Source organism: Oncorhynchus nerka, linkage group LG18 (assembly GCF_034236695.1).
Source record: "Oncorhynchus nerka isolate Pitt River linkage group LG18, Oner_Uvic_2.0, whole genome shotgun sequence".
Classification (NCBI taxonomy): domain Eukaryota; kingdom Metazoa; phylum Chordata; class Actinopteri; order Salmoniformes; family Salmonidae; genus Oncorhynchus; species Oncorhynchus nerka.
In genome coordinates, this window is record NC_088413.1 from 65,785,454 (window position 1) to 66,029,057 (window position 243,604).

Below are 243,604 nucleotides of genomic sequence, written 5' to 3' on the forward strand. Positions count from 1 at the left end.
CTCCCTCTCTCTCTCTCTCTCTCTCTCTCTCTCGCTCTCTCTCTCACTCTCTCTCTTTCTCTTTCTCTTTCTCTCTCTCTCTCCCTCTCTCTCTCTCCCTCTCTCTCTCTCTCTCTCTCTCTCTTTCTCTTTCTCTCTCTCTGTCTGTCTCTCTCTCTCTTCCTGTCTCTCTCTCTCTCTCTCTCTCTTTCTCTCTCTCACTCTCTCTCTCTCTGTGTCTCTGTCCCTCTGTCCCTCTGTTTCTCTCTCTCCCTGTCTCTGTCTGTCTGTCTGTCTGTCTGTCTGTCTGTCTGTCCCTGTTGAGCAGAGCGGGGCAGGAAAGCATGGCATTCTGTAATCCCAGATGACATCATGTTTTCCATGTAGTAATGGCTGTTAACATGCAGTACATGATACATAATGGCCTACAACACTGTAAACCCTATACACACAACCCTGAGCAACACTTAAACAAAATGAGACGTTCAGCGAGTAACAGAGCAAAAGAGAGAGAGACACGCAAACAGAGACAGACAGACAGGCAGATAGGCAGATAGGCAGACAGACAGACAGACAGACAGACAGACAGACAGACAGACAGACAGGCAGACAGACAGACAGACAGACAGACAGACAGACAGACAGACAGACAGACAGACAGACAGACAGACAGACAGACAGACAGACAGACAGACAGACAAAGAGACACACTGTACGTGGACAGGAAAGATGAATGGCTAGTTGGCTACATTGAGACACATGTTTTTTAGCCTGACAGCGTTAGATCATAGAGTGTTGTAGTGTTTCGTAGCATTAAGTTTCCTACACTGTTAGAAAAGAAGGTTCCAAAAGGGTTCTTCGGCTGTCCCCATAGGAGAACACTTTTTGGTTCCAGGTAGAACCCTTTTTGGTTCCAGGTAGAATAATTTCGGGTTCCATGTAGAACCCTCTGTGGAAAGGGTTCTACATGAAACCCAGAAGGGTTCTGCCTGGAACCTAAAGGGGTTCTTCAAATGGTTCTCCTATGGGGACAGCCGAAGAACCCTTTTAGGTTCTAGATAGCACCTTTTTTTTATATGAGTTTAGTCTACTTTGATATCTTGAGAACAGTTCATCTGCTTTAAACCTCAGGATCCCTCAGGGCGTAGAGTTCCTTCCTGAAACAGGAAGGATCTTCTCATGACTAGGTGGCTGGCTGTGTTGGGTTACACACCCACCATTGGGGAATGGGAATTTTTACTGTGAAGAGGAAAAAGCACCTCCCTAGCTGTGTGTGAGAGAGAGGAGTGTACCCCTCATCTAATCACAGGGACACACTGAGTCACCTCTGGTTTTGACTGGATAGGACAGTAAATGTGTGTTGACCTTTGAGTGCTGAGTGTGAAAGAAACACTTCAGCTAGTCCCTGTTAATGTAATAAGAGAGATTTAAGAGGACATGGAACTTAAACATGAAAAAGAGAGAGAGGGTATGGGGGTGTGTGCAGATGTCAGTGTGTGTGTGTGTGTGTGTGTTTGTGTGCGTGCGTGCGTGCGTGTGTGTGTGTGCGTGCGTGTGCGTGTGTGTGTGTGCGTCCCAGCAATAGAAAAAGTATTAGTGTCTGTTTTGACATGCTGAGAACATGTGGATGACAAAGTGTCTTTACTGCATTGGGATTCATTGCACTGCACTGTGAGCTGCTGCGAGCGTTGATGTAATCATTAACACATGTTTTTCAATCATCAGTAACGCCTGTTTTCACAAATGCTCCAAGGGACGTGACTGTGGAGTCTGGCACGGACGTCCAGATTCCCTGCAGAGCTCAGGGACAGCCCGAGCCTGTCCTCACCTGGAACAAGGTTAGACACCTGTCACCTGGTCACCAACTACTGGTTTCCGTTGTCACAGCCTCCAAGGCAACAAGGCTAGTATAGCCAGGCTCTCGCTGAGGACAGGGGTTGGGGAAAGGAGGGATGGAGAAAGGAGGGATGGGGAAAGGAGGGATGGAGAAAGGAGGGATGGGGAAAGGAGGGTTGGGGAAAGGAGGGATGGGGAAAGGAGGGATGGAGAAAGGAGGGATGGGGAAAGGAGGGATGGGGAAAGAAAGTCAAGGCCTGTTCAGATCAGGTGATGGCTGTTAGTAGGCCTATATATATGAAACGAGTTGTTTTGTACAGTCTCGTATATCATGTAACCCAAGCTGATTTTATAGTCTCCATATAACCCAACCTGGTCAGGCATTTTTTACATTTTGGTAATTTAGCTTACAGTTAGTGAATTAATCTTAAAATAGCTAGGTGGGACAACCACATATCACAGTCATAGTAAGTAGATTTTTCCTCAGTAAAGTAGCTATTGGCATCTTGCCAGGTCGCAATTGTAAATGAGAACTTGTTCTCAACTTACCTACCTGGTTAAATAAAGGTGAAATAAAAAAGTGCTAGTGTTAGTTCACGAAAGGTATTATATATACTATATTACCAAAAGTATGTGGACACTTGCTCGTCTAACATCTTATTCCAAAATCATGGGCATTAATATGGAGTTGGTCCCCACCTTTGCTGCTATAACAGCCTCCACTCTTCTGGGAAGGCTTTCCACTAGATGTTGGAACATTGCTGCGGGGACTTGCTTCCATTCAGCCACAAGAACATTTGTGATGTTGGGCACTGATGCTGGGCGATTAGGTATGGCTTGCAGTCTGCGTTCCAATTCATCCAAAATCTGTTCAATGGGGTTGAGGTCAGGGTTATTGTCATGCTGAAACAGGAAAGGGTCTTCCCCAAACTGCTGCCACAAAGTTGGAAAAAAGAGTTGTCTAGAATGTCATTGGTGTCTGTAGCTTTAAGACTTCCCTTCACTGGAACTAAGGTGCCTAGCCCAAACCATTATACCTCCTCCACCAAACTTTACAGTTGGCACTATGCATTGGGGCATGTAGCGTTCTCCTGGCATCCTCCAAACCTAGATTAGTCCATCGGACTGCCAGATAGTGAAGCGAGATTCATCACTCCAGGGAACGTGTTTCCACTGCTCCAGAGTCCAATGGCGGTGAGCTTTACACCACTCCAGCTGACCATTGGCATTGCGCATGGTGATCTTAGGCTTGTGTGCGGCTGCTCGGCCATGGAAACCCATTTCATGAAGCTCCCAACGAACAGTTCTTGTGCTGACTTTGCTTCCAGAGTCAGTTTGGAACTAGTGAGTGTTGTAACCGAGGACAGACAACTTTTACGCGCTACGCGTTTCAGCACGCGGCGGTCCCGTTCTGTGAGCTTGTGTGGCCTACCACTTCGCTGCTGAGCCGTTGTTGCCACTAGACATTTCCACTTCACAATAACAGCACTTACAGTTAACCGGGGCAGCTCTAGCAGGGCAGAAATTTTACGAACTGACTTGTTGGAAAGGTGGCATCCTATGACGGTGCCACAATGAAAGTCACTGAGCTCTTCAGTACGGCCATTCTACTGCCAATGTTTGTCTATGTAGAATGCATGGCTGTGTGCTCGATTTATACACCTGTCAACAATGGGTGTGGCTGAAATAACCAAATCCACTAATTTGAAGGGGTGTCCACATATTTTTGTATATATAGTGTATATAGATGAATATGTGCTGTGGGATTATTTAAGACACTATTTGAAGAAGTAGGGTTTCAGATGTTTTCAGAAGATGGGCAGGGATTCTGCTGTCCTAGCTTCAGGGGGTAGCTGGTTCCTCCATTGTGGTGCCAGGACAGCTTGGACTGGGCTGAGTGGGAGCTTCCCTCCCATAGGGGTTGGAGTTCCAAGAGACCAGAGGTGGCAGAATGGAGTGCTCGGGTTGGGATGTAGGGTTTAAGCAGGCCTGTCAGACCCTATGGCTTTGACTGTGTAACTCAAGGCAGTGCCCCACTCATTACCCCACACTAGTCCACACCTCCTGACCTTTCAACCCTTGTCTCCCCCGGCAACTCTGCAGGACGGTGTCCAGGTGACGGAAAGTGGGAAGTTCCACATCGCCCCTGAGGGCTTCCTGGAGGTTAAGGACGTGGGTCTAGCCGACGGTGGACGCTACGAGTGTGTCGCCCGCAACCCTATTGGCTACCAGTCCGCTAGTATGGTGCTCACCGTCCTAGGTAAGACACAGCTAGAGTATGCTAATCTAGGCTAACCCTAATTGTGGAGAACTACAGACATTGCAAGCTTTTGTTCCAGCCCTGCTCTAACACACCTGAATCAAATGTGTTTTTGCTGGGATAGAACCAAAGCCTGCACACACCCCACTCCTCACCGGACCAAGGCTTTGTGACCGCTGTAACACAGCTATTGTAACACCATAATTTGGGCCTACTCCTCAGCTCTAGCACCAGTGTTGCTTATTTTCCTTGGCCTGCCTGCACGCTGTCTCGTAGCCGATGCTAGCTAGTGTGCCGACAGCAAACTGTGACCATGTTGGGTTGTTGTTGGACGGGTCTGCAGCCTACACATCAGACACTCAATTTTTTACATGGCACACTGTAGAACTTCACTACGCAGTCTGCCAGAAATGTGTTCTGTTCCCTCCAATCTGCGTTCTGTTCCCTCCAACAAAATTAATTGTACAATCACCAGGAATTCATCAAAAAATGTGTTTAATTTAAGAAATCTGTTCCCAAGTATTCTCATGAATACAAAAATAGACATGATCGTGTCTCAATGTAGTCATGAATCTAGTTGCCTACCCCTGATCTAGGTTATAATGCTACCTCATGCTGTCTTGAACACGGCACAACAGATGACATATGCAGTTGAAACATCTGATTTCAGTTTATGGCAAATTATTCTTCTGTTTTATTATCAGTGTTAGTTGATTTGTGCCTATCTGTTTGCAGTGCCTCCAGTAAGTAGACAAGGGGACACCTTTGTGACGTCGTCTATTGAAGAGGCCATCCGCAACGTGGACAGTGCCATCGAATCCACCAGGAGGCATCTGTTTGATGGGTAAGTCAAATGCCCTTTTAGTCAGCGGGTTGGAATCAGGCTTATGAATCTAAGCTTTGTTGCATTATCATTTCTGAACTCTTATCTTGAGTCATGTTTTGTGTGTAAGCTCATTGAACTGATGATGTGGTTAACAGGAGCATGTTTCTATATGCACGCGCGCTCACACACACACACACACACACACACACACACACACACACACACACACACACACACACACACACACACACACACACACACACACACACACACACACAGCCAGCCAGCCAGCTAGGGATTTCTAGCTCTGTTCTAATGACATGCCCAGATAGTGAACCTGCCTCTGGGCCCCCAGAGCTCAGTGGCTTCACAGGCTTGTGTGTTTGTGCTCTGTAACTGGCACATCCAGTAAAGGTCTTCTCACAGCCTGAGGACTTGGATTGCAATGCTCCGTCCGATGTGTCATCATCACTATATATGACTAGCATATCAAACATTCTTAATTTGGATCCTCTAAATACTATATATTCTTTGTAATACTACTTATTTATTTGTAATACTACATTCTGTATTTCTTTGTAATACTACATACTGAATTTCTTTGTATTACTACATTTTTATTTATTTATTTGTAATACTACATACTGTATTTCTTTGTAATACTACATATTTCTTTATTTCTTTGTAATACTACATACTGTATTTCTTTGTAATAATGCCTACTGTCACGGTCGTCCTCCTCTTCATCTGAAGAGGAGAGGCGAGATGGATCGGAGGACCAAAATGCGGCGTGGTATGTGTTCATCATTAATTTTAATAAAGAAAACACTGAACACTGAAACCCTATACAAAAACAATAAACAAAATAACAACCGTGAAGCTAATGCGAACTGCCCTGAAACAAGCAATCAACATAGACAATCACCCCCAAACAAACAGTGCAACCCAGGCTACCTAAGTATGATTCTCAATCAGAGACAACTAATGACACCTGCCTCTGATTGAGAACCATACTAGGCCGAAACATAGAAATCCCCAAATCATAGAAAAACAAACATAGACTGCCCACCCCAACTCACGCCCTGACCATACTAAATAATGACAAAACAAAGGAAATAAAGGTCAGAACGTGACACCTACTGTATTTCTTTGTAATACTACATATTTCTTTCTTTATTTGTAATAATGCATACTGTATTACTTTGTAATACTACATACTGTATTTCTTTGTAATACTACATACTGTATTTCTTGTAATACTACATACTGTATTTCTTTGTAATACTACATACTGTATTTCTTTGTAATACTACATATTTCTTTATTTCTTTGTAATAATGCATACTGTATTTCTTTGTCATACTACATACTGTATTTCTTTGTAATACTACATATTTATTTATTTATTTGTAATAATGCATACTGTATTACTTTGTAATTCTACATACTGTATTTCTTTGTAATAATGCATACTGTATTTCTTGTAATTCTACATACTGTATTTCTTTGTAATACTACATACTGTATTTCTTTGTAATAGTACATACTGTATTTATTTGTAATAGTACATACTGTATGCGTGCGTGTGTGTTTGTGTGTGTGTGTGTGTCTGTGTGTGCCATGGTTTATACATGACACTTTCAAAGCAATTCATAAATAACAGTGTAGTTGTTGGGATGGCGTCAAAGGATGTGATGCCCATATAAGGAAGTGAAGTTGGTTAGGAGAATGTGCATGTTGAAGTTTTACTGCCTGCTCATGTCATTTGGGTCAGGAGGGATGTTTCATCATTCAATACTGGTAGACACATTAGAGCTGTTGTAACTGCCAAGAAAACATTAGAAATCTAAACATGATCACATTTCTCTCTCTAAGCACCCCTCTTCGGTCTCTCTCTCTACCCCTTCCCTTCCCCTCCATCTCTCTCTCTGTAGTAACCCTCGTACCCCTGGAGAGTTGCTGGCCCTATTTCGTTACCCCAGGGACCCCTACACAGTGGGGCAGGCCAGGGCGGGGGAGATCTTCGAACAAACCCTGCTCCTCATCCAGAACCACGTCAACCAGGGCCTCATGGTCGACACCAACGGCACAGGTGAGACAGCAGAAAGCCAATACTGTGGAATAAAGAGGACATATAAGGCTTTGATTGAGTTATGAGTTAGCAGACTTTCTATGTAATGTGAACGTATGGAAGTGAGGAGGACAGAGCGATAGCGACCTAGAGAGAGAGAGAGAGAGAGAGAGCTAGAGAGAGAGAGAGAGAGAGAGAGAGAGAGAGAGATATAGCGACCTAGAGAGAGAGAGAGAGAGAGAGAGAGATGTATGTAATTGAAGAATCCATAGACTCTAACCACTTCTGGGAAAATTGGAAAACACTAAACAAACAACAACACGAAGAATTATCTATCCAAAATGGAGATGTATGGGTAAACCACTTCTCCAATCTTTTTGGCTCTTTAACAAAGAATAAAGAGCAAAAATATATACATGATCAAATACAGGTCTTAGAATCAACTATTAAAGACTACCAGAACCCACTGGATTCTCCAATTACATTGAATGAGTTACAGGACAAAATAAAAACCCTCCAACCCAAAAAGGCCTGTGGTGTTGATGGTATCCTCAATGAAATGATCAAATATACAGACAACAAATTCCAATTAGCTATACTAAAACTCTTTAACATCATCCTTAGCTCTGGCATCTTCCCCAATATTTGGAACCAAGGACTGATCACCCCAATCCACAAAAGTGGAGACAAATTTGACCCCAATAACTACCGTGGAATATGTGTCAACAGTAACCTTGGGAAAATCCTTTGCATTATCATTAACAGCAGACTCGTACATTTCCTCAATGAAAACAATGTACTGAGCAAATGTCAAATTGGCTTTTTACCAAATTACCGTACAACAGACCATGTATTCACCCTGCACACCCTAATTGACAACCAAACAAACCAAAACAAAGGCAAAGTCTTCTCATGCTTTGTTGATTTAAAAAAAGCCTTCGACTCAATTTGGCATGAGGGTCTGCTATACAAACTGATGGAAAGTGGTGTTGGGGGTGAAACATACGACATTGTAAAATCCATGTACACAAACAACAAGTGTGCGGTTAAAATTGGCAAAAAACACACACATTTCTTCAGGGTCGAGGGGTGAGACAGGGATGCAGTTTAAGCCCCACCCTCTTCAACATATATATCAACGAATTGGCGCGGGCACTAGAAAAGTCTGCAGCACCCGGCCTCACCCTACTAGAATCCAAAGTCAAATGTCTGCTGTTTGCTGATGATCTGGTGCTTCTGTCACCAACCAAGGAGGGCCTACAGCAGCACCTAGATCTTATGCACAGATTCTGTCAGACCTGGGCCCTGACAGTAAATCTCAGTAAGACCAAAATAATGGTGTTCCAAAAAAGGTCCAGGCACCAGGACCACAAATACAAATTCCATCTAGACACTGTTGCCATAGAGCACACAAAAAACTATACATACCTTAGCCTAAACATCAGCGCCACAGGTAACTTCCACAAAGCTGTGAACGATCTGAGAGACAAGGCAAGAAGGGCATTCTATGCCATCAAAAGGAACATAAATTTCAACATACCAATTAGGATTTGGCTAAAAATACTTGAATCAGTCATAGAGCCCATTGCCCTTTATGGTTGTGAGGTCTGGGGTCCGCTCACCAGCCAAGACTTCACAAAATGGGACAAACACCAAATTGAGACTGCACGCAGAATTCTGCAAAAATATCCTCTGTGTACAACATAGAACACCAAATAATGCATGCAGAGCAGAATTAGGCCGATACCCACTAATTATCAAAATCCAGAAAAGAGCCGTTAAATTCTATAACCACCTAAAAGGAAGCGATTCCCAAACCTTCCATAACAAAGCCATCACCTACAGAGAGATGAACCTGGAGAAGAGTCCCCTAAGCAAGCTGGTCCTGGGGCTCTGTTCACAAACACACCCTACAGAGCCCCAGGACAGCAGCACAATTAGACCCAACCAAATCATGAGAAAACAAAAAGATAATTACTTGACACATTGGAAAGAATTAACAAAAAACAGAGCAAACTAGAATGCTATTTGGCCCTACACAGAGAGTACACAGCGGCAGAATACCTGACCACTGTGACTGACCCAAAATTAAGGAAAGCTTTGACTATGTACAGACTCAGTGAGCATAGCCTTGCTATTGAGAAAGGCCGCCGTAGGCAGACATGGCTCTCAAGAGAAGACAGGCTATGTGCTCACTGCCCACAAAATGAGGTGGAAACTGAGCTGCACTTCCTAACCTCCTGCCCAATGTATGACCATATTAGAGAGACATATTTCCCTCAGATTACACAGATCCACAAAGAATTCGAAAACAAATCCAATTTTGATAAACTCCCATATCTACTGGGTGAAATTCCACAGTGTGCCATCACAGCAGCAAGATTTGTGACCTGTTGCCACGAGAAAAGGGCAACCAGTGAAGAACACACACCATTGTAAATACAACCCATATTTATGCTTATTTATTTTATATTGTGTCCTTTAACCATTTGTACATTGTTAAAACACTGTATATATATATAATATGACATGTGTAATGTCTTTATTGTTATGAAACTTCTGTATGTGTAATGTTTACTGTTAATTTTTATTGTTTATTTCACTTTATATATTATCTACCTCACTTGCTTTGGCAATGTTAACACATGTTTCCCATGCCAATAAAGCCCTTGAATTGAATTGAATTGAATTGAGAGAGAGATAGCGAGCTAGAGAGAGAGAGAGAGAGGAAAGGCACAGTGTTTTCACTGGTTATGACAACAGTCAAGTGTTCATTGTTACACCGGGCCCTAACTTTTGCACGTCAGCAAAAATAATGTAGCCTGTTTGGTTTATGTCTATGTGACCTGGGACACCCTCTCCACCCACACACTGCTACCCCGAAGGTTGTGTATGGCTGGATCAATTCTGTGAATGACCAGAGGGTGGAGGTGGAAGGGTGGGATTCGGGGGGAGATGGGACAGGAGCTGTCTAGTTTCCCAGGGAGTTAGCGCATGTCAGAGGAACACTCTTGGCCCTCAAGATGCAGGTTTACATTCCCAGGGCAAACATTAGCAGCCTACATGCTCCTCTGTTAGGTGGAACTATATTGATATAGTGGTGTAGTACACAGCCCTGTGCTTGTTTCCTCTGTATGTGGCCTTATACAGTACACCATATAGTACACCTCCTGTCCCTCCATTCGTCCCCAGCATTCCGCTACAATGACCTGGTGTCCCCTCACTTCCTGGAAGTGATCGCCAACCTGTCAGGCTGCACGGCCCACCGCCGCATCAACAACTGTTCTGACATCTGCTTCCACCAGAAGTACCGCAGCCACGACGGCACCTGCAACAACCTGCAGCACCCCATGTGGGGCGCTTCCCTCACCGCCTTCCAGCGCCTCCTCAAGTCAGTCTACGACAACGGCTTCAACCTGCCGCATGGCGCCAGCAGCCGCCATCACAACGGCCACGCCCTGCCTCTGCCCCGCCTCGTTTCCACCACCATGATCGGCACGGAGACCATCACCCCAGATGACCACTACACCCACATGCTCATGCAGTGGGGACAGTTCCTGGACCATGATCTAGATTCCACAGTTGCCGCCCTCAGCCAATCACGTTTCTCAGACGGCCAGCTGTGTACCAACGTGTGCACCAATGACCCTCCCTGCTTCCCCATCCAGTTCCCCCCGGGGGACCCTCGGCAGGCGCGCAGCGGGGCACGCTGCATGTTCTTTGTGCGTTCCAGTCCCGTGTGCGGCAGCGGCATGACATCACTCCTCATGAACAGCGTGTTTCCACGGGAACAGATCAACCAGCTGACATCGTACATCGACGCGTCCAACGTGTACGGCAGCTCACGCCACGAGTCAGAGGAGGTCCGCGACCTGGCCAGTCAGAGGGGACTGCTGAGGCAGGGCATCGTCCAGCGCTCTGGGAAGCCCCTGCTACCCTTCGCCACGGGGCCCCCTACAGAGTGTATGAGGGATGAGAACGAGAGCCCCATTCCCTGCTTCCTGGCTGGAGACCACAGGGCCAACGAGCAGCTGGGTCTGACAGCCATGCACACCGTGTGGTTCAGGGAACACAACCGCATAGCTACAGAGCTGCTCAGACTCAACCCACACTGGGACGGAGACACCATCTACCACGAGGCAAGGAAGATAGTTGGCGCACAGATGCAGCACATCACCTACAACCACTGGCTGCCCAAGGTAAGGACTACTCTACTATATAGATCTAGTACTCTCTCATACTCTAACCAAGGTAAGGACTACTCTACTATATAGATATAGTACTCTCTCATACTCTAACCAAGGTAAGGACTACTCTACTATATAGATCTAGTACTCTCTCATACTCTAACCAAGGTAAGGACTACTCTACTATATAGATCTAACCAATGTTCCTGTGAAAGGTCTTCAGATTGATGAAAGGTGCTGTCTCTGTAAATGATTATTATTGGTGATGATGATGATGATCGTCACCCCCTCCCTCAGATCATGGGTGACGTGGGGAGGAAGCTGATTGGCGACTACCACGGCTACAACCCCAACATCAACGCCGGCATCCTCAACGCCTTCGCCACGGCTGCCTTCCGCTTCGGACACACCCTCATCAACCCCATCCTGTACCGGCTGGACGAGCACTTCCAGCCCATCCCCCAGGGCCACATCTCCCTGCACCGTGCCTTCTTCTCCCCCTTCCGCATCGTCAATGAGGGGGGCATCGACCCCCTACTGCGGGGCCTGTTCGGCGTGGCGGGGAAGATGCGCGTGTCGACCCAGCTGTTGAACACGGAGCTGACGGAGAGGCTGTTCTCCATGGCCCACTCCGTGGCGCTGGACCTGGCCGCCATGAACATCCAGAGAGGAAGGGATCATGGGATACCGCCCTACAACGACTACCGGACCTTCTGTAACCTGACCTCAGCACAGAGCTTTGACGACCTGAGGAACGAGATCCAGAACCCCCAAGTCAGGGAGAAGCTGCAGAGGTGCAAACCAGGTTTTAGCTATCAATCATTTGCAGACACACTTGAACTGTGGCTCCATTGGGGTTGAGTTACAGTGCTGTGACTGTCTGTCTGTCTATTCCTATCTCTCCAGGCTATACGGCACTCCCCTGAACATCGACCTGTTCCCTGCTCTGATGGCTGAGGACCTGGTTCCTGGGAGCCGACTGGGACCCACCCTCATGTGTCTGCTGGCTGCCCAGTTCAAACGCCTTAGAGATGGGGACCGGTGAGCTCACATCCCCTCAGCTACCAATTCTTGTCAAATTAATTATGCTCATCATCAACACATTTTTTAGAAGGATGAGAGGGAGAGGGAGAGAGAGAGAGAGAGAGAGAGAGAGAGAGAGAGAGAGTGTAGGTTTTGTCTATATGGTGTGGGTTTACATGTAACCCTCCATCCTTTCCTCCTGGGTTGTGCTTCCAGGTTCTGGTATGAGAACCCAGGTGTATTCAACCCGGCCCAGCTGACCCAGCTGAAGCAGGCATCTCTGACGAGGGTGCTGTGTGACAACGGTGACAACATCACTCGTATCCAGCAAGACGTGTTCAGCGTGGCACAGCTGCCCCACGGATATGGCAGCTGTGACGACGTCCCCAACATTGACCTGCGCATGTGGCAGGACTGCTGCGAAGGTAGGTAACATAGAATATAAAACACACATTCATTCTGTCTTAAATTACTCCTTATTCCCTAAATAGTGCACTACTTTTTGTCACAGACATAGCGTATTGTCTTTCTATATGTCTTTGGTGAAATCAAATTAAATCAAAATTATTTATATAGCCCTTCGTACATCAGCTGATATCTCAAAGTGCTGTACAGAAACCCAGCCTAAAACCCCAAACAGCAAGCAATGCAGGTGTAGAAGCACGGTGGCTAGGAAAAACTCCCTAGAAAGGCCAAAACCTAGGAAGAAACCTAGAGAGGAACCAGGCTATGAGGGGTGGCCAGTCCTCTTCTGGCTGTGCCGGGTGGAGATTATAACAGAACATGGCCAAGATGTTCAAATGTTCATAAATGACCAGCATGGTCAAATAATAATAATCACAGTAGTTGTCGAGGGTGCAGCAAGTCTGCACTTCAGGAGTAAATGTCAGTTGGCTTTTCATAGCCGATCATTAAGAGTATCTCTACCACTCCTGCGGTCTCTAGAGATTTGAAAACAGCAGATCTGGGACAGGTAGCATGTCCGGTGAACAGGTCAGGATTCCATAGCCACAGGCAGAACAGTTGAAACTGGAGCAGCAGCATGGCCAGGTGGACTGGGGACAGCAAGGAGTCATCATGCCAGGTAGTCCTGAGGCATGGTCCTAGGGCTCAGGTCCTCCGAGAGAGAGAAAGAAAGAGAGAATTAGAGAGAGCATACTTAAATTCACACAGGACACCGGATAAGGCAGGAGAAGTACTCCAGATATAACAAACTGATCCTAGCCCCCGACACATAAACTACTGCAGCATAAATACTGGAGGCTGAGACAGGAGGGGTCAGGAGACACTGTGGCCCCATCCGATGATATCCCCGGACAGGGCCAAACAGGAAGGATATAACCCCACCCACTTTGCCAAAGCACAGCCCCCACACCACTAGAGGGATATCTTCAACCACCAACTTACCATCCTGAGACAAGGCAGAGTATAGCCCACAAAGATCTCCACCACGGCACAACCCAAGGGGGGTCGCCAACCCAGACAGAAAGATCACATCAGTGACTCAACCCACTCAAGTGACGCACCCCTCCTAGGGACGGCATGAAAGATCACCAGTAAGCCAGTGACTCAGCTCCTGTAATAGGGTTAGAGGCAGAGAATCCCAGTGGAGAGAGGGGAACCGGCCAGGCAGAGACAGCAAGGGCGGATCGTTGCTCCAGAGCCTTTCCGTTCACCTTCACACTCCTGGGCCAGACTACACTCAATCATATGACCCACTGAAGAGATGAGTCTTCAGTAAAGACTTAAAGGTTGAGACCGAGTCTGCGTCTCTCACATGGGTAGGCAGACCATTCCATAAAAATGGAACTCTATAGGAGAAAGCCCTGCCTCCAGCTGTTTGCAAGTAAACAAAACATGCACCATTTTTCCTCTTGCGTAACTATCAACAGTGTAACGTTGTTCCAGGATGTGCCTCTTCTACGTTGCACCAATGATTAACTCCAACCCAATTCCAAAGACTGGTGACATCCTGTGGAAGTCGTAGGAACTGTAAAATGGGCGCTATCAAATTTCCCTTGGCAAAGACAACTGAGGGAACGGTCAGAGAAAAAAAAAAAGAATATGAACAGTTTTTCCTCAGGGTTTTGCCTGCTACATAAGTTCTGTTATAGTCACAGACATGATTGAACCAGTTTTAGAAACTTCAGTGTTTTCTATCCACACCTACTAATCATATGCATATAATATATTCCTGGCATGATTAGCTGGAAGTTGAAATTGTGCACGCTATTTATCCAAAAGTGGAAATGCTGCCCCCTATCCTTAAGAAGCTTTAGATGGAAAAAAGCTGTCCTTGAAACAGTATTGAAAGAGAGATCAGGGTCCAGAGTAACCTCTAGCGACGAGCAATCCCGTATCCGGGAGCGTAATCATAGCCTCAGGCGCATTACCATAACGCAACGTTTCCTATTCATGAAAATAGCAAATGAAATGAAATAAATATATTGAAACACAAGCTTCGCCTTTTGCTAACAACACTGTCATCTCAGATTTTCAAAATATGCATTACAGCCAACGCTAGACAAGCATTTGTGTAAGTTTAGCATGGCATAATGCTATGCTAGGCTGTGCTGGCAGCAGGCAACATTTTCACAAAAATAAATAAAGCAACCAAATTAAATCATTTACCTTTGAAGAACTTCAGATGCTTTCACTCAGGAGACTCCCAGTTAGATAGCAAATGTTCCTTTTTTCCAAAAATATTTTTTTTGTAGGCGAAAAACGTCACGTTTGTTTTATCCTGCTTGGCTGAGAAATCGACCGAAAATACTTCAACTATAACGCCAAACTTTTTTCACAATTTGCTCCATAATATCGACAGAAACACAGCAAATGTTGTTTAGGATCCATCCTCAAGGTGTTTTTAACATATGTATTCGATAATATATCAGTGGAGGCAGTTGGTTTCTCGATTGGTTAAGAAACGATTGGAAAAATGGCTACCTCAGTATTTTACGCAAGGTTTTCTCCCGGAGACACCATGCGTCCACTCGCCCTATATGGTCTCTTACAGCCATTCTCCAATGGAAATGCCTAAAAAGATGTCACAGTGCTGCAGACACCTTGGGGAAAACGTGGAAAACGTGAGCTGACTCCTAGCTCCCTCACAGCCATATAAGGAGTCATTGGCATGAGGCGGTTTCAAAAAATGCGGCACTTCCTGATTGGATTTTTATCTGGGTTTCGCCTGTAACATCAGTTCTGTGGCACTCACAGACAATATCTTTGCAGTTTTGGAAACGTCAGAGTGTTTTCTTCCCAAAGCTGTCAATTATATGCATAGTTGAGCATGTTTTCGTGACAAAATATCTTGTTTAAAACGGGAACGTTTTTCATCCAAAAATTAAAATAGCTCCCCCTATATCCAAGAAGTTAAGAACAAATACTTATTTTCAATGACAGCCTAGGAACAGTGGGTTAACTGCCTGTTCAGGGGCAGAATGACAGATTTGTACCTTTTCAGCTCAGGGTTTGAACTTGCAACCTTACAGTTACTAGTCCAACGCTCTAACCACTAGCCTACCCTGCCATCCACTTCCTTATGTCTGAAACACAGGCTTCTAGTGAGGGCAATTCTGGGGCTTCACCATGTTTCATTGAAATGTACAGCTGTGTGTCATCCACATAGCAGTGAAAGTTAACATTATGTTTTCGAAAGACACCCCCAAGAGGTAAAATATATAGTGAAAACAATAGTGGTCCTAAAACGGAACCTTGAGGAACACCGAAATGTACAGTTGATTTGTCAGAGGACAAACCATTCACAGAGACAAACTGATATCTTTACGACAGATAAGATCTAAACTAGACCAGAACTTGTCCGTGTAGACCAATTTGGGTTTCCAATCTCTCCAAAATAATTTGGTGATCGATGGTATTAAAAGCAGCACTAAGGTCTAGGAGCACGGGGACAGATGCACAGCCTCGGTCTGATGCCATTAAAAGGTCACTTACCACCTTCACAAGTGCAGTCTCTGTGCTATGATGGGGTCTAAAACCAGACTGAAGCATTTCGTATAAATTTTTTGTCTTCAAGAAGGCAGTGAGTTGCTGCGCAACAGCTTTTTCAAAAATGTTTGAGAGGAATGGGAGATTCGATATAGGCCGATAGTTTTTTATATTTTCTGGGTCAAGGTTTGGCTTTTTCAAGAGAGTCTTTATTACTGCCACTTTTAGTGAGTTTGGTACACATCCGGTGGATAGAGAGCCATTTATTATGTTCAACATAGGAGGGCCAAGCACAGGAAGCAGCTCTTTCAGTAGTAGATTTCATGACTAGAAGCTCAAAAGACGAGAACGTCTTTTTTTTTGTAAATAGAAATTTGCTATCGTAAATGTTAGCAACACCTCCGCCTTTGCGGGATGCACGGGGATATGGTCACTAGTGTAACCAGAAGGTGAGGCCTCATTTAACACAGTAAATTCATCAGGCTTATGCCATGTTTCAGTCAGGCCAACACATCAAGATTAAGATCAGTGATTAGTTCATTGACTATAACTGCCTTTGAAGTAAGGGATCTAACATTAAGTAGCCCTATTTTGAGATGTGAGTTATCACGATCTCTTTCAATAATGGCAGGAATGGAGGAGGTCTTTATCCTAGTGAGATTGCTAAGGCGAACACCGCCATGTTTAGTTCTGCCCAACCTAGGTCAAGGCACAGACACGGTCTCAATGGGGATAGCTGAGCTGACTACACTGACTGTGCTAGTGGCAGACTCCACTAAGCTGGCAGTCTGGCTGACAGCCTGCTACCTGGCCTGCACCCTATTTCATTGTGGAGCTTCAGATTAGCCTTAACGTCGGTAGCCCTGCCCCCTGGTAAACAGTGTATGACCGCTGGATTATTAGTTTTAAGTCTAATACTGCGGGTAATGGAGTCGCCAATGACTATGGTTTTCAATTTGTCAGAGCTAATGGTGGGGAGCTTCGGCGTCTCAGACCCTATAACGGGAGGAGTAGAGACAAGAGAAGGCTCGGCCTCAGACTCCGACTCGCTGCTTAATGGGGAAAACCGGTTGAAAGTTTCTGTCGGCTGCGGGGACCGTGCGAGGGGATTTATACTAACGTTAATATCTGTACATACTGGTGGCACAGACGCTGTTTCATCCTTTCTGACACTGAAATTACCCTTGCCTAACGATTGTGTCTGAAGCTGGGCTTGCAGCACAGCTATCCTCGTCGTTCTCCTGTCTATGATGAGTACAGCGACTGCAATTAGAAGGCATCATGTTAATGTTACTACTTAGCTTCGGCTGTTGGAGGTCCTGACGAACCATTGTCCAGATAAAGCGTCCAGAGTGAAAAAGTTGAATGAAAAAAAGTTGAGTGAGGGAAAAAATAAAAAATAAACGGTAATTAAAAAGTTTTAAAAAGTTGTCAGGTAGCAAAGTAAGGTTGGCAACAAAACGCACAGCAACACGTAAACAAGTCTGCAAGTTGTGAAAAGTAGTGATCTGTGGGAATGGGGAGTCTCTGGGATTGGTTGTGTTGATGCTGTTTACATGTTGTGGAGTGTATCTATGGTCCAATACTCTTGAGTCAACTTCCTCTTCTTCTTCATCAGAATGGAATAATTTTAGGATTTACTGCTTCAAAAAAAAAAGTAAGATACCCAGACTGTTGGTACTGTTGGTACACAGGGTTATACACGGTTACGCAGGGTTAATATTTGGACGCTTATTTCTGTGGAATGTGATGTGGGAAGAAACAGGACAAGAGAGGCTCTACATTTGATTACGAGACACCTGACTAGGCTTTTGGTAATAATTGGTCAGTGCCCCACAGTGTTTGAGACTGCATTTACAAAAGCTTTGTGCATTTGTCTGACAGTGCTATCTGTATGACTGCTGTCATTTGCCTGCATGTGAAAACAACAAACCCAGATAAGATAGGACAGAGATTAAATAATACAAATGTCTTCAGGCTTTGTCTTATCACAGTGAAAAGGGCCATTGACTAGCTAGATTGGATCCCCAGTTGTGGCTGTATAGGTTAGAGGGTGGGTATAATTGGAATTGATTAGTGGGTCAAGAATGAACCTTTGATCAACATTACAATAAATGCCATGGGTTATTTTTCAGATTTTGGTAGTGTGTTTGTCTTGAGAGATATATGTAATCAGCTACCTGCTCTACTGTTCCCTACTACCTTCTGACCCCAGCCTCCTGGTACGACCCTCTGACCCCAGACTCCTAGTACTACCGTCTGACCCCAGCCTCCTGGTACTACCCTCTGACCCCAGACTCCTGGTACTACCCTCTGACCCCAGCTTCCTGGTACTACCCTCTGACCCCAGCCTCCTGGTACTAGCCTCTGACCCAAGCCTCCTGGTGCTACCCTCTGACCCCAGACTCCTAGTACTACCCTCTGACCCCAGACTCCTGGTACTACCCTCTGACCCCAGACTCCTGGTACTACCCTCTGACCCCAGCCTCCTGGTACTACCCTCTGACCCCATCCTCCTGGTACTACCCTCTGACCCCAGACTCCTGGTACTACCCTCTGACCCCAGCCTCCTGGTACTACCCTCTGACCCCAGCCTCCTGGTACTACCCTCTGACCACAGCCTCCTGGTACTACCCTCTGACCCCAGCCTCCTGGTACTACCCTCTGACCCCAGACTCCTGGTACTACTCTCTGACCCCAGACTCCTGGTACTACCCTCGGACCCCAGCCTCCTGGTATTACCTTCTGACCCCAGCCTCCTGGTATTACCCTCTGACCCCAGCCTCCTGGTATTACCTTCTGACCCCAGCCTCCTGGTACTACCCTCTGACCCCAGCCTCCTGGTATTACCTTCTGACCCCAGCCTCCTGGTACTACCCTCTGACCCCAGACTCCTGGTACTACCCTCTGACCCCAGACTCCTGGTACTACCCTCTGACCCCAGACTCCTGGTACTACCCTCGGACCCCAGCCTCCTGGTATTACCTTCTGACCCCAGGCTCCTGGTACTACCCTCTGACCCCAGCCTCTTGGTACTACCCTCTGACCCCAGACTCCTGGTTCATGACCAGGCTTTTTAAGACATTACCATGTGATTGTAAGGGTTACATATTATATTGAGAGTTAGCCCTGATGTTGTACATTCCATCCCAGGGTTCCATTGACTAACCCAGCAGTACATGACTGGGATGACAGTAGGTATGAGTATGAGGGCTTTCAGTGGGGAGTTTTCTCGCCCCATCTACTAAAATATATTATTTGGTTAGCATGTCATCACATGTGCAAGCAGCGCAACCAATTCACCAATTTATTGAATTACTTGGGACACTTCTCTTCAGCCAAAGCATAGGCTAGTAGATATGCTATTGGATATTGTTGGAAAGTTGGAATTGGTATCTGGGGGTGCAGGAGAGGTTTTGGTTTTTGGAGAGCAGCTGAATTTTCCCTCCAACAAACCCCTGAGTGGATGACTCTGAGCCACTTATTCTGGGTGGCTGGGTGAGAATACAGGGCTTCTGTGAGCAGCTATTACACATATTAAGCTATTTACTCCCTACTGTGAGACACACTAGTCACAATGCACTTTTCCATTGGATCCTTTGAATGTTTTAGATGATGTCATGATGTACACTGAGTAGGCATTCAGGGACTTTTGAGTTAAACAAGTTTGTATTCAGGTGGGGGGTGTACTCACCCTACTTTCACCCCACTCTCCCTCCACCCTCAACTGTTGCCTCATGCTTGTGACATTAATATTGGTAATTTGGTTATTCATCAAGTAAAATTAAATATAGTGAAATATAAGTGAAGTATGTTTTATTCAAAATCAGCCGTGGACAACGGCCAACTAGTTTCACTAGGCCTTGCTATGAGCTCAGATAATGTCCCTTGAGAACATAATGATTTTGGTCTCTTATCCTTAGATGATTGTTTTCCTTTTTTCCTCTTGGCTCTGACCCTGAGTTCACTCAGCCTTCACAAATGAACATGGGAAAAGCTCATAAAAAGTGAATATCCTGTCAGTGGAGAGGGTCAGATGGGGAGAGAGTCAGAGGAGAAGAGGGTCAGATGTGGAGAGGGTCAGAGGAGAAGAGGGTCAGACATGGAGAGGGTCAGAGGAGAAGAGGGTCAGATGTGGAGGGGGTCAGAGGAGAAGAGGGTCAGACGTGGAGAGGGTCAGATGAGAAGAGGGTCAGATGTGGAAAGGATCAGAGGAGAAGAGGGTCAGAGGAGAAGAGGGGCAGACGTGGAGAGGGTCAGAGGAGAAGAGGGTCAGATGTGGAAAGGATCAGAGGAGAAGAGGGTCAGAGGAGAAGAGGGTCAGACGTGGAAAGGATCAGAGGAGAAGAGGGTCAGAGGAGAAGAGGGGCAGACGTGGAGAGGGTCAGAGGTGGAGAGGGTCAGAGTAGGGGGACAGAGGTGGAGAGATTCAGACTTGGAGAGGGTCACATGAGAAGAGGGTCAGATGTGGAGAGGGTCAGATGTGGAGAGGGTCAGAAGAGAAGAGGGTCAGAGTAGAAGAGGTCAGAGGTTGAGAGGGTCAGAGTAGGGGGGGCAGAGGTGGAGAGATTCAGACTTGGAGAGGGTCAGACAGGGTCTCTCTGTGTAACTGGTTTCTGTCAGGGGGTTTATTGCTCCTCTATTATAAGGAGGGTGTGAGCATCTTGGGGGCAAAGTAGATGGTGTTGGATTAAAAAGGATTATTGACAACATGTAAATAATATTTTGTCTCCAAATGTATTGAAAACATAAATGCATTTTCACGGTAAGCACTTGTTGTCTCTCAAATACATTGCTGTAGTTGTTAGCTAGCAGTAGTTGTAGTTGTTAGCTAGCTGTAGTTGTAATTGTTAGCTAGCTGTAGTTGTAGTTGTTAGCTAGCTGGTACATTTTTGCCAATTTATCATAGATGTGGTATAAGTCAAAACACCTCAAAACAAGACAAGGTATCAAAAACAAGATAGAACGAGCTGAAACAAACCACCTACGATACCCCACATGGCAGCCTGTGGTCATTGTGGCTAGCTATCTGACCATTCAGAATCACAACACAGGGCCTTCTACCCTTGCAATGCATGTTCATCATTTTCATGACGTTGCCAGGGAAACCGTCTATATGGTGTGTGGGTGTGTGGGAGGCTGGCGTCTTGGTAGCCCTGCTCTTAGATAAGCTCTTTGAAGTGTGTTGAAAGGGGACCTGAAGATGAAGTGGTGTGTGTTCAGGGCAGATCCCCACCTACCACCACACTGTACTAAGGTGTGAGTGAGAGACTGTCAGCAGAGCTCCAGCAGTACTCACCAGCATCACTGGTCACATCACAGATAAGACTGCACAGGGCATGGGCCCAGAGCTTTAATTAATTCATCTTTATGTAATCTGAGTTTCCTGATTTGCCCCATTGTTTAAGTTGTGATTTGTTGTACCCCCAGACTGCAGAACCAAGGGTCAGTTCAATGCCCTGTCCTACCACTTCAGAGGGCGCAGGTCAGTGGACCAGAGCTCTGCAGAGGAGAAGCCTGCCGCCAACAGCATACAGAGGAACAGCAGGTACCTCCGGCTACATTAAGTTCCTTGAATGTGATAACCATTCTGTGTCATAGCTAACGACTGTGGTGACTACAAGTATTATAACTCACAAAGTTATGCTATAAAACATAAGGTTGTATTTTGGGATGTGTTTTCTTATATTTCAGCCCAGGTGAAGGCACTCCTGAAAATCTTGTGAATGTCTCTCTCACCTGGCAACAAAGCATTGAACCCTCGCTGAATGACTTCCAAGACTTTGTGGTGGACATGCAGAAGACTATCACAGGTTTACGGAAGCAGGTGAGAACAGTCGTATACCACATAAGGCTAGATCTGCTGGGTTTGTTCATTAAGAAGTGTTACCCCAGTCCCATTCCGTCTGCTCATCACACATTGAAATAGCAACACCAGTCTTGTTGGATAGTGATTTGAGTGCTTCATTACATCCTTCCTCTACACTGCTAGCCCAGTCATATTCAGCTCAGGCTCTAACACTTAAAACCTATGCAGAACATTGTAGAATCCAGACACTATTAGCCAGTATTGTATGTGCCCAGATTGAACAGGATATGCTGCCTGATGGTATAGGATTTTTAGCATGTAGCACAGTGGGGTGGGATAAAGGAGAGCTAACTGTGCTGTAGGCAAACAGGCTAACATGGCTTTGAATAAAGTGGAACTTACAGCGTTTTAACTACTTTGGCAGATATGAAACAAACAGACAATCAAAATATCAGTAAAAAAATATATACTCAGTTCATGCAAAAAAATGTACTTTATAATAGATTTAAAAAATGCTTCATTTTTTACTCCAAATTCCATTGTTGGCCGAATAGAGGGATGCAGTTCGATGCATGATTAAAATAATTCACCAATACGTTTCTTGGTAGTTCCTGCTTTCAGGTTATAAATTACAGCTGGCCTGGTACATTGTTTGCTTCCTCTACCCACTCAGGATGCACTGTTTCAGTTTCAATTACTCTTTATTTTGGACAAAAACAGACGAATGTAACTAAGGCTGGAAATGTCAATACAATCAAACTAGCAAGGGCAATGATCACAAGTCTGTCATTACATGGCTAATAGACTAGCGTATCTATTCATGTAGCTATTTATTTAGCGAAAAACACGGACCCAAACATTAGTTAACTAGCTAGCTGCTGGGAGAATGTCATGTCAGTGGACGAGTGGCCAACTTTTTACCCTCATATCGTGTGTTTTTTTGTGTGGCTACAGTTAGAGATTCAGGTGTTATCAAGCAAGGAATGTGGATCGCTTTGCTAGCTAGCTAGCTAGCTATGCTGAACTTGACCCACAGTTAGCATGCACATTTCTTAGTTGTCAATCAAATGTATTTGCATCAATTCAATGGGCGGACGGGCAGGCAGTTCTCATTCAATTGTCAAAACGCGGGTTGAGACAAGCATGCATTGGCAGGCGAGCTGCAGAAGGGCGAGTGGGCTACTATTCCCCATCGTTTATCAGCGCAATTCTGATGGTCAACTACAAGCTGAAAAAGTTTGAGAGTGTTTGTCTACTGTTCCCTCGTTAGATTTTAGCTCATCTTTCTCTGGCTAACATTAGTTGTTGATCTTAAGGAGGGAAAGACACCTGTTCATGGTTGTTGGATCAATAGGACTGTAAAGTTCCTAAATGTATGTGGACTCACGTGGTGTTTACGTATTCGCAGAAATCCATTCGGTGTATTTTGTGACTTTTGGCGAATGTGTTCTATTGGTCTAAAGTCACGCTGTTGCTACTGTCTGTAAACACACAGTCCAGTTCAAAGTGAATGACGACCGACCCGTGTGGCAAATTACTTATTTGCATATCAGCTCTTATTGGCTAAGGCACACCGGTCTGTGTAGAGTTGTACACAAACGTACACATTTTTATTATGCCTTGATCACACCGAGAGCGTCGTTGCGCTGTGGTACACCAGAAGTCCATTCATTTCCAATGGAACTCTGCATTTGCCTTGCAGCATTGCGTTACAGGGGCGGTTGTGTGCGTTCTGTGTGGTGCATACGTTGGGTGTATCAAACGTATGCATCAAATCGTATGCGTAGGCGGTTTGACAGAAATTATAGCAGAAGGTGAATGTTGAACTTTTGTTGCACACATATCCAGATGATGCTGCGTACCATTTTACACAACGACGCTGTAGGTTTGATCGAGACGATACGTTTTATTTACTGCAGTGTCTATTCATTGTCCAAACACACACACTGCCGCTTTCCCCCTATATACGTATTGCTATAGAATTTTCACAAATGCGTCACTGTATGTCATTCCCAAATATTCTATGAAAGTATGAAAATGTGAAAATGACCATATCTAAGCATCAGAAAATGGCGTCATATTTTTTCCTGTGGGTTTATATGAACAGATTTTTACAAGATTTCATGTTGCTAAAACACTGTCAGTTCCACTTTAAGTTGTAAGTGGTACAGATGATTTAAATAGACTGGGCCCTGTTCCCTGCCCTTGGCCCCTCTGTGTGCTGCCTGGGTCTTTGAAGGGGGGGGTATTTATTGTAAGTGGATGGTTAAATAAAACTGCCCCGGGTCTAGCTTGTTCACGTGACTCGCATTACAGGAAAGACGTTGGGCTGTGAGTGTGTGTGTGTACGGGCTGGGGGGGTTGCTCTGGGCTTTAGTTTTGTGTGTTGCTCTGGGCTTTAGTTAGCAGAGGGGGTGCTACCTCCTTTCCTTAGCCTCCATTAACCCCTCCTGTCTGTCTGCAGATTAAAAGACTTGAAGCTCGTCTGAGTAAGACAGACTGCATTGATGCGGAGGGTCGTGAGCGATCGGACGGAGAAAGGTGGAATAAAGATCCGTGCTCCACATGCGAGTGCAGAGTATGTACCCCCCCCCACCCCCCCGCTCCACACACATGCATACACTCCCCTACGTATTTAATTGGATAGTGAAGCTGTAACTTTTAATTCGGCTCTATACTCCAGCATTTTAGATTTGAGATCCAAAATGTTTCATATGAAGCGAAAGTGCAGAAAGGGTTTTTTAATACAGTATCTGTTTAACCATTTAGAAATGAAATCACTTCATATATCTAGTCCCCCCATTTGAAAGTGTGATAAGTATTTGGACAAATTCACTTATACATGTACAGTTGAAGTCGGAAGTTTACATACACTTAGGTTGGAGTCATTAAAACTAGTTTTTCAACCACTCCACAAATTTCTTGTTAACAAACTATAGTTTTGGCAAGTTGGTTAGGACATCTACTTTGTGCATGACATAAGTCATTTTTCCCACAATTGTTTACAGACAGATTATTTCACAATTCCAGTGGGTCAAAAGATTACAAACACTAAGTTGATTGTGCCTTTAAACAGCTTGGAAAAAATCCAGAAAAGGATGTTATGGCTTTAGAAGCTTCTGATAGGATAATTGACATCATTTGAGTTAATTAGAGGTGTACCTGTGGATGTATTTCAAGGCCTAACTTCAAACTCAGTGCCTCTTTGCTTGACTCATGGGAAAATCATAAGAAATCAGCCAAGTACTCAGAAATAAAATTGTAGACCTACACAAGTCTGGTTCATCCTTGGGCTAATTTCCAAATCCTGAAGGTACCGAGTTCATCTGTACAAACAATAGTACACAAGTATAAACACCATGGGACCACGCAGCCGTCATACCACTCAGGAAGGAGACGCGTTCTGTCTCCCAGAGATGAACGTACTTTGGTGCGAAAAGTGCAAATCAATCCCAGAACAACAGCAAAGGATCTTTTGAAGATGCTGGAGGAAACAGGTACAAAAGTATCTATATCCACAGTAAAACGAGTCCTATATCGACATAACCTGAAAGGCCGCTCAGCAAGGAAGAAGCCACTGCTCCAAAACCGCCATAAAAAAGCCAGACTACGGTTTGCAACTGCACATGGGGACAAAGATCTTCTTTTTGGAGAAATGTCCTCTGACCTGATGAAACAAAAATTGGAACTGTTTGGCCATAATGACCATCGTTATGTTTGGAGGAAAAAGGGGGAGGCTTTGGGGTGGCAGCATCATGTTGTGGGGGTGCTTTGCTACAGGAGGGACTGATGCACTTCACAAAATAGATGGCATCATTAGGCATCATTAGGTAGGAAAATTATGTGGATATATTGAAGCAACATCTCAAGACATCAGTCAGGAAGTTAAAGCTTGGTCGCAAATGGGTCTTCCAAATGGACAATGACCCCAAGCATACTTCCAAAGTTGTAAAATGGCTTAAGGACAACAAAGTTAAGGTATTGGAATGGCCATCACAAAGCCCTGACCTCAACCCTATAGAAAATGTGTGGGCTGAACTAAAAAAGCGTGTGCGAGCAAGGAGGCCTACAAACCTGACTCAGTTACACCAGCTCTGTCAGGAGGAATGGGCCAAAATTCACCCAACTTATTGTGGAAATCTTGTGGAAGGCTACCTGAAACGTTTGACCCAAGTTAAACAATTTAAAGGCAATGCTACCAAATACTAATTGAGTGTATGTAAAATTCTGACCCACTGGGAATGTGATGAAAGAATAAAAGCTGAAAAAAATAATTCTCTCTACTATTATTCTGACATTTCACATTCTTAAAATAAAGTTTTTACTAGGATTAAATGTCAGGAATTGTGAAAAACTGACTTTAAATGTATTTGGCTAAGGTGTATGTAAACTTCCGACTTCAACTGTATGTGTATTAAAGTAGTCAAAAGTTAAGGATTTGGTCCCATATTCCTAGCACACAATGACTACATGAAGCTTGTGCCTCTACTAACTTGATGTACATGTCCATACAGATCACACACACATGTACAGACCACACACAGACTTGCACAACCACAGTCTATTCACCACCGTCTCCTCAACACGCACACAGTGCAAAGTGTACAGTATATTCACTTCTCACATTCACACCCAGCTTATCAGGCCTGTTTGCCATTAGCAGGCTCTTTCCACACCTTTCCACACTGCCTGGAGGCAGGCGAGATGATCAGATTGACAGAGCCATTGGCATGCCATCACTACTCCACTCAGCACCATGCCAGTGCCAGGATCCATCTGTCCTGTCCCATTCTTCCCTGTTCTGGTGCCATGGCCAGCATTACACCCTTGTACTAGTTGACAGTACTAACTCCCTGGCACCGCATTACCAACATGCTGGCACCATTGTGCCAACCTCCTGGCACCGCAGTACTAACCTTTTGGCACCACAGTACCAACCTCCTGGCACCGTAGTACTAACATCCTGTCACCGCAGTATTAATTTCCTGGCACTGCAGTACTAACCTCCTGCACAGCAGTACTAACCTCCTGCACAGCAGTACCAACCCCCTGGCACCGCATTACCAACCTGCTGGCACCGCAGTACCAACCTCCTGGCAACGCAGTACCAACCTCCTGGCAACGCAGTACCAACCCCCTGGCAACGCAGACCCATGTACAGTGTGTCACTTTTCAGCTTGACTGATTCTTTTCACCTCTTTATCTTCATGAATCTCCAGTCTCTCACTTTTCCAACTGCTGGCAGAGAGCAAGGTTTCTCATGCCAAACCTGACGACCCCCCCTCTCTCTTTCTGTCTTTCTTTCTTTCCCTCCCTCTCTTTCCTCCCCACTCCCTCCCTTCCTCCAGGATGCCCAGGTGACGTGCTTCATGGAGTCGTGTCCTCCGCCGGTGGAGTGCCAGGAGCCTGTGAAGCTGAAAGGATTGTGCTGCCCCGTGTGTCTCAACCAAGGAGAGGGAGCAGCCAGTAACAGCCAGACCCAGACAGGGGGCCAGGCGCTGGGTAGCCCTCATCACGTATAACCCTCAGGGGCCCCGTGCCCTAGTGTCTGACACACACACATACACACACAGAAGGAGAGACCCTGACGGTGCGCTTACCTAACAGCCACCTGCACCCAATTGCCTCGTTTTTTAAATCGTTTTTAGAAAAATCATAATTTGTATTATTTTGTTATTTTGATTGTCATGTCCCCATGGCCTACGAACTGCCTGAGGCTTGGTTTCAAATCCACTGGCAACAGGAGAGCAATCACTATGGATCTGCTTCCTTCTGGAAGGATGAATGGATGGATGAATATTTGGATGGATGGACAGATGGAAAACCCCCCTTCCTCACTCAGGGGCCTCCCATACAGGGCCTCAGATAGAGGTCTCTGATCTGAAGTGTTACCTCACCACTGCATTTGAAGGCCCCACAAAGTGGCTGAAATAAATTTGTTGTGAAAAGAGGTGGAAATGGCACTGCAGCCATTAGATCGACCATGGGTCGGCCATGTTGTCTCAAAACGCTTTCTCAGGTTAGAGATGCCGAAAAACTGGTGCTAATTTTCCCCTTTGTCTTAACGATTTAGTCACTAAATACAACCCTTCAAAGTATTATTATTATTATTTTTTACAATATGCAAAGCAACAAATATACACTCATTATGTGCCTTTTGTTCTTTAAAAAAATCACATTTGAGACATTTTATGTACTAAATTACTTCTGCTTTTCAAAATGTTTATGGTGCTTTATATCATATTATGAATATGTATTTTCCCTTTTGTATCACCTGCTAACATATGAAGATAATGTGAAGCCCTACAAAAACCTTTTACAATTCAAAGATGTCTACTGATTTTTACCTTATCACATCTGTCTTCAATGGCAACTGTTGGTGAACTAAATAACATCTGGTATTTAGATATGTTATCTCCTCTCCTCAAGGCAATGTCAAACTTTTACAAACTTGAGGGGTGTTGGTTGGAGTTGGGGCTTGGGGTTGGGTTGGAAGGGGAGATGTTCCTATTTGGCTCAACCGCTCTTTACTAGAAGGCATAATACATTTTTTCTCTCAAGGTGTAATGCTTTTTCACACTCCATGTTGTTAAAGCAGTGAAAGGCCATTTGTTACCACTGTAGAGATGTAGTCATTTTTGTCCCAACGTTTTCAGTGTCTACTGCTAACCTACCACAGCAGTACTCTGTCCTACCCCTAGTGTCCCGTCTACCCCTCTCTCCAGCATTAGCCCATACTCACACATAGACATTAAATGACTGCAGCCATACCTCCCTAACTATCTCGTGCTCTCATAACCGAACCCACAGCTTCTCAGCTCCAGTTTACTGAAGGACACTCACTCACATGCATTCCTTTCCTCCTTCCCAAGCACTCAGCCCATATGATGTAACTATTCTCCTCTGTGTGCTGGAGAGTTGTGTGTGTGTGACCGATCACCAGGTCTCTGTAGTTTTAATGCAGGTGAGAAACCTTGCCTGGCTCTCATCTCTTAGGTTCCTAGGAGACGATGGATATGGAGGTGAGGTGACATCATTTGGCCGGGTGTGTGAAGCGCAGACGTCTACCTCTCTGAACCCCATTCCTCTCTAATGCAAGCCAGATGGGAGGGGAGGGTGGAATGGGAGATGGTGTCAATCAAATATCTGGTGCTGCTTTATTTTCTGGAGGCTCCCTACTGTTACAAATCAGCCAACAGAGTGTTTCCTATTGACGGACACACGCACACGCACGCACACACACACACACACACACACACACACACACACACACACACACACACACACACACACACACACACACACACACACACACACACACACACACAGGCCCATTAATAAGATACAAGTATGTACAGTATGCTGTTGGGGTTTGGGGTTTCTCCAAGAATGTCAAGGCAATCATGTAGTTGTGGTGGAGCTCAATAGCAATTGGTATCATACCACATGGAATACATGCTGCATTATGTATTGTAGACCCTTCCTTTCTCCTCCCTCTACTTTCCTCTGCAGTACCTTGGCTTTTACTCCTGCTTCTCTGTGTGTGTGTGTGTGCGTGTGTGTGTGTGTGTGTGTGTGTGTGTGTGTGTGTGTGTGTGTGTGTGTGTGTGCATGCAACCCCAGGTTTGGCTCCCATTGCACTGTGACCTCACTTCCTCTGCATCGCTGGTTGTCATGTCATCTTCAGCCATGTTGTAATGAGTACCTTTCGTCGTTTTTTACATTTTCATTCTAACCCTCATGTTACTGGTCTCCCCTTTGTTCCCCAAACCCCCCACTGTCACCAGAATGCACTGCTCTGCAAGACTGAACATGCTTTACCTACACTGTCCCAAAGTGAGTGGTCAAAGTGGATAACTATCTGACAATTGTATTGTAAGGTTGCCAAAGAATTGTTTGCACTGTAATGTATGCCTCTCAACAATAATAAAAAATAGGCCACATTTGAAATACAATCACCATGTTTGTTTCTGTTATTTCCCTGGTGGGTGCTGCTACTCTCTGTAGATACGTTCCCAAACAGTGGCATTATGGGTAAACATGTACAATAATGCCTCGTGTAAAGAAGATTGATGATAGAGTTGCATGTCTTAAGGCCTGATCCGGTCTTTGCCCAATGCCATCCATCCTGTACTGTACTATGTAGCCATTCCTAGTCAGTTGTAATTAGGCTTTTAGACGTGAATGAAGAACACGAGAGTCATGTTTGATGAATACCTGTTGTAGTGGAAACCCTATCCCCTGTGTAACTACGGGAGATCTGTCTGTCTTTGAGTGTCTGTGTTGTGGCACTGTGGGGTTAAATATAACTATATTACTGGTTAGAGAATGGCTGTGTTTTTATTTCTCTCTAGTTAATTAGTCTCTAGAATTGTTATGGTTTGGGAACCACCAATGTCTTTGGTTACCTCATCTGGAGGGCCAATAGTTGTTCCTCATCATGTGACCTGACCAGGAAAAACTCCAGACCCTAGTTATAACCTGTAATAGTATAAGTTCTAGAGATGTTCCTTTGTCGGAGCTAACAATCCCTTTTGAAACCTGATGTAATTATAGATTTCATCACATCCTCATCATAGTTTGTCAATTGTTCTCTCTGCATTTGTCTGGTGCACAGATGTTCTGTTTTCATAACGTACCATGAGTGTTGTAAACAGACCAACAAGCATCAGAAAGCTCCTTTAACCAAACAGGAGGCAGCTGTTGTTTACTGAATGACTTCTCCTCCATTGATCATCAAACATTAGTAACATTGTCCATAGATCATCATCTTCCCATCGGTGCTCTTGAATGTTGTTATGATCTTTTCAACCAGTGTTCTCTTAAAAAGTACATTTATTTTGAAGTAGGATGTCTGATGCAGTGATTTATGTGGGCTTTTACAAAGCTATCCCAAACATTGTGTCTGGATTATGTCTTCAACAGTCTGTCCCTGGATTACCTTCAACACCTAACCCCATTTGATCCTGAAACACTGGAACAAATAGTCCTACATTGGGACTACAATGACTTTATAATGAAAAGTAATGAGTGAATGGAAAGTTATCTATGATGCTGAACCATAAGCTCGTCTTGACACAAAGCAGTCTGCATTGATGTCCACTCCTGTCTTTTCTCTGAGGCCTGTCTGAACCAGGTGGTCTCTTTTTCTGTCTGTCTCTGAATTTCTCTCTCTCTCCTTCTCCAATCATCCATCTATATCTCTCTCTCCATTCTTTATTCCTTCTGTCTATTATTGGTATCTTCTCAGAGGAGGTCCTGATCCTTGTCCTCCCTCCGGTGGAAGCTCCTCTCAAAGTCAGAGAGATGGAGGGAATGAAACTAGAGGTGGACTTGAGGTTTCCAGTGGCGGGCCAGATAAAAGGCCTCCTCTTCCCAGTCAGGAAAAGCCATTATCGCCATGACAACATGGGACCAACCACTCCATAGACATCCTCAGAAGTCCCATCAGTAGTGGTGCGTGGGTAAAATCAGTGGGGAAGCCAGGAAGAAAATGTATTGTGATAATTGCGTTGTTTTCTCTATAACCTGTCAGTCCATATGCCTTTGCCACTGTGATGTATAGGCCTAAGGCAGAGACAATAAGAAGACACAGTGGCAGAATACATTCAACCACACCTGTGTTTCATCACAAAACCAGAGACGCTGAAGTTCACAAAGCATATTGTCCGGTTTTGTCCACAACACAAAGCATATTGTCCGGTTTTGTCCACAACACAAACCATATTGCATGTAACAAAAAGTTACATGACCTACAGCATGGTCAAGCAAGTTAATGTTTCCAACATTTTTGGACTACTAAACAACTATTGATTTAGAACCATGGAGAGTCACCGCAAGTCACAAAGAAAACCTCCACTAATTCCAGCATCATTTCAGCAAAATTGATTGTGAAAGTTTCAACATCATCAAATCACCTCTGCTTACTCTAATACAGTGACAACTAAAAGATACCAAAAACAATTTCATCCAATCAACCTAAGCTAAATATGATGTGGCTGATAATGGCACTGTTTTCTGTGTGTGTGTGTGTGTGTGTGCGTTCATGCAAGTTGACTCACACTACACCAATGTCATCCTCCTCTCTTTCATGTTGCCGAAACAGTCTATGACTCTGTCATACTGTACACGCGTTTAGTTTTTGTTGTCCTAGGCTACCTGGCTAAAATGTTTGCTCGCTAGCCTAACTTCCTTTCATGGGCAACAATGACCCAGCTAGTTAACATTAGTCTATTACATCTAGCTACATGTTGAACTTACATCCTCTCAGGTAAGGGGCACAATGTATGGATTTATTGTTTGAATGGTCAGAATCGCCGTTATAATCATTGGCCTGTACGGAGAATTAAGTAAAACCACAAGACCAAATCCCAATCTCCATCCAAGGCTAATTTAGGAAAGGGACCATTTTAGCTAGCTAGCTAGCCACCCGAGGACGACAACGCAATGAGAATAAACAATTCAGTTTTTTTCTGTCAATTACGTTTGGCTTTTGAGGTGATTGATGTGAAGCCAAATCCAAACTGGCTTTCAATGACACACATTTTTGGTGCGCCAGGACCGTTCACAGTTGAGTTCACTCAGTTTAGCTCAACGCAGATTCGCTATTATTTTATGTAATTTGTTTATCAAGGGAGGCCAAATGCTCGCTGGCTTCGCTTGCATTCAATGCTACAGGTGGCAACAAATTCATACTCTTTGGGCCAGACTGTCACGGCTGATGAAAGGAGCGGACCAAGGTACCGCGTGGTGAGCGTACATGTTCTTTAATTAAGAAAAGACACCGAACAAAACAATACACACTACAAAATAAAACCGTGAAGCTTAAGGCTAAGTGCCATAAAGAAAGTCACCTTCCCACAAACACAGGTGGGAAAAAGGGTACCTAAGTATGGTTCCCCATCAGAGACAACGACAGACAGCTGCCCGTGATTGAGAACCATTCCCGCCCAAAACATAAAACACAAAACATAGAAATGCCCAAGGCGTGACACAGACAGCATCAGACAGATGGACTACATATACAGAGACAGAGGGGCCTTGTTTTGCTCACTCAGATTCTTTCTACAGTGAGATACATTCAGCCTCTTGCGAATTGAAGGAAAATTATGAAAGCAAGACGAAAGATAATTATTTATTATTTTGGGGGATGGGGGAGCCTGGCTTCCCTTTGCATGAATGGATACCAACCACTGGGTCCTCAGATAGGAGGCCCCCTAGAGGGCATGTTGGGGGGAGGGAATCACCAGCATGTGGTCTCTCTCTCCCATATCACTTCATAGTTTACTCTTTCCGGTATTTCCCATAGTCCTAGTCCCTGCACGCACTGAAGCCTCTCTCCTGGCCACTTAGCGCTGAGCTAAGCCCCAATGTTGACTTTGGGACAGGGTGAGATTATGTAAGCGAGGAAGTGCTGTAGGTGTTCCAGGCCTTTCCCCAGACATAGCCAGATGGTGTGAAGCAGACAGACAGACCTACAGACAAACACAGGACATCTCCCATACCCTACACAGCCTGCAGCTGCACAGCTCTGGCTCTCCACAGCCTCGACTCTACTTTCTTAATCAGGACCTGGAATTTAATTTGGAAGACCGGGTTTCTGTATTGCCTGACCAAGGTGGGAGTTTTCTTCCCACCCTCCCTCTCTCCCCAGGAACATCAGTCTCATTCTCTATGCCAGGTGATGAAAGGGAGAAGAACTCTGGATCCTGCTGTTAGCTTCAAAGCACCAGGGCCTTTGATTGGTTGTTATCCAGCTGTAGCCTTTTATTGTTTTCCAAAATGGCACAAAACCCTTTTTTAGTGTGTACTGTATGTACAGTAACTATGTTGGTTTAATGTTCTGAGGGAGAATGTCATTAGATCTGATTTGGCACAGAAAGCGGACTAGACGAGACTCGGGGGAGAGGAGCTCTTGTTAGCATTATATGGCAACATACATTCCTTTTTCCAGTTCAGGCCTTGATTACATTTCCAGATTTTTTGTCACTCCCAATGTCGGTTACAGTAATTAGATTTACGGCCGAAACTTGAACCCAGAGAGTGCTACATCTGACCCATTCCCCCTTCCTCCCTCAGGATTTTCAGCCCTATGCAAATGCCAACTTTCTTTCCGTAGTCTATTAATCCTAATTGCCTAAACAGAATATATCCTGTTAACCTAACTGCAAAAACAGGTCAGTTTTCGAGGACGGGGAGTGTTCTGACATTAGATACAATCTTCCACTGAGCGATTGAGCTGGGGGAGGGGGGCTAGTGGTGGTGGGAGGAGGAGAGGGGAGGGGGGCTAGTGGTGGTGGTGGGAGGAGGGAGAGGGGGAGGGGTACATGAAGTAATTGTTGTCGTTAAAAACAAAGCTAATCTTGTCTGAGGAGTGACTGTGACTGACTTGCCCTGCATTCCTCCAACAGGGCTCAGACTGCGCCAGTAATAATCTCCTGCCTGCCTGCCAGGCAGAGCTCCTAATTAGCTTTCCTCTCCTAGGCCTGAAATTTCCCTAATAGGCCCAGCCAGCCGGAGAGGGAGAGGGAGAGAACCAATAAAAAAAACAGAGACAGACCAATCCCTTCTGCAGCAGCAGATGGGACAAGTCCGACCGCAGTACACCTTCTCATCCACAATCTGGAGGAATGTGAGATACTGGGTTGATAAAGGAGAATAGACTGTTTGTGGGAAATGTTGTGTTTTGAGGTGTGAGAATTGGAGAAAGGATGAGAGTGCCAAAGTGGTTTGGAAATGTCTCAGTTGTCTCAAACCTGTGTGAAGCTTTTACAGTGGGAATTCAGTTGATATGTAAACACATTTCCCTTCACAGGCCAAGCCAGATCCCCTGTCAGGAGGATAGTGTTGTCGGGTTGTCAGGTATCAAACACTCAAAATAAAATGTATTACACAGTCTATTCTTTCTGTTGGTGTGCGCCAGTAGACCAGTAATGAAACTGGATCTTGTGTCACCAACCCCTGGCTGTCAAACTCTGCAATCTCACAAGAGTCAATAAATATTGTATCCGATCCTCTCCCACTTGTTTTCTATGGCAACTCTCCTGTTGGCTTTCTCAGTTTGCTCTCATACTGATATGATAACAAAGGGCGAAGATCAGGCCAGAGATTAGCCGGTGTGTGTGTGTGCGTGCATCCCGTTTTAAGATTGCTCCCAGGGATGGATTCTGCAGACTAGAAAAACACTTCTTCAGGAGATGACATCACTCCGAGGGTCAGGCGGGCTAATTTATGGTTGGCCAATGGTGCCTGGAAAAGGTAACACACACACTCACCGTATTTCAATTACACACTGCTCCAGGTTTCTCAGGCCGTTGGTCTTTGCCCTCATTCCTAATTAATGAGTTAAGGGCTACAGATGTAAAGTACTTAAGTAAAAATACTTTAAATTACTACTTAAGTAGTTATATGGGGTATTTGTACTTCACTATTTACATTTTTGACAACTTTTACTTTTACTTCACTACATTCCGAAAGAAAATAATGTACTTGTTACACCATACATTTTGCCTGACACACAAAAGTATGTGTTACATTTTGAATGCTTAGCAGGACAGGAAGGTGGTCCAAAGGGGGACACATATATCGAGAGAACATCCGATAGTACCAATAGTGTGCAAAGCTGTCATCAAGGCAAAGGGTGGCCACTTTGAAGAATCTAAAATCTATTTTGATTTGATTCACACTTTTTTGGTTACTACATGATTCCATATGTGGTATTTCATAGTTTTGATGTCTTCACTATTATTGGAACCCTGAAATGAGTAGGTGAGTCCAAACTTTTGACTGGTACTGTACATATACAGTGCATTCGGGAAGTATTCAAAACCCTTACATAAGTATTCAGACCCTTTACTTAGAACATTGTTGAAGTGCCTTTGGCAGCGATTACAGTCTCGAGTCTCCTTGGGTATGACACTACAAGCTTGACACACCTGTATTTGAGGACTTTCTCCCATTCTTCTCTGCAGATCCTCTCAAGCTCTGTCAGGTTGGATGGGGAGCGTTGCTGCACAGCTATTTTGAGGTCTGTTCAGAGATGTTCGATTGGGTTCAAGTCCGGGCTCTGGCTGTCGCTCCTGCGTTGTCTTGGCTGTGTGCTTAGGGTCGTTGTTCTGTTGGAAGGTGAACATTCACCCCAGTCAGGTCCTGAGCGCTCTGGAGTAGATTTTCATCAAGGATCTCTTTATACTTTGCTCCGTTCCATCGATCTTGATTAGTCTCCCAGTCACTGCCGCTGAAAAATATCCCCACAGCATGATGCTGCCTCCTCCTCCTGCCTCACTTTAGGATTGGTGCCAGGTTTCCTCCAGGTGTGACGCTTGGCATTCAGGCCAAAGATTTCAATCTTGGTTTCATCAAACCAGAGAATCTTGTTTTCATGATCTGAGAGTCCTTTAGGTATTTTGTATTTAATATGGATCCACATGCAAAAGCAGCAGCTACTCTTCCTGGGGTCCAACAAAATTAAGGCAGTTTATACAATTTTAAAACTTTACAATACATTCACAGATTTCACAACACACTCTGTGCCCTCAGAACCTTAGTCCACCACTACCACATATCTACAGTACTAAATCCATGTGTATGTATAGTGCGTATGTTATCGTGTGTGTGTGTGCGTGTGCGTGTGCGTGTGTGTGTGTGTGCCAAAGTTTGACAGCCCGCTTGGCAAACTCAAAGCGGGCTGTCATGACCCTTTTACTGAGGAGTGGCTTCCGTCTGATTGGTGGAGTGCTGCAGAGATGGTTGTCCTTCTGGAAGGTTCTCCAATCTCCACAGAGGAACTCAGGAGCTCTGTCAGAGTGACCATCAGGTTGTTGGTCACCTCCCTGACCAAGGCCCTTCTCCCTCGATTTCTCAGTTTGGCCTCCAGGAAGAGTCTTGGTGGTTCTAAACTTCTTCCATTTAAGAATGATGGAGGCCACTGTATTCTTGGGGAGCTTCAATGCTGCAGAAATGTTTTGGTACCCTTCCCCAGATCTGTGCCTCGACACAATCCTGTCTCGGAGCTCTACGGACAGTTCCTTCGACCTCATGGCTTGGTTTTTGCTCTGACATGGACTGTCAACTGTGGGACCTTATAGACAGGTTTGTGCATTTACAAATCATGTCCAGTCAATTGAATTTACCACAGGTGGACTCCAATCAAGTTGTAGAAACATCTGAAGGATAATCAATGGAACACGATGCACCTGAGCTCAATTTCGAGTCTCATAGCAAAGAGCCTGAATATTTATGTAAATAAGGTATTTCTGTTATAAATATTGAATACATTTGCAAAAAATTCTACAAACCTGTTTTTCGCTTTGTCATTATGGGGTATTTTGTGTTGATTGATGAGAAGAAAAATAAATCAATTTCAGAATAAGGCTGTAAAGTAACAAAATGTGGAAGAAGGGAAGAGGACTGAATACTTTCCAGATGTACTGTGTAGATAGATAGAGAAAGAGAGAGAGGAAAAATATATATACAGTTGAAGTCAGAAGTTTACATCTTTATCCCCTACAGTTGCAAACTGTAGTGGTAATGTCTGGCTTTTTTATGGCAGTTTTGGAGCAGTGGCTTCTTCCTTGCTGAGCGGCCTTTCAAATTATGTCGATATAGGACTCGATTTACTGTGGATATAGATACTTTGTACCTGTTTCCTCCAGCATCTTCACAAGGTCCTTTGCTGCTGTTCCGGGATTGATTTGCACTTTTTGCACCAAAGTACATTAATCTCTAGGAGACAGAACGCGTCTCCTTCCTGAGCAGTATGACAACTGTGTGGTCCCATGGTGTTTATACTTGCATACTATTGTTTGTACAGATGAACGTGATACCATCAGGCATTTGGAAATTGCTCCCAAGGATGAACCAGACTTGTGGAGGTCTACAATTTTTTTCTGAAGTGTTGGCTGATTTATTTTGAATTTCCCATGATGTCAAGCAATGATGCACAGAGTTTAAAGGTAGGTCTTGAAATACATCCACAGGTACACCTCCATTTGACTCAAATTATGTCAATTAACCTGTCAGAAGCTTCTAAAGCCATGACATCATTTTCTGGAATTTTCCAAACTGTGTAAAGGCACAGTCAACTTAGTGTCTGTAAACAATTGTTGGAAAAAATACTTGTGTCATGCATGTCCTAACCAACTTGCCAAAACTATAGTTTGTTAACAAGAAATTGGTGGAGTGGTTGAAAAAACAAGTTTAAAGGCAATGTTACCAAATAGTAATTGAGTGTATGTAAACTTCTGACCCACTGGGAATGTGATGAAAGAATAAAAGCTGAAATAAATCATTCTCTCTACTATTATTCTGACATTTCTCATTCTTAAAATAAAGTGGTGATCCTAACTGACCTAAGACAGGGAATTTTTTACTAGGATTAAATGTCAGGAATTGTGAAAAACTGAGTTTAAATGTATTTGGCTAAGGTGTATCTAAACTTCTGACTACAGCTGTATATATTTATTTCCTCTTTGCATTATTATTACTATCTGCTAGTTTTATTCATCTTTATATTGTGAATTTCTTTACGTTAGCAGAGAAATCTATAAAAATGTTTTTTTTAAGGGTTCAGAAGTTTGTAATTTCCACTTTGAAATTTCAGACTTGATTTTCCCTTACAAAAAAATCTATCAACGCTTCAACATTTTCAATGTATTATAATCCACAAAATAATTCACATTTCCTGTTGCTTCAGGATTATTTTCCTGCTGTAGCAAACTCAAATTTAGATCCTACATCTGTATACATGAAACGCTCTAATTCAGCTCAGCCCAAACGCACACCTCTCTGAGCACACTGGTTCTGATCATCAGAACATCAGTTAAGCATGACTGATTTCCACATTTGAAACAGGATCAAGCCAGGGTTACTTGTTTTAATATACCAAGTGGTTGTATTTGTGTATTTTGACAGAAAGAACTCCCCAACACACACACTCACACACACACCTCCCTTAACATCTGGTGGTCCTGGAACATCCAGTGTTTCGGTGTGTTCACTTGAGCTGCCAGTAGTTGACTGTCCCGTCGAGAGGCTGGCCTTTATTGTCATAAATCTTACCCTGGAGGCAACTCTGCAGAGTGGTCACTAGCTGGCACAGACACTACAATATAAAATCTGATTGTAAACCTAACCCTAACCTTAACCACACTGCTAACCCTAACCTTAAATTAATACAAAAAGCAAACTGGCGGAAATTGCTCTGTTCTGCCTCCAGGGCAAGATTCATTCAAATAAATGTCAACCTGCGTCCCGCTGATAGTCCAGGGGAGCAGAGATTTATTCCGTGCTGAAAAGTAAAAAGGTTTAGAAGGACTCTACCATCTCTCTGTGTAAACATCTGACTGCCAGCCAGCTAGCCATACACACACAGACACAGACAGACACACACATATCCCTCTACCTCCCATCTACACGGGAACATGGTGACTAGACAATCCCTCAGGCAAACCATAGCTCATGGAGACAGGAAGGAGCACCATGTCGTGTCCAGCACATTTCTCCCATACAGCACTTACAAACACACACACACTACTGCCAGACAAACGCCTCTAAAGGATGGGAACCCGGGAAGTGTGCATCGCCCCGGCTCCACAACATCCCCTTTCCACAAAACAAGCGGGCAGCTTGTGTAAATGTCATGTTGGCTTGGAATTTAAAAAACAATATTTTTTTTTTGGTCTGGGGGACCCCCCCTACCCCTGCTCAGTGGATCAGACACAAGTTTCAAAAACTCACACACACACACACACACACACACTTTGCATATATGATACACACCCATCCTACATCAGTATGTGTCGTTCTTTGCACAAAGGCTACAATCAGTATGAAAGGCAACTGAGTCACAGCCAGTTGACTAGGTAGCCCTCTGCCGTGGGCTGCACTTCCTTTTATTGTGGTCAAGGATCTCCGCTGCTGATAAGGGCAACCCAAAACAGATGTTGTATCTCTGATGACCGGGAGGGGGATATGGACTTGACCTGGATACGACCTGCCATGCAGAGGGGTACCAGAGAGAGAGAGAGAGAGGTCCCTTTTTCCAGATAGCTCTCTCTGTCTCTCTTGCGCTCTTTTTCTTCACCACTGTGCTGCTGCACCTGTTTTGCCACTCTGGTTCGGGGGGCTGAGTCCTGGGGTATATCCGCTCCTAGCAGGCAGAGGATCAGTCCTACTGGGCAGCACCTGGAGGAACTCTGCTGGATCTGAGCTGAGACCTTGTCCCTGGAGTGGGCGGGTCCTCTTAACTGGGCCTGTCTAACTAATGGGCTACAGGTGGATTGTTCTGTGGGAATGGTTGTGAGGTATGTTGCTGCCTGAGATTGTTCGCTGCTACCACACTCTGATCATTACAAGCTAATTTGGCTTTACAGGGGTTGTATTCCTGTGTCAATCTCCCTTTTGCAGAATAGGCTATGTCAAGATTATACTTATTTAAACATGGAATATGGATATGTGACTAAACTGACAGGCAGGAAAGCAAGATACTATACTGGATGAATGGAATACTACCCTGCTACTGATAGTATATTATGTATTGTTATGTATTCTCATTGCTGGGTAACTATGCTCATGTATTATTTATATGCTCATGATATTTTGCTGTCTGGGGACATCCAGTGGAGCATTCAGGAACTGGTCTTTAGTGCAGATACACAACCCCAGCCTAGGGCACCACTGGTCATTCTTTAAAAGTGCATCCTTTCTTCCTCCCTTTTTTGAAGTAATCTCTGCTATGTGTCAACAGATCTCTACAAGTGCGTATAGGGGCAGAGGTAACACAAGGTTGATTTGGAATTGGGCATATGCATAGCCTTCTTCCTCAGTTTCAAATGTTTTTTTTTATTCTGTTTTGTTTCTTAGGAATGCGATCCTGGTAGCCTACTGGTAGTTGATGCAGAGTCTTTACCAGATAAAGTCAAATTAGGATGTGTCAGTTATCCCGTGAGAGCCTTTGTCCCGGTGATATCGTTGGTACATCACGGGTGCACGCTAGGTACGCGGGTCCTGTGGCGATTTTAGAATGTAATCTTAGTGGAGCAAACAAAAAACAAACAAAAAAATGATACATGCCAGCGAAGGTGCTACACAATACAACACTAAACAATACATTCATTTCACTATAATGGTGACAAATGGTGCCCACAAACTGTTAGGGCCTACATAAAGCTCTCCCAACAGCAGAGTCCCAACAGCAGTCCCAAAACCTTACCACTGCTACACTTGGCTATCAGCCGAGCCTTGTCTGGCAGCAAAACAGTTCATTCAGACTCATTTACTGCCTTTAAAAAAAACATAGCTGATATGGCTGACTTGCTTAAACAAATGTCGTTTCTACTGACAATTGAGATGTACAAACTATGGCATAAGGGAACGACGAGCGGTTAAGAGGCAATCCGTAATTTCGATTAAGGCATTAATGATCGAGCTAGGACGGACGTTGTCAATATAACTATTTGTTCAGCACTTTTGAAATGTACAGTGACAGAATTCAGAACATGGGCCGTTCTTACAGTATTGTCCCTGTACACCAAGTCAGAACTGTAGGATAAATAACGGGGGCATATAAGCAGACAATGAAAGCTCTTACCATATTTGATGATTACATTTCTCTAAAACAGGCTATAGGCTTCATGTGCACGTGCACCACCAAGTCAGAACAGTAGGCGAAATTAAGAGGGGAAAAGGGACCAAATTATTAACGTGAGGCACATGGGCCACAAACAGCTTACTACACAACATGCATTTAGTATTTTGCACACAATGTATATAGACTCTCTTTTCTTTTTTTTTGTTCTACTGTGTTATTGACTTGTTAATAAGTTACTCCATGTGTAACTCTGTGTTGTTGTCTGTTCACACTGCTATGCTTTGTCTTGGCCAGGTCGCAGTTGCAAATGAGAACTTGTTCTCAACTAGCCTACCTGGTTAAATAAAGGTGAAATAATTTTTTTTTTTTTTTTTTAAGTATTACTTTCTTAGAAACCGTGTACATATCTCCCTGGCATATTGCATCATTTATGCAGCAACATACAATACATTTTTGGACTCACCTTGTTGTGCTGTGCTCACTTCCTTCCAAACCACTCATTGTTGAATGAGCGATTTCCAACGTGTTGTGTAATGTTTATATTCAATAGCCGATGAGCACCGATAAGTTTTGTCTATAATTTCTCTTCATTATTTCTCTTCATATGACAAGGAATGAAAAAGGATTCGTCAGTAGATTGTTGACTTGATTCACGATGATGACTGCTAGCTAAGATTTTGAAAGTATGATATTGACATGATCAGTCTAATCAAAGCTACTGTACATATAACGTGATTTGACATAATTTTATCTGTGGCCAATGTAAATCTATAGCTGCATTCCAAACACTAAACAGACACAGCCTCTGCCCAAAAAAATCCTGCAGCAAAGGAAATGCCCTCAAATTAAGGTGACACTTCTGATGACTTATCTTGACATCTGAGTTTACCCTTGCCCAAAAATGTGTCAGTTGTTCATCCTGCGAAGATTGTGTTTTCAGCCACCGGTAGCTTGTGAGTGCTTTATATGCGCTAAGGTCAATTATGATTGCATGTCTACTTATATGAACTATATAGTTATTAATATACGCCTACTGTATGATAGCTAGCAAATTAATTAGCTAACCGACAGCCCTCGGCCCTAAACCTTGGTCCTTGGTTGAATCCTCGCTGCCATATTTGTCATCGGTCCAAATGACTTGCCAAGCAAGGGAGGTTTGCAACATAAGCCCCTCAGCCCTCCTTTTAAATGGAGTTTGCGAGTGTAGAATTATGTTCACTTCAGGGCCTGAAACGCTCCATAATTAAATTTGTGATGATTGTACATCCGCTAAGAAAAGTCCGCTAAAACTTAAAAACTAAAAGTCGATATGGAGTCAACATACAAGTGTAAGTAAAAACTAATGTAAATAAGTTAGAAATTGTGCTACTAATGCACAAACACGCCTCATAAAAATAATAATGGTTTTGTTTGGTTAGCTTTTGGAAATTGTAGAAATAAAACTTCTTCTTCTTCAGAAGTAGTTAGGCAGGTTAACATTAGTTAGCTAATTAATTTGCTAGCTATCATACAGTAGGCATATATTAATAATTATATAGTGAATATAAGTAGACATGCAATCATAATTGGCTGTAGCGCATATAAAGTACCCACCAGCTACCAGTGGCTGAAAACACAATCATTGCTGGATGAACGTGACGAAGTGTATACTCGTCAGACGTCAATTTTAGCAACAAAAATAATTGTATAAAGTTACTCACCAGCTGTACGTCATCAGAAGAGTCCACTTAATTTGAGGGTTGAGGGGATAGGGTGTCTTTTAAGATTTAAAACACAGCCAATGATAAATATACATATGTTACATTGTTTGCAAACTGATATGTAACATGTATTAATGCCAAAATAACATGCAAAACAGGCAATTCACTCCCACCATTTTTCATTCATATTTATTTATAATGTTTTTGCTAAAATTGTGGGGCTCTCACCTGCCCTGAATGACGGAGTAACTTTATACATATTAGTATGTTACAAATTACTTTATCGACCAGTCAAAGTAGGCAATGTTGAGAATTCCCCCTGACAGTGGTGTCATCACCATTTCACAGCCCTTTGGGGTAGATCATTCGAGTGGTCCTGCACCCAACCCCCACAGGCTATTTGTGCATAGCATGGAAAAACAATTCACATCTGACCAGAGCCCGGTTTCCCAAAGTACAAGTCTAAATTCATTGTTAGAACCTTTTTAGGAGCCTGATACACAGCCAATACAGGAGGTGGCGGCATGTACCTATCATTTGTATGCGCATCGCCTTCTTCGAGATAGAACATCTCAAAGAAGTCGACGTGACATCGACCAGCTGGTGAGTAACTTTACGTATGTAAGCATGTTACAAATTATACAATGCTTTAGGCTACCAGTCAAAGTAGGTATTGTTGAGAATTCCCCCTGACAGTAGTGTTATTATGGAGCCAGATACCTTTCAAAAGGTTGAACGTACATATCGTTAGGATCATAAGAAAATCCATACGTAAATTGTTAGGATCTTATGAAAAGCCAAACATGAAACATGAAATATAAAGTTTAAAATAGATCTGTTACGACTATGAATGAACATTTACATGTTCAATTCTTACTTTACGTCGGCTACAGATCTTTTTAATGCATACAAACTTTTGTCAGTGTAACAGTATAACTTTAGACTGTCCCCTCGCCCATACCCGGGCGCGAACCAGGGACCCTCTGCACACATCAACAACAGTCACCCACGAAGCATCGTTACCCATCGCTCCACAAAAGCCGCGGGGGGAAACACTACTTCAAGGTCTCAGAGCAAGTGACGTCACCGATTGAAATGCTATTTAGCGTGCACCCCCACTAACTAAGCTAGCGTTTCACATCCGTTACACCCTCCCCCCTTTTGACCTCCTCCTTTTCCGCAGCAACCAGTGATCTGGGTCACGGCACCAATGTAACAGTATAACTTTAGACCGTCCCCTCGCCCATACCCGGGCGCGAACCAGGGACCCTCTGCACACATCAACAACAGTCACCCACGAAGCATCGTTACCCATCGCTCCACAAAAGCCACGGCCCTTGCAGAGCAAGGGGAACCACTACTTCAAGGTCTCAGAGCAAGTGACGTCACTGATTGAAACGCTATTTAGCGCGCATAAGGATTGAGTAGATGAAGTAGTAGAGGCTTGGGCCTTCAGCAATTTGACTTGTGTGAAAATGATAGACACAGAAGTGATAGACATAGAACAACCACCTGAGCTACAAAATAAACGTTTTATTTTATTAAAATGTTTACCTTTAACTATGGGACTCCCAATCACAACCGGATGTGATTCAGCCTGGATTCAAACCAGGGACTGTAGTGACACCTCTTGCACTGAGTTCCAGTGACTTAGACCGCTGTTGCACTCGGGAGCACTTAGCCTAGGCCTATTCTGCTATCTAAATATGCCATACTTTTGTGTGTTATTTAATGGCCATATAATTGCATAATTTATTTGTATAGCCGCGTGAGGCTATGGTGGTGATCATGTAACCTAATATGTAACACTTTTTCCAGTATTTGGGAGGGAGCATGGACTGTAGGCCTCATATTAGGCATTTTGACTGTAGTATAAGTGCAGTTATTCTCAAACTGGGGTACGCGCAATGCCGTCGGGGGTATGCCAAATAAAAATGTGATTCACATTTAAAAATAAATGTATAATAATAATACAAAATGTGCATTTAAAAAATAATACAAAAAGATACGTTTTTTTCTCGCCTGAGTAGCTTCATTTCACTGCCAAAAAGAAAATTAAACCATCTTGTGTTCTGCAAAATAACAACACAATGTCAAATACAGGTAGCCTAGTCAAATAACTAAAATTCAATCACATTAACGGTTACTCTCTGGTGGGACTTCCACTAATGGTCCGTATGTAGCCAATGGTAGCTGTTGCTCATTCCGTTTGCTCGAAAATTGATGAATGGTTAAAAAAAGTAGGGCCTGCATCCATAGAGACACATACCAGCTCTACCGGTAGTACTGCTACTATCAGTAGCACTACACCTGCACCTATCAACTACAAAAGTTGTTCTGCTTCCACGAGCACATCCCATGCTAGCATCAGTAATTCTACATTTGTTGTTAGCCCAGCCAGCGTGTACACTGACAGTTGTGAATCTGATGCAGCCGAAGACCAACTGCCCCCTTACCCGGGAAAGCACCAAACAACAGACAGGGACGTTGGACCATCGAAAAGGCGTAAATATATAAGAACTACATTGATTTGGGGTTCACAGCCACAGTGTGTATATGTGCAAAAGTACAATCTCACAACTCTATGAAACCTGCACTCTTGCGCAGACATTTAGAAACAAAACATTCTAATTTGAAAAATAAGCCAAAGGACATTTTTGATTGAGAATTAAGACAACTTTCGAGTAGTAAGACATGTATGAAAGCAACAGATACCATTAATAAGAAGGGGCTAGAAGCATCTTATATGGTTGAGCTACCGAGTGGCTAGGACAGGCAAGCACCATACTACTGTGGAGGACTTCATTCTTCCTGCTGCCGCGGATATGGCTAGGACAATGCTGGGGGAAAAGGCAAAAAAACAACTATACAGACAATTTCTTCATCAAACACTGTTTCACGACACATGTTGTGCAAATGGAATAGACAACAGGTGGAAATTATAGGCAATTAGCAAGACACCCCCAATAAAGGAGTGGTTCTGCAGGTGGTGACCACAGACCACTTCTCAGTTCCTATGCTTCCTGGCTGATGTTTTTGGTCACTTTTGAATGCTGGCGGTGCTTTCACTCTAGTGGTAGCATGAGACGGAGTCTACAACCCACACAAGTGGCTCAGGTAGTGCAGCTCATCCAGGATGACACATCAATGCGAGCTGTGGCAAGAAGGTTTGCTGTGTCTGTCAGCGTAGTGTCCAGAGCATGGGGGCGCTACCAGGAGACAGAACAGTACATCAGGAGAGGTGGAGGAGGCCGTAGGAGGGCAACAACCCAGCAGCAGGACCGCTACCTCCGCCTTTGTGCAAGGAGGAGCAGGAGGAGCACTGCCAGAGCCCTGCAAAATGACCTCCAGCAGGCCACAAATGTGCATGTGTCTGCTCAAACGGTCAGAAACCGACTCCATGAGGGTGTTATGAGGGCCCGACGTCCACAGGTGGGGGTTGTGCTTGCAGCCCAACGTTTGGCATTTGCTAGAGAACACCAAGATTGGCAAATTCGCCACTGGCGCCCTGTGCTTTTCACAGATGAAAGCAGGTTCACACTGAGCACATGTGACAGACGTGACGGAGTCTGGAGACGCCGTGGAGAACGTTCTGCTGCCTGCAACATCCTCCAGCATGACCGGTTTGGCGGTGGGTCAGTCATGGTGTGGGGTGGCATTTCTTTGGGGGGGCCGCACAGCCCTCCATGTGCTCGCCAGAGGTAGCCTGACTGCCATTAGGTACCGAGATGAGATCCTCAGACCCCTTGTGAGACCATATGCTGGTGCGGTTGGCCCTGGGTTCCTCCTAATGCAAGACAATGCTAGACCTCATGTGGCTGGAGTGTGTCAGCAGTTCCTGCAAGAGGAAGGCATTGTTGCTATGGACTGGCCCGCCCGTTCCCCAGACCTGAATCCAATTGAGCACATCTGGGACATCATGTCTCGCTCCATCCACCAACGCCACGTTGCACCACAGACTGTCCAGGAGTTGCTTTAGTCCAGGTCTGGGAGGAGATCCCTCAGGAGACCATCCGCCACCTCATCAGGAGCACGCCCAGGCGTTGTAGGGAGGTCATACAGGCACGTGGAGGCCACACACACTACTGAGCCTCATTTTGACTTGTTTTAAGGACATTAAATCAAAGTTGGATAAGCCTGTAGTGTGGTTTTCCACTTTAATTTTGAGTGTGACTCCAAATCCAGACCTCCATGGGTTGATCAATTTGATTTCCATTGATCATTTTTGTGTGATTTTGTTGTCAGCACATTCAACTATGTAAAGAAAAAAGTATTTAATAAGAATATTTAATTCATTCAGATCTAGGATGTGTTATTTTAGTGTTCCCTTAATTTTTTTGAGCAGTGTATATCAACCGGGACAGAGCTTTTTTCAGTAAGACCGGGTGGAAAAATGGCTACCTCTGTCTTTTGAGCGAGAAATACACAAAGAGCCATCAGGTGGACACTGACGCAATGTTGTCGCTCAGGCTCATTTTTCAAAATAAAAGCCTGAAACTATGTCTTGTGATACTAGACACATTAAGGAAGCCATAGAAAAATTGTAAGTCGCTCTGGATAAGAGCGTCTGCTAAATGACTTAAATGTAAAATTAATATTGTTGATATCCCATTCACTGCTCAATAGGGAAGCATAGGAAGGGACTTATTTAGAAACCGCTGCGTTCCTGGTTGGATTTTTCTCATTCTTTTGCCTGCAATATCAGTTCTGTTATACTCACAGACAATATCTTTAGAGTTTTGGAAACTTTAGAGTGTTTTCTATCCTCAGCTGTTAATTATATGCATATTCTATTTTCTGGTCCTGAAAAGTAGCCCGTTTACTTTGGGAATGTTAAAAAAAATGACCCCTAGATTCAACAAGTTAAAGCAAGGCCCCTGAACTCTCATGTATTTGCTGCACTATGCAATGATATGGGCAGCGACCATGTAACGCTTTTACAACATACAGAGGTGCGCTTGTTATCAAGGGGCAAAGTATTGACACAGTGTTTTCAATTGAGAGACAAGCTTAACGTTTAAATTGCTGACCATAATTTTCACTTGTCTGACCGCTTGCATGATGACGAGTTTCTCACATGACTGGCTTATCTGGGGGATGTTTTTTCTCTCCTGAATGATCTTAATCTACGATTACAGGGACTCTCTGCAACTATATTCAATGTGCGGGTCAAATTGAGGCTATGATTAAAAAGTTGGAGCTCCTCTCTATCTGCATTAAGGACAACACAGTTCTTTCTATCATTATGATTTTTTTGTGTGCAAATTAACTCAAGTTTACGGACAATGTCAAATGTGATATAGTGAAGCACCTGAGTGAGTTGGGTGCTCAATTACGCAGGTACTTTCCCGAAACGGATGACACAAACAACTGGATTCGTTATCGCTTTCATGCCCCGCCTCCAGTCCACTTACCGATAGCTGAACAAGAGAGCCTCATCGAAATTGCAACAAACGTTTCTGTGAAAATAGAATTTAATCAGAAGCCACCGCCAAATTTCTGGATTCAGAGTATCCTGCCTTGGCAAATCACGCTGTTAAGACACTGATGCTCTTTGCAACCACCTACCTATGTGAGAGTGGCTTCTCGGCCCTCACAAGCATGAAAACTAAATGCAGGCACATACTGTGTGTGGAAAATTATTTAAGACTGAGACCCTCTCCAATACAACCCAACATTGCACAGTTATGTGCATCCTTTCAAGCACACCATTCTCATCAACCTGTGGTGAGTTAATTTTTGATGAACAAATAAGGTTTTATATGTAAGATGGCTAAATAAAGAGCAAACTATTGATTATTATTATATTATTATTTGTGCCCTGGTCCTATACTTCCCAGGAGCTGGATTGTGACACAAACTCACACTCATTCTTATGTTTAATAAATAGATTACATAGTGTGTGTAGCAGGCTTACAATGATGGGTTACGGGTTACGGGTTAAGGGTTACGGGACTATAAAAAGTTTGGGAACCATTGTATTATTAAATTCCACTCTGTATGTAGGCTTGTTATAGCCATTTGCGTTGCACAACCCCATCATCCAAAGACAATATCCATATCAATAAACGAAACAAAACAAAATATTGATTAAGTCTTGGCTATAACCTGTCCTGAGCAAATTGTCTATATATAGCCTGTTCTTATTGCCAGATGTGTTTTCTCTATCAGCCATTGCACGTGCTTCTTCAACTATTTAGTTAAACATGTATTTAGAGGCTATATTTAGAGGCCTGTGAGCTAGGGTCTCTTTTTAAAGGGAGCCCTATAATAAAAATGGTTATAAAACACAAATGGAGTTCTAAAATGTATCCGCAAGACACCAGTACATAAAATGATGGCCTAAATTGCAATGCCTACAAGTTGAAGGCCTACTCTTTATTTGGTTAACTTCTATTTTTCGGCTGGGACATATGCAGATTGCTACCCTCCACAGCATGGCCTTCACTCCAGATGACAAAAAATTAACTGGAGAGATTACTGCTAACAAGGTTTCCTTTTTCCAAGCTATATGGAGGGTGCTCTAGACAAACCTGAGGACACCATCCAACCTGGTACTGAGTGAGTAGTGTTTGGTCTGATGCTATTTTGAAAGCAAAGAAGAAAAAGAAAAAGAAATGACATTACAATGATATATTTGACTTTATGAGGACTGAATGCTAGGGTAAGGCTGCCAGGCTTGCAAGGACAGACCAGATACAACTTCAATTAGCACTGAGGTGTGAAGTAAAAGGTCTCAGAAGCCTTTGGGCCCAACAAGTGGCAGGAGTGTTCAAAAACCATTCACTGGCATTTTCTACAAGAAATCTACCTCCAGAAATAAAAGCTTCTCCCAAGTGGGTGTGACACCTACTCCCGTTGCCTGCTGCACTTCTGCTTGGATTCCACCTGCCGACCTGTTCAGCGTCTGCCCTGGCCTGGCTCCCCCTACCCCCCTCCCGAGCTTTTGCTCGCCTCCATCACACACCCATTGTTGGGGTGAGTGACTCTGAATTTACAATGGCTAGCCCCAAGTTCTTATATATTACATTTTTTTCTTGTGCATTTTGCTATTTGACTCATGACTCCTGCATGCTTTGTTGACAGAAAATATGATTTACCCAACTGTGGGACAGATTGTTTGTTCCCACACTCGGGACTCTGACTCTCTATTGGTTACAGACTTTAGGCCTCCCATCCTATTTTAACCACCTCTCACCGGCTTTGTATTCATGTTACCTGATGAAATTGCTGTACAATATGATCTTGTTGCCATCTGATGCACATTCAGATGTCATAAATCAACACTGCAGAGCTCTCCCTGTTTTATGCCGTGCCTTGATTGTATTACTGTTGATGACATCTGGAAAAGTGCATGTACACCCTGGCCCATCACATTAACACTGGAAGCTTATTACCTAAAATGGATCAATTGAAAGTGTGGGTTCACAGCTCCAATCCCGATGTGCTGGTCATTCCTGAGACATGGTTAAGGTAGTGCGTTTTGAATAGTGATGTTAACCTTTCTGGTTATAACCTTTTTTGACAAGACAGATCTTCCAAAGGTGGGGGAGTGACAATCTTTACTAAGGATCACCTTCAGTGATCGGTTGTCTCCACCAAGTCTGTCCCCAAACAATTTGATTTACTGGTTTTAAGCATTAAACGTTCAAATGCCTCTTTTGTTGACTGTTTCTGGGTGCTATCGTCCTCACTGGTCTGTACCCTACCTGCCCTAAACTCTCTCCTGGCACCTTGCACTAAGTATGAATTTGTCCTGCTTGGTGACCAAACTGGGACATGCTTAAACTGACCAAGTCCTAAAGCAATGGGACTCCCTAAACCTTTCTCAGATTATTACCAGTCCCACAAGGTATGACTCCAAACACCCAGAAAAGGCTACTCCCCTCTACATTATCCTCACAAATAATCCTGATAGGTATTAATCTGGATGTTTTCTGTAATGACCTTAGTGATCACTGTTTTACAGCCTGTGTTCGTAATGGCTGCTCAGTGAAACGACCTGTCCTGAATGTCATAGACGCTTGCTAAAAACTTTAATGAGCAAGCCTTCCTTCTTGAACTGGCCTCTGTAAAATGGTTTAGAATCAGCTTTATCCCCTCTGTCGAAGACGGTTGGACCTTTCTTTTTTCGTAATTTCAGTGGTTTTGTTAACACGCCCCCATAAAGAAAATTAGAATTAAAAAATGGTTCAGCCCCTGGTTCAACCTTGATCTTGCAGTTACTCCACCTCTAGAATTGCATTTTGTGAAAGGCTCGGTACACGAATACTCAGGCTGACTAGCTCTCGTTCAGGCAAATGAAAAATATGTGCACTCAGGCTATCTGGAAAGCCAAAGTTAGTTACTTTAAGGAGCAGTTGTCTCTCTGTGGGTCTAACTCTAACTCCTGGAGAACAAGCCCTCCACTTCACAGCTGCCCATGTCCCTTAATGTTGATGATGTGGTTGTTACTGACAAGAAGCACATGGCTGAGCTCTTTAATCAGCACTTCATTGTCAGGAATCCTATTTACATTTACATTTAAGTCATTTAGCAGACGCTCTTATCCAGAGCGACTTACAAATTGGTGCATTCACCTTATGACATCCAGTGGAACAGTAGTGCATCTAAATCTTTTAAGGGGGGGGGGGGGTGAGAGGGATTACTTCATCCTATCCTAGGTATTCCTTAAAGAGGTGGGGTTTCAGGTGTCTCCGGAAGGTGGTGATTGACTCCGCTGTCCTGGCGTCGTGAGGGAGTTTGTTCCACCATTGGGGGGCCAGAGCAGCGAACAGTTTTGACTGGGCTGAGCGGGAACTGTACTTCCTCAGTGGTAGGGAGGCGAGCAGGCCAGAGGTGGATGAACGCAGTGCCCTTGTTTGGGTGTAGGGCCTGATCAGAGCCTGGAGGTACTGAGGTGCCGTTCCCCTCACAGCTCCGTAGGCAAGCACCATGGTCTTGTAGCCATGCCTCCTTGCCCATCCCAACATCCTCATCTCCCACCCCTTCTAATGTGACTATGCAGAAGCTCCCTGCAGGCAGTCACTGAGTCCAAGGGGCTAAAGGAGCTCCTTAAACTTGACCCCCCAAAAAATCTGGGTCAGATGGTTTAGACCCTTTCTTCTTTAAGTTTGCTGCCCCTATCATCGCCAAGCCTATCTCCAACCTTTTTAACATTTCTCTCAATTCTGGGGAGGTTCCCATTGCTTGGAAGGCAGCCACGGTTCGCCCTTTATTTAAAGGTGCAGATCAAGCTGATGCTAACTGTTATAGGCCTCAGTGTTGGAAAAACTTGTCAATAATCAACTGACGTCTATAGTATTCTCTCGGGTATGCAATCTGGTTTCCGCTCAGGTTATGGATGTGTCACTGCAACCTCAAAGGTGATGATGATGTCACCATTGCCCTTGATTCTAAGAAATGTTGTGCTGCTATTTTTGTTGACTTGGTCAAAGATTTTGATACGGTAGACCATTCCATTCTTGTGGGCCGACTAAGGAGTATTGGTGTCTCTGAGGGGTCTTTGGCCTGGTTTGCTAACTACCTCTCTCAAAGAGTGCAGTGTTTAAAGTCAGAACATCCGCTGTCTCAGCCACTGTCTGTCACCAAGGGAGTACCCCAAGGCTCAATCCTAGGCCCCACCCTCTTCTCAATTTACATCAACAACATAGCTCAGGCAGAAGGAAGCTCTCTCATCCATTTATGTGTAGATGATGCAGTCTTGTACTCAGCTGGCCCCTCCTCGAATTTGTGTTACATGCTCTACATCAAAGCTTTCTTAATGTCCAACAAGCTTTCTCTACGCTAACCGTGTTCTGAACACCTCCAAAACAAAGGTCATGTGGTTTGGTAAGAATAATTTCCCTCTCCCCACAGGTGTGATTACTAGCTCTGAGGGTTTAGAGCTTGAGGTAGTCACCTCATACAAGTACTTGGGAGTATGGCTAGATGGTACACTGTCCTTCTCTCAGCACATATCAAAGCTGCAGTCAAAATCTAGACTTGGTTTCTTCTATCCTAATCGCTCCTCTTTCAACCCAGCTGCCAGACTAACCCTGATTCAGATGACCATCCTTCCCATGCTAGATTACGGAGACATAATTTATTGATCGGCAGGTAAGGGTGCTCTCGAGCGGCTAGATGTTCTTTACCATTTGGCCATCAGATTTGATACCAGTGCTCCTTGTAGGACACATCACACATCTCTATACTCTGTAAACTGGTCATCTCTGTATACCCGTCGCAAGACTCACTGGTTGATGCTTATTTATAAAAACCCTCTTAGGCCTCACTCCCCACTATGTGCGATATCTACTGCAGCCCTCATCCTCCACATACAACACCCGTTCTGCCAGTCACATTCTGTTAAAGGTCCCCAAAGCACACACATCCCTGGGTCGCTCCTCATTTCAGTTCGCTGCAGCTAGCTACTGGAACGAACTGCAACAAACACTCAAACTGGACAGTTTTATTTCAAAGACTCAATCATGGACTCTCTTACTGAAAGTTGTGGCTGCTTTGTGTGATGTATTATTGTCTCTACCTTGCCTTTTGTGCTGTTGTCTGTTCCCAATAATGTTTGTATCATGTTTTGTCCTGCTACCATGTTGTGTTGCTACCATGCTGTGTTGTCATGTGTTGCTGCCTTGCTATGTTGTTGTCTTAGGTCTCTCTTTATGTAGTGTTGTGTTGTCTCTCTTGTCGTGATGTGCGTTTTGGCCTATATTTATTTACTTTTTATTTTTAATCCCAGCCCCCGACCCCGCAGGAGGCCTTTTGCCTGTTGGTAGGCCATCATTGTAAATACGAATTTGTTCTTAACTGACTTTTCTAGTTAAATAAAACATTAAACATTGGATTATTAAAGTGACATGCTAAAGAACATAGGTTAATTTAGATCATTTGAATACACATGGATCTTAACAAACACATGAATAAGACTGTTCTATTGTCTTTGATTTAGTTCCTATTGCAACTCAAAAAATTACATTTGACTATATGAAGGACGAATGAAATGTTCAAATATGTTGGAATGACGAGTTGCACACATCATGCATGCTCTGCACTTTATTTGGATAGTAGGCAAATAGGCCTATATTAGGGTATAATGACTGATTGCCTCCAGAAGGGCATCTTGGTGCTGTGGTTCTGTACGGAGGGAATAGTGTATACGGAGACTACCTAAGACCACTACAGTCGGTAATTTGTTGATGATTAGGCTACTATAAGCTTTAGATAGCGCTCTAGACGATCTTAGCTAGCAATCAACATTTTCTTTTTTTAGCTGACATGGGATAATTGAGTGAATGTCAGTGACTAACATAACAAGTGGAAAATTGCATTACCACATTTCAAAATTGCACCTTATTTTCTACTTTTCTTACTCAACAGTAGGCTAAGTTGAGACCTCGACTGAGTCAGGGTCCCTTAGCAGCAGCGGGCCCTACGCGCAGTGAAGAGGAAGAGGTGGCTCTGGGTGCACCTTGGTGATGCAGGCCTAGTGCATTGTCATGTCTAATCAAATTGCATGAGAATATGGGCAGGAAATGTTTTTTTGTTCTAATACAAACAACTGGAATCAAATACATAACTGACATTCATTACAGAATGTTTCCTTTTGGCTCTGAACACAAGTTGATATGTCCCTTTTCCAGAAATGAAGACATTGCTATAATACAATAACTACGTTTGCTTGTTAAATGAGGTTGAACGAATAACATCATGACGGCACTTTAAATGGCAACTAGAAAAAGCAATGCATAAAAATACATTTCCAATTCACACGTGCCTATTAATACACACTTATGTGAAATAGGACAAATATAAGCACCCACCATATTATACTGAAGAAAATATCATGTACAATGTAAAGTGTTGGTCCCATGTTTTATGAGCTGAAATATTTGTTTTTCAAAAATAGCTAGCAATGCTAATGTTAGCTAGCTAAAATACAGTGGTCCCCTCATATTTAGTTGGCTAAAGTTCTACTGAATCTAAAGTCAATCTGGTGACATCACAGTCATGACAAAAAGTGTCCTACTTATTTGCCTTTTGAAATGTTATTGTGGCCAGTTTTATTGCTTCTTTAATCAGGACGAAAGTTTTCAGCTGTGCTTACATGTTTGCAAAAGGGTTTTCTAACGATCAATTAGACTTTTAAAATTATAAACTTGGATTAGCTAACACAACGTGCCATTGGAACACAGGAGTGATGGTTGCTGATTATGGGCCTCTGTACGCTTATGTAGATTTTCCATGAAAAAGCAGTTGTTTCCAACTACAATAGTCATTTACAACATTAACAATGTCTACACTGTATTTCCGATCAATTTGATGTTATTTTAATGGACATAAAATGTTTGTTTTTTTTAGTTGAGGTAATTAAGAAATATGTACATGTACGTAGGTAGGGGTAAATTGACTATGCGTAGATAATAAACAGTGAGTAGCAGCAGCGTTTAAAAAAAGGGGGGAGATCAATGCAAATAGTCCGAGTTGGATTAGCTGTTCAGCAGTCTTATGGCTTGGGGGTAGAAGCTGTCTCTCAAACATAGAAAATACCTAGTTTTCCCAAAATATATACTTTTATATTCTTCCTTTATACCTGGTAGATTCATGCAATGCCAAAGGAGTAAAACTGCATTTGTGTACATTTCAGTTAGACATTTGACAAAAACATCCTTGGCGTTCATGGTTCCTTGTACATGGAAAAGTCCAGCATCATAAACGTACAGTTGAAGTTGGAAGTTTACATACACCTTAGCCAAAAACATTTAAACTCAGTTTTTCACATTTCTGACATTTAATCCTAGTAAAAAAATCCCTGTCTAAGGTCAGATAGGATCACCACTTTATTTTAAGAATGTGAAATGTCAGAATAATAGCAGAGAGAATGATTTATTGCAGCTTTTATTAATTTAATCACATTCCCAGTGGGTCAGAAGTGTACATACACTCAATTAGTATTTGGTAGCATTGCCTTTAACTTGGGTCAAACGTTTCGGGTAGCCTTCCACAAGCTTTCCACAATGAGTTGGGTGAATTATGGCCCATTCCTCCTGACAGAGCTGGTGTAACTGAGTCAGGTTTGTAGGCCTCCTTGTTCGCACACGCTTTTCCAGTTTTGCCCACACATTTTCTATAGGATTGAGGTCAGGGCTTTGTGATGGCCACTCCAATACCTTGACTTTGTTGTCCTTAAGCCATTTTGCCACAACTTAGGAAGTGTGCTTGGTGTCATTGTCCATTTGGAAGACCCATTTGCGACCAAGCTTTAACTTCCAGACTGATGTCTTGAGATGTTGCTTCAATACATCCACATCATTTTCCTGTCTTATGATGCCATCTATTTTGTGAAGTGCACCAGTCCCTCCTGCAGCCCCCTTTTTCCTCCAAACATAACGATGGTCATTATGGCCAAACAGTTATATTTTTGTGTCATCAGACCAGAGGACATGTCTCCAAAAAAATATGATCTTTGTCCATATGTGCAGTTGCAAACTGTAGTCTGACTTTTTATGGCAGTTTTGGAGGAGTGGCTTCTTCCTTGCTGAGTGGCCTTTCAGGTTATGTCGATATAGGACTCGTTTTACTGTGGATATAGATACTTTTGTACCTGTTTCCTCCGGCATCTTCACAAGGTCCTTTCCTGTTGTTCTGGGAATGATTTGCACTTTCCGCACCAAAGTACATTCATCTCTGGGACACAGAACGCATCTCCTTCCTGAGCGGTATGACTGCTGCGTGGTCTCATGGTGTTTATACTTGTGTACTATTGTTTGTACAGATGAATGTGGTACCTTTAGACATTTGTAAATTGCTCCCAGGGATGAACCAGACTTGTGGAGGTCTACAACAAAAATTCTGAGGTCTTGGATGATTTCATTTGATTTTCCCATGATGTCAAGAAAAGAGGCACTGAATTTGAAGGTAGGCCTTGAAATACATCCACAGGTACACCTCCAATTGACTCAAATGATGTCAATTAGCCTATCAGAAGCTTCTAAAGCCATGACCTAATTTTCTGGAATTTTCCAAGCTGTTTAAAGGCACAGTCAACTTAGTGTATGTAAACTTCTGATCCCCTGGAATTGTGATACAGTGAATTATAAGTGAAATAATCTGTCTGTAAACAATTGTTGGAAAAATGACTTGTGTCATGCACAAAGTAGATGTCCTAACCGACTTGCCAAAACTATAGATTGTTAACAAGAAATTTGTGGAGTGGTTGAATAACGAGTTTTAATGACTCCAACCTATGTGTATGTAAACTTCCGACTTCAACTGTAGGTCATTTGTTATGGTGGGGTATCTTTTTCCATTCGCTGGCTTGTTATGTGCCCCTTCCAAGTATTGCTAACTGGTTTTTCACAGGCGATTACTGCTAGAACAGTGTCTCTGAGTCCAGAAGATTTGTTGATCCACCATGCGCAAGATACAATTTATTTTCCAAGTATTTATCTGAAGTGCCTATTCATTGTGCGATTCTTACTGTAGGAGTATTGGGCTCCCTAGCATGTGATAGACTTGTTGATTGTTTGACTATAATCAGTTAGCAAAGGCTGCTGTTGACATGTCAAAAAGAAAGGCTACTCTTTAAGAAAGATGGGTTATAGCCTCCATTTTACATGCTGTCTCAATTAGTTTCACTTGAGTAACCCATGAAAGTGAGTTATGCCTCCCACTCACTGCCAAACCAGTGTGTGTGTGTGGGGGGCGGCACCACCAAGCAAGCAGCACCACGAAGACCAAGGAGCTCTCCAAACGGGTAAGGGACTAAGAATTGGAGAAGTACAGATCAGTATTGGGTTATAAAAAATATCCGAAATGTTGAACATCCCACAGAGCACCATTAAATCCATTATTAAAAAATTGAAAAATATGGCACCACAACAAACCTGCCAAGAGAGGGCCACGGGCTGGGCATGGTGGGCATTAATCAGAGAGGCAACAAAGAGACCAAAGATAACCAAGAAGTAGCTGCAAAGCTCCACAGCAGAGATTGTATATGTCCATAGGACCACTTTAAGCCGTACACTCCAGAGAGCTGGGCTTTACGGGAAAAGTAGCCAGAAAAAAGCCATTGCTTAACCTGTTGCTTCTACTCGGGACACTTGCGTCCCAACTAGAGCTCTGGAAATGCAAATGCGCTACGCTAAATGCTAATAGTATTAGTTAAAACTCAAAAGTTCATTAAAATACACATGCAGGGTATCGAATTAAAGCTACACTCGTTGTGAATCCAGGCAACAAGTCAGATTTTTAAAATGCTTTTCGGCGAAAGCATGAGAAGCTATTATCTGATAGCATGTAACACCCAAAAAGACCCACAGGGGACGTAAACAAAATAATTAGCATTTCGGCGTTACACAAACCGCACAATAAAATAGAAAACATTCATTACCTTTCACCATCTTCTTTGTTGGCACTCCTAGATGTCCCATAAACACTATTTGGGTCTTTATTTCGATTAAATCGGTCCATATAAAGCCTAGATATCGTTATATGTAGACTGTGTGATAAACGAAAAAACATTGTTTCAAAACGTAACGTCATTTTTTAAAATTCAAAAGTCGACGATAAACTTTCACAAAACACTTCGAAATACGTTTGTAATTCAACTTTAGGTATTAGTAAACGTTAATAAGCGAGAAAATTCATCAGGAGGCGATGTAAAGATCATTAGCTGTCCGTCTGGAAAAATGTCCGGCTAGAAACTCAACGAAAATATCCGGTCCTAGACCATAGGAGATACGGTGCCCTGCATGTGTTTGACCAAGAAAAAACTCGAAGGGAAATGACAAGACTCTAGACACCGTGTGGAAGCTGTAGGTACTGCAACCTCAGTCAATTAATTGTGGTTCACCTTTATCAATGGGTTCAAGTAGCGCATGGATATATTTTCCCATTTTCAGTGATCAGTTTTTCCTGTGCTTTTCGATGTAAATGCCGTTCTGGTAAAGCCACAGCAGTGATTTAACCAGTTTTATAAACGTCTGAGTGTTTTCTATCCACACAGACTAAGCAAATGCATATACTATATTCCTGGCATGAGTAGCAGGGCGCTGAAATGTTGCGCGATTTTTAACAGAATGTTCAAAAAAGTAGAGGGTCGACTTAAGAGGTTAAAGAAAAAAATAAGCAAACACGTTTGGTATTCGCCAAAAGCACGTGGTCAGATGAGACTAAAATTTTGTTTTTTAGCCATCAAGGAAAATGCTATGTCTGGCGCAAACCCAACACCTCTCATCACCCCGAGAATACTATCCCCACAGTGAAGCATGGTGGTGACAGCATCATTCTGTGGGGATGTTTTTCATCGGCAGGGACTGGGACACTGGTCACAATTGAAGGAATGATGGATTGCTCTAAAATACAAGGAAATTCTTGAGGGAAACCTGTTTCAGTCTTCCAGAGATTTGAGACTCGGACAGAGATTTACCTTCCAGCAGGACAATGACCCTAATCATACTGCTAAAGCAACAATTGAGTGGTTTAAGGGGCAACCTTTAAATGTTTTGGAATGGCCTAATCGAAGCCCAGACCTCAATCCAATTGAGACTCTGTGGTATGACTTAGACTGCTATACACCAGTGGAACCTATTCAACTTGAAGGAGCTGGAGCAGTTTTGCCTTGAAGAACGGGCAAAAATCCCAGTGGCTAGATGTGCCAAGCTTATAGAGACATACCCTAAGAGACTTGCAGTTATAATTGCTGCAAAAGGTGGCTCTACAAGGTATTGACTTTTAGGGGGTGAATAGTTATGTACGCTCAAGTTTTCAGATTTTTTTGTCTTATTTGTTGTTTGTTTCACAATAAAAATGTTTTGCATCTTCGAAGATGCATGTTGTGTAAATCAAATGATACAACCCCCCAAAGAAATCTAATTTAATTCCAGGTTGTAAGGTAACAAACTATGAAAAATGCCAAGGGGGGTGAATACTTTCACAAGCCACTGTATATCTTGATTAGAGAAGTATTCAACTCCTGAGTCAATACATGTTAGTCACCTTTGACAGTGATTACAGATGTGAGTCATTCTGGGTAAGTCTCTTAAGAGCTTTGCACACCTGGATTGTACAAGTTTTGCCATTATTCTTCAAGCCCTGGTTGTTGATCATTGCTAGACAGCCATTTTCAAGTCTTGCCATATATTTTCAAGCCAATTTAAGTCAACTGTAACTAGGCCACTTAGGAACATTCAATGTCGTCTTTGTAAGCAACTCCAGTGTGTTTATGGTCTTGCGTTTTAGGTTATTGTCCTGTTGAAAGGTGAATTTGTCTCCCAGTGTCTTTTGGAATGCAGACTGAACCAGGTTGTCCTCTAGGATTTTGCTCTTTATCCTACAAAACTTCCTAGTCCTTGCTGATGACAAGCATACCCATAACATGATGCAACCACTACCATGCTTGAAAATATCAAGAGTGGTGCTCAATGATGTCTTGTGTTGGATTTGCCCCAAACAAAATGCTTTGTATTCAGGACAAAAAGTTCAATTCTTTTTTTCCAGTAATACTTTAGTGCATTATTGCAAACAAGATGCATGTTTTGGAGTATTAATATTCTGTACAGGCTACCTTCTTTTCACTCTGGCATTTATGTTAGTGTTGTAGAGTAACTACATTGTTGTTGATAGAAGACACCGGAGGATGTCTTCTATCACAGCCATTTAAACTCTAACTGTTTTAAAATCACATTTGGCTCATGTTGAAGTCCCTGAGTGGTTTCCTTCCTCTTTTGGAAGGGCGCCTGTATCTATGTAGTGACTCGGTGTATTTATACACCAGCCAAAGTATAAAGTTAATAACTCCACCATGCTCAAAGGGATATTAAATGTCTGCTTTTTTACCCATTTGCCAATATGTGCCCTTCATTGTGAACCATAGGAAAACCTCCCTGCTCTTTGTGCTTGAAATTCACTGCTCAATTTAGCTTACAGATAATTGTATGTGTGGGGTATAGAGATGGGGAGGTAATTTCAAAATCATGTTAAACACTATTATTGCACACAGTGAGTCTATGCAACTTATGATGTGATTTGAAAAGCACATGTATTATTTAGGCCATAACAAAATGGTTGAATACTTATTGACTTAAGACATTTCAGTTTTTCATTTTTAATTAATGAGGATTTTCTTTAAACATAATTCCACTTTGACATTATGGGGTATTGTGTGTAGATCAGTGACACAGCATTTTCAGTTTGTCTTTTGGGAACATAGCAACTCGACAACCATCGTATTGCCATAATATCAAGAGCTCCCTAAACCCAACAGAGTTAATGGGCAATTCGATGGTAACGGAATTGCGCTGAGAGTCAGATTTTTCATTTAAAAAATGTATACTATGTGGAGATGCAACGTTTGGTAAAATCATCCTCAGTTTGTGACCTCTGTTTTTAAATATCTCCCCCGAATTAAGATTCAAAGATGTCTGCAGAAAGAATGGGGTGTCAGCTATGACATGACACATTGAAATCTATTTGGTTATTGAACTACAGAAAGTGGATTTACAGGAAGTGGAATTTCATCATGGGTCCCTGATCTGTACTACACAGACATGCATAATTATGGATACACACTGGATATTATTTTAATGAGCTCTGTCCCCAAACAAGACCAAAATTGGTTGGACCGGAACAAATCTGAACCAATCATAGACGTCTATGTTTCACAAGTGTTGAGAGCACAGTAAAGTAAAAAAGAAACTATGTTTAGTAAAGTATAGTTCAGTACAGAACACAGTAGAGAACACTATAATTGAGGACACTATAATGTAATGTACTCTACTGAACCCTACTGTTCTGTGCTGTGCTGTACTTTGATGTCCAAACTTGTGAAACATAGACATCGATGATTGGGCCAAATCAGCATCTCTCGACGTTGAAATTAAAGCTGGTCTGGACCATAACAAAAACCCCAAATTTGGACTCACCAAATCAACTACTTTTCAGCATCCATGGATGTCCAGTGTTGGTCGGTGTTCTGTGGGTGAGGATGCTGGTTACAGTAAATGGAAAGAGATTGGGCCCATGGGTAGGTGTCAGTAAGAGCAAGGAGAGGCAACATTAAATGGAAAGAGATTGGGCCCATGGGTAGGTGTCAGTAAGAGCCGGGAGAGGCAACATTAAATGGAAAGAGATTGGGCCCATGGGTAGGTGTCAGTAAGAGCCGGGAGAGGCAACATTAAATGGAAAGAGATTGGGCCCATGGGTAGGTGTCAGTAAGAGCCGGGAGAGGCAACATTAAATGGAAAGAGATTGGGCCCATGGGTAGGTGTCAGTAAGAGCCGGGAGAGGCAACATTAAATGGAAAGAGATTGGGCCCATGGGTAGGTGTCAGTAAGAGCCGGGAGAGGCAACATTAAATGGAAAGAGATTGGGCCCATGGGTAGGTGTCAGTAAGAGCCGGGAGAGGCAACATTAAATGGAAAGAGATTGGGCTCATGGGTAGGTGTCAGTAAGAGCCGGGAGAGGCAACATTAAATGGAAAGAGATTGGGCCCATGGGTAGGTGTCAGTAAGAGCCGGGAGAGGCAACATTAAATGGAAAGAAGAGAGAGATGGAGTGGTTGTCCAGACTGTTTTCACACTTGCTTTGACAACCAGACGACAGAAAGAGAAAGACAGCCGTTATGAGTTGAATATAAGCGTATATCAGTGGAAGGAAGGACTGTAGCAAGTGACCCAGCCTTTGACAACCAGACGACAGAAAGAGAAAGACAGCCGTTATGAGTTGAATATAAACGTATATCAGTGGAAGGGAGGACTGTAGCAAGTGACCCAGCCTTTGACAACCAGACGACAGAAAGAGAAAGACAGCCGTTATGAGTTGAATATAAGCGTATATCAGTGGAAGGGAGGACTGTAGCAAGTGACCCAGCCTTTGACAACCAGACGACAGAAAGAGAAAGACAGCCGTTATGAGTTGAATATAAGCGTATATCAGTGGAAGGGAGGACTGTAGCAGGTGACCCAGCCTTTGACAACCAGACGACAGAAAGAGAAAGACAGCCGTTATGAGTTGAATATAAGCGTATATCAGTGGAAGGGAGGACTGTAGCAGGTGACCCAGCCTTTGACAACCAGACGACAGAAAGAGAAAGACAAACGTTATGAGTTGAATATAAGCGTATATCAGTGGAAGGGAGGACTGTAGTAGCAAGTGACCCAGCCTTTGACAACCAGACGACAGAAAGAGAAAGACAGCCGTTATGAGTTGAATATAAGCGTATATCAGTGGAAGGGAGGACTGTAGCAAGTGACCCAGCCTTTGACAACCAGACGACAGAAAGAGAAAGACAGCCGTTATGAGTTGAATATAAGCGTATATCAGTGGAAGGGAGGACTGTAGCAAGTGACCCAGCCTTTGACAACCAGACGACAGAAAGAGAAAGACAGAAGGGAGGACGTTATGAGTTGAATATAAGCGTATATCAGTGGAAGGGAGGACTGTAGTAGCAAGTGACCCAGCCTTTGACAACCAGACGACAGAAAGAGAAAGACAGCCGTTATGAGTTGAATATAAGCGTATATCAGTGGAAGGGAGGACTGTAGCAAGTGACCCAGCCTTTGACAACCAGACGACAGAAAGAGAAAGACAGCCGTTATGAGTTGAATATAAGCGTATATATATAAGCGTATATCAGTGGAAGGAGGACTGTAAGCAGGTGACCCAGCCTTTGACAACCAGACGACAGAAAGAGAAAGACAGCCGTTATGAGTTGAATATAAGCGTATATCAGTGGAAGGGAGGACTGTAGCAGGTGACCCAGCCTTTGACAACCAGACGACAGAAAGAGAAAGACAGCCGTTATGAGTTGAATATAAGCGTATATATAAGCGTATATCAGTGGAAGGGAGGACTGTAGCAGGTGACCCAACCTTTGACAACCAGACGACAGAAAGAGAAAGACAGCCGTTATGAGTTGAATATAAGCGTATATCAGTGGAAGGGAAGGGGGACTGTAGCAGGTGACCCAGCCTTTGACAACCAGACGACAGAAAGAGAAAGACAGCCGTTATGAGTTGAATATAAGCGTATATCAGTGGAAGGGAGGACTGTAGCAGGTGACCCAGCCTTTGACAACCAGACGACAGAAAGAGAAAGACAGCCGTTATGAGTTGAATATAAGCGTATATCAGTGGAAGGGAGGACTGTAGCAAGTGACCCAGCCTTTGACAACCAGACGACAGAAAGAGAAAGACAGCCGTTATGAGTTGAATATAAGCGTATATCAGTGGAAGGGAGGACTGTAGCAAGTGACCCAGCCTTTGACAACCAGACGACAGAAAGAGAAAGACAGCCGTTATGAGTTGAATATAAGCGTATATCAGTGGAAGGGAGGACTGTAGCAAGTGACCCAGCCTTTGACAACCAGACGACAGAAAGAGAAAGACAGCCGTTATGAGTTGAATATAAGCGTATATCAGTGGAAGGGAGGACTGTAGCAAGTGACCCAGCCTTTGACAACCAGACGACAGAAAGAAAGACAACCATGAGTTGAATATAAGCGTATATCAGTGGAAGGGAGGACTGTAGAAAGACAGCCGTTATGAGTTGAATATAAGCGTATATCAGTGGAAGGGAGGACTGTAGCAGGTGACCCAGCCTTTGACAACCAGACGACAGAAAGAGAAAGACAGCCGTTATGAGTTGAATATAAGCGTATATCAGTGGAAGGGAGGACTGTAGCAGGTGACCCAGCCTTTGACAACCAGACGACAGAAAGAGAAAGACAGCCGTTATGAGTTGAATATAATATATAAGCGTATATCAGTGGAAGGGAGGACTGTAAGCAGGTGACCCAGCCTTTGACAACCAGACGACAGAAAGAGAAAGACAGCCGTTATGAGTTGAATATAAGCGTATATCAGTGGAAGGGAGGACTGTAGCAGGTGACCCAGCCTTTGACAACCAGACGACAGAAAGAGAAAGACAGCCGTTATGAGTTGAATATAAACCAGCGTATATATATAAGCGTATATCAGTGGAAGGGAGGACTGTAGCAGGTGACCCAACCTTTGACAACCAGACGACAGAAAGAGAAAGACAGCCGTTATGAGTTGAATATAAGCGTATATCAGTGGAAGGTGGAGGACTGTAGCAGGTGACCCAGCCTTTGACAACCAGACGACAGAAAGAGAAAGACAGCCGTTATGAGTTGAATATAAGCGTATATCAGTGGAAGGGAGGACTGTAGCAGGTGAACCCAGCCTTTGACAACCAGACGACAGAAAGAGAAAGACAGCCGTTATGAGTTGAATATAAGCGTATATCAGTGGAAGGGAGGACTGTAGCAAGTGACCCAGCCTTTGACAACCAGACGACAGAAAGAGAAAGACAGCCGTTATGAGTTGAATATAAGCGTATATCAGTGGAAGGGAGGACTGTAGCATGTGACCCAGCCTTTGACAACCAGACGACAGAAAGAGAAAGACAGCCGTTATGAGTTGAATATAAGCGTATATCAGTGGAAGGGAGGACTGTAGCAAGTGACCCAGCCTTTGACAACCAGACGACAGAAAGAGAAAGACAGCCGTTATGAGTTGAATATAAGCGTATATCAGTGGAAGGGAGGACTGTAGCAAGTGACCCAGCCTTTGACAACCAGACGACAGAAAGAGAAGACAGCCGTTATGAGTTGAATATAAGCGTATATCAGTGGAAGGGAGGACTGTAGCAAGTGACCCAGCCTTTGACAACCAGACGACAGAAAGAGAAAGACAGCCGTTATGAGTTGAATATAAGCGTATATCAGTGGAAGGGAGGACTGTAGCAGGTGACCCAGCCTTTGACAACCAGACGACAGAAAGAGAAAGACAGCCGTTATGAGTTGAATTGAATATATATAGCGTATATCAGTGGAAGGGAGGACTGTAGCAGGTGACCCAGCCTTTGACAACCAGACGACAGAAAGAGAAAGACAGCCGTTATGAGTTGAATATAAGCGTATAGTGGAAGGGAGGACTGCGTATATCAGTGGAAGGAGGACTGTAGCAAGTGACCCAGCCTTTGACAACCAGACGACAGAAAGAGAAAGACAGCCGTTATGAGTTGAATATAAAGACAGCCGTTAATATAAGCGTATATCAGTGGAAGGGAGGACTGTAGCAGGTGACCCAGCCTTTGACAACCAGACGACAGAAAGAGAAAGACAGCCGTTATGAGTTGAATATAAGCGTATATCAGTGGAAGGGAGGACTGTAGCAGGTGACCCAGCCTTTGACAACCAGACGACAGAAAGAGAAAGACAGCCGTTATGAGTTGAATATAAGCGTATATCAGTGGAAGGGAGGACTGTAGCAGGTGACCCAACCTTTGACAACCAGACGACAGAAAGAGAAAGACAGCCGTTATGAGTTGAATATAAGCGTATATATAAGCGTATATCAGTGGAAGGGAGGACTGTAGCAGGTGACCCAGCCTTTGACAACCAGACGACAGAAAGAGAAAGACAGCCGTTATGAGTTGAATATAAGCGTATATCAGTGGAAGGGAGGACTGTAGCAAGTGACCCAGCCTTTGACAACCAGACGACAGAAAGAGAAAGACAGCCGTTATGAGTTGAATATAAGCGTATATCAGTGGAAGGGAGGACTGTAGCAAGTGACCCAGCCTTTGACAACCAGACGACAGAAAGAGAAAGACAGCCGTTATGAGTTGAATATAAGCGTATATCAGTGGAAGGGAGGACTGTAGCATGTGACCCAGCCTTTGACAACCAGACGACAGAAAGAGAAAGACAGCCGTTATGAGTTGAATATAAGCGTATATCAGTGGAAGGGAGGACTGTAGCAAGTGACCCAGCCTTTGACAACCAGACGACAGAAAGAGAAAGACAGCCGTTATGAGTTGAATATAAGCGTATATCAGTGGAAGGGAGGACTGTAGCAAGTGACCCAGCCTTTGACAACCAGACGACAGAAAGAGAAAGACAGCCGTTATGAGTTGAATATAAGCGTATATCAGTGGAAGGGAGGACTGTAGCAAGTGACCCAGCCTTTGACAACCAGACGACAGAAAGAGAAAGACAGCCGTTATGAGTTGAATATAAGCGTATATCAGTGGAAGGGAGGACTGTAGCAGGTGACCCAGCCTTTGACAACCAGACGACAGAAAGAGAAAGACAGCCGTTATGAGTTGAATATAAGCGTATATCAGTGGAAGGGAGGACTGTAGCAGGTGACCCAGCCTTTGACAACCAGACGACAGAAAGAGAAAGACAGCCGTTATGAGTTGAATATAAGCGTATATCAGTGGAAGGGAGGACTGTAGCAAGTGACCCAGCCTTTGACAACCAGACGACAGAAAGAGAAAGACAGCCGTTATGAGTTGAATATAAGCGTATATCAGTGGAAGGGAGGACTGTAAGCAAGTGACCCAGCCTTTGACAACCAGACGACAGAAAGAGAAAGACAGCCGTTATGAGTTGAATATAAGCGTATATCAGTGGAAGGGAGGACTGTAGCAGGTGACCCAGCCTTTGACAACCAGACGACAGAAAGAGAAAGACAGCCGTTATGAGTTGAATATAAGCGTATATCAGTGGAAGGGAGGACTGTAGCAGGTGACCCAGCCTTTGACAACCAGACGACAGAAAGAGAAAGACAACCGTTATGAGTTGAATATAAGCGTATATCAGTGGAAGGGAGGACTGTAGCAAGTGACCCAGCCTTTGACAACCAGACGACAGAAAGAGAAAGACAGCCGTTATGAGTTGAATATAAGCGTATATCAGTGGAAGGGAGGACTGTAGCAGGTGACCCAGCCTTTGACAACCAGACGACAGAAAGAGAAAGACAGCCGTTATGAGTTGAATATAAGCGTATATCAGTGGAAGGAGGACTGTAGCAAGTGACCCAGCCTTTGACAACCAGACGACAGAAAGAGAAAGACAGCCGTTATGAGTTGAATATAAGCGTATATCAGTGGAAGGGAGGACTGTAGCAAGTGACCCAGCCTTTGACAACCAGACGACAGAAAGAGAAAGACAGCCGTTATGAGTTGAATATAAGCGTATATCAGTGGAAGGAGGACTGTAGCAAGTGACCCAGCCTTTGACAACCAGACGACAGAAAGAGAAAGACAGCCGTTATGAGTTGAATATAAGCGTATATCAGTGGAAGGGAGGACTGTAGCAAGTGACCCAGCCTTTGACAACCAGACGACAGAAAGAGAAAGACAGCCGTTATGAGTTGAATATAAGCGTATATCAGTGGAAGGGAGGACTGTAGCAGGTGACCCAGCCTTTGACAACCAGACGACAGAAAGAGAAAGACAGCCGTTATGAGTTGAATTGAATATAAGCGTATATCAGTGGAAGGGAGGACTGTAAGCAGGTGACCCAGCCTTTGACAACCAGACGACAGAAAGAAAAAAGACAGCCGTTATGAGTTGAATATAAGCGTATATCAGTGGAAGGGAGGACTGTAGCAGGTGACCCAGCCTTTGACAACCAGACGACAGAAAGAGAAAGACAGCCGTTATGAGTTGAATATAAGCGTATATCAGTGGAAGGGAGGACTGTAGCAGGTGACCCAACCTTTGACAACCAGACGACAGAAAGAGAAAGACAGCCGTTATGAGTTGAATATAAGCGTATATCAGTGGAAGGGAGGACTGTAGCAGGTGACCCAGCCTTTGACAACCAGACGACAGAAAGAGAAAGACAGCCGTTATGAGTTGAATATAAGCGTATATCAGTGGAAGGGAGGACTGTAGCAGGTGACCCAGCCTTTGACAACCAGACGACAGAAAGAGAAAGACAGCCGTTATGAGTTGAATATAAGCGTATATCAGTGGAAGGGAGGACTGTAGCAAGTGACCCAGCCTTTGACAACCAGACGACAGAAAGAGAAAGACAGCCGTTATGAGTTGAATATAAGCGTATATCAGTGGAAGGGAGGACTGTAGCAAGTGACCCAAACTTTGACAACCAGACGACAGAAAGAGAAAGACAGCCGTTATGAGTTGAATATAAGCGTATATCAGTGGAAGGGAGGACTGTAGCAAGTGACCCAACCTTTGACAACCAGACGACAGAAAGAGAAAGACAGCCGTTATGAGTTGAATATAAGCGTATATCAGTGGAAGGGAGGACTGTAGCAAGTGACCCAGCCTTTGACAACCAGACGACAGAAAGAGAAAGACAGCCGTTATGAGTTGAATATAAGCGTATATCAGTGGAAGGGAGGACTGTAGCAAGTGACCCAGCCTTTGACAACCAGACGACAGAAAGAGAAAGACAGCCGTTATGAGTTGAATATAAGCGTATATCAGTGGAAGGGAGGACTGTAGCAGGTGACCCAGCCTTTGACAACCAGACGACAGAAAGAGAAAGACAGCCGTTATGAGTTGAATATAAGCGTATATCAGTGGAAGGGAGGACTGTAGCAGGTGACCCAACCTTTGACAACCAGACGACAGAAAGAGAAAGACAGCCGTTATGAGTTGAATATAAGCGTATATCAGTGGAAGGGAGGACTGTAGCAAGTGACCCAGCCTTTGACAACCAGACGACAGAAAGAGAAAGACAGCCGTTATGAGTTGAATATAAGCGTATATCAGTGGAAGGGAGGACTGTAGCAGGTGACCCAGCCTTTGACAACCAGACGACAGAAAGAGAAAGACAGCCGTTATGAGTTGAATATAAGCGTATATCAGTGGAAGGGAGGACTGTAGCAGGTGACCCAGCCTTTGACAACCAGACGACAGAAAGAGAAAGACAGCCGTTATGAGTTGAATATAAGCGTATATCAGTGGAAGGGAGGACTGTAGCAAGTGACCCAGCCTTTGACAACCAGACGACAGAAAGAGAAAGACAACCGTTATGAGTTGAATATAAGCGTATATCAGTGGAAGGGAGGACTGTAGCAGGTGACCCAACCTTTGACAACCAGACGACAGAAAGAGAAAGACAGCCGTTATGAGTTGAATATAAGCGTATATCAGTGGAAGGGAGGACTGTAGCAGGTGACCCAGCCTTTGACAACCAGACGACAGAAAGAGAAAGACAGCCGTTATGAGTTGAATATAAGCGTATATCAGTGGAAGGGAGGACTGTAGCAGGTGACCCAGCCTTTGACAACCAGACGACAGAAAGAGAAAGACAGCCGTTATGAGTTGAATATAAGCGTATATCAGTGGAAGGGAGGACTGTAGCAGGTGACCCAGCCTTTGACAACCAGACGACAGAAAGAGAAAGACAGCCGTTATGAGTTGAATATAAGCGTATATCAGTGGAAGGGAGGACTGTAGCAAGTGACCCAGCCTTTGACAACCAGACGACAGAAAGAGAAAGACAGCCGTTATGAGTTGAATATAAGCGTATATCAGTGGAAGGGAGGACTGTAGCAAGTGACCCAGCCTTTGACAACCAGACGACAGAAAGAGAAAGACAGCCGTTATGAGTTGAATATAAGCGTATATCAGTGGAAGGGAGGACTGTAGCAGGTGACCCAGCCTTTGACAACCAGACGACAGAAAGAGAAAGACAGCTGTTATGAGTTGAATATAAGCGTATATCAGTGGAAGGGAGGACTGTAAAGCAGGTGACCCAGCCTTTGACAACCAGACGACAGAAAGAGAAAGACAGCCGTTATGAGTTGAATATAAGCGTATATCAGTGGAAGGGAGGACTGTAGCAGGTGACCCAGCCTTTGACAACCAGACGACAGAAAGAGAAAGACAGCCGTTATGAGTTGAATATAAGCGTATATCAGTGGAAGGGAGGACTGTAGCAGGTGACCCAACCTTTGACAACCAGACGACAGAAAGAGAAAGACAGCCGTTATGAATTGAATATAAAGCGTATATCAGTGGAAGGGAGGACTGTAGCAGGTGACCCAGCCTTTGACAACCAGACGACAGAAAGAGAAAGACAGCCGTTATGAGTTGAATATAAGCGTATATCAGTGGAAGGGAGGACTGTAGCAGGTGACCCAGCCTTTGACAACCAGACGACAGAAAGAGAAAGACAGCCGTTATGAGTTGAATATAAGCGTATATCAGTGGAAGGGAGGACTGTAGCAAGTGACCCAGCCTTTGACAACCAGACGACAGAAAGAGAAAGACAGCCGTTATGAGTTGAATATAAGCGTATATCAGTGGAAGGGAGGACTGTAGCAAGTGACCCAGCCTTTGACAACCAGACGACAGAAAGAGAAAGACAGCCGTTATGAGTTGAATATAAGCGTATATCAGTGGAAGGGAGGACTGTAGTAGCAAGTGACCCAGCCTTTGACAACCAGACGACAGAAAGAGAAAGACAGCCGTTATGAGTTGAATATAAGCGTATATCAGTGGAAGGGAGGACTGTAGCAAGTGACCCAGCCTTTGACAACCAGACGACAGAAAGAGAAAGACAGCCGTTATGAGTTGAATATAAGCGTATATCAGTGGAAGGGAGGACTGTAGCAGGTGACCCAGCCTTTGACAACCAGACGACAGAAAGAGAAAGACAGCTGTTATGAGTTGAATATAAGCGTATATATAAGCGTATATCAGTGGAAGGGAGGACTGTAAGCAGGTGACCCAGCCTTTGACAACCAGACGACAGAAAGAGAAAGACAGCCGTTATGAGTTGAATATAAGCGTATATCAGTGGAAGGGAGGACTGTAGCAGGTGACCCAGCCTTTGACAACCAGACGACAGAAAGAGAAAGACAGCCGTTATGAGTTGAATATAAGCGTATATATAAGCGTATATCAGTGGAAGGGAGGACTGTAGCAGGTGACCCAACCTTTGACAACCAGACGACAGAAAAAGAAAGACAGCCGTTATGAGTTGAATATAAGCGTATATATAAGCGTATATATCAGTGGAAGGGGGGACTGTAGCAGGTGACCCAGCCTTTGACAACCAGACGACAGAAAGAGAAAGACAGCCGTTATGAGTTGAATATAAGCGTATATCAGTGGAAGGGAGGACTGTAGCAGGTAACCCAGCCTTTGACAACCAGACGACAGAAAGAGAAAGACAGCCGTTATGAGTTGAATATAAGCGTATATCAGTGGAAGGGAGGACTGTAGCAAGTGACCCAGCCTTTGACAACCAGACGACAGAAAGAGAAAGACAGCCGTTATGAGTTGAATATAAGCGTATATCAGTGGAAGGGAGGACTGTAGCAAGTGACCCAGCCTTTGACAACCAGACGACAGAAAGAGAAAGACAGCCGTTATGAGTTGAATATAAGCGTATATCAGTGGAAGGGAGGACTGTAGTAGCAAGTGACCCAGCCTTTGACAACCAGACGACAGAAAGAGAAAGACAGCCGTTATGAGTTGAATATAAGCGTATATCAGTGGAAGGGAGGACTGTAGCAAGTGACCCAGCCTTTGACAACCAGACGACAGAAAGAGAAAGACAGCCGTTATGAGTTGAATATAAGCGTATATCAGTGGAAGGGAGGACTGTAGCAAGTGACCCAGCCTTTGACAACCAGACGACAGAAAGAGAAAGACAGCCGTTATGAGTTGAATATAAGCGTATATCAGTGGAAGGGAGGACTGTAGCAAGTGACCCAGCCTTTGACAACCAGACGACAGAAAGAGAAAGACAGCCGTTATGAGTTGAATATAAGCGTATATCAGTGGAAGGGAGGACTGTAGCAGGTGACCCAGCCTTTGACAACCAGACGACAGAAAGAGAAAGACAGCCGTTATGAGTTGAATATAAGCGTATATATAAGCGTATATATCAGTAGAAGGGAGGACTGTAGCAGGTGACCCAGCTGTGGTTAGTGACTACTATGATTACCCATTGATGCCATTTCAATTGCAGTAATTCTGTTACAGATATTTGTGAAGTTCCGCTACCAATTTGGGAACAGAATTTCATGTTTAATCACTTAATGATTCATACCCCACATAGATATCAGTAAAAAAAAACTTTACTTCTGTGAACTTTCATTATCCTCCCTCCCGAGATTTTAGAACCTATGAATCTTAAAGATTTGTTTTTGGCTACGGAATATCAAGGCACAGGGCAATGTTTCTTATTCTTGCACAAGGCAAATAATTTCTCCAAAACTAAATATATGTTGATATTAGTTGGCAGGGGTCTTTACTTCAACATTATTGTGTTTTGATGTATATTTAATACTTTAATTGTAATGCTCCGGGTGTCGTGGGTGTGGAGTCAAATGCAGGAGACAGAGTTCAATGCTGTGCGTCTTTTACTAGCACCAACGCAACACAGGGTGCTCACAAAAGTAATGTTCCCAAACACAGGGGAAAAAGTACAATTGAAAAAATCACAACTAAGCACGTACCTCTTACAACAGAGCCGAAGGTTTACAATGAAATAATCCCGCACAACAACCAGGCGGGCCGGCTGTCTAATAAAGACAAACTAATTAAACCATGAACAGGTGCTACCACTAAACATACAAGGAGGGGGAGGAAAAACAATCAGTGGCAGCTAATAGGCCGGTGATGACGACCGCCGAGCGCCACCCGCCCGGGAAGGGGAACCACCCGAGCGCCACCCGCCCGGGAAGGGGAACCACCCTCGGTCGGACTCGTGACATTAATACATTTTCTGGTAGATGTTTTCCAATGCCCTTTTTCTATCTGTTTGAACAGAAATCAAAGCATTTGCTTATTCCTACTATTTTGAATAGAAAATATTAGTCAAATGTGTATACATGCCTTCATTTCTCAAATATAGACAGTTCGCTTTCATTTGACACCAGATTTGACAGTCTCCTATAAACTTCACATTGGTAGAATATACCCCACCATAAGAAAAGACCTTTCACTTGTTTGTTATGTGCTCCTTCCAAGTATCTCTAACTGGTTTGTCACAGGCGATTACTGCTAGAACAGGCATTCTAAGAGTCCAGAAGATAACCACTTTGTTGATCCAACATGCGTAAGATGCAGTTTGTTTTCTAAGTATTTATCTGAAGTGCCTATTCATTGTGTGAATTTTTTCAGGAAAAGGTAGACCGCATGATGATGACACTGTTTTGAACAATAACATCTATAGTCTTGGCACAATGTTATATTATATTTAAGCAACAAGGCCCAAGGGGGTGTGTTATATGGCTAATATACCACGGCTAAGGGCTCTTAGGCACGACACAACAGGGCGTGTCTGGAAACTGCCCTTAGAGATGGTTTATTGGCCATGTATCACCAGCACAAAAGGAGACACTCTGTACCCAAACTGTTATAGACCTACAGTGGGGCAAAAAAGTATTTAGTCAGCCACCAATTGTGCAAGTTCTCCCACTTAAAAAGATGAGAGTGGCCTGTAATTTTCATCATAGGTACACTTTAACTATGACAAACAAAATAAGGGGGAAAAATCCAGAAAATCACATTGTAGGATTTTTTATGAATTTATTTGCATATTATGGTGGAAAATAAGTATTTGGTCACCTACAAACAAGCAAGATTTCTGGCTCTCACAGACCTGTAACTTCTTCTTTAAGAGGCTCCTCTGTCCTCCACTCATTACCTGTATTAATGGCACCTGTTTGAACTTGTTATCAGCCTACCATCAGTAACACACTACGCCGCCAGGGACTCAAATCCTGCAGTGCCAGACGTGTCCCCCTGCTTAAGCCAGTACATGTCCAGGCCCGTCTGAAGTTTGTTAGAGAGCATTTGGATTATCCAGAAGAAGATTGGGAGAATGTCATATGGTCAGATGAAACCAAAATATAACTTTTTGGTAAAAACTCAACTCGTCGTGTTTCGAGGACAAAGAATGCTGAGTTGCATCCAAAGAACACCATACCTACTGTGAAGCATGGGGGGGGGGAAACATCATGCTTTGGGGCTGTTTTTCTGCAAAGGGACCAGGACAACTGATCTGTGTAAAGGAAAGAATGAATGGGGCCATGTATCGTGAGATTTTGAGTGAAAACCTCCTTCCATCAGCAAGGGCATTGAAGATGAAACGTGGCTGGGTCTTTCAGCATGACAATGATCCCAAACACACCGCCCGGGCAACGAAGGAGTGGCTTCGTAAGAAGCATTTCAAGTTCCTGGAGTGGCCTAGCCAGTCTCCAGATCTCAACCCCATAGAAAATCTTTGGAGGGAGTTGAAAGTCCGTGTTGCCCAGCAACAGCCCCAAAACATCACTGCTCTAGAGGAGATCTGCATGGAGGAATGGGCCAAAATACCAGCAACAGTGTGTGAAAACCTTGTGAAGACTTACAGAAAACGTTTGACCTCTGTCATTGCCAACAAAGGGTATATAACAAAGTATTGAGTTAAACTTGTGTTATTGACCAAATACTTATTTTCCACCATAATTTGCAAATAAATCCATTAAAAATCCTACAATGTGATTTTCTGGATTTCTTTTCTCATTTTGTCTGTCATAGTTGAAGTGTACCTATGATAAATTACAGGCTTCTCTCATCTTTTTAAGTGGGAGAACTTGCACAATTGATGGCTGACTAAATACTTTTTTGCCCCACTGTATATCCATCCTGCCCTGCCTTTATAAAATCTTCGAAAGCCAAGTTAACAAACAGATCACCGACCGTTTCGAATCCCACCGTACCTTCTCCACTATGCAATCTGGTTTCCGAACTGGTCATGGGAGCACCTCAGCCACGCTCAAGGTCCAAAATGATATCATAACCGCCATCAATAGAAGACAGTGCTATGCAGCCGTCTTCATCGGCCTGGCCAAGGCTTTCAACTCTGTCAATCACTGCATTCTTATCGGCAGACTCAATAGGTTCACCGACTAATTTTCAGATAGAGTTCAGTGTGTCAAATCAGAGGGCCTGCTGTCTGGACCTCTGGCAGTCTCTATGGGGGTGCCACAGGATTCAATTCTTGGGCCGAATCTTTTCTCTGTATATATCAATGATGTCGCTCTTGCTGCTGGTGATTTTCTGATCCACCTCTACGCAGACGACACCATTCTGTATACATCTGTCCCTTCTTTGGACACTGTGTTAACAAACCTCCAAACAACCTTTAATGCTATAAAACACTCCTTCTGTGGCCTCCAACTGCTCTTAAATGCTAGTAAAACTAAATGCACGCTCTTCAACTGATTGCTGCCCGCACCCACCCGCCCGACTAGCATCACTACTCTGGACGGTTCTGACTCAGAATATGTGGACAACTACAAATACCTAGGTGTCTGGTTAGACTGTAAATTCTCCTTCCAGACTCACATTAAGCATCTCCAATCCAAAATGAAATCTAGAATCGGCTTCCTATTTCGCAACAAAGCCTCCTTCACTCATGCTGCCAAATGTACCCCTGACTATACTGACTATCCTACTGATCCTTGACTTCACCGATGTCATTTACAAAATAGCCTCCAACACTCTACTCAGCAAACTGGATGTAGTCTATCACAGTGCCATCCGTTTTGTCACCAAAGCCCCATATACTACCCAACACTGCGACCTGTATGCTCTCGTTGGCTGGCCCTCGCTACATATTTGTCGCCAAACCCACTGTATCCAGGTCAGCTATAAGTCTTTGCTAGGTAAAGCCCTGCCTTATCTCAGCTCACAGGTCACCATTGCAGCACCCACCTGTAGCACTCGCTCCAGCAGGTATATTTCACTGATCATCCCCAAAGCCAACACTTCCTTTACCTCCAGTTGTCTGCTGCCAATGACTGGAACGAATTACAAAAATCACTGCAGCTGGAGACTTATATCTCCCTCACTAACTTTAAGCATCAGCTGTCAGAGCAGCTTATCGATCACTGTACCTGTACACAGCCAATCTGTAAATAGCCCACCCAACTACCTCATCCCCATATTATTATTTATCTTCTTGCTCTTTTGCACCCCAGTATCTCTACTTGCACATCATCTTCTGCACATCAATCACTCCAGTGTTAATGCTAAATTGTAATTATTTCGCCTCTGTGGCCTATTTATGCCTACCTCCCTAATCTTCTACATTTGCACACATTGTAGATAGATTTTTCTATTGTGTAATTGACTGTACATTTTGTTTATGTGTAACTCTGTTGTTTTTGTACACTGCTTTACTTTATCTTTGCCAGGTCGCAGTTGTAAATGAGAACTTGTTCTCAACTGGCCTACCTGGTTAAATAAAGGAGAAATAAAAATCTATTAATAAAAAAGGGGTCAAAAAGGTCTCATAAACTGTCTCCTGGACATTTCCTGTGACCTCCACTGGCCAATCAGAGGCAGTGATCTGGCCTGGATGGCCAGAGGCCAGACTTCAGTGGGCCAAACCATGGATCCCGAACTCCACTCCGAACCACGGCCTGTTCACCACAGAAGGTGGAGACCGTACAGGTGCATCAAAGCTGGGACCGATAGATAAACAGCTTCCATCTTCAGGCCATCAGACTGTTAAACAGCTACCACTAGCCGGCCTCCGCCCAGTACCCTGCCCTGAACCTCAGTCACTGTTATTAGCCAGCTACCACCGGGTACTCTACCCGGCACCTTAGAGATTGTTGCCCTATGTACAGTCATTGAACACTGGTCACTTTATTAATGTTTCCATACTGTTTTACCCACTTCATATGTAGTCATGGCTCATCCTATATGACTACTGCTGTGCACCTTTTCTATTCATATACTGTCTATACAGAACTTAATTATAATATTTTATATATATAAATAATCTGACATTGCTCGTTCTGATATTTCTGAATTTTTTGGGATTGTGTATATTGTTTTTTATTGCCAGTTATTACTGCACTGTGGGAGCTACAAACACAAGCATGTTTGTTTGTTTGACAACCCTGTCCTAAAGCATAGAGAACATCCCAACAGTCTGCACAAAAAACTTCTTTGTTGTCTTTCAGGAATAAATAGCCTACACCCCTGGTTGAGAATGGACGCGGTTGCTGACAATTTTGCAATGATGGGAAGCATTATTGGATAACTTTTAAACATCGTTGGAATGGATGCCGCTGCGCTCACTTCCTTCCCCTTTGGAGGAATCGTTGTCTCATCCGTTTGTGCGATCTTTCTCCTGGCCCTCATGCTCTTGTCATTCCGCGGCAGGAACCAAGAGGTGATAGGAGCGGGCCGTGCGGTGCTGATAACGGGCTGTGACAGCGGATTCGGTCATCAACTGGCCCGCAGGCTGGATGCTCAGGGGTTTGTGGTTTTCGCCGGTTGTCTGTTTCCCAACGGAGACGGTGCCCAAACTCTGCACAGAGAGAGCTCCAGCAATATGAACATTCTCAAGCTAGACGTCACTAAAGATGAAGATGTGACACAGGCAAGGACTGTGGTCTCATCGAACCTGCCAGAGAAAGGTGAGCTTTGTTACAAGTAGGTTACTTATAACATAACAATTACAGACTGTTTAACGCAACAAAAAAATATCAAATCAAATGTATTTATATGATCCAATTTCCTTCTCAAAAGAAACTCTTAAGACTAAGCAGGGGTAGGCAACTACAGTATATTCAGCCATGGGCCAATTTCCTTCTCAAAAGAAACTCTTAAGACTAAGCAGGGGTAGGCAACTACAGTATATTCAGCCATGGGCCAATTTTTCTCAAAAGAAACTCTTAAGACTAAGGAGTATATTCAGCCATGGGCCAATTTCCTTCTCAAAGATAAGACTCAGGGGCGGAACATATTCAGCCCCAATAAAAGAAACTCTTAAGTAAGCAGGGGTAGGCAACTACAGTATATTCAGCCAACCAATTTCCTTCTCAAAAGAAACTCTTAAGAATCATGGGTCATACATCATTCAGCCATCTCTTTTCAGGGGCGGATTTGTGAATCATGGGAGTACTTTGGAACAGATGTCATAAATTCCTGGTGATTTTAGCCTCTTTAAAAAATGGTTTTTACTTAAAAGAAATTCATTGGGGGCTGCTTTTGGCTTGTGGGACACCTGTTGCTGACCCATGACTAGTCTATTCAGAGGTTAATGTTCCTGCTCTTCACAAGTCCCTTTTCCCCCAGGGCTTTATTAATGATGCATTGACTGTTATTAACACGAAGAGTGAACCTTTTCCTTCTCAAAAGCACCTGTTGTCAACTAAAACATAAAATGTGCAACCTGGGCTCAGGGCAATTTGTAGGATTTTATGCATACCTCGATTTAGCATGTTATATTACGTTTCTTTAGGTAACATTATGAATTGAATAGCGGTCATACAATATCATACGAATTAGAGGACTTATACTGTCACTCAAACTCGCAACCTTTGGATTGCAGGAATTAAGGTTAGGGTAGAGCTGGGTGACACGGACAAAAATCCATATCCCGATATGTTGACCTATTTTTTTTTGACGATGAATCAGTGATAAATAATTTTTGTGGGAGGTGTTAGATAGAGCCTGACGATAATATGGACAAAAAGTAATGTGAAAAATGTAACTATTTTGATGGACAGTTACTTTGCAGGGCTCTAGAATATGTTTTTCCAGTGCCAAGTAAGACAACGGAGATGGTAGCCTATATATGATTCAAAGAGTAGCGATTTCATCAAACCTATACAGGGAATGCATGATTGAAATTGTGATGTGAAACCTGTAAAAATGTATCCAGAATTATCAGATTTTTTGGGGGGCTCTTCAGAGAATTTGCAGACACCTATAGGCAATATTATTTCACCTCCTGAGGTAGTGGAAAATCAAAACACTTAGCTAGTTTGCTGACTCTAAATATGATACTGTTGCTATATAGCCATGTAGGTTAATAGATTAAGATGAATCAATCAGTAAATGTAGGCTAATGGCCTAGAAAAACTTTCCAGCACAAGGCTCCTTGATGAAGGCCTAGTCACTGTGAATCGTGCGCTCATCTACGCTCCGCGGGCGTATAAAAACCATTTTACAGCCTGCTCCAGATATGTTTAAGATGTACTATGCAGAAATCACTCCGCCATTTCCATGTTGCTAAAATAGAGTAGTTCTAAACCACTGCGAAATAGCTTTTCCATAACCAAAAATATTGTACTTTCAGCTGTTTTAAGCTGGTGTGGAAAACTGAAAGTAAAAGATGCAAAAACATAGAAAGCATAGAAATAGAGAATGCACACAGAGCATATCTACCGCTTCTTAGACTTGCTTTCAATAAGAATGACAGCTCTATGTGGATTTGGTCGGGTTTAAAGTAACTGAACCATTAGTATATATTTTATTTAACTAGGCTTGTCAGTTAATTAAGAACATTCTTATTTACAGTGACGGCCTAGGTACAGTGGTTTAACTGCCTTCTTCAGGGGTAGAACGACAGATTTTTACCCTGTCAGCTCGGGGATTCGATCTAGCAACCTTTCGGTGACTCACCCAACGCTCTAACCACTAGGCTACCTGCCACCCCGAAAACTGTATATACAGTTTCAATCATCTTGGAGGTGCTCAGAAATATGTATAGTATGCTTCATATGGCTCTGACGCCAGGCTGTATTGTGAGACACTTATGACAAAACTGATTTAACAGGTTTTACACACATTGTTAATGTAAGTTGATTTGTTTTGTTTTTTAAGGGCTTTGGGCAGTTGTGAACAATGCTGGCATCTTAGACTGGTCAGAGACAGAGTGGAACACCATTGATGATTATCGCAATATGGCTGAGGTCAATTTATTTGGCAGCATCAGGACCTCCATAGCTTTCCTCCCATTGGTTCGTGCCTCAAAAGGTAAGTTTAATAATTATTTTACCATCACCATTTCATAATGGTGATCACAGTTCTTGATTTATCACCTTCAATGTTCATTTTACTCCACAGTGTTCTAAAATGTGTAATGTTCATTGATTTCTGTAGGACGGATGGTGTACGTCTCAAGCATCTTTGCCTTCTTCAACTGTCTGACCATGGGGGCCTACAGTATGTCAAAGAGAGGACTGGAGGCGTTTGCCGACTGCCTACGGGTAGAGATGGACTGTTTTGGAGTAAAGGTAAAGACAACTCTTGGTAATCATAATTACTGTGTGTGTTTGTCTTTTTAATACTCTGTAGATTTGTTTACATTGATTGTAATCAACACATTCCCCTTAAAATGTCAATCTGTGATTGCTATATCCATTTATGGACATTTAAGTTAATGATATACAGTATAACTATTCATTCTTGAAGAATATAACATATAAATGCCTCATGAGCGTAGTTCAACTGTGGTACCCCATCAGTATCCAAAATATAAGCTTGTTTCACTTCTTTGTTGGTTAACAATGTAATTGTAAACAAACACTATAGCTTCAAAACACAATTAAATCTATAACTTTGATACAGCTCTGTCCATAGCTCTGTTTATGAATTTGAGAAAGGTTACATTTCTCCAGCCCCATCCCCCAGGTCTTCACCAAGACACTGGCGGTGTGACTGCTTATTGTTTGAACTTCAGAGTGCCCCTTTAACATTGTGGTGATGATCTCAGGTGAGCATCATCCAGCCGGGTAACTTTGGTCCTGCTACCAGCATCCTGAGGCGGAGAACAGGGACAGAAATCTGGGAGAAACTGGACGAGGAGCGTCAACAGATGTTCAACAGACAGTATGTGGACCTGGCTAATAACTACCACATGTCTACATGTATGACTGGCAACCAGGACAGCAGCCTGGTCATAGACGCTATGGTGGAAGCCCTCACAGCAGACAGACCTAAACGCAGATATCTGTTGGTCTCTAAGCTGGATATGTTGTTCTTCTATGCCTTTCCCTATCTGCCGACATGCGTCACTGATGCAGTTTTCTACCTCAGTCCCATGTACAACAAAAGAAAAGCAATGCTTTATTCCAAATAGAGAATATCTGTATTATGCTGGAGTGACAGTAGAGAAAGTGTATGGCTTTGTGTTATGTTGTAATGTGCAATATTTTTATATCGCGCTTCTCACTTATTCTGTGTTGCAAACTTGCATGTGTCCCAAATTCTCTGGGAAATGTATGCATTCCTTCCCACCAACAATACATTCGGGAAGAATAGAAGATGTTCGGGACGTTACTAAGAGGATTGAATGGCATGTTACTGTGTCTTGCAGCTGCTTGCCTCACTCATAACCACAAAATTACATATTTACCTGATTTGTTTTATATTAATAGTTAGGAATTGATACATAATAAATAGGAGGATATTTCTGTCCTGTTAGTGTCTGTGTTTTTATGGTCTCCCCTCTAAGTTTCCTGCAGCTAATCTGGGCGTATGGTCACCAGAGATGGCTTGAGCTGACAATTTAGTTAGACTGCCTTACATAGACAAGATGTGGTGGGTCTAACCGAGATAGAGATAGCCAGGAGGAGTTTAGAACAATTCCTCATTGTCTCTAAATCATCTAAGCCAGGGCGGGGTAAAGACAACAACCCACGTGCAGATAACGGCAGGATGAACCCAGAGTGGTTTGATGCTCCTTGGTCTGCATGAGGGGGGTTGAACCAACAATGACAGAGCATTGTTAGTGTCAGTTATATATAGTACTCTGCATTTGTGTAAAGGTTAGGTTACTCAGTCCAACACAAGGGTGGAGGGTCGACCAGCCTAATTATTGCAATAATTAATCAATATTTAATAAAGATGATTGTTTGAAGAAATTACCAAATCTCTCTCCGTACTAAATTTCCACGACAGTATACAGAACCTACACTACATGACCAAAAGTATGGGGACACCTGCTCTTCAAACATCTCATTCCAAAATCATAGGCATTAATATGGAGTTGGCCCCCCCCCCCCTTTGCCGCTATAACGGCCTCCACTCTTCTGGGAAGGTTTTCCACTAGATGTTGGAACATTGCTGCGGGGACTTGCTTCCATTCAGCCACATCATGTCTGTGTGCTTAATTTTAAACACCTGTCAGCAATGGGTGTGGCTGAAATAGCCGAATCCACTATTTTAAAGTGTCGTCCACATACTTTTGTAGATATTGTGTATGTGGTTGTTTTATTCAAGAAGTGGTATGCAACGTTCTTTACACCAGTTTGTTTTTCTCCGTTTTTTTACAATAATACTTTAAACACAACACAATGCTTTATGCAATAAACTTGTCAAGAATACAACCTCAATTCTAAGTACATTATCACTACAGAATCCATAGGCTTTCAAATTGATGTGCATAGTAACAGTTTCCCCTCTATTGGTGTTAAACTACCTTTCTCTTGGTGCAGGAAACTGCAGTTTATGGGGAAGACCCTTTATCTATATGCTAATTCTTGCAAATGGAGTGTTGGGGTTGTTTGAAAAATGTCCCTTTGCTTCCTTATGCTTCGGTTGGGCTGGCGCCTTGCCGAACTCAAGAAATCTGTTATTAATAACTAAGATGTTTGGTGCAGTATTTCTCAAGTGAAAAAATTTGTATGAAAACAAGTCTATTGTTAAATGACAACAAATACTTAATTGAATAATCCCTACTGCTGACAAATGACTGACAGGGCATAGACTTAGTGGCTATTTCAGCCACCTTTCCAACAAATCAGTTTGTAAAATGTCTGCCCTGCTAGAGCTGACCCGGTCAACTGTAAGTGCTGTTATTGTGAAGTTGAGACGTTTAGTAGCATCAACAGCTCAGCCGCGACGTGGTAGGCCACACAAGCTCACAGAACGAGACCGGTGAGGACTGACGTTTCCAAATCATCTGCAACACTCACTACCGAGTTCCAAACTGCCTCTGGAAGCAACGTCAGCACAATAACTGTTTGTCAGGAGCTTCATGAAATAGGTTTCCATGGCCGAGCAGCCGCACACAAGCCTAAGATCACCATGTGCAATGCCAAGCGGTGTCTGGAGTGGTGTAAAACTTGCCCCCATTGGACTCTGTAGCATTGGAAACGTGTTCCCTGGAGTGATGAATCACGCTTCACCATCTGGCAGTCCGATGGACTAATCTAGGTTTGGAGGATGCCAGGAGAATGCTACATGCCCCAATGCATAGTGCCAACTGTAAAGTTTGGTGGAGGAGGAGTAATGGTTTGTGGCTGTTTTTCATGGTTTGGGCTAGGCACCTTAGTTCCAGTGAAGGGAAGTCTTAACGCTACAGAATACAATGTCATTCTAGTCGATTCTGTGCAGCCAACTTTGTGGCAACAGTTTGGGGAAGGCTCTTTCCCGTGCACATATCGAGGTCCATACAGAAATAGTTTGTTGAGATCAGTGTGGAAGAACTTGACTGGCCTGCACAGAGCTCTGACCTCACCTTTGGGATGAATTGGAACACCAACTGCGAGCCAGGCCTAATCGCCCAACATCAGTGCCCAACCTCACTAATGCCCTTGTGGCTGAATGGAAGCAAGTCCCTTCAGCAATGTCCCAACATCTAGTGGAAAGCCTTCCCAGAAGAGTGGACCAACTTCATATTAATGCCCATGATTTTGGAATGAGATGTTCGATGAGCATGTGTCCACATACTTTTGGCCATGTAGTGTTTGTGACGTAGTAGCAATTTTCGGCGACCACTTTTGGCTCGTGAACGCTACTTTCAGAACTACTGACTAAAAAAATATACAAAAGTACATGAAAATCTCTTTAACTTGATGGTTAGAGAAAGGCCTAAGCAGTTGATGATAATCAAGTGCTGCTCACAGCTCGGCTCCATGACTGTTTCATATCTACAGATATTGTCCTCATAGGAAAATATGAGATAAACTCTGTCACCATGCCCTGAGAGCGTTTTCTGTCATCTTAGAGACAGTTGTACTGCAGTATAGAACGTCTTCTATGTTACTGCTATTGTTGAAGCTATAGTTTCTAGTGCATACTGTATGCAGTGTGATAAAATTATATTATATATATATTATATTATATTATATCACTGACTATCTCATTGTACTTTCTCCCCTCTGCTTCCTCCTGAAGGCTTTATTCAAAGGCAGATGGCATGAGGATCTGTATTAGTCCAAAATACCATATTCACAAGGAATATTTCCAGCATGTTTTCCAATGGGTACTGTCTACATGGTTGGAAAAAGTTAGTGTATCATCATTAGGGTTTAGTAGAGGTTTAGGGCCATTGCAGGGGGTGTCTGTGACACAAATACAGTGGACATTGTCCTACCAGCAGTCACTTCGTTATTGGTCATTTGCTCCAATTCTACCGCTAATGTTGTACAACTGTTTTATGGATGCCACTTTTTAACCTTTTCTTCCACTGCATCTAAATCCTTGTTTGTACCTGGTGCTAACATGCATCCGTATTCTGATTGGGCCCACATTTTAGCCATTGCGTCTACACATGGTACTAAAATGTGTCTCTTATTCGTCCACTGTGTTCGCATTGTGACCAGATATCCTGGTCCCTCCCTGTATGCAAATTGTTTAACAGATATTCTTTCAAAATAGTATATATTTATTTTAAGACACATATTGATGCTATAAGTCAATGGTGTCACCTGTCAACTGTTTTAGAGGGCGGAATAATGATGATTTAAATGGTTTCGCTGTCCAGAGCAGACTACACTTGTAAGATATACAGATACAATGCGAGTTTGACTAGGTGGTCAGGAAAATGTGTATTTTAATGTATACACCCGTCTAAAAATGTGGGCACAATCACAATGTGGACAAGATCAGGACAAAGAGAGCATGTCAGAACCAAGTATAAACCGGGCTAGTGCCTTTTAACTATACTCAACACAAACACTTTCATGTGTTTCTGCAGTCTTTACTGCAGTCTTTACTTTCCATCCTATAATTTTTCACAAACCAAAACCTATGTTGTTGAAATGTGCCCTTTCCCTGAAAAGCTCATAAATAACCGTGGTGGTTGAATCACAAACAGGATGTTAATAGAATAAAGAGGAAGGTCTGAATGTGTCTTTGTAGTGATATTGGACATGGGGAAGTGATCGGAGTACTGTAATTGTTAAAAACAGTATACTGTATGCTAAGGCTGTAATGATATCAATGGCACAGGGGTCAATTAGGGATTTATTAGGGATGTATTCCTTCCTTTCACCCAATAAGATCACACCCTGCTTCTGTCTGGTATTTTTGTTGGAAAGGCTCCCTCTGGCACCAAGTTACTTTTGAAGGAAAAGATTGCTATATTCAAATCATCCCATGGAAATGTTAGTGAGAGCTTATTTGTATTTTCCGTGCGAGATTATATCTGTCCTAGGCAAATACATTTCTTTTAGAGACCTGAAATGCAGTATTTGTATTGTGTTAGGTTGCATCAGTTACATGTTTTAGTAATTCTTTGCTAGATTAATTCAACATTTCACAATACAAAATATGCAAAAGAATGTAATTCTTGTAAAAACCCATAGAAATTTCATTAAAGAAATAATACATGAGGCCATTTATTTTAATTTCTCTCCTTGTCTATGTCATCTATAGCAGCGCTACTGATTTCTGCATGTCGCACCATCAAAGACGCTCACCACTTCTTCACCAGGCTGGCGCGCTGGCTGCTTTAGGTGGAAATGCCTTTTTTTCGACAACGGACCTTACCCCTGGCTACTACAATGTGGAGATGCACATTGGATGACCAGAGATGACCAGAGATTCAGGATGACCAGAGATTCACAGCCTTTACATCACCGTTTGGATTTTATGAGTACAACCATATTCCATAGGGGTTATGTAACAGTCTGTAACATTCATGAGGATGATGCTAAACATCTTCGGAGATCAGAACTTTCTTAGCCTGCTGTGTTACCTTGATGATGTCTTGGTCTATGCGCCCACTGAAGACCTGGGTTCTGCAGGGACTGGAAATGGCCTTTGAACGTCTTAAGGCCCACAACTTCAAGCTCAACCTGAAAAGGTGTCACTTTTGATGTTGTTGGGGCATATCATTTTTAAAATTGTATTTAACCTTTATTTAACTAGGCAAGTCTGTTAAGAACAAATTCTTGTCGTCAGTGCGAATGGTGTAGCTACAGATCCTGAGAAAAGTGAAGGCCATTGCAGGCGTGACGGAAGTTGACCTGATGGAAGACGGAACTGACATCCCCTCTCAGAATAAACTAAGGTTGTTCCCCTGGATGGTGGTGTATTACCAACAGTTAATTGAAGGATGCTTGACCATCGCAAAGCTTCTCTTTTAGATGACAACTGGGCACAAGGCTCCACACTGCAAGAGACGCTCACCTGTCAAGAAGTTGACGGCAGCTGCCTGGACAACAGAGTGTAAGCAGGTCTTCCTCCAGCTAAAGCAAGCCTTTCTGGACAAGATCTTGTTGGCCCACCCCAACTTCGACAAACCCTTCCTCTCTGTGGAGGCATCCAGCAATGGTCTAGATGCTGTACTTTAGCCTTCACAAGCAAGTCACTCATGATAGCCAGTTTCATCATAACGCTTGATGTTTTTTGTGATGGAATTGAAGAAACTTAAGTTCTTGAAACGTTCCACATTGACTGACCTTTGTCTTAAAGTAATGATGGAATGTCATTTCTCTTTGCTTATTGAGCTATTCTTGCCATAAAATGTACTTTTGCCAAATAGGGCTATCTTCTGTATACCCCCCTACCTTGTCACAACACAACTGATTGGCTCAAACGCATTAAAAAGGAAAGAAATTCCACAAATGAACTTTTAACAAGGCATACCTGTTCATTGAAATGCATTCCAGGTGACTACCTCATGAAGCTGGTTGAGAGAATGCCAAGAGTGTGAAAAGCTGTCATAAGGGTGGCTACTTTGAAGAATCTTAAATGTAAAATATATTTGGATTTGTTTAACACTTTTTTGGTTACTACATGATTCCATATGTGTTATTTCATAGTTTTGATGTCTTCACTATTATTAATGAATGTAGAAAATAGTCGCTCTGGATAAGAGCGTCTGCTAAATGACTTAAATGTAATGTAAATGTAGTACAAATAAAGAAAAACCCTTGAATGAGTAGATGTGTCCAAACTTTTGACTGGTAATGTACATCCTGACAAAAACTAAGGTTAAAGCTTGTGAGCAGAGACGGGTGGTCAAGCTGGCACCGTATGACTTTGACATCAAGTACTGTACATCTCTGGTGCATGTTGCACGTCACTACTTCACAAGAGAAGCATTTGAACGTAAACTTTTTTTTAAATCGAAATCCGTTTTTTGGCAGAAATGCCTTCTGGAATGTGATCTTTCATGTCCCTAAAAATGAACTTGTATGCCATCTGTAAATACAAATACAATTGTTAAATTATGAGCCAAGTTGGTTTATCCACAGAAAAAGCCAGGAACCTTCCCACTAGCCATGATTGGCTGAGATAATAGATGGGCTGGACATGCCGAGAGATGAGTTCAGATTGGTCTGCCATGTGGCATGCTTCTGTCTATAACATGAGCTGGTCAGTATGTGTAGGCAATCCTTTCTAATGCAACTTTTGTGAAAGATTTCACGTAGTAGAACTGCAAAAGTGTTGCTCTCCACTTTCTGGAGGACCGAGTTTTGAAATCAGTGGAATGCTGGTGGAATTAGAGTGTGATAGCTAAGGAGATGGAGAAAATTCTGGCGTTGGATTGCAACTATGCAGAGCGTGTTGAAAAGAAAACACACAGAAGGCTGATATAATCCAGAGACAAGTGTTTTATACATCTGCAACCATAGCATCCGTGACAGAGAGGGAGAAGCATCCATTCATTTATAAAGGTAAGATATTCTAGCTACTGTAACTGCATTTTCAGATATTATACATTTCTAATTCTGCCAAAGCAGCAGCTATTCTTCCTGGGGTCCTGCAAAATTAAAGCAGTTTATACAATTTTAAAAACATTACAATACCTTCACAGATTTCACAACACACTGTGTGCCCTCAGGCCCCTACTCCACCACTACCACATATCTACAGTACTAAATCCATGTGTGTGTATAGTGCATATGTCATCGTGTGTGTGTGTGTGTGTGTGTGTGTGTGTGTGTGTGTGTGTGTGTGTGTGTGTGTGTGTGTGTGTGTGTGTGTGTGTGTGTGTGTGTGTGTGTGTGTGTGTGTGTGTGTGTGTGTGTGTGTCATGCAGGGTAGTAATGTTTTGAGTTGGGATTATGCTTCATTGTTTAGCTAGCTAACTAGCTAGCTACAGTACATGTCTAAACAAAAGACTCCACTATGCAAGTAACCATTTCACCACACCTTCTGTATCCTGTTCATGTGAGAAATTAACAGATTTTATTTGATAGACTGTAGTATGTATCTACCAGAGATGGTAACGTGAAGAACAACATGACCTGCACCAAAGTCAAAATAGAATATAACGTTAGGCCAACGAGACAGTGTCCATGTTCTAAAATTCTCTGGTAAAATGCCCGGCTTTTATCTGTAATTAGAGTAGCGATGAGCATTCAATTGGATTAATACAGCAAATACTATAGGTAAATTATGTAGATACAGTAGCAAACAAATACTCACACTGTACACAGAATATAAATCACTACTTGATTTATCACCGATAGTAATTGGAGGCAATCTCTACCTACTCCCATGTTCACATGGTAAACGACGAGACATTCTTGTTGGATTTGTTGGATCCGTCGGTGGACTTGTGTGCTGGGATATAGAGGTCAGAGGTCATGCGTGAGGAGCGTCCAGATGGGTAGATGTACTTCCTGCCCATGCACCACAGGTCCTCCAGGATCTTCCTGAAGTGGCTCCTGAACTTGACCCCGATGAAGGCATACAGGATGGGGTTGAGGCAGCAGTGGAGGTAGGCCAGGCTCCTGGTGATGGTGAGGGTGGTAAGGATAATCTTCTCTACCTCACACTCCCTCTGCTGGAACAGCGCCACCGTGTGGTAGAGTAGCACCACATTGTAGGGCAGGTGGCACACGATGAAGACCAACACCACGGCTAGGATCACACGAACCGCCTGAAGGAAAGATGGGAAACTTAATTGACCCAATAAGAGACATTTACTTGGACACAAATATATTCTTATAATTAAACATTCCAATTCTATGACTGGAATTTTGGTGTATACTTAAACCTTGTGTCTCTGGGTGCTTTGGGCCCTCAGTAGGGTCCATAGGATGCTGGCATAGCAGAGGACCATGGCCAGGAGGGGCAGGAAGAACCCCATGGCCACCTGCAGGCTAGGCACCAGCACCTTCATCAGCCGGGCGGTCCTGTTACTTTGGAACTGCTCCTGACACACGGTTATAGTCCCTTCCAGCAAGATGGTCTCCTCAACCCGCTCATTGTAGATGACTGTGGGGACAGACAGGGCTATGGCCAGAGCCCAGATGGCTGTACAGATTAGGCGGCTATAGATCAGGTTCTTGGACCGGAGGCCAAAGGAGCGCCTGGCCTGGACGATGGAGATGTAACGGTCTCCACTGATGCAGGCCAGCAGGAGCATGCCACTGTACAGGTTGATACTGTAGGCTCCTCTCAAAGCCTTATAAATTCAAATAATGAAGAAAATGAAGAAAAACATTATTGTCCATGCAATGCGGAAAGGAACAAATGTTGAACTTTAGAACCTGTATTGAGAACTTCATTAGGAACTGTGAGAACTCCATACCTTGCAGGCCACTGAGCCCATGCTCCAGTCATGCTGCTCATTGTAAATTATGAGAGGTAGGGCCACGATGAAGAGCAGGTCTGCCACCGCCACGTTCAGAAGGTACACGTCCGTCATGGTCTTGGCTTTCTTGTAGAAGGCATATGTGACTATCACCAATGCATTGCCACAGAAACCGAATGCACAGATGAAGGAATGGAAGTAGGTCTGTATGACTATCTCCATATCACGGTTGGGATTCAGGTTACAGATATATTCGTTATCATCTGGATAATCTTTAGTGTCGTTTTCTGTGATGTCATAATCATATGCCTCTGTGAACGTCTCATTCATGGTTTATCACCTGTGGAGAAGACATATTTTGCTGTAGAAAATAGTAGTCTTCTATAATGATTTAGTCATTCAATTACTCTTTAATGTTGTACAATCAAGTCCATGAGAAAAAAAGAAGAGATAAACATCACAGTATTTGTGAACTAGCCTGTAGCTACAATGTGACATTTCTTATTTTACACATACTGTAGAGCGCTGCAACTTGGACTCTGGGATAGATGTAACATAGTAAATGTAAATCTGTCTCCCTCCATTTAGTATGGTATGTCACATTTCGGATGGTATGTATTCATTTGTGGATGTCCATCATCCATTTTGTACATGTCCATCATCCAATTTGTACATTATGTTAAGAATTTGCAATATATACACTACAGGTCAAAAGTTTTAGAACACCTACTCATTCAAGGGTTTTTCTTTATTTTACTATTTTCTACATTGTAGAATAATAGTGAAGATATCACAACTATGAAATAACACATATGGAATCATATAATCATCAAAGAAGTGTTCATCAAATCAAAATATATTTTATATTTGAGATTCTTCAAATAGCTACCCTTTGCGTTGATGACAGCTTTTCACTCAACCAGCCTCCCCTGGAACGCTTTTTCCAACAGTCTTGAACGAGTTCCCACAAATGCTGAGCACTTGTTGGCTGCTTTTCCTTCAATCTGTGGTTCGACTCATCACAAACTATCTCAATTTGGTTGCGTTTGTGGAGGATTGTGGAGACCAGGTCATCTGATGCAGCACTCCATCACTCTCCTTCTTGGTAAAATTGCCCTTACACAGCCTGGAGGTGTGTTGGGTCATTGTCCTGTTTAAAAACAAATGACAGTCCCACTAAGCCCAAACTAGATGGGATGGTGTATTGCTGCAGAATGCTGTGGTAGCCATGCTGGTTAAGTGTGCCTTGAATTCTAAATAAATCACAGACACTGTAACCAGCAAAGCACCCCCACGCCATAACACCTCCTCCTCCATGCTTTACAGTAGGAAATACACATGCGGAGATCATGTGTATTTCCCATTTGGACTCCAGACCAAACGACAGATTTCCCCCGGTCTAATGTCCATTGCTCGTGTTTATTGGCCCAAGCAAGTCTTCTTCTTATTGTTGTCCTTTAGTAATGGTTTCTTTGCAGCAATTCGACCATAAAGGCCTGATTCACACAGTCTCCTCTGAACAGTTGATGTTGATGTATCTGTTACTTGAACTCTGCAATTTCTAAGGCTGGTAACTCTAATGAACTTATCCTGTGCAGCAGAGGTAACTCTGGGTCTTCCATTCATGTGGCCGTCCTCATGAGAGCCAGTTTCATGATAGCGCTTGATGGTTTTTGCGACTGCACTTGAAACTTTCAAAGTTCTTGAAATTTTCCGCATTGACTGACATTTGTGTCTTAAAGTAATGATGGACTGTCGTTTCTCTTTTGCTTATTTGAGCTTTTCTTGCCATGAAATGGACTGCCATGAAATTGTCTGTATTGGCTATTGTCTGTATACCCCCCTACCTTGTCATATATAAAATGTTTAACACTTTTTTGGTTACTACATGATTCCATATGTGTTATTTCATAGTTTCGATGTTTTCACTATTATTCTACATTGTAGAAAATAGTAAAAATAAAGAAAAACCCTTGAATTAATAGGTGTTCTAAAACTTTTGACCGGTAGTGTATATTTTCTGAATTTCGCTTTGTTGTGGCCAGGGGCCACACACACACACACACACATCCTAAAATTGCATTTGGACCCCCACCCCACAGTTTATCATTGCATTGTGATACAAAAAGCGGCATCAGTGTGCTTTAGTACCAGATCGGTCAGGCTGTTTGGCGGTTTCAGCCGAGTGGATTTAGGACCGCAGGGACACCACTTTGTTTTGTCCGGTTTCAACAGAAGTAAATGAACTTGGCTCGTTTTCGCCAGTTGGATAACGCCAAATGTTGGCTAATTGCCAAAAGTTGGCTCACGTTAGATATTATTTTTGCCCAATTCACAGTCAGTGATCACAGCCCCAATCACAGTCAATGTAACGTTATGTAGCTAATTCCCTACTTTTCACACTGACACGGTATAAACAGCTCTACAGCCTTCACTGTCATGGTGGAACATTCAGTACACAACACTATGCACATCATGTCTTAGCAGGATCAAATGGTGACAGGTGTGACAGCCAGGGAAGACCAGTCTTCGGAGCGGAGGTGAATTTTGAAGTATATTATAACAATCAGTGAATGGATACAAAGTTCCATCTTGAGTTGATAGGTAGGTTACAGTCTGGGATCTGGGAATAATGGTCTTTTCAATTATTTAACCATTGATTCTATTCTTGGATAATATAATGTATACATGTACACCAGGATCAGATGGTGACAGGGGTCTCAGCAGGGTCAGGGAAGACCCGTCTGTGATGGCTTGGAGGTTAACTTTTGCAGATGCAACACTTTATTCTCTCTGCGCAGCAAACACTGGACAAGCCAGGAGCATCAAAGATTGAAACTATTTTAAAACAGTGTGACAAACCTCTAAAGTTGATTTCCAAACTGTATCAAGGGTTGACAGAGGCTTTTACCGATGACACAAACAAAATGTGAGGATACTACTGATGATGATGAATGGATACAGATATGTTTGAATAACCAATCATGTACATATAATCTCAGACATAAATTACTTTAGTTTAAGACCATCCATAGAACGTACTATATGCCAGTGAAACTGAACACCATGCACTCAGATATGTAATTCCTCTACTGGAGGTATAAAACACAAAAGGGGATATATTTCAATGTTATTGCATATGTTATGCTCTGGTGAATGCTGAGCGAATTCTGGCAAAGAGTGTGTTATTTTATCTTAGCATGTCTACAGATTCTCCCTCCTCCCTGTTTTTGTTTGCTTGGAAATGTTGATACTGGAGACTGTTATCAGAAGAAACAGTGTAACCTAGCATTTATAGCGGGTATGAAATGCATTGCCATTAATTGGAATGTTGGTTATCCTCCCACAATGTCAAAATGGATGGCAGAAATGTAAAGTTATGTGTCACTAGATTTGATTTATTACAAGGGTATACTGTGCAAATTTCATAAGGTCTGGATGCCTTATATGGAATGCTGTATGTGGACACCTGCTCGTCGAACATCTCCAAAATCATGGACATTAATATGGAGTTGGTCCCCCCTTTGCTGCTATAACAGCCTCCACTCTTTTTGGAAGGCTTTCCACTAGATGTTGGAACATTGCTGCGGGGACTTGCTTCCATTCAGCCATAAGAACATTTGTGAGGTCGGGCACTGATGTTGGGTGATTAGGCCTGAATTGCAGTCGGCGTTCCAATTTATCCCAAAGGTGCTCGATGGGGTTGAGGTTAGGGCTCTGTGCAGGACAGTCAAGTTCTTCCACACTACTCTCAACAAACAATTTCTGTATGGACTACGTTTTGTGCACGGGGGCATTGTCATACTTCAATCTATAAGTATATATTTTTTGTCTCTTTATCTTTTGTGGTCTAGTACTATCTTTTTGTTAGCTAGGGCCATCTACTTTAACTGCCGCCTGTCTTCCCAGTGGTCATTATGGAGTTGGTCCCCCCTTTGCTGCTATAACAGCCTCCACTCTTTTTGGAAGGCTTTCCACTAGATGTTGGAACATTGCTGCAGGGACTTGCTTCCATTCAGCCATAAGAACATTTGTGAGGTCGGGCACTGATGTTGGGTGATTAGGCCTGAATTGCAGTCGGCGTTCCAATTTATCCCAAAGGTGCTCGATGGGGTTGAGGTTAGGGCTCTGTGCAGGCCAGTCAAGTTCTTCCACACTACTCTCAACAAACAATTTCTGTATGGACTACGTTTTGTGCACGGGGGCATTGTCATACTTCAATCTATAAGTATATATTTTTTGTCTCTTTATCTTTTGTGTTCTAGTACTATATTTTTGTTAGCTAGGGCCATCTACGTTAACTGCTGCCTGTCTTCCCAGTGGCCTACTGGCAGTGTGAACTGCTGACTGTGCATAATTTGCCGATAGTTATTGACACATCAACCAGGATTGTGGGGGTGGGGACAAATGAGCAATTAGTACAGGGAAGTGTGCTCTCCACCTGTGCTAGGCTATTAGCAATTAAAGTTAGTTCTTCAGTCTCCCCTAGTTTCTCAGCAGCATCTGTAAGTGTCGGTCATGTCAGTGGCGGTTTTGTCTTAAAACTAAGACCGTAGCCGAAACAAAGACGGTTTGAGTTATTCTGAAGAGTTCGAGGAAGGAAAGAGAGGAAGGCTCCACACCACTCTCTCACCTGAGTATTTTGCCTAGTTATTTACAGATTATCAAATTTAGCTCTTTTGTAGCTTTGTCAACTATGTAAGTGTTTTCTATACCTTCGCACCTCTCCCTGTAGGCTTTACACAAGCTCCCCACCCCTTGGCTGCAATCCTTCTAATTTAGTGTACCCTGCACGCACAACCCAAGTGGAATTCAGAGTCTCAGGCAGCATTTGGAACTGCCGATCTGTGGTCTAGAACGCCGAGTTCATCTCAGCCTATGCTACTGTCGTGTCTTTGGCTATGCCGGATTAAGTGATATGACATGCTATTCTATAAATTCCTTTCTTTGTAATTAATATTACCTGATTGAGCTAATCATGTAAATATAATTAACTACAAAGTCGGGGCACCACAAAATAATATTTATAGAGCTGTTATCTTCGGGAATAAACTCCTAGACCTAGTAATATTTTACATCAATAGCAGTCAATATTAATCGTCACCTTATTTCAGTCTCATCTGAAAGTTGTAAATTCTTGGTTGTCTTCACGAACCCTGGCTAACAAGTTGAATCAGCAATACAAAATTGTGTTTAATTATTTATTTACTAAATACCTAACTAATCACACAGAATTACATATACACAGAATTAATCCTACCTTGATTACAAATTACGTCATAAAGGAAAATGTCCCTAGCGGACGGAACAGATATGACAGCTGGTTACACAAAAGAAAAGGGGGCTGGGTTCGAGCGGGAAGACGGAGGAACAAAGGGAGAAGCGATGTCTCTATCGTAAATACAGTATCATATGCATTCTAAATTACCGCCCATTTGGAAAAGGAAAATGCAATAAAACATTTACTCTGAGCTGCGCTTCGGTGGATGGAAGGCCGTGTTGCCCAACCGAGTCCTTTATCCTTTGAAGAATGTGGGGGTAAAATGGATACGTTGTAGTAACGTTGTTGTGCGGTAGACGGGATACTCTGTCTGCTTTCCTTGCCGACGTTTGCAGCTGCTGTTGCTAACTCAAAGGCTAAGAGGTATCACTTCTGTAGTGAATAACAGTTCAAAGTTCATACCTTTCGCAACCAAAGCTCATGCTGAGGTTGGCTTCGTTCTGTAGTTATTATCTGAACCATTCTGACATCGGACCGTCGTCCTCACATCCTCGGAACAGATAACATGTTAGTACTTTTAACATATGGACTGGCGTCCTCACATCCTCGGAACAGGAGGTTACATTTTCGTCAAGGCTTTATATATATCACTTCCGGCGCCGACAGAGATGGCCGCCTCGCTTCGCGTTCCTAGGAAACTATGCAGTTTTTTGTTTTTTTACGTGTTATTTCTTACATTAGTACCCCAGGTCATCTTAGGTTTCATTACATACAGTCGAGAAGAACTACTGAATATAAGATCAGCGTCAACTCACCATCAGTACGACCAAGAATATGTTTTCCGCGACGCGGATCCTGTGTTCTGCCTTACAAACAGGACAACGGAATGGATCGCATGCAGCGACCCAAGAAAACGACTCCGAAAAAGAGGGAAACGTAGCGGTCTTCTGGTCAGACTCCGGACAAGGGCACATCGCGCACCACTCCCCAGCATTCTTCTTGCCAATGTCCAGTCTCTTGACAACAAGGTTGATGAAATCCGAGCAAGGGTAGCATTCCAGAGGGACATCAGAGACTGCAACGTTCTCTGCTTCACGGAAACATGGCTTACTGGGAAGACGCTATCCGATGCGGTGCAGCCAACGGGTTTCTCCACGCATCGCGCCAACAGAAACAAACATCTTTCTGGTAAGAAGAGTGGCGGGGGCGTATGCCTCATGACTAACGAGACATGGTGTGATGAAGGAAACATACAGGAACTCAAATCCTTCTGTTCACCTGATTTGGAATTCCTCACAATCAAATGTAGACCGCATTATCTTCCAAGAGAATTCTCTTCGATTATAATCACAGCCGTATATATCCCCCCCCAAGCAGACACATCGATGGCTCTGAACGAACTTTATTTAACTCTTTGCAAACTGGAAACCTTTTATCCGGAGGCTTTATTCATTGTAGCCGGTGGATTTTAACAAAGCTAATCTGAAAACAAGACTCCCTAAATTTTATCAGCATATCGATTGCGCAACCAGGGGTGGTAAAACCTTGGATCATTGTTACTCTAACTTCCGTGACGCATATAAGGCCCTGCCCCGCCCCCCTTTCGGAAAAGCTGACCACGACTCCATTTTGTTGATCCCTGCCTACAGGCAGAAACTTAAACAAGAGGCTCCCACGCTGAGGTCTGTCCAACGCTGGTCAGACCAAGCTGACTCCACACTCCAAGACTGCTTCCATCACGTGGACTGGGACATGTTTCGTATTGCGTCAGATAAAAATATTGACGAATACGCTGATTCGGTGTGCGAGTTCATTAGAACGTGCGTTGAAGATGTCGTTCCCATAGCAACGATAAAAACATTCCCTAACCAGAAACCGTGGATTGATGGCAGCATTCGCGTGAAACTGAAAGCGCAAACCACTGCTTTTAATCAGGGCAAGGTGTCTGGCAACATGACCGAATACAAACAGTGCAGCTATTCCCTCCGCAAGGCTATTAAACAAGCTAAGCGTCAGTACAGAGACAAAGTAGAATCTCAATTCAACGGCTCAGACACAAGAGGCATGTGGCAGGGTCTACAGTCAATCACGGACTACAAGAAGAAACCCAGCCCAGTCACGGACCAGGATGTCTTGCTCCCAGGCAGACTAAATAACTTTTTTGCCCGCTTTGAGGACAATACAGTGCCACTGACACGGCCTGCAACGAAAACATGCGGTCTCTCCTTCACTGCAGCCGAGGTGAGTAAGACATTTAAACGTGTTAACCCTCGCAAGGCTGCAGGCCCAGACGGCATCCCCAGCCGCGCCCTCAGAGCATGCGCAGACCAGCTGGCCGGTGTGTTTACGGACATATTCAATCAATCCCTATACCAGTCTGCAGTTCCCACATGCTTCAAGAGGGCCACCATTGTTCCTGTTCCCAAGAAAGCTAAGGTAACTGAGATAAACGACTACCGCCCCGTAGCACTCACTTCCGTCATCATGAAGTGCTTTGAGAGACTAGTCAAGGACCATATCACCTCCACCCTACCTGACACCCTAGACCCACTCCAATTTGCTTACCGCCCAAATAGGTCCACAGACGATGAAATCTCAACCACACTGCACACTGCCTTAACCCACCTGGACAAGAGGAATACCTATGTGAGAATGCTGTTCATCGACTACAGCTCGGCATTCAACACCATAGTACCCTCCAAGCTCGTCATCAAGCTCGAGACCCTGGGTCTCGACCCCGCCCTGTGCAACTGGGTACTGGACTTCCTGACGGGCCGCCCCAGGTGGTGAGGGTAGGCAACAACATCTCCTCCCCGCTGATCCTCAACACGGGGCCCCACAAGGGTGCGTTCTGAGCCCTCTCCTGTACTCCCTGTTCACCCACGACTGCGTGGCCACGCACGCCTCCAACTCAATCATCAAGTTTGCGGACGACACAACAGTGGTAGGCTTGATTACCAACAACGACGAGACGGCCTACAGGGAGGAGGTGAGGGCCCTCGGAGTGTGGTGTCAGGAAAATAACCTCACACTCAACGTCAACAAAACTAAGGAGATGATTGTGGACTTCAGGAAACAGCAGAGGGAACACCCCCCTATCCACATCGATGGGACAGTAGTGGAGAGGGTAGCAAGTTTTAAGTTCCTCGGCATACACATCACAGACAAACTGAATTGGTCCACTCACACTGACAGCGTCGTGAAGAAGGCGCAGCAGCGCCTCTTCAACCTCAGGAGGCTGAAGAAATGTGGCTTGTCACCAAAAGCACTCACAAACTTCTACAGATGCACAATCGAGAGCATCCTGGCGGGCTGTATCACCGCCTGGTACGGCAACTGCTCCGCCCTCAACCGTAAGGCTCTCCAGAGGGTAGTGAGGTCTGCACAACGCATCACCGGGGGCAAACTACCTGCCCTCCAGGACACATTTACATTTACATTTAAGTCATTTAGCAGACGCTCTTATCCAGAGCGACTTACAAATTGGTGCATTCACCTTATGACACCTACACCACCCGATGTTACAGGAAGGCCATAAAGATCATCAAGGACATCAACCACCCGAACCACTGCCTGTTCACCCCGCTATCATCCAGAAGGCGAGGTCAGTACAGGTGCATCAAAGCTGGGACCGAGAAACTGAAAAACAGCTTCTATCTCAAGGCCATCAGACTGTTAAACAGCCACCACTAACATTGAGTGGCTGCTGCCAACACACTGTCATTGACACTGACCCAACTCCAGCCACTTTAATAATGGGAATTGATGGGAAATGATGTAAATATATCACTAGCCACTTTAAACAATGCTACCTTATATAATGTTACTTACCCTACATTATTCATCTCATATGCATACGTATATACTGTACTCTACATCATCAACTGCATCCTTATGTAATACATGTATCACTAGCCACTTTAACTATGCCACTTTGTTTACTTTGTCTACATACTCATCTCATATGTATATACTGTACTCGATACCATCTACTGTATGCTGCTCTGTACCATCACTCATTCATATATCCTTATGTACATATTCTTTATCCCCTTACACTGTGTATAAGACAGTAGTTTTGGAATTGTTAGTTAGATTACTTGTTGGTTATCACTGCATTGTCGGAACTAGAAGCACAAGCATTTCGCTACACTCGCATTAACATCTGCTAACCATGTGTATGTGACAAATAAAATTTGATTTGATTTGATTTTGATTTAGTGGAGCGAGAAGGGTGTTTGAAAAGTTTTATAACCCATGTCTCTTCACAGGGGCGGGCCACTGATTGAGCAGAGCCCTAACCTTATGAAAAACCAAATCTCTCACTTGAAAGCTAAAATTACATTTAATCTTTTCACCAATAATTTTATAGTCAACCATTTAAAATGAACAACAATTACATGTGAATCCAATAACTACAATGTGCAGACTTTCCACTGTAAAGTTTATGTCATCCTATCATTGATGAGAATGCCTCAGATGACAACCGAACTGATATATTCATTAAGTTCCACCGCATATGTTCAATTAGTCGGATTACCAGAATATAGTTCATTTTCCCAAACCTTCTGATGTTCCCAGAATCTCTATGTTAAACCAAAGGATTTTCAAATGTCACATCAGTAGGGTAGAGAGAGGAAAAAGGGGGGAGAAGTATTTATGACTGTCATAAACATACCCCCAGGCCAACGTCATGACACTGCTCTTCAGTCCCTTAACTCTTTGCCCTCACAGAGACATGGATCACCCTAGAGAACACTGCTACTCCAGCTACTCTATCTTCTTTCTTCCCTCCTACCTCTCTGTGAATGACTTTGTCCACCACTGGAAATAAAGGTTGACTACAAGACCATGGTGCTTACCGCGCTCCAGCAGGTATATTTCACTGGTCATTCCCGAAGCCAACACCTCCTTTGACCGCCTTTCCTTCAAGTTCTCTGCTGCCAATGACTGGAACGAATTGCAAAAATTACTGAAGCTGGAGTCTTATTAACATACAAAGCATTACATGGGCTTTCTCCTACCTATCTTTCTGATTTGGTCCTGCCATATATACCTACACGTATGCTACGGTCATAAGACGCAGGCCTCCTAATTGTCCCTAGAATTTCTAAGCAAACAGCTGGAGGCAGGGCTTTCTCCTATAGAGCTCCATTTTTATGGAATGGTCTGCCTACCCATGTGAGAGACGCAGACTCAGTCTCATCCTTTAAGTCTTTATTGAAGACTCATCTCTTCAGTAGGTCCTATGATTGAGTGTAGTCTGGCCCAGGAGTGTGAAGGTGAACAGAAAGGCACTGGAGCAACGAATCGCCCTTGCTGTCTCTGCCTGGCCGGTTCCCCTCTCTCCACTGGGATTCTCTGCCTCTAACCCTATTACAGGGGCTGAGTCACTGGCTTACTGGTGCTCTTCCATGCCTTCCCTAGGAGTGGTGCGTCACTTGAGTGGGTTGAGTCACTGACGTGGTCTTCCTGTCTGGGTTGGCGCCCCCCCTTGGGTTGTGCCATAGCGGAGATCTTTGTGGGCTATACTCGGCCTTGTCTCAAGATGGTAAGTTGGTGGTTGAAGATATCCCTCTAGTGGTGTGGGGACTGTGCTTTGGCAAAGTGGGTGGGGTTATATCCTGCCTGTTTGACCCTGTCCGGGGGTATCATCAGATGGGGCCACAGTGTCTCCTGACCCCTCCTGTCTCAGCCTCCAGTATTTATGCTGCAGTAGTTTGTGTCGGGGGGCTAGGGTCTGGAGTATTTCTCCTGTCTTATCCGGTGTCCTGTGTGAGTTTAAGTATGCTCTCTCTAATTCTCTCTTTCTCTCTTTCTTTCTTTCTCTCTCTTAGATGACCCAAGCCCTAGGACCATGCCTTAAGACTACCTGGCATGATGACTCCTTGTTGTCCCCAGTCCACCTGGCCGTGCTGCTGCTCCAGTTTCAACTGTTCTGCCTGCGGCTATGGAACTCTGACCTGTTCACTGTAATTACTATTATTTGACCATGCTGGTCATTTATGAACATTTGAACATCTTGGCCAAGTTCTGTTATAATTTCCACCTGGCACAGCCAGAAGAGGACTGGCCATCCCTCAGCCTGGTTCCTCTCTGGGTTTGTTCCTAGGCTAAGGCCTTTCTAGGGAGTTTTTCCTAGCCACCATGCCTCTACACCTGCATTGCTTACTGTTTGGGGTTTTAGGCTGGGTTTCTGTACAGCACTTTGATATATCAGCTGATGTAAGAAGGGCTTTATAAATAAATTTGATTTGATAATAGATACTCAGACACATTGTACAGGGCATCTGACTAAAACGGGTCAAAGTGGTGCTAGTGGAGCCTGCTGGTCATAATCAAAGATAAGCACATTGAGAATCAGCTCACAGACTGTTATCAGGAGTCAACACTAATAGTGCTATGGTTTCACTTCTGTTTGATAAGAATTAAAAAAATTACTGAAAAGAGTTTGAGAGTAAAAAACATTGAACTACATACACCATATTACACAGTTGAAGTCGGAAGTGTACATATACTTAGGTTGGAGTCATTAAATCTCGTTTTTCAACCACTCCACACATTTATTGTTAACAGACTATTGTTTTGGCAAGTCAATTAGGACATCTACTTTGTGCATGACACAAGTCATTTTTCCAACAATTGTTTACAAACAGATTTTTCACTTATAATTCAAAGTATCACAATTTCAGTTGGTCAGAAGTTTACATACACTAAGTTGACTGTGCCTTTAATAAACAGCTTGGAAAATTCCAGAAAATTATGTCATGACTTTAGAAGCTTCTGATTCTAAAGCTTCTAATTGACATAATTTGAGTCAATTGGAGGTGTACCTGTGGATGTATTTCAAGGCGTACCTTCAAACTCAGTGCCTCATTGCTTGACATCATGGGAAAATCAAAAGAAATCAGCCAAGACCTCAGAAAAAAAATGTAGCCCTCCACAAGTCTGGTTCATCCTTGGGAGCAATTTCCAAATGCCTGAAGGTACCATGTTCATCTGTACAAACAGTAGTACGCAAGTATAAACACCATGGCACCATGCAGCCGGAAGGAGACGCGTTCTGTCTCCTAGAGATGAACGTACTTTGATGCGAAAAGTGCAAATCAATACCAGAACAACAGCACAAAAGTATCTAAATCCACAGTAAAACAAGTCCTATATCGACATAACCTGAAAGGCTGCTCAGCAAGGAAGAAGCCACTGCTCCAAAACCGCCATAAAAAAGCCAGACTACGGTTTACAACTGCTCTGCTCATGGGGACAAAGATCTTACCTTTTGGAGAAATGCACTCTGGTCTGATGAAACAAAAATAGAATTGTTTGGCCACAATGACCATCGTTATGTTCGGAGGAAAAAGGGGGAGGCTTGCAAGGGTGCTTTGCAGCAGGAGGGACTGGTGCACTTCACAAAATAGATGGCATTATGAGGTGGGGAAATTATGTGGATATATTGAAGCAACTTCTCAAGACATTAGTCAGGAAGTTAAAGCTTGGTCACAAATGGGTCTTCCAAATGGACAATGACCCCACGCATACTTCCAAATTTGTGGCAAAATGGCTTAAGGACAACAAATTGGGTTCTGAAATGATTGACACCTTTGATAAAGAAGAGAAAAAATGACTGTATAAAATAAACGATTCTAATACAGAACTATATTGTAAGCAAAAAAAAATGTAGATTATATTTTTTTATACTAATCGTTTGCTCAGAGAGAGGGAGAGATTCTCTTGAACAGGTAATAGTTATGTCACACATGCAGCTAACAAACATATATGGGAATTTCTGCTCTACTCAATTACAACCATACTAATTGCAACATTACAGCTAAAATGGAAGTGGCAAGTGGAAGGAGGAAAGTAAGAAACATGTCTCTCGGCATTAAAGACCAAAATTGTCTAAAGAAAATTGTGATGAATAAAAAAGTATATATGGTGGATTGGAAATGATGCAAAAGATTAGATTGATGGAATCTACAATCAATCTGCACTATTAAAGCTGATCTACCCCTAAAAAAACAACAAAGGTTGGGGTCAAAATTGACACCCCTGTTTTCAATACCTTTCAATACTTCAACAGCACTGAGCCTTTCAACTAAAATGTTTTATGAATTGGAGAACACATTGGGCCGGTTCTTTAAAAAAAAAAAAATTAAAAACTTTTACCCCTTTTTCTCCCCAATTTCGTGGTATCCAATTGTCTCATCGCTGCAACTCCGTATGGACTCGAGAGAGAGAGAGAGAGGCAAAGGTCGAGAGCCGTGCGTCCTCCGAAACACAACCCAACCAAGCAGCACTGCTTCTTGACACAATGCCCACTTAACCCGGAAGCCAGCGTCACCAATGTGTCAGAGGAAACATTGTGCACCTGGTGACCGTGTCAACGTGCACTGCGCCCGGCCCTCCACAGGAGTTTCTGGTGTGCAATGGGACAAGGACATCCCTGCCGGCCAAACCCTCCCCTAACCTGGAAGACGCTGGGCAAAATAGTGCATCGCCCCATGGGTCTCCTGGTTGCGCTCAGCTGCAACAGGGCCTAGACTTGAAGCCAGAATCTCTAGTGGCACTGGGACAAATTCTTAGACCATTGCTCCATACAGAATCTTTTCAGATCCTTGATACCCTTCATCTGCGCTTCGGGACTGCCCTCTTCAATTCAAACCATAGGTTTTCAATGGGTTTCAAGTCTGGAGACTGAGATGGCCATTGCAAAATGTAGAATTTTGTGGCCAATTAACCATTTCTTTGTGGAGTTTGATGGCCAAAGAGCTCTATTTTCATGTCATCTAACCTAAGTACCGGAAATTATTTGATATTGAGATAAAAATGGCTGCATTAGACCTTTAAAGTTTGTTCGATCATATCAGACCACAAGTCCAAGACCACTATGATGACACACCAAATGTGTTTGATGGATTCTTTTTGTCTTCTTCTAATGCCTCTTAAGGGAAAAGTGATCCAAAAGTAACGGAAAGTAATCAAAAAATGACGTTACTGATTACAATTTTGGACAGTTAACTACATAGTAACTGTAGCGGACTACATGTCGGAAATAACCTACTCAACCCTGCTTGAGTTTTGATGTGCCACATTCATTGCCGAACATTTTTATTTTCAGTTGTAACTGAGAACTAGATTATTTCAAATACATTTAGTAAATGATCAGTACATACCTGTGGAAAAGTCGTTGGGAGAACAGGTTGCTGGGATACAAAACAATTGATGAAGTACTTTCTGGCCAGGTTTTCTCCAAAATAAAGTCCTCCAAATTAAATCAGACAAAAAGGCTGGTCAATCCTGTAAACTACGATGCCTAGAACAACAACAGGCTACCTGGCTCTCTTGGCAGACTGAAGTTACTGTTTGTTTGTGTGGTGGGGAGGTGGACACAGAGGTTCAGTGTGGTTGGTTGTGTATTTACTGGGAGGTGGAATCCCCACATCTAACAGCTTCTGCATAGCTTATCTGATCATTGCTTATCTCATCTCTCCTCTTTTGGTCTTGTCTCCTGCACATCTAAATCCCACCTGTGTTCAAAGACACAGAAAGGCTTTCATGTAACACACGCTCTGAAATGAAACAGTACACAGTATGGCATCCCTGGGACATTCCCAGCTTCATATTCAAATCTAACTTTTACAGTTTGAGCACACAACAAGCACTGGTCATGTTTATAATTAGATGAATTGACATTCATGCGAACATGGACCCTAGCCCAACACCCTAGGAACAGCATCTGAAAGCATATGATGGGAATAAGCACTATGGCAATAGCATTACTTATACTTATTAAATCCTTTCCAAAAGTGAATAGGGCTGGGTTCCATGTGAATGAATTACTGTAATGTATTTGAAACTTGGACTTCCCCAATATGGCCAGCAGGGAGGGCCAACATATCTAAAATGTATGTATGCTTTTACAACTATTGAGACAAGTTTTGCCCAGTGATTAGGCTTTTACAGCACACAATTCCCACTTGACACAGTTTGGATATAACTTCTTTCTTTTTTTTAATATCGTATAGTATCGTATGGCTTACTCGGTCATACAATAGATTAAGAATTGAATGCCAGGCCTCCCGATTGGTGCAGTGGTATAAGGCACTGGATCGCAGTGCTAGCTGTGCCACTAGAGATCTTGGTTTGAGTCCGGGCTCAGAATTGAATTCGATAACTTTTCATACATCGTAGAGGATGTATAGTATTGCACATCTTTATCTGAGACCAGGTTGCTTGCACTAACAACCAAAGATAATTATGGGGAGAATTTACTTTGGTGGTTAGGGGAACTAATGGCAAAGGTTAGGAGAACTAAAACGACAAAGGTCAGGTGAATTTAAGTAGCAGGTTAGGTGAATTGGGTTAAGTTTAGAATAAGTGGTAGAGGAAGGGTTAGCTAAAATGCAACGGTTAGGAGAATTTACGTTGCAGGTTAAGTGAATTGGGTTAATTAAGTGATAATGCCCCAAGAAGCTGGTGTTTGGAGGATATTGGCACGGGTGTTGTTGATTTTCAATCAAATCTTATTCAGGATCAGTGTCCCTTCCACGCGACGGTTGAGCTAACGTAGGCTAATGCGATTAGAATTAGGTTGTAAGTAACAAGAACATTTCCCAGGACATAGACATATCTGATATTGGCAGAAAGCTTAAATTCTTGTTAATCGAACTGCACGGTCCAATTTACAGTAGCTATTACAGTGAAAGAACATCATGCTATTGTTTGAGGAGAGTGCACAATTTTGAACATGAAAGTATTTAATAAACCAATTAGGCACATTTGGGCAGTCTTGGTTAAAAAAACTATCCGAAATGCAATGGTTCATTAGATCAGTCTAAAACGTTGCACATACACCGCTGCCAAATAGTGGCCAAAATCTCAATTGCACCTTGGCTGGAATAATACATTATGACCTTTCTCTTGCATTTCAAAGATGATGGTACATCATTTCACATTTCCACAAACTTCAAAGTTTTTACTTTCAAATGGTACCAAGAATATGCATATCCTTGCATCAGTGTCCGAGCTACAGCAGTTAGATTTGGGTATGTCATTTTAGGCAAAAAAAAAAAAATTAAAGGGGCAGATCCTTAAAGTACTATTTCATCTTTCCACAAAATATAGTTCTGACACAAATCTAGGGTTGCTACCCAAGCCGGCTGGTTGTTCGTTCTATCATTCAGTTGCCGGAGACGCAACCCAGTCGTTATGTCTTTTGTTCTGTCTTTTGTTCTGTATCTATGGACGTGACCCAGTCGTTGGTTCTAAATGTTCTATTACCATACTGGCTGGCAGCGTTCTTATCCCTTGCTAGCTAGCCAACTACGGCTAATTTACAGTCACATCAAACAGTGCAGCCAGAATAACATTATAGTAGCTGCATTTGCATTTGTTTAAGCTGTTTTCTAGTGGCATTTATTTGGATACATTCGTAAGAATGAGCTAATGATGCGCGATTTCAACTGGCATAGTAAAAATGCACTCTCGTCAGGTCACTGATGTTCAGAGCTAGCCAAAAACCGCTAACATTAATACACGTTTTACCCTGTTTTCGATTGACATTTATTTGTATATGTCCATAAAAATGACGCTGATTCATGATTTCAACTGGCTGAGAAAAGCTGCCTCCCTGCCTTTCTGTCTCATCCCAACCCCGACACGTTCATTACTATGGGACATGAGATCGAATTTCAATGTTGAAACAATGTTCCAAATGTCAGAGACAGACCACAAGTTTTATGCAAATCTCCACTATTGAAAACCAATTGTTAGTCTAAAAGAAATGGGAGCTCATTTCTAGATGCTTTTTACAGTGGAGTTTAGAAATTGGCTGGCTGGGCTGATGAGACAGTGGATTGCGCAGTGAGATGGAACAGAGTAAATAGGCATTTCAATATTTTTAGCCATTGGCAATTTGTTGAATAGACATCTGCTGGAATACGGTTTTAACCCATCAGCGTCCAAGATTAGAACCACCCATTTTTTAAATGTATAATAAGTGTTAGGGGAAGGGTTAGCTTAAATTCTACAGTTGTCCCGGATGCAACTCGTACATATAACCTTAAGATTGCTAAATGGTTGTGGATTACACCCGCCTGTCCAACCTCTACTTTTGTTTATGTTTCAAGTCATTTATTAGACTAATAATAGGTATCATAGACTTGGAGGTCCTCAGAAAGATGAAAAGTACATTTCGTATTGCTCTGAGGCCAGGCTGTGCAGAAAGGTGCATACAGCTCTGCGTGAGCAATGTGTTATTTATGTCATATATCACTGTGACAGATATGAACACATTTTACCTGTAGCTGCAGGTGGCTCTGAAAATGAACCAAGACTACCTACTATATATGTGCTTGAACTCCGTTAATACCCGGAAGACGACACTCGGCAGTGAGGGAGTTTAAACATTTAGGAGTTTCACGGGTAGACGGGTAGAGAATCTTTATCGCTGCGCATTTGGAAACACGCGCTTGGGCACTTGGTATGCGCTTTTTCAATCGCTGTCGTCTACAAATAGTCTGCATGGATTGGTTCTATCAATTTTTTTGTTTTTACATTTCGATTGTTGTATAGTTTTTTTTTCAAATAAGTCTCTTATCGACTTTTTTTTTAAAGCAGCATTTCGGGCAACCATGAGTAAATCTGGAACATTAAAAATTAAGAATTTGTTTCATAAAACAAAGTCACTGGATAAAGAAAACAGGGACGGGGAAAAGCACACATTTAAAGATGCAACTTCATATGGAGATGGGGAGTTTGCGAGCCCAGGCCCGAGTTTACCGTCGAGTCCCGAACTTGTCAGTCCCGTCAGCCCCCTGGATGGGACGCTGCATAGGAGTCAAGCAAGTGAGAAGAAAAAGAAGAAGAAGCGGTTCTTGTCCTTGCAGCTCAAGAAGAAAGGCTCAAAGGAGGAAGGGCGCATCGACGACCCACTGTCCTATAACGGTGCTGACGAGCTCCACAGCTTCAGCAGTAACATGTAAATGAAACCTTTATTTACCTTATCGAAATTGTGCTCACTGGGGTAGGTCTATTATCACCTTGATTTGTGTACCAGGATACACCATTTAGTGCCTTCATAAATTATTAAAACTTATTCACCATTTTGTTGAACAGCCTGAATTCAAAAGGAATTTCATGGATTTATTTTTCTCATCCATTTACACACAATACCCCATAATGACAGTGAAAACATGTTTGTAGAAATGTTTTCAAATGTATTGGAAGTGAAATACAGAAATATCTCATCTACGTAAGTATTCACACCCCTGAGTCAATACTTTGTAGAAGCACCTTTGGCTGTGATTACAGCTGTGAGTGTCTAAGTGCTTTCCACATCTGAATTGTGCAACATTTGCCCATAATTGTTTTCTAAATTCTTCAAGCTCTAAATTGGTTGTTGATCATTGCTAGAAAACCATTTTCAGGTCTTGCCATAGATTTTCAAGTAGATTTAATTCAAAACTGTAACTCGGCCAGTCAGGATTGTTCACTGTCTTCTTGGTAAGCAACCCCAGGGTAGATTTGGCCTTGTGATTTAAGTTATTGTCCTTCTGAAAGGTAAAGTCATCTCCCAGTGTCTGGTGGAAAGCAAACTGAACCAAGTTTTCCTCTAGGATTTAGCCTGCGCTTATAGCTCCATTCCTTAAGTGTTTTTCAATCCGCCCCTTTTTTCCATTTTCACCTAAAAAGACATACCCAAATCTAACTGCAGGTAGCTCAGGCCTTGAAGCAAGGATATGCATATTCTTGATACCATTGTAAAGGAAATACTTTGAAGTTTGTGGAAATGTGAAAGGAATGTATGAGAATATAACACATTAGATCTGGTAAAAGATAATACAAAGGAAAAAATAACAGTTGAAAAAAAAATCATTTGTACCATCATCTTTGAAATGCAAGAGAAAGGCCATAATGTGTAATTCCAGCCCAAGCGGAATTTAGATTATGGCCACTAGTTTTAGACTGATCCAATGAACCATTGCATTTCTGTGCAACCGTTTGTATCAAGACTGCCCAAATGTGCCTAATTTATTTATGAATAACTTTTCAAGTTCAAAACTGTGCACTCTCCTCGAACAATAGCATGGTATTATTTAATTGTAATAGCTACTGTAAATTGGACAGTGCAGTTACATTACCAATAATTTAAACTTTCTGACAATATCAGAAATTTCTATGTCCTGGGAAATGTTCTTGTTACTTACAACCTCATGCTAATCACATTAGCCTATGTTAGCTCAACCATCCCATGGACGGGACACAGATCCCATAGAGGTACATTTTTTATTGTGGAAAACTCCCCAGTTCCTAATGATTACAATCATACCCATAACATTATGCAGCCACCACTATGCTTGAAAATATGGCTTTTGGGGTAAATTTGGATTTTCCCCAAACATAACACTTTGTATTCAAAACAAAAAGTTAATTGCTTTCCTCTTTTTTTGGGCAGTATTATTTTAGGTCCTTGTTGCAAACAGGATGTATGTTTGGAATATTTTTTATTCTATACAGGGTTCCATCTTTTCACTCTGTCAATTAGGTTAGTATTGTGGAGTAACTACAATATTGTTGATTCATCCTGTTTTCTCCTATCACAGCCAATAATCTCTGTAACTGTTTTAAAATCACCATCGGCCTCATGGTGAACTCTCTGAGTGGTTTCCTTCCTCTCCGGCAACTAAGTTAGGAAGGACACCTGTATCTTTGTAGTGACTGGCTGTATTGATACACCACCCAAAGAGTAATGAATAACTTCACCATGATCAATGGGATATTCAATGTTTGCTTTTTGTATTTTTCACCCATCTACCAGTAGGTGCCCTTCTTTGCAAGGCATTGGAAAACCTCCATGGTCTTTGTGGTTGAATCTGTGTTTGAAATTCACAGCTCGACTGAGGGATCTTACAGATTCAGTATGTGTGGGGTACCGAGATGAAGTAGTCTTGTTAAACACTATTATTGCACATAGAGTGAGTCCATGCAACTTATGTGACTTGTTAAGCACATTTTTAGTCCTGAACTTATTTATGCTTCCATAACAAAGAGGTTGAATACTTATTGACTCAAGAAGTTTCAGCTTCTCATTTTTTATACATTTGTATGTAATCCATTGTAAATTCAGGCTTTAACACAGCAAAATGTTGAAAAAGTCAAGGGGTGTGAATAGTTTCTGAAGGCACTGTAGGTAGCCTAGATTTTGTGGTTAAAGGTAAGACACAAAATAGATAGGCCTACCTATCCTAGTTTGCCCCCAATTGCTCATGCCATCCATTCATGTCTTACCGTGCAGCCTACCTGTGTTGATACCTGTCAGCACCTGCTTGGTATTCAAATGTACAGTTAGCCAGCATTTAGGCTATGATATAGACACCTAATCTCAGGGAGAGTTATACTTCTGACAACAAATTAATATATAGACTGATTTCAACAGTATGATTTGCCTACCCTAAAAGCCCTCTATAATTAATTATTGGGGATTTTACTTTATTGAGCAATAAGTTATGCACAATCAGAGATGTGATTAAGAATAGCTTAGCTTTTAAATCACTATGGAGTTATCCCAGATCCTCAACTGATGGCCTAATCCTTATCCCACTGTCTTGTCTTATATTTTAAGCAATATCAGAACTGGCTACACTGAAATGGAAAACTGTAATTTCTACAGTAATTTGGGGGATATCAACAGTAAAATACCCTGAAACATTTTACTGCAGCATACTGTAAATGATGGTGCATTGTGTGAAAATGTGGTGGGCAGGGAAAGAATTTCTAATTTTCAAATGGTACTGTAATTTCACCACTGAGGTAGAAAGAACTGGAGACTGCGTCCAAGATGTCTGACCGTTGTTTTCAACATAATCTACTCACGTTCGCATACACTGATTCATGGACTGTCTATATTTTACACAGCCCAACTTCACATGCACACTAGTATTCAGAGCGCACAGGAACCAGCGTGAGCAGCGACAATATCATCACATCATCCAAAAACATGGCAGTCATTGGATGAATATAAAATGTTAATATCTTCAGCTGTGAGTGATGGAAAAGAAATCGGCCTGTGAAAATGCTGTACCAATTTAACTGGTACAGTATGTGGTTATAGTGCCCAATCAATTTGAAATACAGTATATAGGGGACAGATTGCATTTTGCCATTTCCTTTTGGTCTGTTTTGCCTTGTAGTCGCTGCCGGTTTGGAAGCCTTTGTTAAGGACTCTAGAAGTGCAAGTGATATAAAACACCATATATTCATTAATATGCTGTTATATGCAAACACTTTACCTAGCGGCCAAGCTGCTTGTGCCAATCCCTTGTAATTACAATAAAATACTGTGAAATACAAACCCCCTCCCTCAATGAATTTAATCTATCCATTCATTAATTCATCACGATTACGGTAGAATTTACTTTTTGACAGAATAGTCCTAATACAGTACATTTTACAGTATTGTACTATGTGTCATTACACAGTACTTTTTTTGATACCATATTTATATTACAGTAGGTGTACTGTAATATGAAATACATCATTTTACTTGACACTGAGCTGCCTGTAAATTACTGTCAATTTCACGACCACTCCTTTACAGTGTACTTTCTTTATCAAATAATGTGTGATTGCTCATGACCTGCACAGTGTAACAATAGCTATTAGTTGTGTGTGTGTGTGTGTGTGTGTGTGTGTGTGTGTGTGTGTGTGTGTGTGTGTGTGTGTGTGTGTGTGTGTGTGTGTAGCAATGTAGTTGGGATCAGCTACTGGATTTCAACAGATATAGGCCTATCTGGTATGGCTGGGTAATATGTCATTTTCATTCCAAACAATGAGTCACAAGGAGTTGGCAAGATAGCACAAACAGATCTGGGACCAGGCTCGGTAATATGCACTTCTCCATCTGCACTCTGTACACTTATAAAGATAAACTGAGCTCCTCAAATATTTACGTAGATTACAATCCTGAATCCCGGGTAATCAAATCAAATTGTATTTGTCACATGCACAGAATACAATAACAGGTCTAGACCTTACAGTGAAATGCTTACTTACAAGCTCTTAACCAACAATGCAGTTTTAAGAAAAAACAAGTGTTCAGTTTATTTTGTAAATACATTCTTAAGTAAACAATAAATAAATACTGTAACAAAACACCACCAGACCAGACATATGTTTCTCAAGTTAAACTAAATAATCCTCCTTATGGTCGTGTGTGTCCTACCGCACCGGAGGTGTTTGTCGACTGAAATGTGTTTTGATGTATTCATTTCATTTTAAACGCAGAGCAGAGTGAATCTTTTTCCCTGTGGCAGTTTGTACAGGTAAACCAGTGAGGTGTCTTGTTCCTGCTTGTCTAGTTCGGACTTGCGCCGGTTTTGTTAACTGTTGAAGGCAGACAGGTTTGATCTGAAGTTTGGGTCATGACTGGCATCCATCCATCTGTGAGACAAAATGGGAAATTTACCAGCAAGCAGCAACAGCATATCAATGGGAAAAGCAAGAGAATTAACAGCAAGGTGTGATAGGGGTGAAAGAGGTGAAAATAAAAATGGAAAGCAAATTATGTTAAGCTGTATTTTATAGTTCTTTTGTTCTTAAATGTTTGGTGGATTTAAATGTGCAGTCTGTCATTTTAAACAGCCTAACCCTGCCACTGTTTGGAAAGCTGAGGAATGAGGTTGAGGAAATGTTTCTCAATAGTTTAAATGTATTTTGAAGCTACACATGACATACAGCATAAACAGTCACGACAGCTGCTAATTGTTCATGGCGGTTATCTCATGACCATGACAGTGTTATGTTGTCCTTACGGTGGAGGTAAAGTTAAGATAATACATTACTTTCAACAAGCTATAGACTCTTCTCATGGCTATGCAAGTATATATGTTTTCCATTAACATATTCCATACCACATCCCCACTAGATGATAACCAACAACCACAACCTAACTGGGTTCCACTGTCAGACAAATACATTCTATTGTGTGATGTAGTGGTAAAAAAAGTAGTGTTGGTCAATTCTGTTACCAGTTGCTTCCTATACTTTCAGTGCATTTTTCCACTGAAGGTGGGTAAACTGTCGCGCAAAATACAAAAGGTGGACAAACTGCATTTTACTTGCGTTTAGCCTCTACACCACTGATTGTACATGGTGGGACTCACAAAGTGCTATCCAGTGTAATTGACCTTGCAAATATGCATGCGTTCATTGCTTACATCCACAATGAAAGGCTCATTGTCCGTCCTCCATCCCAAAAGCCTGGAAGGGATGAGAAAGCCAAGCCTGTGGGTCCATAGCTTCAACCCCGCAGCACACACAGACACTTACACACACCAACTAATTAATGGACTGCTGAATGTACAGTTGAAGTCGGAAGTTTACATACACTCAGGTTGGAGTCATTAAAACTTGTTTTTCAACCACTCCACAAATGTCTTTGTTTTAGTAGTTTTGGCAAGACGGTTAGGACATCTACTTTGTGCATAACACAAGTAATTTTTCTGACAATTGTTTACAGACATATTATTTCACTTATAACTCACTATATCACAATTCCAGTGGGTCAGAAGTTTACATACACTAAGTTGACTGTGCCTTTAAACAGCTTGGAAAATTCCAGAAAATGATGTCATGGCTTTAGAAGCTTCTGATAGGATAATTGACATAATTTGAGTGAGTTGGAGGTGCACCTGTGGATGTATTTCAAAGCCTACCTTCAAACTCAGTGCCTCTTTGCTTGACATGAGAAAATCAAAAGAAATCAGCCAAGACCTCAGCCAAGATTGTAGACCTCCACAAGTCTGGTTCATCCTTGGGAGCCATTTCCAAATGCCTGAAGGTACCACGTTCATCTGTACAAACAATAGCACGCAAGTATAAACATCATGGCACCACACAGCCGTCATACCACTCAGGAAGGAGATGTGTTCTGTCTCCTAGAGATGAATGTACTTTGGTGCGAAAAGTGCAAATCAATCCCAGAACATCAGCAAATGACCTTGTGAAGATGCTGGAGGAAACAGGTACAAAAGTATGAGTCCTATATCGACATAATTTGAAATGCCACTCAGCAAGGAAGAAGACACTACTCCAAAACTGCCATAAAAAAGCCAGACTACGGTTTGCAACGGCACATGGGGACAAAGATCATACTTTTTGGAGAAATGTCCTCTGGTCTGATGAAACAAAAATAGAACTGTTTGGCCATAATGACCATCATTATGTTCGGAGGAAAAAGGGGGAGGCTTGCAAACCGAAGAACACCATCCCAACTGTGATGCATGGGGGTGGCAGCATCATGTTGTCGGGGTGCTTTGCTGCAGGAGGGACTGGTGCACTTCACAAACTAGATGGCATCATGAGGTAGGAAAATTATGTGGATATATTGAAGCAACATCTCAAGACATCAGTCAGGAAGTTAAAGCTTAGTCACAAATGGGTCTTCCAAATGGACAATGACCCCAAACAATCTTCCAAAGTTGTGGAAAAATGGCTTAAGGATAGCAAAGTCAAGGTATTGGAGTGGCCATCACAAAGCACTGACCTCAAACCCATAGAACATTTCTGAGCAGAACTGAAAAAGCGTGTGCGAGCAAGGAGTTCTAAAAACCTGACTCAGTTACACCAGCTCTGTCAGGAGGAATGGGCCAAAATTCACCCAACGTATTGTGGGGAGCTTGTGGAAGGTTATCTGAAACGTTAGACCCAAGTTAAACAATTTAAAGGCAATGCTACCAAATACTAATTGAGTGATTGTAAACTTCTGACCCACTGGGAATGTGCTGAAATAAATAAAAGCTGAAATAAATCATTATCTCTACTATTATTCTGAAATTTCCCATTCTTAAAATAAAGTGGTGATCCTAACTGACCTTAGACAGGGATTTTTTTACTAGGATTAAATGTCAGGATTTGTGAAAAACTGAGTTTAAATGTTTTTGGCTAAGGTATATGTAAACTTCCGAAAAAACTGTCAGAGATGGGGCAAAATGAGTGGCTAATAAGTCTGGCTGAGCAACTGACTGGAGTTAAGAAAATATGTGACTAAACTCAGCAAAAATAAGAAGAAACTGTAGAAACCAAGATCAATTATATAACAAATGGTGTAAATTGATATTTTATAGGAAATTACGGGCACTTCTTGTTTTTATGAGAAATGTTAATGTGTTGGAAATTCAAAATTGTTACACACAGCACTGACACACACACTTACCCCATCAGACATGTCACCAGGGGTCTTTTCAGAGTCCCAACATGTGACCTACTTGTTGTGTGTATGTACTGACAGGTATGTGCGACTGAATTTTTTTTTATTTACCTTTATTTAACTAGGCAAGTCAGTTAAGAACAAATTCTTATTTTCAATGACAGCCTAGGAACAGTGGGTTAACTGCCTGTTCAGGGGCAGAAAGACAGACCTTGTCAGCTTGGGGGTTTGAACTTGAAACCTTCCGGTTACTAGTCCAACACTCTAACCACTAGGCTACCCTGCTGCCCCATAGATGCACACACACCAACACTACATGTTAATGTTCTTAAATGTATGTCAATTGTAAAGTATTTTGTCTGTAATGTCTTTTTAGTTACATGTCGGACCCCAGTAAGACGAGCTGTCACCATTGGCTTCAGATCATTTTTATTTATTTAATTTTTATTTCACCTTTATTTAACCAGGTAGGCAAGTTGAGAACAAGTTCTCATTTACAATTGCAACCTGGCCAAGATAAAGCAAAGCAGTTCGACAGATACAACGACACAGAGTTACACATGGAGTAAAACAAACATACAGTCAATAATACAGTATAAACAAGTCTATATACAATGTGAGCAAATGAGGTGAGAAAGGAGGTAAAGGCAAAAAAGGCCATGGTGGCAAAGTAAATACAATATAGCAAGTAAAACACTGGAATGGTAGTTTTGCAATGGAAGAATGTGCACAGTAGAAATAAAAATAATGGGGTGCAAAGGAGCAAAATAAATTAATTAATTAAATACAGTTGGGAAAGAGGTAGTTGTTTGGGCTAAATTATAGGTGGGCTATGTACAGGTGCAGTAATCTGTGAGCTGCTCTGACAGTTGGTGCTTAAAGCTAGTGAGGGAGATAAGTGTTTCCAGTTTCAGAGATTTTTGTAGTTCGTTCCAGTCATTGGCAGCAGAGAACTGGAAGGAGAGGCGGCCAAAGAAAGAATTGGTTTTGGGGGTGACTAGAGAGATATACCTGCTGGAGCGTGTGCTACAGGTGGGAGATGCTATGGTGACCAGCGAGCTGAGATAAGGGGGGACTTTACCTAGCAGGGTCTTGTAGATGACATGGAGCCAGTGGGTTTGGCGACGAGTATGAAGCAAGGGCCAGCCAACGAAAGCGTACAGGTCGCAATGGTGGGTAGTATATGGGGCTTTGGTGACAAAATGGATTGCACTGTGATAGACTACATCCAATTTGTTGAGTAGGGTATTGGAGGCTATTTTGTAAATGACATCGCCAAAGTCGAGGATTGGTAGGATGGTCAGTTTTACAAGGGTATGTTTGGCAGCATGAGTGAACGATGCTTTGTTGCGAAATAGGAAGCCAATTCTAGATTTAACTTTGGATTGGAGATGTTTGATATGGGTCTGGAAGGAGAGTTTACAGTCTAACCAGACACCTAAGTATTTGTAGTTGTCCACGTATTCTAAGTCAGAGCCGTCCAGAGTAGTGATGTTGGACAGGCGGGTAGGTGCAGGTAGCGATCGGTTGAAGAGCATGCATTTAGTTTTACTTGTATTTAAGAGCAATTGGAGGCCACGGAAGGAGAGTTGTATGGCATTGAAGCTTGCCTGGAGGGTTGTTAACACAGTGTCCAAAGAAGGGCCAGAAGTATACAGAATGGGGATCCTAATAAATCAAATTCAATCAAATTAATTCAGAGACAATGTTGTTTTCCTCCTACTGATACCATCAAAGAAACACAGACCATTCAGTTTACATAACATAACAAACCTTCTATCGTTCTCTGTCAACAACACCTTTACAACCCCATTTTTTAGCACCCTACAGTAGCTAGTACTGTCCTTTATTCTCAGTCATCAGGTATATGTTTTGCAGTAGCTTTTACCCTCTTGAATGACATGTCTTCTCCTCAAAATAAGTGTACGGTCTCAAATGGCCCTCAGCTGAAAGTGTGTACGGAGTAGTCATACAATCCTAGAATAAGGATATGGAATGATATCCTTCTGGGTTGTTAGGAGGCACAGTTGCCAGACTGCAAGCCAAAAGTGTGTGAGGTGTAGTGTGTTGCTACAGTAGTTCATGGCTCCAGCATGCCTGAAGTTATGGTTGTGGGTGAGAAAAGACATGTCACATACCATTTGCACTGTGCCATAAGGTTATTTTGTGCTGTAGATGCTTTAAGTAAACTTCAGATTCTTGCTTGATCATAAATCTCCATTTCAACATTTCTAACCTAGTAACCCATGGCTTTTAGTTCTTCTAGCATTTTTCAGCTTCCCTTTCTAATATCTGCTGCCCTGCTGACCCATATTGGAATTATAAAACCAACCATACCTGAAACAGAGTTCCTTTGGAATTATAAGACCAACCATACCTGAAACAGAGTTCCTTTGGAATTATAAGACCAACCATACCTGAAACAGAGTTCCTTTGGAATTATAAGACCAACCATACCTGAAACAGAGTTCCTTTGGAATTATAAGACCAACCATACCTGAAACAGAGTTCCTTTGGAATTATAAGACCAACCATACCTGAAACGGAGTTCCTTTTTTGTTTGGCCTTACTAATTTTCCTTCATTCGAAGTAATAGTAGGAAGTGATGTTTCGGTTTTAGATAGAACCCACATATTCAGTTTGCACAGTTTGACCAAACATTCACAACCTTACAGCTTGAATAACTGTATTTTTATTTTACTTCTATGCGTATCATACTGTACTGTACTGTAGTGTATAGAATCGATAGATCAATTTAGGCCTACAGCTTTTTGTGACAGAAAGGGTTCATTTTGATTGGCATGTGTTTGCTCTCTTTCTGTGTGCTAAAGTATATGAATTGAGTAATGACATTTTTAAGCAATAAGGCCTGGGTTTGTGGTATATAGACAATATACCACAGCTAAGGGCTGTTCTTGGGCATGAGGCAGCACTGAGTACTGCATACAGCCCTGAGCCATGGTATATTGGCCATATACCACAAACCCATGAGGTGCCTTATTGCTATTATAAACAGGTTACTAATGTAATTAGAACAGTACACAAGTAGTGTTGCGTCATACCAATGGTACCGTATATTGTCTCATATACCACAGCTTTCAGCCAATCAGAATTCAGGGCTCAAACTACCCTGTTTATAATAAGTAATAAGGCATGACAGCCCATGGTATATTGTGGATTACACACAGTTAATGGGTGTTCTTAGGCCTGGTGCAATGCAGTGTAGGCCTATGAGTACTGTATGTATATTTGTGTTCATCCGTGTATGCACTTTGTGGTTGTATTGTACATTTTACACTATGTAGTCAGTTAATGTTTTGGACAGGAGTAACATAAGAGCAGAGCATGAATGAGAATATTTTTGTTTAATTTCTCTCCTGTAGTCCTACTCCCCCAACACGCATGTTTCGCCACGATAATGAATGAGAACTTGAGGCTATGAGCTTTACAGACAAGTCTCTAGCAGTATAGCTGAGTGGACTCGTGTTTGATATTCTTACTAGCCTCTGTACTGACAGTTCTCCAGTATGATGTGTCACAGCCACGTTGTGGTGTGTGCCTGGGAGGAGGATGTGGACCAGGGCCAGGTAGGTTGGAGGATCAAGTGAAGCAATTTCTAACACACCACATATCCTATGATTCATTTACTGTATGATTCATATACTGTATGATTCATATACTGTATGATTCATATCCTATGATTCATTTACTGTATGATTCATATCCTATGATTCATTATACATTTGAATGATTGGATGTTATTGTCTATAGGTTTTGTGGGAATGTGGCAGTTCAGGTACAGATTGTGTACATACAAACAGAAGCTGACATATAGTATCTGTAATAACCAGTTCTTTGCACGTCTGTTGATGGAGTTTGCCAGGGGAACAATAAACAGAAGCAGCCTGACTGCCAACTGCTGCAGATCAGAGTCAGTCTGTCAGTGGTCTCTCTCCAGCTCCCTGCTTTGACTTTGATCCCAGCTGACCAAGGGAGAGTGTTTGTATGCAACTTCCTGTAGAGCGAAAGGAAAGCTGCCACAATGTTTGACTGATAATATTGTGGTGAGACGCAGCATGCAGACACAGTGGCGAAGTTCATCATCTGACAGGATGTTTCAGACATATCAATCAAATGTGTTGATTGATCACCATTGCAAGACATTCTAGATGGTTCTACTGTAGTTCCAATCACATGATTCATATCCCCCAGGCTTGAACGGCTTTTCTTTATCAGAGAAATCTGCAGTAAATCTCCTCTGATGTGACATAATTTATTCACATACCTGCCCCTTGTTCCCTAGATCAGCAGAGTCACTCCAGAGGAATGCACTTAGCCAGCAAAGCTTTGACAAATAGTGCCTACTTTAGGACCATTAGATAAGACATTGATTCTCCATTCTGTTTATGTCAGCTCAGTGATCCCTGTTTCGTTACATCAATTCGGTGCCTTTTGAGAAGTCTAACTTGAATTTATATATATATATATATATATATATATATATATATATATATATATATATATATATATATAGTAATATATAGACAGTAACAGACAGAGCCCTGCAGGTAGAGACAGAGAACGTGGTGGGGTCGGCGAGAGGGAGGAAGGGAGGGGTTGGAGTGAGTGATTGGTGGGAGGAGTGAGACAGAGGGCAGAGTGAGGAGGGGTGGGAATAAGGGGGTGGGACAGTGGAGGATGCAGAGCGATATGCTTGGAATTTAACCGCCATGGCTGACTGGTTCTGGAGTCTATAGGACTAAGAACTTTAAGCATCTTGTCTTCAGTGAAATGGAATGTGTATGGTATGAACCTGGAACCAAGGTTGAGAGATCTTGTAGAATTTTCTCTCCTGAATGAAATGTATTGTTTAACTAGTCCTTTATTAGGTCATTTAAAAACAAAATGCATGCATTAAGAAAACTAGGAAATACTTAGCTTAACAGCCATTTACCCATTGAGCGAGGTGTTTAGCAAGGAGTCAGTAACCATGTAACCACTATGTCTGAGTGACACTAGTGTTGATCCCTGCTCGATTGGTCTTTATTATTTTCTCTCCCCACTTTTTTCAGATGTCTGTCTACATCCACAGGTTCAATTAATAATAATAACAATATTTAATTTGTAAAGTGCATTTCAAACACTAAATAGAAAACAAAACAAAACAAATTCATCAACACTACATCAGAAAGCAGAAAAAAAGATCACAATACATACAAAACCATGACCTACTAATATAGACTTTAAGCAGATTAAGCAATCAAACGTTAATTAATGAATGTTCATTAACATGGTGATAGAGTGATGCATTAGGCATCAACGCATAATTACTGACACAATCAAAGGACGGACAGGGCTGGACGTAGCCTAGAGCTTTGTACTGACACCAATGAGCATTGAGTAGGTGGTGCTGTTGTGTCTCTTTAAAGCCAACTCTTGTATTTTGAGACAATGCAGGTTTTGCTGTTCAATGGTCATTTCGATTCTTGAGCTTAGTACAAGTGTCTTACCCTACCATAGCCTGAAGTAAAAGGTTGTATTACATATTTTTTTTAATATAATTTAGGTCTTTGTCAATAGGGTTGGGCCGTATCCAGATTTCCATACCTTCATACTGGTATTACCAGCAGTGCACACAAGGGCCGCTATTTCTATTCAAACGTTATTTAAAAAAATATTATGCCAACAAAGTACTAGTGATTACCCATAGCAGACACTAGCTAAATGCTCACAAGCTCAAGAGAGGACAGACAAACCTGGCTCATAAAGTTATGCAACTATCTCAAAAGGCTACTCACACTTGATCCAGGAGAGGATTGATTGTCTCTTCTGTAACCAAGAAGCTTGATCTTGCAAGCTAACCACCTCCCGACTCCGACTGTTTGGTCACCTGGCCAGATCAAACCCACCTCTGGAGCCTGCCCTTGTCCTCAAGGAGCCATCCCCCAACTGGCCACACCCAAGATAAAGAACGAGAGTCTGGTTTGGTCACCAGTTGGAGGTTGTCCTACACAACCTGGGACCCAACACCACATCAGCCTGGGACCTTGCCTAGAATAGGATGGCGTGGCGTTCACTGTGCTCCAAGGAGCGAGCGAAGATGAGTGAGTGAGTATTTAAAATCATACCGTCTGTATTTCAAAATACCCCTGTATACGGTATATATGGGCTGTCTGTCAGGGGAGGAGGACTATGACTGGTATGATCATTAAAGAAGGCCTTCTGAGGATGAAGAGCCCCAGCCCCACATGGATGCAACGTTTCCATTGTGAAGCATCACTGTTTAATGGACTGATTTTTTTACAGTCAAAGTCGCGAGGTGGCTAGCTTGCAAGACCAAGCCTCTTGGTTACAGCAGAGACAATCAATCAGGCAAGAGAATGTGGCCGGTTTGGTCTGAGTCTAGATAGATATGCAACATTTACATTACATTTAAGTCATTTAGCAGACGCTCTTATCCAGAGCGACTTACAAATTGGTGCAACATTTTACAACTGATCCAGATTCAGTTGTAGTTAGTTAAAAGGCCAGATTAGCTGGTGGCATGTGACAATGATCTGACCTAGGAACAGAGGACTTGAAATTAAAGGAGTAGCATTGTTTTTACATCCAAAGTGTGTGTGTGTGTGTGTGTGTGTGTGTGTGTGTGTGTGTGTGTGTGTGTGTGTGTGTGTGTGTGTGTGTGTGTGTGTGTGTGTGTGTGTGTGTGTGTGTGCACATCCTGTTATCCCTGCGTGTGTGTATGTGTGCATACACCTGGATTAGTTTGTTTTAATGGACTGATTTGTTTACCCAATGTCTCGAGCTGTAAGACAGGGGACTCTGTGCCACAACATAGGGCGGAGGTTTGAGTCTATATAAATTGTAGTTTGACTAAACAAACTACATTAACCATGTTTCCATCCAACCTTTTTATGCCCGTAAAGTGCATGTTGGATAAAAAATGTCATGACAGGCCTGAAAGAAAGAGCAAATTTGTCACTAAACTTTCCAACTGTCTACCAAACTAGTAAATTTGCTAGACAACGTGGGATCTTTTTGTGTCGTTAAAATGTATTATGCGAGAAATGGCAGTGGAAATACTTTTATGTGTAAATATTGATATAATAACCATCGTATTGAAGTAAACTTGGAGTCATGCAATGACATGTTGTCACGACTCTGGAAAGCATACGGTTTATTAGGCTACAGATGAAATACATACTAAATGTCTTATTCTGGTGACATGATGATCGATGCTTGGCTGCCGTTTGACAAATTTCATCATGTAGGCTATACCCGCACTCTAATGTTTTGTGACATTGTTAGTAGAGTTAACCTATTTAACTCGTTTATTTATTTTTCGGTACAGTCATCAATTGGATGGAAACCAAGCTACTCTTGTGAATTGGTTTGTTTTGACACCTGCTGCATTACCTTCAGACTGTTGGTAATGCAGTTCTTATCAATCTGCAAATCTCTACAGAGAGAGAGAGAGAGAGAGAGAGAGAGAGAGAGAGAGAGAGAGAGAGAGAGAGAGAGAGAAACAATCTCTCTAGGGGGCTGCAATGAAAACATAACCCTGCTTTGAACCTCTTAACCCCCTGAACAAACATGTATACAAAGATAAGATCACATAGTATATCTACACACAAACCCACGAGTGAAATCCAACAAAGACCTACAGTAGGTATCATGCCTACACCTTTAGCTGACACCAGTCATTGTCCAGTGGAAATAAAGCTTTCTTTGTTAAGGTAGTTCTGGTCATCAATATCAAACTGACTGTTTGAAGAAAAAAATGGTTTCCTATCACCATTCCCTTTACCCTGTTTTTACTAACAATCAGACATCTGGTGTGTCCATTCTGGCTCGGACATGGCTACTTGCTTATTTGGAGATATGGTGTGCTTGTTTCTGTGCCACCCACTTTTTTCTGGTGATATTTTAAATACAAATTATTCCAATATAGCTATACAGCACATGGTCCATTTGTCAGAAATTGAAAGCTTGCACATTCATGCTAAACTAATCGAAATACCATTGCATAGGTTGTTATTATGGACATAACATCATCATATCAAGTGTTGCGTTATACATGTCCCAAAGATGTCTATCTTTATGTGGAGCAGTGAACAGGGGAGAGAGATAAGTGCCAGGATGAATGTGCGTTCTTTCCTCATCCTGCTCCAAAGTCAACACATTCAGTGTTACGACAGGCCTGGTTGTGAAAGCATGTCATCCGAGCAGAACGCACTGCATTGGGCTGTTGTGGTCACATCACACTTGTTTCTCAGTCCCTTGATGATTAAACAAGTGATAAGTGGAGTATTTATTACTCTCTACTGTACTTGTCTATAGCCTCCAGTAATTGTTTCAGGTTCAGTAGCTCTGTCTTTCAGCGTTCTGCTGGTAATTGTGTATTGTACTGTGTGCGCACAGAGCGCTATATAGTGTTTAATGTTCATATTCTATATGCATTCATTAAACTCAAACATATGCATCATTCAGCTATTGTAAGCTGCTGTCCAAACTAGAGCGGTTAAAGTTTGTTTTGGAGTTTGCATTAGATTGGGCCTGGCAGGAACAAATATATCTTTCATCAACAGCCACTGGTGACTCACCCAGCCAGCCCCACTCATAACCTGTAGAATGATGTATGAGTCATGCCTTGACTTCACTCCATCCCTTGTTTGACTTTATGAAGTCCCACAGGTTCGTTCCCTGCATACGTTTATTCAAAATGTTTGTGCTTCTATATGATGAGTGATGCGACTGTTTTGATACCATTGATATGTGCCAAGCTGTAGCCTGTGCCAAGCTGTCCTGTGTGTGTGTGTGTGTGTGTGTGTGTGTGTGTGTGTGTGTGTGTGTGTGTGTGTGTGTGTGTGTGTGTGTGTGTGTGTGTGTGTGTGTGTGTGTGTGTGTGTTACCCTGCCTTGCTGACTGAACAGCTGTGTTGAGCTTTGCCATTGTAAAAGTGTATTGATACAGTTAATGCAAAACAACAGAGCCATTGTTTTGCTGAGGAGGATAATGCTCTGTGGCTCGGCTGCTGCTGGCTTTTATCAGTCAACTCCTCTGTTGATTATTCTGCAACATTACAGTGTGTTGTCTAAATGATCTGCTTGAGAGCGTCTGTTATGTTGCGTGGGAGGCAGTTCTACTTCTGTAATACTATAACTTCACTGTAGGCTAGCTGCCATATTTCCTAAACATACCCAGGAAGTGACCAATGGAGTTGCACAACAGTTCATTGAACTTCCAAAATGTCTAAAAACATTGTAAAACATTTAAGTTTTGAATGTTAGGGTTTCAGAAAATCTCAAATAACTTAATATTACCCGCCTGTATTTCCTGTTATGTTGAATTGTGCCAGATCTGAATCTCTCCTACACTCTTAGTAAAAAAAAAGGTTTTATCTAGAGCCTAAAGCCAAATTGATACCTGTTGCTAACATGCGTCCTGTCATGCTTGCTGAAATGAGTGGACCAAGGTGCAGCGTGGTAGGCGTACATTTTCCTTTATTTAATGAACACCGAACAAAAAACAACAAAATACCAAACGAAATGTGAAGCTAAATAACAGTGCTAACAGGCAACTATCCATAGTCAAGATCCCACAAAGCACAATGGGGAAATGGCTGCCTAAATATGATCCCCAATCAGAGACAATGATAAACAGCTGTCTCTGATTGGGAACCATACCAGGCCAACAAATCACTAATCATCTGGATGACCCACCCTAGTCACTATCAAGCCCCAACCAACATAGAGAATAAACAGCTCTCTATGCTCAAGGCGTGACACGTCCGTTGTCCTGATCTTATCCACATTCTGATTGTGTCCACATTGAAGACGTAGCATCTATACATGGTGATAAAATGTGTCTCTTATCCATCCACTCTGTCCACAATGTAACCAGATTTCCTGGTGCCTCCCTGTATGCAGATTATTTAACAGATATTCTTTCAAAATAATATTTATTTATTTTAAGACAATTATTGATGCCATAAGTCAATGGTACTACCTGTTCATGATTTTGAGGCCGATATAATTATTTAAATGTTTTATCCATCCATATCTGTTTATACTTTATTGATATTCAGATACAATGAGTCCCTGACTACCTCCGGAGGTGGCCAGGAAGATCTGATATTTTAATCGTCTACACCAGTCTAAAAATGTAGGCACAATCCGAATGTGGACAAGATCAGGACAAAATATGCATGTTAGAACCACGTATAAACAGGGCTTAAAAAGGTCATTTGGCTGTCCCCATAGGAGAACCCATTGAAGAACCCTTTGGGTTCCAGGTAGAACCCTTTCCACAGTGTTCTACATGGAACACAAATAGTTCTATCTGTAACCAAAAAGGGTTCTCCTACTGGGACAGCCAAAGAACTCTTTTGAAACCCTTTTATCTAAGAGTGTAGGGGAGGGATGGCATCAGATGGCATGGAGTAACAGAGAAAGACTCCAAGCAGTGTGGAGCTGGTTGATTTAGGCCTCAGACTTGTTCAGAAGCTGCAAACTGATAGAGAGACTGAGGAAATGTTTACCCAAAACTGGTGACTGATGTTTTACTGAGGTCAAAGGGCAAGGTTTGGGGTTAAGTTTATGTAATTACGTAACGATTGCTTTTGTGTGTTTTGTTTCATCTTACTTATTTGACCTCCGATCGCAGACCTCAAGTCATATTGATTTGCTGCGTGGTTAATATGTTGCATCTGTATACAGTGCCACATGGGAGTGTGGATGGTTCCTGTGGTCTTTATAATTACTCAGTGCATAGTTGTTGCATTGGATATGTCATAGTCATTATCCATTATGAAACATGAGAAAGGTCCTGTGACATGATTGTCCAAAACACAGGTTCCTAATTATGAAAAATGAGAAAGCAATTAGCATTCATATTTATTCATATCCTTTCAGATCAAGCTGTGTATGTGAGATAACACGTTCTGCCAGATGTGCTTCCTCTTCGGGCTTGAAGTTGGAACAGATACCGCTGTCTGCAAGTAGACACCCGCTGGGCACAGACGTCAGTTCAACGTCTAGTTTTGATTTACATATGGTTGAGTTGTCAACAAATGTGAATTCAACTTGAAATCAGCAAAACATTTCACTATATCATTGGATTTAGATTCAAATATAAAATTATTTAAAATGACTTTTTTCCAAATCCAATCAGTTTCTCACATTGATTCAACATGAAATGACATGAAAACAATGTTGATTCAACCAGTTTGTGACCAGTGGGCAGCACTAGAAAACAAGAGAATACAACTGTATGGATGCTTCGTCTGTAGAAGTCTTGCAAACTCAGCATAATTTAGGAAAAAAATGTATCATAATAAAACCATTCATGCATTAAAAAGATCCCTGGTTCAACCCTAATTCATGGCTCATAGACCCAACGTCACAGCAATCTATTCTGCACAGTTTGTTATTTACCCAAAGTCACTGTACAAATAAATCATTAACTGACGAGACTGGCTTCAATGTGTTGGCAAAGTAGGCATGGCCAGGGTAACTTAACATATGCCAACGGAATCAATAGATTCTGTAGAGTAGCAGTTTGATGATTTATGGTTCTGTATGACTCATCAGGCAACTTTGTCACGATGAAAATATATTCTGCATACACCCTATTGTGGGAAAAGATGGTATAACAAAGCCAGAAGATGCTGATCAATGATAAACAAACAAACCTCTTTTGTTGAAAAACTCAGGTGGTTGAAACATGTCGCAGAGTAAGACAATTATCTTATTGACTGATGGGGAACGTTTTTTTAAAGTGTAGTGCATTTATCTTCAACATTGCTAAAATGTATCAGAACATTTCACCCCTCTGAACACATCCATGGTGTTGCACCTGTATCTACAGCACAGGAGGTTGGTTTCACCTTAATTGGGGAGGACGGACTCGTGGTAATGGCTGGATTGGAATGGTATTAAATCCATCATTAAATCCATCATGGTTTCCATGTGTTTGATGCCATTCCATTCCAGACATTATTATGAGCTGTCCTCCCCTCCGCAGCCTCCACTGATCAACAGAATCAACAGTGGAATGCTGGTTCCCATTCTGGATTCTAAGAGAGATTCTCATAGCTCACTATATTGGGAAGGCACAATGGTGTGAGCTAGTCTAACCGCTTCCATTGACAACACAGAGTCAACTTAAAACCCTTTGAGTACAGTGATGTTGTACCCACAGCAACTATTAAAACATTCCCAAACCAGAAACCGTGGATTGATGGCAGCATTCGCACGAAACTGAAAGCGCGAACCACTGCTTTTAACCAGGGCAAGGTGACCGGAAACATGACCGAATACAAACAGTGTAGCTATTCCCTCCGCAAGGCAATCAAACAAGTTAAGTGTCAGTATAGAGACAAACTAGAGTCGCAATTCAACGGCTCAGACACAAGAGGTATGTGGCAGGGTCTACAGTCAATCACGGATTACAAAAAAAAACCAGCCCTGTTGTGGACCAGGATGTCTTGCTCCCAGACAGAATAAACAACTTCTTTGCTCGCTTTGAGGACAATACAGTGCCACTGACACGGCCCGCCACCAAAATCTGCAGACTCTCCTTCACTGCAGCCGACTTGAGTAAAACATTTAAACGTGTTAACCCTCGCAAGGCTGCAGGCCCAGACGGCATCCACAGCCGCGTCTTCAGAGCATGCGCAGACCAGCTGGCTGGTGTGTTTACGGACATATTCAATCAATCCTTATACCAGTCTGCTGTTCCCACATGCTTCAAGAGGGCCAACATTGTTCCTGTTCCCAAGAAAGCTAAGGTAACTGAGCTAAACGACTACTGCCCCGTAGCACTCACTTCCGTCATCATGAAGTGCTTTGAGAGACTAGTCAAGGACCATATCACCTCCACCCTACCTGACACCCTAGACCCACTCCAATTTGCTTACCGCCCCAATAGGTCCACAGACGAGGCAATCGCAACCACACTGCACACTGTCCTAACCCATCTGGACAAGAGGAATACCTATGTGAGAATGCTGTTCATCGACTACAGCTCAGAATTTAACACCATAGTACCCTCCAAACTCGTCATCAAGCTCAAGACCCTGGGTCTCGACCCCGCCCTGTGCAACTGGGTACTGGACTTCCTGACGGGCCGCACCCAGGTGGTGAGGGTAGGTAACAACATCTCCACCGCGCTGATCCTCAACACTGGGGCCCCACAAGGGTGCATTCTGAGCCCTCTCCTGTACTCCCTGTTCACCTATGACTGTGTGGCCATGCACGCCTCCAACTCAATCATCAAGTTTGCAGACGACACTACAGTGGTAGGCTTGATTACCAACAACGACGAGACGGCCTACAGGGAGGAGGTGAGGGCCCTCGGAGTGTGGTGTCAGGAAAATAACCTCACACTCAACGTCAACAAAACATAGGAGATGATCGTGGACTTCAGGAAACATCGATGGGATAGTAGTGGAGAGGGTAGTAAGAGGGTAGTAAGTTTTAAGTTCCTCCGGCGTACACATCACGGACAAACTGAATTGGTCCACCCACACAGACAGCGTGGTGAAGAAGGCGCAGCAGCACCTCTTCAACCTCAGGAGGCTGAAGAAATACGGCTTGTCACCAAAAGCACTCACAAACTTTTACAGATGCACAATCGAGAGCATCTTGTCGGGCTGTATCACCGCCTGGTACGGCACCTGCTCCGCCCACAACCGTAAGGCTCTCCAGAGGGTAGTGAGGTCTGCACAACGCATCCCCGGGGGCAAACTACCTGCCCTCCAGGACACCTACACCACCCGATGTCACAGGAAGGCCATAAAGATCATTAAGGACAACAACCACCCGAGCCACTGCCTGTTCACCGCGCTATCATCCAGAAGGTGAGGTCAGTACAGGTGCATCAAACCAGGGACCGAGAGACTGAAAAACAGCTTCTATCTCAAGGCCATCAGACTGTTAACAGCCACCACTAACATTGAGTGGCTGCTGCAACTTGAGTGGCTGACTCAACTCCAGGCACTTTAATAATGGAAAAATTGATGTAAAAAATGTATCACTAGCCACTTTATACAATGCCACTTAATATAATGTTTACATACCCTACATTACTCATCTCATATGTATATACTGTACTCGATACCATCTACTGCATCTTGCCTATGCCGTTCTGTACCATCACTCATTCATATAACTTTATGTACATATTCTTCATCCCTTTACACTTGTGTGTATAAGGTAGTTGTTGTGAAATTGTTAGGTTAGATTATTCGTTGGTTATTACTGCATTGTCGGAACTAGAAGCACAAGCATTTCACTACACTCGCATTAACATCTGCTAACCATGTGTTTGTGACAAATAACATTTGATTTGATATGACCTCCTGAAAACAGACCAGAGCCTATTGACATGTGTGTCCCAGAAAGCACAATGTTATTTTAACTACTGCACACACACTGTTGTGAATTGTGAATAAGTTGTGTTGGTGAGTGTCGTCTGACCAGTGTACCATTTCTCTCTGCTATAAATCGTCAAGTCTGTCACGTAACACCATAGTGTTATTTAGGCACAATGAGGGTGTCAGATGTCACAGTTAAAACAGGAAATAGAAGCGTTGTGGTTGTGTTGTTGGATATGTTGATGTTTAAGAAATGTAGGTACAGCTGAGTTACTTTCAGTGTGTCAAGTGGTCATGGGCGATGACTGGACCTTTTTTCATTTTGAAAAGGCCATACATCATTAATGTGATAGCAACATATAGGTGGAATGGGTCGCGGGTGGCACAATTAGCCATGCCATGGGGTTTGTGAATGTGTGTGTGAGAAAGTGGACCAGAGGATAAGGACATGTTATAATCCTGAAGTGGGTCTAATCCTGAATGCTGAATGGTTAAAACCGTGATAGAAAAGATGAAATCAAAAGAAAGACTGCGAGAGTGGGCGAGGGATAGAAACCAAGTTTCAGCATCTTATCAGTGGTTACTGGGTGAGAACAGCAGCCTGCTCTAAGCCTAACAGTACCTCTCTCTCTCTCTCTCTGTCTGTCTGTCTGTCTGTCTGTCTGTCTGTCTGTCTGTCTGTCTGTCTGTCTGTCTGTCTGTCTGTCTGTCTGTCTGTCTGTCTGTCTGTGCGTCAGGAGTTTTGACCAACTGAGCGTGAAAACAGAATACAGCACCACGACTGACAGGGATGCTACTTCCATGATCAGCTATGACATGTCAGCCTTCAGTCCCAACAAGTCCAGAAATAAGGTACGTCACTATATAGTAGACTACAATAGGAGTCCTCTGTTGTGTTGTGGAGAAGTCATCTGGAAATATCTGTTCTACATTTGCATTACTGTACTTTTAAACCCCACCCTCTTTACCTTCTGTGAGGCCAATCTAAAGTCTTTTAGGACAGACTCATCTAAGAGTAATGATGAAATGTGACTATACTATACATCGTAGCAAAACATACTGTACCATACATTTTTACCATAGTTCTGTTCTGCAAGTGTCAAAAGTATGTGTCAAAAGAGAGAACTTTCAGAGTGGATAGATTCATATGCAACACACTTGATATTGATCAAAACGATTACTAAACATAAAACGATTACTAAACATAATTTCAGTGACAGAATCTGTTCCTTTGCTTGGAGACATTTACTCCATACTACCGCTTGCCACTTCTTGCACTGAGCCTGGCTGTGCAGTCATATAGAAGGTGTGCAGAGGAGGGCAGTATTGACTCACTTTGCAGGGCCCTGAGTGGAAAAGAAGTAAGGTAAATCACAAACAAGTCCCTTCCTCACTCCTCGACCCTCCATTTGCACGATCAAGTGTTATTGAGGATGTAGGTGCTAATTAGACCCTTTGATATGCGAGATGTACATAAACAGTACAGCAGTTCAGATTCTTCAGACAGACCCCTCAGTAAAAGTTTGCGTCAGTTTATAGCTTTGTATTATGCAACATTTAGGTTTTGAATACCGATCTATATGATAATTTCTTCAATGCCTTGGGTTATTAAGATAAATGTAGACGCATTTATCAGAAGCCCCTTAAAGTTATATACAAATCATTAGGGTTGAAGGGTAAATTATATGCCCACCTACAGATGCAGTATCTTAATTTGACCTATATTGTCACAGCAAAATAATCCTGCAGTGACAGGATTTCTTCCTGTGTTATTCTCCATTGACACCTACTTGTCCAACATGTTGTCCAACATGTGCACTGTATATTATAGTTATTATTAATTATTATTATTAATGGGGTAGGATTCACTATCTATGTTCTATTGATATCAATCCAGCTTTCACAAATACGTAATTGAGTACATTAATCTGTTCAAGAAGAATGATGTTTTCCCTGGAAACTTGGTTACTGGTGTAGAAAGAATATGATCCTGTGTCTTTTATTTTATTCATTAAAATGAAGTATTTCTAAGCTAGGCATACAATTTGGAACATGAACTTGAACACAATAACCACTAAGTTTGTGCCTGTACCTGTCATGTGTTTCCTGAAAGGTCTGAGGCCATTTGGAAACAAAAGAACAATCAGCTCTGTTTCAACAGGATTTTTAATAGGTGAAAGTCCTGTAGAGATCCAGAGTCTGTTTCTACTACTGAAGGAAGGATGTGCACAGGTCCATATGAAACAAAAACAGCAGATCATTCAACTCGTGCCAGTTATAGGCACAAAAGGGCAAAAATGTACATCCTTTCGTGTGTCAGAGTTGGTCGAACCATTCACACTGTACACTGCTGAATCATGTAATAATTAGCAAATATTCGCAAATGTACATATTGTGTTTTTTCCTTGTCTCGGTCTTAACCACTGTATTATGATATTGATAAAGATGTCCCGGGGCTACTGACTTGCCCCAGTTTGATTGAGGGAAGAAGGGTGGAGATGTTAGTCAGACATCCGTGTCCATACATTCTCATTGGATAATTAGTTAATGTGTTTTTTTTTTAATGTGAAAGCTCTTTCACAATAGCCTTTATGCTGCACCTGTGATAGAAGTGGAATTATGCCCTGAAGCAATGTACCTTAGTTTGTTTGATACAAGTCTACTCAGGGCTAGACAGATATAGATACACATGGATATCGCTCACACACTGTCTCTCTGTCTGTCTGTAAAGTTAGACAGTTGACTTATTGTATTTGGCGGCGTTGACTTTTATTCCAGTTTAGTAATTGTATATTGTTATCTTCAACCAAGCAGCTTAGCAGGAAGCTATGAGCTGATAAACATTCACTTTTTGCACCTGATTTGCTATTGGTGCAGGATATGGTTATTATGCCGGGACTGTAAGGAAAATAAATCTACAGGCTAAAATCCAGCAAGTATCGCTAAAATGGTATGTAGCGGTTTTATTTTAAGTGTTTGTGTGTATTATCTTTAGTTATGATGTTCTGTATACTCTTCCAGCCTGTACTATAGTAGGAAACAGACAAACAGAGTGTGCTGGGCTTTTGTATGTATGCTACTGTGTGTACTATGTTTTTGTTTAGACAGCCTTTATGTGATGTGTATGTTTGTATTGATTCTATGGATCCTGGACTCCCTGGAGAACAGTGACTATCCTGGCTAAATAGACTATCCTGGCTAAATCAAGGAAAATAAATTAAATGACAGAATACAAAGTATACAGACAACAAAAGAACATTGGGACAGTCTTGTTCCATGCGCATATGGGCAGTGTGCGTCATGGCTGGGTAGAACTTTCTTTTCACTTTGACATTATAGAGTATTTTGTGCAGATCAATGACAAAAAAAAAATCACAATTAAATCTATTTCAATCCCACTTTGTAACACAACAAAATTTGAAAAAATCCAAGGGGGTGAATATTTATGATACCCACTGTCTAAATTGAATAAGACATGGACGTACATTGTTGTGTTTATTTCTAGGTATGGTAAGTAATCCAATAGATCTTATAGAAAACGAGTATTATTTGGTGATCCTCACATTCCTTGTTTGCCTCGTTGGTTCTCATTCGACCTGTCCGGCATTGGGATTCAAAACCTGTCGATACTGACTTGTGGGAAATGTTATTAGTCACATGCGCCGAATACAACAGGTGTTTCACCTTACAGTGAAATGCTTACTTACAAGCCCCTAACCAACAATGCAGTTTAAAAAAGTACAGATAAGAATACGAAATAAAAGTAACAAGTAATTAAAGAGCAGCAGTGAAATAACAATAGCGAGACTATATACAGGGGGGTACCGAGTGCACCGGTTAGTTGAGGTAATATGTACATGTAGGTAGAGTTATTAATGTGGCTATGCATAGATAATAACAACAGAGAGTAGCAGCGGTGTAAAAGAAGGGGGGGGGTCAAGGCAAATAGTCTGGGTATCCATTTGATTACATGTTCAGGAGTCTTATGGCTTGAGGGTAGAAGCTGTTTAGAAGCCTCTTGGACCGAGACTTGGCGCTCCAGTATCGCTTGCCGTGTGGTAGCAGAGAGAACAGTCTATGACTAGAGTGGCTAGAGTCTTTGAACATTTTTAGATTATTCCTCTGACACCGCCTGGTATAGACGTCCTGGATGGGAGGAAGCTTGTCCCCAGTGATGTACTGGGCCGTGTCGCACTACCCCTGTAGTGCCTTGCGGTCGGAGACCGAGCAGTTGCCACACCAAGCAGTGATGCAATCCGCCAGGATGCTCTCGGTGGTGCAGCTGTAGATCCTTTTGAGGATCTGAGGACCCACGGCAAATCTTTTCAGTCTCCTGAGGTCTGCCTAATGTTGTCAATACCATAGAATTAGCCATTAGAAAATTACTTTAATAGGATCTCTATGGTCATTGCCCAGGTGCTGTAGAAGCCTGATCATTTTCCTACCTGGCTGTTACCAGAGAGACATCTACACCAGTGTTTCCCAACTCTGGACAAGCACACCTGATTACTACTTGACTACTTGTCAACTAATCATCAAGTACTTGACAAGTTGAATCAGGTGGTTTTGTCCAGGGCTACAACAAAAATGTGTGCTGTTGGGGGGTACTTGAGGACCAAAGTTGGGAAACACTGATCTATACAATTCAGCTTGGCCTGTTTGATTTTGACAAGAATGCTATATACTATAGACTATCAGTAACATTTCAACTTACTACCTACAAATTTAACCCTAACACTAACCCTTATCCTAACCCTAAACTTAAGCCTTACCCTAACACTATCCCTAATCGTAACCCTTACCCTTATTCTAAACCTTGCCTTAACCGTAACCTTAGCAGGCAGTTGTTTATCAATAGATAGTCAGTTGATTATCAGATAATTTGTTGATAGTATGACCATCTGTATAGCATCTACATAAGAACTATCCAAATAAATTGTGATCAAATATTTACGGAATCTTAGAGGTAATAGTTGATGTTAAGGATTTAAGGTTATTGCGTTAATCAGAGAATTCATCTATTCTATGTAAATGTACTACATCATTGAGAACACCTCATATCAGGGCTCTCTAAAACCTGTTCCTGGAGCGCTACCCCCCTGTAAGTTTTCGTTCAAACCCCAGTTGTAACTAACCTGATTCAGATATTCAACCAGATAATTATTACAATCAGGCGTGCTAGATAAGGGTTGGAGCAAAAACCTACTGGACGGTGGCTCTCCAGGAATAGGGTTGGAGAACCCAGCTTTTTCAAGGACAAAAAGGGAGAGGGGAACTAACGTCTGTGGTTATTTGTACAACTGTGCCAAAAACAACAGGTGTGTCTGTTCTCCATCTGGGTATTTATCTTTCCATTTTTTTTCTCTGTCTCCTCCAAGAGCTCAGACAGAGTGTTGAACCGCATCGGCAGTTTTTTTTCCATAAAGAAGAAGAAGAGCCGGAGCGGTTCACTCTCAGCAGACTCAGAGGATGGATCCTGGCTTGGTCCTGGCTCTCCAGGCTCCCCCCAGTCCCCTGGTTCTCCTGTCTCCCCCCAGTCCCCTGGTTCTCCCGTCTCCCCTCAGTCCCCTGGTTCTCCTCTCTCCCCCCACCAACCTCCACAGGAAGACTGGCAAAGGACCCCCACCACCACCCGGAGAGAGGGGGAGGTAGTGGAAGCCGGAGCTGGGCCAGTGCAAGGAAGTTTGTCAGAGCTCCAGGAGGAGGGATCGGTGTTCAGTACCAGCTCCAGCCCTGGTACCTCCAGCCTAGCCTCTCTGGTGGTGGTGGACAGAGGGGACCTTTTGTTTGCAGGCAGCGACAGCAGCGGTCGTGGCAGCGTGAGGGAGGTGCAGGTGTGCAGGGCGAGCCGGGCCGAGGCAGAGGCAGACGGAGAGTCCGACAGGAATTCTTGGAATCTGACTCCCACGAACTCGTCCTCCTCCGGAGCAGACCAAGTCCCAGGGCTCAGCCCCACTGAGGACATAGTGGGAGAGGCGAGCAGGAGGCTGCAGGTACATCTGGAACAAACCACTGTGAAAGACAGAGAGGGGTCTGGAGGGGGCAGCCCAGTGGTCCAAAACACCCTCAGGTCGTTTGAGCTCTCCCAATCTCACCTTAAGGCTGACTTCACCTCTTTGGTCACAGAGTCTAAAAAGACCTCCCTGAAAACATCTGTTGGAGGGAAGGGGAGTTACCTGGTGGGAGTGACTGTAGGCTCTCAGTCACACACCCCGTCCTCCTCAGATCCCCAACCAGAGGGGGAGGAGGGGAAGGACAGCCCAGCCATGGGGAAGAAAAACAGGAGGAGGGCTCTGAAATCCACCAGCAGCAGCTCGACTGAAACAGCTCCCCCCACACAGACCACGTTACATGGGGGAGAGGAGGGGGCGACGCAGGACTCACCAGTGAAGCTACACAAAGCCTTGTGGGTGGAAACACACCTGGGAGAAGAGGAGGGGGAGAGGAAGGGGAAGAGGAAGAGTGTAAATTCGCATTCAGTCCTGGCCATACCTATGACTGTGGCCCCTGTGGAGTACCCTGATACTGCAGGTGTCCTGGCCATACCTATGACTGTGGCCCCTGTGGAGTACCCTGATACTGCAGGTGTCCTGGCCACTCTAACTCCTTCAGCAGTATCAGCAGCAGATGCCAGTGGCAGAGAGCCAAAGCCAAAGCTGTCTGTATCTACAGCGCCAGCCTCCAAGGAGTCCAAAACAACAAACAAAGCCCAGCCAGAGGCGAACAGTCTAGGCACAGACTCAGAGAGCAGCACCCCTCTAGAGTACCAGATGGCCCTGAGCAAAGAGGAAAAGTGCAGGAGTGTGAAACTGTCCCGCAGTGAGAAGCTTTTCCCTAAGAAGGTGTATGTGAGCCCTGAGCACAGTTTTGACGGGGACGAGCAGACAAAAACAGAGCTAGAAAATAATGACATCGCAGACTTGGCTTCAAAGATTCCTCAGAAGTCAGAGGTGAAACTGTGAGTATCTTTATTTTACATTTTCTTTGGTCTTTTTAAAGAGTGTTTTGATCCTAAAGTGAGAAAGAGAGATTGAGAGAGCGATTGAAAGATTGAGTGAGAGAAAGAAAAAAACACCTGAGCTGTGCCTATTTGTACCAGAGGAGAACAATAACAGCAGTTCTTAGTACAGCTGAAAAAGTCCTGCGTCATTAAAATGTCACATTACTTAATGTATACTTTACTTGGACTACATGATTACTGATCGTACTACTACAGGTCATCGACTATGCAACCATACTGTATCTTCCTATGTTATTGTCACAAAATAGTGTGCACTTTACAACCCAGTCAGTACACTACCTTACATTGTTAAGTCAGTTGTTCAAATGAACTGTTTTATTTCAATCAAAATGGAGCTTTACTCCATGTTTTATTTTCATCTTGAATGATGACTAATGACAGAAGCAACTAGTCACTTTGTTTGACTAAAGGGTTTAATGAGTAGACTCAGTACAAGGCTGACAAAAGTAAGGCACACCATTCTGATATCCACATATCTTTCAGGCATAGTAATGCCACAAGGCATGCTTTTTGTTGTATCATATTAATGTGATGTAGCCTGTTTTTTAGATTAAAATGCTTGGAATTCATCCATGGATTTATTGTTCTACTGATACCTGAGGAGATGTTCTGCACTGCTGGAAGTTTTAAGTGAGAGCAGTTGGTCAAGCTACTCAGTGCAGAAAGATTTATTTCAGGTTCACTTTGCACGTATTGCTAAAGGCTGTTTTTCCTTATCCGAATAACATGTTTATTTGGTTTTATAATGGTTGGTATAAATGAAGTACCCTATCAATGTAGTTACAACACCTGTTTGTGGTGACAAGTTTGTTCTGCACACTAAATTATTTTACCCTCCTGTCCTCAAAGTTAATCACACATTTTCTCTCTTCTCTAAACAGCTCGCCAAGCCCCCAAAAAGTTTATGTAGACCTCAAGGAACCAAACAATGACTGTATCATCACTGCTGGGGAGATAACCAAGGGTACAGACTCTGATCGAAGACAACATGACCCCATGGCTGTAGACAGTTCCCCAACGTCCCCAACCCCAGAGCTGGATGAGGCCTCTCCAACCACAACTATGCCAGGACGTAAAACACAGCCCAACACAGGAGGTTCAAGGGTTAGATGTCAGGGGACGACCCAGAACACCCCGTCTAAACCAGGTGACAAAGTAGGCAATGTAGCCAGTCGGTCAAAGTGCCCCCCTCCTCCGGTTGGACCCAAGTCCAAAGCTGTCCTGGGCATGGCTAAGGGAAAGGGTCTGAAAGATGGTGGAAAGGCAGGGATTTCTAGTGGGGCTCCATCACAAAGGACACCTAATGATGGCAGTGAGAAAACAAAGGTTATGTCACCTACGTTAAAGGATCAACCCACCGCAGGAAAAACAGAGGTCACCGACAGCCCCAAGTCGAAAATTCCCAAAAAGTCACAGACAGAAGCTGTATCAAAACCTCCACTGTCACCAGGCACAACCTCAGTGGTTGATGTTTCAGTGGCTGTGTTTTTACCTGTGCTTGGTTCCAAACCCCAGAAGACCCCTAAACCTAAACATTTAATGATTAAAACAGACAAAAAGCCTATCACCGAGGAGGTGAATGAAGTGGGTTCAGGGGGGAAACCAACTCCAGGGCCTGTTACGCCAGAAGAGGCATCACCTACTAAAGTACCAGTCATGTCACCTGTGAACTCAGATAAGGTAAACCTATCCAATGGGATGGAAAAAGACCCTGAGGACAACAACACTGACATAGCCAAAACAAGTGAACCCAAAGATGTCAAAAAGCAGGCTCCCACACGCCCAGACAGCACCAACAGCAGCATGATACCAAAGAGCCGGTTACCCAAAGCCCCTAACTCTTTGTCTCTGGTCAGAAAGATGAAAGACGGCAAACTCCAAACCATCGACACAGGGAGTAAAACTACCAAGACCACTGAGAGAGCATCAGTTGTCAATAGTAGGCCTTCCACACCAACCAGCCCAAAGCAGCAGGAGCTTCCCAGCCCAGAGGAAATGCCCCCAGATGAGACAATGACCACTGAACCTGAGAAGGGTAAGACAAACTTCTCATGGATTTTGAACATGGGATATTGATAAGATTCTGTCTGCTTATTCATAGCCCCTGTCTAGCTAACACATTTTAGTTATGTGTTTAGTGGTGGTAATGTTTCAAAATTATCCAATGGTTTAATTTCTTTGATGGACAAGAGGAATTGTAAATGTCACATATTTAAGAGAAAGGGATAGCTCTCATTTTGCAATGCATTATGAAAACTAACCAACAAACTGCTATACTAACTGTCTGACTATTGTATCACCAACAGGAAGCAAGCTGCCCTGCCCTTTGCAAACAAACCTGCCCCAACAGGCCTCCAATAAGAGCACCCCCCGTGTTGACGGGGACACACCCACCCCTCCCTCACTGTTACCAACCAAGCCAGAGAAACCCGCCTCCCTTGGACTTAAGAAGAAGAGTAACATCACATCTCCCACCATGGACATGACTGCTGATGATTCTGGGAAGACTTCACCACTGAGTTTGAAAAGTCCAGTGAAAGATCCAAGTGATTCTGTGACTGTGGCTAGCAAGCGTGCAATGTTCCGTCAGGTAACTCCCCCGAAAGGCAAGCCCAGCAAGCCCCTCAAGAAATATGAGCAAACTATGAACTCTGAAACACAATCTAAATCCATACAAGATCATGTGTCACTGGTCACAGATGACTCTCAAATAGATGATCAACAAACCACACCAGCAACACACCAGCAACTGTTTGTAAATGATCAAACAGATGAACCAGCAGTCACTGGAACAAATAAATCACTAGAGGACAGGAGCAGTAGTAGTACACCTGAAACAAAAATGGATAAAATATCTGAAAATGGACAAAAAAAATCGATATCAGTCAAAACTACCTGTATTACAAAGGAACAACAAACCAAACCATACGCAGATCTCTCATCCGAGACAGAGAGTGACCACAACTATGTGGAAGCCTTAACCAATACACCACTGCAGCAGATGGGTCCTGTAAGCCCAGGTGTAGTCCTGGAGAAACGCCCAACTGAACCAAGCCTCATTGTGTCTGCCTCAAGCACACCTACCCATGAGGAAGTAATATATACATCAACCAAGCCTGAATTGACTGACCACATTCATACTGACACTGAGGACCAAGCTAATCAGAAAAGTGATGAGTACAATGAAAATACTTCTACAGCTTCAGAGAAGCTCATACTTAGTGCTGGGGAAGGGATATCCAATACGAATCAGCCTGTGGAACATGGCCTGGATGTAGCAAAGGATAGCTCACCCAAAAACGCCTCCACTGTGGTTGAAAGAAGAGAGAGTCAAGATACGGCAACACAGTCACCCATCTTTGGATCAGAGGAAAAATCGAAGAAACTAGCTAATGCTCAAACCCCCGATATAGTACCTATTCGTAATGGCATAGTTTCTGATATATCCATAGTGTCTGGGAAAGAGACTGAAGTACAGAAGGGGGGAGAGCCAGTGAAGGTCTCCGACATCATAACAGAGCCTGCGATTGTTCTGAAACCAATTAAAAATGGTGAGGTCCAACTGAACAAAGAGCTTCCTTCACTGACACAGAATTTGGCAGATGCACATAGCGGGCCACACAAAGAAAACAAAGAGGACAAACTGGGTGAGGCGGCAACTAAGAGCACAGTTACTAAGATGGATGCCAAACAGGAATCAAAGACCATAACTACAAAAGATCAGAAGGAGAAAGTGACAAAACAAGAAGAAAGACCCAGCGAAGGAGCGACTAAGATATTAGACACAAAACAGGACTCAAAATCCATAAGAACAAAAGCTCAGGAGAAGGTCTTGCTCCTCAAAGAACCCCCTAAAACGACAAAAGCAAACCCCAAGGCTGAGCTGCCTCTTCAGCTGCCAACTCCTCTGAAGCTCCCCTCTCCCTCTAAACCTCTCCCTCTGAAACAGGAATCTCCGTCCAGCTGGCTGAACGTGGAGCGCGGCTCAAAACAGGAGCAGAAGAGGGAGACCAAGAGAAGGCTAGACTGTTCAGCCAGCGAGGATGAGAGTCTGGCTGAGATTGACAACGTGGATGACTTCATCAGGAGCATTAAGGAACTGGGCACCCCCTTTCCCCTGCCCCCCAAGAGGCACCATGACCATGCCAAGACCTCCTCGCCCCCCTTTGCCCTGCCCGCCATCAAGGAGGACCGCTTCGAGAAGCCTTTTGACGCTGATGGCTTCCAGTTTGGCCTGAAAAAGAGGACCAAGGATGAAGAAACCCCGGCCATGTTGATAAAGAAACAGGCCAGGGAGGAGAAGACACAGCCAAGAAGGGCTAATGCAGAGGACAGCCTTCTCTTCAAAGCCCTCCAGTCTCCATCTAGAGCCCGGAGAAAACCAGGGTGTCAAACAGATGGGAAAGATGAGGAGGTGAACATTAAAGTAGAGGGGAAGAGGGAAGTAGAGAAGAAAGAGGAGCAAGGGGAAGAAACCGGTCAGCTCACGTCACGGCTAGGAAGGATGTCCCTGCTCTCCAACCTATTGAGCTCCCCCAGGACTTCCAGAAGGAACAAAGGGGATCCTTCCTCCTCAGTCTCTAATGGTGCTCCTCCCTCTCCTACCACCCAGGGCACAGTGCCAGAAAGGGCGGGTTGGAGAAGTATGAATCCGGGCCTGAGTATGGGTGTGGTTGCAACTGGTGAGTCAATAATCAGTCCTTCCTCACCTACTCCTCTCCCCTTGTTCACTGAGCTAAAGCTGCCAGATCCCCTGGAGCAGTATCTCAGGACAGACAAAGGATCCTCACAGAGTAGTGCTACACAGAGTACAATGGCTAGCCCTATAATGGGCTTAGGTCACGGTACTGGACTAAAGGGACTTACCTTAGGACTTCATCCAGCCACCAACCACATCCCACAGGCCCCTCTGAATGGTCTTCCTGCAGCCAACCCTAAGGTAAGAGTCTCAGACAAGACTGCATGAAGCCAACTGACAGTTTGGGGTTTTGCATCATTACTGTACTGTATGTATCTATGTTATTTTATTTATCCATCTAAAATCTCTATTGACGGGTACTTTGTACTAGATTGAGAAATACGTTGTTTTTTTTCCATAGAGACTAAAATTGCATGATTGAGACATATCTATGGTTGTCTCTACCTGCCCGAGTCTCTCATATTCTCTCAGTACTGCTTTACTTCTGGAAACAGAGGATTCAGTTTTACAACTAAATGAGTTCTGACCTGCAGGGCATTGTTTAATGGGCTGAGCAGATACTTCAGATCCTGTTCACTTTGTACAGGCATCTAAAGTATCTCCATGGCAACACGCCACTTAATCAAATCAGGTCCAGCTTTGTATTTTGGAATGTTGAAATACAATAAAAAGTTTTAGACGTTTACAAGTTATGACTCTGAGAAACAAGTCATGAATTGTTTGCAAGTAAAGACAAGAAGAGGCATACCTCAATAAACGTTTATATATGCCTTCGCCAGAACCACTCCATTTTGTACATACATTTTAATGCTCAGACCAGGCAAACAAACATGCAAATAAGCCTACTTCTCTCACGTTGTTTTGCTTACATGACTGCCATCTTACTTTCTGCCCAGCGTGTGTAGACCAATGTTGGTTTGCTCTTACACACTAATGTACAGTACATGGCATGTAGGCTGCTAACTATTGATGTTTTTAAGCTGGCAAATGTATAACTGGTAGTCTTTTGTTGAGTTATTTCTATCTGGAGGCAGTCCAGTGTTCTGCCGTGAGTACAGGAAATACACAGGGTGCTTTTCCACCCCCCAGTCCCTCAGAGGAAAATGAAAGTCAGCATTCTTTCTTTTCTTTTTCAGATTCCAGAAGTGAGAGGGTTCCACAAACGGCCTGGGAAGGTACGATTGACTTTACAGTCAAAACAAAATACTGCATCCACCGTCCAGTGTTTTATAGTAACACGATATGATGCAAGGTTTACAACTAGTTGTGTGTTGGGGAGTTCTACATTATTTATTCTCATATACTTTTGATATTTTATGGTGATTATCTGGAAAGATATTTCATAAAACGTCTGCAGTATTCAACTCAGTCTATTGTATCAGAAAGTGACAATGATACAATCACCAAGTGTCACATGTTGTAATGACCATGAGATGTACTTACTGTAAATCTCTACATCCTGTTGCATGTTGTAATGACCATGAGATGTACTTACTGTAAATCTCTACATCCTGTTGCATGTTGTAATGACCATGAGATGTACTTACTGTAAATCTCTACATCCTGTTGCATGTTGAGATGTACTTACTGTAAATCTCTACATCCTGTTGCATGTTGTAATGACCATGAGATGTACTTACTGTAAATCTCTACATCCTGTTGTAGATAGTGCTCCATGAGCAGGCTCAGTTTGAAGGAGAGGCCTACGAGGTGTTTGGGGACGTAGAGGATGCCTCCATGATGAAGCTGTCTCCTGTCATCTCAGTCAGGGTCATCAGGGGATGGTAAGACTATTTGTTGTGATTGTCACCGGTTACAACAGCCACAAAGTAAGAGTTGTCTATATCGTACATTTTTGGTTGTTGCTTTTTGGTCTTAATTTTAAGGTTAGGCAGAAGGTTAGTACTGTGGTTAAGGTTAGGTTTAAAATGACATTTTAAGAAGGTAAATTGTAGAAATAGGCTATGACTTTGTGGCTGTGGTAACTAATGACAATAGTTTGTTGGGGACAAACTTCATTCCTCATTCCCTCACTCTGTATTCCATAAATTAATGCTTTATTTCATACAAATCTTCAATTTTGAACTTGTCACAATCCTCTATTACATTATTAATTGATTAATGTCTCATGTTAAAGACGCATGACAGCAACTCAATATTTTGTGACTGTTGGGAACATGTCTCTCAGTGTGTCATCACATCCTGTCCCTGTAGCTGGCTGCTGTATGAGAAGCCAAGGTTCCAGGGGCGGACCATCGCCCTGGAGGAGGGGCCCATGGAGCTGGTCAACGTGTGGGCAGAGGAGGTGACACCAGGGGCACTGGATCACATGGGTCTGCCTGTGCCAACCTCACCCATGGTCATCGGATCTATCCGCCTGGCAGTGAGGGACTACAGTCTACCTCGGATTGACCTGTTCACTGAAGTGAATGGTCTGGGGAGAATGACATCCTTCTGCGACGACACTATTGAGATCTGCTCTTATGGGAACATACAGAACACCGGCTCCATCAAGGTCCACTCTGGAGTGTAAGTTCTACCTTCATTCTAACAAGGTTGTAGGTTCAAATCTTAGTAAAGAATTTGCTTCATTATTCAATTCAATTCAATATACTATACTTGCCCCAGCAGGCTTGCTAATGTTCAAAAGCGTGTTGAGATGGATGATACAGGCCCTCCGGGTGGCACAGTGGTTAAGGGTGCTGTACTGTAGTGCCAGCTGTGCCACCAAAGACCCTGAGTTCGCGCCCAGGCTCTGTCGCAACCGGCTGCGACTGGGAGGTCTGTGGGGCGACGCACAATTGGCCTAGCGTCGTCTGGGTTAGGGAGGGCTTGGCCGGTATGGATATCCTTGTCTCAACGCTCATCTACTGTGGCCGGCCAGGCGCAGTGCACGCTAACCAAGGTTGCCAGGTGCACAGTGTTTCCTCCGACACATTGGTGCGGCTGGCTTCCGGGTTGGATGCTCGCTGCGTTAAGAAGCAGTGCGGCTTGGTTGGGTTGTGTATCGGAGGACGCATGACTTTCAACCTTCATCTCTCCTGAGCCCGTATGGGAGTTGTAGCGATGAGACAAGATAGTAGCTACTAAAACAATTGGATACCACGAAAAACAGGTAAAAAAATGTTTTTACATTTAAAAAAAGAAATGGTGTGCAAACTAAAATTTAGCATTTTCACTCACTATAGTGTGTATGCGTTTTTTTTGCATCTCTTGTCATGGAGGCTGATCTTTCTTCACTTTTCTCATTGGAATTCAGGCTGGCCTGCATGTGCTTGTTGGAATGACATCATTTGCTGTTAGGAGATGTTATCTCAGTCACAAACATGTTGTTGTTTTTTGTAGACAGTACCTTGGTGCTGCTACACTCTTAGAAAAAAAGGGTTCCAAAAAAGGGTTCCAAAAGGGTCTTCGACTGTCCCCATAGGAGAACCCTTTTTGGTTCCAGGTAGAACATTTTTGAGCTCCATGTAAACCCCCCTGTGGAAGGGTTCTAAATGGAACCCAAAGGGGTTCTACCTGGAACCGAAAAGGGTTCTTCAAAGGTTTATCAAATGGGAACAGCCGAATAACTCTTTTAGGTTCTAGATAGAAAAAGCGTTGCTAACGGTGTATGTTGATTATTTTGTATGTAGTTTAGTGAATCTGCTCATGTCTGTCTGTCTTAGGTGTGTTGTCGAATCATAGTGCAAATGGCCTGAAATCGTATTTGGATGCGTTTTAAAGTTAATATTTACATGACAGCTGAAGAACAAGGGTGTGATTTAGTGTCTTGTACAAGTGTCTAATCTTTGTTTGTGTGTGGCCCTTGTTGCTATCCCATAGCTGGCTGGTGTATGGTGACCCAGGGTTTGGGGGTCTCTTATCGGTGTTGGAGGCGGGCGAGTACCCCTGTCCAGAGGCCTGGGCATTCCCTCAGCCCTTCATTGGATCGCTGAAAACACTCAAAATGGTACTGGATCATTATGTCATTCTTAATTATCTTTTAAAAAACACTGTCCCCTTACTGTCTATTCTACTGTTTTATCTCCATGATGCTAAAGGCCTGTGTGATTTTCCATCTCTTACAGGGTGGGATAAAGGTGGAGCATCCTAATGAAGTAAAGGTATGCTTCCCCTCTTTGAATTATCCTGTTTTTATAGCTATTCCTATGACCATTCATATTTACATCAATGTTTAAAACCTGTTTGGGATAGCATTTTCACGTTTGGATGAAAAGCGTTCCCAGAGTAAACTGCCTACTACTCAGGCCCAGTTGCTAATATATGCATATTATTAGTACATTTGGATGGAAAACACTCTGAAGTTTCTAGAACTGTTTGAATGATGTCTGTGACTATAACAGAACTCATATGGCAGGCGGAAACCTGAGAAAAGTCCAACCAGGAAGTGGGAAATCTGAGGTTTGTAGTTTTTCAACTCATTGCCTATCAAATATACAGTGTCTACGGGGTCATATTGCACTTCCTAAGGCTTCCACTAGATGTCAACAGTCTTTAGAACCTTGTTTGGTTCTACTATGAAGGAGGGGGGTATGGGAGCTGAATGAGTCAGAGGTCTGCCAGAGGGGCATGAGCTGATCATGCACGCTCATGTGAGAGTTAGCTCTGTTCCAATGCATTTCTACAGACAAAGGAATTCTCTGGTTGGAACATTATTGAAGAGGGTTAAAAAAACAAACATCCTAAAGATTGATTCTATATATTGTTTGATATGTTTCTAAGAACTGTAATATGACTTTTCTTCTGAACTTTCGCCTGGACTTGCCCGCCCATCGTGAGTTTGGATTTGTGAACTGAACGCGCTAACAAAAGGAGGTATTTGGACGTAAATGGACTTTATCGAACAAATCAAAAATGTATTGTGGAACTGGGATTCCTGGGAGTGCATTCTGATGAAGATCATCAAAGGTAAGTGAATATTTATAACGCTCTTTCTGACTTCTGTTGACTCCAACATGACGGATATCTGTATGGCTTGTTTTGTTGTCTGAGCGGTGTACTCAGATTATTGCATGGTTTGCTTTTTCCTGAAAGTTTTTTTGAAATCTGACACAGCGGTTGCATTAAGGAGAAGTATATATCTAATTCTGTGCATGACACTTGTATCTTATATTAAAGTTTATGACTATTTCTGTAAATTGATGTGGCTCTGCAAAATCACCGGATGTTTTGGAAGCAAAACATTACTGAACGTAACGCGCCAATGTAAACTGAGATTTTTGGATAGAAATATGCACTTTATCGACCAAAACATACATGTATTGTGTAACATGAAGTCCTATCAGTGCCATCCGATGAAGATCATCAAAGGTTAGTGATTAATTTTATCTCTATTTCTGCTTTTTGTGACTCCTCTCTTTAGCTGGAAAATGGATGTACAGTATGTGTTTTTGTGACCAGGCTCTGACCTAACATAATCATATGTTGTGCTTTCGCTGTAAAGCCTTTTTGAAATTGGACACGATGGGTAGATTAACAAGAAGTTAAGCTTTAATTTGGTGTATTGCACTTGTGAATGTATGAAAGTTCTGTTTCTATTTTTTTAAAGTTTCAGCTAGCGGAACCCCTAGCCACAAGAAGTTTTAAGGATACATTTTTTTTAAACAGTCTGTGAATGACAGTGGGAACTTTTAACAACTGCAATCGCCTCTTACCACAAAACCTCATAATATCCAAATGCTTGGCTTTTCTCTGGTGACATGGCTTGTAAGGGATTTCTTCCATTGACGGAGAGGCGGACCAAAGCGCAGCATGGTTGTTTTGATTCATGTTTTAATAAATCACTTCACATGAACAAACTAACAAAAACAAGAAACGTGAAAACCCAAAACAGCCCTATCTGGTGCAAAACACAGAGACAAGAACAATCACCCACAAACACACAGTGAAACCCAGGCTACCTAAGTATGATTCTCAATCAGAGACAACTAATGACACCTGCCTCTGATTGAGAACCATACTAGGCCGAAACATAGAAATACCCAAATCATAGAAAAACAAACATAGACTGCCCAACCCAACTCACGCCCTGACCATACTAAATAATGACAAAACAAAGGAAATAAAGGTCAGAACGTGACAGTACCCCCCCCCCCCCAAAGGTGTGGACTCCGGCCGCAAAACCTTAACCTACAGGGGAGGGTCTGGGTGGGCGTCTGTCCGCGGTGGTGGCTCTGGCGCGGGACGCGGACCCCACTTCACCATTGTCTTAGTCCGCCTTATTGTCCGCCTCTGTGGCTTTCTAACCATGGCAACCCCTCTCAATGACCCCACTGGACAGAGGGGCAGCTCGGGACAGAGGGGCAGCTGCTCGAGACAGAGGGGCAGCTGCTCAGGACAGAGGGGCGGCAGCTCTGGCGCCTCTGGGCTGAGGGGCTCCGGCGCCTCTGGGCTGAGGGGCTCTGGCGCCTCTGGCTGAGGGGCGGCGCTGGGCAGACTGGCGGCACTGGCGGCACTGGGCAGACTGGCGGCACTGGGCAGACGGGTAGCTCAGACGGCGCTGGGCAGAAGGGTAGCTCAGACGGCGCTGGAGAGAAAGGCTCTGGCAGTGCTGGACTGAGGGGCTCTGGCGCCTCTGGAATGAGGGGCTCTGACGCCTCTGGAATGAGGGGCTCTGGCGCCTCTGGAATGAGGGGCTCTGGTGCCTCTGGAATGAGGGGCGGGAGCTCTGGCAGCGCCGGTCAGGCGGGAGACTCCGGCAGCAGCGCCGGACAGGCGGGAGACTCCGGCAACGCTGGAGAGGAAGGCTCTGACAGTGCTGGACTGAGTAGCTCTGGCGCCTCTGGACTGACGGGCGGAGCTCTGGTAGCGCCGAACAGGCGGGAGACTCCGGCTGCGCCAGAGAGGAGGAAGGCTCTAGCAGCGCTGGACAGGGGGGAGACTCCGGCAGCGCTGGAGAGGAGTAAGGCTCCGGCAGCGCTGGACAGGTGGGAGCACCTGTAAGGATGAGCCGGAGAGACAGCCTGGTGCGGGGGGCTGCCACCGGAGGGCTGGTGCGTGGAGGTGGTGACGGATAGACCGGACCGTGCAGGCGCACTGGAGCTCTTGAGCACCGAGCCTGACCAACCCTACCAGGTTGAATGCTCCCGGTTGCCCTGCCAGTGCGGCGAGGTGGAATAGCCCGCACTGGGCTATGCAGGCGAACCGGGGACACCGTGCGCAAGGCTGGTGCCATGTAAGCCGGCCCAAGGAGACGCACTGGAGACCAGATGCGTAGAGCCGGCTTCATGGCACTTGGCTCGATGCCCACTCTAGCCCGGCCGATACGCGGAGCTGGAATGTACCGCACCGGGCTATGCACCCGCACTGGGGACAAAGTGCGCTTCACAGCATAACACGGTGCCTGCCCGGTCTCTCCAGCCCCCCGGTAAGCACAGGAAGTTGGCGCAGGTCTCCTACCTGGCTTCGCCACACTTCCTGTGTTCCCTCCCCCAAGAAATGTTTGGGGCTGACTCTCGGGCTTCCATCCACGCCGCCGTGCTGCCTCCTCATACCAGCGCCTCTCCGCCTTCGCCGCCTCCAGCTCTTCTTTGGGGCGGCGATATTCTCCAGGCTGTTCCCAAGGTCCTTTCCCGTCAAGGATCTCCTCCCAAGTCCATTTATCCAAATAGTGCAGCCTTTCCCACTGCTGCTGCTGCTGCTGCCTCTGTTGCTTCTCCTGCTGCTGCTGTCTTTCACCACACCGCTTGGTCCTGTTGTGGTGGGTGATTCTGTAAGGGTTTTCCTGTGGTGAAGTACAGGCGGACCAAAGCGCAGCGTGGTTGTTTTGATTCATGTTTTAATAAATCACTTCACATGAACAAACTAACAAAAACAAGAAACGTGAAAACCCAAAACAGCCCTATCTGGTGCAAAACACAGAGACAGGAACAATCACCCACAAACACACAGTGAAACCCAGGCTACCTAAGTATGATTCTCAATCAGAGACAACTAATGACACCTGCCTCTGATTGAGAACCATACTAGGCCGAAACATAGAAATACCCAAATCATAGAAAAACAAACATAGACTGCCCACCCCAACTCACGCCCTGACCATACTAAATAATGACAAAACAAAGGAAATAAAGGTCAGAACGTGACATGGCTGAAGACTAGCTGTGATATGATGGGACCACATATTATTATAGCACAGCTGTCATCCTAAGTTCTCTGTCTTATAAAATCTGTTAATTGTGAAACAGACCAACAGGCCTGTTGTTTCAGGTGGATTGACTAGTGACTAGTGAGAAAACTATGTGTGCCCCGGCAGCTCTATGGGCACATAGCACAAAAGTGTGTTGTCTCTGCATGCTGGGCTGTGGTTGCCAGTAGAGCTGTTTGTTTAGGACATTCTGGCAGACCAGATGAGGTCTAAAATGTAGAAATATGCAAGCGCATTTCATAGGTTTCAAGGGGCTAATAATGTAGTAGTTTGGCTCAATATCTGCTGAACATTTGTTCAACCATTAAAATAAACAATTGATTGATGGTTTAGGAAAAGTACCACCTAGCCCTCTGGGCTCAATATTGCACTGTCAGACAGGCAGTTGTGTTCTGTCCAGAGGTACAGGGCCTAGGGGGGTGGAATCTGTGGTATGAGGAGCATGCATCCCTGGGATGTTGACAGGTATGGACAAGATCACTTTGCCCACCTCAGCACATCAGCCTCAACTTTAACCCCTTCTCTCTCCTTCAGGCTCTGGTGTACGAGAGGCCGTGCTTCGAGGGCGAGTGTGTGGAGATTGACGATGATGTGTACGACTTCAGAGAGGGAGGAGAGAAGAAAGAGGGGCGGGTGGAGGAGGTGGTGGAGGAGGAGGCAGAAGGTAATCCAGTCAGAAGGAAGACTTTGTGTTCTGTGGGATCCATCAAGATCATTCGTGGACTGTAAGTACTTGTGGTTGATCTCAGCTGACATGCAGCAGGGAATAGTATTGTAATGAAATGACCCTCCTCTGCCCATATTGACCTGCCATAACACAGATTAACCTTTCTAGAGCAGGGGTTCCGCTAGCGGAGGCACAACATATGATTATGTTAGGTCATAACCAAGTCAAAAAAACACACAGCCATTTTTCCAGCCAAAGATAGGAGTATAGCAGAAATAATAAATAAAAAAGCAAAAAGCAGAAATATAGATAAAATTAATCACTAACCTTTGATGATCTTCATCAGATGACACTCATAGGACATCATGTTACACAATACATGTATGTTTTGTTCGATAATGTGCATATTTATATCCAAAAATCTCAGTTTACATTGGCGCCACTTACCTTTCATGAATTCCAAGCTTCACGTGCAGTAATGTTTTGATTCCAAAACATCCGGTGATTTTGCAGAAATACTCATAATAAACATTGATAAAAGATACAACTGTTATTCGCAGAATTAAAGATAGACTTCTCATTAATGCAACCGCTGTGTCAGATATGCCAGAGGAATATCCGTCATTTTGGAGTCAACAAAGTTAGAAATAACACCATAAATATTCACTTACTTTTGATGATCTTCATCAAAAGGCACTCCCAGGAATCCCAGTTCGACAATAAATGACTGATTTGTTCCATAAAGTCCATCATTTATGTCCAAATAGCCACTTGTTGTTAGCGTGTTCAGCCCAGTAATCCATCTTCATGAGGCGCAGGCACTTCGTCCAGACAAAAACTCGAAAAGTTCCGTTACAGTCCTTTAGAAACATGTCAAACGATATATGGAATCAATCAATCTTTAGGATGTTTTTAACATAAAACATCAATAATGTTCCAACCTGAGAATTCCTTTGTCTGAAGAAATGCACTGGAACGAGAGGTAACTCTGTCAGGAGCGCGCGTCATGAGACCAAGGCACTCTGCCAGACCACTGACTCAAAGAGGTCTCATGAGCCCCTCCTTTATAGTAGAATCCTCATTCAAGTTTCTAAAGACGGTTGACATCTAGTGGAAGCCGTAGGAAGTGCAACTTTATCCATATCTCAATGTGAATTCGGTAGGCCAAGCTTTGAAAAACTACAAACTTCAGATGTCCCACTTCCTAACGAGTTCTGTTATTCTCACAGACATCATTCAAACAGTTTTAGAAACTTCAGAGTGTTTTCTATCCAATAACAATAATAATATGCATATATTAGCATCTGGGACAGAGTAGGAGGCAGTTCACTCTGGGCACGCTATTCATCCAAAAGTGAAAATGCTGCCCCCTATCCCAAAAAGGTTAACGGTCAATTCATTTTATACTGTATTGGGTCAGATCTGTTCTAACATCACCCTCTGGGATTTATTTTAACAAACCTAAAGCAATGGTAAATTAAGCACAGGTGGTAGAGCTATAGGGTTCAGGTGTGTGTTAGAAATATTTGAGCTATTTTCACTATCACAATTATTGGTAAGTGCGCGAAAGGCCTGGGTTTAAATGAATGAACAAGTTGTGGGTATGTCGAGGCTTGGCCCCTCACTGGCCAATCAGAACGCGCCCCAATGACGAAATATGTGGTTGCATCAAGTGGTGTATTTAAACGTTAAAACTTGAACCCATTTGCAGTTCACATTGTTCTAAGTAATTTCATGGCATCAATAGCATTCACACTGATATAGGGGCTAAGCCTACTTTAAATTGCATTATGACTGAGCCATGGACATGCTAAACATTGTCAATAAACAAGATTAAATAAATGATTGATAAGGCCTAAAAAGAGAATGAATCATTTGAATCAAATTCTAAACGAGACTTGTTTTAAATAGGCTATGTCACACTTACAGGCAACATAATTTCTCCCTGTGTGCATATGAAACAATGGAGGGTTTCGTGGCTCATCCAAACTTTTCACAGTAGCTGGACAAAGATCCTAAATCAATAGAAATGGAGAACGTCCACTCACCGTTATAGTGCCCCCAAATAGGCCTATGTTTTATGAATATATTCGGAACCATTTTACAGATCAGATCGCATTCACACATCTTACAGATCAGATCGCATTCACACATCTCCAGAAGTTGCATTCCAAGCGCGCCACGGACATTGTCACCATGAAACCGGAAAGGTGAATCATTCAAATAGGTTTGGCTGTAATAAATGTAAACGAAAAACAAGCAATCCATTTTTGTTAGACAACAACAATAATAAATAAATGTCAAATGTAATGACATCATCCCCAGGATAAAAAAAGACACACATTGCTGTTGTGAAACTGTTAGATATTATTTGTTAGATATTGCTGCACTGTCGGAGCTAGAAGCACAAGCATTTCTCTACACCCACAATAACATCTGCTAAACACGTGTATGTGACTAATAAAATGTGATTTGATTTTGATTTGAAAACCAGCCTTCGATATAGTAGGCTTAAAGGGAGGGCTTGGGTTTTGAACATATGAAACGGAAAACAAGCCAGTTCACCGGTATTCACCAATGTTCTCATCTCTAGTTTCATGATGGGCATGGACACGTAGCCTACATCATGGGGTGGGGGTTCACCGGTATTCACCAATGTTCTCATCTCTAGTTTCATGATGGGCATGGACACGTAGCCTACATCATGGGGTGGGGGTTCACCGGTATTCACCAATGTTCTCATCTCTAGTTTCATGATGGGCATGGACATGTAGCCTACATCATGGGGGGGGGGGGTGGGGGGAGGGGTTTACCGATGTCCAAAATGGGACCTGCATGGCAAAAATGCTTACAATGCATAGACAAAAAGGGAATATAATATATCACTGTTTTACTCCTCTCCAACTTGATATTTGCAGTTGTATTGGGCAGATAAACAAGCCTTCATTGAGAGGAGAACTATGCTTGGTTTTTAATCAAATAAAACAAAATGGGGAAAAACATGAGTTTTTAATGTTTTTTCTAAATACGAAGTATACAGTCACCAAAAGCACATTAGGCTACTCTTGTACCATGCGCACCTGGGCAGTGTGCATCATGTCTGGATAGGCTGCCTTTCCGCTGTCAGAATTCATGCCATAACCAACTGCATTACCGCTAAAATCAGCTTCTGGCTGGTTTTACATATCCCTATCAGTGCTACCTGAAATTAGCACTTTGGATTATGTTTTTAATGACACACCTTAAGTATTTCCACCCCGCCCATCTGAGCGCAAGCGAGCTGATATAATACAGGTCAATTGCCGAATCTGGCGGGCTGGAACATGCCAGTGTGACGCTTTTTATATGACAAAAATTTGGGCTAGTGTTTGAAACTAGCCCAAATAGAGCCATCTGTGCTCCTGATTGTCCCTGTAGCTGGGTCAGATCTACTCTATCACCCTGTGTGTTCCTGATTGTCCCTGTAGCTGGGTTGGCTATGATGAACCAGAGTTTGAAGGTCACCAGTATCTCCTGGAGGAGGGGGAGTATCCTGACTGGAGGGAGTGGGGAGGCTACGGAGACCAGCTCCTGTCACTTCGCCCTGTACGCACTGTAAGTACTGGAACTCTCATCTATTCAGAGCCATGGTTTAAATCTGTTTGCTTCTACAAAGAATTTATAGAATGTTTGTGGTGATTGAAAGTACCTAGCCAAAATAAAGTCAGTTTGGTCTTTGTAAATAGAGATCGTTTGGGTGTTTGTGTTTACATTCCCTGGGTTGTAGGATGTCCTGTCTCCCCATGTGAAGTTGTTCAGTGAGAGGGACTTTGGGGAGAGAGGGGTCAACATGGACCTGCTAGGGCCTGTCATTAACATGGAGGACACAGGCTTCGGCTCGAAGACACAGTCCATCAATGTCCAGGGTGGAGTGTAAGTCAACTTCTCTGACAGTCCTATGTAGCAGTCTCCTGCATCTATTCAAATAACTCGGTGTGTCACAAAAGCCAAGGGCTTTGGCTGGCTGTACTAGAGAAATATAGGTGGGTCACTCCTATTCTCTTTCCTCTGATTGCAAGCTTTTAATTAACACACACACACACACATGCACAAACGTGAAAGGCTGGTGTGAATGTCACGCTTAGTACAGTGATACTGAAGGTTAGACAATAGGTGGGAAAATGAGATCAATCTCTGGGGTTATATATTCTTAGAGAGGAGAATAGATTGTAAAGGTCCAGTCCCAGAGTCACAATTCAAACTGTATAAGCTTCTTTTCAGTAAAGAAAGGGAGTGGCCATGTTCCAGACATATCTGAATTTAATCACTTAGAAGTTCATTGGCTATTAGTTCATTGGCTATTAGTTCATTGACTATCTCTTTTATAGATGAAGTCAGTTGTCTCAGTGGTTCATAAGCTATCACAAAAGTCTCTCTGTTAGAATGAACAGCTTTCATTTTAATATCATTTTCCAAACTGGTTATGTAGAGCATACGCTTAAAGCTTATGTAGTTGAAAATGAACTCCACTGAATAGGGATAGCCTTCACATAATCTCTTTATAACCTTCTACTGTTTCCTGTGTAGTTTACCTGGCTAATTGTTTTATGGCCTTTTAAAATGCCGTAGCTCAGTGTTTGGTTAGTGATAAAATGGAGTTAGAGCTAGTGATTTCAAGTTATAAACATCTAATATTACAGGATTAGAAACTACAGTAAAATGATAACACTCATATTCAGACCTCCTGTTTAAAGTTTAATATATACGGATGGGAATGATGCTATTTACAACATGTTGTATTGTGAAATGTTATTATGGAGTGTCCTATAAATGTACCAGTTTACCTGTTGTGAATGTGTTCTAAACAGGTGGGTTGCCTTTGAGAACCCTGGGTTCTCCGGAGAACTTTACATTCTAGAGAAAGGCCTCTACGGAAGCCCAGAGGACTGGGGAGGACCGAACCTCAAGATATCCTCACTGCAGCCAGTCTTCCAGGTAAACATAACAAATTTAAGCACAGTCAATGGGTGGACTAGTGCAAGACTATGATACAATAATAATCACAGTAGTACCACCTTTGTAGTATAATACTTGATCATACGTACAGTGTACTTTCATGACTCTGATAAACTATGAGGTTGGTGAGGAAGCTTTGAACTGGTTTACCCATAATTCCTTTATTACTTTCAGGATAACCTGGGTGGATCAAGCAAGTTCAGGGTAAGTTCTGATTGTGATAAACAAATAATATTAACTATCTTAACATAGTCAATAGTCTATGGATGTGATTATAATGTTATCCACTGTAGTTGTAGGTCATGTTTATCTCCTGTGTATGCACCTTAGCTCCAGCTGTTCTCAAAGCCTGGGTTCCAGGGCAGAGTGGTGGTACTGGAGGACAGTGTGGTAGCCCTGGAGGAAGACTTCTTCCCTGGCTCCTGTAGAGTACTGGCTGGGAGGTGAGCAGAACATCAACTTTAAACACAGCATGTTCATTCTACTTGTTATAGAGTGACATTTAGTATACAGAATTGTTAGTTGTATATTACACTCAAAGAGGACGTAGTACTGGAGAGAGCTGTAGTTGACTGCATGCCTCCGTGCTGTGTTCCAGCTGGGTGGCGTATGAAGGATCCCAGTTCACAGAGCACATGTATGTCCTGGAGGAGGGAGACTACCCCAATACCAAGTCCATGGGCTGTCTGGGTCCTGACTCTACCATCCGCTCCATACAGACCATCAGCCATGTGAGTACAGAGGAGGTCCTGGAGTTATGTGTGTTGACATACAGGCTTTTATGTAATCCCTTACGTGTAACAGATTACATATAATCTGTTACATGTAAGGGATTACAAAAAAACAGTAACTATAATCCCTTACATTACCAGCTAAAATATTGTAATCAGATTACAGATACTATTGAAAAACTAGATGATTACTTCGAGGATTACTTTTAACCTCTCTGGGATCGTTCGGGACGGTAGCGTCCCACCTCACCAACAGCCAGTGAAAGTGCAGGGCACATATTCAAAACAACAGAAATCTAGCATAATTAAAATTCCTCAAACATACAAGTATTTTACACCATTTTAAAGATACACTTCTCGTTAATCCAACCACAGTGTCCGATTTCAAAATGGCTTTTTGGCGAAAGCAGAACATATCATTATGCAACTAGTCACAGAAAGCATTCAGCCATTTTCCAACCAAAGAGAGGTGTCACAAAAAGCAGATATATAGATCAAATTAATCACTAACCTTTGACGATCTTCATCAGATGACACTCCCAGGACTCAATGTTACACAATACATGTATGTTTTGTTCGATCAAGTTCATATTTATATCCAAAACCCTCCGTTTACATTGGCGCCATGTTCAGAATGCCTCCAAAACATCCAGAGAAATTGCAGAGAGCCACATCAAATAACAGAAATACTCATCATAAACTTTGATGAAAGATACATGTTTCACATAAAATTAAAGATAAACATGTTCTTAATGCAACCGCTGTGTCAGATTTCAAAAAATCTTTACGGCAAAAGCACATTATTCAATTATCTGAGAACAGCGTTCAGCCACAAAAGCAAGCCACACAGTTACCCGCCAAGATGTGAAGTCAACAAAAGTCATAAATAGCATTATAAATCTTCACTTACCTTTGCTGATCTTTGTCGGAATGCACTCCCAGGACTCCCACTTCTACAAGAAATGTTTGTTTTGTTCGATTACGTCCATATTTATATCCAAATACCAACGTTTTGTTCGCGCGTTTAGTTCACTATTCCAAAGGCACAATGCGCAAGCACAAAATCCAGACGAAAAGCAAAAGAGTTCCATTACAGTTTGTAGAAACATGTCAAACGATGTTTACAATCAATCCTTTTTATAATAAATCTTCAATAATATTCCAACCGGACAATAGCGTATTCATTACAGAGGGAAAAGAAGGAACGGCGCGCCCGCGTGACCGCGCAGTAAACAACTGATTGGCCACAGCCTAGTCCACTTGTTGAAACAGCTCTTATTCGAAGCCTCAAACAACTTTCTAAAGACTGTTCACATCTGCTGGAAGCATTGGGAAGTGCAATCTGGCCCCATAGACACAGCATATTGGATAGGAAATCACTTAAGTTAAACTACAAACCTCAGATTTCCACTTCCTGGTTGGATTTGTCTCAGGTTTTCGCCTGCCATATGAGACCAGTTATACTCACAGACATCATTCAAACAGTTTCAGAACCTTCAGAGTGTTTTCTATCCAATACTACTAATAATGTGCATATATTAGCATCTGGGACAGAGTAGCAGGGCACCTTATTCATGCAAGCTACTCAATACTGCCCCCCTGTCACCGAGAAGTTAAATTCAGAAAGAATGTTTGCGGCAAAACATTTTTTGACAGTTCTCTGTTTTCTCAATTACATTCAAATCAGCATTGAAAAAAGGCACAAGTTTACATTTCTTCCACCTGAGCGAGTCTGACCACAAGTCAGAGACCACTATGATGACACACTAAATGTGTTTAATGGATCGCGGTTTAAAACGTTTAATTAAGCTGCATATCATTCACTGTTTTTGAAACTATTGGACAGCCAGTGAAAAATGCACTCTTGCAACAGCTGCATAGTGCGAATTCAAACTATGGAATAAAAGTGGGGCTTTTATTGCCCAATCTACTTCATGCTGGTAAAAAAAAAATATCCATAGGCTGAATGGACATATGCTCAAACTTGCACACTTTTGATTGACTTAAAGGGGCAATCTGTAGTTACTACATCCATTATTGGACTTGTTATATGTATATATATATATATATATATATATATATATATATATATATATATATATATATACAGTACAGTATATATACAGTATATATATATATATAGTTGAAGTCAGAAGTTTACATACACCTTAGCCAAATACATTTAAACTCAGTTTTTCACAATTCCTGACATTTAATCCTTTGGTGTGTACTTTGGTGTGAAAAGTGCAAATCAATCCCATGACAACAGCAAAGGACCTTGTGCTGATTCTGGAGGAAACAGGTACAAAAGTATCTATATCCACAGTAAAACGAGTCCTATATTGACATAACCTGAAAGACCGCTCAGCAAGGAAGAAGCCACTGTTCCAAAAACGTCATATAAATCAAATCAAATCAAATCAAATGTATTTATATAGCCCTTCGTACATCAGCTGATATCTCAAAGTGCTGTACAGAAACCCAGCCTAAAACCCCAAACAGCAAGCAATGCAGGTGTAGAAGCACGGTGGCTAGGAAAAACTCCCTAGAAAGGCCAAAACCTAGGAAGAAACCTAGAGAGGAACCAGGCTATGTGGGGTGGCCAGTCCTCTTCTGGCTGTGGCGGGTGGAGATTATAACAGAACATGGCCAAGATGTTCAAATGTTCATAAATGACCAGCATGGTCGAATAATAATAAGGCAGAACAGTTGAAACTGGAGCAGCAGCACAGTCAGGTGGAAGTTGAAACTGGAGCAGCAGCATGGCCAGGTGGACTGGGGACAGCAAGGAGTCATCATGTCAGGTAGTCCTGGGACATGGTCCTAGGGCTCAGGTCAGTTGAAACTGGAACAGCAGCATGGCCAGGTGGACTGGGGACAGCAAGGAGTCATCATGTCAGGTAGTCCTGGGGCATGGTCCTAGGGCTCAGGTCCTCCAAGAGAGAGAAAGACAGAGAGAAGGAGAGAATTAGAGAACGCACACTTAGATTCACACAGGACACCGAATAGGACAGGAGAAGTACTCCAGATACTGTGGCCCCATCTGAGATCCGGCCATCACATTTGCCCATCCATATAAAAGCGAGACTACGGTTTGCAACTGCACATGGGGACAAAGATCGTACTTTTTGGAGAAATCTCCTCTGGTCTGATGAAACCAAATAGAACTGTTTGGCCATTGTTATGTTTGGAGGAAAAAGAAGCCAAAGAACACCATCCCAAGCCTGGAGCACGGGGGTGGCAGCATCATGTTATGGGGGTGCTTTGCTGCAGGAGGGACTGGTGCACTTCACAAAATAGATGGCATCATGAGGTAGGAAAATTATGTGGATATATTGAAGCAACATCTCAAGACATCATTCAGGAAGTGAAAGCTTGGTCGCAAATGGGTCTTCCAAATGGACAATGACCCCAAGCATACTTCCAAAGTTGGGGCAAAATGGCTTAAGGACAACAAAGTCAATGTATTGGAGTGGCCATCACAAAGCCCTGACCTCAATCCTATAGAACATTTGTGGGCAGAACTGAAAAAGCGTGTGCAAGCAAGGAGGCCTACAAACCTGACTCAGTTACACCAGCTCTGTCAGGAGGAATGGGCCAGAATTCACCCAACATATTGTGGGAAGCTTGTGGAAGGCTCCCCAAAATGTTTGACCCAAGTTAAACAATTTCAAGGCAATGCTACCAAATATTAATTGAGTGTATGTACACTTCAGACCAACTGGGAATGAGATGATAATTCTCTCTACTATTATTCTGACATTTCAAGTTCTTAAAATAAAGTGGTGATCCTAACTGACCTAAGACAGGGAACTTGTACTAGGATTAAATGTCAGGAGTTTAAATGTATTTGGCTAAGGTGTATGTAAACTTCCGACTTAATCTCTCTCTATATATATATAGGCCTATAGCAGATGCAGGATATGGCTTTCATTTTTCACATGTAAATAGCACTTTTCAGTAGTGCTCAAAGCACGCCATTCCATGAGCGCAGCATTTATTTTTCAACTCAACTCAATAAGCCCAATCAGTCCTTCATGACAACAAAATCATAAACAACAGAGTAGGGCTGGCTAATAAGTCCTTCGTTTTTGGCGTCATCCTCAGGTAAAACAATTTGGCTAATCTATACTTCCATACTTCCAAGTCCTGTTCTTGAAGATCAAGGGGTATAACATTTATTGGAATGACTGGAATTCTGATAGACTTTGGTTTTTAATGTCAAGAAATAATTTAATCGTATTATTATATGTAGTAGAAAGCAATGGAAAAAGCCTACATAACCAACCCATAAAGTAAAATGTAACATCCATATATGGCCAGCTATGTAAACTTTAACATTGATTTATCCTGCAATGGATGTCATTCAATTGGTAACACACATTTTTGCTTTCTTCTAATGTCTCTTAAGGGGAAAGTAATCTAAAAGTAATGGAATGTAATCAGATTACGTTACTGAGTTTGGGTAATCCAAAAATTGGGACAGGTAACCTATCCAACCCTTTTGGCACGGCATGAATGTGTACAGTATTTGTAAACCTATGTCCTGTCTGTGTGAAGTGACTGCATATCTTGGATGTGTCCTGTACCTGCAATACCATAATAATGTATAATCTCACGCTTCACGCATCCCTTCCCCCTTATCTTTCCAGGAGTTCTCCCTCCCGTCCATAACGTTGTTCAGTAAGGTTGGCTGTAGAGGCCGTAGGGTGGTGCTGACGGAAGGGGTGGTGAACCTGCAGCTGGCTGGGGTGGACGGACGCATACGCTCCCTGGTTATCGACGGAGGAATGTAAGTCACACCTGAATAGATTTGACAGTTTTTATTAGGCAATAAAACAAAACAGAACATTGTAAAGCAAGAGTTGCACCTACTATTCAAATTAGTTGATGAAGCACTGTCTAAGCACCTATTAATCCATCAACTAGATTTGCTAGCTTATTGTAAAGAGGAGTGCTGTAGGAATGTGGATTGTTTACGTTTAAGGTGTGTTTGAGGTTTGTGTAAGTAGAGCAACTGACTGTGTGTGATTGATAATTCCTGCTCTACAGGTGGGTGCTGTATGAGGGGTGTCATCACCGCGGCCGTCAGATCCTGCTACCGCCCAGCAAACTGGGTGATTGGTGCAAGTTCAGCAGCTGGCCGCGAATCGGATCCCTGCGACCACTATTGCAGGTATGGAGGCGGGGAGTTTTCATTCAGTAGAGTTTTCAGTACATTCATCTTAAGACATCCCTTTAAATATGGTGTATCTTTTAGTTAGAATTTTGTCAACAGGCTCACTACAATATATCGAGAGAACGAATACTAGGGTCAATGAAAGAAATACATCTAAATATATGCATGTTCGTCTCCATTTCAGCACCAATTGTTCGATTTAAAATGTTCTGATTTTGTAGATGATTTAGGGTTAGGAACAGTGGAGGCTGCTGAGGGGAGGACGGTTCATAATAATGGCTGGAACAGAGTGAATGGAATGGCATCAAACACATGGAAACCAAGTGTTTGCTGTATTTGATACCATTCCATTAATTTTGCTCCAGCCATTACCACGAGCCCGTTCTCTCCTCATTAAAGTGCCACCAACCTCCTGTGGTTAGGAAAGTATTTATTCATCATAAAAATACAGATTTGGGGAGCCTTTATGCACGAAAGAAAGAAAACATTGTTCTTCAACCCATGGTAATGTAGGACGACTAGTGTACATATAATTATAATAGGGAGAATAGTGTACAACAGTAGGATATACCATGAAACTGTGTGACGACACTGCTTGGTCTGCGCTCCGCTCCATAATGATTTATTTAGCCTCTTTTTTACATGATCAACTCTCACTAATGATCGACAGCAACAACCACACGGCTGTGACAACGTTGTCAGAGCAAGCAAATGAAGGTCATCAGAATAATGTCATTAAATGTAGTGATAATGTATACCAAGTGAAGGGAACTAACCGTAAATTGGCAGTTGAATCTGTGTGGTTATTAGGCCTACTGACGGTCGATACTGATAGTGGCTAATATTTAACATGGTAGAAATAGGAAAGAGAGAAAGTCGACATTAGAGAGTTCTCATCCCTTTAAGTTAAAAGGCCGTACAATTACAATGTTGGGAATTGTGCATTATGCCGAATCAAATCAAATCAAATCAAATGTATTTATATAGCCCTTCGTACATCAGCTGATATCTCAAAGTGCTGTACAGAAACCCAGCCTAAAACCCCAAACAGCCAGAAGAGGACTGGCCACCCCACATAGCCTGGTTCGTCTCTAGGTTTCTTCCTAGGTTCTGGCCTTTCTAGGGAGTTTTTCCTAGCCACCGTGCTTCTACACCTGCATTGCTTGCTGTTTGGGGTTTTAGGCTGGGTTTCTGTACAGCACTTTGAGATATCAGCTGATGTACGAAGGGCTATATAAATAAATTTGATTTGATTTGATTCTGCATAATGCACAGCATTTCATAAGCTTTACTGTGGGAAAGTTGATATCCTTCAGATTGCTGCCATATGACTGGTTTCACATTTGTCTCCAGGGATTATAAGGTAAAATATATCTAAAACAAGTCTTATTTATATTTACAATTCCCTTATCCAAACGGATTAATCATATACCTAGCTCTTATCAATAGCTCTTATCAAGTTGTAAATTACAGTGTATAGAGAATGGTGTTATTTCTATTGGAAAATATAAAATGGATGCTTTTTCAACTTGGAACCGGTAGCTTCGCTTGACCTTATTCAAGGTTTCATTCACACATAAAGGTGGTAGATTTGTTGGGGAATTAAGTCAAGGTCAGAATATGCAGCATCTGTAGACACACCTCCGCCGCACCTTCATTTATTTGATCTCCACCCTGGACGAATAGCATGCTATTGTCATGCTTAAGTTCAAGGTCAGAATGCACATATAGGAGCCTCCCGAATGGCGCAGCAGTCTAAGGCACTACATCACAGTGCTAGGGGCATCACTACAGACCAAGGTTCCATACCAGGCTGAGTCGCAGCGGGCCGCGACTGGGAGACCCATGAGGCTGCGCTCAATTGGCCCAACATCGTCCGGTTTAAGGGAGGGTTTGGCCGGCCGGGATGTCTTTGTCCCATTGCGCTCTAGCGACTCCTGTGGTGGGCCAGGCGCATGCTGGCTGACTTCAGTTGCCAGTTGTACAATGTTTCCTCTGACATATTGGTGCAACTGGCTCCCGGGTTAAGTGAGCAGTGTGTCAAGAAGCAAGTGCAGAGTTGCAGCAATGGGACAAGACTTTAACTACCAGTTGGATATCACGAAATTGGGGAGAAAAAGAGGTAAAAAGGTTTTTTTAAATACAAAAATATAGAATACGCATATAGTGAAAAGTGCATGAAAAGGGAAATGCATTCCACTTACGCTCGCTTAACTCGGGTTGGAATCGGCCCATGTCGGCCACATACAAAATAGCCTAATCTTCATGACTAATGTTCAAACTTATTGACTACAACTCAACTTCTGCACTAATCTCATTCAGTCATCAATGCAAATGATTACACAATGGAAATTATACGGAGCCACTGCAAGCCCTATAACTCATAATGACCACTTTCGGGTGAACATAACTTTTCTAGCCTAGTCAAGACAAGATCATATTATCTGTGTTGTTGCCCCCTACAGAAGCAGGTGTACTTCCGTCTGCGAAGCAGGGAGACCGGCTACGTGATGTCCCTGTCAGGGCCTCTGGATGACATCAAGCTGTTGCGGGTCCAGGCCCTGGAGGAGACTGGGGGAGTGGACCAGGTCTGGCTCTTCCATGACGGAGTCCTACGCTGCAAGGTACCGCATGGGCTCAAGATTTTGCAATGGATCATCTTTTCCTCTCATTAACTCCACAGACATCCTTATTCATTCCCATCATCACCACCTTCAAGTGTTACAGAACTGGCTTCCTCATTATTTCAATATAGTTTCATGTCACATGTGTTGAGCATATCCCAGTACAATTGTCATTTGTCTCTCATATAACATTGCAAAACTGTATCTGTATCATGCTTATAAGTATGTATTCAATACAGAATCCACCCACATCTGAACCTCTATTCCCTGTCTCTACAGCTGGTGGAGGACTGTTGCCTGCAGATCACGGGGAGCGTTGTCATGGCGGGCAGCAGGCTGAGTGTGTCTCCTCCGGAGCCAGGGAAAGACAACCAGCTGTGGAACATTACCCCAGACGGCCTGGTCCGATGCCACCTCAAACCTGATCTGGTGCTTGAGGTTAAAGGTCAGATCCGCTCTCCTGCTCTTGCTCTCTCAGCTACAGTAGCATCTATACTGAACAAAAATATAAACGCAACATGCAACAATTGAAATAAATGCATTAGGCCCTAATCTATGGATTTCACATGACTGGGCAGGGCGCAGCCATGAGTGAGCCTGGGAGGACATAGGCCCACCCACTTGAGAGCCAGCCAATCTGAATGAGCCCCTTCAAAAGGGCTTTATTACAGACAGAAATACTCCTCACATTCATCAGCTGTCTGTGTGGCTGGTCTTTCACGATCCCACAGGTAAAGAAGCCGTATGTGAAGGTCCTGGACTGGGGGGGGGGTTACACGTGGTCTGCGGTTGTGAGGCTGGTTGGATGTACTGCCAAATTCTCCAAAAAGACATTGGAGGTGGATTATGGTAGAGAAATTAACATTAAATGATCTGGCAACAGCTCTGGTGGACATTCCTGCAGTCAACGTGCCAATTGCATGCTCCCTCAAAACTTGAGACATCTGTGAGAAAACTGCACATTTTAGAGTGGCCTTTTATTGTCCCCAGAACAAGGTGCATCTGTGTAATGATCATGCTGTTTAATCAGCTTCTTGATATGCCGTACCTGTCAGGTGGATCAATTGTCTTGACAAAGGAGAATACTCACTAACAGGGATATAAACAAATTTGTGCACAAAATTTGAGAGAAATAAGCTTTTTCTGCATATGGAACATTTTATGGGATGTTTTATGTCAGCTCATGAAACATGGGACCAACACTACATGTTGAATTTATATTTTCGTTCAGCATACAAAGAGTATAGGAGCTCTGTCCTCAGTTATCTGGCTCTATCTGGTGGTAAGTTTAGGAAGTGTTTAGTTAGTTATTTTCATTACCCATCTGTTACAATGCCATTGAATATGTAGCCTACACTAAACTGTATAATATCTTCTACTCACAGGTGGACAAAGTTATGACAAAACTCAAGTGATTCTCAACACATTTGATGAGAGAAAACACAACCAAAGATGGTCTTTGGAGATCCTGTAATATAGTGTCAATAGACCTGGCCCTTCTACAGCAGCTCTGCCGTGGGCTTCAGAACTCTCTGGTGCAGCTAAGCCAAGGGTTTAAGAGCTTTCTTGCATTAGAAGGCCATGGGACTCAAAGCTCTGTGATGCAGTTCCACCGTGGGACCCATACTCTTGTTTCTTTATGCAGTTCCTACAAGGGCCTTAGCACTCTGTGATTCTAGTCTGCAGTGGGCCTCGAGATATTCTGAAACATGTGTTGAGCTTGTGCGCATCCATACTAGGTTGTCTTTGTAAAACACAACTATAAACTAGTAAACTACACATTTCCATGTCACTGCAACGAGAAAGAAACCAAACAACATGTGGCTACAGTACTATCTATAGAACAAGGGTGGCAGGTAGCCTAGTGGTTAAGAACATTGGGCCTGTAACTAAAAAGTCGCTGGTTCGAATTCCCAAGCCGACTAGGTGAAAAATGTTGAGGTGCCCTTGAGTAAGGCACTTAACACGAATTGCTCTGGATAAGAGCATCTGATAAATAACTTAAAAGTACATTTAAGGAGCACTACAATATACGGTCAGGACTTGAATGCTGCTTTACAAATTCCACAATTAATTATTTCATTGACCATACCAAAGAAAAACGGTAGTGGAATATGTGTGTGTCTCTACTATATTCATAGCATTTACAATGAGTTAAGTGTGCTTCACCAGTCAATCACTGAAATGTATATGTTTTCACACAAGGGTTAGTCTATGAAGTCACACACTCCTTGAATTCTCCAAAGGTACGTTTTGAGTAGATATGTTGGTAACACTTGACACCCAGCGTCATAAAACATACCATGGTAGTTATTTTATGGCTGGTTATGACACCTACATAAGAGTGTCAAAACACATAAAACCTACCATGGTAGTTATTTTATGGAAGATTATGACATGTATATAAGAGTGTCAAATAACCCAAAAACTACCACACAAGGCAAAACATTCCATTACACCATAGCCTACTTGTCAACAGTATGTTTGTTATTCATTTTTAAATTGACCATATACAATTATCATTGTAATTGCACACACATTGCTGTCAGACATGTGCCTACCCCCAATGCTCTGTTTCTGATGACTGGGATAAATGCAGGAGCAGATTTTAGGAGCAGGACAAGACACCCTCTTTGTGACTGATGACTGACATAAGGGCATGTGCGTGATAGGACTATATGGCTTAGATGATTATGATGGTAATAATGCTTCTTAACAGTGTCATAAAGTGTATTTTCTTAGTCCAAGTAAAGTGACATAGGATGGTCATAATGCATTTGGACTGTTTCCTAAAGTGCATTTTCAGAGTACAAGTAAAGTGACATAGGATGGTCATAATGCATTTGGACTGTTTAATAAAGTGTATTTTCTTAGTCCAAGTAAAGTGACATAGGATGGTCATAATGCATTTGTACTGTTTCATAAAGTGCATTTTCTTAGTCCAAGTAAAGTGACATAGGATGGTCATAATGCATTTGGACTGTTTCATAAAGTGTATTTTCTTAGTCCAAGTAAAGTGACATAGGATGGTCATAATGCATTTGGACTGTTTCCTAAAGTGTATTTTCTTAGTCCAAGTAAAGTGACATAGGATGGTCATAATGCATTTGGACTGTTTCATAAAGTGTATTTTCTTAGTCCAAGTAAAGTGACATAGGATGGTCATAATGCTTTATGAAAAGTTATTTCAAATATTATGAAAAAAAATGTATGTAAAGTATTCATAACAACAACAAAGGACTTAAGAAACAAACTTTCAAACAAAAGGACATTTCTTGGCAGGGAAAAAACACATTTGAATACATTTGGGTTTTGACACTAAGTGTCATAACCAGACAAAAAATAATGCAATATGTCAGAATAGGTGTAACTATATGGGTCATGACAGTGTTATGACCATATTATGACAGGTTATGACAAGTTTTGTCAGTTATGATATATTATGACATGGTTATGACCATCAAGTAAAGTGTTACTGATATGTTTTTCATGTTTTATAAGTAATTTTCTTGTCTGGATTTATACTTTACTTCACACACTATTCACAGAACATTAGCTGCAACAGGTGCATGTATTTCATATGTCAAATGATTAAAGATCCGTTTCAACACTGTGCTACAATATCATGCTAACCACTTTGTCTTAAATGTAATGTCATCAAAATGCTGTTACGATCTACAAAAAAAGAAACGTTGTTTTCCTTTTCTTGATTTGTGTTATGTTGTTGAGGCATCTCAATAACACTTCCAAAGTCAAGGACATGAATTATCGCCAACTTCCTTAAAACATCCACTACAACAGCTCTACTCAAACAGACACACACTCACAAGCTTAGCACAGACAATCCTAAAGGCAGTCATAAAAATTCTCTGACTGAAACACACCCAGCATTTCCATATCAGGCTACGCTCTATGCCCACAAGTCCGTTTGTCGCTCAGAAATGCCTCACGGTGTAGGCTTAAGGAAAACCTTATCGTTTTTAGGAGTGACAGTGGTAGGTGTTGTTCCCCTGCGTTTTTAGGAAACGCTAGGCGGCAGTGGAGTCGGCAGTGGAGTCGTCCAGTGGTTTTGTCGGATGAGTCCTCTCCGCTGCTGATTTTGACGTCTTTCCCTGAGCGTGATCCTTCTCCACATTCAGCATGGCCTGAGGTACCTGGGAGATGGTAAACTCCTCCTCCAGGAACAGGAAGAGAGGTCACAAGGAGTAAAACATATCTTTTTTAAACTGACTTTAGAGCTGTGTGACGGGGCAGCGGTCGGGATTCAATAAAAGGCTTGTTCTCAATAAATGCATTGCACTTGACATTTAAAGATCATTTATGCTTGAGCTGACATCTTGCCTTGTAAATGCAAAATTGTCGGTAGTGCAGTGTGCAGCCCTGCAACACGCCGTTGAATGAATACCGGCCATCTTCCAAATAATAAATGAATAATAGATCATAGAAATAGATCAAATGGAAAGGATGGCTGTGGTGATGATTAGACCAGCCTATGGGTATCTAGTTCCTCTTCTACACAGAATGACCTGATGTGTACTTCGGTGTGGATTGAATAAACTGTATTGAACTGGTGAGGATGCTCTGACATCCTTATCAGACAACAACCTATGATGCACACCAACGCCATACACAACAACACCCTGTTCAGCTTCACCTGACCTGTACAAAGCTGCTCTCATCGTAGTAGTATCGGGTATTGGGTATATGAAAGAGTAGAAAACATGGAAAGGAAAGAGATCACTAAAGAGAAAATTACATAATTGATACAGTATACTGCTTAGTCTTTCTCTAACCTAACATTATAATTAAGTAAGGCCTATGTCCTTCCACTCAACATATACATTTGCATCCTGTTGTGTTTGTTATCATGGCAAACTTACAAACAGTATGGTATTGCAACCAACAGAGGTTCTGGTGACCAGGCTAGCTGTTGCTGTTTCATCAGAATAAAACGGAGCCATGATGTCATGGTGGAACGCTTCCATAATGCCCAGGCAGACAGGAATCTGTTCTGCTTCCAAGCTGGGGTGCGGACCCGGGAGCCCCGACAGGGCCACAGACAAAGGGCCTGAATAATGGAACTGGATTAGGGGCCTAGCACCAGGATTACACTAGCATTGCAGCCTGGCTGGTCAGCACAGCCCTAGACAGCGGTTCTTCATCTGGTCTGACCGTCACTGGCTGACCATACCAAATCAAACCTAGCCTACCTCACTGTCTGTCTGACAGAGAGAGCAGAATAGGTGTGTGTGGTGTGTGTGTGTAGCTTCAGACAATTGAAATGGCTGAAGCTCACTGATTAACTTCCTCCACTTGGACAAGAGGGTCATAAAAATCCCACTATTGACCAAAATCATGTGCCACTATTGACCAATGTCATTCCATCCTAGCTGCAGTATGCCGCAATATGACATATTTTGCCAACCATATGAACTGTAATAATATCATGTCTCCAGCTTTACAAATACAGTGGGTGCCCATTGATGGTGTGTCACATCCCTCGTTGGGCAAAAACCCATCCAGATGTGTATGTCTCTGTGTGTGTGTGTCTCTGTGTGTGTGTGTCTGTGCGAGTGTGTGTCTCTGTGCGTGTGTGCACGACTCTATGTGTGGGTGCGTGTGCGTGCGTGCGTGTGTGTGTCACTGTATGCGCGTGTCATGCCCTGACCATAGAGAGCCTTTTTATTCTCTATTTTTGGTTAGGCCAGGGTGTGACATGGGTGATTTATGTGTCTTGTTTTGTCTAGGGGTTTTGTAGTCTATGGGGTTGTGTTCAGTTGAGTGTTCTAGGTAAGTCTATGGTTGCCTGGAGTGGTTCTCAATCAGAGGCAGGTGTTTATCGTTGTCTCTGATTGGGAACCATATTTAGGCAGCCATATTCTTTAGGTATCTTGTGGGTGATTGTTCCAGTCTCTGTGTTTTGCACCAGTTAGGACTGTTTCAGTTTTTCCACGTTTTCTGATTTTGTATAGTGTTCACGGTTTCATCTTTCATTAAAGATGTTTATAAATAACGACGCTGCATTTTGGTCCTCCGATCCTTCCCAGGAAGAAAACCGTTACAATTATTCCATGTTAAGTTTTCTATACAGTTATGAATGTTACATATTTGTTCAAATCACATTTATTGGTTTTCTCTTTCAGATGACAGACAACATGGTCTTGATGCTGGTCACTGAGCATCCCATGGTACATTCTCCAAGAGTAGGGATGTTAATCCCTGTGTCTTGGCTAGATTCCTAACTTGGCAATTCATACTATCATGGCCAACTTGTCCACCTCATTTGCTTCTACTATCTCTGTTTGAACCTCTAGTCTTGATGTGTGCTTTCATGCTGCAGGATAAAATGGCAGTTAGAAAACAGTATTTGTTCAGCTTTAAAGTAACAGTAAAATCAAAGCCAAAAAGCGAACAAGTTGGGTTTAAGAGATTGTGAAGTAGGATAAGTAGTAAGCAAGCCTTTTCCGAGCCAGAACACCCATAGGGATTGAGAAACGGGTCAAATTTAGCTGATTTAATTGACTTCCCTATTTACGTCAAATCCTGAATCATGATTCACCAGTACTAAAACAAGTCTATAAAATACACCAAAAATTAGACAGGAGAGAAACACTAAAAATGTATCTTTGTTCGATTCAGATTAAAAAGTTAGGTTACAAGTCGAGTCGAACAGAACCGTGAACCGTAACTGTCTGATTTTCTTCATGCTTGTGGCTCTGTTAGCCATTGCTATTAAGTATTCATAATTTCTTAGATGGTTGTATAGTTTAATATTGTACCACTAACCATTCAGCTTTAAGCTTTTGTTATTCAGCTTGGTTGGTGTTATAAAAGGGATTACAGCTGGTGGTTCAACAGAGATGCATGTTAACCACCATCTCGCTGATGTCATCAAGTGTGGGTCCATTGGGCGCAAACTTCCCCCAGCGATAGTGCACAAGGCGAAAAAGACATAGGAACAAGGTTAAACAGGAAACCACATGCAGTATACGTGCCAGACTAGTGTTTTGTTACACTCAAATAAAATAAAGACATTTATGTTGGTGTTGTTGTCCGCCCTTACACAGACTAAAGTACAGATGCTTAAGTAAAGATCTGTGTCTAAGATGTACTGTACACCATATCTCATTCAAACTGTCCATAATCAGAGTTTATTCCCAGTTTATAACTCACTCCTAACTATGAGTGAGTTATAAACTGAAATAATATATAGAAGCATTTGTATGTAGATGGCCACCTCAGTCTGAATATCTGATTACATTTTCCTTCGTTGCATGTGGTATACATGTTTAATAATTAATCTCATTACAAATGCAATGGTTTTATTTTTGCAGTTGATCACTCACTATACTATTGTGAGCCAGTGTTGGCTCACACAAGTCAAGACCCACACAGACACAATGGCCTCCGTGGCTGTCCCTCCTACCTTCTGTCACAGACACAATGGCCTCCGTGGCTGTCCCTCCTACCTTCTGTCACAGACACAATGGCCTCCGTGGCTGTCCCTCCTACCTTCTGTCACAGACACAATGGCCTCCGTGGCTGTACCTCCTACCTTCTGTCACAGACACAATGGCCTCCGTGGCTGTACCTCCTACCTTCTGTCACAGACACAATGGCCTCCGTGGCTGTACCTCCTACCTTCTGTCACAGACACAATGGCCTCCGTGGCTGTACCTCCTACCTTCTGTCACAGACACAATGGCCTCCGTGGCTGTACCTCCTACCTTCTGTCACAGACACAATGGCCTCCGTGGCTGTACCTCCTACCTTCTGTCACAGACACAATGGCCTCCGTGGCTGTACCTCCTACCTTCTGTCACAGACACAATGGCCTCCGTGGCTGTACCTCCTACCTTCTGTCACAGACACAATGGCCTCCGTGGCTGTACCTCCTACCTTCTGTCACAGACACAATGGCCTCCGTGGCTGTACCTCCTACCTTCTGTCACAGACACAATGGCCTCCGTGGCTGTACCTCCTACATTCTGTCACAGACACCAGACACACAAACAAGTATGCACACACACAGACACACACATTTTTTTTTATTGAGGTGACATTCTAACCCAAAGAGGACTTCCTAAGTCTAAGCGCCAAAGTGAAGCATCCCTCTTTCAGGAAGCCAATCCCTATTTATTTTGTTTCCCAGCATCAAGATGAGATTCCCAGCTCCATTCCAAAAGGAAAAAGTAGACGGCTGGTTGCTAACGTTTGTGGATCGTGTCCCTGGAGGGCGTGTTCCAGGGGAACGTTACTCAACATAATGGCTTGGGGGAGATACCTGTACCCCCTGTATATAGCCTCGTTATTGTTATGTAATTTTCTAACTTTCAGACATCTGTGTACACTGTGTGCACTATGAACACTAAGAGTTTGTGAAGAAACAAAGGTTGGAACTGATAGGATGGGTAATTTCCTGTCTGTACCCACACAATACATCCACCATCCATTCTTTTCCAGTTTGAGCTCCTGCTTTCACTGCTGATCAATGATACATACATACCTATGACGCACACAGTGTGTGAATAGGATTGCCTCTGTTCCTTTGGAACTCATTTGGACACCTGTTACACAAGGTCAACATACCGTAGCTGTATTAGTCAGTGGTGTAAAGTACTTAAGTAAAAATACTTTAAAGTACTACTTAAGTAGTTTTACCGGGGTATCTGTACTTTACTTTACTATTTCTATTTTTGACAACTTTTACTTTACTACTTTCCTAAAGAAAATAATGTACTTTTTACTCCATACATTTTCCCTGACACCCAAAATAATTGGTTACATTTTGAATTCTTAGCACGACATGAAAATGGTCCAATTCACACACTTATCAAGAGAACATCCCTGGTCATCCTACGACCACTGGCTATCTGTACATTCAAATAACAAGAAAATGGTGCCATCTGGTTTGCTTAATATAAGGAATTTGAAATGGGTATACTTTTACTTTTGATACTTAAGTATATTTTAGCAATTACATTTACTTTTGATACTTAAGTATATTTAAAACCAAATACTTGTAGACTTTTACTCAAGTAGTATTTTACTGGAGGACTTTCAGTATCTTTACTTTTACTCAAGTAGGAAATTGGGTACTTTTTCCACCACTGTTATTAATATTAAAACAAAAGATGCCTCCAAAGTGTCCAATCACCAAACCAAAGGTAAAAATGTAAAGATTAACCAAATCTGTAAAGTCTGCCTCTGTCTGCCTGAGGGATGTTTCCATGGATATGCTAGGCCAGGGGTTGGGGTTGATAAGTTAAACTGTACCCCGTTGTAACATGCTATCTCTCTGGGTACAGAGGCCTTCTCTCTATCCAAACTACCCAAGGCCCACTAATACTGGGCTGGTTGAGAGATCAGCTCGACGCTCCCACACCGATGGTGCCAGCTTTGTTTATCTAAAGCCTGGGGGGGCATGTTTTTACCAAGAGCAGGATGTAGGCCATTGAGTGGTGAAGATCCAGAACCTTTGATTATTTATCACAGTGTTGGCCCAGCACAGAGGGCCGAGGGGGCTCCATTACTGGTAAGGAGAAGCTAGGGAGAGGAGATGCCGCAATAGACACATGGTTTACAGGTCTGGTTGCACTTCGTCTTGGAAATGAGAGATCATATGAGTGAGTGGAGAGAGACAGGGTGAGGGATAGAGGGGAGAAATAGGGGGAGACAAGTGGGTGTTCAAAAAGTGATCGACAGTATGGGACTGAAATAGATACGGTGTGTTTACACTTTACTCCCCCCACCTCTTCTATATTCTAACCAAGGTCTGTCTCTTTCTACTGTCAACACTGCTACGGGACAAACCCCATGGTTCAGATCCACCGTGCCATTCCACCTATAGCGGGGGACAGGGACAGTGCATGTTTCTATGGGGCTCCCCCAAGACAAACCATGTCTTCACACACACATCTCCCTCGTCTTAAGTTTCTATTTCCCAGAGTAAATGGTTTTCCATTTCCGTTACTAGAAATTACTACATTACTGATAAAGTGATTACCTTATGGCACTGGAGTACCATTTGTGACCTACCACCTGGATTCAATCCTATGTAGTAAAATGTGAAATGTTTTTCTTTACATTGGATAAAAGTAGAGACTCAGAGCTAGAAAATGGAATATCATACACTGCAGTTGAGGAACAAATGTTGTGTTCATGTCCTACCTATTCCTGCTACAGTATTTGAGCAGTGATAAATGTAATCAGCACTGCTCTGGTTCTCCGTGATGAGACCCACTTAAACATACAGCTATCAGTACATCTTGTGGATCATGTGGTGATGTGGTGGGTGGGACTATGACAAGGAGAGAAAAAAGGCATGCACAAAACCTCAAATGCACTGCACATTTTGCAGTCTGTACCCCACAAATGCCAACAGGATGTCGGTGTTACTATGTGAGGGCGGGATGACAAGCGAGGGGAGTGAGATTGGGTGTTGCCTTATAAGGGGACATTTCAAAAGTCTAGTAAGTGCTTTGCTGTACATGATCATGGTAGGCGTTGTATATGCTTCTGTAGTCAATCTGTGTAAATAAAGGATGCATTATATTAAATACAGAAATGCTGCCATGGTTGCCTTGAGTGCTTTGGATAACACGGAGACCCCGGTATGGAGCATTCTGTCAGCGATGTCCAGCAGGCCGGTGTTCCGGAGGAAGGGCGTTACCAGGGTTACGTGCTTGGTGCCACACCACGGATTCAGAAGGCCCAGAGCTCAGCTCTCTGTGTCCGCGCCCACATTATCCAGAACCAGATCAAAACTAGGACGGTGGAGGAGAGAGAAAGAGAGGGAGAGATGGAGAGTTTATTTTATTAACTGGAGAGACTTATTTTCCCACACACTAATGAGAGTTTACTGTGGCAGTGAGAGAGAGGTGCCCAATCCTTGATTACAGTTAACTGACCCAAGGGGAACAATCCTCATCCTATTCAGATAAATGCCACCATGGAGGTTTTTAAGGGATGCTGCGAGATTCTGTGTTCTACTTACTGAGTCGTTTTGCGAGCCAACGCTAACTAGCATTAACGCAATGACTGGAAGTCTACAAGTGGCCAAAAGTTTTGAGAATGACACCTATTAATTTTCACAAAGTCTGCTGCCTCTGTTTGTATGGTGGCAATTTGCATATACTCCAGAATGTTATGAAGAGTTATCAGATTAAGCAGAAAACTTTGTGAAAATTAATATTTGTGTCATTCTCAAAACTTTTGGCCAGGACTGTATAGTAGTATGGCTTTGGGTAAGTAGAACAAGGGCTTAAACGCCAGAATCTCTCAGAATCCCATTAACCTCTCTAGGTATCTAGTACACTTCCCTCCCCATGCTCATAACCCACTGGTTTCATACAGACAGGCTTTTTATGAAATAACCAAGTGGAATAATCAACAAGATCAAAGACATGAGGATTATATGGGATGAATAGGGACAACAGCAGGGGTTAGACGGGGAAAGAGACAAGTTGACCTCAATTTGGCAGGAGATGTGCATGTGCGTGTGTGTGTTTGCTGTTTCTTGGCACAGTTGTCCTTGTTAAGGCCTCCTGTGTTGACCAGGGCAGACCAGGCTCTGACAGACACGTAAGGAGCGGCCGCCACCTCCGTGTGACTCAGAAATGTGGGCTTTTTGGACACCGGACCCAGTCACACTCAGGACTCAAGAGTAGGTCAAAGATATAGGTGCATCCTCCAAAATGTGAGGTAGGATAAGGGGGAAGGGAAATCTGATCCTAGATAACTTCTACCTTGAGCCTCACAAACCTCCGACCAAACATGTCACTATCTGAAAATGTTGAGTCATCATCATCCGTTAAAATCCCTGCGTAACGATGCCAACTCAGAGCTGGCTAGTCTGTCTGCAGTCCTGCTTGCTCCTCATTTGGCTCCTCATCACACAGAAAGCCTATTTAATGAGCCTGTCATTAATGACCATGCCTCACTGAGCAGCACCATGGAGTCTAACTCTGCCGGTAGATTTTATTCTCAAATCTGACACCATCCCAAAATTCCATTCCAGCCTAGCAATAGCATTTAGCCCACAGGAGACACCTAATATTGCCTATACTAATGTATCCAAATGCATTCTCTCTTGAACATGCTAAAGAAAGCATCCCTAGCAGTAGTAATATTCAACTACACATATGTTTATTGTAGAAATAACCACAAGCAAACAATGGTTTGGAAAACAAACTACAACACAAAAACACAAAGGGATCATAAACAAAACAGTACCACATTTGCACTCAACACCACAATCTCAGCCAGGCTTCCATGTTTCCAAGGGGGAATGGCCGCCCACACCTGAGAAGGAAAAAAACACTGGCTTAACCAACCAAGCACTGGTAACACCCTGCATGGATGGCACAGATACCAAGATTGTGACATTTTGAATTCTCTGTTTGTGTATATCTTCACATCCATATGATGGGATCTTGTTTCACTGACACACTGACGACGAGTTGACCAGTTGGCCCAAAGGTGGTGTGATGATGTAACATTATACAAACATATATAAAATGCTCATCACCATCTGTAATTCCCAAAGGCCAAGGTACAAAACGCGTTGGTTTGACTTTTTAACCATAAAGAAGCTCTTTTATCACTGTCCTCCAAGGGTTGCTGAATATCCTTTTCACTAGGTGAAAGGGAAATTCAGGCTATTGTGAACATGCTATTGTGAACATGCTATTGTGAACATGTCTCGCATCTGACTTCTTATAGGCTATTGTGTAAAAGATCTGATAGTCTATGTTCTCTGAAAGCTATGAGAAACATAATAGGAAAACCACTGACATTAACAATGATGCAATGAGGTGCTTCACATTACAGCTGCACTAGGATTAATTAAACAAAGCGGTAACACAAAAACAAACAAACAAACAAACACACACAACCCCAACCCTTCCCACAGAGAGTACCACCCTATTGTACTGCATCCTGGGGCCAATTTGTTTGTGTGTGTGTTACCTCATCCACCTATTTGAAGTAGTCTGGTGCCACATCCAGAAAACACTGGATGATGACTACGGACACGTCACGGCCCAGGATCAGGAGAAACTCACTGCCGGATTGGTTGATGTTTAGGAGGTCTCTCTTCATGGCCTTGGTGGCAGCCCCATACCCACCTGAGAGGGCAGAAACAACACAGAAATAAGGCAAAACGCAATCAGTTCAAGTAGACGTTGAGACAGGTGAATTCAGATACGAACAGAGGCCACAAGATGACAAGAACACTGAAACTAGCTGGGAAGATCATCACTGATTAGACTGAGAGGTAACCATAAGAAACAGCAGGCCCCCACCTCTTCAAAGAGCACATCTAGGCCTAAGTGTGAGGTTTAGCCTAACATTCACAGTTTGAATTTAACACCCAAACCATGTGCCATAGCAGTCAACTTTCCCTTTGTGTCAGAAGAGCTCTCCTCGTCTCCAGGGATGATCTATTTTGCCCACTCAGATCTCTCTCTCATACACAGACCAAATGTGAATAGCAAAACAACAGATGCTCAGTCAGCTCTGAATGAGGGCAGTTTCCTTTTCACGAGACTGTGGTGTGTGCACAAAAAGGCTATTGTGAAGATGTCTCACAACTGTCTTCATATAAGCTATCTATAAAAGATCTGATAGTCTATCTTCTTTAAGAACTCTGAGAAGGTCATAGGAAAACCACTGGCTTGAAATGAAGAGTTAGCCTATAAAAATAAGGTCACTTCAAGGGAATTAATCGGGTGAGTGGTGAAGCAGAAGAGTCATTGCCTGTTCTTTTGAGTTTTGATGTTGAGTCTCTGGCCGACAATGTGTTGTTAGGTTATTTCAGTTATCCCGTATGAGCTTATGTGCTGAATACATTACGATGTTACAGGTGTCAAGCTTAGGGGCATGTGGCAGCAGTGTGTAGGAGGGAGGTTCATAGGTGTGAGAAGTGTGCAGAAGGGCATGAGACAAAGGAATGTGTAGCATTGGGGAAATAAGCGGTATGTGTTAATTGTAAGGGTGCCCATGGGGCTAGGGATCAGAAATGTCCAGTGTGAGAGAGGCAGGTTGAGGTTACCAGGGTTAGAGTAGAGTGAAGGGTGTCGCATACTGAGGCAGTGAGGAAAGTTGAGGAAGATAGGTCAAGGGGGAAGGATCCTGAGAGTATTCGTGTGAGTAGTAGATATGTATCAGTACAGAGAGATAGGCCAATAAATGATATATGCTTCAGTAAGATTGGCTTTTTAGTGTTCATAGCAATGGCTATCAACTGTACTGCAGGGATGGAATGTAAATTGCAGAAAATAGAGGTTGTGGTGGCAGCTGCAGAAAAGTATTTGGGTGTAGGAGATTTGACGTCAGGTTGTGTTACAGGTTGTGTTGAGTGGTGGTGTCCCCTCCTTTCAGGCTGTTGGCCTGAGGTAGGACTAGATAGATTTAAATTGTGGAGTAAGGTGGTGGGTTTTTAATGGATGTAGGGTTAGAAGTTAGATTATTTGTTGATTAATTTACCTTTTATAAAGCAAAGTATAATGGAGCTGTACTCAAGTCTAGTTGGTGGCGTTAATGCAACATTTATTAGATGTCAACAGCCGTTAAACTTCATAGAAGAAGAAGAAGAAGAAGAAGGAATCTATCAAGCTAGAATATCACAACAACCTCTCATGCTGACGTCAATGTGGTTAAGACCTGCAGCATGGACTTCCTTAGTCCATAACCCAGCGTTTTTAGTGAACCGAAAGACATCATTGCTGCCTTATCTATTGATCTCCCAAGCAGGCATGATTGTCATACGGCTGTTGGAGGTGGTGTTGAAAAGTCTCTTCTGACCTCCATGGAGGAATGTTTTCACACATGGTGCTCTCCTGATTAGGAGACAAGACCCCTGACCGCATGACAACTGTCTCAAAAGATGCATGATTATGTTCATCAACTAGCTATAATATGTCAATACACTTGTTCTTCAGTCTTGTATAATCCCATTACAGTCTAAGCTCTGTCAAAGCCCGGGGGGGGGGGAATTGTTTTTTAGAAGGTCATACCAAGGAAAACATGTATTTATATATATATATATATATATATATATTTTTTTTTATATATATATTTTAATGATTTGATTCAAAACGGTATTTGACCTTACTGCTATTAGCCTGTAGAAACAAATACAATGAATAACAGATTCACAACAGATAGTCCACCAAAAAAATCAAAAGTAAGTTTGTTCTGAAGTGTCTGTCCTATATCTGAGAGATATAAGACTGATCAGGTTTTTTATTTTTTACATGTATTTAAACACTTATTTTTGGGACTAAACAGTGTCCAGAGTGTACTTCTATAAATGTTTTTAACTGGTACCAGGGGACCTTCAGACAAGTCTTGTGAGGCCTGTGGGCATCCTAGAAAAATACAACATGTACAGCACCAGTCAAAAGTTTGGACACACCTACTCATTCAAGGATTGTTCTTTATTTGTACTATTTTCTACATTGTACAATAATAGTAAAGACATCAACACTATGAAATACCACATATGGAATCATGTAGTAACCAAAAAAGTGTTAAACAAATCAAAAAATATTTTATATTTGAGATTCTTCAAAGTAGCCACCCTTTGCCTTGATGACAGCTTTGCACACTCTTGGCATTCTCTCAACTAGCTTCATGAGGAATGCTTTTCCAACAGTCTTGAAGGAGTTCCCATATATGCTGAGCACTTGTTGGCTGCTTTTCCTTCACTCTGCAGTCCAATTAATCCCAAACCATCTCAATTAGGTTGAGGTTGGGAAATTGTGGAGGCCAGGTCATCTGATGCAGCACTCCATCACTCTCCTTCTTGGTCAAATAGCCCTTACACAGCCTGGAGGTATGTTTTGGGGTCATTGTCCTGTTTAAAAACAAATGACAGTCCCACTAAGCGCAAACCAAATGTGATGGCGTATCACTGCAGAATGCTGTGGTAGCCATGCTGGTTAAGTGTGCCTTGAATTCTAAATAAATCACTGACAGTGTCACCAGCAAAGCACCCCCACACCATAACACCTCCTCCTCCATGCTTCACGGTGGGAACCACACATGCGGAGATCATCTGTTCACCTACTCTGTGTCTCACAAAGACACAGCGGTTGGAACCAAAAATCTAAAATTTGGACTCATCAGACCAAAGGACAGATTTCCATTGGTAAAATGTCCATTGATGGTGTTTTTTGGCCCAAGCAAGTCTCTTCTTCTTATTGGTGTCCAATTCGACCATGAAGGCCTGATTCACGCAGTCTTATTTTAACAGTTGATGTTGAGATGTGTCTGATCATTGAACTCTGTGAAGCATTTATTTGGGCTGCAATCTGAGGTGCAGTTAACTCTAATGAACTTATCATCTGCAACAGAGGTAACTCTGGGTCTTCCTTTCCTGAGTAGGTCCTCATGAGCACCAGTTCCATCATAGAGCTTAATGGTTTTTGCGACTGTACTTGAAGAAACTTGACCTTTTCCAGATTGACTGACCTTCATGTCTTAAATTAATGATGGACTGTCGTTTCTCTTTGCTTATTTGAGCTGTTCATGCCATAACATGGAATTCGTATTTGACCAAATAGGGATATCTTCTGTATGCCCTCCACCAAACTTTTGACTGTCACTGTACGTGTTGGTGAGAGTCTCACCTTTCCACAGAGGGGTAATATTAGTGTGTAGTTCAAGCTGTACTGACGCTACAGATAGAAGTTGGCAGATCGGCTATACCAACTTCAGATGCTTGTGGGGGGTCATAGAGCAAAACGGAGTACACCATAGTGTTTGTAAAAGTCGCATCTTTCCATAGAGGGGTCATAATAGTAGGCCAACCCACTCTTCTCACAAAATCGCCTGTCTCAATCTACCACATCCACCAATGTCTCACTTCTGCATCTGCGGTGAAAAGTGACAGAGCTCGAGCGATGTTTGTCAGACCATGAGACATCCCGAAAATGTTGGTCTTTATTTTGACTATTTCTACATTGTAGAATAGTAGTGAAGACATCAAAACTGTGAAATAACACATATGGAAGAAGATACGTTTTGGGATGTCTCATGGTCTGACAAACATAGCTCTAGCTCTCACTTTTCACTGCAGATGCAGAAGTGAGACATTGGTGGATGTGGTGGATTGAGACAGGCGATTTCGTGAGAAGAGCGAGTTGGCCTAGTGCGACATAGATTGAGATGCATCCCGTGCATAAAAACAGATATCTCTAGCTTAAACTGACAGTTTTTCATGGGGATTTTTGTATTATGCTAATTCAATTTCCACGGTCATCGACTCTAGCTAGCTAAATTCATTATATCTCAATTAAATTCATTAGAAAATACAATTGATTAAGTTGCAGATACTGTATATTATCGTTTTTACAGTATGGAAGGAAAAAAAGTAAGCTGGCTCTTGTACTCATGCTGCTGCCTCGTCTGGCAGACATCCTCTGACAGCTAATACTCAAGCGAGTGCGGTTTACTCATCCTACATCCAAACACAGAGCATTTTTTTGCACTTCCAGAAGCTAAACCATGAAAATGCCTGAGAGGGGGAGCGAGGTGTGGCAGTCCATAAGAGTCCTGAGGTATGCGTATGAGGTGAAACTAATGAATACAGAGCTACTCAGATGGGTGATATTATCATGGTCATATAAAGGGCATACCCCCCCCCCCCCCCTTGAAAGTCAGGACAAGCCTAATCCGGCAGGGAAACATTTTTATAGTTGAAAATAAATACATGTTGCTGCATTACCATAATTTACATTGAGGATAATTTTCTTAGTGAAGTTTCAATATTATACATTTCCATGTTGGCTCTATGCCTGGATCCCAATTTCAAAATCTCCCAAAAAGTTTTACAAATAAAATCTGTCAATAATGGTTATTAAGTGAAAAATAAAATTATGTTTCATTTCTTGCAATAGCCCATTGCCTTAAAATAATATTTCTTTCAAAACTGTGATTCCTAAAAGATGTGTGTCTCCAGATTTGGTCCGTCAGATGTGTCTAAAATCCTAAGAGCGGCCCAAGGGCGAGGTGCGGGCCAGTCCAGATGGTGAAGGTGGAAATCTCAGATGATGTTGGGATCTAGAATGTCATCCACTGGAACCCAGGGCAAGCAGATGGGAGGTTCCTGGTGGAGAGCCAGACATGATCACGAGAATGGAACACGGGAACCTCACTGCAGTGGCGGTCCGCCTGCTCCTTCTGTCAGCAAAACCACTCGTCCACCACAGTGGCTTCGGTCTGGATCGGGTTCCATGGGGCCAGGACCGGCTCGTACCCCAGGACGCACTGGAAGGAGACAGCCCGGTGGAGGAATGACGAAGTGAGTTCTTGGCATACGCCGCCCAGGAAAGAAACTTGGCCCACTCGCCCTGCCGGTACTGACAATGACTCCTAAGGAACCTCCCCAGCTCCTGGTTCATCCTCTCCACCTGCCCGTATGAGGCCGGTACCCGGAAGTGAACCTGGCAGTGATCCCCAGCTTCTCCAGGAAGGCCCTCCATACCCGTGACGTGAATTGGGAGCCACGGCCAGAGACGATGTACTCTGGAAGGCCATAGTGCCGAAAGACCAGCTGGAACAGGGCCTCAGCGATCTGGAGAGCGGTAGGGAGACAAGAGATAGGGATAAAATAGCAGGATTTTGAAAATCTGTCCACAACAACCATAATAGTAGTGTAACCATCAGAAGTGAGATCAATGGACAGATGAGACCAAGGCCGCTGAGGCATGGGAACGGGAAGGAGTTTCCCTGCTGGAGTGTGCCAGGGAGATATGGAACATGAGTTGACATAGTGGGGTTGTGATGTTGGCGCCATGGGAGGCCGAGGATTACCTTGTGTACGGGTGCTGTGGTGATGAAGGGAAGACTTTCCTGGTGCATGGGTCCATTGGTGAGGGTGAGTGGTGCAGTGATGTGGGTAACTGTGCCGGATCCAAATGGTCGCTTATCTAGGGCCAGGGCGGGTGGTTAGTAAACCGGTGATGTCAAGCTCCGGAGCGGGAGTGGACGTGACATGAGTCAGATACACTACAGACCCCTTCAAATTAGTGGATTCTGCTATTTCAGGCACACCTGTTGCTGACAGGTGTATGAAATCGAGCACACAACCATGCAATATCCATAGACAAAAAATAAGTAAAGGCTGAACCTTGAACAGGACCACCGAGTGCTGAAGCACGTAGCCTGTAAAAATCGTCTGTCCTCGGTTGCAACACTCACTACTGAACAGAAAACTGTATTGAGATCAAATGTTGAATCGATTTTGCAGAATGTCGGCCAAAATCCTTCTCCTTCCTTATTCTCCAACTGCTGGGATAAAATCCCTCTCACTACCATATTTGGTACTGAGTAGAAACGCCAAACGGATGCTTCATATTTGTACATCCGTTGAAATATCTGTCACATTGTTCTACCTGTGTTATCGTTTTTACACTCTGGAAGGACAAAAATGTAGCTAGCTTTTGCACTCATGCTGCTTCCTCATCTGGCAGACACCATTTGACAGCTAATACTCAAGTAATTGGAGTGCGGTTTACTCATCCTACATCCAATCACAGAGTACGATGTTGCGCTTCCAGAAGCTAAACAAACATGGCAGAACCCCCTGTCGCCGCATAAATTGAAGGTTGCTGTTTATTTGGGTTGATTTGACACACAGAAAGCATGCTGAGCTTGTCAATAAGAGACGTAAGTTAAATCAACTCGTTACCAATAGCATTAGCTAGTTTGTATTCTGATTAATTTTGTCACCGTGCGTGTAGTCTGCTAGCTGCAATGTAACAATTACACAACTCAATTATTACATCAAACTCTGGTGGGAGCTAGCTAGTTATTAACGTTATCACATCTAGCAAAAACATGGTCAAAGTTGAATGGCACACATTTCCAACCATTTCAGCTGGGGTGGGTATAATTTGTGGAACGTTCCAACAGGAATATGTTCCAAAAACGTAAAATACAAGGTTGTCAACAAACAACGCATACAAAGCTGTATAGCGGCCGAATAACATACCCGGTAGGGAGTGGGCTATTTCATTAAGTTTTTAACTCCCCACGTTTATTCCGAAACATGTATGTCCTCACTCTGGTAGCCTATGGACAAGAATTAAGAATATATGTTACGTGGTGAGTTGATGCCTATTCGGCAGCTAGTTAACTAGCTGAATTGATCGTGCTACTTTGTATGCGTTGTTTGTTGGCAACATTGTACTTTACGACGTTTTTGGAACAGATTCCTGTTGGAAAGTTACACATTATTTTCCACCCTTTCAGCAGTCCGCTCAGTCATGTTGATTCTGGTAATAATAACAAATGGAAATAATTATACAGTACCTATTCAACATTATTTTATTGGTCTCCTTGGCTCTAAAAAATGCCTGAAACTTATCAAGAAAACCCACAATCTCAATGCTTACATCACCGTGACAGAGGAGCTGGCATTGAAACAGGCAGAGGAGGCTGAGCTCAGGCTCCTCAAAGGTGCGTGTTGTGTCTCTGTCTGTCTGCCTGCCTGTGTGTACTGGACGTGCATGTGTTGCACATTATGATCTGGTCTCACATTTTTATCTTCCTTGCAGGTGCCCCCAAAGGTCCACTGGATCCCTTTTGCTGTGAAGGACAACTTCTACACAGAGAACATCAAGAACACTTGTGCCTCAAATGCTGAAAGGTATATCTGCTGACAGGCCTAAAAATGGATTCATTCCTCCTCTTTTCAGTTGGATGCATTTATTATTATAGTATCTGTTTTGTAGAATACACTCATCCATACAATGTCACAGTGGTTCAGAAGCTCCTTGACCAGGGTGCTGTTCTCATTGGGGAAACTAACTTGGATGAGTTTGCTATAGGCTAAGGCTCTCAATCTCCCTTTAGGAAATACATGTATTTGCAGAATTACCAAAGTATTATCATATCTGTAAACTGCCCCAACCTGCATTCATGACTGAAAGTGAGTGTATCCCTCCTTCCATTATTTTCCAGTGCAGGCAGTACTGACCGTGCTTTTAAACCTGTCCGGAACACCTGGAGCTACGCCGCCCCTTACAGAGAGCAGACTGGGGCTGACCCTGACTCTGACTGGGTCATCACGGAAGGCAGCTCTGGAGGAAGTGCTGCAGCTATGGCCTCTCTCACCAGCTTCCTGTGAGTCTGCAGACACAGGGCTGAGTTCAAGTTTCCCATACTGTTGCAAAATGCTGCATAATAGGAACATACTCAACCACTGTGGCTAACAATGCAACTTCCTGAGCATTGACTAATACCGTAGTTTATGTATTTATGAAGCACTTTACTTTTAGCTCGTAGTGGAGCAAAGAGACTCAACAACACCTTTTTATTGAACTCTGAAACACTAAAGGTCTTATCTCCTGGTTCTGGCCCCTGACAGCTCTTTGTGGTCGGATACAGGTGGCTCCACCCGTAACCCAGGGGCCCTGTGTGACATAGTGGCCCTGAAGCCAACCTACGGCCTGGTGTCCAGACACGGCCTCATCCGCCTGGTCAACTCGATGGAGGTCCCAGGCATCATGACTCGGGAGTGTTCATGACTCAGCCACCGTCCTGGGTCAGGCATGTTATATGGCCATCCCATGGGGCCTGTATTTTTTTCCTGACCAGGTAAAAAGTATTACTCTGAAATGTTAATTTTATGGCATGTAAAACTGCAATGTGAGGTTTGTTGACCTGGGGTGCGGGTTGTTGTGTCACACAGGTATTCTCCAAGGCCATGATGTCAGACTACTACCATAACCCTTCCACACTGACAGACCTACCGGGTGACTTTGATGTCAGGAACATCTGTGTGGGCATTCCCAAGGTGAGAGCACCCTATCCTCCCAGTAGGATCAGGCATCTCAGTTCATCCCAGTGGTTTAACATTAACATAAAGATTTGTTTATTTTAATTGTTGCTGTATGTGTACTTCGTATTTGTTTACATTTACAAGGGATTTTGTTATTGTAAAGCAAGATTGAAATTTAATTATTTGTGAATTGTTCTCCACAGGATACCGTAGTGGCCATGTATGCCACCGGGGATTTAACAATATTATACAAGGAAGAATCCTCTCGGGGAGCTACTTCCTGCTCAGACAGTAAGACACAGCAAACACATTTTTCAGTATAAACCAAGACTTTTCTACTACTGTAAGATCGGTGGTTGTGTTGAGGATGGAAGCAGGAATTTGAATATTTGGACAAGAGTTAAGACAGACCCTCATGTTTGCCTCCCTTCTAACAGGAATTATGAGCACTACTTTGTGATGACCCAGCAGGTGCGTTGTCTAATAGCAGAGGACTTCAAGCAAGTGTCCAACTCGGGTGTTGATGTGCTGCTCACGCCCACCACACTGAGTGACGCCATGCGCAACACAGACTTCATGCAGGAAGACAACCCCACACGTAGTGTCCAGGAGGACATCTTCACACAGCAACATGGCAGGAAATAATATGTTCATCATTTAACTCTCCCTTTTCAAAGGTATTGGGTTGGAATTCCTATTTCGGTCAACCCTTTGATAACAAATCATCTCCATCAGGGAAGCTGATAACTTTGCGGGCAGTTAAAGTTTAACCCATCTTTTATCCCCCTCACAGTCTGGCCTTCAAACAACCTTACCCTGCCAACCCCTCTCCCTCTCGACTTTCTCACATTTACCCCTCCAACTCTCTTATTTTCTCCTCCAGGACTCCTTGCTGTTTCTGTGACAACAGCGTTATCGAGCATACCTTCCCATTGGCCTGCAGCTAATAGGCCCCACCCTCCAGGACAGGACACTGCTGACAGTAGCCCAGTGGATAGAGCAGAAGGTGGGCTTTACCCCTATCCATTACCATGGAGATGCTGTACAAGGGGAGCGAGGTGCGGAGGTCCATAAGCGAGAGCAGACCTCCGTTGTATGAGGTGAAACTAATGAATACAGAGCTACTCAGATGAGTGACATTATCATGGTCATGTAAAGGACATACTCAAAGATGTATGGCCTTTTCTGGATTTGTTCTGAAGTTACTGACTTCCATTAAAGACACTTTATTACTTGCTGTTTGTCTGGCGGTTCCAAGTATGAGTTTGAATGAATGACTTAAAGATTAGGTCATGTATCCAGAAGACAAGTATTGTGAACCTGGGCGTTGAACATCAATGGTAAGCACTGGCGTAGCATGCAGCTCCCGCAATGCAGGGGGGGCCCATGAGCTTTGGGGCCCTCAACCCCCCAAAAAACTATTATTAATATCTGTTTTTGTCGAGCCCCCCCCCCCCCCCCCCCCCCCCAGAAAGCATATGAACACATCATAAGCCATGAAGGAAATGTTTAGAATTACAGGACATTACCTTTAAAACTGCAAAATGTGTAAAATAGCAGGAAATTAGCTCATAGATTCTTGAAAGTTGGGTCAATCCTTGTCCGGCGGGGAAACTTATTCATTTTTTTTTTACATTTTGTTGCATTATTTGAGCTTAAAATGTAAATTTTAGAGGAATTTTATTAAGTGAAAAGATTTGTTTTTGGAACTTTTCTAAAATGCTTTCAATATTATTTATTTACATGTCGACTCTATGCATAGATCCCGATTTTCAAACTATCCAAAAAAGTGTAAAAGAAAGATTTCAACAAACAAATTTGAATCACAATGGTCACAACAATTTCCCTTCTAAACCGCATGCGGCGTGGACCTCTCCCAGGACTGTTGCGCAGAAGAAATGCCAGGCCGCGCAGAGACACGAGATTAAACTTCACTGAGTTCGCCCCATTAGATTGCACCATTTAATGTGATCGAATAAACATATATGCCCCTTTTTCAATGCAACAAAACAAATCTAACTTTGCAAGAGTCTGTGATTTTGTTGTAGGCAGAGCCAGAGTGCATCGGAATAGAATTATATTGACAGGTAGCCAGTGAAAGGTCTTTCAATCACCTATAAGTGAATGTGCTGTTCAGCTCAGCGAGCATAGCGTGTGCACGTTTGTGGATATTCTTTGTTAGTTAGCAAGCTATTAGCCCAGTTTTAAATATTGGTCAGCAACAGGGATTTACTGCTTCCTAGCACAAAACGTGTAGGCTACATTTCAAGCTGTCTTTGAAAAGCTAGTTGGGTAAAAAGCTTGTTTGTCTTCATTAAAGAGGCAGTGTTGTATTTTGAGAGAGGCTTGAATAAGAAAAATTACATTTCTGTCAACTAGGTAAAGAAAAACTGTCAGATCTTTGTCTTAACGTCAACTTCGTCAGAGTGTTGATAGAATGGTTGTTTTTATTGGGGATTTTCAAATAAAGCATTTTCTATACAGATGTTTGTATTAAACTGTTATTTTTAGAGGCAAAAATATGTCTGTTTTGAGTATCTTTCAACTCTGTCTGGGGCTTATCAACTCTGTCACTGATTGAGTCAATATTTTTTGGTAAATATTCAGTAAAAAAAAATTGAATCAATGTTCTGCACCATATGCTTAAATTATTGAGATATTTGCTGTGCTAAACCTAAGGGATAATGTTTGCTTTATAAATGTTTTGTGTTCTAAATGTAGAAAAACATGCCAAAATGCTAACTAAATTAGCCCTGGAGCATTATATAGTGCTACAAAACAAGTTTGGAGATTTGTGCTACATATTTGAATAATCGAATGTTAAAATTAAACAAGCCAAAGCCTTTTAAACAGTTGTTTGTCAATAATTGTTAAATGCCTTTTATGGTGTCTGACAGAGTTGACATAAATCCAGTTAGTTGCAATTTAGGAAAAAACATAAATTAGGTTGTTTATGGTGTGATAGCTGATACATTGGTCTCTCAAAATATATATTTCAAATTTTGTTCATATTAATGTTAAATTGAGATTGTCCCATCTTTCACGAATCCCTGAGCTCTAAAACGGCAACATTTCTCTCCGACTCTTGGCAAAATGTGTAAAAGAGCATGAGATTCGCTATAATACTGCACATTTTTCGCTCTGCCCCATAAAAAATGGGGGGCTTGATCAGACCTTGCGGGGTGGAGAAAATCTCACATCCCATTAGTCTATAACATTGGACAGGCAGCCTCCCCTGAGCTGAGGGAAATCCATTCATTACATACAGTAATACAACTGCTATATTTCAGGTGTAACGTGACCATGAAATGTGGAAGTTGGCCTTGGCTAAGAGATGTTGTTCCAAATAAACCTGCTCCCATGTCTGAAGATAAACACAAGTAGTTTTTGATTTGTACAGAGAGAACCCTTTTACGAGTTGCATTAGGGACATGTTTACACATTTGTCTGGTCATAATGGCCATTGATACAAATGAGCCTTTATCCTGTTTAACTCAGGTTTTTTGTGCAAAATTACAATTTTCTGGTTAATAGTTGGGGCCTTGGAAAAAACACAAAATGGGCCGGTGTGTTAGAAATGCCGGGGCTGATTTTTTTGTCCTAACCTTCCATACACAGTTCCGCTAGGTAACCTTTCCCAGGCTATATTAATCTGATATACTAATGTCTACCTCATTTGACCTGATAAGATTAGTGTAACAAATGTTTCAGAAGATGTTTTTGTAACTTTGAGAAGGGTTGTTCATGTGTGCAGTTCCAAACAGTGCACAGGAGACGGTTGTGAGAATATTCGTTTGCCTTAAGCTAGGTTACCATACCCTGAGGCATGGTGGAGTAACAGGGCACAGGAGACGGTTGTGAGAATATTCGTTTGCCTTAAGCTAGGTTACCATACCCTGAGGCATGGTGGAGTAACAGGGCACAGGAGACGGTTGTGAGAATATTCGTTTGCCTTAAGCTAGGTTACCATACCCTGAGGCATGGTGGAGTAACAGCACAACATAAACACGGAGTCTGATATAGAGATTCTGTCTAATTTTAACCCATGTATAGGGGGGCTCATTTCATCCCCGTAAAGGTTACGTTTAGGATTAGGCCCGTATTCACAACCCAAACTGTAGTAGCCTAAATATCAGATGAACAGTAATTTTCATTGCAGTTACAGAGCTGTCGTGAAAACTCACTAGCGACATGAATGCAGTATGTTTGCACTGAAGGACACACACAGGCACATACCATACATACACTGACACAGTGGATAACTCAAGAGCCCTGCCTTTCCTCTTGTTACCTTTGACATTCTCTCTGTTGGACATGTGGATTTGTGTTGTATCCCCCTCTCCCCTCTTTCTTCCGTACCCCTTCCTCCACCCCACTGTGCTCTGTCCAGCACTCTCCATTTAGTCCTGACCCCATCACCACTCATTATGCAAATGTCACCCGCGCTCTGCCGCAGTGACGGACGGGAGAGAGAGGGACATGTTAATAAAATCTTTGTTCTGTAACAGTAGATACTGTGTTATGGCTTGTTTCCACACTATATTGATTTATCAAGTTCATGTGCAAATGAACTACCTACATTTAACGTTATAGTCATCTGCCCATGTGATTTGCATACTATATCATACAGTATATGGCACAAAACTGCTTTCACTTTATAGCCTGCAACAAAAGCAAGTCTTGAATTCTCATATGTCATGTAGACGATCAGTCTTGTCATTTCCAAAAGGTGGGAGGATTTTAAGTAAAAGAGCAGAATGGACTTACAATTGGTGAAAAGTCTGCCAGCTAGACACATCGTGGGAGAGAGAAAAACAAACAAGGGGCCTCCTACAACAACTGCTACGACTGAGCAGTCTCCACTCTGAGTGTACTTGTCCAAAGACTAGAGTGGGTGTCCATGTGCTCAACACAGAATTACAAACATTATGATCTCTACAATGCTTCCTATCCACATGGTGGACATGTGACATGCATTCACATTTCTCTTATGTGGTATTTTGATTGACAGATGCCCACAGTGTGTGGTCAGTCATGCCACCACTCACACTCATGGTTCACAGCCCCCCATGTTAGACAATCGAATCCTGTTCAGTCTCACACATACTAGTTGCTTGACTGTTAACGTTATAGTCATTTACGACACACCCCTATATCAAAAATATACATTATCAAGGAAACATTCTTGACAGTTGAGCATTCCTGATTGCATGGGGAAATGATAAACATCTCAGTGTTCTCGGAGGTGGATGCCAGCACCTGTTTTACAGCAAGAAGACAAGAAAGCGATGAAAAGCAATGACCACGTGAGCCCATTATTAAATCATATTTCTGTCTGCACGGACAGAGTTGGAGACTTTGCATTGCAAAAATAACCCATGCTTAGGATGTCTTCTTCCTGCTCATTCAAGTGACAAGCAGGTGAGGATAATAACCAAATTTGTGAAGTGTGTTTAGGCCCTGTTAGAGCTGGGGACTGTGTGTGCACGTACATGTGGGTGTGTGTATGTATCTGCGTGTATCTAAGCCCTGTTAGAGCTGGGGACTGTGTGTGCACGTACGTGTGTTTGTGTGGGTGTGTGTATGTATCTGCGTGTATCTAAGCCCTGTTAGAGCTGGGGACTGTGTGCGTGCGTGCGCGCTGGGCACCGTCCAGGTGATGGGATGTTGAATGTGGTTGTCCTATCCTCACTCAAAAGATAAACAGTCAGGCCTATCTCTAAAGAAAACAACTGACATTCCCCAAAGACCAATAAAGTCAGTTGTATTTTTAAGCCATGTAAATACAAATCAAATCAAATCAAATGTTATTTGTCACATACACATGGTTAGCAGATGTTAATGCGAGTGTAGCGAAATGCTTGTGCTTCTAGTTCCGACAATGCAGTAATAACCAACAAGTAATCTAACTAACAATTCCAAAACTACTGTCTTATACACAGTGTAAGGGGATAAAGAATATGTACATAAGGATATATGAATGAGTGATGGTACAGGGCAGCATACAGTAGATGGTATCGAGTACAGTATATACATATGAGATGAGTCAGCCTACAAACCAACACTGTGTGCTATTATAGTGGTGGTGATGAAACGATAGAGAAACCTACTGTTTGTGACGAGAGCTGCCATCTACAATCAGCCACTTAAACGTCAACACCATCTCATTTCCAAACCTCCATGGACTGGGCAGTGGCGGTAAGTTCTCCTCCCTTCCGCCACAGGTCACAGCCCTGCCATGCAATGGAGGCCAGCAGCATGATAGTCTGTAGCACATTGCAAAATGTCACAGGGTAATGGCAAAGGCGCAGGCTGGGTTATCTTTCTGCAAACAGCCAATAGCTGTACAGAGATTTGATCTCTCCACTGTCCTGAGGAATTTGCTGTGTATCTGCATTACTATCGTATGGTTAGGGCTGGTCTGGTTTCCCATGTAGACATGGATTCTGACTCTGTCTGAGAATGGGAACAGGACGTGGCGAGAAGCTTAGTTTGGGTGCCATCCCTTCCATTGGTTTCAATACAGATTTGGAAGACAAAGCCACACATACACACCCTTATAAAACTGTGCCTGATGGTCATGCTACACGTAACATTTCCATATCATATTCCAATAACATTCTCCTATCTCCTTCCACCCTCATGCTGAGTTACATTAGGCCCACTGTAGCACTATGGTGTCAGACAGATGGATTACAGAAAGGGCTAGTGCGTATGTCTGGTGTCATTAGATCACAATGGTGACAAGAAGGTTGCCGATGACAATCTGGCTTGGGTACAGATGATTGGATGATTGCCCTGTCATTACTAGCAGGGAACCCAATCAAAAGTGGACTTGATTAGACCCCTGGTGCACTTTGTGTCCTGAGTGTTAAATAGAATCACCACTGTGTTAAGAAGAAGAATAGGAAATCTCACATGCATGACATAGCCCACATGTTCCTAACATAGTATGTGGACACCCCTTCAAATGAGTGGAATCGGCTATATCAGCCACAACTGTGTATAAAATCGAGCACACAACCATGCAATCTCCATAGACAAATATTTGCAGTAGAATGGCCTTACTGAAGAGCTCAGTGACTTTCAATGTGGCATCATCATAGGATGCCACCTTTCCAACAAGTCAGTTAATCAAATTAAATTGATTGCCATGGCCGAGCAGCCGCACACAAGCCTAAGTTCACCATGCACAATGCCAAGCGTCGACTGGAGTGGTGTAAAGCTCACCGCCATTGGACTCTGGAGTGATGAATCACGCTTCACCATCTGACAGTCCAATGGATGAATCTGGGTTTGGTGGATGCCAGGAGAACGCTACCTGCCCCAATGCACAGTGCCAACTGTAAAGTTTAGTGGAGGAAAAATAATGTTCTGGGGCTGTTTTTCATGGTTCGGTCTAAGCCCCTTAGTTCTAGTGAAGTTCTAGTTCTAGTGAAATCTCAACACTACAGAATACAATGACATTCTAGACGATTCTGTGCTTACAACTTTGTGGCAACAGTTTGAGGAAAGCCCTTTCCTGTTTCAGCATTACAATGCCCCTGTGCACAAAGCGAGGTCCATACAGAAATGGTGGAAGAACTTGACTGGCCTGCACAGAGCCCTGACCTCAACTCCATCGAACACCTTTGGGATGAATTGGAATGCTGACTGTCAGCAAGGCCTAATCACTTCAACATCAGGGCCCGACCTCACTAATGCTGTTGTGGCTGAATTGAAGCAATTCCCCGCAGCAATGTTCCAATCTAGTGGAAAGCCTTCCCAGAAGAGTGGACAGCAAAGGGCGGACCAACTCCATATTAATGCACATTATTTTGGAATGAGATGTTCAACAAGCAGGTGTCCACATACTTTTGGTCATGTAGTGTAGAGACCTACTGTGTATAATTCTGTTTTTGTATTGTTCTGTTCTTGAGAAAGGAATATCCACACCCCTATATCATGTACATTTAATAGTCAAATTACCTCTCCCTTTTGCCTGACTGTTGTTGTAAGCCACTGTCCTTCATGTTATTTGCCTGAACAATCAGTAATCATTTAAAAACGTTTCATAATGATGTCTCCGTAGAAGCTACTGAATGAGAACAGGAGAACATCAGGGGAAAACTGCTATTATATTGACTCTGACCAGTCACTGTTACACAGCAACTCATTGACATTATGCCTAAAGTATGTGTTTAAAAGATCTAGAGTGCTTTTAGCCTGATTGAATAGTGACATAACGTCAGCGTAATCCTTTTCCAAGGATACGGTTTGTGATTTTTGGAAGGTCCTTGAAATTCAATAACCTTTATGCTGGGATATGTATGACTTACAAAGCAAGCCCACTGTTTTTCTACTAAATGTACTGTATGAACCAAATCAATGTTTATTGGTCACGTACACAGATTTGCAGGTGTTACAACAGGTGCAGCGAAATGCTTATTTTACTAACTCCAACAGTGCAGTAGAATGTCTTGCAAATACAAAATAAATACACAAATAATATTTTAAAATGTAAACAAGAAATCAAGAAATAACAATCCAAAGCAGATACACTGAGTATCTCGGGGCATGAACTCTACTATTGAGAGTGAAAATCCAAGCAGCTTTGCAGTTTTTGACAAAAATCGGTGCACCTGGCACCTACTACAATACCCCGTTCCCATTCACCCTCTGAATGACACACATACACAATGCATGTCTCAATTGTCTCAAGGCTTAAACATCCTTTAACCTGTCTCCTCCTCTTCATCAACACTGATTGAAGTGGATTTAACAAGTGACATCAATAAGGGATCATGGTTTTCACTTGGATTCACCAAACTGCAAAATTGGAACGAAAATGGCGCCACACCAAACTGGAAGTCTTCCGACTAGCTTGGAAAGACATTACCGTGCAGTACCGAAGAGCCCTTACTGCTGCTCGTTCATCCTATTTTTCTAACTTAATTGAGGAAAATAAGAACAATCCGAAATTCCTTTTTGATACTGTCGCAAAGCTAACTAAAAAGCAGCATTCCCCAAGAGAGGATGGCTTTCACTTCAGCAGTGATAAATTCATGAACTTCTTTGAGGAAAAGATCATGATTATTAGAAAGCAAATTACGGACTCCTCTTTAAATCTGCGTATTCCTTCAAAGCTCAGTTGTCCTGAGTCTGCACAACTCTGCCAGGACCTAGGATCAAGAGAGACGCTCAAGTGTTTTAGTACTATATCTCTTGACACAATGATGAAAATAATCATGGCCTCTAAACCTTCAAGCTGTATTCTGGACCCTATTCCAACTAAACTACTGGAAGAGCTGCTTCCTGTGCTTGGCCCTCCTATGTTGAACATAATAAACGTCTCTCTATCAATCGGATGTGTACCAAACTCACTAAAAGTGGCAGTAATAAAGCCTCTCTTGAAAAAGCCAAACCTTGACTCAGAAAATATAAAAAACTATCAGTCCTATATCGAATCTTCCATTCCTCTCAAATTTTTTAGAAAAGGCTGTTGCGCAGCAACTCACTGCCTTCCTGAAGACAAACAATGTATACGAAATGCTTCAGTCTGGTTTTGGACCCCATCATAGCACTGAGACTGCACTTGTCAAGGTGGTAAATTACCTTTTAATGGCATCAGATCGAGGCTCTGCATCTGTCCTCGTGCTCCTAGACCTTAGTGCTGCTTTTGATACCATCGATCACCACATTCTTTTGGAGAGATTGGAAACCCAAATTGGTCTACATGGACAAGTTCTGGCCTGGTTTAGATCTTATCTGTCAGAAAGATATCAGTTTGTCTCTGTGAATGGTTTGTCCTCTGACAAATCAACTATACATTTCGGTGTTCCTCAAGGTTCCGTTTTAGGACCACTATTGTTTTCACTATATATTTTACCTCTTGGGGATGTCATTCGAAAACATAATGTTAACTTTCACTGCTATGCGGATGACACACAGCTGTACATTTCAATGAAACATGGTGAAGCCCCAAAATTGCCCTCGCTAGAAGCATGTGTTTCAGACAAGGAAGTGGATGGCTGCAAACTTTCTACTTTTAAACTCGGACAAAACAGAGATGCTTGTTCTAGGTCCCAAGAAACAAAGAGATCTTCTGTTGAATCTGACAATTAATCTTAATGGTTGTACAGTCGTCTCAAATAAAACTGTGAAGGACCTCAGCGTTACTCTGGACCCTGATCTCTCTTTTGAAGAACATATCAAGACTGTTTCAAGGACAGCTTTTTTCCATCTACGTAACATTGCAAAAATCAGAAACTTTCTGTCCAAAATGATGCAGAAAAATTAATCCATGCTTTTGTCACTTCTAGGTTAGACTACTGCAATGCTCTACTTTCCGGCTACCCGGATAAAGCACTAAATAAACTTCAGTTAGTGCTAAATATGGCTGCTAGAATCCTGACTAGAACCAAAAAATTTGATCATATTACTCCAGTGCTAGCCTCCCTACACTGGCTTCCTGTCAAGGCAAGGGCTGATTTCAAGGTTTTACTGCTAATCTACAAAGCATTACATGGGCTTGCTCCTACCTATCTCTCTGATTTGGTCCTGCAGTACATACCTACACGTACGCTACGGTCACAAGACGCAGGCCTCCTAATTGTCCCTAGAATTTCTAAGCAAACAGCTGGAGAAAGGGCTTTCTCCTATAGAGCTCCATTTTTATGGAATGGTCTGCCTACCCATGTAAGAGACGCAAACTCGGTCTCAACCTTTAAGTCTTTACTGAAGACTCATCTCTTCAGTGGGTCATATGATTGAGTGTAGTCTGGCCCAGGAGTGGGAAGGTGAACGGAAAGGCTCTGGAGCAACAAACCACTCTTGCTGTCTCTGCCTGGCCGTTTCCCCTCTTTCCATTGGGATTCTCTGCCTCTAACCCTATTACAGGGGCTGAGTCCCTGGCTTACTGGGGCTCTTTCATACTGTCCCTGGGAGGGGTGCGTCACCTGAGTTGGTTGAGTCACTGATGTGATCTTCCTGTCTGGGTTGGGCCCCCCCCCCCTTGGGTTGTGCCGTGGCCACAGTGTCTCCTGACCCCTCCTGTCTCAGCCTCCAGTATTTATGCTGCAGTAGTTTATGTGTCGGGGGGCTAGGGTCAGTTTGTTATATCTGGAGTACTTCTCCTGTCCTATTCGGTGTCCTGTGCGAATTTAAGTGTGCTCTCTCTAATTCTCTCTTTCTCTCTTTCTTTCTCTCTATCGGAGGACCTGAACCCTAGGACTATGCCTCAGGACTACCTGACATGATGACTCCTTGCCGTCCCCAGTCCACCTGGCCGTGCTTTTGCTCCAGTTTCAACTGTTCTGCCTTATTATTGGACAATGCTGGTCATTTATGAACATTTGAACATCTTGGCCATGTTCTGTTATAATCTCCACCCGGCACAGCCAGAAGAGGACTGGCCACCCCACATAGCCTGGTTCCTCTCTAGGTTTCTTCCTAGGTTTTGGCCTTTCTAGGGAGTTTTTCCTAGCCACCGTGCTTCTACACCTGCATTGCTTGCTGTTTGGGGTTTTAGGCTGGGTTTCTGTACAGCACTTTGAGATATCAGCTGATGTACGAAGGGCTATATAAATAAATTTGATATGATTTGATTTGGTCAGTCTATGGCATGGAAAGAACAGGTGTCCTTAATGTTTTGTAAACTCAGTGTTTACACAGGCAGCTCAATGCTGATATGTGTTCCACTAATTGGTCTTTTGACCAATCACATCAGATCTTTTCACAAAAGATCTCTTTCAGAGCTGATCTGATTGGTCAAAAGACCAATTAGTGAAAAACAATTATAAGAATTGGGCTACCTGTCTAAACGCAGACATAGAGTGAGTATGTGCTAGTGATGGTTCAACAGTCTGATGCCCTGGTGATAGAAGCTGTTTCTCAGTCTCTCGGTCCTGGTTCTGATACACCTATACTGTCTGTCTGCTAAATGGAAGCATAGTGAACAGACCGTGGCTGAGGTCCTAAAGGATCTTCTTGGCCTTCCTTTGACACTGAGTGCTGTAAATGTCCTGGAGGGCAGGCAGTGTGCCCCCGATGATGCGTTGGGCTGACCACACCACACTCTGGAGATATCCTTGATAATAAACACATTTAGCATCTCCTGGCTTCCACACATTGCATACAAGCCACTGTTGCAGACCTTTGGAGCATCTACATTTTTTAAAAGTCTAGTAAATCCATTTACTAGATTATACCATCACAATGAATCACTTATTTATTTTAGACTGGTCTAAAGAAACATTATAAGGAGAAAATGTAGTCTATTTCAGAAGAACAGAATTTGCATACTCTGAGATGTCCATATGTTAGGCCCTGATATGCCTATTCCATATGGCTGTGGGATATACTAATTAATTTAGCAGACAAAATTTACAGCAGACAAAATTTACGTGATATTCCGTGACATTGTTTTTTTATTATATTATAGTATGAAGAATACAATTGAACATTGCTGAATAAAATAGAAAGGATATTTTCTCCAAACTATTTAAAAGGAAGTGCGCACCTGCGGCTATTCTGTGTTGAGAGGTTAACAAACAAACAGGTCCTCCTAAAGTGCATTCGAAAAGTATTCAGACCCCTTGACTTTTTCCACATTTTGTTACATTACAGCCTTATTCTAAAATGGATTAAATTATTTTTTACCCTCATCAATCTACACACAATACCCCATAACAACAAAGCAAAAACAGGTTTTAACTTTTTTTTTGCAAATGGATATTTTTTCTTAAATGTTTAAAAAATAAGTTTTCAGACCATTCACTCAGTACTTTGTTGAAGCACCTTTAGCAGCAATTACATCATTGAGTCTTCTTGAGTATGACACTACAAGCTTGGCACACCTGTGGAGAGTTTCACCCATTCTCTGAAGGTGAAAATCATCCCCACAGGATGATGCTGCCACCACCAGGCTTCACCGTAGGGATGGTGTCATGTTTCCTCCAGATGTGATGCTTGGCATTCAGGCCAAAGAGTTCAATCTTGGTTTCATCAGACCACAGAATCTTGTTTCTCATGGTCTGAGTGTCTATAGGTGCCTTTTGGCAAACTCCAAGTGGGCTGTCATGTGCCTTTTACTAAAGAGTGGCATCCATCTGGCCACTCTACCATAAAGGCCTGATTGTTGGTGTGCTGCAAAGATGGTTGTCCTTCTGGAATATTCTCCCATCTCCACAGAGGAACTCTGGAGCTAGGTTAGAGAGATCATTGGGTTCTTGGTCACCTCCCTGTGTTCTTGAGGACCTACAATGCTGCAGAAATGTTTTGGTACCCTTCCCCAGATTTGTTTTGATTTAGACTGGACCATTATCATGAACCTGTCTCGGGACAGGGGAATGGGGGGATTTTTTAAATCTATTAACTTAAATTGTGAATAGAGGAAGCTTTTCCTGTGGTTCATTTTCATGCCAGCCAGGTAGGCTTTTGACTGCCGTCATGACTCGTGACCGCCAGTGTGCCAGTAATACGGTCACTATAACAGCCCTAGGCACTGTAGCAACATAGACAAAATCATCACAGAATGTGCATGACAAACATACAGTACTGTAGCTTTTTGATGACGCTGGTGATTTCTGGAATGCGGATTTCTGGCTCAAGGACCCTGTATCCTCGTATCTCTCGTCAAGTGGTGAGAGTACATAGTGTCCCTCAGGCCATATGCCCTCACCTGCCCTCTACCCACTCTGATAACATATCTCTCGAACCCCCTCCACCCTTCCTCTGCCCCCATTCCCCTTCCCCTCCCCTTTTTCTCTCTCTTCCATTCACTTGCTTTTAATCCCCAACCTTTACTCTTTCCCCACTCTCCACCTTCCAACCACAACCCCCCACACCACCACTCAGGTTTCTCTATAGGTTTCAGGTGGGGGGCGGGGGGGTCTGCGGGTTAAGGAGAGTGGAACACACACTGGATTGAAGGGGTCATGCAGTGGTGACTATAGTGAAAGAGTGGCCAAACCCTCTCTTCACGTCTCCCGAATGAGTTTACCTCTGAAACATAAGATGGGAGCCTTGGAGGGACAATGGGGCTTTTGTTATGCAATCAGGGAGGGATGAAGTTCCCACAGTGATGAAAACTGGGGGTCAGAATGCATGGTGCGTGTGTGTCTGTGTTTATGTGTGTTTATTTGTAAATGGGGTAGCTGTTTCTGTATTTGAGGGTGCAGGTCAGGTCCAAAAGGGACCTTGTTCTGTCCAGAGGGGCAAACCAGGGAAGTAGTGACTGGAGGAAACACGGGTCTCCTCACATTCAATTATTAACCGGTGTCATGACGTTGTCCTGGGGGGTAGGTTTATGACAGTCATAAATACCTCTTCCCCCCTTTTTCCTCTCTCTACCCTACTGATGTTACATTTGCAAAACCCTTGGTTAACATAGAGATTCTGGGAACATCAGAAGGTGGAGGGAAATGAACTATATTCTGGTAATCAGACCAATTGAACATATGTGGTGGTACTTAATGAATATGATGTCAGTTCGGTTGTCATCTGAGACATTCTCATCAATGATAAGATTACATAATCTCTACAGTGGAAAGTCTACACATCAGAGTTATCGGATTCACATGGAATTGTTGTTCAATTTAAATGTTTGAATATGAAATGATTCGTGATGGGATGAAATGTGATTTTAGCTTCTAAAATGTGAGATTTGGGTTTTCATAAGATAGGGCTCTGCTCAATCAGTGGCCCGCCCCTGTGAAGGGACATGGGCTATAAAACTTTTCAAACACGCCCTCCTCTCCCTTCCTATATAAGCCCTTGATGACAATGTAACCTCCTGTTCCGAGGATGTGAGGACGACGGTCCTATATCAGAATGGTTCAGATAATAACTACAGAACGAAGCCAACATCAGCGTGAGCTTTGGTTGCGAATGGTATAAACTTTGAACTCTTATTCACTACAGAAGTGATACCTCCTAGCCGTTGAGTTAGCAACAGCCGCTGCAAACGAGGGTTAGGAAGGAACAGACAGAGTATCCTGTCTACCACACAACGACGTTACTACAACTTATTCAATTTACCAGCAGAGACATTCTTCAAGGGACAAAGGACTCGGTTGGGCAACACGGCCTTCCATCTACCACCAACCTGCCGAAGCGCAGCTTACCAAATGGGCGGTAATTTAGAATGCATAAGATACTGTATTTACGATAGCACAGCTTCACCCTTTGTTCCTCAGTCTTCCCGCTCTTTCACTCAAATCCAGCCCCTTTGGACGTTTTCCTTTATGACGTAATTTGTAATCAAGTTATGACTTAAATATGTGTATGTGTAATTCTGTGTGATTAGTTATGTATTTAGTAAATAAATAATTAAACCCAATTTTGTATTGCTGATTCAACTTGTTAGCCAGGGTTCGTGCAGATAACCAAGAATTTACAACTTTCAGATGAGACTGAATTAAGATGACGATTAATATTGACTGCTATTGATGTAAAATATTACTAGGTCTTTAAGAGTTTATTCTGAAGATAACAGCTCTATAAATATTATTTCGTGGTGCCCGACTCTCTAGTTAATTACATTTACATGATTAGCTCAATCAGGTAATATTAATTACAGAGAAAGGAATTTATAGAATAGCATGTCATATCACTTAATCCGGCATAGCCAAAGACACGACACCGGCCTATGTAAATTATTGAGGTGTTTTTGTTTCTCCTATGTCACCAAGAGCAACAGGAAAACACTAACATGTGAGCCCCACTTGCTGACTGTGCATCTTACAGTGAGCTCTCCCAGTGACCATAACTTGAGCATCTAAATGTGATTGAGGGTAAGAGCGGATTACTGACACAAAATCCAGATCAGACCTCATCTCCTCTCAAAGTTTTGCAGACAGAGGATTTGAAGAACGAAAAAAAAGAAGCCTCTTTTTGGAGAGTTTCCTTACCAAGACCCTTAGTATGTTGATTAATACATGGCTTATAAACTCAGCAAAAAAAGAAACATCCCTTTTTCAGGACCCTGTCTTTCAAAGATCATTCGTAAAAATCCAAATTACTTCCCAGATCTTCATTGTAAAGGGTTTAAACACTTTTTCCATGTTTGTTCAATGAACCATAAACAATTAATGAACATGCACCTGTGGAATGGTCCTTAAGACACTAACAGCTTACAGACGGTAGGCAATTAAGGTCACAGTTATGAAAACGTAGGACACTAAAGAGGCCTTTCTACTGACTCTGGAAAACACCAAAAGAAAGATGCCCAGGGTCCCTGGTCATCTGCGTGAACGTGCCTTAGGCATGCTGCAAGGAGACACAAGGACTACAGATGTGGCCAGAGCAATACATTGCAATGTCCGTACTGTGAGATGCCTAAGAGAGCGCTACAGGGAGACAGGACAGACAGCTGAAAGTCCTCGCAGTGGCGTGTAACAACACCTGCACATGATTGGTACATCCAAACATCACACCTGCGGGACAGGTACAAGTTGGCAACAACAACTGCCTGAGTTACACCAGGAACACACAATCCCTCCATCAGTGCTCAGACTGTTCGCAATAGGCTGAGAGAGGCTGGACTGAGGGCTTGTAGGCCAGTTGTAAGGCAGGACCTCACTAGACATCACCGGTAACAACGTTGCCTATGGGCACAAACCCACCGTCGCTGGAACAGACAGGACTGGCAAAAAGTGCTCTTCACTGACAATTCATAGTTTTGTCTCACCAGGAGTGATGGTCGGATTCGCGTTTATTGTCAAAGGAATGAGCGTTACAGCAAGGCCTGTACTCTGGAGCGGGATCAATTTGGAGGTGGAGGGTCCGTCACGGTCTGAGGCGGTGTATCACAACATCATCGGACTGAGCTTATTGTTATTGCAGGCAATCTCAACGCTGTGTGTTACAGGGAAGACATCCTCCTCCCTCATTTGGTACCCTTCCTGCAGGCTCATTCTGACATGACCCTCCAGCATGACAATGCCACCAGCCATACTGCTCGTTCTGTGCATAATTTCCTGCAAGACAGGAATGTCAGTGTTCTGCCGTGGCCAGCGAAGAGCCCGGATGTCAATCCCATTGAGCATGTCTGGAACCTGTTGGATCGGCGGGTGAGAGTTAGGGCCATTCCAACCAGAAATGTCCGGGAACTTGCATGTGCCTTGGTGGAAGAGTGGGGTAACATCTCACAGCATGAACTGGCAAATCTGGTGCAGTCCATGAGGAGATGCACTGCAGTAGTTAATGCAGCTGGTGGCCACACCAGATACTGACTATTACTATTACTTTTGATTTTGACCCCCCATTTGTTCAGGGACACATTATTCCATTTCTGTTAGTCACATGTCTGTGGAACTTGTTCAGTTTATGTCTCAGTTGTTGAATCTTGTTGTGGTCATACAAATATTTACACATTAAGTTTGCTGAAAATAAACGCAGTTGACAGTGAAAGGATGTTTCTTTTTTTGCTGAGTTTATATTGGGAACCGGGTTAAACAAATATTATTATTCACTGAGACCTGAATTCTAACTTCAAGCCAATGTGTAATATTCACATTGACATCATTCATATTTACTGTGTCTATGAACTATGATAAATCATATAATTGTATGTTGGAAAAACACTTTGGAGTACTTTACATGAAATGATGGGCAGAAATGCTAATTCAACTTCATCTTTCAAGGCTCATTCATCACAAAACCTTTCGATATGACCAATTATTTGAATGACTATTTCAATGGCAAAGTGAGCAAACTCAAACATGAAATACCAACAACAAACTGTGAGCCATCATTCATGCATAAAATACCTAATAATTAAAGAAAAACATTGTAATTATTGTAACTACTTTGAGGAAATGTGTACTTACTATGCCTGTGATATGTGGTTTCCCCACCTAGCTATCTTAAGATGAATGCGCTAACTGTAAGTCTCTCTGGATAAAAATGACAAAAATGTCAAATGTACAGTAAATGTAAAATTAGTCCTTTTTAAAAGATATGAGATCTCCTCTTCTCTCTACTGAGGAAGCTGGCTTGCTAAGAGCCCAAATGTCTCTCTGTGAACTCAAAAGGTCATTGGATAACAGGAATAAATGAAAATCACCTGGTTGTGACGGTATTCCTCCTGAGGTACTATCTATTTAAAAATGTAGGTCCACTGTTACTTAAAATGATCAACACACCGTTCACAAAGGTTCATTTGAAAGGGATGTAAACACTGCACTAATTTGGCTTTTGTTTTAAAAAGGATGCCACCCAGTGCTCTCACTTTGATAAACACAGATATTAAACTATTTTCAAAACTTCCGTCCTCCCGTCTCAAAACATGCATACCCAAATTGGTACATCCGAACCAAAGCGAGTTTGTTAAAAAACGATTATCCTCAGATAAGATATTACATATCTTACACGCTTCATCAGAAACCAAAGCTCCTTGGGCAGTTCTGTCTCTCAACGCAGAAAAAGCTTTTGATAGACTAGAATGGTCATATCTTTGTCCAGTTTTGGAACATATGGGGCGGGGCTACAATTTCATTCATATGTTTAAAATACTATATGCCAATCCCTCAGCCATAATAACAGGTAATGCCTGCTCTGTTTCGTTCAGAGTTATTAGAATTATCAACAGCGAGAATGAATGGTGCTAGTCAAGGAACAATTGAGGCCTGGACAAATATACTTGACCCTGTAAAGAATAATCTCAGCTAAAGCACAACACATACAAAAAAAAACAATATACACTTTGTGTACAAAACAATAAGAACACCTGCTCTCTCCATGACATAGACTGACCAGGTGAAACAGTGTAGATGAATGGAAGGAGACAGGTTAAACAATTGTTTTTAAGCCTTGAGACAATTGAGAATGGATTGTGTACGTGTGCCATTCAGAGGGTGAATGGGCAAGACAAAAGATTTAAGTGACTTTGAACAGGGTATGTTAGTAAGCAATGTTGTTGGGGTTTTCAAGCTCAACCGTTTCCTGTGTCAAGAATGGTCCACCACCCAAAGGGCATCCATGGTGGGTGACCATGGGTGACTGATGAGCAACCCTAGTTGCTAGAGGTGGTTGGAAAGGGGTGGGAAACATGATTTTCAGGAGGGCTGTGGGTTGGATGGAGACATGTTAGCTGGGTGGGGTTGTGGGAATGGGATGGAATGGGATGGGATGGGATGGGATGGGATGGGATGGGATGGGATGGGATGGGATGGGATGGGATGGGATGGGATGGGATGGGATGGGATGGGATGGGAGGTTGAGGTTGAGGCTCACTTTTTTTTTTTCTTCTTCTTTTTTTTTTTTTTTACAATAGAATAGATCAACTTTTCTACTATGGAGGATAGCAGATTATCATAGGCTAGTGATTTTTCCTGTTTGTTACTCGTCTTGTTGGCATCTTCAAAGTGCACATCAGAATTAGGTAAGAAGGGCCGCACATCGTTGCATGTTCTGTTAATATGAATTACCATAATCTAAATGTAATTTCTGGCATTCTAATCACCATGAGTGGAAACCCTGACACACACACACACATATATATTGTTATTCTTTATGCATATAACACAATACACAGTTGAAGTCGGAGGTTTGCATACACTTGGGTTGGAGTCATTGAAACTCGTTTTTCAACCACTCCACAAATTTCTTGTTAATTAACAAACTATAGTTTTGGCAAGTCGGTTAGGACATCTACTTTGTGCATGACACAAGTCATTTTTCCAACAATTGTTTACAGACAGATTATTTCACTTATAACATTACATTACATTTAAGTCATTTAGCAGACGCTCTTATCCAGAGCGACTTACATTACAGTATCACAATTCCAGTGGGTCAGAAGTTGACATACACTATGTTGACTGTGCCTTTAAACAGCTTAGAAAATTCCAGAAAATGATGTCATGGCTTTAGAAGCTTCTAATAGGCTAATTGACATAATTTGAGTCCATTGGAGGTGTACCTGTGGATGTATTTCAAGGCTTACCTTCAAACTCAGTGCCTCTTTGCTTGACATCATGGGAAAATCAAAAGAAATCAGCCAAGACCTCAGAAGAAAATTTGTAGACCTCCACAAGTCTGGTTCATCCTTGGGAGCAATTTCCAAATCCCTGAAGTTACCACGTTCATCTGTACAAACAATAGTACACCAGTATAAACACGATGAGACCACGCAGCTGCCATACTGCTCAGGAAGGAGATGCGTTCTGTCTCCTAGAGATTAACGTAATTTGGTGCGAATAGTGCAAATCAATCCCAGAACAACAGCAAAGGACCTTGTGAAGATACTGGAGGAAACAAGTAAATTCACCCAACTTATTGTGGGAAGCTTTTGGAAGGCTACCTGAAACATTTGACCCAAGTTTAAACAATTTAAAGGCAATGCTACCAAATACTAATTGAGTGTATGTAAACTTCTGACCCACTGGGAATGTGATGAAATAAATAAAAGATGAAATAAATCATTCTCTCTACTATTATTCTGACACTTCACATTCTTAAAATAAAGTGGTGATCCTAACTGACCTAAGACAGGGAATGTTTACTAGGATTTAATGTCAGGAATTGTGAAACAGAGTTTAAATGTATTTGGCTAAGGTGTATGTAAACTTTCGACTTCAGCTGTGTATGTATGTAAATTGTAGTCTTTTTGTCTGTATTTTTTTTTAAATGTGATGGGACCCCAGGAAGACTAGCTGTCACCACTGGCGTTGGCGAATGGGGATTCTAATAACAACCATAAAATGATGCGTGATTTATGCTTATGTGGACATACCTTCAGTAAAATGAAGAGGCACGTAGCATTCTATAGGAAGTGATTGATGGCTTTTTATGTTAAAGCATTTCACTGGGTCGTGCATTTTAATTGCATGGGAATCATGGTTGTTGTTTGCTCCCTGATCCTATCAGTTGACCTTTCAGAATGGTTTACCTCCCCAACATGCCCACAAAAGCAAATCTGGTTCACACTGGTTCTAATGCTCCATCCTAGCCTTTCAAATAATGAAAAGTTGTCAGGCGTTTGGTTCAAGCCTCCAATTGCTGTTTGTTTTCACACCACAGAGTGGTAAAGAAGTGATAATGTTGCACCACTGAGGCACAGTAACACATGTTCAAGTGAGTGGAACTGAGCCCTCTACTATGAATTAGGTTGAGGATTTACTGAGGTAACTTTGGTCAACTCTGAGTTCAACTCAGGATAACCGGTCACACGAATGTGGCTCACCTTTAAGCCAGGTACATTTCTATGGCAATGAATCCATCAGAACTAACCTACTCTGGGACAGGCTAACTTCATTGATCCATTGATTCAAGTGTCTGAGCTGCCAGTTGAGGACACATTCATTCAGATTATCTTCCTCTCGCAAAGATATCATCCCCTTCACTTGAGGAAGATGACTTATTAAATATTTTATTAAACAAATGTTTTTTGTGTTAAAATAGTCATGTTAAAATACCTATCACATTACACATTTAGTAATGACAGATTGCATTTGAAAATTCACCAGAGTAAAACTTTTGCATGACCTAATACAATTATTTGATCTATAGGAGTGGGGGGGGAAAGGTGCTCCTGCATTGATAAAGCCAGCTAGCTCTGTCTCACGTCAGAATTAGATATTCATCCATGTTTATCAAAAGTCAAATTTAAAAGTTGTTGCAAATGTCAAATTTCGAAAGGTTTAAGGTTAAGTTTAGGCATTAATTCAGAAATCTTAAGGTTAGGCATGAACTCCAAATGGTTAAGGTTTGGGATAGGCTTAAAACAAAATGTTGTATTGCTGGAATTGAACATGCAACCTTTCGAATCAGAGGTAGATGCCCATCTGTCATCCCTGTCCACAATGCCCTAGCAAAACTGAAACCTATTTGACGGTACCAGTGCTCACTGTTGCCCCTAGTGGCCGGTTTCTACATCATCTCCCGGCGTCCTCAGACATGGATGGTCGTCGAATAATGATTTGTATCACGGGTGACCTGGCTGGATAAAGTATTGATTTGATGGCATTAAAGATGGCATTAATGATACACCTAGTAAAAGAAAGACTGCACTTCTAACACCCTATTTCACACCATAGCCTGCTGAATTTGCAAGATAACTTTTTGATTTTGGCACAAAAGAAAATGTGGCACTGACTCACCCATGGAATGATGGTTCAGCATTGTCTCAATGTTCGGCATTAGAATAGCCATGTGCAACATGAACGTGCAGTTACGAACCCAGCTCGAGCAGGCTCGAGTAAGCGGTGGGTGCACGTTCAATATCCACCTCCGTAATACGGATATAGCCTGAGCGGGAATGTGATGCTAACTGAAGCTAGCTTGCTTTATAAAAGCCTGAATAGATCTACTGTACCTTGCTTTTTTTTAATTTATTTTTTTTATTGTATTTTATTAACAACAAATCAATACATAAAGCACATGAGGGAACACAAGCATACATAGATTACAAACAATGGACAATCGAGCTAGGGGGTACAATATCACATTACAATTACACAAGGACCTTAAGGGACATGCATATACTTACAATTCTAACAGCTTTTTTGTTAGTAGAGCATTTAACCGTCTTAAAATACAGTTCAATTTCTTTTTGTAGGGTACGAAAATGTGGTTTTCTGTTTGTAAATTTACATTTGTGTATATGAAATTTGGCCAAAAGAATAATGAAATTAATTACATAAAAATGATTCCGCTTATTTCTATTGTATGTAAAGAATCCAAACAGTACATCTCTCCACAATAGTGTAAAATCTTCATAAATGTGTTCAATTATAAACCTACTGATGTCTTGCCACAGTTTTCTTACATGCATACAATGCCAAAAAAGATGCACAACTGTTTCTGGGTGGTCATTACAAAAGGAACAATTTGAGTTGATGTTTTCCTTAAACTTCTTCATATAGTGGTTGGCAGGATAATATTTATGAATAATTTTAAAGGAAACTTCCTTAATTTTGTTAACAAGTAGGTATGTTTGTGGCAACATCCAAACTTTTTTCCAACAGATATTATCAATAAATCCATTCCAATAAGGCATGACATAAGGTATAGATACAACATCCTGCTGAAACAAGGATCGTATCGCTCTGTTGTTGAATGGACCAAAAGAGAAACAAATCTTTCCTACTGATGAGTCAACAGGGTCAACAGAAGGTAGGCTCTGAGGGTCAGGTCTTGACATGTTCCTGAATAACATAGCAACACCTGAGGGAATGGCATCTAAAACAATTGCAAAATCTTTAGGTGTTACAGGGACCTTGTAAAGTGATAAGAATTCTTTATAACTGAGTAAAAGACCCTCTGCATTTACCAGTTGGCTCACCAATAGGATATTATTTCTGAACCAATATTCTAAAAACAGAGAGGTATTTTTATACAATATATCCCCATTATTCCATATATAATATCTGTGTGGAGAAAAATTGTGTTTATAAATTAAGGACCATGACAAGAAAACCTGCCGATGAAAAGCAGAAAGTTTCACTGGAACTTTGTCAATATTATAATTGCAAAACAACATGAAGTTAAGGCCACCAAAAGTAGAGAAGACATGATGAGGAATAAAATTCCAGATAGAAGTGGGTCTTCTTAGGAATTGTTTTATCCAATTGATCTTGAAAGTATTATTTAAAGTAGTAAAGTCCAGAAAATTCAGTCCACCATTCTCATAAGTGTTCATTACAACAGTTTTCCTAATGTAATGGGTACGGTTTCTCCAAAGAAAGTTGAAAAGCATCTGGTCTATCTCCTTGCTTATTTTACGGTCAAGATATAAAGATAGAGCACCATATGTTAGTCTAGAGATACCTTCAGCCTTGGTTATTAGGACTCTACCTTTTAAAGATAAGTCCCTCTGTAGCCATTGATTTAGTTTCTTCTGGGTTTTTTTAATAAGAGGGTTAAAATTTAGTAAGCCTCTAGACTTCTGATCCTTTGTAATGGTTATGCCTAAATATGTAAGTTCTTCTTTTACTGGAATACCATAATATGAAGGTGTCACACAATCTTTGACAGCCATGAGTTCACATTTCTTAATGTTAAGATATAGACCAGACGCTTTGGAAAAGGATTGTATCACATTGATCGATATGGGAATTTGTTAGCGTCTTTCAGAAAAAGTGTAGTATCGTCAGCCAGCTGGCTTATAATAATTTCTTTACCAGCTATGGAAATACCTTGTACAGGACTATTATTTAAAGAATTTGCAAGAAGTTGGGTGATTAATAAAAACAGATACGGAGAGATAGGACAACCTTGCCTAATTCCTCTCTTTAACTCAAATCTAGGTGAGGTGCCATATTTCAATTTGATAGAGCTGTTACCATTTGCATAGAGAGTCTTAATAGCCTTACAGAAAAAATCCCCAAGGCCAAGTCTCTCAAGGGAGTGGAAGAGAAACTGATGCTCTACTGTGTCAAATGCTTTATAAAAATCTAAAAATAATATGAAGCTATCCTCAGTTATTAGGTCTGAGTAGTCAAGTATGTCTAATACTAGTCTGACATTGTTAGAAATATGTCTGTTCCTCATGAAGCCAGACTGTGTTTCATCAATGATTGCATCCAGAACTTCGTTAATTCTTTTTGCAAGTAGTGAGGCTAATATCTTATAGTCATTATTAAGAAGACAAATTGGACGGCAGGTATCGATGAGCAGCACTTATTTTTTAGGCTTTAGGTATCAGTGTTATTAACCCCTGACTCATTGTAGGAGGGAGAACATTGTTTTTAATACTCTCTAAAAAGACTTCAAATAGGAAGGGAGCTACTTGTTCAGAAAATAATTTGTAAAATTCTGATGTAATTCCATCAACACCTGGTGATTTATTGTTCTTTAGATGTTTGATAGACTCTATAATCTCTTCAACTTTGATGGGTTCATCACACTGTTTAGATTCTATATCACTGATAGAGTGAACATTATTCAGTGAGTTAAAAAACATATCTGTGGACTCCTGACAGTACGTAGAGCTATACAATTTTCTGTAAAAATTGCTGCAGTATTTAGCGATTAATTTTTGGTCATCTGTAATAACACCATCAATGTTTAACTTATGGATAGTGTTATTTTTAGAGTGAAATTTCTCAAGTCTAAAGAAATAGGATGAATTCTGTTCTCCCTCCTCAATCCATTTTTTCCTAGATCTAATAAAGGCTCCTTCTGCTTTTAATTTATATATATTATCCAGTTTATTTTGTAACTCAATTAGTTCCATCTTCTCCTCCCCCAAGAGGTCGGCTGGGGACCTCTGAGAAAGGGAAATTATCTTAATGATCACCTTTTCCTCCTCAGCTCTTCTGGTCTTAGCAAGATTACTACCATATTTTCTAAGATATTTGGACACCTCAAATTTAAAGAGCTCCCAGTTCTTGCAATAAGATTTTTCTTCACAAGCCCTTTCCCAAAAGTGTGAGAGCAGATCTTTAACCTCAAATGTAACTATATCATTATTTAATAATGAGCTATTTAGCTTCCAGGAGGATGCTCTACCAAGGTTCGTATCAGGGGTAAATATTTTGATATCAATGTAAATAGCCTTATGGTCTGTGAGGGGAGTAGTACAAATATTTGTAGTAACACACTCACTATCAATACATTTGGATATAAGCCAAAAATCTATTATGGATTGTCTGGAGCCTGTTTTGTTACTCCAAGTGAATGATCTTTCGGCCGGAAACCTCTCTCTCCATATATCAGTAAGATCAAACTTTTCCATAAAAAGTATTAAACCCAAATTCTGATTGGTTGGCCTATCTGGGGGCCATCTATCAGTTGAATTATCTATTGTAATGTTAAAGTCCCCTCCTATCAATAATAACGAATTGGGAAATTTAGATAACCAATGAAGTATATGTTTCTCTATAGATTCAAGCAACTCATCATTCTCATGTTTGGTGTTGTACCCGTAGAAGTTTACAGTAATGAGTGTAATGTCATTGTAACTGATCACAAGACAAATAAAGTGACCAAAGGGGTCACATTCCGAGTGTAGAATATTACCACCAAAGGTATTGTTCATTGTAGTGACACCGGCGGAGCGTTCAGATCCATGGGAGAGCCAAATATCGTTGCCCCACTGTGACCTCCAGAAGTTGGCATCAGCAGAAATTGAGTGAGACTCTTGAAAAAAGCAAAAATCTGTTCGAAATTGTTTAGCAAATAAAAATAAGGCCTTGCGCTTCACACTGTTTCGTAACCCCCTAGCATTAAGAGATAATATAGACAAAGACAAAACAACAAAGATTATATAAAAGTATAAACTGTAGTAGGATGAGTCAAAGATGTAGGAGCAGTGAACGTAAACGATAAGGAACCGAGATCTGCACCATTTAAGTCCATTTAAAGTGAAAATAGCTTATTCCATAACCTTTGAAATTCAACTCAACTGGAAATTATGTTCAAGACCAAACCAAGGGTTCTTGTAGTAAAAGAGACTAAAAACCCTCTTTAGTGTAATCAGGAACTATTCTGAGAAATAAAACAAATAATAATTTAAATAAAAGGGTGCCTACTATTTTAAGTACATATGAAAACTGATCATAAAATAATTGAATAACAAAATGTTTTACATACAAACGTTCCTAAGACCTTCTTTGGAAATAAGTATTAATAACTAAATAGAACAATAACCGTGTAAAGTCAGAGCAGACCTGTATGCCATTTAAAACAGTATCTTAGTTACTGTATATATAAAACATAAATTCAACTTTCAATCTTCTTCGTAAGTTTATAAACAAAATAGGACTTCTGGTCATACAAGAACAAACTAATGAATTGAAATACCTGAGTATTCCTTTAAAATAGTCACCTGATGCTTGTTAGGTAAACCACATAAGGAAAATGAGAATACCATGGCTGAAACCATCAACCTGTTCCTTCTGGTGAGATTTTAGGGAGGCATATGGATTTCTGAACCGTTGATGAAACCTCGTCCTCCGACGAAGTAAGCAGCCTTCCCCTCACTTCGTGCTATCTTGATCGTTGGCCACAACTTGTTCCTTCTTTCTATGTCCTCCGGGCTGAGATGCTCGGCGAAACGCATACCATGGCTCTGAAGGAAGGCGTTCTTCCTAGCAGCTTTCCAGACAGCATCCCTGTAGAATCTGGTAGTGAATAGGATGATGATACCCCTGGGTCTTGAATCGCTTTGCTGTTGCTTCTTGCCGAGGCAAGCCGGCAGATACGGATAGCCTTGGCAGATACGGATAGCCTCTCCTCGCACATCTTCATTCTCCACCTCTGGCAAGCCGTAGAGTCTCAGGTTCCATCTTCATTCTCCACCTCTGGCAAGCCGTAGAGTCTCAGGTTCCATTTTCTTGTGTATTGTTCCAGATCAGTGAGACATCTATGGTAGACATTGTTATTCTTTTCCACCCTTTCCACATTTTTTCAACTTTTGTCACCGTCGTTTTCACATCATTAATTTCACCACATGCAAACTCCACAGTCTTTTTCAAGCCTTCGATAACCATGGTGTTCGCGCCTACCATTTTCTCAATGGCGTCACACCTGGAGTTGATGAGTAAGGAGAGGGTAGCCACGATATCAGAGTTCATGTTGGGTTTTTTGGAGGGTGGAGGTTTGCACGGAGTAACCGGTAAAGAGGGGAATCATCTTCAGCATTCGAAAGCATGATATTATCCATAGGCCAAGTGTAGTTATGGCAGTTGTCTATAAGCACGTTTCTCTCTTGTTGATTAGCAATAGAACGGCTAACTTTGTCCTTTCTTTTTTTGTCACTACTTTGCCTGGACATGCTGAAATAAATGATCCAATTATCATTCCAGTCACAGGAAAGGTCTTATATCTTGAACAAATAAAAATAATAATAACTAAACTTTTTTTTTTTTAAACAATTTTCACAATCTTTCTGAAGTTTGCTACGGAGCTCGGTAAAAAAGCGTCTGTTCAAGCAGCCATCTTGGCCAACAGCCCTACTGTACCTTGCTTCATAGTATACCACTCAGGTCTGTGACGTGCATGGATAAGGGTTACATTTTTACACTTAGCAGACGCTCTTATCCAGAGCGACTTAAAGTAGTGAGTGCATACATTTTCATAGTTCAATGTTTTATCTGTCTTGGATACCACCAAGTTAGTTTTTAAAGACTCATAATAACTTACAAGACCTTTATACATATCACCTGCCAGTTCATCTAGTCTGTGTTTTCTAGCCTCCAACATCACTGCGCTTAACACTTGTTTCACTTCACATGTTGACTTTCTAAAATGCTAAGGCCATAATCATCATGTAAGACCAACAGGTATGAGAGCTTTCCTGCTGTTCTTTTATAGATGTTTATAGAAACAGCCTACTTTACCTCAATGCTAACTACAACAGTAAACACCATGCAGGCAGTGGCATGTAGTCATGGATGCCAAGGGAAGCCAGGCTTCCCCCCAAAATTCACTAATAAAAAAAATACGTATGTAGAATTTATCTTTCGTCTCTCTGTGTTTCATAATATTCCTTCAGGCTAAATGTATCTCACAGGAGAAAGCATCCGAGGGAGCGAAACAGCGCCCCTGTCTCAGCCATCTATCTGGTCCAAACGAGTATGACATTGTTTACGCCCATAGCTTTGACAGCAAGGGAAGCCAGCGGATCTGGGTTCCCTTGACGAAAAAAGTATCAAATATTTTCCAATCAGCATTGAGCTAAACTGAGCGAGCTCAAATGTGAATGGTCCTGGCGCACCAAAAAAAGTGTTTAGGGAAGCCAGTTTGGATTTGGCGTCACTCCTATCCAATCCCATTGAGAGCATATGTCATTGACAGAAAAATGTGAATGTTTGCAACTAGTTGTGTTGTTGTCCTCCGGTGGCCAGCCAGCTAGCTAAAATTGGCCCTTTCTTTAATTAGCCATAGATGGAGATAGGGATTTGGACTTGTGGGTTTACTTAATTCTCTGTACTGGCCAATGATTATAACGGCAACTCTGATCCATTCATTCATTCATTGTTGTGCCCCCGGCCTGAGAGAATGGAAGTTCAATATGTAGCTAGATGTAGAAGGCTAATGTTAACTAGCTAACGTTAACCATGAATGGATGTTAGGTTAGCGAGCAAGCATTTTAGCCAGGTAGCCTAGGACAACAAAAAATAAAAGCGTGTACTGTAAGAGATAGATCATTTTGTCAACATGAAAGAGGGGAAGATGGCATTGGCATTTCTCTACAAGTAGGGTGAGTCAACATGTTTTTCTACTTGCATGAACACGCACACACACGCAAACAAAAATCAGAACCATGGACAGCCACATCATATTTAGCTTATGGTGACTGGACTAAATGGTTTTTGGTATCTTTTAGTTGTCACTGGCTTCCCCAGTGATTTTACCAAAACACCGCTACTGCATGCAGGTAGGAGATGGGATGCAAATGAAGACAAATGGATGTAAATCAATGCAAATTCCTTCCTCAGAAAATGACTGCATGCAAAGCGCAGACTGTAGAAAATGGGAGCAATGAGGACTTGCCTATGAAAGTGATTTTGAGAGGGAACACTGATGCTTGATGATCCTCACTTACCAGGCCCTGTTAGCAAGGCTCATGTAGAATTGTCAGTGTTTCATCTTGACACGTGATCTTTTTGTTTCTTGGGCAACACTACCACACGTCTGGCAGGTAGCCTAGTGGTTAGACCGTTGGGCCAGTAACCAAAAGGTTCCTGGATCAAATCCCTGAGCTGACAAGGTGCAAATGTGTCATTCTGCCTCTGAGCATGGCAGTTAACCCACTGTTTCCCGGGCACCAAAGATGTGGATGTCAATTATGGCAGCCCCCGCACTTCTCTGATTCAGAGGGGTCATTTTTGTTTGCATACATTTTTACGCTGTAGCCAATTTTGACTTTGCAGCCGAAAATCGCTCAATTCTGCCTCCAGGCAAGATCCATAACAACAAACAACCTGCTTTACAAAATGCAGACAGCCAGTACGCATGTTAAGAGTCATGAAAGTGGTGCCAAGTAGGCCACCAAATTAAATTGGTCACATTGTTTGAGATGGCTGAAAAATGGCTGCCCTTGAATGGCAAATGCTAAAATAAGGACATAAGGTGGACAGTCAAACCAGTTTTTAACTCAAACCACTGGGAGGCCTAGATACAGTTCATTCGGGGAAGTATTCAGACTACTTGACTTTTTCAACATTTTGTTACGTTACAGCCTTATTTCAAAAATTGTGGGGGTTTTCTCATCAATCTACACACAATACCCCGATAAAGACAAAGCAAAAACCGGTTTTTATAAATGTTTGCAAATGTATAAAAAAAACTATATATGACATTTTCATAAGTATTCAGACCCTATACTCTGTACTTTGTTGAAGCACTTTTGGCAGCGATTACAGCCTCAAGTCTCCTTGGGTATGACGCTAAAGTTTAGCACACCTGTATTTGGGAAGTTTCTCCCATTCTTCTCTGAAGATCCTCTCAAGCTCTGTCAGGTACGATGGAGAGTTGTTCGGTCGGATTCAAGTCCGGGCTCAGGCAGGGCCACTCAAGGACATTGAGACTTGTCCCGAAGCCACTCCTGCGTGCTTAGGGTCGTTGAACTGTTGAAGGTGAACCTTCGACCCAGTCTGAGGCCCTGAGCAGGTTTTCATAAAGGATATCTGTACTTTGCTCTGTTCATCTTTCCCTCGATCCTCACTAGTCTCCCAGTCAGTGCTGCTGTAAAACATCCCCACAGCCTGACGCTGCCACCACCATGCTTCACTATATGGATGGAGCCAGTGTTTCTCCAGATGTGACACTGCATTCAATCTTGGTTTCAGACCACAGAATCTTGTTTCCCATGTCTTTTGGTGCCGTTTGGCAAACTCCAACAGGGCTGTCATGTGCCTTTTACTGAAGAGTGGCTTCTGTCAGGCCCCCATCATAAAAGGCCTGATTGGTGAAATGCTGCAGAGATGGTTGTCCTTCTGGAAGAATCGCCCAGCTCCAGAGGAACACTGGAGCGGTCAGAGTGATCATCAGGTTCTTGGTCACCTCCCTGACCAAGGCCCTTCTCCCCCAGGTTTCTCAGTTTGGCCAGGCAGCCAGCTCTAGGAAGAGCCTTGGCTCCAAACTATCATTTAATGGAGGCCACTGTGGGACTACAATGCTGCAGGAATGTTTTGGTAACCTTCCCCAGATCTGTGCCTAGACCCAATCCTTTCCTCAAAGCTCTAGACATTTCCTTTAACCTCATGGTTGGTTTTTGCTCTGACATGCAGTGAACTGTGGGAACTTAGGTGTGCCTTTTCCAAATAATGTCCAATCAATACCACAGGTGGACTCCAAGTTGTAGAAACAGGATGCACCAGAGCGCAATTGCAAATACTATTGCAAGGGATTTGTTGCAAAGAAAATGTCTAAACCCGTTTTCACATCGTTGACAGTCAAACCAAGTGTAGAGTATCCAAACTATTTAATGAATTTTATAAGTCTAACTTGTTTAAGTCAAGGGGTCTGAATACTTCCCAATGTTACGCCTTGCCACAGAAGTTGGTATAAGTGCCATTTGAAGACTGCATGGATTTCTGTGGTGACCCATTAACAGATTTTTCCCCAACAGTTCTAGCAAAAATTATTGCCCTTTGCTAAGCAGCCAATAGAAAACTCTGTAAGGCACACAATTGTTAACCAGTCATTTGAGAAAGACCTTCTGCATTGGATTTGTAAGACAGACGGAAAAGCCAATGAATGCCAAGCTTTGGAATTGACAGGATAAGTCAGTTATATTAAATGTCAGATTTTATTGTACAAGGACATTAAATATTAATCATGACAAATACATTTCAAAGCTTTATTGAACCTGACATACAAAGAGATCTAAAAGCATCACTGACTTACATAAGTCACATGTTTACAATATAAAATTCTATAAGTTTATCACAAGTGTAGGCTACATCAAGCCTCTGACAAAGTGTCCATTGCAGTTGCAGGATTAAGAATAGCACTGTTAAGGACATAAGTGCCACAGATCAGACAAATAGGCTGTTATTTTCCAATGCACCTCAAACAGTTGCCGATTTCCCCAAGCACAGCCAAAATGTACACAAGTTAAACTCTGCTGTCTGAAATCAGGAACAGTGGGACCAAGTGAAGCAAAGGAGTAGGGGCGTTTCAGATAGGGCGTTTCTTGAAATCAAGTTACACCCATTGATGCGCACCACTGGTCCGTGGTCATGTAGTTCACGTTGGGGACAACAGTATCTAAAGCTAACCCTTTACCTCATTCTCCTAACCTGGCACACCAAGTCACCTAACCGGCCACGTTAATTATCCTTACCTGCCATGTAAACAAATGTCAAGAAACTGTCTCAACACCAGAACTGACAAATTCATGGTGTTTTACCAGGAAAAGCAGGCACCAATGTGCTTCTCCTGATATCCAGAAACCCCATGAATTGCGGTCTGCAATTACACAATATTGAGTCAAAGAATAGAGTTTAATAGAGCCTCATGGCCTGCCTCCATGGAGGCAACAGCCAGGTCACTAAAGAACCACTGCAAAATCAGACATCTTTCCAGGTAAGCAGGATGTCAGCAGGATGTCAGAGATTACTTCAAAATTGGCCACAAGGGGCAACGGTGAGCACTATTACCATTTATTAGTCTTGTGTTCAATCCCAGTGCTAGGCACTTTAAATGACTTAACCCTATCCCAAACCTTACCCATTTGTGAATTAATGCCTAAACCGCAAAGGTATATGGACAAATGTCCCATTCTGCAGTGAGACAGCTTGTTGCCAAGCCATGGGCTTGGGGCCCGTGAGCAGAGTGTAGGCCTACGGTTTGAAGCAGCCAGGAGGTGCGAGCACAAAGAAAAGTGTTTTTGCCCGTGCCACCGAATCCCACAGCTTAGGTGCGCAAATGGCTACCTTCCGAGAATGAATGTGCTCTTTGTAAAACATTTGCACATCTAGGCTGCCGATGTTAGTCTTGGCTTTTGTTCAGTGCAGATGAACCCTCTAGAAGCAGCCCTGTAGGAGCGAGCCCACCACAGGGATGAGGAGCGTGAATGCACTGGACTGCAAGGTCACACTGGCTCCTTGAGGAATGGAGACGTTCGTGGTACTGACGTTCGTGGTACTGACGTTCGTGGTACTGACGTTCGTGGTACTGACGTTCGTTACTGACGTTCGTGGTACTGACGTTCGTGGTACTGACGTTGAGCATCGAGGAACTCGTGAAGTCAGCTTTGGTCACATTCGTAGGAAGGGACTGTGTGGTAGTGTTTTGCGCATGGACCTAAAACAAGAGCAGAGGGGCACGTCACTGACTGGGCATTGGCCAGATGGGAGAAACATAAAAAGTTAACCTGAAACATTTGACAATAGGGACAATACAGCTAATCACTTCGGTCCAACTCATTTCAAAGAGCAAAAACACATGCGTAAAGTTTAGATTTAGGCACACAGAAATGGGTGTGGCATAAGACAATCCTATGGCAATATGTTTTAACATAATGTATTTAAATTAATACGCATGTTATTGGTGTTGAGTGGCATCACCTTTTGGGAAATGCGTTTCCCTAGTCTAGGCCTATAGGGTGACGGACAATATCCTGCAGTTGAATTTCGCAGGGGAGAGAAAATAGGTTTATGTCATTTGAGAGCGACTATCTGAAGTCATTTCACGTCAAGACTTTCTGAAAGGAGGCATTACGGTGTCATGTCTCTTGACTCAAATTATGGCACACTAGGTCGCCAAATATTCTAAATGACTAACTGAAAATATCTGGAGGCCAATTACCCGCGCCATCATTAGTTTGTCAATGAGAAAATACATGAAGTAAATCCAACATTTAGATTGAAACCGTAAAAAACCCCGGAATAGCCATTTTGAATGTTGCACCTGTTGAAATGCCTTTACTTTCCAGAATGAGTACTTAGGTAACGTTATCCTAATGAAAACTGAGTAGACTTAATATCAAACATGCAACGAGTTTTGTTAGAAGAAACGCTCTTACCTGTGATGAAAAAAGCATGGCAAGGAGAAGGAATCCAATGTAAACGGTCGTCATTTTGTTGGCTGTCTCTGTTCCAATTATGTACGGTGTGACTGCCTTGTCTATGGCTTTTCTCACTGCGAATGACTGCAGAATAAATTCAGGGGATTTTTATAACCCCCGCCGAGTGTGACGTCGGGTCAACAGTGCGAATCCCCAAAACCAACTGCCTATCCAGTCTCCCTGTCCCCCTATCCATAGAGATAGATAGAGGACTCTAGTCCCCCAAGCGCTATTGAGGACTTTCACCATTTTTAAGTAGTCAACTGGGAGGGACATCCTTTAGGTTATGGAAGGATCACATAATTCTACACAGTTCGGCAGGCGGGATCAGCCAATAAATTACACTCATCACTCGCCGGCTACCACCTGGTTACTCAACCCTGCACCTTAGAGGCTGCTGCCCTATAGACATGGAATCACTGGTCACTTAATAATGGAACACTAGTCACTTTAATAATGTTTACATACTGCTTTGCTAATTTCATGTGTATTTATTATATTCTACTGTATTTCAGTTAACGCCATTCCAACATTGCTCATCCTAATATTTATATATTTCTCAACTCTATTCTTTTGATTTGTGTGTGTTGTTGTGAATTCTTTAGATTTGTGTGTGTTGTTGTGAATTGTTAGATATTACTGCACTGTTGGAGCTAGGAACACAAGCGTTTCACTACACCCACAATAACATCTGCTAAATATGTGTATGTGACCAATAAAATTTGATTTGATTTCATGAGCAAACATTACATAACTGCAGGTGGCAGTATATCGCCAACCTTGGCTTTTTGTTCAAACATCACACTCCTGGTGGCAGTACGCACCCTTTATGTTTACTTGCCAACTCAGAAGTAGTAGTTTAAGAACATTGACTACTTCAAAATGGAGATGGCCTCAATGGTGCTGCCTGTGCTTTCACAGATGCCATAATGGGACAATGATGGGATGTCTATTTAACTTTATGAGTTTATTTGAAACCTCCCATAAACCACACCACTGATGCTGCATTCATAACCAAGTGGGAATCCACATGAACGCCCCTCCAACTTGTAATTACAAGTGGAAACTTGTCTATAATTCCCTGAGCTCCAATTTCTTCCACATGCAGACCTCTGATGCCATGTACTTAGGAAATTACCTTGATAAATGTAACTATAATTTGTTTGCGATTATGATAGCGGCAGCCTACTTTTAGTTTATGGTTGACACAGTTTATTGGCCATTAGCCAAACGAATTCAAAGCATGTGAATGCATCCAACTGGTGTCTACGACTTCACAACTGGTAATTACCACATTCACACTTGATTATGAATGCCGCATTAGGCCTCTTCCTTTACATCTTAGGGTGTGACATCAGTAACACAAATGGCCTGCATTTTTTATTTAACGGTCAGTGAATGTTATAACAGGTTTATCATTTGAAAAGCTTGATACCATTATGGTCTCTCCTCCTCAGAGTTTATCACGGTTGTCCTCCCTGAATGTGATGGGGACATTTTCTACAATAGTAGGCCTATAGGTAGTCTAGCTTATTATGTTCAAAATAAAATATAATTTGCTTGATAAATGGCAACAACAAAAAATACTCTTATATCGACCTCTTCCGGTAAATATAAACTATTTACCACAATACTATTTCATTCATATGTCCCTTCAGTAGTGAATTGAAGAATGGTCAGATGACGTGAATGCTACGCTACAGGACTGTTTTGCTAGTGTTACCCTTTCTATGAGCTTATAATATAAACTACAACACGAAAGGTACTGTTTACTTTACTTTTAATCATGCCAGCACAAGTAACAGCAGTTTACAGCACTTTTTGTTCATTTTTCTTCCTCTCCCCAATTCCCTTAAACTATATTTCTTTACTACCCATGGGTTTCACCAGAGTACCCCCTAGTGGCTGGAATACAACTGTATTAAGCCCTTTAAAACACCCCCCCTGCAAAAACGAAATGTTGGCCCAAATATTTCACTGGCCTCAAAACAAATACAGAGGATCTATGTTCTGGTCTTGAGAACACCAGGGAAAACTGGGCTAACAGCCATATAACTATATAGACATGCCCAGTTTACCTTTATGGGCAAAGACGCAACCCCCACTAAATATTATCACACTTGGAATAGTAAAGGTAAACAAGAAAATATATACACATCCGAGCATCTCTAGTTGGTATCCTGATAAGAGCTTGGCAGCCTTAAAGTGTTATAGGTTAGAATGTCTCTGGGCCTCCTCTGCCAGGCTGAACGGCGGGGCAAGGTCATGGGTGACCCCAATGAATCAGTGTCCACTTCATCATGAGATGATTGAGTCTCTAAGCCTTCAGCTGTTTCCATATTTACCCCCTCCTCTCCGGGCTCTCCCTGAGGACTGGTTGGCACTCCTTCACAGTGAAGTTTCTATCAGTCTGACCACGTTTCTCAATATTATCTGATACTAGCTGTGTGCTACTCTGTCGGCTCTCTTCATCCCTACGTGGCCTGTTGATGACTACTGGATAAGAATCCTCATCTGAGCTCTCAGACTCAGCGCTCTCTGCATTTTGCTGATTTTGTAACAGTTCACTTTGTTGAGGTTGGTGATGATCCTCTTCATCAGAATCTTCTTCCAGGTCTTCTTCTTTGGGGGCGTGGCTTGCCTAAAGATGACCTGTTGGGGAGGGCTCACCCTCACCTCGTTGGGCATGTCCCCTTGAAGATGTTGTTAGAGTGCGTGCGTGGTTGACTATGTAGCCCTCCAGTCGCCGAGGCTGCTGTATCTGCCGTCGTGGATGCTGACATTACTATTACTTTAAATAAATAACAATAACAATTTATAGTAAGAGAAAAACAACAGACCATAATTCCTCTCAGGATAATTAACATTAGGCCTACCGATACACCAACTGGTAAGCTAATCACATAATGGTAAAAAATGGTAAGAGAACTGGTGAAGAAGGTTAACACTCTACAAACAAATTACTTGTATTTACATATAACAATAGCAACAGGAATATTATAAATGTGAAATATTTGGTCAAAAGCAATGTTTCTCCCTGCAAAGGAAAAATGGTGTGGTCTCAGCCAAAGCCAACTGAAAACGAAGAAAAAAATGTTCAGTTTCTAATCTAACAATTGGCTGCCATGGGGAATAATCCAATACTAATTGGTAAAACATGAAAAACAACAGAGTTTACCGGAATCTCTAAATAAAAATACTGGCAGATCAATCAATTATCCTTGTAGATCTAATTAAATTTAGCCCAATCACTTGAATGCCCCTACAACTCATAATTACCAGTGGGTAACGCGTCTATCATCCCTGAGCCCCGACTTCTCCCACATGCTGACCACTGACATCACCTGTTAAGGAAATAACCTCGATAAAGGCATTTTCGGGGGAGCCAAGATGGCGTCGCTGTGAGAGGGAGCATTTTCTCTATTGTTCAAGCAACTTTGAGGGTTAGGTGGTTAACAGTCTAATTTTTTGTTTTGAACGCTCATCCAACTCGGAATTCCAACTCAGAAACTCTGGCATCTTTCTCATACCTGATGTCATAATTTGACCTCGTTTTTTCCCCACTTCACCGGATTAACAGACACAATCAGTCACCATGCAATCCTTTGGCTATACATTTCTGTGGAGATTTATTTTGGTGAAAAGCAGGGTTTGATTTGAGGGGGTATGTGAGGATATAGGCCTAACCCTTGTTATAGAGACGGGCAAAAAGCATATGTGACTGACCAGCTCAAATCAGTCTTATGAAGCTAAATTTGAAATGTTTTTTTTTTACATTGGATAAAAGCAGAGACTCGGACCTACGAAATTGTATGTTATACACTGCATTTTGAGGAACAATGGGAAAGTAATTCTGCTTTGAAAGTTGATAAACTTGTAAACTCACTTTTGAGAAAAGGGCCTTTGAAAGTTTAGGTAAAATAGAACTGTTTGGCCATAATGATCATCGTTATGTTTGGAGTAAAAAAGGGGAGACTTGCAAGCCGAAGAACACCATCCCAACCGTGAAGCACGGGGGTGGCAGCATCATGTTGTGGAGGTGTTTTGCTGCAGGAGGGACTGGTGCACTTCACAAAATAGATGGCTTCATGAGGTAGGAAAATGATGTGGATAGACTGAAGCAACATCTCAAGACATCAGTCAGGAAGTTAAAGCTTGGTCGCAAATGGATCTTCCAAATGGATAATGACCCCAAGCATACTTCCAAAGTTGTGGCAAAATGGCTTAAGGACAACAAAGTCAAGGTATTGGAGTGGCCATCACAAAGCCCTGACCTCAAACCTATAGAACATTTGTGGGCAGAATTGAAAAGAAGGAGGCCTACAAACCTGACTCAGTTACTCCAGCTCTGTCAGGAGGAATGGGCCAAAATTCACCCAACTTATTGTGGGAAGTTTGTGGAAGGCTACCCGAAACGTTTGACCCAAATTAAACAATTTAAAGGCAACACTACCAAATACTAATTGAGTGTATGTAAACTTCTGACCCACTGGGAATGTGATGAAAGAAATAAAAGCTGAAATAAATAATTCTCTCTACTATTATTGACACTTCACATTCTTAAAATAAAGTGGTGATCCTAACTGACCTAAAACAGGGAATGTTTACTAGGATTTAATGTCAGGAATTGTGAAACAGAGTTTAAATGTATTTGGCTAAGGTGTATGTAAACTTTCGACTTCAGCTGTGTATGTATGTAAATTGTAGTCTTTTTGTCTGTATTTTTTTTAAATGTGATGGGACCCCAGGAAGACTAGCTGTCACCACTGGCGTTGGCGAATGGGGATTCTAATAACAACCATAAAATGATGCGTGATTTATGCTTATGTGGACATACCTTCAGTAAAATGAAGAGGCACGTAGCATTCTATAGGAAGTGATTGATGGCTTTTTATGTTAAAGCATTTCACTGGGTCGTGCATTTTAATTGCATGGGAATCATGGTTGTTGTTTGCTCCCTGATCCTATCAGTTGACCTTTCAGAATGGTTTACCTCCCCAACATGCCCACAAAAGCAAATCTGGTTCACACTGGTTCTAATGCTCCATCCTAGCCTTTCAAATAATGAAAAGTTGTCAGGCGTTTGGTTCAAGCCTCCAATTGCTGTTTGTTTTCACACCACAGAGTGGTAAAGAAGTGATAATGTTGCACCACTGAGGCACAGTAACACATGTTCAAGTGAGTGGAACTGAGCCCTGTACTATGAATTAGGTTGAGGATTTACTGAGGTAACTTTGGTCAACTCTGAGTTCAACTCGGGATAACCGGTCACACGAATGTGGCTCACCTTTAAGCCAGGTACATTTCTATGGCAATGAATCCATCAGAACTAACCTACTCTGGGACAGGCTAACTTCATTGATCCATTGATTCAAGTGTCTGAGCTGCCAGTTGAGGACACATTCATTCAGATTATCTTCCTCTCGCAAAGATATCATCCCCTTCACTTGAGGAAGATTACTTATTAAATATTGTATTAAACAAATGTTTTTTTGTGTTAAAATAGTCATGTTAAAACACCTATCACATTACACATTTAGTAATGACAGATTGCATTTGAAAATTCACCAGAGTAAAACTTTTGCATGACCTAATACAATTATTTGATCTATAGGAGTGGGGGGGAAAGGTGCTCCTGCATTGATAAAGCCAGCTAGCTCTGTCTCACGTCAGAATTAGACATTCATCCATGTTTATCAAAAGTCAAATTTCAAAGTTGTTGCAAATGTCAAATTTCGAAGGGTTTAAGGTTAAGTTTAGGCATTAATTCAGAAATCTTAAGGTTAGGCATGAACTCCAAATGGTTAAGGTTTGGGATAGACTTAAAACAAAATGTTGTATTGCTGGAATTGAACATGCAACCTTTCGAATCAGAGGTAGATGCCCATCTGTCATCCCTGTCCACAATGACCTAGCAAAACTGAAACCTACTTGATGGTACCAGTGCTCACTGTTGCCCCTAGTGGCCGGTTTCTACATCATCTCCCGGCGTCCTCAGACATGGATGGTCGTCGAATAATGATTTGTATCACGGGTGACCTGGCTGGATAAAGCATTGATTTGATGGCATTAAAGATGGCATTAATGATACACCTAGTAAAAGAAAGACTGCACTCCTATTTCACACCATAGCCTGCTGAATTTGCAAGATAACTTTTTGATTTTGGCACAAAAGAAAATGTGGCACTGACTCACCCATGGAATGATGGTTCAGCATTGTCTCAATGAAGTGTTCGGCATTAGAATAGCCATGTGCAACATGGACGTGCAGTTACGAACCCAGCTCGAGCAGGCTCGAGTAAGCGGTGGGTGCACGATCAATATCCACCTCCGTAATACGGATATAGCCTGAGCGGGAATGTGAAGCTAACTGAAGCTAGCTTGCTTTATAAAAGCCTGAATAGATCTACTGTACCTTGCTTCATAGTATACCACTCAGGTCTGTGACGTGCATGGATAAGGGTTACATTTTTACACTTAGCAGACGCTCTTATCCAGAGCGACTTAAAGTAGTGAGTGCATACATTTTCATAGATCAATGTTTTATCTGTCTTGGATACCACCAAGTTAGTTTTTAAAGACTCATAATAACTTACAAGACCTTTATACATATCACCTGCCAGTTCATCTAGTATGTGTTTTCTAGCCTCCAACATCACTGTGCTTAACACTTGTTTCACTTCACATGTTGACTTTCTAAAATGCTAAGGCCATAATCATCATGTAAGACCAAGAGGTATGAGAGCTTTCCTGCTGTTCTTTTATAGATGTTTATAGAAACAGCCTACTTTACCTCAATGCTAACTACAACAGTAAACACCATGCAGGCAGTGGCATGTAGTCATGGATGCCAAGGGAAGCCAGACTTCCCCCCAAAATTCACCAATAAAAAAAATACGTATGTAGAATTTATCTTTCGTCTCTCTGTGTTTCATAATATTCCTTCAGGCTAAATGTATCTCACAGGAGAAAGCATCCGAGGGAGCGAAACAGCTCCCCTGTCTCAGCCATCTATCTGGTCCAAACGAGTATGACATTGTTTACGCCCATAGCTTTGACAGCAAGGGAAGCCAGCGGATCTGGGTTCCCTTGACGAAAAAAGTATCAAATATTTTCCAATCAGCATTGAGCTAAACTGAGCGAGCTCAAATGTGAATGGTCCTGGCGCACCAAAAAAAGTGTTTAGGGAAGCCAGTTTGGATTTGGCGTCACTCCTATCCAATCCCATTGAGAGCATATGTCATTGACAGAAAAATGTGAATGTTTGCAACTAGTTGTGTTGTTGTCCTCCGGTGGCCAGCCAGCTAGCTAAAATTGGCCCTTTCTTTAATTAGCCATAGATGGAGATAGGGATTTGGACTTGTGGGTTTACTTAATTCTCTGTACTGGCCAATGATTATAACGGCAACTCTGATCCAACTATTCATTCATACATTGTTGTGCCCCCGGCCTGAGAGAATGGAAGTTCAATATGTAGCTAGATGTAGAAGGCTAATGTTAACTAGCTAACGTTTACCATGAATGGATGTTAGGTTAGCGAGCAAGCATTTTAGCCAGTTAGCCTAGGACAACAAAAAATAAAAGCGTGTACTGTAAGAGATAGATCATTTTGTCAACATGAAAGAGGGGAAGATGGCATTGGCATTTCTCTACAAGTAGGGTGAGTCAACATGTTTTTCTACTTGCATGAACACGCACACACACGCAAACAAAAATCAGAACCATGGACAGCCACATCATATTTAGCTTATGGTGACTGGACTAAATGATTTTTGGTATCTTTTAGTTGTCACTGGCTTCCCCAGTGATTTGACCAAAACACCGCTACTGCATGCAGGTAGGAGATGGGATGCAAATGAAGACAAATGGATGTAAATCAATGCAAATTCCTTCCTCAGAAAATGACTGCATGCAAAGCGCAGACTGTAGAAAATGGGAGCAATGAGGACTTGCCTATGAAAGTGATTTTGAGAGGGAACACTGATGCTTGATGATCCTCACTTACCAGGCCCTGTTAGCAAGGCTCATGTAGAATTGTCAGTGTTTCATCTTGACACGTGATCTTTTTGTTTCTTGAGCAACACTACCAAGATGGCGTAGCAGTAAGTCGTCCTGTCATGTCGTGTCCCTTGTTAATATCGTTTCTTTTTCGTTTTTACATTTTACCAATTTTTCTTCACATATCTCTTTAAAAACATTTTGCTAAACCTAAGCTTCCAAATACTCTCCTGCAACCCGCCTCACCCAATGTAGCTATTTTTCCCAAAGTATTTATATTTACTTCGGAACCGGAACCCCTCAACTGAAGCTAGCCAGCTAACCACCAGCTATGCTAGCGGTCTTCAGCTAACCGGTCATCAGCTAACCTTTAGCTCGGAAAGCTCTCGCCAGTTCGAACAACGCGACTCTAACCAGAGCATAACGGACCTATTTATTTTTCATCCCCGGATTCCCACCGCAAACGGAACATTTTTCAGCTGGATCTTCACAACTAGCTATCTAGCTAAACCGCAACCCCGGATGATTACTCCTGGCTAGCGTTTCCACCCACTTAGCTTGAAGCTAGCCCGGCCAGAGCACCTGTGCTACCACCGTAGCATACTCCTGGGCTACAATACCCGGGCCCACGACCGGTCTATCGATGTCACCGCATGAAGAGGAATAAACAGACTCACCCCATCGCGACGTCCCCCAAAGGCTAACTCTCTAGCCCTTGCTATCTCCTTGCTTGCTAATTCGGCCTGCTAACTGCTAGCTTGTTTAGCTCCGGTCCGCTAACTGCGACCTTGTTTAGTCCCGGCCTACGAACTGTTAGCTTGTTAGCACAGGCCTGCTAACCGTCTGAATCGCCACGTCCCAAACACTGACTGGACCCATATTTACTTTCTATCTCCTTTCGATTTTTAATTTGTTTATACCTTCCGGAAACCTGCCTCACCCAATGTGATACGGAATCGCTATTATTTTTAATTTTTAGAACACACTCAAGAACCTCCAGAAGCTAACCGAAGCTAAGTCATTGTTAGTTTTTTTTAACCTGGATAACACTCGCCAGTCCAGCTTCCCTGCCCCATCCACCGCTGCCCCCTGGACACTGATCTCTTGGCTACATAGCTGATGCACGCTGGACTGTCCATTAATCACGGTACTCCATTCTGCTTGTTTTGTTTTATCTGTCGGCCCCGTTGCCTAGTCAACGCCATTTTACCTGCTGTTGTTGTGCTAGCTGATTAGCTGTTGTTGTCTCACCTACTGTTTTAGCTAGCTCTCCCAATTCAACACCTGTGATTACTGTATGCCTCGCTGTATGTCTCTCTCAAATGTCAATATGCCTTGTATACTGTTGTTCAGGTTAGTTATCATTGTTTTAGTTCACAATGGAGCCCCTAGTTCCACTCTTCATACCCCAGATACCTCCTTTGTCCCACCTCCCACACATGCGGTGACCTCACCCATTACAACCAGCATGTCCAGAGTTACAACCTCTCCAGTGCCTGGGCTTACCTCCGCTGTACCCGCACCCCACCATACCCCTGTCTGCGCATTATGCCCTGAATATATTCTACCATGCTCTAGGCGACCAGTTTTGATAGCCTTTAGCCGCACCCTCATACTACTCCTTCTCTGTTCCGCGGGTGATGTGGAGGTAAACCCAGGCCCTGCATGTCCCCAGGCACCCTCATTTGTTGACTTCTGTGATCGAAAAAGCCTTGGTTTCATGCATGTCAACATCAGAAGCCTCCTCCCTAAGTTTGTTTTACTCACTGCTTTAGCACACTCTGCTAACCCTGATGTCCTTGCCGTGTCTGAATCCTGGCTCAGGAAGGCCACCAAAAATTCAGAGATTTCCATACCCAACTATAACATCTTCCGTCAAGATAGAACTGCCAAAGGGGGAGGAGTTGCAGTCTACTGCAGAGATAGCCTGCAAAGTAATGTCATACTTTCCAGGTCCATACCCAAACAGTTCGAACTACTAATTTAGAAAATTACTCTCTCCAGAAATAAGTCTCTCACTGCTGCCGCCTGCTACCGACCCCCCTCAGCTCCCAGCTGTGCCCTGGACACCATTTGTGAATTGATCGCCCCCCATCTAGCTTCAGAGTTTTTTCTGTTAGGTGACCTAAACTGGGATATGCTTAACACCCCGGCAGTCCTACAATCTAAGCTAGATGCCCTCAATCTCACACAAATCATCAAGGAACCCACCAGGTACAACCCTAACTCTGTAAACAAGGGCACCCTCATAGACGTCATCCTGACCAACTGGCCCTCCAAATACACCTCCGCTGTCTTCAACCAAGATCTCAGCGATCACTGCCTCATTGCCTGTATCCGCTACGGAGCCGCAGTCAAACGACCACCCCTCATCACTGTCAAACGCTCCCTAAAACACTTCTGTGAGCAGGCCTTTCTAATCGACCTGGCCCGGGTATCCTGGAAGGACATTGACCTCATCCCGTCAGTTGAGGATGCCTGGTCATTCTTTAAAAGTAACTTCCTCACCATTTTAGATAAGCATGCTCCGTTCAAAAAATGCAGAACTAAGAACAGATACAGCCCTTGGTTCACTCCAGACCTGACTGCCCTCGACCAGCACAAAAACATCCTGTGGCGGACTGCAATAGCATCGAATAGTCCCCGCGATATGCAACTGTTCAGGGAAGTCAGGAACCAATACACGCAGTCAGTCAGGAAAGCTAAGGCCAGCTTCTTCAGGCAGAAGTTTGCATCCTGTAGCTCCAACTCCAAAAAGTTCTGGGACACTGTGAAGTCCATGGAGAACAAGAGCACCTCCTCCCAGCTGCCCACTGCACTGAGGCTAGGTAACACGGTCACCACCGATAAATCCATGATTATCGAAAACTTCAATAAGCATTTCTCAACGGCTGGCCATGCCTTCCGCCTGGCTACTCCAACCTCGGCCAACAGCTCCGCCCCCCGCAGCTCCTCGCTCAAGCCTCTCCAGGTTCTCCTTTACCCAAATCCAGATAGCAGATGTTCTGAAAGAGCTGCAAAACCTGGACCCGTACAAATCAGCTGGGCTTGACAATCTGGACCCTCTATTTCTGAAACTATCCGCCGCCATTGTCGCAACCCCTATTACCAGCCTGTTCAACCTCTCTTTCATATCGTCTGAGATCCCCAAGGATTGGAAAGCTGCCGCAGTCATCCCCCTCTTCAAAGGGGGAGACACCCTGGACCCAAACTGTTACAGACCTATATCCATCCTGCCCTGCCTATCTAAGGTCTTCGAAAGCCAAGTCAACAAACAGGTCACTGACCATCTCGAATCCCACCGTACCTTCTCCGCTGTGCAATCTGGTTTCCGAGCCGGTCACGGGTGCACCTCAGCCACACTCAAGGTACTAAACGATATCATAACCGCCATCGATAAAAGACAGTACTGTGCAGCCATCTTCATCGACCTTGCCAAGGCTTTCGACTCTGTCAATCACCATATTCTTATCGGCAGACTCAGTAGCCTCTGTTTTTCGGATGACTGCCTTGCCTGGTTCACCAATTACTTTGCAGACAGAGTTCAGTGTGTCAAATTGGAGGGCATGCTGTCCGGTCCTCTGGCAGTCTCCATGGGGGTGCCACAGGGTTCAATTCTCGGGCCGACTCTTTTCTCTGTATATATCAATGATGTTGCTCTTGCTGCGGGCGATTCCCTGATCCACCTCTACGCAGACGACACCATTCCATTCTATATACTTTCGGCCCGTCATTGGACACTGTGCTATCTAACCTCCAAACGAGCTTCAATGCCATACAACACTCCTTCCGTGGCCTCCAACTGCTCTTAAACGCTAGTAAAACCAAATGCATGCTTTTCAACCGATCGCTGCCTGCACCCGCATGCCCGACTAGCATCACCACCCTGGATGGTTCCGACCTTGAATATGTGGACATCTATAAGTACCTAGGTGTCTGGCTAGACTGCAAACTCTCCTTCCAGACTCATATCAAACATCTCCAATCGAAAATCAAATCAAGAGTCGGCTTTCTATTCCGCAACAAAGCCTCCTTCACTCACGCCGCCAAGCTTACCCTAGTAAAACTGACTATCCTACCGATCCTCAACTTCGGCGATGTCATCTACAAAATGGCTTCCAACACTCTACTCAGCAAACTGGATGCAGTTTATCACAGTGCCATCCGTTTTGTCACTAAAGCACCTTATACCACTCACCACTGCGACTTGTATGCTCTAGTCGGCTGGCCCTCGCTACATATTCGTCGCCAGACCCACTGGCTCCAGGTCATCTACAAGTCCATGCTAGGTAAAGCTCCGCCTTATCTCAGCTCACTGGTCACGATGGCAACACCCATCCGTAGCACGCGCTCCAGCAGGTGTATCTCACTGATCATCCCTAAAGCCAACACCTCATTTGGCCGCCTTTCGTTCCAGTACTCTGCTGCCTGTGACTGGAACGAATTGCAAAAATCGCTGAAGTTGGAGACTTTTATCTCCCTCACCAACTTCAAACATCAGCTATCTGAGCAGCTAACCGATTGCTGCAGCTGTACATAGTCTATTGGTAAATAGCCCACCCATTTTCACCTACCTCATCCCCATACTGTTTTTATTTATTTACTTCTCTGCTCTTTTGCACACCAATATCCTACCTGTACATGACCATCTGATCATTTATCACTCCAGTGTTAATCTGCAAAATTGTAATTATTCGCCTACCTCCTCATGCCTTTTGCACACATTGTATATAGACTCCCCTTTTTTCTACTGTGTTATTGACTTGTTAATGGTTTACTCCATGTGTAACTCTGTGTTGTCTGTTCACACTGCTATGCTTTATCTTGACCAGGTCGCAGTTTCAAATGAGAACTTGTTCTCAACTAGCCTACCTGGTTAAATAAAGGTGAAATAAAAAATAAAAAACATCTGGCAGGTAGCCTAGTGGTTAGACCGTTGGGCCAGTAACCAAAAGGTTCCTGGATCAAATCCCTGAGCTGACAAGGTGCAAATGTGTCATTCTGCCCCTGAGCATGGCAGTTAACCCACTGTTTCCCGGGCACCAAAGATGTGGATGTCAATTATGGCAGCCCCCGCACTTCTCTGATTCAGAGGGGTTGGGTTAAATGCAGAAGACACATTTCAGTTGAATGCAGTCAGTGGTACAACTGACTAGGTATCCCCCCTTTCATTTCCCATCCCTATGAACGGCAAAAATGTTCTGACTCTGAATTAAATAACTCCACCTCAAACACTTCATACAAAACACAATTCCCCTGGTGCACCATCAGCACTTGTCTTGTTGCCAACCAATACAGTACACAACCTTTACAGAGCTTCACTGTGATCCAAAGCAGGATTACTGGAAACTAAGGAGATGAACATGTTTGGTTGATGCATATAATCCTAGGGTTGGGTGGTTTAAGTGACTGATAAGATGCTTTGCTTACAGGGAGCAGAGGGACACAACTATTTGATTGAAACAAATCTTAAATTACCACAATCAAAATCTTGTCATTTAAATTAACCATTGGAAAGAACTTCAGGCTCCGCTTCTAAATCGGAAGAAACAATATGAATCTTGTCAAGTGATTTAGAATGTAGTTTACCCTTCCTTTGGACAAGAGCCAAAAAGCGAGACCCAAAATCAAGATAATGGAAGGATTCGAAAAATACAGAATCCCACTTCTTTGATTTAGATGAAATATACAAAAGCAGGTTGGCATTTGTCATGAATCTCACACTGGAGGCAGCTCTGCAGTGGTCGATAACTGGCACAGCCACAATCATAAAAATCTGATTTTAAACCTAACCCTCATCTTAAATTAAGACGCTGTAGCCAATTTTGACTTTGCAGCCGAAAATCGCTCAATTCTGCCTCCAGGCAAGATCCATAACAACAAACAACCTGCTATACAAAATGCAGACAGCCAGTAAGCATGTTAAGAGTCATGAAAGTGGTGCCAAGTAGGCCACCAAATTAAATTGGTCACATTGTTTGAGATGGCTGAAAAATGGCTGCCCTTGAATGGCAAATGCTAAAATAAGGACATAAGGTGGACAGTCAAACCAGTTAACTCAAACCACTGGGAGGCCTAGATACAGTTCATTCGGGGAAGTATTCAGACTACTTGACTTTTTCAAGTAGTCTGAACCATTCAATCTTGGTTTTTATTCCAAAAATTGTGGGGGTTTTCTCATCAATCTACACACAATACCCCGATAATGACAAAGCAAAAACAGGTTTTTATAAATGTTTGCAAATGTATAAAAAAAACTATATATGACATTTTCATAAGTATTCAGACCCTATACTCTGTACTTTGTTGAAGCACTTTTGGTAGCGATTACAGCCTCAAGTCTCCTTGGGTATCACGCTAAAGTTTAGCACACCTGTATTTGGGAAGTTTCTCCCATTCTTCTCTGAAGATCCTCTCAAGCTCTGTTAGGTACGATGGAGAGCGTCGCTGCAGAGCTATTTTCAGGTCTCTCCAGAGTTGTTCGGTCGGATTCAAGTCCGGGCTCAGGCAGGGCCACTCAAGGACATTGAGACTTGTCCCGAAGCCACTCCTGCGTGCTTAGGGTCGTTGAACTGTTGAAGGTGAACCTTCGACCCAGTCTGAGGCCCTGAGCAGGTTTTCATAAAGGATATCTGTACTTTGCTCTGTTCATCTTTCCCTCGATCCTCAGTCTCCCAGTCAGTGCTGCTGTAAAACATCCCCACAGCCTGACGCTGCCACCACCATGCTTCACTATATGGATGGAGCCAGTGTTTCTCCAGATGTGACACTGCATTCAATCTTGGTTTCAGACCACAGAATCTTGTTTCCCATGTCTTTTGGTGCCGTTTGGCAAACTCCAACAGGGCTGTCATGTGCCTTTTACTGAAGAGTGGCTTCTGTCAGGCCCCCATCATAAAAGGCCTGATTGGTGAAATGCTGCAGAGATGGTTGTCCTTCTGGAAGAATCGCCCACCTCCAGAGGAACACTGGAGCTGTCAGAGTGATCATCAGGTTCTTGGTCACCTCCCTGACCAAGGCCCTTCTCCCCCAGGTTTCTCAGTTTGGCCAGGCAGCCAGCTCTAGGAAGAGCCTTGGCTCCAAACTATCATTTAATGGAGGCCACTGTGGGACTACAATGCTGCAGGAATGTTTTGGTAACCTTCCCCAGATCTGTGCCTAGACCCAATCCTTTCCTCAAAGCTCTAGACATTTCCTTTAACCTCATGGTTGGTTTTTGCTCTGACATGCAGTGAACTGTGGGAACTTAGGTGTGCCTTTTCCAAATAATGTCCAATCAATACCACAGGTGGACTCCAAGTTGTAGAAACAGGATGCACCAGAGCGCAATTGCAAATACTATTGCAAGGGATTTGTTGCAAAGAAAATGTCTAAACCCGTTTTCACATCGTTGACAGTCAAACCAAGTGTAGAGTATCCAAACTATTTAATGAATTTTATAAGTCTAACTTGTTTAAGTCAAGGGGTCTGAATACTTCCCAATGTTACGCCTTGCCACAGAAGTTGGTATAAGTGCCATTTGAAGACTGCATGGATTTCTGTGGTGACCCATTAACAGATTTTTCCCCAACAGTTCTAGCAAAAATTGCCCTTTGCTAAGCAGCCAATAGAAAACTCTGTAAGGCACACAATTGTTAACCAGTCATTTGAGAAAGACCTTCTGCATTGGATTTGTAAGACAGACGGAAAAGCCAATGAATGCCAAGCTTTGGAATTGACAGGATAAGTCAGTTATATTAAATGTCAGATTTTATTGTACAAGGACATTAAATATTAATCATGACAAATACATTTCAAAGCTTTATTGAACCTGACATACAAAGAGATCTAAAAGCATCACTGACTTACATAAGTCACATGTTTACAATATAAAATTCTATAAGTTTATCACAAGTGTAGGCTACATCAAGCCTCTGACAAAGTGTCCATTGCAGTTGCAGGATTAAGAATAGCACTGTTAAGGACATAAGTGCCACAGATCAGACAAATATAGGCTGTTATTTTCCAATGCACCTCAAACAGTTGCCGATTTCCCCAGGCACAGCCAAAATGTACACAAGTTAAACTCTGTCTGAAATCAGGAACAGTGGGACCAAGTGAAGCAAAGGAGTAGGGGCGTTTCAGATAGGGCGTTTCTTGAAATCAAGTTACACCCATTGATGCGCACCACTGGTCCGTGGTCATGTAGTTCACGTTGGGGACAACAGTATCTAAAGCTAACCCTTTACCTCATTCTCCTAACCTGGCACACCAAGTCACCTAACCGGCCACGTTAATTATCCTTACCTGCCATGTAAACAAATGTCAAGAAACTGTCTCAACACCAGAACTGACAAATTCAGGGTGTTTTACCAGGAAAAGCAGGCACCAATGTGCTTCTCCTGATATCCAGAAACCCCATGAATTGCGGTCTGCAATTACACAATATTGAGTCAAAGAATAGAGTTTAATAGAGCCTCATGGCCAGGTCACTAAAGAACCACTGCAAAATCAGACATCTTTCTAGGTAAGCAGGATGTCAGGAGATTACTTCAAAATTGGCCACAAGGGGCAACGGTGAGCACTATTACCATTTATTAGTCTTGTGTTCAATCCCAGTGCTAGGCACTTTAAATGACTTAACCCTATCCCAAACCTTACCCATTTGTGAATTAATGCCTAAACCGCAAAGGTATATGGACAAATGTCCCATTCTGCAGTGAGACAGCTTGTTGCCAAGCCATGGGCTTGGGGCCCGTGAGCAGAGTGTAGGCCTACGGTTTGAAGCAGCCAGGAGGTGCGAGCACAAAGAAAAGTGTTTTTGCCCGTGCCACCGAATCCCACAGCTTAGGTGCGCAAATGGCTACCTTCCGAGAATGAATGTGCTCTTTGTAAAACATTTGCACATCTAGGCTGCCGATGTTAGTCTTGGCTTTTGTTCAGTGCAGATGAACCCTCTAGAAGCAGCCCTGTAGGAGCGAGACCACCACAGGGATGAGGAGCGTGAATGCACTGGACTGCAAGGTCACACTGGCTCCTTGAGGAATGGAGACGTTCGTGGTACTGACGTTCGTGGTACTGACGTTGAGCATCGAGGAACTCGTGAAGTCAGCTTTGGTCACATTCGTAGGAAGGGACTGTGTGGTAGTGTTTTGCGCATGGACCTAAAACAAGAGCAGAGGGGCACGTCACTGACTGGGCATTGGCCAGATGGGAGAAACATAAAAAGTTAACCTGAAACATTTGACAATAGGGACAATACAGCTAATCACTTCGGTCCAACTCATTTCAAAGAGCAAAAACACATGCGTAAAGTTTAGATTTAGGCACACAGAAATGGGTGTGGCATAAGACAATCCTATGGCAATATGTTTTAACATAATGTATTTAAATTAAAAAATACGCATGTTATTGGTGTTGAGTGGCATCACCTTTTGGGAAATGCGTTTCCCTAGTCTAGGCCTATAGGGTGACGGACAATATCCTGCAGTTGAATTTCGCAGGGGAGAGAAAATAGGTTTATGTCATTTGAGAGCGACTATCTGAAGTCATTTCACGTCAAGACTTTCTGAAAGGAGGCATTACGGTGTCATGTCTCTTGACTCAAATTATGGCACACTAGGTCGCCAAATATTCTAAATGACTAACTGAAAATATCTGGAGGCCAATTACCCGCGCCATCATTAGTTTGTCAATGAGAAAATACATGAAGTAAATCCAACATTTAGATTGAAACCGTAAAAACCCCGGAATAGCCATTTTGAATGTTGCACCTGTTGAAATGCCTTTACTTTCCAGAATGAGTACTTAGGTAACGTTATCCTAATGAAAACTGAGTAGACTTAATATCAAACATGCAACGAGTTTTGTTAGAAGAAACGCTCTTACCTGTGATGAAAAAAGCATGGCAAGGAGAAGGAATCCAATGTAAACGGTCGTCATTTTGTTGGCTGTCTCTGTTCCAATTATGTACGGTGTGACTGCCTTGTCTATGGCTTTTCTCACTGCGAATGACTGCAGAATAAATTCAGGGGATTTTTATAACCCCGCCGAGTGTGACGTCGGGTCAACAGTGCGAATCCCCAAAACCAACTGCCTATCCAGTCTCCCTGTCCCCCTATCCATAGAGATAGATAGAGGACTCTAGTCCCCCAAGCGCTATTGAGGACTTTCACCATTTTTAAGTAGTCAACTGGGAGGGACATCCTTTAGGTTATGGAAGGATCACATAATTCTACACAGTTCGGCAGGCGGGATCAGCCAATAAATTACACTCATCACTCGCCGGCTACCACCTGGTTACTCAACCCTGCACCTTAGAGGCTGCTGCCCTATAGACATGGAATCACTGGTCACTTAATAATGGAACACTAGTCACTTTAATAATGTTTACATACTGCTTTGCTAATTTCATGTGTATTTATTATATTCTACTGTATTTCAGTTAACGCCATTCCAACATTGCTCATCCTAATATTTATATATTTCTCAACTCTATTCTTTTGATTTGTGTGTGTTGTTGTGAATTCTTTAGATTTGTGTGTGTTGTTGTGAATTGTTAGATATTACTGCACTGTTGGAGCTAGGAACACAAGCGTTTCACTACACCCACAATAACATCTGCTAAATATGTGTATGTGACCAATAAAATTTGATTTGATTTCATGAGCAAACATTACATAACTGCAGGTGGCAGTATATCGCCAACCTTGGCTTTTTGTTCAAACATCACACTCCTGGTGGCAGTACGCACCCTTTATGTTTACTTGCCAACTCAGAAGTAGTAGTTTAAGAACATTGACTACTTCAAAATGGAGATGGCCTCAATGGTGCTGCCTGTGCTTTCACAGATGCCATAATGGGACAATGATGGGATGTCTATTTAACTTTATGAGTTTATTTGAAACCTCCCATAAACCACACCACTGATGCTGCATTCATAACCAAGTGGGAATCCACATGAACGCCCCTCCAACTTGTAATTACAAGTGGAAACTTGTCTATAATTCCCTGAGCTCCAATTTCTTCCACATGCAGACCTCTGATGCCATGTACTTAGGAAATTACCTTGATAAATGTAACTATAATTTGTTTGCGATTATGATAGCGGCAGCCTACTTTTAGTTTATGGTTGACACAGTTTATTGGCCATTAGCCAAACGAATTCAAAGCATGTGAATGCATCCAACTGGTGTCTACGACTTCACAACTGGTAATTACCACATTCACACTTGATTATGAATGCCGCATTAGGCCTCTTCCTTTACATCTTAGGGTGTGACATCAGTAACACAAATGGCCTGCATTTTTTATTTAACGGTCAGTGAATGTTATAACAGGTTTATCATTTGAAAAGCTTGATACCATTATGGTCTCTCCTCCTCAGAGTTTATCACGGTTGTCCTCCCTGAATGTGATGGGGACATTTTCTACAATAGTAGGCCTATAGGTAGTCTAGCTTATTATGTTCAAAATAAAATATAATTTGCTTGATAAATGGCAACAACAAAAAATACTCTTATATCGACCTCTTCCGGTAAATATAAACTATTTACCACAATACTATTTCATTCATATGTCCCTTCAGTAGTGAATTGAAGAATGGTCAGATGACGTGAATGCTACGCTACAGGACTGTTTTGCTAGTGTTACCCTTTCTATGAGCTTATAATATAAACTACAACACGAAAGGTACTGTTTACTTTACTTTTAATCATGCCAGCACAAGTAACAGCAGTTTACAGCACTTTTTGTTCATTTTTCTTCCTCTCCCCAATTCACTTAAACTATATTTCTTTACTACCCATGGGTTTCACCAGAGTACCCCCTAGTGGCTGGAATACAACTGTATTAAGCCCCTTAAAACACCCCCCCTGCAAAAACGAAATGTTGGCCCAAATATTTCACTGGCCTCAAAACAAATACAGAGGATCTATGTTCTGGTCTTGAGAACACCAGGGAAAACTGGGCTAACAGCCATATAACTATATAGACATGCCCAGTTTACCTTTATGGGCAAAGACGCAACCCCCACTAAATATTATCACACTTGGATTAGTAAAGGTAAACAAGAAAATATATACACATCTGAGCATCTCTAGTTGGTATCCTGATAAGAGCTTGGCAGCCTTAAAGTGTTATAGGTCAGAATGTCTCTGGGCCTCCTCTGCCAGGCTGAACGGCGGGGCAAGGTCATGGGTGACCCCAATGAATCAGTGTCCACTTCATCATGAGATGATTGAGTCTCTGAGCCTTCAGCTGTTTCCATATTTACCCCCTCCTCTCCGGGCTCTCCCTGAGGACTGGTTGGCACTCCTTCACAGTGAAGTTTTTATCAGTCTGACCACGTTTCTCAATATTATCTGATACTAGCTGTGTGCTACTCTGTCGGCTCTCTTCATCCCTACGTGGCCTGTTGATGACTACTGGATAAGAATCCTCATCTGAGCTCTCAGACTCAGCACTCTCTGCATTTTGCTGATTTTGTAACAGTTCACTTTGTTGAGGTTGGTGATGATCCCCTTCCTCTTCATCAGAATCCTCTTCCAGGTCTTCTTCTTTGGGGGCGTGGCTTGCCTAAAGATGACCTGTTGGGGAGGGCTCACCCTCACCTCGTTGGGCATGTCCCCTTGAAGATGTTGTTAGAGTGCGTGCGTGGTTGACTATGTAGCCCTCCAGTCGCCGAGGCTACTGTATCTGCCGTCGTGGATGCTGACATTACAATTACTTTAAATAATTAACAATAACAATTTATAGTAAGAGAAAAACAACAGACCATAATTCCTCTCAGGATAATTAACATTAGGCCTACTGATACACCAACTGGTAAGCTAATCACATAATGGTAAAAAATGGTAAGAGAACTGGTGAAGAAGGTTAACACTCTACAAACAAATTACTTGTATGTACATATAACAATAGCAACAGGGATATTATAAATGTGAAATATTTGGTCAAAAGCTCCCTGCAAAGGAAAAATTGTGTGGTCTCGGCCAAAGCCAACTGAAAACTAAGAAAAAAATGTTTAGTTTCTAATCTAACAATTGGCTGCCATGGGGAATAATCCAATACTAATTGGTAAAACATGAAAAACAACAGAGTTTACCGGAATCTCTAAATAAAAAATACTGGCAGATCAATCAATTATCCTTGTAGATCTAATTAAATTTAGCCCAATCACTTGAATGCCCCTACAACTCATAATTACCCGTGGGTAACTCGTCTATCATCCCTGAGCCCCGACTTCTCCCACATGCTGACCACTGACATCACCTGGTAAGGAAATAACCTCGATAAAGGCATTTTCGGGGGAGCCAAGATGGCGTCGCTGTGAGAGGGAGCATTTTCTCTATTGTCCAAGCAACTATGAGGGTTAGGTGGTTAACAGTCTAATATTGGCTATCAATGTAGCAAGAAACTAACTATAACTTGTTTTAGCTACATATGGCAAGTTTAGTTTGTTTTTGTCAATTTGAACGGGAAGAACACGACAGAAAGACAACAGAAGACGGAATATCCAAGCCTCACAAAAGATGGCAGGCATGCTAGCTAGCTAGCTACAACAAGAGCCAGAGCTGTGATTGAGGATGATTTCCACTCAGTTTCCGATTCACCTGGGTCAATAGAAGAAATTAGAGGTTCTGAATTAAATTAAAAAAGGAAAATCACCTGGTCCTGATGGCCTGTCAGTTGAATTCTATAGACAGTTTTGGGAGTTGCTAGAAGACCCTAATTTTTAGGTTTCAAGGTTGCATTGAAAATGGTGAATACTTATTTTCCACCATAATTTGCAAATAAATTAATAAAAAATCCTACAATGTGATTTTCTGGATTTTTTTTTCTCATTTTGTCTGTCATAGTTGAAGTGTACCTATAGATGAAAATTACAGGCCTCTCATCTTTTTAAGTGGGAGAACTTGCACAATTGGTGGCTGACTAAATACTTTTTTTGCCCCACTGTACATATTACCTTAACTAACCGGTGCCCCTGCACAATGACCCTGTACCGGTACTCCCCTGGATATAGTCTCGCTATTGCTATTTTAATGCTGCTCTTTAATTACTTGTTAGTTTTATTTCTTATTCTTATTCATTTTTTTATTTTTTATGTTACTGCATTGTTGGTTAGGGGCTCATAAGTAAGCGTTTCCCTGTAAGGTCTACCTACACCTGTTCTATTCGGCGCGTGTGACTAATAAAATGTGATTTGATTTGAAACTTCCACATGTACATTTTTGTACATATTTTTCATTGCCAGAGTAATCTAATGAATTTCATTTGTCATTTTAGCTCAAATAGGGCTATCACCTCAGTACAAACTTATTAGGCTAGTTGATATCGCAGCCAGACACCATTACTGTGTAGATATGCCTATTTCTCACATCAATACAGACACAAGGGCTTATTTGTTGGAGGTAGCCCTATTCAGAAACAAGAGGTAGTCTCTAGTGGAGCCTTCAAAACAACTTGGAAGTCGGTAATCTCTGACTTCCGACAGTGCGTTCAAGACAACTGAGAACTCTGGATAAAAGCGAGCTCAGACTGGGATTTTCTGTTTTGAACACTCATCCAACTCGGAATTCCAACTCAGAAACTCTGGCATCTTTCTCGTACCTGATGTCATGATTTGACCTCGTTTTTTCCCCACTTCACCTGATTAACAGACACAATCAGTCACAATGCAATCCTTTGGCTATACATTTCTGTGGAGATTTATTTTGGTGAAAAGCAGGGTTGGATTTGAGGGGGTATGTGAGGATATAGGCCTAACCCTTGTTATAGAGACGGGCAAAAAGCATATGTGACTGACCAGCTCAAATCAGTCTTATGAAGCTAAATTTGAAATGGTTTTTTTTACATTGGATAAAAGCAGAGACTCAGACCTACGAAATTGTATGTTATACACTGCATTTTGAGGAACAATGGGAAAGTAATTCTGCTTTGAAAGATGATAAACTTGTAAACTCACTTTTGAGAAAAGGGCCTTTGAAAGTTTAGGTATCTACTGATGAACTCTCCTTTGTCTACACCCATTCAGCATTGTTCACGCCCTCTTAAGCCAGCCCCCCACAGTGAGTAGTGTAGTAAATATTAAGACTAAAAGTGGTAGTAGCCTACAATAAGGAGCACTTCCAGGTAAACAGAAAGTGTCCAGATAAAAATATGTAATAAATGTTAGATGACACTTACCCAGACACACTTGTCTAAATTGATGGGTTGTGTGAAAGTAATGCTATAACCCCCAGCCACATCCAGTGGTGGAAAAAGTACTAAATGGTCATACTTGAGTAAAAGTATAAATCATTTCAAATGCCTTATATTAAACCTGACAGCACAATAATGTATTCTTTTTTTTGTATATATATTTTTTACTTGACGGATAGCCAGGGGCACACTCCAAAATCCAGACATAATTACAAACAAAGCATTTGTGTTTAGTGAGTCTGCCAGATCAGATGCAGTAGGGATGACCAGGGATGTTCTC

At 42.6% G+C, this 243,604-nt stretch overlaps 5 protein-coding genes, 2 long non-coding RNA genes and 1 pseudogene across 11 annotated transcripts in view; 4 read left to right on the forward strand and 4 right to left on the reverse strand.

The window, feature by feature from the left end:
• LOC115146348 (peroxidasin-like) overlaps positions 1 to 29,897 on the forward strand; it is a 92,989-nt gene extending 63,092 nt beyond the window's left edge. For both annotated transcript variants that reach the window (XM_029688376.2, XM_065004272.1), the window contains 12 exons: positions 1,705 to 1,817; positions 3,919 to 4,075; positions 4,811 to 4,919; positions 6,836 to 6,993; positions 10,165 to 11,171; positions 11,457 to 11,953; positions 12,066 to 12,200; positions 12,399 to 12,607; positions 21,564 to 21,681; positions 21,828 to 21,960; positions 24,407 to 24,520; positions 27,291 to 29,897. In XM_029688376.2, coding sequence (XP_029544236.2) covers positions 1,705 to 1,817; positions 3,919 to 4,075; positions 4,811 to 4,919; positions 6,836 to 6,993; positions 10,165 to 11,171; positions 11,457 to 11,953; positions 12,066 to 12,200; positions 12,399 to 12,607; positions 21,564 to 21,681; positions 21,828 to 21,960; positions 24,407 to 24,520; positions 27,291 to 27,464 — 2,924 coding nt within the window. In that variant the 3' untranslated portion in view covers positions 27,465 to 29,897. The remainder of the gene's footprint in view (positions 1 to 1,704; positions 1,818 to 3,918; positions 4,076 to 4,810; positions 4,920 to 6,835; positions 6,994 to 10,164; positions 11,172 to 11,456; positions 11,954 to 12,065; positions 12,201 to 12,398; positions 12,608 to 21,563; positions 21,682 to 21,827; positions 21,961 to 24,406; positions 24,521 to 27,290) is intronic.
• Positions 29,898 to 78,034: 48,137 nt separating this feature from the next.
• On the forward strand, positions 78,035 to 82,625 carry zgc:113142 (uncharacterized protein LOC503524 homolog). The gene is made up of 4 exons (XM_029688391.2): positions 78,035 to 78,449; positions 80,644 to 80,796; positions 80,923 to 81,056; positions 81,536 to 82,625. The coding sequence occupies exons 1-4, from the start codon at positions 78,089 to 78,091 to the stop codon at positions 81,899 to 81,901; spliced, it is 1,014 nt and encodes a 337-aa protein (XP_029544251.1). The 5' UTR covers positions 78,035 to 78,088; the 3' UTR covers positions 81,902 to 82,625.
• A 5,978-nt stretch (positions 82,626 to 88,603) lies between these two features.
• On the reverse strand, positions 88,604 to 105,189 carry LOC115146357 (C-C chemokine receptor type 6-like). Its single transcript, XM_029688389.2, has 4 exons — positions 104,936 to 105,189; positions 90,539 to 90,881; positions 90,002 to 90,412; positions 88,604 to 89,884 (listed from the first exon to the last, which is right to left on the reverse strand). The coding sequence occupies exons 2-4, from the start codon at positions 90,869 to 90,871 to the stop codon at positions 89,504 to 89,506; spliced, it is 1,125 nt and encodes a 374-aa protein (XP_029544249.2). The 5' UTR covers positions 90,872 to 90,881; positions 104,936 to 105,189; the 3' UTR covers positions 88,604 to 89,503.
• A 2,989-nt stretch (positions 105,190 to 108,178) lies between these two features.
• On the forward strand, positions 108,179 to 168,025 carry LOC115146347 (beta/gamma crystallin domain-containing protein 1-like). 2 transcript variants are annotated; one of them, XM_029688374.2, is made up of 22 exons: positions 108,179 to 108,741; positions 131,083 to 131,197; positions 135,724 to 137,303; positions 138,248 to 139,401; positions 139,673 to 142,305; positions 143,202 to 143,240; positions 143,731 to 143,849; positions 144,280 to 144,594; positions 145,891 to 146,017; positions 146,136 to 146,171; positions 150,749 to 150,939; positions 154,349 to 154,475; positions 154,648 to 154,793; positions 155,729 to 155,855; positions 156,051 to 156,080; positions 156,207 to 156,319; positions 156,475 to 156,607; positions 161,260 to 161,399; positions 161,660 to 161,783; positions 164,252 to 164,410; positions 164,690 to 164,855; positions 165,796 to 168,025. In XM_029688374.2, exons 1-22 carry the CDS (start codon positions 108,395 to 108,397, stop codon positions 165,882 to 165,884), a joined length of 8,010 nt encoding a protein of 2,669 aa, XP_029544234.2. In that variant the 5' UTR covers positions 108,179 to 108,394; the 3' UTR covers positions 165,885 to 168,025. The 2 variants fall into 2 exon arrangements, with proteins under 2 accessions (XP_029544234.2, XP_029544235.2); XM_029688375.2 differs by lacking the exons at positions 108,179 to 108,741; positions 131,083 to 131,197 and adding an exon at positions 133,047 to 133,295.
• A 413-nt stretch (positions 168,026 to 168,438) lies between these two features.
• Positions 168,439 to 179,303, reverse strand: LOC115146509 (reticulon-4-interacting protein 1 homolog, mitochondrial-like; annotated as a pseudogene).
• A 4,693-nt stretch (positions 179,304 to 183,996) lies between these two features.
• On the forward strand, positions 183,997 to 187,435 carry LOC115146360 (glutamyl-tRNA(Gln) amidotransferase subunit A, mitochondrial-like). Of its 3 annotated transcripts, XM_065004274.1 has the most exons (8): positions 183,997 to 184,084; positions 184,975 to 185,066; positions 185,381 to 185,542; positions 185,787 to 186,016; positions 186,111 to 186,215; positions 186,404 to 186,491; positions 186,638 to 186,877; positions 187,084 to 187,435. In XM_065004274.1, the coding sequence occupies exons 1-4, from the start codon at positions 184,061 to 184,063 to the stop codon at positions 185,944 to 185,946; spliced, it is 438 nt and encodes a 145-aa protein (XP_064860346.1). In that variant the 5' UTR covers positions 183,997 to 184,060; the 3' UTR covers positions 185,947 to 186,016; positions 186,111 to 186,215; positions 186,404 to 186,491; positions 186,638 to 186,877; positions 187,084 to 187,435. The 3 variants fall into 3 exon arrangements, with proteins under 3 accessions (XP_064860346.1, XP_029544254.1, XP_064860347.1); XM_029688394.2 differs by having other exon boundaries at positions 186,638 to 187,435; XM_065004275.1 differs by having other exon boundaries at positions 185,807 to 186,016; positions 186,638 to 187,435.
• Positions 187,436 to 217,918: 30,483 nt separating this feature from the next.
• LOC135561912 (uncharacterized) lies at positions 217,919 to 220,345 on the reverse strand. The gene is made up of 2 exons (XR_010459789.1): positions 220,102 to 220,345; positions 217,919 to 219,380 (listed from the first exon to the last, which is right to left on the reverse strand). It is a non-coding gene; the product is annotated as an uncharacterized LOC135561912 (long non-coding RNA).
• A 15,583-nt stretch (positions 220,346 to 235,928) lies between these two features.
• On the reverse strand, positions 235,929 to 238,192 carry LOC115146362 (uncharacterized). Its single transcript, XR_003866128.2, has 2 exons — positions 238,009 to 238,192; positions 235,929 to 237,284 (listed from the first exon to the last, which is right to left on the reverse strand). It is a non-coding gene; the product is annotated as an uncharacterized LOC115146362 (long non-coding RNA).
• Between the last annotated feature and the right edge of the window lie 5,412 nt (positions 238,193 to 243,604).

What these genes read in the sequence shown, in the direction of transcription:
- zgc:113142 (XM_029688391.2), top strand. Translation starts at nt 78,089, where the DNA reads ATGGATGCCGCTGCGCTCACTTCCTTCCCCTTTGGAGGAATCGTTGTC. An exon ending in ATCGAACCTGCCAGAGAAAG is followed by an intron (nt 78,450 to 80,643) that starts GTGAGCTTTGTT and finishes TTGTTTTTTAAG; the next exon opens with GGCTTTGGGCAGTTGTGAAC. An exon ending in TGGACTGTTTTGGAGTAAAG is followed by an intron (nt 81,057 to 81,535) that starts GTAAAGACAACT and finishes TGATGATCTCAG; the next exon opens with GTGAGCATCATCCAGCCGGG.
- LOC115146357 (XM_029688389.2), bottom strand. Translation starts at nt 90,871, where the DNA reads ATGAATGAGACGTTCACAGAGGCATATGATTATGACATCACAGAAAAC. An exon ending in TGGGCTCAGTGGCCTGCAAG is followed by an intron (nt 90,413 to 90,538) that starts GTATGGAGTTCT and finishes TGAATTTATAAG; the next exon opens with GCTTTGAGAGGAGCCTACAG. An exon ending in AAAGCACCCAGAGACACAAG is followed by an intron (nt 89,885 to 90,001) that starts GTTTAAGTATAC and finishes TCTTTCCTTCAG; the next exon opens with GCGGTTCGTGTGATCCTAGC.
- LOC115146347 (XM_029688374.2), top strand. Translation starts at nt 108,395, where the DNA reads ATGAGTAAATCTGGAACATTAAAAATTAAGAATTTGTTTCATAAAACA. An exon ending in CCATACAGACCATCAGCCAT is followed by an intron (nt 156,608 to 161,259) that starts GTGAGTACAGAG and finishes TTATCTTTCCAG; the next exon opens with GAGTTCTCCCTCCCGTCCAT. An exon ending in TCTGGTGCTTGAGGTTAAAG is followed by an intron (nt 164,856 to 165,795) that starts GTCAGATCCGCT and finishes TTCTACTCACAG; the next exon opens with GTGGACAAAGTTATGACAAA.
- LOC115146360 (XM_029688394.2), top strand. Translation starts at nt 184,061, where the DNA reads ATGCTGAGCTTGTCAATAAGAGAC. An exon ending in TGTGCCTCAAATGCTGAAAG is followed by an intron (nt 185,067 to 185,380) that starts GTATATCTGCTG and finishes ATTATTTTCCAG; the next exon opens with TGCAGGCAGTACTGACCGTG. An exon ending in GCCTCTCTCACCAGCTTCCT is followed by an intron (nt 185,543 to 185,786) that starts GTGAGTCTGCAG and finishes GGCCCCTGACAG; the next exon opens with CTCTTTGTGGTCGGATACAG.